This window comes from Castor canadensis, chromosome 12, assembly GCF_047511655.1.
Source record: "Castor canadensis chromosome 12, mCasCan1.hap1v2, whole genome shotgun sequence".
Lineage (NCBI taxonomy): Eukaryota > Metazoa > Chordata > Mammalia > Rodentia > Castoridae > Castor > Castor canadensis.
Window position 1 is genome coordinate 122,931,962 of NC_133397.1, and position 288,358 is coordinate 123,220,319.

General features: G+C 42.1%; 3 protein-coding genes and 1 pseudogene across 13 annotated transcripts; all 4 read right to left on the reverse strand.

Moving 5' to 3' along the window:
• Positions 1-34,948: 34,948 nt before the first annotated feature.
• On the reverse strand, positions 34,949-39,125 carry Gpr88 (G protein-coupled receptor 88). Its single transcript, XM_020166463.2, has 2 exons — positions 38,489-39,125; positions 34,949-38,035 (listed from the first exon to the last, which is right to left on the reverse strand). Exon 2 carries the CDS (start codon positions 37,954-37,956, stop codon positions 36,793-36,795), a length of 1,164 nt encoding a protein of 387 aa, XP_020022052.2. The 5' UTR covers positions 37,957-38,035; positions 38,489-39,125; the 3' UTR covers positions 34,949-36,792.
• Positions 39,126-56,153: 17,028 nt separating this feature from the next.
• Positions 56,154-211,569, reverse strand: Cdc14a (cell division cycle 14A). 7 transcript variants are annotated; one of them, XM_074050900.1, is made up of 16 exons: positions 211,087-211,553; positions 210,216-210,306; positions 196,153-196,228; positions 183,000-183,092; positions 155,775-155,854; positions 141,093-141,159; positions 138,109-138,171; positions 126,492-126,579; positions 119,836-120,066; positions 115,824-115,962; positions 96,258-96,417; positions 81,075-81,190; positions 78,840-78,887; positions 76,480-76,602; positions 75,714-75,807; positions 56,154-58,376 (listed from the first exon to the last, which is right to left on the reverse strand). In XM_074050900.1, exons 1-16 carry the CDS (start codon positions 211,133-211,135, stop codon positions 58,347-58,349), a joined length of 1,548 nt encoding a protein of 515 aa, XP_073907001.1. In that variant the 5' UTR covers positions 211,136-211,553; the 3' UTR covers positions 56,154-58,346. The 7 variants fall into 7 exon arrangements, with proteins under 7 accessions (XP_073907001.1, XP_073906999.1, XP_073907003.1 ...); XM_074050898.1 differs by having other exon boundaries at positions 75,471-75,807; positions 211,087-211,552; XM_074050899.1 differs by lacking the exons at positions 56,154-58,376; positions 211,087-211,553 and adding an exon at positions 201,398-201,474 and having other exon boundaries at positions 72,826-75,807; positions 210,216-210,284.
• Positions 211,570-222,894: 11,325 nt separating this feature from the next.
• Positions 222,895-222,993, reverse strand: LOC141415202 (U6 spliceosomal RNA; annotated as a pseudogene).
• Positions 222,994-264,429: 41,436 nt separating this feature from the next.
• Rtca (RNA 3'-terminal phosphate cyclase) lies at positions 264,430-280,850 on the reverse strand. 5 transcript variants are annotated; one of them, XR_002212576.2, is made up of 11 exons: positions 280,671-280,850; positions 280,463-280,563; positions 278,872-279,015; positions 276,348-276,471; positions 273,122-273,180; positions 272,780-272,921; positions 271,822-271,946; positions 270,124-270,182; positions 269,050-269,144; positions 267,428-267,510; positions 264,430-264,821 (listed from the first exon to the last, which is right to left on the reverse strand). XR_002212576.2 is itself a non-coding variant. In XM_020166452.2 (11 exons), exons 1-11 carry the CDS (start codon positions 280,713-280,715, stop codon positions 264,720-264,722), a joined length of 1,101 nt encoding a protein of 366 aa, XP_020022041.2. In that variant the 5' UTR covers positions 280,716-280,849; the 3' UTR covers positions 264,431-264,719. The 5 variants fall into 5 exon arrangements, 4 of the variants coding, with proteins under 4 accessions (XP_020022041.2, XP_020022044.2, XP_020022043.2 ...); XM_020166452.2 differs by having other exon boundaries at positions 264,431-264,821; positions 267,428-267,532; positions 280,671-280,849; XM_020166455.2 differs by lacking the exon at positions 280,671-280,850 and having other exon boundaries at positions 264,431-264,821; positions 267,428-267,532; positions 278,872-279,066.
• Between the last annotated feature and the right edge of the window lie 7,508 nt (positions 280,851-288,358).

Consider the following 288,358-nt stretch of genomic DNA (forward strand, 5'->3'; position numbering starts at 1 on the left):
GCTTTGGTCTGGTGAACAATTAGCGTGCTGAGATCTGTCCTGAGGCATAACCAGCAGGCAGTACACACTGACTTATGAAGGATGGGAAGGTTCCCCTGTTCTCCAAGAACGGTGTTCTAGGAGAAAGGAACAGTGGAGGCAAAGGCAAAGAGGCATTGAAAAGAATAGCGCATTTTAGGAACTGCAGATTATACAAGACGGAGTGTGTGGTATGAAACAAGAGCCATAAGGTTGGGGAGATGGGCAGAATCTGAACTATGCAAGACCCTGTGTGCCATAAGCAAAGGGTCCTGACTCACCCTGAGAGCAATGGGGAAACGCTGAAGGCTATGAGGGAAAAAAGCCAGGGAACAATATGATTAAATGTGTGTTTATTTAAAGATAATTCTAATGGCTGTGAGGAGGATGAATTTGGTATACAGAAAATGTAGACAAGATAATTAGATAGGAAACTGTTACAGAAGTACAACAGAAAAATCTGGAAGGATGGCAGCCAAAACTAAGTAGTGCTTATATAAACTCGTTACATTCTTGCCTCTTTCTGGAAGGGCTCATGAGCGCTCTTGCTGTCTTTGATAAGCGACGACTTAAATATTATCAGGAGACTTAGAAATCCATTGAGTAGAGAGGATAGCAAAGCCACATTTTAATTAAATTTCTAATTGGATTTCTATTGCCTATCATTAAAAATTACAGGTCAGTCTAAATGGATAAAGCTATTTTCCCATTAGTGTTAAGAGATTACAAGAGAATGAGGAAGCAAGCAAAGCTGAGTAAGGGGTGTAACTGAATCCTCACATTGACAGTGAGTGTAAGAAGGGAGAAAGTGGTAAACACCTCCCCAAAATCTATTCTGACAATACAATTCTAATTAAAGAACAGAGGGGAGAGGATGGATTAGTCACCATAAAACTACATTAAGCTCCACTGGATAAATTAATATTATGCTTCAATTAAATAAAGTTTGATATTTCCATAACTAAAACTATCAACATTTTTCTCTATATAATTATAAGCTTTTCTTTTTCCTTAATCATTACTAATTCATAAAAATCTGACATCAAATAATTAGATGTACCATCTAGATATTTTAAAGCCATGGAAGAAAAGAAGGCAAAACCACTTTCTTTTTAGTCCAAAAAAATAAAAAATAGAAAGATCTTGGAAGGTAGAAGGTCAATTAAATTATCAGCAATACTTGGCAAAGCAAACTTTAAAAATTTAAAATCACATGGAATAATGATGCCTATTGTTGCAAAATGGGAGAATTTTGAGTGAGAAATTTCTTTTTTTCTTTTTTTGGGGGGATGGAACGGGTACTGGGGTTTAAACTCACGGCCTACACCTTGAGCCACTCCACCAGCCCTTTTTGTGTGTGTGATGGGTTTTTTTGAGATAGAGTCTCATGAACTATTTGCCCAGGCTGGCTTCGAACCATGATCCTTCTGATCTTTGCCTCCTGAGTAGCTAGGATTATAGGCATGAGCCACCGGCACCCAGGCAGTGTAAGTATATTATTTGTATAATAAAAAATGAATAATGATAGACTCACTTGCACACATCAACTTACTTATAAAATTATCAGTGAACACTGGGTTCAAAGATTTTGAGCAAGTTAATATAATTATATTATTATTTTGCTGTTGCGTTAGGGTTTATTAGATACCATTCAGCACATATATGCAAGCCAAACTTCTAAGCACTTTAACTAATGTTACTGATCTTTCAAAGTGCATCTCTTCATTTGTGATGACATGGATAAAATTAAAGGTCATTCTGTTAAATAAAATAACTCAGGTACGGTGCCATTTAATCAGGAAGCTCTTACCCCACCCCAGCTCCCAGTTTCTATCAGAGGAGGGAAGGAGCTGGTTTGGACACTGAGCACCCGCAGTTTTCTGAGGTGGCTTCACAGATGACTAGTTTCTGTCCTGACCTCCAGGCAGTTCAAGTTTGAAACCATAATCCTTCTATAACTATCCTCCAATTCTTTTCACCCTATCCAAAGCCTAGATCCAAATTAGCTTCTTCAATCAGCATACTACTCATAGAACCCGAGTAAGTACTCCCTCCTGTTCGCCCAGCTCTGGGGTCCTTTCTCTTCCTCTTCCCTTAGTCTGTTCCTTCCCTTTCTTCTCTCTCTTCTTGGTACCCATTCTAAGCAAGTCCTTCCCATAATGCACTGCACACTGAAATCATCCAACATTAACTGCCTGACAGTTTTAACTCCTAGTTGCACTAAGTCTTGCACCATTACTGATTTATCGATTAAAACTAAAATCATTTCTATGATTCTACTTGGAGCCAGGCTCCAAGAGTGAGGCCCTGTGGGAATTCAGGCACAGAGCCTAAAAAGAAACTTGCACCTAATAATAAAATATAGAAAATGTGGTTAAAAGAAGCTCAGATAAAAGCATCATTTCTTGGTGATCTCTTTTATTTTGAAGTTTTTAAATGTCACCTATACACAGATGACTTCCAAACTTACTTCCTCAGTCTGCACTTCTCCAATAAACTCCAGCCTCATGAGTACCACTGTCCCCTTACATCTATACCTCAGTGTCACACAGATATTTGAAATGTAATGTGAGCCAAGCTAAACTTCTAATCTTCTTCCAAAACCTGCTCCCTCTCTCATCTTTCCATCTTTCTCTTATCCCCCATATCTGAGCATGATGTCCCACCAGGGCTACTTTCAACATTTTTGCAAATCTTTTTTCGGTGGCACTACAGTTTGAAGTTAGGGCCTCAAGCTTGCTAGGCAGGTGTTCCTACCACTTGAGTCACTCTGCCAGCCCAGTGTTTTTCAAGATTGAACCATATCTCATCACCCGGACCTTTACAACCCAGTCTTAGCCTTTTGCCATGCCCTTCCTCCCATCCCTGACCCCTAGAGCTGACTGGTAACCCAGAAGCCAGAGCAATCCTTCTGAGACATAATCCAGGCAATGCTACCTGATGTTATCTCTCTGCTCAAAACCCTCTGGTGGCCTCCCATCTCAATGAATAAAAGTCAAGATCTGCAAATGGCTACAGGATTTACACTCCCTACCCATCCCACCTTCACAGTGCCTTCTGCTCTCGGCAACTATGAGACCCTTAGTCACTCACTACTTTCTGGACACACTGACTCCCATGGCCTGAATGTATTCTCCAAGATTCATACGTTGTCACCTAATCTCCATGCAAAAGTTTTAAGCAGTTGAGTCTTTAGGAAGTGATTAGGTCATGAGATTAGAGCCATCATAATGGGATTAGAGTCCTTAGAAAAGAGGCCCAGAGAGCAAGATCATCCCTTCTGTCATGGGAAGAAGTAGAGAGAGGGAAAGAACCACCCATGAACAAGAAAGCAAACCTCATCAGACTCCAAATCTGCTGGTGTGCTGATCTCGGTCTTCCCAATTTCTACAACTATGGGGAATAATTTCTGTTGTTTATAAGTTTCTCAGTCTAAGGAATTTTGTCATAGCAGCATAATGACCCTTTTGGCCTTGTATTTGCCATTTCCTTCCCCGGGAGACCTCCTCTATCCTAGTCCACATTACCAAGAAGTCTCTGGTTAAAGACCATTTCTTCTTCAGGCCAAACCCCAACTCTAGAACTCACTGTGACCTTTTCCTGCTATACATTCTCTATGATATCTATTGAAATCTAAAATTTTACATATATACATATATATTGTCAACTCCTCCCACTATATGAAAGCAGAGATTTTTGTCCACATTAGGTAGATATTTATCAGATGATGGAATAAATGAACAGATGAACAAAAGAGTGAATGAAGTACTTCAGAAGCTCACAGGAAGGGTAGATTACTTCCTTACAAAGAAGTAAAGAAATGTTTGTGGACCAGGAACCATATAAGTTGGTCCTTGAAGACCTAGTAGAATTTGGACAAAGGAGAGTCCATTATCCTCACATGTAGCAAAGCATTTTATCATGACACTACAAAGTATATAAAATCATACCATTTCAATATTAACGCTAATAATGTTAATATTAACTACTACATCAAAATATTTTTTCAAGTTAACTGTGGTCATGACTCTAGAGAGTACACACACAAGTCAACAGGTAATTGTTGAAGGGATGAATCCCACCTATTTAAAATGCCCTAAAGGACATTTGTCCCAACACCTGCTAATGATTCTTTGATTCCCCTAAAACTCAGTGATTTATCTCCTCCATAAAAACCAAAAGATGTACTGATTTCATCTTCTCTGTAGAAGCATGGTGTCTAAAACACTCATTTTCTAGTGAGAATGTCAATTTCCGAGAAATGTAATACCTCTTCAAGTCACAGAGAAAATTTATATCAGATCTAGGTGAAGAACCCAAGGTTCTGGCTCCATGACCCAAACTCCTCCTTTACTAGGCTGACCACTATCCACTATTTAGTTTGTTTTATTGAGCCAGGAAGCAGATCAAGTGGCCAGTACTGATTCTTGTATTATTAGATACATCCTACAGGACTTAGATTCTGACTGACACTTGATTTCTACTGAAAGTCAAGGTTGGCCTAACAGCTGTTCATTTTATTCATTTGGGAAACAAGAATGAGCGAGGCACTGTGTCTGGCACATGATCCAACAATGAGTCATGTCCTGGCTTTACAACAGTTACCTTCTGATGGGGGTGCAGGTAAAAAGCAACAAATAAAATTACTGAATATTGTGAAGAGTGATAGGAGGAAACAAATGAGATAATTTCAGTAGAGAGTAAGAAAATGATCTTCCTTAACTAGACAGAGTGGCCAGAGAAACATAAGGTGTGTCGGGTAGGCTGTTTATAAAATGGGCAAAGGAGTCAGGTGTTGGAAGAGATGGAAGGAAGGGCAAGTGGAGGCTCTTGAGACACCAAAAAGCCAGACACACCTGAAAAGCAGAGTAAGAGATGGAAGGGGGTAACCTGAAATGAAATTGGGGTAGAGGCAGAGTTGGGGTCACATGGGACTGGAAGGGTCTTGTTTCAGGCTTGAATTTTATAACAAGTACATGGGAAACCATTAAAAGATTTTAAGTATTCAGTAACATGATTTTACTTACTTTTTTTGAGACAGTCTCACTATTAGCTCAGGCAGACCTCAAACCCACCATCCTCCATGGGCCACCACACCCAACTTACTTATATATTATTAAGTTTTTTATGTTAGGCACTATTCTACTCATTAAAAAAAAAATCTCACTTAGAAGCCAGATATGGTAGTTCATGCCTGTGATCCTAGCTACTCCAGAGGCTGAAGTAAGAGCATCGCACTCTGAGACCAGCCTGGTTAAAGTTAACATGAGATCCTATCTAAAGAAAAACAAGCCAAAAACAAAAGGACTGGGGATGTGGCTCAAGTGGTAGAGCACTAGCAAAAAAATATATATACATATCATTTAGTCAAATGGAAAAAATTCATTAAACATCACAATTTTATAGCTATTACCATAATTTTTATGAGGCTCATTTTATAGCTGAAACAACTGCAGCAAAGAAAATACAAGCAATGCACCTAAATTCGTATGATTAATAAATGAAAGAGCCAGCGTTTATTCAACCCCAGGTCCTATCATCCTACAGTATTTACTCTAATCTCTGCTCCTGTTTTATATATGATTTTATTGCTGGTGTGGAAAAGGAAGCAAAGGTGGAGACAGAGATATTAGTCAGGGAGCTGTCACAGGACCAAGTAGAAGGTGAATGGTGGCACAAATCAAGATGGTGGCCATGGAGATGGAAAAGTTGTGGATTTCAGGTATTTTGGTAGAAGAGTTGATAGTACTTGGTTCAGTGGATGCACGAGGTGGGGAAACAGGAATGAATGGTGAGTGGCTTTCAAATTTCCGGCGTGAGGATGAGCCAGGTGGATGGTGGCACCATTTACTGAGATAAAGAAGGCTGGTGAAGAAGTGAAATAAGTTTTAAAGGTAAAAAAGGCTAGGGTTTTGATCTTACACTGGACATGCAGGTAAACAACTGAATAGCTCTGGAGTGATAAACATAAAAATTTAGAAAATATCTGCAGGAAGATGGAGTCAAAGTCTTGGAAATGAACAAGGCGACCTGGAAGGAGAATGCAGAGAAGGGTCTGAAACGAATCCCTAAGAGACAATAAAACTTAGAGGCTTTTAAACGGATGACTTGTCAAGGGACTGTGAGATGCTTTGGCTAAGGACAAGAAGAAAGCAAGGAAGCATGGCAACAAAAATCCAAGACTTTAGAGGGTTTCATAATGAAGTTGTCTTTATGTCAGATCTGACTGAGAAGTCAAAGAACAGGGCTTACTCAGCTATGTCACTTGATCCCAGAGACTCCAGAAATCTCTCCTCCCTGAAAAGTCCTCTCACCCAGGTCCCAGATGTATGAAAGTCCACACTGAAGGCTTCATTTTTTGTGTGTGGGGTACTGGCGATTGAACTCAGGACCTTGTGCTTGCTAGGCAACCACTCACCATTTGAGCCACACTCTCAGTCATTTCGGTTTTTTCATTTGCTTTTTAGGTAGGGTCTTGTACTTTTGCCCGGGGAATCTCAGACCTCCATCCTCCTGCTTCCACCTCCCAAGTATCTGCAATTATAGGCAAGCATTACCACCCGGCTTCATTCCTTTCTTATTATGTTCAAGGGCTTATGAGCGAAATGCCAAATTGAGTCACTTGCTCTCTCTAGAGGGAATAAGTTTCAGATCATTTCTGGAAAGTTGATAAAGAAGAGAATGGGAGAGTGATGGCTTTGTGAAAGTGGGGAGAAGGTTAGGCAGAAATGAGGAGCATTGGAGACATCAAATAGCAACTTGAGCTACACTACATATTTGCCCAGGACCTGCTCACTTCTGCCTGACATTTGGTTTGATGAATGAGTATAAAATCTCCCTTACCTCCCTTCAGGGTATAAGCAAATGCTCTTCTCTGTATGATATGTCATTGATAGCAAAGTTCTGCGCAGTCTTTATATCACCCACCCTCCCTCATGATGCATTAAGTCCAAAATTAGGGACTAAACTCTTACTGATACGTAAGCTTCACCTGCTGCCATCATTTGACTGATAGAGAAACGGAAGCTGAGAAAGACCACTGGATGAGCTGCATCTTCAGAAGAACCCATAACCTGAGTCAGATCAACTCTCACCCTTCAGAAGACCACATTTGCTAGGAAAAGGGCTCCATTCCTGGCTGGATGCTGGGTGGAAGTGGACACCAGCCACCTCAACAACCTTGGCTGACTATTCATTTATACCTTCTTAATTCTTCTTTGATCTACAGATCCTGAAGGGAGAGTTAAGATGGAAAGCTGGATCACCCTTAGTGTCTGATGTTGCCATAGAAAACTGAATTCTAACCACCTAATGGGAGGTTAAAAATACCATTCATCAAAGTAGTTAACTCTTTAGAAACCATGGTTTTAGGTGTCATTAGAGGAATAAAACAAAAGAAGCTATCACCTTCCCATGAATTCCACTATGAAAAACATTGATGTTATATAACAAGGGTTTCTTAACAATAGAAAATTCTACTTTGGAGGAGCGAATGAACAAGGAATAAATTAATGAATGAAACAGAAAGTTATACTGCATATTGATATCCCTATAGCATGTCCCATGTAGACAGCCAGGGGCCATGATTCTTTGCAGACTTAGAAAAAAGTATAAGATTAGGACAGATAAGACAAGAATGCAGGAAAAGTCACAGGGGTATAAACAAAGAGGCCTTGGCCCCTGGTTAATGGAGGCGACTGTGTTCTGGACATTTGTCCTTCAGCATTTGAGGCGATCACAGCCAACTATTCTCAAACCCCTTATCTGAGGATGAAATTTCCCTGACTATGCAAAAGTAAGGTGGCCAGTGGCCTCCCAGAGGAGGCATTTCCCTCTTCAGAGCAGCCCCTTTGGAGAAGGTCAGTACCTGGAGGTGCTCCAAGCTGCCCAGAACTCTGTGTCCCTGGCTTTTAGACAAAGCAACTATAAGCAGGAGAAAATACAAGCAGATCCCTTAAAAACAAAACAGTTTGGAGCCTACAGGACATAAAGAGGAGGACACGAGAGGACAGGGGCTGTTCCTGGGGTCTCAGAACCACAGTAAGTCAGAGTTGTGATTTAGCACTCAGGTGACTGTGCCAAACAGAAGTCCTCTCAGTGCTTTAAAAATTAATCAATGGCTTTTCCACATAAGCCCGAGATTGTCCCTAAGTTGTCTCTATGGTACTATATAAATCCAGTCACTTGATGTCTGCCTCATGGAAACAGTGCCTTAATAAAATTACACACAGCAAAGTGAGAGCACATTCTCCTGTCTCAGAGGGTCCTTCGTGTTCCTCCCTTCCTTGAAAGAGAAACAACCTTCTTCCATCTCCATCACTGTCACCTGTGAAAATGGTCATGTTTTCTGAAAGTGTCATTTACCCCATATCTGAAATCGGTGTGGGATAGGGAATCAAAGTACAGAGAAGTCAGATAAAACATCTCAACTCCATTGTTTGCTAATTAATTACTCAAGCTCAGATAAGCTCCTCTGGGCCTCAGTTTCCTAACCTGCAAAATGAGCCTAAGAACATGTACTAAACAGGATTGTTGTGGGGTTATCACACCACTGGCCCCTGGGAAGCACTGAGATCACACAGGTCGCACTTGGTAAGACTCAGTGAATGCTGCTGCCATTCTATCCCCAACACTAGGCTCAATTCAACCACAAAAGACCTTACTTTTCCCACACACTTCCGGAGCATTTATTATTTACCCATTTATAGAGCTGCTGTCGTATTCTGCCTTCTTCTTGATGCTATGCCAGAATCTCCTTGAGGGCAGTGTGTGGTAAACAATGTCATCATTTTTCTATGGCCCAGCATGCATTTTCCACATGAAAAGAACATTAAACATTTCTCTTTTCATCTGGAGGAGAGGTAAACTCTCCTTGTGTCATTCTTATTTACAAGTCTTACAAAAAGACAACTACCGTGTAACATAGAGAAAGGAAGGAGACACTAGCACTGATAGATGGCCTCCTCGTGCTAGAGTTTTTATATTTGTGTCCTATTTATTTCTTACACCAAGGCTCCTTTTTTCCCCATCTGCAGGAAGGAAACAGACACAGAAGAGTAAATAATTTATCCAGGATTCCACACATTTTCAAAGCACTTCACTTCTAATTGAAATGTTTCTGTGAAAAATGCTTTCCTTTAAGGGAGAAGCATTGAGTTGGGGCTGGCATTCATTAATTTTGATTAGCTCTGGATCATTCCAGTCACTGCCTACAAGTGACAAAAATAACAGAATCTGCTAACAACTTTCCCAACTTGCAAATTGTCCATTCTTCTCCTGAAAAAGTCTAAAAATAAAAACTAAAGCAGCAGCTCCCTGGAACACACCAGTCCCCATCTATTCAGTAAAACTCAAAATCCCGTGGTTACCTTTTGCCTCATTCCATTGCGTAAGGTCCTTTGCCCAGTGGAAGGATATTCATCCAGGGAGAGACTGTTCTAAAGGCTGGGGTTTGCGTTCTCAGCAGTCTTGCCTACAACTGGGAACAGTCTATTTGACAGAAGTCCCTGGAGTTTCACCATCCAAATAAACCCGAGACTCAGGATCACATATCCCATCTCAGAGGAGAGGGTCCAGAGACCCACAGAAACAAAGCTGCCCAACAACACAGGAGCCCCAAGATTGCTCTCAAGTTGTCTGCACTTTTGAATTTCTCAGTTATTTAAGAGGAAACTTCTATTCAGTTGTGACGGCCTTTCACGTCTTCCAAACAAAGGCAAACATAGGTTCAATCTGGTGGCACCCTGAGCCCAGGAGAGACTGAGGTTTAGGATGCAAGGTGAGATGACAGGAGGAGCCCAATATTAGGGAACAAGGTCTGAGATTATTTTGAAATGCAAATCTATAACCCACAAACCTAGGATTAAGGTTTTCTCAGGTTACATAATCATGGCTACATTGCTGTTACTGGTTAGACAAGGAATGTCCCCCAAAGGCCTATGTCCTGAAGGCTTGATCCTCAGTGCAGCTGTATTCAAAAGGGGGACATTGAGAAAGTGATTGGATCATGAGGGTTCTGACCTCATCAGTGGATTAGCCCATTGATGGGTTCGTAATTTGATGGGCTATTGGGAATTGATGGAAACTTGGGACGTGGGACCTAGCTGAAGAGAGTGGGTCTTTGGGGGCATGCCTTTAGGGACTATATCTTGTTCCTGAGGTGCTTTCTTCTCCTTCTCCTTCCCCTTCCTTTCTCCTTCCCCTTCTTCTTCCTTCTCCTCCCCCAATCCTCCTCCTCCTCCTCCCCCTTCTCCTTTTCCTTCTCTTGCTTCTTCTTCCTCCTCCTCTTTCTTCTTCTTCTTCTTCTTCTTCTTCTTCTTCTTCTTCTTCTTCTTCTTCTTCTTCTTCTTCTTCTTCTTCTTCTTCTTCTTCTTTCTCCTTCTCCTTCTCCTTTTCTCCTCCTCCTCCTTCTCCTTCTTCTTCTTCCTTCTTCTCCACTTCCACTTCCTTCTCCTCCTCTCCCCACTCATCACTCCCCCTCCCTCTCCTCTTTCTCTTCCTCCTCGTGCTCCTCTTCATCTTCTGCTTCTCCTCTTCTCTTTCTCTCTCTCTTTCTTCTTCCTCTTCTTAGATTCTATGAGATGAGCCACCTCCTCTGCCATATGCTCTTAGTGACCTGATGATTCTATTTCATCACAGTCCTAAAAGCTATAGAGCCAGCTTACCGTGAACCTTTGAAACCATGAGCCAAAATTAATCATTCCTCCTGTATGTTGATTTTCTCAGGAATTTTGTCACTGCTGCTTTGCACAGACTGAAGCCATGTACTTGATGTGAGAGCAGTCCCAAGTGACAGGGTCTGCCATCCCTTCCATTGTCTCCTGTGACCTGAACTCATAGCCGGCCTCAGCTTTCTGTAGCCCTACAAACTTAACCTGCCTTCTTTGACCACCAGACCTATGCTCCTCTCCTTCCTTTCCCTTCTAGATAACTTATTTAAAACTCTCCTTATTTTTCTGTCTTTGTTTATTCTTTTTTTGAGGCTCCTGCTTCACTTGACATTTGCTTCTTTCTGTCAGTCACATGAAAGTCGCCCTACCTCTTTTTTCATTTTTATGGTTTTATATGCATATTGTAATCTCAAATTGAATTTTTTTATTTTACAAGCACAGTATTTCACACCTTGGTTCTCAGTCCATGGGAAGTCTGTCCAAAATCTCAATTATGTTTTAGGTAGAAGGACTACATTTCTACAAACCAACTCTGAATTTAACCCCTGAGCCAATAGGCAGGTTTTAGGATCAGAAACTCTCCTTTAATAAAGTCTAAAATGGAAAGATGGCTCCAGCTTGGCGCACTTAAGGAGGTAAACCAAGCTTATTAAGGTGAGGGTAAGCCCCTACACTTCCATTTGTACTGCTGAAATGAGTTTTGAAATTGCACAAACTGGAGCCACACAGTAATTAAATTCAAGAAGAGTTTAAGTTAGTGAGTGGAAATAAATCCATAACAGGGTCTTAAAAGAAACCCAGGGGCATCGTGAATCATTAAGTTGAATAGCCAATGGCAGGGCACTTCTGTGAACTTATACAAAATACCCTTTGCTGCTACTGGGAAAGACTTTTTTAATCTTAGAGACAGGGTCGCCTTACAGAATCAAGGCTAGCCCGGAACTCAAGGGTTTCTTGCGTTTGCCTCCCAAATGCGGGGGTTGCAAATGAGCCCCACCACATTCAGCTAAAGAGGTAAGCGAGGTATCACTTCTGTAGTAAGAGAGGAGAAAATCAAAGAAAGGCTCTAATCAATTGTCCCCACAAAAGTGACCAGAGCCATCAAGAAACATTGGGGTTCCTTGCAAGAAAAAAGATTTTTCCTGTCTCTTTGCAAAAGATGAATGTTATTTTGGACTGGTAATTGAGTCCAACAATTAAATTGTGCAACAAATTTGAAGGAGGGGGTTTGAGAGACACAAACCAAGCCTTCTGAGCATGGGTGATGGGAGGAGAGGATAGATGCGCAGAGAGATTCCTGAGACTGACTTTGGTTGCTCAAGGAAATGGGGCTTCTGGAGAGCAACTTTGGCTGGAGTCACCTTGACATTCTCTGATCCAGTCCTAGGGGAATTTGTTTTCAGGTTAAAAGAGAAACAAAAGATAGAGAGCAGCTTCAAGGGAGCCCAGTAGCATGGTGACACGTGTGGGAGAAGGACTCTCTTCAGACTCCATCCGCCCTTCAGGGGAGGTGGCTAATTATGGTGAATTTGGGTGGCAGCCAGGTTCTGGCACAAATGGCAATCATATCAATCAAGTCAACAGGGAGAGGAGCTACTCTCAGCTAACATGATCACTGCCTCAGACACGCCATTTTCTGCAGTAAGAATTTTCCAGTTCTGCTCTCTCCCACTAACCCCATTGTCTTCATCTTTCTGAAAGACATCCAGGGTTAGCTGGGCTCTAAGTCAGGCAAATGGTCCTCATCCCCAAACCATTTGCTTTTGTCCTGTTAGCCTCAATCCAATCATTTTTAACTTAATAGACTTCCTTTTTTTTTTTTTGGAGAAGTTTTAGTTTTATATAAAAATTGGGCAGAAAATAGAGTTCTTACATACTCACTCTACTCCTCACCACACCCACACTCTCTGTTGTTATCATCAGCATTCGTCTGCCATGTTTGTTACAATTAACAAATCAATATTGATTCACTACTATTAACTAAAGCCCATGGCTTATATTGGGGTTCACTTTTGTATTGCACAGTTCTATGGCTTTCACATATAAGAAGATATGTAACATTTATTTTTGTGAAACTGGCTTCTTTTGTGTAATGTGAACATCCATGGATGATCCAAAAATGGATGCAGTTCCATCCATTTTTCCTGAAAATGACATAGTTTTATTCTTCTTTGTAGCTGAATAATGCTCCATTGTGCATATATCTCATGTTTATCTATTCATCAGTTGGGGAACAGCAAGGCTGATTCCATAACATGGCTTTTGTGGAGCGTGCAACAATGAACACGGATGGGCAGGTATTTCTATTGTATGCTGACGCTGATTCCTTCAGGCATATATATATATATATATATATATATATATATATACCCAGGAGTGGTGTATCTGGACCATATGGTAGTTGTAACTTTAATTTTTTGAGGAACCCCCATACTGATTTCCACAATGGAAGGAGTGATTTACATTCCCATCAACAGTATTTAAGGGTTCCTTTCCCCCACATCTTCACCAATATTTGTTGCTCTTCGCTTTCTTTGTGATAACCATTCTGGGTGGGAGCAATGGAATCTCAATGCTGGTTTGATTTGCCCTTATAGCTACAGATGGTGAACGTTTTCATGTATAGATTGGCCATTTGTGCATCTTCATTTGAAAAATGTCTGTTCAGTTCATTTGTCCATTCACTGATTAGGTTATTTGATCTGGTGTTTAATTTTTAAGTTCTTTCCATGTTCTGCATATTAATCCTCTATCAGATGAATAGCTGACAGAAATTTTCTCCTGATTTGTAGGCTGTGTCCTCTCCCTGGTAATCATTTCCTTTGCTGTGCAGAGGGGTCTGTTGTTATTGCTGCTGTTGCTGCTGTTTTGCATGTTGGTTGGTTTCACAGTACTGGGGTTTGGACTCCGAGTCTGGCTCTTATATGCAAATACTCTACCACTTGCCCCCAGCCTTGTGCAAAAGTTGTTTTTCTAATTCGGAGCAATCCTATTCACCAACCCTTGCTATTATTTCTTGAGCCATCGAGGTCCTATTTCGAAAATCATTGCCCATGTCTACACCTTGAAGTATTTCCCTATGTTTTCTTCTAGTAGTTTCAAAGTTTCAGGTTTTACACTAAGATCTCAATCCATTTTAAACTGAGTTTTGTACAGGATGAGAAATAGGTAAGGATAAGCAGTTCCCCCAGAAACATTTGTTGAACAGGCATTTTTCCAACATACGTTTTTGGCATCTTTGTCAAGAATCGGATGGCCGTAGCTGAGTGCATTTATTCCTGGATCTTCTATTTTATTCCCTTGGTCTATTTCCCTTGTCTGTTTTTGTGCCAGTACCATGCTGCATTTGTTACTATGGCTCTGGAGTACAGCTTGAAGTCAGGTACCACAATACCGCCACATGCTCTTTATGCTTAAATTTGATTTGGGTATGCAGGGTCTTTTGTCTTTCCATACGAATGTTAGGACATTTTTCTATTTCTGAAGAATGATATTGGAACTTCGATGGAATTCATTGACTCTGTAGATCACTATTGATAATACATCCACCTTACCCATGTTAATTCTGATACTTCAAGAACATGGGGACTGTTTCTATCTTATTTTGTCTCCTTCACTTTCTTTCATTAGCTCTTTTATAGCTTCAGTATAGAGGTCTTTGACATTTATTGGTTAAGTTTATGGTTAGTGGCTTTGGTTTTTGGCTTGTTTTGTTTTATTTTTTGAGACTGTTACTGAATCATGGTTCTTGACTTCTTTTTTCAATGAGCTCATTACTTGTGTATAGAAAAGCTGCTAATTTTTGTATGTTGATTTTGTGACCTGCTATTTTGCTGAAAGTGTTTATCAGAAATAAGTGTCTTCTTGTGGAGTCTTTAAGGTCTTTTAAGTATAGGATCACATCATCTGCTAATAGGGATAACTTAACTTCTTCCTTTCCTATTTGTATTCCTTTTATTTCTTTCTCTTGCCTTATTACTCTGGCTAAGATTTCAAGCACTATAGTGAATAAGAGTGGAGAGAGTAGACATCTTTATCTCATTCCTGATTTTAGAGGAAATGCTTTTAATTTTCCCCTATTCAGTAAAATGTTGGCTGTTGGTTTATCATCAGTTGCCTTTATTATGTTGAACTACGATCCTTCTATTCCTAGTTTCTTCAAGGATTTTATCACAAAGAGTGGTGTTGAATTTTGCCAGAGGCTTTTTCTGCATCTTTTGAAAAGATTGCATTTTTTTCCCTGATTTTATTTATGAGCAGTATTACATTTATTGATTTGCATATGTTGAACCATCCTTGGATTCCTGGTATGAAACCTACTTGATCATGGTATGTGATCCTTTTACTGTGTGGCTTAATTTTGCTTGCAAGGATCTTATTGAAGTTTTAAGCATCTATTTTCAATCACAAAAACCGGTCTGTAGTTTTCTTTCTTCATTGCCCTATCCAGTTTTGATATCAGGACAATATTGGTTTCATAGGATGAATTTGGAAGCATTCCCTCCCTTTCTATTTTATGAAGAGTTTGAGGGAGTATTGATGTTAGTTCTTCTTTAATGGTCTGATAAAATTCATCAGTGAACCTATCTGGTCCTGGCCTTTTCTTTGTTGGAAAACTCTATTATTATTTTAATCTCACTGCTCAATATAGATCTGTTTAGGTTGTTTAAATCCTCTTAGTTAAACTTTGGTATCTGTATCTAGAAATTTACCTATTTCTTTCAGATTTTCCTTTTTTTTTTTTTTGGAGTGTAACTTTTCAAAATATTTCCTAATGATCACCTGGGTTTCAGTGGTGTCTGTTGTAACATCCACATTTTCATCTCTAATTTTATTGATTTGGGCTTTCTTTCTTTTCATTTTAACTAGTTTGGCTGAGGGTTTGTCAATTTTATTTATCTTTTCAAAGAGCCAGCTCTGTTTCACTGATTTTGCATTGTTCTTTTACACTCCATTTCATTAATTTCAGCTCTGATGTTTTTGTTTCTTTCCTTTTGCCAAGTTTGGGTTTGTGTTGTTCTAACTTTTCTAAGACCTCAAGGCACACCATTAGGTTATTTGAGACCTCTCTCATTTTTAAGGTAGGCACTTGTACTTATAAACTTCTCTTTTACAACTGCTTTTGCTGTGTCCCACAGATTCTGGTAAGTGCTGGCTTCATTTACATTTGATTTTAGGAAATCTTAATTTCCTGCCTCATTTCTTTAGTAACACACTGCTTATTCAAAAGTGTATTGGTTAAAAAATCGTATGTTCTCCCTCATATGTGGACATTAGATCAAGGGCAAACACAACAAGGGGATTGGACCATGAGCACATGATAAAAGCGAGAGCACACAAGGGAGGGGTGAGGATAGGTAAGACACATAAAAAACTAGCTAGCATTTGTTGCCCTTAAAGCAGAGAAACTAAAGCAGATACCTTAAAGCAACTGAGGCCAATAGGAAAAGGGGAACAGGTACTAGAGAAAAGGTTAGATCAAAAAGAATTAACCTAGAAGGTAACACCCACGCACAGGAAATCAATGTGAGTCAATGCCCTGTATAGCTATCCTTATCTCAACCAGCAAAAACCCTTGTTCCTTCCTATTATTGCTTATACTCTCTCTACAACAAAATTAGAAATAAGGGCAAAATAGTTTCTGCTGGGTATTGGGGGGGGAGAGGGAGGGGGCGGAGTGGGTGGTAAGGGAGGGGGTGGGGGCAGGGGGGAGAAATGAACCAAGCCTTGTATGCACATATGAATAATAAAAGAAAAATGAAAAAAAAAAGAAATAACAAAATAAGACTCAACTGAAAAATTCTAGGTTCTGCTTACTAAAAATTCCAGAAAGATAGATAACACAGAAAAAGGGGGAAGGAAAATAACTATAGAAATAATTTCAGAAAATTTCACACTACATGAATCTCCAAAGAACCTCAATGCTGAAACATCAAGTTTTCACCAAGAACTACAACAAAAATCATAAGGCATGACTACAAAATGGCAGAATGCCAAAAAATTCTAAATTGCCCAGATTTTTGAAAAACACAAGATAAAACTCAAAATGGTCCAGAATGTAGTACACTTCCCAATGGCTAAACAGGATCCTAGAAAAGCAATGCCTATAGATGTCTCACTTTCATTCCAGCAAAACTACTCCACACTGGCCAAATTACTAATATCAATTAAATGTGAAAGTAAAATAAAGAAATTTTTGGTAATGTAAAAAAAAAAAAGTGTATTGGTTAATCTCTATGTGTTTGTATGTTTCCTGTAGTTTCTCTTGCTATTCATTTCTAGTTTTATTCCATTATAAGCTTACAAAATACAAGAATTTATTTAATTTTTCATTTGTTACTACTTGCTCTTATGACTAAATGTTATATATTTTGGAGAAAGTTCCATAGACTGCTGAGAAGAATTTGTATTTCACAACTGTTGGATGGAATATTCCATAAATATTTGTTAAGTCCATTGGATCTGTGGTTTTTATTTCTGGATGACACATCTATTGATGACAGTGGTGTATGAAATATCCCATTATTATTATTGTATTTAAACCTATGTGAGATTTTGATTTTTGTAGCGTAATCTTGTATCCTGCTAATTAGTTCCAGGAGATTTTTTTGGGTCAAATCTTTGGGATTTTTCTACATTAGAGAAAATCATGTCATTTGCAAACAAAGACAGTTTTAGTTCTTTATCCCAATCTGCATGCCTTTTATTTCCTTTCTTTCTTAGTTCAAATCATGCTTGTATTATGTTCACTTCCTTCCGAACATTAATCTAATTGGCATGTCTTTGTGTTGCAGTTTTAGCTACTAACTGTGTACAGTTTCCTTCCATTTGATTTAATGTGTTTATAAAGCTATTCGTACACTTTAGTTTCAGAGTTCCAACATCTGTGGTGAACCAGCTTCTCAGGGGATAAGAGATGTGTTAGGGAAAACTAACAATCTGAAATACTCACATTCCTGTGGAATATGATCAGTCCAAACCCAGCCTGGGGAGGTATCTGGGAGACAGATCCAGTTCTATGAAAAACATTTTACATTTTGTCTAGGTAAACAATCTCTTGTTTATTTATCCAAAATAGATAATTATGTGTACTTTAATGGATTATGCAGGTGAAAATCCTCAAACTATCTCTCCTTTAAAAACAACTGGAAAATGAGCTTTCACTTACATGATAAATTTCACCAAAACTTACATTCTTGTGAATGAAATGTCACATGTCCACAGTGATAATCAAAAACTAAACCTTTCTGTATTAGAGGACATGAGTGTTCTCAAATGAAGTAAGAGCTAGTGTAAGCAATTGCTTTACTTGTTCTAACTTAGGACTGTGTGTGTGCTCACATGAGTGTGTACATGTGTGTCTGTGTGCATATGCATATGTGTGTCTGTGTGTGTATATGTGTGTGAGTGTGTATCTGTATGCATGTGTGTGCATATGTGTGTGAATGTGTATACATATGCATATGTGTGTACGTGTGGGTGGGTGTGGCCACCTTACAACTTTCAGAATAAGGCTCTTCCTCCACACAGAGAATCTGACTTTCTGAGTTCTTCAACGCCACCAGCCAATGCATAACTGTTACATGCTGATGAAACGCGCATTACTCCTTCCTGAAGTGGAAAGACCAGTAGATAGCCTTTACTACCAAGGTGATATGCAAGAGGGAACTTGTGATAAACAGTGCAGTTGAAAAAACTGCATGCAATCATTGAGACGGCAGGGCTAGTCTTTAAATCAGGAAAAGGGAAACGAACCGTGATTCTTCCTCAAAGAGATGGATCCTGGGGAGTCCTACCACTCAAATAATCTACTCGCACATTTCAAAACAAAAGAGATGAGGAAATTACAAGCTGTCACTTTTATCTGCAACTTCCCTCCAAGCAGAACCTGTACTTACACTGCTCCATTGGAAAGAAATCTGTGTGGAGAGGCTTCAGAGGGAAGACCAACCAGTGGACACATGGCAGCTGGAGCTGCAAGGGTCACAGCTTCAAACAGGTGTGTGACCCTGGTCAAGTAACCCATGCCCTCAGTCTCCAAAGGTCACTGCTGGAAGAAAGGAGGTGAAAAGGAGAACAGAAAAGTATGATAATACATTTTCAAAATTCCAAATGCAACTGAAATTCCAATCTTAATGAAAAACAGTAACAGGCTCCACTAAATACTCACAAAGGCCTGCTAAAAATATGTGAAGTTCATCTGGAGTTCAAATCTCAGAATTATTTTTATTTCCAGCTTCAGCCTATCAGAACTGTCACAATGCCTGTAGTTGTTTTGCTGAGGAGACAGAATGCACAAAATGAAGCCAGGGTGAAAGAAACTTGACAAATCTTAATTGCTGCTTGATTCAAGATTCAGAGCACAGAATTTGGCATTGGCTGAATTTGAACTTGAGCTTTCTAGCTTCATGACAACCTCTCTGAGCTTCAGTTTCTTAACCTTTGTTTAGGAGGATTAAGTGATTTTAGGTATATATGTCACCGTCCCACTGTGAGGTACTGTCGGCTGCCTGGCACGGGACCAATTCAGTACTTGCTTTCTCCCTGCTGAGTATTTACTGCTTTGGATCATGTGTAAGTTTTCTCAATGGTCAAACTTAGGATGTGGTTGAAACATAGCTGCCTTGCACTGACCCACAGACACACAAACGATACGATGTTGTCTTCAGAGAGAGGAGTTTAATTTGGAAGCTGAGTGTCTTTAAGACAGTTTTTAAAGCAATGTCACCTTGTCCTCTGAGACTGATAATGAACTTTACCAATTTAAAACTTCAGTGACCTTTATTTCAGCTGGTTATACTCAAAAGCACTGCATGGCTACTTTGTTAAGCCTTGTCCCTCATCCAGAGGGAAGTCCAAAGATTTCTGCAAAATCTTGGGGGCTTATGTTCCCATGGCCACTCCTGGCTTCAAGACCATACTTCCGGTGCACATCCAAACTCGTTGTTTTCTTCTCACCCTGCCCCCAGCAAAACTCAACCCTAAAATTTCTATCACCACATACAGACAGTCTTTGAAAAGAAAAAAGAAAAGCTCATGCAAACCACTGAGTGTGTGGCGCACTTTACAAAAGATTTAAAGATACAGGTATTTTACACCAATAACAAAAGCAGTGGAATATACGATGCTAAGCATCCTAAGCTTAAAAACATCCATCTGCTTCCCTTGCTCCCAAAGGTCCAGGCTTCCTCCTATAGACCACACCTTCTTTCTCTTGTCCCCTCCTACATGAAGAATTTAACTCACAGCCAGGTACCGGTGGCCTCTAATCCTAGGTACGCAGAGATCAGGATGATCACGGTTTGAAGCCAGTCCAACCAATTAGTTTAAGAGACCCTCTCTCGAAAATATCCAACACGAAACAGAGCTGGCAGAGTAGCTCAAGTGGTAGAGCACCTGCCTAGCAAGGGTAAGACCCTGAGTTTGAACCCCAGTACCAACCAAAAATAATAAGAATAATAATTTACCTTATTTGCAGTGGGATTTCTCTCCCTCCTCCCTACCTGGCCCTGGGCCCTCTTTGGTATCTCCAGAGACATACTCGCGTGCTCTGCTCAGCAGACAGCCTGACAACTTGGAGTCTCAGAAGCTAGCAGAGGCTGTAAGATACTATTATTTCTCATTTTGTTGCCCATTTGTGAAAGTCTCTGCAAATAAGAGGAAGCAGCAGTATAGAAATTTATTTTCCTGCTTATATACAATATTCTTCCTCAAACTCCTAGGACAGAACTGATGATTTAAGAGTTTTGCATTAAAATACTTTAAAAAGCAGTTTTAGGTTTATTGAAAACTTGGTGAGATGTTACATATCCCCTGACCTTCACCCTACAGTGCACTTTGCACTAGTGTGGTAAATATGCTTGAATCGATGAATCAATATTGATACATCATCATTAACAAAGGTCTGTGGACTTTTACAAAGTTCGTTTACATTAGGTGTCACTCAGTTTTGTATGCTGTGGGTTTGGACAAGTGTCTAATGGCACCTGTGCATCTTACCGTACAGAATACTGCTATGCTCGTCAAAAAGCCATGTGTTTCATCACGCGCGCATTCCAAACCTTGGCAAACATCGATCTTTTTACTGGCTCTATAGTTTTGCCTTTTTCGTAGTATGTAGCCTTTCAGATTGGCTTTTTTCACTTAGCAATATGCTTTTACAGGTCTTCTATATCTTTCCCTGCCTCAATAGCTCATTTCATTTTAATACTGCATAATATTCCATTGTCTTGATATACACAGTTTATTGATCGACTGAAGGATATCTTGGTTGCATCCAGTTTGAAGCAACTAGGAATATAATTCATGTACAGAAAGAGTCACACATAGATTTATGTGTAGACATAGGTTTTTAAATCATTTGGGTAAATAGGGCTGGGGGCATGACTCAAGTGGTAGAGTACCTGTGTGAGGCTCTGAGTTCAAACCTTAGTGCTGCCCCCCCCCAAAAATGGAATTGAGGAAATAGACGCCAAAAGAGCACCATTTTTGGATTGTTGAGTTTTGTAAGAAGCCATCAAATTGTCTTCTGATGGCTGTACAATGCTGCACTCCACCAGCGATGAGTGAGTCTTCTGTTGCTCAATAGCCTTGCCATTGCTTGGATTCTGACATTTTAATAGATGCACATTACCTAGAGGCTTGGCTCACATGGTAGAGTGCTTGCCTACCAAGTGCAAAGCCCTGAGTTCAAACCCTACTACCTCCAAAAAAAGTATGTGGGTGTGGGTGTTGTCAATTTAAGTTTAAAATAAACTTTGTTCACCTGGATCTGTTTAAAAGGACTTCGTGGCAATGAGAGCAGTGTTTATTCTTGACTAAAAAAAGGACTTGAAATTAAAGTGAGAGCCATGTTTTTCCATGTAATAAAAAGTCCTATATTTTACTACATGAAATTTGTACTTAAACAGATGTTGCCACATTGCTGTGAGCATGATTAGAGTTAATCAGGTAGATAATTATTTCCTTGAAAAAACTTTCCATCAAAGTAATCCAAAGTGAGATTTTACAAATTTAACCAGTCTCAAATAAAAATGCTCAAAAGCAATCACCAAAATTCCAGTTGCAACTAGAAAGCTTTGGCCTTTCTGATAAGGTTTCCATGTTCAGAAACACAGGAGGAATATTAGCAAATCTTAACAAATCTAACTCTTGTCTACTTCTTTTCCAAAGGCAGTTTGTTACCATACTGCCTCCAAAGTGAGAGCTGCTGTGGACACCAGTGGAAGGGAGACGTCTTCTATGGCTTGCCCTGTTTAACACAATCTCACTGGTTTGTTTATCTGTCCCCTTGCAATGCCGTTGCACAGTCCCTTGAGGTCACAAATTGTGCCCCACGAGAAACATGGTGGCAGCACAATGGTGGGTCTTCTCACTTTTGTTTTCTTTTTGAAAAAAACATAAAAATAAGAAAAAGAATGGGGAGGGCTACACACTATTTTTCAGTGAAATTAGGAGACCAAAAAAGCTGCAAACTCCAAACTGTTTATAAGTCATGTATGAGAAACTGCTGTGAGGGAGGACAGGGACAACCTGAAGAATGCCTAGTAATAGCAGAACCAAGAAATCATCCCCCAATCTGCCCTGTAGAAAGTCCTAAAAGAGTTGTGATTGAGTATAAGTTGGAAGAGACCAAAGATAAGGCTTGTAAAGTGCCTGCAAACAGCAACAGAAGGTGATTTTGAAAACACCCATAAAATATACCTGCTAAAAGTGAGTACATCACCTGGGTACACAGAGGTTCTTCTCTGGTAAGAGTGGACTATAAAAAATGAGGAAGAGCTGAGCAAGGTGATTTTCATCTGTAACCCCAACTACTCTGAGATAGATATTGGTAATTAGTAGAGTGCTAGCATATCAAGTGCAAAGCCCTGAGTTCAAACCCCAGTACCACCAAAAAAAAAAAAAAGTGTGTGTGTGTGTGTGTGTGTGTGTGGTCAATCTCCCTGGTTAGAGATTGGCCCAGGGAAACAGTGAGACCCCTTCTCAACCAATAAACTAAGCATGATGGCATACATCTGTCATCTCAGCTCTTTGGGAGTTATAAATAGAAGGATCAAAGTCCAGGCCAGCTGGGCAAAAATACAAGACTCTATTGGAAAAATAATTAAAGCAAAAAGAGCTAGGGGTATGGCTCAAGTGGTAGAGCACCTGCCTAGCAAGTTCGAGGCCCTGAATTCAAGCCCCAGTAACTCAAAAATTAATAAATAAAATTAGGGAAGCCCAGGACTGAGGGGAGAAGCCCTCCTGAGCTAGGTTCAAACCTGGGAAGAAAATGAGGCATGGCCCTATGGAGGGCCTCTGTTGGAACATTCTGCCTCTGTTGTAGTAAGAAAAGTGGAATCCTTGCAGTATAGCTGGAAAGGCACGCTAACACTTACTCCCATCCACTGGAATCTCCAGAAACAGTTCAAGTAAGATGAATTCATTAAAATGTAAGAGAAAAAAAAATAAAGAAAAGGAATATGCTTACCAAGAAAGCCACTGAGAAAATCTCAGTACAACATTCCCACAGAAAATTAAAACTCTCTTGGAACGTGTTACCACAGAGCATGTAAAAATTGTAACCTGCCATTGCAAGGTCAATATTTAAAACTTTATAAAGCAGTTACAAGTTTGAGGATAGACCACAAAGCAAAAATACAAGAACTCAGGGGAAATATGACCGAACAGCACAAAAATGAAAAAACAGAAATTGTCAAGACTGAAGAATGAAATAGAAAGGGGGAGGGAAAAGGCCATTCAGAAATTAAAAAAATAAAACACAAGAAGCAAAACAAGAGCCACAGACAGTAGAAATTTTTTAAAAGCACACAGGACAAAACAGAAATAAAAAGGTAAATGATACTGGTTAAAAAAAAAATTGTAAAAGACAAGCAAAGAGATCCACTCTGCTTACAATTGGACTCTCCAGAGAAGAGAAAACTCAAATGGTGAAACAAACGTTTTAAGGTACAATTTGAGAAAACTTTGCCTAAAGTAAAGGAAAACTTGAATTCCTATGTTGAAAGGGCATATCGTGTATTGGTTCCAGGATCGTCAGCAGCACTAAGATATCCTCATAAAATTATTACACCTAAAAGAAAAGGGATTCTTTGGGGTTTCAGACAAAAGAGGAGAAAAGGCAAGGAAAGAAAGCAAGAAAGGGAAGAAGGGAGGGAAGGAGGAGGGAAGGAAAGAAGGAAAGGAGGGAGAGAGGAAGGAAGGAATCTAAATTATCTGAAAGAAGTAGGGGAAGACAGTGAAATTGTAGCATTTGCTTCAAAGCTTATTTAATCAAAGAAAATATTATATCTGCAAATTCCTTAGGCCGAAAAGTTTATTAACTTGAGAAGATACCCAACATTTTTCATCTAACCAACTAACGTCTTACGAGAGCTTCTTCTGCCCCGCACCTACAAACACTTTGCTGGAATTCTCTCAACCCTGTTGCCTTTGCCTAACTAAAGGCAGGTTCACAATGTGTCATATTGGTTTCCCACTTATGATTGGACTGGATTTACAATTACTACTGTAACCCAATTACCAAAATTTGTCATCAACTAATCTAGAGTTGGTAATCTATGCTGATGGCTTCCATGCTAAAAATTCCAGAAGAAAGAAACCAACTGGCTATGTTATTACAACCCAACATGAATTATTAGAATATTTCCTCAATTTTCAGCCTAACCTGTGGGCTCACTTGTCCTCACTTGCACTTGAAAATTAGCCAAAAATTAACTACAGATGTACAAACTGATAGCAAATATGCTTTGAGGATAGTCTGTGAATTTGGACTTGTTGCCTTCTAAAAATGGTATAAGATAATCACTTTTAACCCTGACACATGGTTGAAAGCACTATTGTAATAACTAATCTTTGTAAAGGTTAAATGACATCTTTGCTTTAGAAGCTGTCTGTAATGACGCGAATCTGAGCTCATTTTTTTGTTTGAGGTATCCTGAATCACAATCTGTATTTTCTTTTATTGTACAATATAAATTTTAAATTTCCTGAACTTGATCTAGTTTTATTTTTAACACTTAAGAAGGCGTTTCTGGTAGTTTAAACTAATTTAATTCACACTTTTGTACCTTTTCATAACACCTTACGCTTTTGCCTGTTGTCACTTACCCCAAGTGGAATAAGAGAACAATGTGTGTAATTGTTTTACATTTTCCTCCCCTACTATGTTCCCTAAGGCAATGATGACAAGTGTATAGTTTCCACAGCAGCATGGTAGGCTCGCAATAAATGAATAGAACCAAAAATACAATCATATGCCTCCTCTTGTGTGTGGAAAAAGTCTAATGGAGACATCATTAGAATGTGTTCCCCTTGCAGAAAACACCAAAACCAGCTGCCTCTGACTCTTGACTGCAGGCCTTGTGAGGTGGCCTCCTTTGCAGATGAGGTCCAGACCTGCTACTAACAACCCACGTGCAGAGGCATCAAGACAGGATATATTTTTAGCGATAGCAAATGACTACTCATTTGTGCTTTCCGAATTCCATCTCTGTAAATGAATTCTCCTGCTTTTACATGTTTGAGAGTAAAGTCAGATTGATTTTTTTTATGAAAAGCATTTCTCTTTTTAATCTGCACCCCAACTCAGAGGTTCAAAGAGCCTTCATTGTTGATTTCCTGAGAACAGACAACCATCTATACTTTTACAATGACACTGAAGACTCAAATGTGTATAGGGGAAACTCAGTTCAAAAGAACTAAACATGACCTCAGTCAGGGACATGATGGTCTGTAACCATACAGTTGGCTAATACAAAACCAATCTCTCCTAATTATAAAAACTTAATTACTTCACTTGTAAACGTGTTCCTTTGGGATAAAAATGAGACACAGGGTCTCGAAAAACAATACAACCATAATGTCCCAAAGATGGGGAGAGGTTCAAAGACAAGTTAGATGACTTCCTGATTTGACAAGCTGTGTCAACAAAGTTGTCAGCAATGAAGCATCAGTGCAGATGACATGGGGTAGAGATGGGGACTGGAAAGATGATAGAGGTCCTGTCATCATCACCCTCAGGCACAGGTACACTGGGGTTCAGGGAGGGGACAGGTAGCTTTTTGAGCATATTTGAAGTGTAATTTTATATTTCTTAAATATTATTTTGCAATACAAACACTAAAAATTAAAACCTGGTATTCATTTATTGATTAATGACAGGGAGAAAAAAATTTCAGGATGACAAAAGAGGACTAAGTTTCATTGTTTTACTGTTGTTTGTGGAACAAGGGATTAATGAACCCAGGACCTCACGCCTAGGCAAGCACTCTACCACTTGAGGTACACCCTTATCCTTTTTTTATTTTGAGTTTGTTTTTCAGAAAGGGTGCACTAATTTTTCCCTGGACAGCCTCCGACTTCAATCCTCCTATCTTCATCTCCCAAATAGCTGGGAGCGGATGTGAGGGCGATCTGGCTGCGACATCTGTCACCCCATTGATCGCCAGGGTTGATTTGGCTGATCTGGCTGGCTAGGCGGGTGTCCCCTTCCTCCCTCACCGCTCCATGTGCGTCCCTCCCGAAGCTGCGCACTGGGTGGAAGAGGACGACCATCCCCAGTAGAGGAGGACCGTTCTTCAGTCAAGGGTATACGGGTAACTGCGCTCCCCTGCTAGAACCTCCAAACAAACTCTCAAGGTCCAAATAGCTGGGAGCAAAAGCCACTACACTTAGGGAAGAGACCTAAGACTCCTTTTATGGTTTGTCAAGGAAAGGATAGGACAGTCATAAAAATGGCCATAAAGGAGGATAAGTAGAGTAGTAAGACTGGATACTTCTCTCCTCTTTTTCCTTCTTTAACTTTTTTCTTTATAGTCAAATGCCAACAAGCAGAGTCTTGGTTCAATGTCTGTGGTAGCAGAACAATTATTCCCTGAAAAACCATCATCACATTCCAATCTGAGAATCTGTGAATGTCTAACTTTACTTGACACAAAGAACCTTGTGTTAAGATTAAACATTTTAGTCCATTTTATGCTGCTGTAATTCAATACCTAAGACTAATTTGTAAAAAACAGACATTTATTTCTTGAAGTTATGGAGGCTGGAACGTCCAAGGTTTTGGGGTCTGCATCTGGAGAGGGCCTTGTGGTTATCCTTTCTCATGAAAGAATGCAGAAAGCCAAGAGAGCACACAAGTGGGGGAGAAAAAGGAGCTAAACTCATCCTTTCATTAGAAGCCCTCTCCCACAATGCTGGCATTAATCCTCCTTGAAGGTAGAGCCCTCAAGACTTAGTCTTCTCTTTGGGGTTGCAGCTCTCAACACTGCTGCATTGGGTAGTAACATTCCAACACTTGCAAACCATAGCATTGAGTTTAAGGATCATTGCAATAAATGCATTTCTCATGCTTGGTGGCCTTTCTGATATTTGCACCCATCTTTCTCTGTGTTTCCCATGCCCTTCCCTCTCCCATGTTCTTCTGAGTCCCGTCCCACTGTGAAGCAATTCTGACTTCACTGATCTCACCTTATTCTGGTTTTCTTGTTGTATGTAGCTAGGGCAGCAAATTATTATTCATACCTGTGTCCTAGCTACATAATAAGAATGTAGACCCTAGGGACAAAGAGGACACATGCATAACTGTAGTCTATTGTCAAAATGGTCACATATCCTCTCCCTGTTTCCACACTCTTGTAATGTGGCTTTCAATGTGCTTTTTGAATTCTCACTCATCAAAAGGTGAAGAACATTGCTTTATCCCTTGAAGCCAGTTCTGCCCGGTGATTTGCTTTGGCCAGAGTACATTAGCAAATGTAGCAGAAGCAGAAAGTTGACTCTGAGATCACCGTCACATCAACAGGCATGGGCTAGCCCTGCCATTCAAGGGCAAGTCCAGGCAAGTCCAGTAAACAACCAGTCAAACGGAGGGGCAGATGACTGCAGACTCACGATGGCACTCATCTGAGACCAGCAGAACCACACAGATGTCCCCATCCAAACTGCTAACCCATACAAAACTGAGCTACTCAGTGACTGTTGTTATAGGTCGCTGTTAGGGGTAGTTTCTTAACTTCTGCATGGAGCTATTTGGTGAACAATTTTTGGTAGTGGTGATGCTGATTAATGTCCACGACAATGACAACAATAATAAAGATAATAAAGTCATACTCACTCCTAGTAAAGCAAGAAGGTCAATGCATTATTTCTATAACCTAATGCCAAGATATTTCAGTGATTATAAATTGGAGAGTTTCAATTTTTTTTGTTCAAGTAAATTGAAAAGCACAGAGTCTGAGAATTTTACGCTTACATACACTTAAATCTGTTACTGACCTCCAACAAATCCAAAATAGGCTATGCTAAGCTTTTGTACTGGTAATTTTAGCACATCAATCTATTTTTCATTGTGTCAAAACATTGGGAGGAGCGAGACTGTCACTGTGCTGTGTCAGTTCTGAACACACAAATAAGTAGATTTTGGTTAAGATCTGCTTGAGGCTTTGTCACATAAGAGAAACTCAGCCAGAACAGTTTTCATTAAAGGTAGCATTAATATAGGCACCAGCCATAACTTATTTCTCATCCAAATAGTCTTCTCTGAAATCTGCTCAACTTCTAACAAGCAATCAAATGTGTTGACTTTATGAAAGTTTTTAAGTGAGTGAAGTAGTGAAGTAGGCCTCAATATTTAACTGGAGAAATTTTAAGTTAAATGAGCTTCTTTCAGCCTACATTCCATTTTTTAAATGTTTGAGAATAAAAAGGAGACTAACAGAAAGAAGCAGAAAGGGAGCAAAGTCACTAAGAATGTGTCTTGTGTGTCTCTGTGCCCAAGAAGGGAAACCCTAGACCCCATGTCTTGCTTCTCATGTGGGTGATGTTGGCAATAATGGCGCCAATAGGTTTCGGTTCTTACTGCACCCTTAAGCTTCTGTTTTCCAGGGTCACGGTCATGCCTCAAGTCTAGCTTGAATTCTGCCCCAACCTCCAATCAGCATGAACCATAAGATCCTAACCAATCAGATCATGCCAAGTCTCACTGAGGGTATTTAAGCTCCTGCCTCTGTCTCTCTCTCTCTCTCTCTCTCTCTTTCTCTCTCTCTCTCTCTCTCTCTCTCTCTCTCTCTCTCTCTCTCTCTCTCTCGGCTCTCTGCCTCTCCCACCTGGCAATAAAGAATCTCTTGGCCAGATCACTCCTCTCCACGTGGTCACTTTGGGGCCTACAGGTACCATTTCTGCCAAGCACACTACTCATGATTAATCACCTGAAATATCACAAACTTAGGGCAGGAAAGATCTTTGCCAGCTCCAAGCAGAAGTCAAGATATTATATAATAACAGAAATCAGGCTTCAAAGGCATCTCAGAGTTAATATGGTGAAGCTTTCCACGTGATAAAGACATCCTTTCCCCCAATCCTCGAGGCCCGACTTCAACTCTTCACGTGTTGGGAAAGGCACAATTTCCTGAGACAGCCCAACCTATTTTAAGCACCTATGTCTGAGATAAAGGTTTTTTTCTCAGATTAAGCTGAAATCTAGCTCTCACCCACTGAGCCAAATTTTGCTTCTAGAACCTCACACCAAACATTTGCTTTCTCTTCTGCCGTCTGGTATTGTGTTTACAAACGTAGGCTTGAGTTCAACGGCCAACTCTCTCCTTGCCAGTGATCTTGACAAAGAATCAAGATTCCCAGCTATAAACTGAAATCCTAATATTTGCCTTGTAAGGTTGTTGTAAAAATTGGCATGATAAAAGATTATCCTTTCCCAGATCTGAAGACTATCCTTATTTAAAGCTAAACTGTGCTCTTAGGGTCTAGAAATGATTCCTCCGTAACGCACCCTGGAACAGCTGGCGATTTACCTGTGCCCAGATTCTGGAAGGAGTTTTCTCTAAGTGACAAAACTTGATGGAGACACAGCTCCAGGACTTATCTGAGTGATTCTACCATAAACCCACCTGCTCCTGCTTCAAAATCCCAGGATATATACTTGGAGAAGGATATGTCATTGTCCCACTTGCCTGGTCTCCATAAGAAGGGATTATTGATAGACACTCTTGGCCTCTTGCCCTGCCTTTCAGACCACTCCTTGAAGGTGAAGCGGGGCACCTGGTGGACAGACGAGAGCCACTCATCCAAGCCTCTCAATGGAGTGGAGCTGATTCAACAAGGTCTCAAGAGGAAGAGATGAGGTGTCTCTCCTTTCTTCATCTGCCCCAAGTGTTAGCCTAGGAGGTTGTCTGGGAGCCCATTTGGGCTCACACATGACATTTTCTCCTCCAATCTCAACTTTGTCCGTAGCAGAAGTGATCTTTTGGTTCATATTTTTGTTCTTATTTATCACATTGCTCAAAATTCAGACACTGAAGAGGGAGAGATTTATTGGCCACCCTCAGGTCGCCTTCTGACCATAATTAGAAAGAATCCTTCTGCTGTGGAGGCTGGTGTGGGAAGCAGGTGTTCTCTTTCTACGATCATCAGAAAGCAGCTGTGAGAGAGACAGGAGCAGAGAGAGAGCTGGTGGGTTTCTACATGCTTTGCCTGGTCAGACCACCAAAAGCCAAGGACAGGGGCCAGCCAAGGTCCTAGTTCTGAGCAACACACTTACAAAACATGCTTCTAAACCCTGGAAATTGTACACGGACCTATTCCTTTTATCCTGCAGCCCAGCTGGAAGTTCTGAGAGGAATTAAAATCCACTTCACAGTAGAGGACAGCATGCTGGCAAGCCGTAAACACACGTATTGATGAGCACTGGTGCATCTCCCATAAGCTTCTCCGGATGCCAGGCATCGCTCACAGCCCAGCCTCCTGGAGAGGTGGCCATGCCAACTACTTCTGGCCCGTGAGCAGCAGGAGTCTTTGGTAGTAGCTTCCTAGAGCTTCCTGTCTTGTGCAAGAGGGATGAGCAAGGGGAAACATTTTGTTTTGGGCGCCCTATGTGGTCATCTTCACAGAGAGTTCCAGCAGCTTTCTTAAAAAATGAAGCAATGTTGAGGTTGGTAGAGTGGAAGGATGCAAAGTACCTGGGTCTTTAATGACATCCCAGCACTACTGAGGAATTCCTGGAAGCGCCTGCCTCCAGACTTCCCTTATGGGAACAGATGTCTTCCTTGGTTCCGTCAAGTTCAGCTAGGCAGTCTGCTGTACATATTCTGATTGTTACAAGCATGAGTGGCTCCCCAGACCTCTCTGTAACATAGCTCATCCGCCTATAGCTAAAAGCACCTATAGCTGCTTTTACATAGGTGAGTGATTATATGTGTGTGTGTGTGTGTGTGTATACATATATAAGGATAAATACATAAAGGGATTCATATTAGGGAAGATTATATATATAAATATATATATATATATATATACATATATATATATATGCAGGCACCCACATATATATGGCAGGGCGTGGTGCGTCATGCCTGTAATCCCAGCATTTGGGAGACTGAGGCAGGAAGGTCAGGAGTTTGAGGCCATTCTGGGCTACCGAGCAAGAACCTATCTCAAAAATACACACACATACATATATGCACATATATGATCTGGCCTTAAGTATGTACAACCAGATCTATATACAGGCAAAAGGAAAAAGAATAAATGCATACAACAAAATGAGCTGGGTGGCAACTTTGGAAAGGAACAATGGATGACATCATTTCTTCTGTCCTTCAAAATTGTACAAGTTTTCATGCAAATGCATCTCTTCAGCTAGGGAAAGTAGACTGTATTTTAAAGAAATAAAACTTTCCCAGGGCAGTCTTCGTAGTACCGAGGGATTCAACCTTGCCAGCAGTTTCCAGAACTGTCGTTGGCTGAAAGCAGAGCATCTCTTCCAGCATGACCACACAAAGGGTGCCCCACACTTTTCTATTCGCTGGAAACAGAATAATGGTAAATGGGCCCAATTTATTCCAGAAAATATTTTAAAACGAAAGCACTTTCTAATAAAAACAGTAAGGAGTCAGCCTGGCTGATCTCTAGGTTTTTATTCCGATCCTTTGCCTTGTTAACTGACAAGGAGAAGGAGACATAATCCCTTAGTTATTTCTCCCAGGGTTCTAGGAAAATTGCTTTGCTATTTATTAGGAATTTTATGTATCAAAAATACACAGCTTCTCTATGCAAGGCCCTCAGAAGTAACTGCACATTTGGACCAATTCAACCCTGCATTTAAAGTAAGAATTAGGACTGGACTTCAAATTGCTTTCATCAGTGTGCACAGCGTATAAGTCACCCTCAAAGGACAGCATCAACAGCGTGTAAACTGTGACTTATACACCTGGCTCACAGTGTCATACACTGTTACCCTGGGATAGCCTTTGGCACAATAGGAGTTGGGAGCTAGGATTTATTCCTGGGTCTGAAAATTTCATTAAGAGAAAAACATGAAAAGGGTAGGGCCAAATCTTTTTTCTTTAAAATTACTGTCCTCAACTACAAATGTGTGTGAAGAATATAGTATGTTTCAGGTAACTGGCTACAAACAGATAAAAGAAAGTATTTTCCTTTTTAAAAAATATCAAAGGGAGGAAAAAATAAACCAAAAACAAGACAATCTTTCTCGCCTAGTTTTGAAAATAAGGCACACACATTAAGAAAGGGCGACAGATGAAGGGAAAACGCAGTGAGAGCATAGTAGTGACAGAGCTGTGACTGCACTGGGGGAGCTCTGATGAGGACACTGTAACTAAGTGAGCCTCTGGAAGGAGGGATGGAGGCTGGAAAGTGATGAAGGGCCACGACACCCCCAGAAGACCCTTGAATGAGCTGATGCTCAGACACAAAGCCTGGGCTACTTTTAGAAGGAGTGTACACACCAGCTAGACTACAGCCAAGAATGTGAGTAGAGGACAGGGAGATTCAGGGAAGTAGGGAATAGCACATGGTGGGGTGAATTCCATGCCAGACTAAAAAATCCTGACATTGTGCAAGTGACAGCCCCTCACTCGGGAGTCAGACGGTTCGAGCCCCAACTTCTCCATTGAGTCATTGTGTGCCCTCAGGAGCTGGGTTATGTTACTTTCTCAGTTGAGAGTTCTTCCTCTTCCTATCTTCATTCATTTCTTTCTTCCTTCCTTTCCTTTTTTTTTTTTTTTTGAGTTTTGGCCTCACTCTTAAAATTTTTTTCACTTTGAAAATTTCAAAGATAAAAGAACAGACTGCAATACAACCCCACACATCCATCACTTCCTTTCAACAACCATCAATATCCACCTCGGTCTCATCTACACTGCCTATCACCCTAGCCCACCCTCCTTGCCTGTTGCATTAGGCCTGGCTGGTTAGGTATCTGGGGAGATCCATGTGGGCACCTGTTTAAGGTGGGACCACCCAAGAGAGGATGCTTGTACAGGGCCTAAGTACAAGTGGTATGAAAGCAATACCACCCTGACAGAAACTAGGGGGGCCACCTGCATCTCCTGCTCTACAGAGCCTGTCCCCAGCCTTCTCTGGGCACCCTTGCCACAAGGAAATGAAATGAGCCAACCGGGAGCCTGAGCCTCCCTCTATAGGCGCTGGTGCCTGAGCCCAGAAATTCCCTGACTATGCCAGGCCACTTCTGGGACATGCTCTGGCCCCAGGTGTGTGCACCACTAGATCTCAGGGGTAGGCAAGGTGTCTGGCTGAGAGAGGAAGGAGGTGGAGCTTGGGCCTGTGGGGTGAGTTACACACATTCATGAGGCGAGGACCCTCCTGTGCCCACAGATCAAGACCTCCAACTGGAGTTCCACTCTTATCCCATAGAAATTAAGGACGAGCCTCAAAAGTAAAGGGCACTGGAACCAGTGGCTCACACCTGTAATCCTAGCTACTTGGGAGGCTGAGATCAGGAGGATTGAAGATTGAGGCCATCTTGGACAAAAGTTCATGAGACCCCTATCTCAACCAACAGCTGAGAAGCAAAAAAATAGGAGAGAATTGGTCCAGGCCAGCCTGGGCAAAAAAAAAAAAAAAAGACCAAAATAACCAGAGCAAAAAGGGCTGAAGTGGATCACCTAACCAGCAACGCAAAGCCTTAAGTTCGAACCCCAGTAATACCAAAAAGTAATAATAAATAATGGCACTATATTTCTTCTCCCTGTTCTTAAATTCAAATTTATGCCACTGATGCCCTTTATCAAGTCGGCTGGTAGGACTGCCAAAGACCCAGGTGAGCACTGCCTGAATCTCTGACAGGCAGAATAATGGTGACACTGGGAACACTGTCACCATCAGAACAGCTACACTGCATCACCAGCTCATTGCAGACCAGCGTTCCATTGCGAAGCAGACTCCTCAAGAATGTTTTCTATCAGAGGGTTAAAGTCAGCCCTTCCCCTTCCTCAGCTCCACTCCGTCCTCGCACTGGGTCCTGAAAAGAATGACACCCGCATTGCAGAAACCTTTTTCCCTCATTCTGAGACAAAGGGAAATTTGTGCAAATCCAGAACTCTCCTTGTAAGTGTTTAGCGCAAAGACCAGCTGTGCATACATCTGTGTAACACAGAATTCTCGCTCACTCACATACTTTATTTTGAAAGGAGGGATGCCTAGGACTAATTAATACCTGTTACGTCCTAGAATTTAAAATGCGTGCAAAAGGAAGGCAGGTGCTATGTGTCTTAACAGTCATGTACCTAAAGAAACAGACTAGAAAAAGCAAAGTAGGACAGCTCACAATAGCAATTAGGATTTTTAATTCCTGAGTGGATAATATGTGGTTTCATTTAAATAAGAACATACTCTCCATTAACTTAATTTGTCAAAGCAGTAACTCTAACAGCTAACGCCCCAGTAAGGCATTTTTTAAACACATCCTTGCTACTTTGAGATTAAAAGTGAATCAGTCCTGTGGAGTTAATTACTAGTAAATTAATCTAAAGTAGGTCTCACACGTGGCATGGAGCCAGCAGATGATCACAGTGCTAGCCAGAAACATTGCAAGATCTCAGGTGTACACTTAAAAGGCTGTTTTCATGTATGGCGATACAGGAACGGTGAGGAAAATTGTATCACCCGCAGTGAGAAACCAGGATAGAGGCCTTTTTAATAGTGATTTAGGAAAGTGACCCCTGACCCCCAAAACAGAAAATCCTCAGCTCTCTGCTGTTAGCACAGCCTGTCCCCAACACTTACAAAAAGGAAGTTATGCCTATTTCTTTTGAATGTAGGCCTTTTTAAAACCATCTAAAGAAGGCATTGTTTTTAGATACTATAAATAAAATTATAGCTAGCAAAAAGAAGTCACCAGTGCTTTGGAATACATACCTTCTCTTGCAGTGTCCTCACGGGGTAGGAAACCAGAGACAGAAGAAAAAGACAAAAAGTCGGAAGAATGGTTGTGTGAACTTTAATTAAGTATCTGAATCAAGGAAAATGGGAGCAGATGAAAGCTCAGTAAGAGAGTCATGATGCATGCACACGGGAGCAGATTTGTCAAATGACTGCCGGTTTATTATTGTGACAAACATTTTATTTTATTCTGTTTTACTACAAACATGTTTCTTTTGACTCCCATAATTATTCAAATTCACAAGTGTTCCTATTATCCTGGCTTACCATGTCCAAGAGTGCCACAAAGCATTTGTTCTGGGTTCCTGAATTACACAGCTCATTGAGGCTGTTTGGCTGTATATTGGATGTAGTTAGCAGTCTGACCTAAGATAAGCATTACTTTTCCTCCATTTTAACTTTATAAAGGGATTTCATTTGATTCTGCTTGTCAAACATTGCTAAATAAATTTAGTAAACCAGAGATGAAAATGACAAACCTCAAATAATACAGTAGAGAAAAGTCCAGTTAGAACTATTCATCATCTAGATAATTAAGTTTATATACTGCCTTCAACAGACATCATGTTATGAACGCTAAATGTCGTGGTAATAATATATGAGCCACAGGAAACACTGCTATGTTCCAAAGTGGCTTGTCTAAACCCTAAAAGAGCACAGAGGATTTGCACAGCCAAACATAGTGTCATCTGTCTTGACTGTGGTTCCATTTGTGAAAGACAGTCATCCCAACTGGGCGTTATCTCAGAAGAACTCTAGCCAGAGGTGTCTCTGCGTCTCTTTTCAAATTACTCCAGGCCATTTCTTCTGGTGTCTGGGAGAAGGCCAGTGTTCTTGCCTGGTGGGTATTGCTTTAGTATACCACGTGCCTGGAAAGTGCTAGCTTCTAAGAGCATGCAGCAGCAGCTAGTATTGGCTATGCAGTTATGGTGTCTTAGTGTTTAAGTATATCATGTGCATGGAGATATTTTATGGAGTAAACAGAAGGACTCATTCTCCTTAGCAACCATGAGAGTACAAAACGTTCAAGGCAGCACTCACAGTCATAAGGAAGTAAATCGGTCACACAATGAGGGTAGCAAGTGAACATGCTACAGAAGACGTGAAAGAGGTGCCTAAAATAGAGAACCCTCTCGTGTGTTTCCAAAATTCCATTTCTGGCTTCAGACCATCAATGAACAAACCGGGAAATTATCGCTTTAACACGCAATGCTAGTTTTCAATCTCAGAAGCGCAAAAACAGAAGGAAAAGGAGTGCAAAAGAGTAAATTTGGTTTGTGTCCTCACTGGCTACGATTCTACCTCATTCAGGAAGGACTTGGCTCTGTAAAAACCCTTTCAAGAATAAAGGGCTTGAGGTCTCAAGGACAACTGACACCCGCGTGCACATCTGCGTGGCTTCGCTCTTCCAGGTTAATGTGCAAAGACTAAACTAACAAAAAGCAGCAGCGTCATCCGAGACGGGTTCCTTTCTAGAGTGCTTTTTGCCTACATCTTTGTCCTTCCTCGGCATTCTTTCCTGTGGTTCATGCACACTCCAGGCGCTCCAGAGATAAGACGCTGGAGGTGGGGAGGGCGGCCTGTTAGGAAAGCTTTGTTTCAGACACAAAGTGTGTGCAATCAGTGAACCAGATCTCTTCAAACGCCAGTTTGCAAGTTCTTAGTCTCCAGTGCTGTGACTTAAGGATTTCTCTAAGCACAGAAACAAAGGGTAAAAAAAAAAAAAAAAAAAAAAAAAAAAACCAGGTGACTCTGAGACTCCGCTTAGGGAAGGGAGGACCTCGGTTCAGGTGTCGCCCTGGAGTCCAGGGCTTTCCTGGGAGTCCTCGCCGGGGCGGGGGCGGCGACCTCTGCCAGGGAGGGCTGGCGGCCGCCGATGGCGGGGTTACCAGTGCTGGCCGGCGGCGCGGGTGCCCAGCTGCGCCTGGGACATGGCGGGCACGGCGGTGGCGGCGGCGGCGGCCGCGGCCGCGTCGCCCACGCCGGGGAGGACAGAGCGCACGGAGCGGCGGAACTCCTCGTTCCTCCAGGTGTAGAGCAGCGGGTTGAGCGCGGACAGCGCGCAGCACAGGAGCCAGCTGGCGGCCTGCACGCCCCAGGGCACGGGCAGCGAGAAGCCGCTGGCCAGGCTCACCCACACGAGCGGCTGCGTGGCCAGCAGGAAGACGCAGCAGAGCAGCAGCACCGACAGGCCACTGAGTCGCCGCTGCGCGCGGCGCGGCTGCAGCGCGGGCGCCAGGGGCTGGGGCTGCGCGGGGTGCGCGGGGTGCGCGGCGCCGCCGGGGCCGGACGCGTGCGGGGCGGCGGGGAAGGCGGCGGCGGCGGCCGCGCAGCCGGGCAGCTGGTGCAGCAGGTGGAAGTTGAGCACGCTGACCCGCTTGACGCTGACGCGCACGCGGCGCACGATGCCCAGGTAGCAGTGCAGCAGCAGCGCCGTCTGCGCCAGCAGCGCGCCCGCAGCCAGCAGCGCGGGGTAGTGCAGCTGCGGGGGCGCGGCGCCCGGGCGCGGGGCCCAGGGTGGCAGCAGCAGCACCAGGCCCAGCGCGATCGCCCAGGACAGCGCCAGCATGCCCACCGTGTGGCGCCGCTGGTACAGCACCTGGTAGGTGGCGGGCGCCCTGGTGATGAGCAGGTAGCGGTTCAGGGCCACCAGGCAGTGGGACAGCAGGGACACGGTGAGGCCCAGGCCCAGCAGCCCGCCCCGCAGCAGGCGGTAGCTGCCCCCCGCGGCGTCCCAGTCCCCCGGGGGCTCGGTGGAACCGGCGGGCAGGAGCCCCAGCACCGCCTCCTGCGGCATCCAGAGCGCGCAGACGCTGAGGTCGGCGGCGCAGCCGTTGACGATGAAGGCGTTGCTGGTGGTCTGCAGCTTGCGGAAGGACGACACGAGATAGATGACCATGCCGTTGGCCAGCGTGCCCCCGATGGCCAGGCCCGAGTAGAGGAGGGACACGGGGATGCGGCGGCCCGCCCACGCCTCCTCGTCCTCGCACAGCAGCAGCAGCGATCCCCCGGTGGTGGAGGACGTGGACGTGGACGAGGAGTTGGTCATCCTGGCCACCTCTTCACACCTCGCGCCCTAGCGACGGCTTCGGCTTCGTGCAGCGCGGCCCATCCTGACACTCGCCTGCCTGCCGGGAGGGCAGAGACATCCTTTCAGCCCTCTGCCACCGACACAAAAGGCTGAAAGCCGAATAATGGGGTGGGGGAGGAGGGGGGAGAGAGAGAGCTGGAGGAGAACGGGGGTGGCAGATGACAGGTGCCTGCCTCGGAATTGTCTCCAGCGCCAGGAGAAAGGCCACTGTGCACTCAGCAGGCTTCAGGGAAGCCCTAGGACAGAGCCATACCACGAACAGCCTTCTCTTCTCACCCAACACACACACACACACACACACACACACACACACACACACACACACACACGGCCACCACCGCTGGGGACGTTGTCAGGTGAAGCTGCCAGTTACCAGGAGAAAGCGGAGATATCCTGGCTGGGGAAAATGCCACAGGAAGGGGTGGAGGGCATCTTGCTTTGGGGCTGGTCCCCAGCTGGCGATAGCACAGGGAAGGATGCCAGGACGTACCTTCTCAGTAGCAGCATCTGTGGTCCAGAAATCAACAGGAGAAACTCAGCTGGGATCAGTGCCAGGGACAACTGCCCGGTTTCTCCCAAGCAGCATCCTCACACATGGTCCCAGACAGGAACCAGCAGCTGCAGGGCCCTTCTCGGCGGCCAGAGGAGCTGGAGAAAGTTAAGTGGCAGCGGGCTGCAAGCCCAGGCCGGTGAGCAGGCAGCAGAAGCAGCGACGATGGCTGGCTGCAAAAGCAGACGCTGAGCTCAAGGGGAGAGCACCCTGCGCGCTCCAGAGCAAGAGTGGTGGCTGATTGTGGCGAACCCACTCGACGCACTCTCCGCTCAGTTATACATCACCCAGGGAAAGACAGCCTTTCCATGCCTGGCATGAATTATTCAATAGCTTCTAACTTGTAAGGGGAAGAAAAATATCTGGCTCACAGAGTCCTGTAGTTAACAAGTTTCTCTTTCTCTCACTCGCCTTATTTTTCACTCTGCCTCATTTTCTCTCCGTCCTTTCTCCCCTCCCTTCAATGTTAGGATAAAATTTAATGTCTCTCCATTTCTTTCATCTCAGTCTGATACATCCTGGAAGCAAGATTCTTCTCAGAGAGAACTACACGCCCCATACCCAGGACTGATCACTTCATCCCCACAGTTTTTGGGAGAATCACTTTCTATTTCAATTGAAATACATTTTTTCTTTGCTAAAAGTGGGACATGTGTAATTATCTGCAGCAAATCTGCCAAGTCTTCATTTAAATCATAATTTCAGGGTATTTTTTCCATCATTAGACTCCCTTCTAGAGTTTGGCTTGTGTTACAGCAGTGAAAGAATTGGGAGGTTAAAAAAGAAAAAAAGTCAGAGACATAAAGCTGGTATCAGTGTACCTCTAAACAATGGACTATTACTCAGCAATCAAAAGAAATGGGCTAACAAGCCATGAAAAGACGTGGAGGAACCTTAAGCGAGTATTGCAAAGTGAAAGAAGCCAATCTGACGAAGTCCACACACTGTGTGCTTCCAACTGTACAACATTCTGGGAAAGACAAGACTAGAGGCAGTAGAAGGAGCAAGGGTTGCCGGGGATGGATGGCAGGGAGGAACAGTCAGAGCACAGAGGAGTTTTAAGATAGGGAAACTACTCTGTATGGTACTATAATGGTGAGCGTATGTCATTATAAATTTGTCCAGACCAGTAGAATATATAACACCTAGCCTGAACCCTAATGTAAGGTAGAGGCTCTGAGTGAATATGTGTCCGGGTACTTTATCCATGGTGAGAAATGAACCATTCTGCTGGCGGATACTGACAGCCAGGAAGGCTAAAACCTGTATGTTGAGGGGGCTGTATGGGAAATCTCTGTACCTTTTGCTCAGATTTGCTGTAAATCTAAAATGTAAAGTCTGTTTTTAAAACATAGGTGTTGGGGAAAAACAATGTACCTGAATCCATAGTGTGACTGTTAAATATGGCTTTTCACTTCAGAACTCACCCCCGCTTTTTTCTTATCATTGTTGTACATTGTGACAGTTACAAAAGTTCTTAAAATATATCATAGTTGAATTCACCCCCTCCACTATTCTCCTTTATCCCTCCTTCTATTTCTGGAATAATTTCAACAGGTCTCATTTTTTCATTTGCACACGTAAGTACATAAATACTTCTACCATATTTATTATATGGTATGTCTTGGAGATTTACAGGCTGATGTTCAAATCTGCTTTGGTACAAGTGCTAATTCACCCAATTCCTCACAGGAAGTTTTTTTGCGACAGGTATCCCCCCAAATAAACAATTTGTCACTGGCAAAGTCATGTGTTTGCAAATTTAATTCAATAGGAAATACGTCAATGTAACACAATAGAAAATGCTAGATGGGGTTTGGGGACACCCAAGTTCTAAGCGGGACATCCAGTAATGGACCTTGTGATAGGCTGTTCATCTTTTCAGGTAAGAGGTGTCCACTCAATGAATTCAAAGCCCTTTCTGCTCAAACTGTCTTGGGATCCCTATTCCTCCCTCATTCTGCCACCTGACATAGACCTCCTGGGTCATGCGACAGTTCTTTCCAATCTGTCCCTAAGACCAGCATTTCAAGATGTAAGTCAGAACTCTTTTCTCTCTTTCACAACCAATAAAACCAGTCATTTTCATTCATGACTTCAGAACAGTGGTGGGTAGCACGAAGTGTGAGTTGGTAGATTTAGGTCAGGCTCTATCTCAGTGGACATGGTTGGGGGTTGGTGACAGAAAAGCAATGACAGGTTTTCAGTGGGTTGAAGATTCAGATGTCACTTATTAATATTACAGAGCAGTTGTCATTATCTTTTGACTGTTGTCTGTATTTACAACTTTGAATGTATCAAATGTAGCAGGCCTATAGGAGATTCCTCTAATCATTCATAGTTAAAACTTTTGTCATCAAAATAAAAGTTCTTCTTTCACATTAATTTAGTCATAGAGGACTTCCGAAATTGCATCCCAGGTCCTGGGTTCTGGAGACCACTTTGTGTGCCATCTGTGAGAACAAACAAGCCCATCTAAGAGACTCCACACCTCCTCTGCCCAAACCCTGCTTCCTCTAGCCCTGGACTGACTGGGATCAAACTTCTGTCTGCTTTTTAATTTGGTTTCATTTTTGTTTTAAGCTACTGAACTTGTAGAATAAAGGATAGGGATTTATTTTCTTTTATTCCCAATGTCACAACAGTGCCTAGCACTCGGTAGAGATACTTCATACTTACTGGGTTCATGCATGGGTGACATTATAAGTGATTTCATTTATTCTTTCTATGGTGAAGCACCAGGTGGTTTTTACGAGGGTTACTCTGCCTTTGCCACCAGCAGGACCTCACTCCTTGCTCCTTCCGTCATCCCCTTCCTCATGTGTTCTTAATCTCTCTGCTTGCCACCCTTGCTCCCCTGTGACCTTCCAAAATGTTGATTTCACCACCACCTAAAAAAAATCTCCCCCGAACCTCACCTCCTTCTCAAGGTGGTGACACACAGCTCCCTTCCCTTTGGCGGAAGTGCTCGGTTTCTGCTCCTATGCCCTGGTCTCCTGTTCCATGCCCACCTCTGCTGCCTTTGGTTCTTTCCACAGCACAGCTGTGACCAAGGTCAGCAGCAACCTTCAACTGTGAACCCATGACACCTAAATCCTTCTCTCTCCAACTCTGTTGTAGCCCATTTCCCCTCACCACCCCACCCCCAGCCCCAGGCTTCTCTTTGTCCCCTCCATCCGCTCCTTTCCTCACTCCCTCTCTGCACCCTCACTCACCCACTGTCATGGGTGCCTTAATTTGCTACTCCTGCTGCTCTATTCTTGGATTCATCTGACTCTCTTCTCTCCCTAATTAGTCTCCACCTGTTCCAGACCTTCCACTCTTGCTGGAATTCTCCCACAATTCTTTCCTACCGCTGTCCTTCCACCCAGAGCTAGCCTGTCCCCTCCTACCCTGTTCTTTGTCACTGCTTCAGTTGATTCTTCCTTCCATGGTTCCAACAATTCACCACCAATAGGGTGCTTGTTGTAATTTTCTGATCTGCTGCCTGGGAGTTAGGATGACTTCTACCTAATCCTAATAAGAGTTTTTATGTGAAAAATGATTTTTCCTTTAACTGTCAGTATAATGGTTTATATTTGGTGTATTTTAAAAAGGTGAGTCATCTATTTATTTCTGTGATAAGCCCTATTTGGTTATGGTAAGTTATCCTTTTTAATAGACAGTAGGATTCTATTTACTAGTATTTTAGCAAAGAGTTTTGTGTTGGACACCAGAGCTCAAGCGTGTAATCCTAGATATGTGGGAGGCTGACTTTGGGAGGATTGCATTTGAGTCCAGCCCAGGCAAAAGGTTCATGAGATTCCCATCTCAATGGAAAAAACTGGGTCTGGGTGTGGTGGCATACACCTGTCATCCCGGCTATGGTGAGAAGCCTAAAATAGGAGGATTGCAGTGCAGACTGGCCTGGACAAAGAGCAAGACCTCCAAAATAACCAGAACAAAAAGGACTGGGGGAGTGGCTCAAGTACTAGAGCACCTGCCTAAGAAATGTGAAGCTCTGAGTTCAAATCCCAATACCACCAAAAAAACCCACCATTTTTCCATCACAAGTGAAACCTAGTTAACTTAATTTTTATGCTGTCTTGTCTTTTCTTGGTATTAGAGTTATGATAAAATCATAAGATTAGAGGTTTTTTTCTTTTTCTGTAGGTTCTGTGGAACTTATATATAAATTATTAGGCTCTTTTAGAGATCTTCAACTATCATTTTAATTTCTCTTAAGGTTATTGGTAGATTTGGGTTTCAACTTTCTTTTAGGACTTTTTTTTTTTTGCAGTACTGAGGTTTGAACTCAGAGCCTTGCACTTGCTAAGCAAGTGCTCTACAACCTGAGCCACACATCCAGCTCTTTTTTGCTTTGGTTATTTTCAGATAGAGCCTCATACTTTTTGTCAGGACGGGACTCACACCAAGAGCCTTCTGAGTAGATGGGATTTGCACGTGTGTGCACTATAACCAGCTTGTTCTTTAAGATAGGGTCTTGCTAACTTTTTGCCCTTGCTAGCCTCCAACCATGATCCTCATATTTCCCCCTTCCAAGTAACTGGGATTACAGTCACAACACCCGGCCTCTAAGGAAATTTTTATCATTATTGTATTGTATGTATTTGAACTGCAAACTTCTTATGTGTTGTAAAAGGAAGTAAGGTATAAGTAAACTGCATATCCACCTATTCATCTATCTATTTACCCAAGATTATAAATGCATATGCTCACACAAACATTTATTGCACTCCTATTATATGCTGGGAATTTAAAGAATAAAGATAAATAAGATTCATTCCTGACCTTCAGTGAGCTCAGTCTACAGGGGTAGGCAAATAAATAAGCAAAATCATCACAATGTGCTAAATACTATAACGAAGATGTAAGTAAATGCTGACTCTAAGCCACATAAGAAATATCTCAGGCTGGAGGTGTGGCTCAAGTGGTCACGTGCCTGCCTAGCAAGCATGAGTTCCTGAGTTCAAATCTCAGTACAAGAAAGAAAGGGGGGGGGATAAGAAAAGAAAAAACTCTCACTGTGCCTGAAAGTCAGGAATTCCTGTCTGTAAAGATGACTGGTAATTGAGCTGAATTCTGAAGGTTGAGCCCTGGGAACTCACTAACATCACACTAGCCCTGAGGTTAAAGCCTACTCCAAACACAATACCTAAAGAGGCATTAAAGAGCACAGCGTCATTACCTTCTGAGGCCTTCTGCCAAGGAACCTCTACTTTCTTTAATGAGATAAAACTCAAATTCCCCAAGGACAGCAAAAGAAAAAGACCCAAGGTTGGGTTTCCCAGCCTTGAATTTTTCCAGGAGATTCTCCTCCATCTTGGGACTCATTCTCTAATGACCAATTGCAACTACTCAGTAGCCTTAGAGGATGACAGGGTGCCTGTCCCTCCCAACAATGTGCTTAAGAATAAACATTTAGTCATAGTCTTTGTTCCTGACTGAAATAGGCTGGAATGACTAAATACAACTTTACCAAATGCTGGAGAAAGAAAGACAAATAACAGCGACATGAAATCAGGTAAATACCTGAAATGCTCACTGCCTAACTCCTGCCTCCACATACCTCCCCGAAAACTCTACCCAAGTGAACGAGAGACTCGGGAATAGGTAGATATTTCCTTGACAACCAGTCAAAGGCTGGCCCTTACATCAAATCATCTCTACTTGGGTGTTCTGTGGACACACAAACCCACAATGTCTAAAACAGAGCCCTTCCTTCTCCTATGTTCCAAATCTCATTGACTGGGCTCACCTCGCCACAATGCTGGTCCCATATCCAGAATCCCTGCTGACATTCTGATTCCTTCTTTTCTCCCTTACTCCTGTGCCCACCAATCACCAAGTGTCATCATTCTACTGTGTCATTAAATGTGTCATTTACCCCTTTTAACTCGGCAGCACACAACCATCCTCTCGTCTACAAATTATCCCAGGCTCCTAACTCTATTCGCAATCTTGTCTCCCTTCAGCCATAATTACCTCTCTAAAACCCAAAAGACATGACTTAACACATTAAATATTTTTATCTTTCTCCCCTTTGTCCACTGGAATCCACATTCACTGAAAATAGGGACTTTGCTTTGTTCACTAACATTATTGGCAATTTCCAGAATAGTGTTGGCGCAGAAAGGACACCTCATCAATATTTGTGGAAAAATGACTTAATCCTGCTTAAGACCCTTCAGTGAGCCCATGTTTCCCTCAGGAAGACAGAAGCATCATGGTTGCTAGGGTTCTTAAGGATACCCCCACCATGTTTTAAAACCAAGCATTGTTTTAAATATTTTTCATCTGTTGTTTCATTTGGTCCTCATCACTGGCCTACATGGTAGCCAGTCACCACCCCTAAATTTGCAGGCCAGGGCAGAAGTCCAGATAGAAACTCGTAAGTCAAACAATAGAACTATTAAATAAAAGGTGTCCTGTCCTTCTAACTTGAAAAATATACTTTCACAGTAATTGGGAAGCCAGACACAAATTTAGAATTCTCAGACTCAAAGGATTTTCCATGCAACTAGAATGTGACAACTTGGAGGCCTTGTCTCTGGCCCAGCGTCCACCCCGATCTCTCCCCCGGCTCACTCTGCCGTCACATGTCAGAGAGGCCACATGGTTAATGTACACTCCAGCTTGCCCACCTAAGTGCATCCACGCCCTGTCCCCTGTCCCACAGCCACCCATTGCAATGTGTCACACTGAAGGTGACACCTGGAAGGCACCATCAGAAGGAAAAAGCCAAGGAATAAGACACTGGTATGGCCACTGGGTGGAGATTTTGGGGTCCTGGTACTAGACATGTCTAGAAAGGGAATGACCTAGAGGAGTGGCTCAAGTGGTATTTTCCTAGCAAGCACAGGGAACTGAGTTCAAAGCCCAGTACTGCCAAAAAAAGAGGGGAGGGTTATGAACTCTAGTTGACCTTGTCCCCAAAATCCATTTAATTAGAAAATAGTCACAAAGCAATTAGATATCTTGCCCAAGGTCACGCAGCTAAGAGGTGACAGAAGTGAGATCCAAATGTATTATTCAGCTCCAGTCTCTCCTACTGCACTGCCCTGCCTCCTTTGGTAAAATTTAATTTACCATGGCATGGTTACCATAGATTAAATCACTGTACCAAAGAAACCTAAAACCACAGTGGATCAGGAAAATAATTATTTCCTCCCACAGGGTTAATGAGCCATCCGAGTGGAAGGTGTGTCTACCCCACCAGATAACCTAGAAACCCGCTGTTTCTCTCTCACTGCTCCAGCTTCCCCAGGGCTGTGGGATTCGGTGTGGACCCTGATCGAGCTGAATCACATCACTTAGAAACTTGTTAGTTCCATGACTCAGACCCAGTGAATGAGGGTTTGTGGGCATGGGACCAGTGGCCTGCATTTTCACAAGCCCTGTGAGGGACTGATGCACACAAAGATTCTCCTCCTCTACTGGGCTGAAGTTGTTACACCACAACACGTCCACGTCCCAGCCCCAGAGATGGAGAGAGAAGACAGGAAGCAGTTGGCCTCCTTTTTTTTAAGGATGTGACCTAAAAAAATTCATATTTCACTTCTGCACACAACCCAATGGCAAAAATCTTTGGTCACATGACTGCCCCTTGCTGCAAAAGCAGCTAGGGAATAGAATCACAGACCCTTCCAAAACTCAGGAAGGAGGGTAAAGGACAGACTCAATGCTGAAGTGACAGGTACCATTTGTAGGTTTATGGCCCAGAGGTCAAGGCTATTTTGCTGTTTGAACTTTATAAACACACTGTCTATAGCCTGGCCAACTTTTCAACAGCTCAAGAGCTTACTATTTGAAAATAAAAATCACTGCCTCCAAAATACAAAAGGACAACTTTAAAGTTAATACGCTCTTGGTTGTATTCCAACTCATTATTGTTTATAAATTACACTAGTGTGGAATTGGTGGGCGTGCTCATGGGTTTGCTATAATGCTTGGTAGAGTCTCAGGTCTACAGAAGTTTACATCAGCTCTGCATCCATCCCTGCCCCATGCTCTCCTCACCCCACCCCACCGTCCTTGGCCTCTGCTCCAGCCATACATGCAACTTGCAGTTTCTGGGTGTGCCTATCCCTCCCCTCTCCCATTTGGGCTTCTCAATGTTTGTTGAGTGCATTCCAGGCCCTTGGCTACCTCTCTGTCTGTCCACAATCTGCCCCCACTTTTGCCATGCTAAGTCCTCTTCATCTTCCAGTTCTGGGCAGTGCACCCCCAAAGAGCCTGAGTTTATCGTTGCTTCCTGGATTTGGGATTCCCTCTCCAGATGGCCAGCCAGTTGTTAATGAGAGTGCCCAAAATATATAAACACGTGCTGACTGGGCAACTTTACACAGGTGGGATCAGGATTCCAATCCCAGTTGTCTTCCTAGAGAGAGAAACTGGTACTGGAGTGATGCAGCAGAGACATGCTTTGATTTTTCTAAAATACTTTAAGGCTTCATGTAACCACATCCTCATGGTTCATGCAGAATTTTTGCTGAAACCAACACTCTTTGGAGACTCCCGTGCCAACTCCTGACAGGAGCTAATGTGGGTTTTCCCGGTACTCAATATCATGACCTGTCAAAACATGATATAGCAACTGTCTCGTTTATTTGGGAAAGCAAAGGGAAAAATTGCTCATTTCCTGTTGCCTTCCCTCTCTGCTGTTGGCCAAGGCACAGAGTGAGCTTGCTAAGCACAACATGAAGACCGGCCAAAGACTCGTTCCAAATCCCAGCTGTATTTCCTCAACCCTGGTCTCTCAGATAGCAAGCCACTGAGAGGGGCTTGTTTAGACTGTAGATTTTTCTAGGCAATGAACTCTTCGTGGTGTTTGTTTAGTCAGATTTGGGAGGAACTCAACTGCCTGGGAGCATTCACCATCACAAGAAAGCCCAGTGGTAGAACTTCCAGAAGTCACGAATTTGTGGAATCACCAAGCTGGAAATGACCTGTTGGTGACCATCTGAAATCTTTCACCTGGGACACATAAAACCTTGCGATGGTGGTTCTCTACTTTTCTCCTGCCCTGTCAGACTTCACAGGTTTGGTATTTTTACCTTTGCAACAGCAACTCAGTACATTAGTGGTGGTGGGGGACTGAGCCACAGCGCAGTGCAGCTCATTTTGCCTCCTCCCCCAGAATATTTGGCAATTTCTGGGAACCTTTCTTTGGTTTTCAAACATTGGATGAGATGATGTCAGAAATGCCAGTGAACAGCTCAACATGTACAGGACGGGTCCCCCACAATAAAGGATTATCCAGCCCAAAGTGTCACTCACCAGTGCCAAGATTAAGAAACCTTGCCACATGGGTTAAGAGGTCAGGGTCAAATCCAAGGTCTGTTTGTGGGTTGTCATGTGACCTTGAGCAAGTTACTTGACCTTGGCCAACCTCAGTTTTGTTACTCGGAAAGTGGAGTTGTCACCTACCTCTGAGGACTCTTGTAATAATTACGTTTGTGCCATCAGCTTGACAAAGGGGCCACACACTTTAGCCCCTGGTGATTCCCAACACCGAGCAGAGTGTGAAGGACAAAGGGACCTGCAGACTCCAATAAGCCCAGTCTCCCCACCCCACAGTCATTGCCCTTGGACGTTCTCATGAGCATTTTACTTTGATTTATTTATCTCAGTGGTACTGGGGTTTGACTTTAGGGCGTCACACTTGCTAGGCAGAAGCTCTACCACTTGAGCCACACTCCCATCTCTTTTAACTCATTTTTCTGAGAGTCTTGTGGGCCAGCATCTAGCCATGATCGTCCTACCTCTGCTTCTGCTTTGCAGGGACAACAGGAATTACCATCATGCCTGGCTTATTGAGATGGGGGTCTCACTAACTTTTTGCCTACTATGGCCTCGAACCATGACCCTCTCAATCTTTGTCTCCCCAGTGTCTGGAATTATAGGCTCAGATAAGCATTTTAAGGGAATGACGACCCTTCCTAAATTTGTGTGCAAAAACTGTGTATTTGTGCATTTTTCAGAAGAAAAGATTAAATAATCGTATTGGCTTCTTGGGGGAGTTTGTATCTCAGCAAGGTTAAGAACCACTGATGTTACCTCTAAATGTTTATATCCATCCAAAATTCATACACTGAAACCCTAGCCCACAAAGCGATGGTGTTAGGAGATGGGTCTGGGGGAGATGACCTAAGCATGAGGACAGAGCCCTTGTGAGTGGATTAGTGCCTGTGAAAGTGACCAAGAGAGCTAGTCTGCCATTTTGCTGTGTGAGGACACAGGAAGAAGCCATTATTTGTGGACCAAGAAGCAGCCCTCACCAGACACTGAACCTCCCAGGGCTTTAATCTGAGACTTCTCAGCCTCCAGAGCCGTGAGGACTAAATTTCTGTCACCTACAAACACCCTAGTTTATGGTATTTTGCCTGAGATCACTAAAACATCACGTAGTATCATTTTATTGGAAAGAAGATGGCAGCCCAGAGACAGTGTGTGATTTACCTAAAGTCACACAGTGTCCCACAGTCTGAGACAGGTGGTTGTTCTATGAGTTTAGAACTCTCTGCATTGGTCTTTTTCTGAGTGACCTGAACTGTGACCTTCAAGTCACCTCTACCAGAACTACTTGGATCTGGCTCGGCTCTGTGGCCAAGGCCTGGAATTTGCTTTTTGCCCCCTTCCTGTTACACAGGAAGCAGATACTCCTTCTCACAGCCACTTGAGAGTCACGGAAGGGAGGACGTGTGGACTCTTCTGTCAGTGTCTGAGTGTTGATTTGTAAAGTAGCCAAGGCATTTCTTTTCTGAGCTGCATCTTCAGCTTTTCCAGGAAAGCCAATTTGAGCTAAAATTGCTCTGCTTGGTCTCTGTCCAGAAGACAGTAAGGGATTTAATATAGTTTATTTTTTTAATCTGCCTTGTTCATAAAGATAGGAACCAGGTAGAAGGGGTAGGTGTTTTCAGTCATTAAGGAATCATTTCAGGTAATTTATGTGAAATCAAATTAGTTTGAAAGACCTGTGCAGTGTGTGAGTGTGTGTGACTGTGGATATATCTGTGTGTATGTATGACTGCGGGTGTTTGTATGTGTGTGTGACTTTGTGACACTGTGAATCTGTGTGTATGACTGTGAGTGTGCATATGTGTGTGTGTATCTGTGTGTATGAAACTGGGTGTCTGTATGTCTGTGTGTGACTGTGGATGAGTGTGTGTGTGTGTGTGTATAATCATGGATGTGTGTGTATGACTATGGTTATCTGTACGTCTGTGTGTGTGTGAGAGACTTTGTGTGTGTGACTGTGGTTCTGTGTGTATGGCTGTGTCTGTATGTGTGTGTGTGTAATATCTGTGTGTATGAGACTGTGTATATGTGTGTCTGTGTATGGCTGTGTTGGTATGACTGTGTGTGTGACTGTATATGTGTGTGTGTATCTGTGTGTATGACTGGGTCTGTGTATGTTTGTGTGTGTATGTCTATGTGACTGTGTGTGACTGGATCTATGTGTATGACTGTGAGTGTATGTCTGTGTGTGTGTGTATGCCTGTGTGAGACTGTATGTGAGTGTGGCTGTGGGTATGTGTGTGCATGTGTGTGTATGACTGGATGTGTATGACTCTATGTGTGCATGAGTCTGTGTGTGCATGTGTGTCAGACTCTGCATGACTCTGTGTGTGTGTGACTGTATGACTGTGCATGTGTGTGTGTGTGTGTGTGTGTGTGTGTGTGTGTTCTCTTATGTAACACTGTGAGGAAATGACACACTTGGCCATAATTATCATGAGAATTCTAGTTAAGCATGATTGACAGGATCACAGATATCACAGGGATTATCTAAGGAATTGTGTGATTCCAAAGTCTAAATGACATTGACTAGAAAACACCGAACAACCATTTTTACCTCAACACAATCACGGTGGTTAAAAAACTTCATTACTTCTGAGTCTTGTCAGAAATAATGGTGCCTGCTGTCTGCTCTCGGTTTCCAGAAGTCACTTCTCCTCAGTGTAGCCTTCATTTTATAATCTCAAAAACCTTGTCTGGGTGCAGGCACAGCCTTCTGAGCCACAAAAACAACTGTTGAAGGCTGTGTCACCAAGTTTAGGAGTTGGGGACATCACCCCATTTCTGAAGCTCACTATACTCCTTTTAGATGTCCCTCAAACCAAAGCCTTCTGTGCTGGCTGCCTGTTGGGGTGTGCAATGAGGACTCTCCATGCCAAGCTCCCTGTAGGTGCTGCCTACTCTCTCCCTCCCAGTACCACCCCCAGGGCAGGGGAGGTCAGTGTCCACGGACCCATCTTGAGTGAGAGCTGTCCGAAGCTTCTGCATCACGCTGTGGATCTGCACTGAGGAACCTGTCTTGCAGTTTGCTACAGGTGTACAAAACACTAGTCTGCCCAGCAAACACCTCTGTCCATATACTTTTGTGGAACTAAAACCCCTATTATCTTTTACTCAGCTTCTCTATTCTTTTTGTGAGCCCAGCCCCACCACCCTGCTGCGGCCACACTTTATGGGTCCAGAGGTGAGCACAGGTCATTTCTCAGGGGTGTTGACTTGGGGCTGAGGGTCAGGCTAGTGTTTCTCTGGGTGTCTGAAACTTATATTGCAAATATAACCACTGTCAATAGCCAGGTTTTCTACTACAGGAGAAGACAAAGCGTTCTTGCGGGGATGGAGCGCCTGGATTTAACCATACCTGAGGTTCAGACACTTACTCTTAGGCCTCAATTTGACATCACTTACACCATTTTAAACTCTGCTTGACACTAAAGTTGTTTGGCTCCAGTAGAAACATTCTGTTTCCTAGCACCTGTACACAAGATCCAGTTCATTGACTACCCACAGCAACAGACAACAGACATGACACAATGAAAAAACTCCCCCCACCTTTGCCAGGTCCTACCTCTTCTATAAATCCCCTAGTCTGTAAGCAGCAGTGGGCCCGAGCATCTGCTGGAGATGCCCTCCACAGGTTTCTTCTCCTGAGTAAACCTCTGCTGACACTGAGCCATCTCCTCATCTATCTCTGTGCTTTTCAGTTACCATTTACCATTTCTTGGGTTCCACAGCACTGTTGTTGCCTAAAGTTGGGTTTCTCTCAAAATCATAAAACCCCAATATTGAAAAATAAAAATCCTCACAGCTTCACCTCTGTTGCAACCATTACTTTGGCTTAAAATTTCCCACTGTTCTTTTTAATATTTTTAACGTACAAATTTAAAATTGTATTAACATATATTTTTTACTTATTAAATAACAGGAAGGTAGCACAGATATTGTGAGCAAAATTTCTGAACTAGTCTACCCTTTTTTATTTTCAATTTGCAGCATTGGAGATGAGACCAAGGCCTTGTGCAAGCTGGGCAAGTTCTGTACCACTGAGACACATCCCCAGCTGTGGTTCATCCCTTCAAGATTTGCTGAGTTTCCCCTACACTAGTGTGGCCTGAAAGCAATTGGAACAATGGATACATTGGCTTGTAGCAAGTTTATTATGGCCAGTAGAGTAGTTCAGAAGGGGAAGTTGAGGGCTGGGGCATGGCTCAAGTGGTAGAGTGCCTGCCAAGCAAGCTTGAAGCCGAGTTCAAGGCCCACTCCCATCAAAAGTGACGATAATGATGACAGAAGGGGAAGTTGTACCACTCCAAATTTATCTACTTAAAAACCAGAGCTCTGACCCACCTGGAACACTGGAGTCCCAAAAGGATGAAGTTCCTGTCTCTTAGACCACAACTCTTCCTCAACATCGTGTAAAATTCCACACTAATTTAAATACAGAATTGGTTGACCCTGATACAGGATTATAGAGGTGTCAGAATAGCTGTCCTTAGCTTGTCTGCTTACCACTTGTCGTTGGCTGGTGTCTGAGAACCCAACACCAAGTGTACAGCTCTTCCACTGACACAAAACTACCTCCAAATAATTATCACTGTACCTGAAATGAGGCCACCCAACTGCTGTCCTCCCGGGAGTGTAGAGTGTTGGTTCATGTGAGGCAGGGGTGACTTCACAGCCAGTCCCAACAAAAACCTTAGATGATGGGTCTGTAAGACTGGCAACCAAGGCTTCACACATGTTGTCACAGATTTTTGCAGGAGGACAGCAAGTCCTGTGTGACTGCCAGTACAGGACAGGTAGAAGATTGCACCTGGTTTCCTCCCGACTTCCACCTGGGTGCCTCTTCCCTACCCTGATTTTTCTTTGTATTTTTTCATGTACTAAATCTTATCTGTGTGCATTGCTTTATGCTGAGTCCTGTATTCCCAGAGTCACAAAAACTGGGAGGGGTCTTAGGGACCCCAACCCAGGGCTTTCCTGTTTCTCTAAGACCCTGACTTAGTAATTGACTTTTATCTTTCCTGCAGGCCAGATGGTTGAACTTTTCCTCTTTCGGTTTACCTAAGAATTAGCAATCCTTAACGACCTGTCACTTAAACAGAAATCCTTAATTAAGGATAATTTTCCCAACAGACTTGACTTTTAAATAGATCAAGCTCTTCTGAATTGTTTGTCAGCTTAGTCAATTTTCAAGGTTACCCTCTGCAGTCCTACTTCTTGTCATAAGGTACTGTCCTGCACCTGGTGTCTGGTGCAGTATCGAAGAAAGAGAACTTCCAGGCTAGGGCTCTGTGGTAATGTGGCACAAGACTGTCTCAGCCCCCACGTTCTGTCACCAGTGTCTCTCCTAACAGGTCACAGCTGTTTCCTCAATATTGCTGTTTGATGTCTGTCCTGGCCATGTATCCTTGGTCACTGAAGGTGTGTGGCCTAAATGGTACAGAAAGCTACTAGCTACAGCAGAAGTAGCAGGAAAAGTCTAAGACTGGCTGCCATTCTTGTGAAACTGCCTGGTGCGAAGAGCAGTAAAGGGACAAAGAAGTATTATACATTTCTTCAAATCAGGAAAAGCTAGGCCTATCAACCCTGCTGGGACACACAGCAGATGCCATGTTACGACACCAAGCTGCTTGAGAAGTAACTGATTTCCACAATCAATGAAAACTGACTGGAACGTGCCTCTTCAGAGTGGTATCTCTCTTAAAATGTGTGGAATAGCACTAAAAGTCTCTTTGCCCTCAAGAAAGCTAGATTTTAGAATGCGGTTCCCAACACTCATTCTTTCATTCATTCATTTTTTTTTTTTTAACAAAGACAAGGATGAATGCCTCCTTTAACTTCAAGTCTTTGGGTCCTCTGTCTCTTCCAAGTTTTATTTAACTTCCCAATACTCAAAGGGAAATGTTACAGTTGCATTAGCTGTAGTAAATCTCCATTAACTACAGTAAAGGCAGGCCAGGTATGAGATGAGAGAGAGAGAGAGGTGATAGATAAGATGGAACAAGATGGATAGATGGATGGATGGATGGATGGATGGATGATAGATGGTAGAGAAAGAGATCCATCTGTTTGAAAAGATTTGGCCATTGTGTGAAAAAGACACAGTAACCAAATTCTTATGATCAACTGTCCTTATACCATTCTGATCTCTGGTTTCAATTTGTCTTTTGAACTTTGTATTCCATGTACATGGCATAATAATTTGAGACAATCCCTTAAATTTTTTATTGTAAGTAATAATAAATTATAGACAAATACAAATTCCAGTGAGACATCCTGGGTGAGACTAAAGGTGTGTATTTGGTGTAAATTTGCCTAACCTAAGAAGAAAGGACAGATGTGACATGAAAGGCATCAGTAGCCTCAAAACTCGGTGTCCATAACCCAACTTGCTCCTCTGTGGTACACCTGCTGTTTTTGGAAGCCACCTCAGATCCTTTTGGAAGAGAATCATAATACAAATAAAGAAAGTACATTTTTGGGTCATTTCCTTCAATCTGAACTTTTAATGTAAACATTTGCACCTGCAGTCATGCCTTGGTTGGTGAAGATTTTGTAGTAATTTCTGAAGTTACCATGTGCTCTCTTTTTCACTTAGAATCCAATTTGTCAACAATGCTTGATTCCACCCCAAGGAGAGCTAGCAAGTGGTGATGTGATTCCCTCAGTTTCAGTGGGAAACGGTGAAATGCAGGTTAAAACAAGGCACAGGAGTGAAAATGCCAGCTTATTTGTTTGTCTATTTAAAACTGATCCCTTGCCAAATGTATTTTGCATTAAAAGTCATTTAAAATATAAGTTTCTACTTGGCACTTACCAAAAAAGTTTAAAATTCTGTAGAAAAGCTATTTTTCTCCTTGATATAATTATCATAATTCAACCCATAGAGGAGGAACTGGGTGGGAATATATTAACATTTCAATTCAGCTCAAAATAACTTAATACAATTATTTTCTACTTTCCTTTATGTGTCATGGCTGCCACCCCTGTGCAACCTTTGTGTAAATAAAGGAGTTTGATTTTATGCTTTAAATTATATTCTATTGTAATCAGAATGACCCTTTATTAATCTTCTGAAAACACACACAGTGACCAAATGCTTGCTTTGCTGAGTGTCACAGAGGACCTCAAGCCTCTTACAGCATCGTTAATTCTGCTTTAGACATGATTTTAAGACCACAGGCTTGAATGTGACAGTGGGTTCCTCTGTCACAGTGTTCTACTTACACACCAGCAATTGACTTATCGAGAAACTTGTAATATACTAATGCCTTAGCATGTCACCAAAGAAAGTCTGTAAATGAGAACAATTTGGAAATCCATTTGTGTAGCTTATGGTTGGAAAATTCATGTTCCTGCTGCATTTGAATCATAGGTATTTTATATAATATGTGCATGTATACATATATATGTGTTCATGTATAGATAAGTAACTTAATACAATTCCAGATGCATTTTAAGATTTATAAATTATTTTGCATCTAAAGACAACAAAACCATACAAACTCAATGAATAATAGGTGAGAAATTTGTCAAAAATAACTAATTGGTTTCTTTTAGCTTTCTTTTTCACAATAATTCAATCTCTCAAAAAAAAGCTTTTTCTGCTCCTTTAAGCAGGTTCATAGATTCATAAGAAGTCTCCTTACTTCATACATGGTCCCAGGAGAACCTCAGGGCTCCAATGGTGTCGTGCAGTGTTATGAAGACAGCTAAGTGCAGATTCCCAACTCCAGGGGGAAAAAAAAAAACACCTCCCCACCCACAACCTTTCCTTTGCATTCTGAAAAAGGAATAACAAATACCCACAAGTCAGAAACATCCCAACTCAGAGAGATCCAACTTAACATAAAATATCTCCGATAAATAATGAAGCTTGTTTCTCCAGAGCTGACACTCAGGGCATAGATCCAACAGATGTGAAGTTGTTTCATCTGACTTATTTCTATAATTTCTCCTTTAAGAAAAATGGCCATTCTTCCTCAAAAGGAACAAATGACCAGTGTGTCACAAATGACCTAGCAAGAGCCACCACACTGGTCATGATCAGTATTTTATTAACCAAAAGGAAAATTAAAAAGAGAAAAAGGGAGGATGAGCCTAATATTATTTGATTTTTGTGAAACTCAAAATACAGGTTCCTTTGAGCTCACAGTCACGTGTTTCAGCCTGAAGAATCAATAGAAGAAAAACTAAGAATCCAGAATGATGGTCACAATGAACCCAAGTACATCAATTCGGGCAAAATTATAAAGCAAATTCTGTCCACCAAAAACTCAAACTCCAAATTACACATGTCCAGGAATAAATTGCATAAAACTTTTATTTATTAGCAGTGTATTCTTACACTTTAAAATAGAACAAAATAATCTCTTGGAAGATAAACTATTCATAACAAAATACATGTCAAACAATTTTTATTATCGAATATAATTACTTTCCTATATTATATACTCCCCCTTCTTGGTGTGTCTATGTACACACATGTGTATAAATAATTTTAAGACATACACATGTAGATACATATGACTTATATTCACACATATTATGGAAAATTTACAGTAGCCAACTTTACAATCATTTTAATAGCTGCACACAAATTAGTGTTCACAGAACTAAAAATGTCAACACGGTGCTCTTTCCCCTGACATTTTGACACAAATGTCACCTGAATCGCTTTTCCAATGACAATGTGAAAAAAATACTATCATCTTCCTAAACTAACCAAAACTTGTTTTGTACAGTAATTCATAATAAAATATTTCACTTCTTTCAGAGTTAGAAAAGATAGGCAATTTCATCCCACTTACTTGAACTTCAGATTTCTAAACCATATCATTCATTTTTCCATTGGTCAAGTGCAATTATTTGTACTGCAGTTACTGAAAGTGATGTTAATAAACCTGAGTCAAACATTCACCAAATGCCTTTTGCAAAGTGTAAGTCAGGAACAAGCACGGAGAACCACCTCTTAGTAAATACATTGCAAATAACTGAATGGTTGGACAGAGCTCCTCATGAGGCTCTGTTTAACAAGCATTTGCAGTGTCCGAGTTGCCTGGAAGAGAATGGGGATGTGACTCTCCATCCCTCACGGAGATGAAGCTGACAGGCTTCTGGAGCCCTGGACATAAGATCACACATACATGAAAAGGCTGAGTACCCATGGCAGGGTCCTTTCATTTGCACGCTAGGTTCCAGATCTACCAGCGTGTGCATCAGGGAGCTGAATTCTGTTCAGAAACGCCTCCTTTACTACAGAGAACTGTCAGCAGCATCTTTTCCAGTTTTTCCTTCATTGATTTAAAAGTGGTGTCTGACCACCTGTGATTACAAGGCAACCTCCACCTCGTACCCAAAGCAGAATATTCTAATTGACTTCATAACTTTACAACTGTTTTTTGTTATTAAACTCACTGTTGTACATTTAGTGACAGAGCTCTGACACTAAATGGATTTTAAAATATGTATCCCTCCTCTGCAAATGTTCAAGAGAAAAATATAAGCAGAATAAATGGTTTAAGGCATTCATTAAAAAAAAAAGAAGAAGAAGAAAGGAAAAAGCACTCTTGTGATAGGTGGGAAGAGATAAAAGCGTTTGGAATGGTCACTCACTTCTTAGAGAAAAATCAGGAGAAATATCCAGTGAATTCTGAAGTACAGGTGGATGCTACGTTTTCTTCTTCTTAAGCCTTTCAGGATGCAAAGCTAATTTAAACGGCTCAGGAACAAAAACAAAAGGGAAGGTTTTGTCCTAGGTAAGCCCTGTCAAACAATTCTACTCTTGGTAGAGATAAACTTGAATGAGCTCTTTAAATTTCACCTACTTCTCCAAAGAACGTCTGGACCTGATACTGAACTCATGCTGGTTGCAAAAAAATTCACTTTCTAAAAGCTTTCTCCCTTATTATTATTTTCTTGATGGTACTGAGGTTTGAACTCAGGGCCTCAGCACTTGCTAGGCAGGTGCTCTGTCACTTGAGCCACTCCTCCAGCCCCCTTACTTTTTCTTAATAAGGAGGTATTATTTATTCATTGTAGACAAAACCATACTAATACTAAACAAGTTTAAAATACAAATTTTTGGTAGCAAACGGCAGGAAAATCTCAATCAAAATATAGCCTAGTTTTTACATAATTTTATATATTTATAAATGTATCAAAATAGTCTTTTAAAGCTCACAATACATACATAATGTAATACTGTACATAGAAATGTAATAACAAATGTATTACTGAAATACATTAAAAATAACCTTTCGAAATACCAAGTTCAACATTAAAACTGTCTTAAATAAAAGTGTGGAAATCTCCAGAAAGAGTTTCAGTGCATTTAGAGTAGTCATTCACCAGTTTTCTGGCTTCAAGTCTCCTGAAGTGTTATCTTAGTGCTTAGGGTAAGAAGACAGGGGTATCCTTCAGGCAAGCAGGTCCTTTCGTCCACGTGGCCCGTCCAGACGGCTAAGAATGGAACCGCTTTCCCCAGAGTGGCCAGGCATTAGTAATGAACATATTCAGACTGGAGGGACTGTGTGGGGAGAGACACAGGCTGAGGTTAAATTCCATTGCTTGTAAATCTGCCAGCAAATCATGCAGCTTCCTCCTTCAACACAAGGCAGCCAAGGTCTATTATATAAAAGATGTGTGAAGTTAAGGAAAAAAGCAAAAGGGAAGAGAAACAAAGCGTTTGCTCAGAAAAACCGAGATATTCAGTTATGTAAAGTGAGTGCAAGACAAGTTTATATTTTAAAAGGTTTACTAACTTAATATAGTATCATTTAAAAGGATGAGAAACAAACTTTCTTGAGAAGGTTAATTGAATTAACAGTGATTAAAATTAGGTATTAATTGAAGTGAGAAGGTAGTCTAAACTTGATTCTTAAACTTTTATGTAATAATATAGACCTTTACTGAGCGATATTAAATAATACATGTAACTAACTGCAGACTGGCAGAATAAACTTTGAGAAGATATAAGCTTTTTGTTTCACACGTATCAATGGCTTGTTGCTGCTTGAATGCAGTAGAATTAGATACGTTCCTTACGAATGCTTGAATTTAATGAAATCTTTCCATCAAGGGGGCAGAAATACTAAAAGCTTTGAAGTCTGATCTTGACACCTAGAGGCAGGCAGACGAGTCTCCCAGGTATAAGGAACAGCAGGCAGCGTTCCCATTAGCTACTACCATATAAAAGGAACATGAATAAGATGGGTGATCAGAACACACAGACTCATAAACCACGAAAATAAAGACCTACAAAACGTTTGCCAAGCAGCTACTTTTGAGCAGCAAATAGTGCTTAGGAAGAAGGAATATAAATCAGCTCTAAAAGTTTTCGCACAGTTCTTCTAACCAAATGCTTTAGAACAGCAAATATTGCTTGATTTTCTAATAATTGCCTTCTCACCCAAAATTATTCTTCAAATTGAGCTGCAGCGTTTCTTAACAGTCTTATCAATTCTGAGACCTGTCTATTTTGGTGATATTACAGAAACGTGTCCATTTTCCAAAGAATTTATAAAAGGGCCCAAACTACTTTTCTTTAGCTTCAACGTTCCAGTGAATTTTTTCCACCCCATCACCAGCAATTTCCTAAGTACCTGTTAACACAGTGAGCCAACGAGTCATGGTCCCTAACCTCAAAGGGCAAAAGACCTAATCGTCATAACCCCACACAGTGAAAAGACAGAGGTGTCAGCAGGAAATATAATGTACACAGTGTAAAATTAATATTGTGCACAAGCACAGAACTAGGAGAGGGGCACAGGAGAAGGGACGGTTCTGCAGGCTGTAAGTCTCAAATTAAATATCAAGAGCTGTTAGGAGGAAGGAAAAGAAAGGGTTTGGCAAAGTTCAGAGACAGAGAGAGAGAGAGAACCAAAACTTAAGGCACTGTGACGTAAATACACCTGAGCCCACAGAGAGAACAAAGAAGCCAGGATCCTGGGAGAGTCCAGTTAAACCAGTCAAGCACCTTGACACTCATATTCTTTTAGCTTGCAGGATGCCATACTAGAAATTACAGTTAAAATCGACCTATCGCTTTCCTGGCTGCTCTTTTCCAGTTTCTCCTGAAGTCCAGCAAGCAGTCAGAGGCAGAGCCGGGTATGTCCCCTCCCTCTAAGATGCCACACAGACAAGTTGCAGATTAGCCAGGGCTTTCTTGGGAATATTTAACTTTTGCTTTTGTCCCAATTAGGAAAGTTGTCTGTATTATCACTAACAGAAGTTAGAAAACTCCTCAAATGGCTTATAAATGCAGAACAAAGTTGTGTTTGCAAGTGACTCAGAGCCCTAGGGCTTCAGCAATTCCCAGTAAATGAGGGTAGAGCAAAAGGGCAGTAGATGGGTGACCTTTGTTAAAACTTTCTTCTAGGGTACTTACATGTACATCTGTATAGAGGTAAATGTGTGTTTATATTTATTTGTTTAATGAATCACGGGTACTCAATGATCTAGAAAACAAAAGCAGTCTAGAATGCCTTAAGGTCTCTAGCACGCATATGAAGTATATCATAAGCCTCCAAGTCAAAGCCTTTAATTTTACATAGCAGAGTTCACAGACCCTGTTGGGTTTTAATCCAACCTCAAATATAGTTCACCCTCTGCTGCCTCCTTCTCACACATCCAGTTTGCTCTCTTCTGTTGCTGAAATGGTACTGCGACAAATGAAGACATGGTTTGACCAAAGTGTGGATCTTCTGTCATACTGGTTCATTCATTCAGCAAAGAATTATACATATGAGGCACCGGGGTTGGAGGAATAAAATGCAATACTAGATCTCTCAAGCAAAATTTGTGCCATGATTTCTTTGTGATGTAAAGAAAGTTAAAAGAAAAGGGTTTAGCAAATCATTCTGTATTGTGCAGCAACTTCCTTTTATTCTCAACCGAAAAATCCTAATGAGAATGGCCTCAGGGAAGAAGAGAACTGTTGAGTCGATCTATTCACTTAAAGAAATTGGAACTAACACTTCATGGCCTTTTCACTAGCGGGCAGCAGTGCAGGGTGACAGGAACATTTGGCTTTCAAGACCCATTCACCTACACGCTGGGCTGGTGTGGAGGCACTGAGGGTCAGTGCACTCAGCCACAACTGAGGAAAACCAGCATAGAAGACAGGTGGACAGACAAGACTCTTAGTTCCTGGTTTGGCCTGGTACCCACCACAGCACTACTTCCTGCCTCTCGTGCAGTCATAGCTAGGATATGAGGGCCATGTATCATAAAACTACAGGTTGGGCATCTCTACTCCAAAAGTCCAAAATGCTCCAAGATCCAAAACTTATTGAGTGCTGACATGATTCCACAAGTAGAAAATTCCACTCCTTACTTCATATGACAGGTCACAGTCAATATGTGGACACACTAAAAATATTGCATAAAATTACCTTCAGGCTATGTGTAAAAGCGTATATGAAACATAAGTGGGGATTACTTAGATCCCATCCCCAATAGATGTCATTATGTACATGCAAATATTCCAAAATCCAAAACAATCATGGTCCTAGCATTTTGTATAAGGAGTACTCAACTCATACTAATATCTGAGAAAAGACAATAACCAGTGATTAGATTAGCATTTTAACTTTATAGTAAAAAATACAAATATACATTGTATATTAAAAACAATATCATCATTATGGTTGATTTTATTAAAATAGATTAAAAGCAAAACTATCTGGAGTTCTTGATAAATTATATATATTACTTGCCAGGTCAACTCTTCTGAGATATTGAGTGTTTTCTATATGGCAGACACAGAACTACACATGTATTCATTCACTCATTAAATACTCCCTATAACCCATTTCATAGATAAGAAAATTGAGGCACAAAGCAGTGAAGTAACTTGCCCAAGATGACACAACTAGGAAATGGTGGAGCTAGAATTTGAATCCCTCAAGTGTGGCTCTAAATTGCAAACCCTTGGCCCCATAGTCTACTGCCTCAAGACCACTTCTAGTGTTTGTCCTCTAATCACTATACATTCTATCCCACATTCTGCCTCACGCTGACACAAAGGTAAGACATAATCCTGAAAGAACAAAAAATATTAAAATACAAAAAGAAGTAACATTTATTACATTAAAAGAGATAATACTTTTAAAAATTATTTTCATCAGGACTGAGTCAAAAAGAATTTTCAGGAATATTCTAAATGAAAAAGAAATTTTCTTTGTAAGAACAACCATGCTGAAGTATTCTGGTTAATTAAAGTTTTAATTCTGCTTAGTCAATGTCTTTTGTTGTTACCATAATGAATTAATACTAGTGTATCAAACTACAAAAAATGGCAATGACAATGGAGAAGGTCAAATAATAAATAAATATTAGTTTATGTTGGTACTTGTTTACAAAACCAAGAGATTCACATTTTTCAAATAAAATACTCAACTTATTTGGTCAGTAAATTCCATACGGTTGTAATGAGTTAAGTCTGGACCAAGTTCATCAAAGATATATGGTATTAATATGATATAAATGCCATAGACATAATAACCCAGAAATAGCCAACCTTTAAAAATAAAGATACAACTGACTTACACTTGCAGCCTCAAAAATTTTTCTGTCAAAATATAAGCTTCCATCAAGAAGTCTCGTTCCCTCAAGGCAGTAAGATTTGACATAAAACAAAGTGCCAGGTAAGGAGATCAAGACAATTTGTTCTATTCTAGAAATCTGCTACTAATCTGTTTTGGCAGATGTAGGTATTAACGTTAAAATTTTAGCTATTCTGGAGGTGTTTCTTTTTTAAACAGCCCAGTTACCTAATCATGGTAGAAAAATGTCTAATGAGAGACATAAATATGTAGCAGTGGTTAATAAATGAAACTGCAAGATGGCTCTCAAAAGCAGCAAGCTGTAAAGGATAAAGAAAAGATTGATTTATCAGCCTTTATCAAATGAATGAAGCAACATCTTAATGTTTAAATGATTTGGAGCAAAGGACCCAATGACCTGGAAAGTTAGCTCAAAATCCTGTTTCAACATCTCCATGGACTATTGCCATGTTGACTTTTTCTTTGCTATACTTCTGCACTTTCCCAAGTTCCTTAAGGAAAAAAAAAAAAATAGTCTACTAGTTACCCATGGTTTGAATTCTAACTACAGAGAAAAAACCACCTAAACAAAAATGATTTGTTTTAATATGATAGATAATTAAAGAGAAAAATACATGTCTGTTAATATGGGATTTTATACACAGCTTCAGTGTATAAAGTTTTAATGAGCAAACACTACACTGGGGAAAACAGCTGTCTCTATGCTCCTGTGTCTTTTCATGAGCCTTTAGTTTCTGTACTGCTTAAGAATTAACATGCAATGAATATAAAGAGGATTGCTTGACGGGGGCCTCTTGGGAGGGGTAAAAGGAGAGGAATGGAGGGCTGAAGAGATGGCGTATACTACATGTACGAACGCACCAACCACTGTTTGAAAAGGGAGGCAGAATGGGGGCAGTGGGAATACAATGGGTGGGGGGAGCGAATCTGCTCAAAGTGCACTGTGCACAATGCATGGAATTAATGCGATCCCCTTGTATTATTAATTCACGCTAATTCAAAAATACATTTAAAAATTAACATGCAAAATGTGTGCATTGATACGTAGTCTACAAATGTGACTTTCTTGACACTTAAAGTACTTGCTTCTTCTGATATAATACAAAATTCTTCCGTAACACTAGATGGAACATAGGGCATCGTGCTAACATAAAAAGGCCAATCATGTTTGTGATTAAATCAGTTTTGAAATGGGTGTATACATTTTTCTGTAGTGCTCTCTATGCATTTCAGGTACCCCAAGATGTACCAAGTCAATCTGGGTTAATTGAAACACTATGTAAAATATTCCTTCACCTTCCTACATGGTCTCTAATAGATTCTTTTTTTCTGGGGGAATTTAATATATGCTTTTCAACAATCACAAAGAGCTCAATTGTTAGATGACAGATTGTTGACACCCAGTTGACTCAGCCAACCATTTCATGAGTGTTTTCAGTTCATCTGAACACCAAAATTATACTGATGCAAGCTTGGTTTAAATTTATTTTCTCTTATTTTAGTAAAGCCAAATTTCTAGAAAAAAATTGACAACTTCCAGATTACTGTGCATTAAAACTAAAACTAAAAACTTGGTTTGCTTTTGTTAGTGCTTCACATGCTAGCAGTGATATATGACTCCAAAAGATATTCATAAACAAAGACCCTAAGGTAACCCTTAGCTCAGTAAATGCTTCTTAGGCACTTATTACACCATGGCACCTCGGGAAACAAGGATGCTTCTGAGAAGCCTAAAAGCCAGCAGAGGAGAGAGAATCTGAACAACTGACTATAAAATAGAGCAACAAGTGTGTGAACAAAATCCCATGAAAGTCAAGAAGCAAAGGCATTCTACCCAGATGGCTCATGGTGCTTCACAAAAAGACAACGACTGAGCCAGACAAGGAATAGAAAACCCATGAAAGGAGGAAAGACAGAACGAGCCACATGTGCCGAGGTTCAGGCTCAACCAGGATATGGCACTTGCACAATGTCAATCGATGCTAGAAAGGAGGCAGGCAGGGAGGCACATGACGTGACAGGGAAGAACCCTGAATGGCAAGCCAAGAGATCCAGACTGGACCCCTGGACACAGTGACACCACTCAACAATATAAAATATGAGAGTGACTTAGAGATTTAACACTGACAGCATAGGAGAGGCGAAAGGCAAGAGACACGGGACAGGTAGAAAATAGGAGTTCATGAAGACCTCAATTAGCATAGCTGAACTAAGGGGAAGTTCTGAAAAGCAGACTTTTCAGAGGGAGAACTGGTAAGACTTAGTAATGGATGTGGCAGAGGAAAAGGTGAAGAAAGTGTTAAAGATTATTCCAAATTTCTGTATTGAATGATTAGGAGAATAAAAATTAATTTGTTGGGCCAGAAAACTGAAAATGAGCAGGCAACTGAAGGAATATGTGTTCTCTCTATCCCAGAACATGCCAGGAGGAAGGTGGGAGTGTAGATTCAATGCTCAGGAGATTAGCCAGAGAGAGAGAGGAGGGCCAGGGTCAATGTCTTGGAGAAAGTCACTAAAGGATAGACAGAGGAAGACAAACAGTACAGGTAGATGGAAGTACCACTGGAAAATGGTAGTGTTTCTCTGATGTAAGCGTGAGGTACCAAATAAGGAAATTACTTCTGAAAAATTCTATGTTCTCAGCAGGTCTCAAGATGAGGTGGACAGGCTCTGGAGGTTGGGAGGAGTTAGACTGATGAAGAATGTTTGAAAGCTTTAGAACAGTCAGTGGGGGTTAGGGAGAAGGAAGACAAAAAGGAACAAGTAAACTAATTAAAAGCACTAAAGGGCCAAGAAAATCAGGAACGCTTTTGAAATGGAGCCAATCTCCAAACTCATGGGATTTTCTCCAACACTGCTTAGAAGAGAGAAATGACGAACAGATACAAGAGATATGTGAATTGATCTAATTTTGGAGGCTGATAATAAAGTGACTATGGTGGCCAAGTGGAACTGAGCATGTTGGGAAAGGGAAGCAGAAATGACTTAACAGGCTAAAAGAGGAAAGAAGCAAACTGAAAAAAGGCTGGGGAAATAGTCATAAAGGTCTGAGTTTGAAAGAAGACATGCAGAGGTCAAGGTATCAGCAGCGATGCTCAGAGCAATCTGTTAAATGGATTTCCAAGTAATAAAAAGACCATTTGCATAAAGCACCATTTGGTACAAATGCCTGGCACACTGGAGGTGTTTAATCAGTGGTGTTGGTGATGACAATGACGAGAAGATTACCAGTTGTCCACAATGTTCACAGTGGCCCAGCAGCTAAAACCTATCAGCAAAAGTCTTCAAGGAAGGAAGGGGTGATCAGATGACAGTGATGAGGAGAAAGACTCTCTTATCATTGGTTGATGTGTTCAGAAGGGAGGAGGGCATTGGACAAGGCATCCAACAAAAACTCAGAACTTAGCCTGGGCCTCTTAACTGTAGGGATTGGGGAGCTACCAGAGAGTAAGAAATTTGGGAGAAGGAAGAATCAGCTTGGAAAGGGATCATCATATTTTGGTCACTTGCAAACGAAGGCTTCTTGATTTTCTCCTTTGGTTTACAGTTTTTTCGTAACAGAAGGCTGAGGCTCTCATGGCACTCCCCCTAAGACAGGAAAACATCTGCTTCTATGAATAAAACAGTCCCTGCCTCCACCTATACCTATCAACCCTTGAGCAGTTTAGACAGTCACTGTGAAGGACATTTGTCTCCTTAACCAAAGTCTCTGTGAGGGGCAAATGCAAACACCTGGCGAGTAGCATGTAGTATCTGTGCCTGCTTACACAAGCATGCACACCACGTGATGCCTGTCTGTATTTGAGAAGCAGTTGCAATGAAAGTACGTGTGCACAGACACACAGAGTAAATTTCACATTTCTATAAGAAATAAATGACCTGCTTAATATCACTAAAATTGAAGCTATGGACTAAATAAACCCACAATAAAGATGTGAGCATAACTCCAAAACTAGATGCTGTGAGATACCAAAATATGAGATCATGTTTTCTAACTTCAAGTTCACCTTCCAGTTCAGTAAGGACCCAAGGCCTACAATCCTGAGACAGGTGAGCCACAACCCAAGAGAGGGGTGATGGAGGCCAGGTGACTGATAAGGACCAGATGACTTCAGAAACCATCATGGTTGCCATAGTCAGGCATGGCCCAGGAAAGCTTCACAGAGGAAGATGGACCAGGTTGGGAAGCCAGCATATAAGGAAATGGCAGGAGAGGAGGAGCGGGAGGAGGAGGACATGTTCAAAGGCAGAGAAACCTGCCTGGCAGTAGCAGAAGGCCCATGCTCACTAGGAGAGGGAAATGAGCTTAAGAAGCTGGTTGCGCAACATGGCTTGCAATACATAAGTGCATGGAAACGACACTAGGAATCTCTGTAGAGCTATCTTTATCTCAAACTAGCAAAAACACTGTCTTTCTTATTAAAAAAGAAAAAGAAAGAAAGAAGCTGGTTGGGAAGTTTCAAAAAGGCCTGACGTGGCAAGCTGAATCCCTACTTCCTGTCAAAATAGGACTGAAAATTATGCTCCAAACTACCTTCTCTATGCATAAATTGAACATTTTTGAAATGAGGAAGAAGAAAAAGCCACAGCAGGACTCAAAAGCAAAATCAACATCTTCATGACCTAGAAACAAACTGAGACACAGTGGCAGGCCACTGACTGCAGAGCTGGAAACTGGCAGAGGTGGCCAGGTGTCCCATTCTTTTGGATGCAAGTCAAAATCCCGTGGCCCGAAATCAAGACTGGGGTCAGGTTCTCCCAGCTGGAGAAGGAGGCTGACAGAAGCCACAACGGCTGCGCTTGGGGCAGGGCTTATGTTGAGCTGTAGAACTGCCTGAGAAGCAAGCCCAGACCCTGCTCCCCAAGAGACAGGAGCCTAGATCATTAGGATCTGTGTTTACACTGAAAGGCCTAAAGGATCAGGTAGAGCCCACAAGAAATGATAAATGGTTAGAGTGATAAAGATGCTAGTTACTCTGATTTTACCATTATATATCAAAGCATCATACTATGTATAATTACTATGTCAATCAAAAATAAAACTCAAAAAAAAAAAAAGGAAGTCAATAGATGAGGGGGAAACCTAACAGGAGAGAAACAAATGAAAACTTCCCATTCAGTGTGACCTTAACTAAAATTCCCTAACACACAAGGAAAGTGGACACCAAGAGAAATGACAAAGCCAGCAACCAGGAGACAAACTCTGCCAGGCTGAAATGCAAATAATAAAGCAATATCAAAATGACTTATGGCCCGAGATCTTCAAGGGGAAAAGCTGGAAAATGCCATAAAAAGAAGAAGAAATCACAAAATGAAAATGGACAGGTCCAAATTAGAACAGATGGTTATCACAAAGAATGAATTAGAAATGCCAGGAAAGAAAAATTTAGCCAGTGAAAGCAAAAGGTCAACAGGCTAGGCATTCACTCCAGAATACACATGTTAAAGTCTGTTAGTGATTGGAAAGCAGTAGGAGGTTTCAATCAGAATACAGTCAGAGCTCAGAGATTACAAACTATGTAATATCGAGTGTAGATTGAAAAGTTCCAACATAAGTTTCGGGAGTATTATAGAAGGAGAAGGTAGGGGGAGAGACAGAAAAGAAATATCCAAACAGATAATGGCTGAGAATTTTCCATAACAGAAAAAGCTATCAGCCCTAGAACTAAAAACACATACTGAAGCCAAACAGCAGAAATTACAATGAATCCGTATTTAGTATGTTATGGTGAAACTACAGAATTTCAAAGAAAAAGAAAAATCTTATAATAATTGCTTTTATTCTACAACCCCACAAGATTTTTAAACAAAGGCTAACATTAAGAGGCTGGTATTTTTTAAGTAGTTTTTGGCAGTAATGCTAACCTAGAGACAGAGGGGTCAGCCGGTCCATGAAGCCTGGAGATGCCTGGAAGAACCTTTGGTCTGGTGGGAGACAATGACTGTTCATTGTCACCTTACCTTGCTCCATCCAACAACACTGATCTTGTTAGATATTTTATATTATTATATCAGATACAATATTTTTGTTGGATAAGTTTTTACAGATATATTAAAAGCACTTACTTTCTTATACTCCTAGCCAAAAAAAAAGCATGACCAGAATAAGACCTAGCAATATTAATGATATTACATAAAAGATATAAAAATAAGTTGAGTAGTAAAGGCAAATAATTACTTCAATGCATATGAGAATATAAACCTTCACTGCCCATTTCTGACCAACCTTGCCTCTTAAAGCAAGTTTTGTGTTTGAAAAGTCCTTTCAAATGGACAGACAAAAATAGCTGATGGGCTTAATACAGAAAATTAACTTAAACCACTGCTTCACACTGGAAACTTAAATCACAGGTAGGTATATCCACAAACACTGTACCTACATAAATAGCTAATATGCAAATTTAGAGGTATGATTTGAATACTGCTGACCTCAAAGCAATCTGATGCTTCATTTGTCACGTAAAACACAAAAGAGTAGCAACTGTGAACAAATGCCAAACGTGAGCTCATACTGAGATCGAGCTCATGCTCGAGTTTGTCCCTCAGCTGACAAACCGCGCCAAATCCAACGAGGAGGACAGATGAGAAGTAATCACAACTCAAACAGATAACACAAGGCTAGAAAGCTAGTGCTACTCCTCACTGGTCAATACACTATTTGATCTTCAACAATGAAACACATCAATTCACAAAGACTGAAGTAAATAATTTATTTAATTAAGCAGTGCTTATTCACAAAGATTCAAGGAATAAAAATGAATAAATGTCATATTTAAAATGAGGACATGGGCTGGGGGCATGGCTCAAGTGGTGGAGTGCCTGCCTAGCAAGCATGAGGCCCTCAGTTCAAGCTCCAGCACCACTAAAGTGAGAACAGGGTGACAGTTTTTAACACACAATAGGCAGGAGGAACAGCAGCTAGCTTAAGTCAGGGAGCACTATTACATACTACTGGAAAGTAGCAACAATTCATTGGGAACAGACGTTCGAGCAATCAGGAAATAGTTCAGCACTGTCACCACTAACATTACTCCAAAGTGACAATGAAGTGTGCCTTCGTGCACTTATCAGCCACTAAGTAGATTCTCATCAAATTAGTTATTTCACAAAGCTGTGAATCCCACATTCCTTTATCTTATTCCAAGTCCTCCTTTAAGTACCAACAATTTCTGAAAATATATTTATCTGGATCCTGCCTGATCTTAGAACCTGGAAGGACTTAACCTACTTACTGGGTACCAGGACTATTCTTCCACAGATCAAATCTGAGATGGAGAACTCATCTACAGTCTTCACCACCCCAGGGCAGCCCTAACAAGCTGAGTATAAGGATGGTCACAGACTGGAGGTGTGGCTCAAGTGGTAGAGCACCTACCTAGTGTGCACAAGGCCCTGAGTTCAAACTCCAGCACTACCAAAAGTTTTTAAAAATAAGAATGACCACTACACCATGGGGACAAAGTTGCATGTAGCCACATTCAACTGTGGTACAAGAATGCTAAGTAAAGTAGGAAGTACATAATCTTTAATTTCAATTTTCCTTCCAACCTTAAGTCAAACAAGTGTTTTAATTTTTATCCCTTTCTGTGTCTAGTAATATGACAAAAACCATGAAATATAAACGAATTTCATGAAATATCAGCACAAGGCAAGTTTAAAATTTGGAGGCCATCTGGCACAGACACACAATACATGGACGCAACGACAACACGTACGTCAACAAAATCAAAGTAGTTCACCACGTGAAAATCCATGTTCACCACGGATAGGACCCAAAGTTAGAAAGGAAAACACTGTGTGGCTCAATTTATTGAGAAGAGCTTCGCAGAGCAGAGAGGGGACATAGATGTCTCTAAAGATGAGAAACGAGTGATGAGAGCAGGGGTTCCAACAGAGGCCTCCCAAGGCCAAGAGCAGGTGGGAACACAGTGCGGGAGGAGGACAAGGGGAGACAATGGTCAAGACGAGCAGGCTAAACACCGGTGCATGTCTACAACAGGGGCCCAGTGCCAGCACCCAAAGCTCTTTGGATGGTCGCTCTAGCACTGGGCTATCACTGGTTGTGTCTGAGCAGCAGCGTGAGACCTGAAGTTAGTATTAACTGGCAGGGCCTTAAAGCAAGGGCCAGCAAACTACAGCCCATGACACAAACTCAACCCGCCACCTGAGCTTGTTAATAGAACTTCGGTTTTGTTTCTTTGTGGCACTGGGGATTGAACCCAGGACCTCATGCATGCTAGGCAAACACTCTACCATTGAGCTACATCCCAGCCTGTGAATAAAATTTGATTGCACGTAGCCACCCCATTTACTTAAGTATGAAGTTGAATAGTTAAGACACAAAGTCAAAAATATTTACCACCTGGCCCTTTACAGAAAAGTGTGCCAATGCCAAAGTAGGAATTAAAGGTGGAAAGAGACTGAGCTAGGAAGATTCTTCAAAAGTTGCAACACAGTGAAGGGAGTGAGGGAGCAGCAGAACAGAGAAGAACGAGAATGTTCTGAGAAACAAGAATGCCTTCGTGGATATAACCTATAGCCTTCACTGTGAGGATGCTCCAGGAAACACTGGAAGGCTAACATATTAGTAGAATAACTAAGCTTAATACAGCCTACTATAATTTTATCTGAAGGTCCTGGGGTTTGAACTCAGAGCCTTGCATTTGCTAAGCAGGTCCTCTACCACTGGAGGCACTCCCTCAACCCTCTCTGCTTTAGTTATTTTTGGAATAAGGTCTTGTGTTTATGCCTGAGCAGCCCTAGACCATCTTCCTCCTATTTGGGCTTCCCCACATAGCTGGGATGACAGGTGCACACCACCACGCCCAGCTTTTATTGATTGAGATGAGGTCTCATGAACTTTTCACCCAGGCTGGCCTTGAACGAGGATCCTTCCAGTCTCCACCTTGCAAGGAGCAAGAATTACAGGCATTAGTCACTGCACTTGGCCTATAATATTTTAAGTCATAAAAATAATTTTTACTAGGTGATAGCCAAAGCAGCTTCCAGAAGAACCATATCATAGGATAAAAAGGTCACAATAAAACTATTAGCACTACTAGTCATATACGATTATTTAGTCATGTCAGTACTATAAAACTCAGCACAACTGTTCAATGTGCACGGCATTTCCATAAGGACCCCCGCTGAGGTAGAGACTGACCACAGGACAGAGGGCTCCAACCTGTCTCAGGTAACCCAAGAGCTGCCAGCCACAGCTGCCAGAATCACCTCCATCATCTCAGCCCTGCCATCACTCCTGCTTACAGGACACCCACGGCTCCCCCTGCTCCTCCCGGCTTGACGGCAGCTTAACCTTCCGGCCTCACCTCCAGGTAACCGTGGAGCAGTCACGCTGCTAGAGCACCGTGAGCAAGCCCTGTGCAGAACACTCACGTGATTTACCCCGATTAAACACTGCCACCGCCACCACTGCATCAGCTTCGATGAATATGCCACCAACCCCTTCCAAAGCACAGCCATGTATTCGCATCAAATTTACAAAACTGAAATTGTTTTGATTATCTTAAACGGATCCCAAACACTGTGTAAGCTTGAGGGTGCACACGCGGGGTTGTCTGCCTCCGACTACCCAGTTCCCATTTTACTAGGGCTCAGAGAAGTTCGGTAAGTTCACAGTCTGAGATTTAACTACAGCATCAAGGCCACATCTCTGTTCTTGGTGTTCCCACTGCACAGACGGCCACTTTTCCACTCTCTACGTTTATCACCAGCAGGCTCCTACCCATCTTCCAAAGGCCCACAAAAATACGACCCTTTCTTCAGTTTCCTCTGACCCCTCTAAAGAAAATCGAGTTATCCTTTTAGCAATCCCCCTATTTTTAACTACCTATAACAGTACACATATGACATAATATAACAAAAGCCAAAATATAACCTTTTGAGGTTAGATTGGCCTATGTTCAAATTATGGCTTTGCTGCATACTTCCAGTGCAACTGTGGGCAAAATATTCAACCACTTAGACCTTCAAGATATTTACCTTCAAAATAAAAGTAACACTTCTCACTCTATGCATTCATTTAAACATCCATCCATCCTTTATCCAATCAACAAATACTGAGTGCCTACTAAATCCAGGCGCAAAGCGTCTGTAACCATGGAAATCAGAGGTACCATTTCTGTACCATAGCTTAGAGACTGGTGGACGATAAGAATCCAGAGTGAGCAGAGAACTGTGAGCAAGTCCCAGGCGGGACAGAAAAACTCAAGGCAGGGGTGGGGTGGGGGGGTGGGGTCAGGTGAGGACAGTGCTGATGAACAGCAATTCAGTGCTGTAAAAACATAAAAAAGCAAATATGCAAGACACATACCACAAGTAATTTCAATTTAATAAAATACTTCCACCCCACCCACACCCTCATCACGTGTACCCCATTTCTTAAGCACTTGAAAACTCCTGTCAGGGAGTTAGTTGATTTTTCACAGTAAGTGGGTCAACAAAAATGGAATCTCGTGCGTTACACTGGACAGAAGAGTCAGTAAGACCAGCAGAAGGGGCCAAGTTTGTGTAAATAAAATTGGGCTCCTTCTTTGCATTCTGTCATAGCCACAAGGATTCCTTGACATTGATTCCTGTTTTCCGTGTGAAAGCACTTCATGACAGAACAAGGAAATCATTTTTACATTTTTCTGGGGGTTGAGCTGCTACAAAAAGTGAGAGAGCAATTGCAGCTTTCAAAAGAGATGCTAATTGTAGCTTTTAAAATATTAGACTCCCTCTAAACACCCGTCACCCTCACCCCCTAAGAGTTTCTGGGTCTTTCTTAAAGGTGCAGAGAGGATATTACCAAAACAGATTTCGTGTTCCTACCTAAGGATTTTAAAACATTTTTGTTGAGTGAATCACTCCTAGTTTTTCAGGGGTCCTGAGTCTGCCCTCTGTGGCAGCACTGAAAAGGAGCTACATGTAATCAGAGAGCAATCAGAAAGACCATAAAGAGGAACTAATGAGCTCTTTCCATGTCAACTTGGACTTCTACCAGAATATCAGAGGCAGGACTGGAGTCTTCCTCACAAGAGGGCTCCAGGCAAAGATAAGGAAGGAGACTCCTGCCTCTTACTGCCTGGGGTCGGGGAGGAAAAGGTCACCATGTTGACAAATCTATTTTTAAATGCTTTTCTTTACAGTAAATGACAAATTCATGGGGCAGAAGCAGGGGTAGCAACAACTGCGCACACAGACTACTGCTTTATGTTCAGTTATTGGGAAATCACCCTATTCCCATCAAAAGATGGATGTGGAGGAGGAGGGAAGGTGGAAGAAGGAAGAAAACATGGAACAAGACCAAAATTAACTTATAGAGCATCAGTACTTGTGTAAAGGATGTCGGGAAGCTTCCAACAGCAAAGAGGAAAATGGAGATTCTGGAAAGGTAGAACATTATTCTTGTCAAGCTATCAATACTTTCAGCGTCGAGCTGGAAACGTGGAAGACACAAAACCTTTAGTTGTGAAATCCATAAGATTATTTTGTGTATATCACACTTTCCCTGCTGATATAAAGGTTTGCGATCTATTTTTTAAGGGGCTAATCTCAACATGAGAAAATACTGATTGAGCTCCATTTCTGCTGTGAAGTCCATGAGGCATAAACACAGTCAGGAAAACTTAAACACACATCCTTTAGCTCCAGGTTGCATGGATTTAAGTTTCTGTGATTTACAACTACATTTACACAGTGGGATTAGAATCAGATTAAAGAAGAGATGGGCTCTAATCTATAAAGGAACCTAAAAAATGTGGAAATCAGCATCGGAAATAATATCCAAAAATTATATATGCTTGCAGGGAAACGAGTATATGTGGATGGAAAAAAAATTTGAAAAGAAGCATGAGTTAGGGATGGGAATGGCAGTAAATCCTATGCATTTTCACGTGAGTACACACATGCACACATGCACACGCACACACATACACAGCATCCTTGCTTTAGAAAGCATCCTCTGTGCTTTCTAAACTGCCAGCTAAGGAAAATCCCACTTGCTGTGGGATTATCGTTTTGCTGGGTGGGCCATACATGGCACATGATACCAGCACTTCTCTTCCTACCTTCATTTCTCCTGCAGTAAGCAGCCCCTCCCCTTAATGGCTGAGAAAAATGGTTAAAGAACGGTGGTTAACGATGCTAGACCAGAGTCTCCCAGGACACGGGCCTTGTTCCTGCCAGGAGTGCAATCAGGAGTGCTTCACACTTCCTTGACATGTGGGACCTCCATTCTCCTGCTGTCTGTCCTTGTTCCTCTTAAATCAAAACTCAAATTCCTATAAATCTCAATGTCCCCTGAGACAATCAAAATACTAAAGTAACTCAGTAGGAGGCTGACCAACTGATTTTACCCTACCGGAGACCGCTGATCACTCAAAAGGGAGCTTGGTGACCTGAATAAAGATCTCTTTGGTAAAATGTGTTTGGAGACCTTCCATCTATCTCTAAAAGGATGGCTAACTTCAAACATCTCCCTGAGATGTTTTCCCATGCATCCCAGGTACCTACCTACAATCCTGTCTTATAAACACCCTCATTAATTAATCGTATATCCATTTCCTACAGGAGTTGAAACTGTGAAGCCCTAACAGTTCTGGAAAGACACTGTTCATTCAGCACTTCCCACATTTCAATATCCCAAATCCATGTACCTATATGTACAAATGCTACCAATCCCATGAATCAGCTCCTGGCTTTGTACCAATTAGCCAGAGTGATTTCAAAACTTAACTGAAAAGTAACTTAAGTCAACAGGGCCCCGTGAAAGATGGAATGAAAGCTGTTTCTCTGTTGAGAGAGACCACTTCAAAAGGAGGGAGGGAGAGAAAAAAAGGAAGGAAGAAAACCCAGTTGAAATTCAGCATTTACTTGAAGAGGAGCCAGCAGAATGGAGTGCGTGGACAGTTTCAGAGCACAGAGGGAAGACGCTGTCAGAAGGCCTCCTTGGCACTATTGAATTTCTTTGGTGGCAGCCTCGGCTGGGAAGGCAAAGCACAAAAGTTGCATTCAGGGTTCTGGGAAGCAAAAGGTGGTGTCTGTGGACTTACGGGGATAGAACGGCTCAGGAATCTGGCTGAAGAGGAAGACAGCCCAGTGTAGGAGGGACGGAGGATGGTGGCATGGTCCTCAGACTTGGGACTCAGAGGCCCCAGGTGGCTGTTGAGGTTGGTGCCACTGCTGCCGCTGCTGCTTTTGATGTACTGGTTGTTGTTGAGCTCAGGGTAGTTTCTAGCAGGTGACTGGGGACTGCCATTCAAGAGGTTGGTGAATGGGCTGGCTGTGAAACTTGCCTTGGAGGACGAGGAGGTCTTTCTGTTCTCAGGCTCGTCTGTTGCAGCGTTCAGGTTCCCCAGAGAACTGGCTAGCCGGGAGTTTATGGAAAAACTGGATGGAAAACACAGGTGAGGAGGAAAAAAAACACAGAGAACAAGGTACACTCACAAAGAGCCTGTTTCCTAGACAGGTACACCTGGCTTTCTGGGGAGGTCATGAGGATGATTCTGATCAATGCAAACCGTGACCCAATGGCTTCTTATTGCTCTTGGTGACATTATAGCAGGCGGCCTTTAGTTACACACATCCAAGACCCTTGGTCAGAAGGAATTAACTGAAACCCAAGAGCTGGCTACCGCACTTTGACTAGTGACCTTACAATACAACCTCTGGGGGCTCCATCTGCCCTGAGGCAAGAGGTGAATGAAAGTAAGTAATATGTCAACTGCCCCAGCCCGATATGGTTAGTTCTCACCTGCGACATAAACCAGGGAAAACTGGCAATGTCCTGTGTTCTTTGTATGTGCAACTGCAAGTCATTTTCTGGATCACATTAAGCAGCTGGAGATTCAGTAGGTGAACAGGATGGTCTACAATATTGTCCCCATAGACTGTCCCCTCCCTGCAAGGAGATAGGAACTAAAGCCCCAGAAATAGCACAGTCTTGGGGTTTCTCTCCTTCTCCCTTGGCCCTTCCTGTCACAGAACTCCAGTCACACTCATTGCCTGCTGCACACATCCCTACCTCAAGCCAGAGTACCTTGGAAGGGAAAGAAAAAGTACCTTCTTATACTGGAGCCTGAAGATGAAGAGCCTCTGTTTATCCTCTTGGCCATCGCTGAAGGGGACGAAGCCACTTTTGGGGTCTTCATAGTAGACAGAGATGCTTGTGGGGAGGAACTTAATCTTTGGGGAGAAAAATGGACCAAGTGTCACATTAAAGCTGTGCTATGGTCAATATTCAGCAAACCTCCATGATATTGTGACAGGTCCTAACAGTGGTGACAGTTGCCAACACCAACACTGCTGGGCGCTGTGCAGAGCACCTGGAAGGTAGGAGCCGGGTTCGTGTTCACCACACCCTAGGAGGGAGCTGGTGCTGCTGACCCCACTACACACCAAGGAAAATTTCCTCATCCAAAGGCACCTAGTTGCCAAGTGGCAGAGTTGGGATCCAAGAGTCCTGTTCTTACCCAGGATCCTCTCATCCCTCACTGCTAGCATCTGTGCCTCAGCAGACTGCTAGGTCCCATTCAAAGCCATCCTCTCCTTTGCACCCTGCACCTGCTCTAGGTGGGGCCGTCTTATTTCCTACCCTATCTACCTGGACCACCTTTAATCTTATTCCTTAATCATTCAAATTGTGAATGGCCTCCAGGGAAATCTAAAATAGCTAGTCATGTCACCATTTAAACCCTTAGCCTTTCCTCGGTGCCTATAAGGCCCAAACTCCTTGATTTACAAAATCCTCCAAAATCTGGTGCTTGCCAATCTGAGCAGGCCCTACTGTCCTCTCTTTCCTCCTGGACACCTCGACTCTAGCTACACAAAACACCTTGAGCTCTCTGACGGTTCTGCACGCACACCTTGGTCCAGTTGGGATGCTGCTTGTCCCACTAGGCCAACCACTTCCCACTGCCCCCTCTGCAGATGCCTGAGATCCTAAAATCCAGACTGGTTGTGCTACATCACACAGCTGTGAGAGACTAATAAAATGAACTGGATGATTCATAACAGCAGCAGATGAGCAGCTCAGTCTGGTCCTCTACTGTCTGCAGGAAACTCAATGAAGTGTAGAGTGAGGAAGATGGCTGAGTGATACAGTGCTCTTCCTGCCCTGTGATCATCACTGCTGTGTGGAGCTTGCTGCTGATGGGAGTGACGTTTCTCAGTCCCCCACATGTCCTGGGGAGAAAAGATTGGCCACCACCTCCTAGGCACACCCTTCCTCTGACTCCCCATCTAAGGAGGTTCAGCCTGCAGCAAACAAGTGATTGGTCCACCTCCACCTGGCATTCCTATTGCCCACCCTTCAATGACCAGGTCACTCGTGACCTCCACACAGCAAGCCTGCACTGACTTCCCAAGCAGAGTTCATCCTATTTCATCACCTGAGATTCGTCTGTTTGCCCCATTAGACAGGCAAAGACTTGTCTCTTTTTTCAACTCCTAGTGCTGGGTGAGATGCTGAGCGGTGCTCTGTAAACATCTACCAAGGGACACAAGGGAAAACTGGCTCAAATCTGGACAGTCAGGGCTTGACCATGGTTTTAATGTCAAATATATTCTGTCCTAGACAAAATGTGTGAGGTAGTTAGACATCGCTTTCCCATCTGGTAGAGGAAAGCTTATTTACTTACAGACTCTCCATCATCTGCCCTCCAAACAGCAGCCATGGGCTGCCTCAAATCAAAACTGGGAAATTTGTACTACGACATGCTTCAAGCTTCTCCCTTACAACAGCCTCCACCAAATGATTCTAAGCCTACAGATGAATAAGAACCACAAGGTGAAGAGGGAATTGGGTTCTTTCCGCGTTTCATCAACAGTTCAGGTCAAATACTTCCACTGTTCTCACCACACTCCATGCTGGATGGTGCTGTCACCGTACCACTGTACACTCCAGGACTACTAGGAGGCATTTTTCCAGAGAAAAACTGCTTCTTCCTCCAGGGGAAGAGAGGAAGGGGACTGAAACCACACAAAGGGGGTGGGCAGATTCATGCAGAAATAGGAGGAAAGTGGACAGATGGATTGAAAGAACTGCAGAGCACTTGTTGTTTACTGTGTGGGAAACCCAGTGCATCGGTATCACCTCACAGCCACACAGCCCTGTGGGCATGTCAGGAACACAGCAGTCCTTTTAACAGTCAGCATGAAAAATAAAGCATACTGCAATAATTTGGAACAGAAAGGAATAAAATTAAAAAGCAAAAAGCTGGACTGGGGAATGTAGCTCAGTGGTAGTCAGAGTGCTTGCTTAGCATGAGCAAGGCCCTGGGTTCGATTCCCAGCACCAAAAAAAAAAAAAAAAGTACAAAAACCTGTGCCTGGGTTATTCTCACTGGTTCAAGGCTTAGGAAAACGTGTATAGGGTAATATATATTTACAAATTACCAGAAAGTCAACCTTGTTGGCCATACCTGAAAGGTTGGGACGCTGCTCTGGGGTGGCCTTTCATGTCATCGGACCTGCAGAAACCAAAGACAGGTGCTCTACCATCACACATTTAAACAAACACCAAAGGCACAGCATACAGAGGAGCTCCGTAAAACTATTACATTGTCGAAAGGGAAAACCTTCCAAGTGGATATCAGTATTCATCCACTTCATAAAATAAATTCTAGAGCCAGAAGGAAACCCATTTTAGTCACCTTTCTTCATCTTGAATGTCATTTATGGCACACCCTGTATGATATCAGAAAGTGATATTATAGCCACTTTGGGTTAAATATGTGCCATGATGGTATTAAGAAAACTAAATTCCAGCCAGGCACTGGTGGCTCACGCCTGTAATCCTGCTACTCAGGAGGCAGAGACCAGGAGGATCATCCTTTGAAGTCAACCCCAGCAAAAAAAAAAAAAAAAACACCAAAAAGGGCTGACGGAGGGGATCATGTAGTAGTGTGTGTCTGCCTAGCAAGTAGGAAGGCCTGGGTTCAAACCCTAGTACCACTAAAGGGAAAAAAAAAAAAGAAACTAATTTTCAGAACCTGAGAAAATTTCTGAGAATTACAAAGACAGAAAATCATATAGGAACAAGTCTTCTGAAATGTGTGCCTATATATCTTTTGCCTATTTATTTGCCAAGCTATACTTTTCTCTAAAATATCCCTCCCTCCCCCTTAAGCTTTCTTTTTAAAAAATCTTAAAATTGACTTAAGATGTAGCTCAGTGGTAAAGTGCTTGCTTAGCATGCCTAAGGCCCTGGGTTCAGGTCCTAACACTGCCAAAAAAAAAATCTTAAAAACAAATATAAATCTGTTTGAAATTTATTTTAATCACTATAGATCAATTTCTTAGAGTTCTGAGGGAAATGGTGAGTGAAAAAGAGGCAACGTAAACTGATCTTCAGGAACCTTCCATTAACTTAGAGAGGCAATGCATGAAGTGAAAGAACAGAGACCATGACCAGTCTTGGGTCTGTAATCAGCTCCAATTCCAACTCCATCCCACTGGGAAGCAGCTTATCCTATGTAACAGCGAGCGAGCAACCCAACATGGCTGGCGGGGTTCTCTACCTTCTGTGTTCACTCGGTTAACCCTCATAGTCAAACTAAGCACCTAGCATGCTGGCTGCCCAGGCAGGTGCTAGGTTAAGTGGTTCTTCTCCTCCATGTTCTGGTGGCAATTACTAAGCACCAGGTTTGCTGGTGCATTTTACTACAGAAGACCATTGTTTCAATGTGAACTTGCATTTCTTAGATTAGCAAATAGCGCCTCAAGATTGGATCTGCATTAAGCATAACACATGGAAACTAGGCTCCTTGTGAATCTGGAGGCTTCGATAGCCTTCCTGCAAGGCACAGCTCTCATTAATAAGTCAAAGAAAAGTAGTCGTTTTCCATCGTGCTCATTGGCCGGGGCCTTGCCACTCCTCTCTATGTAGCAAGGAATTGATGACATTTATAGAGTCTGGAATCTACATTGATCCTGAAGCCTTGTCTGTCTTGGGTTGTTGTTTGGTTTTTTTTTTTTAATGTGATCTTAACTATCATCAGGTTTCAAATGCTGTGGTCAGAAGTCAGGTTCCATCATCAATTGTGAGGAATACTTTTGGACTTCAAAATCAAAATGGTCTGTGATTTTTATAGGCTCATGGACGAAGCACTTGTTCCATTTTCAAAACTAGAAGGCAAAGCCAGGGAACTCTACAGTAGGATAAACCAAGGACTTGTACACACACTCTAGCTTTAGCACAAGTCTTACCACACCCGTGAGGATTTACCACAAGACTAGAGACCCACTCATGGCAGAAGGGTAGAACTCAAATAGAGTTTGGAGCAGAGAACCAGAGAAAACTAACTTCTTAGCAGCTTAAGGAAGAATTCCAGAGACTGAGATGCAACCATTGCTTTCAGTAAGCTTCTAAAACTCAGCTACTCTCAACAGTGTTAAAATACAGAATAAATAAACAACACAGGGGCTGGAGGTGTGGCTCGAGTGGTAGAGCGCCTACCTAGGAAGCATGAGGCCCTGAGTTCAAACCCCAGTGCCACCAACAATAGTGATGATAATAATAAAAATAATATAAACAACACAAGAATAGTGAATCAAAAAACTTGGTATTTGTAGAGTGATGTTTATAAGAGAAGATCAAAGGGTTTCTCCACAACTGGAAACACACTAAGAACTGTGCAAGCTTCAGGCAGATGTACCTAAGTGCGCAGGATGGAGAGGAGAGTGGCTGTCTCTGACTTTTTAAGGCACGAAGCTTGTCTCCCTGGGTTATGCTGGTTGTCATCTCCACATCTTCATCATCTTCTAAATTATTCTGGAGAAAAATGCACGTTCCATAGAAAGGTCATTACAAACAGTCTTTTTAATGGGTGAGAGATTATCTGTTTATAGATACATCACATGTAAATTATCTTAGTATAGCTTATCACACGTCACTTAAACGTGTATAAATTCAACATGGTCCAGTTGCTCAACTAATTGCCATTTAAATATACTAGTCAAATTCCAAATCGAAGAAACACAGGTACGGATGTGGTAACGTGTGAAAGGAGCTGTCTATTACCACAGACCATGGCAAGGTCACTCTCAGGTGACACATCATGCTGGGGAGCACAGCCTAACTCGGACTGCTCCACAGAGACAGCCCAAATACATTTCCAGATTCTGCCAGGAGCCATCGCTGCAAATTCCATTTGATTACACAAATAAAAGATAAATATTTGGGGCAGCTACACAGTAACTTAGTAGCATCGTTACTAGGAAGAGCACTCATTTCCTGTCCAGGAAGAGGAAAAGGACCAGTGACACTAAATTGGGAAGGTGTGTTTCCTTCTGAAATAAGTTTTATTAGTGTGGAAACCACAAGTGCCCTGTTAGTTTCCTGCACACCAGTTTAAGAGGAGCAGAAGTGACAGAGAGACAGCCAGCTAAATTGTATCTATCACAACCACGAGGCAATAGAATAAAGGCCCAAAATTTATTTTCAAAACAACAACATAAGCAAGATATTTGGAAATAAGGCAGTGAAAATATCACAGAGAGAGAGAGAGATTGACTTTTAGAGTCAGAATTCAATGCTTTTGATATTTTTAAAGCTATGGTCATATGCTACTTAAAAAAAATAAAGGCTAATTTTACAGGCTGTACATTTAAAAAGAATAACAGTTATATTCAAATTTTTAATTACATGTGGTTTTCTATTGTGAATTTTAAGGTCAAACTTTTTTTCTTAATTATGACACATTTCAAAACAAAAAACAACAAAAATACTATACCACACTGCTGTGCACTGTGTAACACATATTGTTTTACTTTCTCTTAAGCTTATTTATATTAAAGCATTCTCTCAGCTGGGCACCAGTGTCTCATACCTTTAATCCTAGCTACTTGGAAGACTGAGATCAGGAGGATTAAGGTTCCAGGGAAAACTCATGGAAAAAAAGCTGGGCGTGGTGGCATGGCCTGTCATCTGAGTGGAGGATGGTGAGCCAGGCCAGCCAAGGCAAACAATGAGGCCCTATCTCTAAGAAAACCAGAGCCAAAAGGGCTGGGGACACGGCTCAAGCAGTAGAGCTCCTGTCCAGCAGCTCAACGTCCTGAGTTCAAACCCCAGCTGCTAAATAAATAAATAAATAAATAGCACCCTCTCTCAAAGAAGAATAAAAGCAATATAGCTCTCAACTCCAGAAAGGAAAATCATGCGTTTTCCTCACAATATTAAAAAGTGTGTGTGTGTGTGTGTGTGTATCCTTACTCTTTACTCTTTATTTTTCATATGAAAGTACAGGTAAGCACAATAAATACTAAGCCCACCTATGTATTTACCAAAAGAAGCCAAACACATTAACACTTTGGCTTACAGTCTTCCAGACTTCTCTCTGTGCTTTACCCATCCCCTCAAACACACGTCTGTCTTATAAAAAGAAATTGCATTATATATTCTGCTTTCTGACTTGGGTGCTTTTTTTTTTCCATTAAAATATATACTGTGAAAGTTTTGGGGACAAATAAAAAAAGTTCTTTCAGAAAATTCCATTGTGTATATCTGCCAATCTCTATAAACACATGGTTTCTGAACACTGTCCTGTTGCTATTGCCTTGAGACCAATCCATAGAAGTGGAACTGGTACGTTCACTTGAAAGTCAGCTTCTACGTTAACACACGGCCCTAAAATAGCTGTACTGTTCTAAACTCCAACTCGCAACTGTACGAGCTTCATATTCCTTAAATCTTTGCAGATCCTGCACACATTTCCTTATCCCATATAAGGCATAAATAGTGCCTCATCATTTAAATTTGTGTTTCTTCCATTACTAGGGAAGTAAGACATGTTTTATGTTCAGCAGTCATGAGGGCTTCCATATTGTTTTATTAGCAGTCATGTCATTTTCACAGGGATTTATGAGACTTTTGTGCCTTCTAAGAACCTCATTTGTATATATTTCAAACATGTCCTTCCAGTCACTCACTCTGGAGAATGGACTGGAGAAAGGAAGGGCTGGGGGCAGAGGGGACAGTTACATGGTCCCTGTGATGGTCTTGATGACACATGGATGGACCAAGATAAGGGAAACACTTGGGGAAGGAGGAAAAAGAAGGGGGAAAGATCTACACAGCAGTGTGTGTCTGAAGGAACCTACTAGAAGTCATGTCAATGTTTGTCTACGCTGATCTGTCCTTATTTTGTTTCTCTTACTGTTGTATCAATTTGAGAGTATTTTTAGGACTAAGAGCTATAGAAGACAGAACTATAAAATTGTCAGTAAATGATTTATAGGTGATGGCCTAGCTGTCAAACTCTTGACAAAAAGTTATACAATGTTATAACTTAATTGAGTTACAAAATAAAGAAGTTAAAAAGCTGTATGGAAAGGGATGTTGGCCTCCTACGTAAATGTAACTAAGTGTGCATCTATTAGGGGATCAATCTTACACGCCAGGTCATGGGAGGTACAATCAACCTGGCACGTCGATGGAGGGGCAAAGGGGGCACAGGTTGAAGAGGGCTCTCATCAGGTGCTCCCTTCTTCATACCACCTTCAGTTCTCATGATGACAATCGAACACATTCACAAATGACAAAGATGGGAACGCCAACCTGGAGCTCCCTCCTGCTCTTGAGCTCCAGCCCCTCTCCGTACATGATATATTTATTTTCTCTCTCTCACTCTCCCTCCCCACCCCAGATTGTCAGGGAGAATCAGATTACCTTAACTCTACCAAAAAGAAACAAAGCCCCACAACTGTTGGAGACCAGTGATAAAGAAGCCAGGCGTGGGGATGCACACCTGTAATCCCAACACTCAGGAGGTGGAGGCAGGAAGATTATGAGTTCAAAGCCAGGCAGGGCTACAGAATAAGATCCTGTCTCAAAAAACAACAAAGAAGAAGCCTAACCCGGGGAGACCCTCATATCTCTGACCCCCAAACAAAAAGGGTCTCTCTATAAGTCCCCATTGCCCTTTGAAGGGTTTGAGGATCAACACCTTTCTTTTGGATACAAGATGCTCTCTATAGAGGCCGGAAGGTATCAGCAAACTAAAATACCTAAAAAGTACAAATTTTAAAGATGCACTTATTTACAGGTGACAGCCTAGCTAAAGCACAGAAGTGCAAAGAATGAAGCTTGATTATATTCAGCCATTGTTCTCTCCATGTAGACAAGACGAAAACCACAGTAAAATACGTAGTGTCCATAGGTTTCAGTTGGATAAATTAGTGACCAATGCACTGATAAAATGGTGGCAGAGTCAGCTTGGTAGGCTGTAGAATCTGCCAGTAAGAAAAGATCTATTAAGGCTGGAGGAGTGGCTCAAGTGATAGAGTCTGCCTAGCGAGCGGGAGGCCCTGAGTTCAAACCCCAGAAGCAAACAACAACAATAAAGATCAATTAGAAAAGCATAGCACTTTTTAAGGGTTAATGATAGGAGAGAGACCATCAGAAAATACATAGAACACTGAAATAGAAATGAGTAAAAACAGAAATCAAAAGGCTGGATGAGAAAGATGACAGTGCACTCCTGTCATCTCAGCTACTCAGGGAATCACGAATAGGAGGATTGCAGTCCAGGCCAGCTGGAACGTTAAAGCAAGACCCTATCTCAAAACTAACCAACACAGAAAGGGCTGTGGCTCAAACAGTATAGCACCTGCCTAGCAAGCGGGAGGTCCTGAGTTCAAACCCAAGGACTGCTTAAAAAAAGAAATCTCTACCATTAACAGAGCAGATCACCTAGCTGGGAAAAAAAGATACAGACCATGAAGCAGGGAGCCGGGAGTTCAGGCTGGACCCAGGGGCTGTGTGCATTGTCCACAGTGTCTAGACCAGCACAGAGGACCAGGCTCAACAAAGGAAAAGCCCTGGTTTTAAGGACTCCTCCTAATTCTGAGTGGCTAAGCAAATTCATTGTAGTCTCAGCCTAGACCATGACTATGAGCTGTCTCATTCTGGTTATTGTTTTCTTTCATCTACCTCCTGAGCACTGAGAAATCACATATTCAAAAATCTCTAAATCAGGTCATGACAGAGCCTCTTAATAGCCAACCACCAGAAAATTCTTATAGACCTAAAAAAAAAAGTAACTTAGAATCTCTGTTTTCAATCTTGTACTACTGTTTTAAAGGCAGCCTCTAGAATAGTATAGCCTTTCACACTTTATGTACAAACTAAATAAATCCAGAATGTCCATGGGCTTCTACCCCGACACTGGCATGGACATTGAGGCACACTAAAATCCTTATAGCATTCCTGACAATTTAGATCCCACCAGCTCTTCTGTGAGTCCCGCTGGTGCTGGACCTGGGGCTGACACCAGGTGGAAGAGCTGCTTGCACAAAGCAGCACGTGCCTGTAAAGTGGTCCAAAGCCACAAGTTCACTGGGTAAAACACTGACCACGCCATCATCCTGACATCTCTGAATTCCTTCATTTCAGTACTCTAGTTACAGAAATGAGAATACTTCTGAACAGCTAAAGCTAAAATAATCGTTTGATTGAATGTGATGGTATCCACCAAATTTACATGTTTGTGCCCCTCCCTGCCCCCACCAAGAATTCTTATGTCAAAACATTAGCCCACAAGGTGATGGTACTAAGAGGGGGGGTCTCTGAGAGGTAATTAGATCATGAGTCAGAGCCCCCATAAATGGAATTAGTGTCCTTATACACAATGGAATTTTATGCAGCCATGAAGAAGAATGAAATGTTATCATTCGCTGGTAAATGGATGGAGTTGGAGAACATCATTCTGAGTGAGGTTAGCCTGGCCCAAAAGACCAAAAATCGTATGTTCTCCCTCATATGCGGACATTAGATCAAGGGCAAACACAACAAGGGGATTGGACTTTGAGCACAAGATAAAAGCAAGAGCACACAAGGGAGATATGAGGATAGGTAAGACACCTAAAAAACTAGATAGCATTTGTTGCCCTCAATGCAGAGAAACTAAAGCAGATACCTTGAAAGCAACTGAGGCCAATAGGAGAAGAGGACCAGGAACTAGAGAAAAGGTTAGATCAAAAAGAATTAACCTAGAAGGTAACACCCACGCACAGGAAATCAATGTGAGTCAATGCCCTGTATAGCTACCCTTACCTCAACCAGCAAAAACCCTTGTTCCTTCCTATTATTGCTTATACTCTCTCTTCAACAAAATTAGAGATAAGGGCAAAATAGTTTCTGCCGGGTAGTGAGGGGGTGGGGGGAGAGAGAGGGGGTGGAGTGGGTGGTAAGGGAGGGGGTGGGGGCAGGGGGGAGAAATGACCCAAGCATTGTATGCACATATGAGTAATAAAAAAATAAAAATTTAAAAAAAAAAATATGCCCCTTCACTATGTGAAGACACAGAGAGAATGCACCACCTCTGAACCACAAAGCAGACCATTCCAGACACTGAATCTGCCAGTGCTTTGGCCTTGGCCTTTGCACCCTCCAGAAACTATGAGAAATAAACTTCTGTGCTTTGAAAGCCACATAGGTTATGGTGTTTTCTAATAACAGCTTGAATGGACTCCCATGGGGCAGGGCTGGGGAGGAATATGAAAGAGCCAACATCTAAACATGTGCTTACATTGAACGCTGGTGACACACACCTGCAATCCTGTGCTCAGGAGGCAGAGCTCAGGAGGATCGTAGTTCGAAACCAGCCCTGGCAAGTAGTTCACAAGACCCTATCTCGAAAAACCCTTGACAAGAAAAGGGCTGGTGGAGTGGCTCAAGGTGAAGGCCCTGAGTTCAAGCTCCAATACCACAAAAAAAAAAAGTAAAGTATTTTAAATTTCAATCACACTGCATGCCCTAGTGTTCCCAGTGATAAGGATTTAATTATTTTTAAGTTCAATAAATTGGGATCTAAAAACATGATGAAAATGGCATATTCTAACTACCAGATATTAATTTAATATAGATTATAATGTAGAAAGCTTTCTGTTATTGCAAGCTATGTCCTCCAGATAGAGGGATGAATCTTGTTTATCTTTTCAGAACTCATAACCCAAAACCCTGCTTACTTGAACTCAACCTGAGAAGGAAATGCTGACCAGAGCAAGAAAAGAGTGTTCTTGCTTAGCAATATTATCTCGTGAAAATGTTAGTTCAGATCTTTATTGTTTGCTTTTAACAGGCCAGACTATGACACAGAGACAAGAAAAAGTCAACAAATGCTCTGAATGTCAACATGACCTTGGCTGAGATTTACATTTCTCTAGGACAGATGACTCAGGCAAGTAAATTCAGCCATTCTATGAGGAGATGCTGTCCTACAGAACATGCACAGGGTTCAAATATCAGCTCCATCAGTGGTCTCCATCTTTTGTCCGGGAAGAAAACCCACTGGCCCCATCCCAAAGCACTCTGGCTCTCTTTCTTTCTTGTGGGAGACAAGGCTACCATGCATTCCTTCCTTTTGGGAAAGCCAAAGTTGTTCTGGGACCCGGTCTGGGTCTAAAAGGTTGCCATCCATACAAAGGCAAATCTACACTTGTTGCTTAAATGTCTTAACAGCTTTTGTTCTTCTTTAGGAATGGAAAGATAGACACCAAGTGCTTAACTTCACATCAGGCACAATGTGATAGAAGGAGCCAAACTCAGAGTTGGATGTCCAGTTCTCAAAATGGCTCTGCTACGAAATGATTCTGGCACCCTGGGGAAAATCACAATTTTTCTGGGAGCCTGGTTCCTTACTCATACAAGGGAACTAGAACAAATGACTGCAAGAAGGCTTATAGCTCACGATCCTAATTCTTACTAAGAGATAGCGGGAATAACATGATCAGACAGACATGACCAAATCACAGTGTAACACTGAGGTTAGAACATCTCTGATACACAATGGCCTCTCTTAAGCAACACAGAGAGGAGGATTCCAAGATGGCGGCTAGAGGGAGGAAGCAGAAAGCGAGCCTCCTATAGTGAAATCTTGGAGAGACGCTGGAGACACACTTTGTAGGCATAATCACTGAGAAGAGGCATAACTTTGACCCCTCCACACCTCCAGCCAGCACAGAGAATCTCCACTTCACGTTAAATGGAGAAACAAGGAGGGCCCCCAGGCCACCAGTTGCCTGCCCCCAGACAGCTTGGGAAGACGCAGACCAGGTGAGCTTCGTGGTATCGCAGTACCCCACAGACAAGCCTGGGCCAGAGCAGCATAGCCCCCTGGACAGACTGACCTCCACCCGGGGAAAAAAAGAGAAACTGAGTAATAAGCAACAAGAACAGTTAAGACACGCTGGAAAGAGGGTGGGGTGCACTGAGTGCCGAAGATTGGGGGAAGGGAATCCTTCCTGGGACTGTAAATAAACTGTAAATAAACAAGTCGGGCGGGCCAGAGAGGCTCTGGCGGGAGTGGGGGTGGGGCGCACGCCCAGCAACCAGGAGTGGGAAAGCTGGTGAGAGTGGCGGAGGGAGGAAAACTCCACAGGAGAGGGGGGAAGACCCACTTCCCACGTGAACTGTAAATAAACACGCAGGCCCAAGAACGCGGGTGCAGTGTCACCTTTCCCAGTGCTTGGAAAGGGGAAAGCCTGTAGCAGAGGCTCCTGCACAGGAGAACTCTGAGCAAACAAAGCCTGTGGGACCAGGTGAGTGCTAAGCTCACCCCAGAGATCTGCATAAATAACGCCGCCAGCTGCAGGCTGAGAGCAGCAGGCAGGCAAACCACAGTTGCAGATACCACTCTCAGAACTGCCTCCAGACGCTTTTTTTTATTTTTCTCCCTACCTTTGATGAGAGAACGACCGAATTACACCTGCAAGCCGAAAAACTTACTGAAACTGTATTGCATTTGAACTGGGGACACTTGGTGGGGTTTTGTTTTGTTTTGTGTGTGTGTGTGTGCAGTTTTGTTCTACTTTATGTGTCCCCTTTGATGAGACAACTACAGAACAACATCTGAGGCACCATCTCCAGGATGGGAGACTGAGATGGACACCCAAATTATTAAGAATGAAACTTCATTGCATTTGAAATTGGAGGTTTTTTGGTTTTTTTTTTTTTTAATTTTCTATTTTCCATTTTATTTTAATTCATTTTTATGTATAGATATTTCTTTCATTTACTTATTTTTTATTTTTATTCCTTTTTTTTTTTGATTTTCAATCCTCTCTCTGTCTCTCTAATGTCTGTTCAGCTTCCTGTCAATTAGTAAACTAACGCTCCCTGTTTATACCTTTGAAACTTTCTTGTCTGAAATCTTGTTCTGCTTTCTCCCTCTTGTCTGTGTATTTGTTTTCCCCTTTTCTTTAACTTCTTGCTTTCCATCTCAGCTCACCCTTCCATTCTAAATATTACCATTGTTATTATTACAAGCCAGAAAATACTTAATTGCACACAGTACAGGGACAGTAACAATACCAAAGACAATGACGGGAAGACAGAAAAAACAGGGAAACCAGTTTCCCCACAGCAAAAAATTAGTACAGGAATCAGAGGGGAATGAAGAGAACAGAAACTCAAATCCAGACTCCAACAAAATGAAGATAAACTATGCCAAAGGACCCAATGAAGCCCACAAGAATAATTTAAAAGAAGACATACTACAGGTACTCAATGAGAATTTTATAGAGATGATACTGGATAGGGTCAACCAAAATGTACAGGAGACACTCAAGAAATTCCAAGACAACAAAAATAGAGAATTTGAAAAAGCAAAAGAGGAAATAAAGGAAACCATAGAAGCACTGTATAAACACCAAAGTGAAAGAGAGAACACGATGAATAAATGGATAAATGAACTCAGGACAAAAATAGACAACAATAAAGAGGAAACCACCCAGGATATGGAAAACCTCAGAAAAAAGAACGAAACAGAAATGCAAAACAAAACGGAAGGCCAATCCAGCAGAATAGAACAAACAGAAGACAGAATCTCAGAACTTGAAGATGAAATGGTAATTAAAGGAAAACCCAAAGAAATATTAATTAAACAACTCAAGACCTGTGAAAAGAAAATGCAAGACTCACCAACTCCATCAAAAGACCAAACTTTTGAGAATCATGGGCATCAAAGAAGGAGAAAAGGTGCAAGCGAAGGGAATGCATAATATATTCAACAAAATAATAACGGAAAATTTCCCAAATCTAGAGAAAGATATTCCCATACAGATGCAAGAGGCCTCCAGGACACCAAATAGACCAGATCAAAATAGAACTACCCCATGACATATCATCATTAAAACAACAAGTTCAGAAACTAAGGAAAGAATATTGAAGGCTGTAAGAGAGAAAAAACAAGTAACATACAAAGGTAAACCCACCAAAATCACAGCAGACTTCTCAACAGAAACATTAAAAGCAAGAAGAGCATGGGGTGAGATCTTCCAGGCACTGAATGAAAATAACTTCAACCCCAGGATACTCTACCCAGCAAAACTATCATTCAAAATAGATGGAGCAATAAAAGTCTTCCATGATAAGCACAAACTAAAACAGTATGTGACCACAAAGCCACAACTACAAAGGATTCTTCAAGGGATTCTGCACACAGAAAGTGAAACCCAACTTAACCATGAAAAGACAGGCAGCACCAAACCACAGGAAAAGAAAAAGCAAGAAAATAGAGAGAAACATCAACTTAGGTACACACAATCAAACCTTCTAACAACTAAGACAACTAAATGGCAGGAATCACCACATACCTATCAGTACTAACGCTTAATGTTAATGGACTTAATTCACCCATCAAAAGGCACCGCTTGACGAAATGGATTAAAAGGGAAGATCCAACAATTTGTTGCTTACAGGAGACTCATCTCACTGACAGAAATAAGCATAGGCTTAGGATGAAAGGCTGGAAGAAGATTTACCAAGCCAATGGCCCCCAAGAACAGGCAGGAGTAGCAATACTTATCTCTGACAAAGTAGACTTCAAACCTACATTGATCAAACGAGATAAAGAAGGACATTCCATACTAATAAAAGGGGAAATAGACCAAAAGGAAATAATAATCATCAACCTGTATGCACCCAATTTCATCAAACATACCCTGAAAGACCTAAAAGCATATATAAATGCCAACACAGTGGTTGTGGGAGACTTTAACACCCGATTATCATCAATAGATAGGTCATCCAAACAAAAAATCAATAAAGAAATCCAAGATCTAATATATGCAATAGATCAAATGGACCTAGTTGATATCTACAGAACATTTCATCCAACTTCTACACAATATACATTCTTCTCAGCAGCCCATGGAACCTTCTCCAAAATAGATCATATCCTAGGGCACAAAGCAAGTCTCAGCAAAAATAAGAAAATAGAAATTATACCATGCATACTATCTGATCACAATGCAGTGAAAGTAGAACTCAACAACAAAAGTAAAGACAAAAAACATGCAAACAGCTGGAAACTAAGTAACTCATTACTTAATGAAGAATGGATCATCAATGAAATAAAAGAGGAAATTAAAAAGTTCCTGGAAGTCAATGAAAATGAAAACACAACCTACTGGAACCTATGGGACACAGCTAAGGCAGTCCTGAGAAGAAAGTTTATAGCCATGAGTGCATATATTAAAAAGACTGAAAAGATCCCAAATCAATGACCTAATGATACATCTCAAACTCCTAGAAAAACAAGAACAAGCAAATCCCAAAAAAATAGAAGGAGAGAAATAATAAAAATACGAGCTGAAATCGACAAAATAGAAACCAAAAAAACCATACAAAGAATTAATGAAACAAAAAGTTGGTTCTTTGAAAAAATAAACAAGATCGATAGACCCCTGGCAAACCTGACTAAAATGAGGAGAGAAAAAAACCCAAATTAGTAGAATCAGAAATGCAAAAGGGGAGATAACAACAAACACCATGGAAGTCCAGGAACTTATCAGAGACTACTTTGAGAACCTATATTCAAATAAATTTGAAAATCTTAAAAAAATGGACAGATTTCTAGATACATATAATCATCCAAAACTGAACCAAGAGGAAATTAATCACCTGAATAGACCTATAACACAAAATGAAATTGAAGCAGCAATCAAGAGTCTCCCCAAAAAGAAAAGTCCAGGACCTGATGGATTCTCTGCTGAATTCTATCAGACCTTTAAAGAAGAACTGATACCAACCCTCCTTAAACTGTTCCATGAACTACAAAGGGAAGGAAAACTGCTTAACACATTTTATGAAGCCAGTATTACACTTATCCCAAAACCAGGCAAAGACACCTCCAAAAAAGGAGAACTATAGGCCAATCTCCTTAATGAACACTGACGCAAAAATCCTCAACAAAATAATGGCAAACCGAATTCAACAACACATCAAAAAGATTATTCACCACGACCAAGTAGGCTTCATCCCAGGGATGCAGGGGTGGTTCAACATATGAAAATCAATAAATGTAATAAACCACATTAACAGAAGCAAAGACAAAAACCACTTGATCATCTCAATAGATGCAGAAAAAGCCTTCGATAAGATCCAACATCATTTCATGATAAAAGCTCTAAGAAAACTAGGAATAGAAGGAAAGTACTTCAACATCATAAAAGCTATATATGACAAACCTACAGCCAGCATTATACTTAACAGAGAAAAACTGAAACCATTCCCTCTAAAATCAGGAACCAGACAAGGATGCCCACTATCTCCACTCCTATTCAACATAGTACTGGAATTCCTAGGCAGAGCAATTAGGCAAGAAGAAGGAATAAAAGGATCCTATACATTAAAGACCCAAAAAACTCTACTCAGAAGCTTCTAGACATCATCAATAGCTATAGCAAGGTAGCAGGATATAAAATCAACATAGAAAAATCATTAGCATTTCTATACACTAACAATGAGCAAACTGAAAAAGAATATATGAAAACAATTCCATTTACAATAGCCTCAAAAAAAATCAAATACCTAGGTACAAACCTAACAAAAGATGTGAAAGACCTCTACAAGGAAAACTATACACTTCTGAAGAAAGAGATTGAGGAAGACTATAGAAAGTGGAGAGATCTCCCATGCTCATGGATTGGTAGAATCAACATAGTAAAAATGTCTATACTCCCAAAAGTAATCTACATGTTTAATGCAATTCCCATCAAAATTCCAATGACATTCATTAAAGAGATTGAAAAATCTACTGTGAAATTTGTATGGAAACACAAGAGGCCACGAATAGCCAAGACAATACTCAGTCAAAAGAACAATGCAGGAGGTATCACAATACCTGACTTCAAACTATATTGCAAAGCAATAACGATAAAAACAGCATGGTACTGGCACAAAAACAGACATGAAGACCAGTGGAACAGAATAGAGGACCCAGATATGAAGCCACACAACTATAACCAACTTGTCTTTGACAAAGGAGCTAAAAATATACGATGGAGAAATAGCAGCCTCTTCAACAAAAACTGCTGGGAAAACTGGTTAGCAGTCTGCAAAAAACTGAAACTAGATCCATGTATATCACCCTATACCAAGATTAACTCAAAATGGATCAAGGATCTTAATATCAGACCACAAACTCTAAAGTTGATACAGGAAAGAGTAGGAAATACTCTGGAGTTAGTAGGTATAGGTAAGAACTTTCTCAATGAAACCCCAGCAGCACAGAAACTAAGAGATAGCATAGATAAATGGGACCTCATAAAGCTAAAAAGCTTCTGTTCATCAAAAGAAATGGTCTCTAAACTGAAGAGAACACCCACAGAGTGGGAGAAAATATTTGCCAACTACACATCAGACAAAGGACTGAAAAGCAGAACATATAGGGAACTTAAAAAACTAAATTCTCCCAAAACCAATGAACCAATAAAGAAATGGGCAAGTGAACTAAACAGAACTTTCTCAAAAGAAGAAATTCAAATGGCAAAAAATCACATGAAAAAATGCTCACCATCTCTGGCAATAAAGGAAATGCAAATTAAAACCACACTAAGATTCCACCTCACCCCTGTTAGAATAGCCATCATCAGCAACACCACCACCAACAGGTGTTGGCAAGGATGCGGGGGAAAAAGGAACCCTCTTACACTGTTGGTGGGAATGTAAACTAGTACAACCACTCTGGAAAAAAATTTGGAGGCTACTCAAAAAGCTAGACATTGATCTACCATTTGATCCAGCAATACCACTCTTGGGGATATACCCAAAAGACTGTGACACAGGTTACTCCAGCGGCACCTGCACACCCATGTTTATTGCGGCCCTATTTACAATAGCCAAGTTATGGAAACAGCCAAGATGTCCCACCACTGACAATGGATTAAGAAAATGTGGTATTTATACACAATGGAATTTTATACAGCCATGAAGAAGAATGAAATGTTATCATTCGCTGGTAAATGGATGGAATTGGAGAACATCATTCTGAGTGAGGTTAGCTTGTCCCAAAAGACCAAAACTTGTATGTTCTCCCTCATATGTGGACATTAGATCAAGGGCAAACACAACAAGGGGATTGGACTTTGAGCACATGATAAAAGCGAGAGCACACAAGGGAGGGGTGAGGATAGGTAAGACACCCAAAAAACTAGCTAGCATTTGTTGCCCTTAACGCAGAGAAACTAAAGCAGATACCTTAAAAGCAACTGAGGCCAATAGGAAAAGGGGACCAGGAACTAGAGAAAAGGTTAGATCAAAAAGAATTAACCTAGAAGGTAACACACACGCACAGGAAATCAATGTGAGTCAATGCCCTGTATAGCTATCCTTATCTCAACCAGCAAAAACCCTTGTTGCTTCCTATTATTGCTTATACTCTCTCTACAACAAAATTAGAGATAAGGGCAAAATAGTTTCTGCTGGTATTGAGGGGTGGGGGGAGAGGGAGGGGGTGGAGTGGGTGGTAAGGGAGGGGGTGGGGGCAGGGGGGGAGAAATGACCCAAGCCTTGTATGCACATATAAATAATGAAAGAAAAAAAATAAATAAAATAAAGACAAAAAGAAAAAAAAAAAAAAAAAGCAACACAGACATTATCACGTTACCTGCCAGGTGCCATGGAGATGAAACCAGATGATGAAAAACGACTATCTGAAGTGCTCTGTTTATGGCAGAGCCTCAACAGAACAAGTTATAGCTGATCATGCATCCAACTCTGCACTTACTGTAGAAACCAGCCAAGTCCCCCTCGTGCCATGTGCCACTGCTAAGGTTTGGATAGGAAATGTCCCCATGGGCTCACGTGTTGAGGGCTTGGCTCCAGCTGGGGATGCTATTTTGGGAGGTTCTGGAAACTTTAGGAGGCAGGTTCTTGGGGGTATCTTGTCCATGGCCCCTTCCTGCTTTTCTTTCTGTTTCCTGCACACCATGGGGCGAAGAGCCTCCTCCACAAACTCCTGTCACTGTGAGGTTCTGCTCACAGAGGGCTCAGAAACACAGTCAAGTGACCATGGACTGAACCATCTGAAACTGTGAGCAAGATAAATCTTTCCTCCCTCAAGTTCTTTCTGTCAGGGATATGGTCAGAGCGATGATAAAAACTAATACGCCTACTTCTTTAATGGGAACGGTAAAATTGTTCTTCTGAGCCAGGGGTGGTGACGCACACCTGTGGTCCCAGCTACTCAGGGGGCAAAAGGAGGGGGACTGCAGCTGAAGTCCAGCCTGGGCAAAGCCTGCATAAGGACCCTGTCTGAAAATCCAGTGGTAGAGGGCCCAAGCTCAAATCCCAGCACAACAATAAAAAATCTGACATTTCTATTTTGAAGTCGAGGGTTGCCCTTTCTATTTCCTTTCTGTACAATTTCCTTTCTTTACAATTGTACTCCTGAAATGAGAGCGTTGTGAGGGCAACTGACTTTGCTGCTCTGCTTCTGCACCTTCAACTCCAGCCTCCAGCACCTGGGAGAAACGACACTGCCGTGTGTTAAGTGCTCAGCTGGAGAGCAATGAAGGATCCAGCACTGAAGAGACAGAACCTCCAGGGGAAAACTCACCTCTCCAAATCTTTCCACGTTTTGTATTTTAGATAAGTTCCCACCAATAGACATGTCATCCAAGCTAGAAAGAATCTTACTAATACTTCCTTCACTGGATGGTCTATTTTTCAGTTTGGATCGGAAAATGTCTCCTTGGACCCACAACGATGCTTGTTTTCTGTCAAAAAGAAAAAAATAATCTTTACAATAAACTACTATCATCTCCTCAAAACCATCATTTCTTAAAAATATAAGCAAAAAACCTTATACATTAGATTAGGAAGGTTATGAATCTTAGAATACAGAAAAAAAAATCTTTCAAAATCCAAAATAAATTTGAATCCAACGTTAAACACAAATAGCCATCTTCCAATATGTGTCTGTGAATTTTGTGAGAATTATCTATTGAGGTTCTCAGTATGCAGACTGTGTCTATTTGTCTGTTAAGTGTGAATTTGAAATCTCTAAGACACTGCCATTGGATATGCAGATTTAGCGCAGCTATTTTGCTGGGGTGAGCTAGGCTTGAAAACTTAGATGAAAGCACTTGACCTCCACAGCTGTCAGAACTGGGTCTCTTAGTAGGTGGGGATGCCAAGCACCTACTCTGGGGGGCCCTGAAAAACCCTCAACCAGAACATTAGGGACGCAGGCTTACATCTTCAGGGGTTTTTTTTTTGTGGGGGGTTGGTGGTTGAGGGCTTGAACTCGGGGCCTTCACCTTGAGCCACTCCACCAGCTCCATTTTTGTGATGGGTTTTTTCGAGATAGGGTTGAGAGCTGGCTTTGAACCGTGATCCTCCTGATCTCTGCCTCCTGAGTAGCTAGGATTACAGGTGTGAGTCACCATGCCTGGCTCAATTAGACATTTTGGACGGAGAAAAGCATGTGTCTGAAGTGCATCTAAAAGCTTCCTTTTATTCAAGAAGGCACAATTGTACTGCTTTCAAGGTGTTCAGAAAATAACTTATAACACGTAAGCAAAATAACCATTGAGAGCTTCTATTTTTGATAGTGTCAACATCATACATTTCTTGGAAGATAAATTACACCACAGAACAGTGTTCGTTCTGTTGTGTGCCACACATATAGAGAAATCAGCTTACAGACACCGTGGTGCGTCGTGAAGAAACGACAGCATGTCAAGGAGATACCACCGGTAAGAGACGGGTTCCACACTTGCTCTCAAAGGTTGTATGTATCATCCGTGTGTCACATAGAACTCAGGTTTACAGCACAAGGAGAAAAGCAGTAGTTAAAAAACAAAAACCCCTAAATGTTTCACAGGATGTCAGATAGTGACCCATCTCCCCTTTTAAACAAAGTTTATTCACAAATCAGAATGGTAGCATTTGTTAGCATTTATGGTTAAATACTGTTGAAAGTCTTGAGGCATGAGTTCCCTTTCTTTGTGGTGTGAGGGATTTGAACTCAGGGCCTCACACTTGCTGGGCAGACACTGTACCACCTGAGCCACTCCACCAGCCTGAGAATAAATTAACCTGTGAGCCACAGGACCATTGCACATGCTTAGTCCCTCCCCCCGTGCACAGGTAGGTAATCATCCTGCAAAAACACACTGTGGAGAAGATACAAAAGTGCTTGTAGAAACACCTTCTATAATAGGAAAATATCGGAGATACCCTGCTAGCAAAACAGCTTTTTAGATTATAGTAGACTCATTCTGTGAGTTACGACATAGCTGCTAAAAAGCCTGTGACAGACCTACCTGTGGTAGCAGGAAAGAGTGGCTATGAACTAAAGCATTAATGAGTGACAACGTGGAAAGTGTGGTAAAAGGAGAAAAGGTTCCAACGTTAACAAAAAATTCACAGTTTCTAGAACACCCAGGGAAATATTAGTTACTTCTGAGAATGGTCATAAAAGAAGCGTTCGCTTTCTACTACAGTCTACACTGTTTAACTTAAAAAAAAAAATACGTCATTCACTTTTTAAATAAAAAAACAAACAAAGATCAAGGCAGGTAAGCTAGACAAGTATAAAAAAGAACCTCTAAAGAGATAAGAGATGGCAAAGGGCTGGTGGGGTGGCTCAAGTGGTAAAGCATCTGCCTACCAAGCATAAGGCCCTGAGTTCAAATCCTAGTACTGCCAAAAAAAAAAACTAACAGCATTTGTAATATCATTCTAAAATTTAAACTAGTTTAAATTAACTTAGGAAACTTCTAGTATATTTCCAACATGTTAAGTAGTTTTTAAAATCTTCTGAGTTTTTAAAAAATATGAGTAAAACTGAAATTCCAGAAATCTCTCCACAGCGGTTCACTAGCGAGTGAAGCAGTCTTCTGCCTTCTGTTGCAGCAGAAGTTACTTCTTGGGGCTGGAGTTGCATTTCCTGAGCTTTGGCTGGGTAATTGATGAGGTTAGCATACCCGAGTCCCAGTTCATTTTTCTATGCCAACTGTAAAAATACGGATTTAAAACAAACTCTTAACATTTCGTTCTTTTGTACAATATTTATGAAATAAATATTTCTTGTTTTCACTTTTATTCCTCCAGCCTTTCTACTTCACGCCAACATGTTACTAACTAAATTAACACATCCTCTGAAAATACGTCCCTGATCTGATGCTCAAATCTTACGACTTCAAACAGCAGTAAAAAAAAAAAATAGCAGAGTCCCTGAGAGAGACAGAGCAGATCCAAGACAGCTGCTAAATTCTAACGCGAATGTCTAAGAGCTATTGTGACAACAGAGGCTCAGCTTTGTCACCAATGCTGAGAAATCCAGACAAAAGAAACGCAGAGAAAGGAGAGGGACATAAGTACAAAGACCCAGTCCTTGTCCCCAAGATGTTCCCAGTTCAGGATGAGAAAGGCAAATGACTGAAATGCAGAGTACGAAGCCCTGTGATAAAGAGTCACAGAGGACCCCAGTGGAACCGAACCCAGCTCAAACTGAAGGCACCGGAAACTGCCCGGGAATCCAGAACGACAGCTGTGTACTTGACAATGGACCGCATCTATGTAGACAGTCCCGTAAGATTTCAATCTTATGGAGCTGAAATTTCCTACTGCCTAGTGACGTGGGAGCCACAGCGGTATCACAGCACAACACGTTTGTGCAATTCTACTGTAAACGAACCTACTGTGGGAGGATGGCACCCAAGTCCTGTACAGTACGCAACACTTGACAACAGATGACTTATTTAAAATCCTCCACTCTACAACGCTCTGCCATATTATGCCGACGGCAGCCTCGTACATCTCATTCACCCTGTCTCTTCCAGAGGCCGTGTTAAGTGATTGACTCCACGATCTCAGTTTGTATGAGGATGCTCTATCATGTTCCCAAGTCAACAGAATCACCTAGGACACATCTCTCCAACCATATCCCTGTCTGTAAGCAATGCATGACCGTTTCTAGAAAAATAATCAAAAAGGAGCCAGCAAAGAAAACACTGTGCCTAGGCTGGAGCCGCAGTGATCTCAAAGAACACAGCACGTTTAGGGAGTGGGTTATTTAATTTGCAGAAGCAGAAGACCTTAGAGAAGCAGGTGATGGACACAGCTCAAGCTCCTCGTGGGCCCTGGGTGCCAGGCTAGGAAATCGCAATGTGACAGCCAAAATAAAGGGAAGATCCTGAGAGGGTCTATAGGAATAAAAGTCATGAATGGGAACAGAGGCAGAGAAAAGGACCTGAGAAGCTAAGTGAAAAAAAAAAAATCTGATTCCAAAATAAGTTATGAAATGAAAAGTCTGATACTGCCACCAGCCTTAAGGTGAAAATTGCAAAGTGACAACTTTCACTTGCTTGGTTTAAAAGACTCAATCTGTCCCCTCTCTGGAAAGACTTGATTTGATCCTGAATATTAAAGCTGCAGAAGGTGTCAGAGCCGATCTGAGTGTTGCTAAGTGATTCGGAGTGCAAATGCCTCCTAAGAAAGCCACCCTCCATGCGAGCGCCTCCTCACCACCCGGGCTTTCATTGCGGTGTCTGATACTGCTTAAAAGCCCCGTCTCAAACAAGAGAGGGAAAACTGTATTTTTAAGTATTTAGCATTTAAACTCAAAATCTAGGGTTCTGACACATCCATGAAAACAAACCATCCGATGAGGTGGTGCGTTTTCTAAGACAGATGAAATGATGACCCTCTGCTCACAGCTTATGTGCTCTGAAGTGACGGGAGACCTTCGTCTTGACTCTGGTCAGGTGTGGGCAAGCCAAGTGTGGGAAATAAGAAAAAGAACTAAGTCACTTGGCTTTGTCACGCATCAATTTGTCATTGGTTCTGACTTCATACCTCTCTGAGAATATCTGATTTTAATGGTTTGCTGATGAAACACAAGCCAGTTTCACATTGATAAATATTTCGGGTTTTGAGTCCATAACACAACAGAAGTCACTGTTTGCGCACCTGCTTGCTGCTGACTGGTTCTCCCTCGCATCCTTAAGTCCGTGCCAACCCTCTCTGACACCAGCCCAATTCTTCACTTTATTGCTCCTGAAATGTTCTTCCCAGGATGATCCCACCAAATGTCCATCCAAAGCCACCATTTGGTCATTTTGGGAAACCAGCCCATGTTCTAACTTAGCCCAGGCCTACTCTTTCCCATGTGCCTCCTACCCACCAACCCATGCCTATTATGACACAGAGGTAGCTCCTGGCTTTAAGAATTGACTATTGTAACAGTTAAGTGAATATCAGAGAAAACAGATCAGAAGCCAACACAAGAGATGGAGATGGGAAGGAGACAGAGAATCAGGGAGCAAAATGGTTTAAGTGGTAGAGCAACTGCCTAGCAAGCATGAGGTCCTGAGTTCAAATCCCAATACCACCAAAAAAAAAAAAAAGAAAGTACTCAGTACTCAGGGAGTCCTGCAAAGACTTAGGAGGAAGCCATTTAGGAAAAGAATTTTGGAAAGTATGGGAGAAGCCTCTTGATTCTGAAATACACAACAAAGTAAAACTAGAAGGGAAAAAATGAGTCAGGGAATTCCTAAAAAGATCCCAGCGACTAAATCTGGTTTTAGACATGGACTGTCATAATTAAGTGTTAGATCGTTGTTGTGCCATGCCAAAATGCAAGCTTTCTACTAAACCTAACATCCCACTGCTCTCAATGCTTTTCCCACCTTTAACCTTTTTCTGTGCTTTTATTCAGAGCCCAGGAAGCTAAACAAAACCATTCAGGCAGGACGCCAGTAGCTCACACCTATAATCCTAACTTCTTGGAAGGCTGAGATGGGGAGGATCACAGTTTGTGGCCAGCCCAGGCAAAAAGTTCACGAGAGCCCATGTCACCAATAGCTGTGCCTGTCATCCCAAGCTATGTGGGAGGCTGAGATGAGAAGGATTGAGGTCCAGGCTGGCCTGGGCAAGAAAGAAAGACCGTCTCTCCAAAATAACCAGAGAAAAAAGCCTGACGATGTGGCTCAAGTGGAAGAGTACCTGCCTAGCAGGTATGAAGCCCTGAGTTCAAAACCCCAGTATCATAAAAAATAAACTTAAAAAAAATCCAAGGTGAGGATTCAGAGGAATTGGACCTCTCGTGCACTGTTGGTGGGAATGAATGTGGTGTTGGAAACCAGCTCGGCGATTCCTCAAATTGCTGAACAGAGAATTACTGCATGATCCAGCAACTGTACTTCTGGAAAGATGTCCAAGAAGTGAGAGCAGAACCTCAAGCAGACACTGAAGCATCCATGTTCACAACGGCATTAGTCACCATGGCTTAAAAGTGGAAACAACCCTAATGAATGCATAAACAAAATGTGCTACACATGTATACAATGGAATATTATTCAGCCTTCAAAAGGCCAATGAATCCTGACACATCCAACAAGAATGAACATGTTCCACTTACAACATGGAATCTTGAAAATATAGCAAATTAAATAAGTCAGACACAAAAGGACAACTGCCACATGACTCCACTTATGTGAGGTACCTAGAACAGGCAAACTCATAGAAAGAGAAAGTAGAACAGAGGTTGCTAGGAGCTGGGGGAAGAGGGAAAGGCTTACTGTTTAATCGGTACAAAGTCTCTGCTTAGAAAGATGAAAAAAAAAAAACTTCTGGAAATAGATAGTAGTGATGGCTGCATACCTTTGTCAAAGTTACTAATATACACTTAAAAATGGTTAAAATGGTGAAGTTTATGTTACACATATTTCACCACAAAAGATCGAGTAAAAATTTCAATCTTCTATCTAGAGTAATTGGCATGAGTATTTCCAGATAAATTTCTGATATCATACTACACGGGAAAAACTGGAACCATTTTCTCTAAAATCAGGAATGACACTGGGGTGTCCACTCTCCCCACCCTTATTCAACATGGTACTAGAATTCCTAGCCAGAGCTATAAGACAGGAGAAAAAAATAAAAGGGATTCAAATAGTGACGGAAGAAGTCAAATTATTCCTATTTGCAGATGATACAATCTTATACCTGAAAGAACTTAAAAACTCTACCAAAATAACACTTAGATCTTATAAATGCATTCAGCAAAGGAGCAGGATACAAAATCAATACATAAAAATCAGTAGCGTTTCTATACACAAACAATGAACAATCTGAGGAAAATAATACCATTTACAGCAGCTTCAAAGAAATAAAATGCCTATTTATAATTTAATGAAGGAAGTGAAAGACCTACAAAAGAAACTATAAATCACTGAATAAAAAAAGTCAAAGAAGACATTAGAAGGCGGAAAGCTCTCCCATGTTCACAGATCGGCAGTATCAGTATAGTGAAAATGGCTACACTACCAAAAGAAATCTATATATTCAGTACAGTCTCCATCAAAATTCCAATGATAATCTCCACAGAGATTGAAAAATCAACCCTAAAGTTCATATGGAAGCACAAAAGACCTCAAATAGCCAAAGCATTCTTGAGCAAAAAGAGCAATGCTGGAGGTATCACAATATCTGACTTCAAACTATACTACAGAGCCATGGTGATAAAAACAGCATGGGACAGGCACAAAAACAGACATGGAGAGCAGTGGAACAGAATAGAGGACCCAGACACAAACCCACGCAGCTACAGCCACTTGATCTTCAACAAAGGGGCCCAAAACATGTGTTGGAGAAAAAAATTGCCTGTTCAAAAAATGGTGCTGGAAAAACTGGAACTCCACCTATAGAAGACTGAAAATAGATCCCAGTCTCTCACCCTGTGATGGCATCAATTCAAAGTGGATCAAAGACCTTAGTGTAAAACCTGAAACTGTGAAAGTACTACAGAAAAGAAGGAAAATACTGGAACACACAGGGATAAGGCAGTGACTTCCTGAACAGAACGCCAATAGCTCAGCAAATAAGGGAAAAGACTGACAATGGGACTACATGAAACTAAAAAGCTTCTGCACAGCAACACTAGACTTAAAAGGCTGCCCACGGAGTGGGAGAAAATCTGTGCCAGCTATTCATCAGACAAGGGACTGATAACCAGAATATACAGGGAGCTCAAAAAACTAAACCCCCCAAAATCAATGACCCAATGAAGAAATGGGCAACTGAACTGAACTGACAACTTTCTAAGGAAGAAGTCCAAATGGCTAATAAACACACACACAAAAAAATGCTCACATCCCTGACCATGAAGGAAATGCAAATCAAAACCACATTAAGATTCCACCTCACTCCTGCTAGAATGGCTTGTAGCAAAGACACCAACACCAATGTTGGCAAGGCCGTGGGGAAAAAGGATCCCTTATACACTGCTGGTGAGAATGCAAATTAGTACAACCACCATGGAAAACAATGGTGTAGTATTCAGTCACAAAGAAGAATGAAATTATGTTGTTTGCAAGTAAATGGATGGAAGTGGAGATCATCATGGTAAGTGAAGTAAGCCAGATCCAGATGGACAAAAATCACATTTTCCCTAGGAAGCTAGGCTTAAAAGACAAACGTACACATAAATACACATATACGATTACAGATAGAGAAATGGAACATGAGTGTGATAGTGTGACTGTCTGAGGGGCCTGGGGGGTTGTAGAGGAACAGACACAGATAGAGAGTGAATTAACTGCAATTTACTGCATCTGCGTATGAAGATGACATAACAAAATTCACTGAAGGCTGCTGAATTACTGGGCGGGGGGACAGAGAAAGTGTAAGCAGTCACGTGTGAAATACCTCAGCACAACCTCCTTGAGCAGTGAATATATACCCAAAAAAATCAAGGACAGCAAGGTAAAACAGGCCCAGCTGGGGGTGAGTGCTAGTGAGAGGAGGCAGGCACAAAGAGCGGGTGAGCAGATACAGTCAACGTACTCGATATACTTGTGTGAAAAAAGGACAATGAAAGCTGCTGAAATTGTTTTAAGAAGGGGAAGAAAGGGGATGAGGGGAGAGTGATGGAGGGGTGAATCTAGTCCAAGTACATTGTAAACACATATGGAAATGTCACAATGAAACCCCTAGTACAAATGATATGTGCTGATAAAAAGGTTTAGAAAAAAAAAAAAAAAAGCTGGGCTCCAGTAGTACCCAACTGTAATCCCAGCTACTTGGGAGGCTGAGATCAGGAGGGTCGAGGCTCGAGGCCAGCCCAGGCAAATAATTCATGAGACCCCATCTCCAAAATAACTACAGCAAAATAGACTGGAGGTGTGGCGCAAGTGGCGGAGCTCCTGCTTTGCAAGCATGAAGCCCTGAGTTCGAACCTCAGACCCACCAAAAAAAAATTTGATGCCAAAAATGCCTAAAATTCTGTTGTACATTTAATGCCAAAATCTGAAATCAGTTTCAGATTTTATTTTTGCTTTGTCAAGCTCCAATGTCAACTGACAGTCGCTAAATGGATTAGAAGATGCAGCAGGAAGGCCAGAAAAGAAAACATGAGGCATCTGTAACCCAGTGTTACTGTGAAATGTGACTTTAAAGCTTATCCAACATGCCTGCTATCCCAACACAGAAACCACAGTATCCTCTCTGTAAATGCTAATGTTTAATAATATTTAAGAATTAAATTTTATATTTAGAAAAGACAAAATACTAAATTCTTAAATTGATTATATTTTTAATCTGTATTCTTTGATGTACTGCAGGCACTTTTAAAAAGTATAAAAAGAAACAGTAATGATCAACTCAACTCAAACTCAACAAAATCTGAGTTTTTTTAGCTCTGTTAAGAGTATTTCATGCATTTTTTTAAACAGGTTTTCTTTGTCTTATTTTTCTTTTTTTTTTTTTTCCTTAACTAAAAACAATGGTTAAAGTATTAATTTTGGATCCAGCTCAACCCAACTGGGAAATTTACCAAACGCTCTAAGCGCCAACATGAGACGTGGTGTAAGTTGCTATCTGCAGAGTAAAATGAGCCAAACCTTTGTCACCGAATGCAGTTCAAGGCCTACCATCTTCACGTCACCTGGGAGCTGGATTGAAATACCAAATTTCAAGTCACTGCCCAGACTACTGAATCCAAAACTACATTCACAAGATCTCCAAGTGACCTGGGCACACGCTAATGTCACACATACTCTGAAGGAAATGGAAAGGCTATGGCTAGCTATAAAATGCAGAAAAAGATCTAGCTGATGAGACGTTATGAAAATACTCATGATAGTAAAGCAGAATGGGGGAATTTCTGATTTAAGGATTTAAGAACGCTAAAGGGTTTAACCACAGAATTTTCCTTAGGAAAGACAACTTAATTCAAAAAGGTAGCTCTGCTTTACAGAGAGAGAGCTCCTTGCAGAGGTCAGATTTTGGCATGGCTGAGTCCTCTAAACGCCACCACACTCAATCCCATAAGTTAAGGATCTCTATAAGCTGTGAGTTCTCACAAGAGCACAAGACCAGCTCCTCAATGATGAACAAAACTCTGCTGTGACTCAGAAGGCAGCCCCAATGCTCAATAGATACAGAGGACCAAAGTGTAAATGCAGTCTACCCCACCTTTGCACCTCTCCCGGTGGCCTCCGAGAGGGAGGAGCTCAGAGTCGGCCCCACGTCAAGAGACACATTTGTACATCATTGTAAGAACCTTGACGGAAGAAATATTTTGGGTACAGAGTCATATTTTTAGCTTAAGAACTTCAGCTTTAAGTAAAAGAAAAACACTTGGTGGTTATTTTGTAAACAGGAAGCTTTATTTATATCCTAGGAAGAAATGAGATATAAAATATCAGACCACAATGAAGAAGAGGTCTTGAGCTGCCCAATATACAATTTCATCATCAGCTTAGAAGATGCTGACAGATAACTGGCTTCCAGTGAAAAAGGGAATGCTTCCTTAAGACACAGAAATCGAACACCTGGACATATTTTTGATCTGCAAGGATGAGCAGGCTATGATAAACCAGCTTTTCTACTCTCACAGATTTGGAATTAACACCACCTAAAAAGCACTGATTGGCTTTTCACCCCTGAAAGAAGGAAGACAATCCTTTTAACTTATTCGGTCATTAGTGACAGATACATTCTAGCAGACAACTTCTTTACTCTCATTTCTTTCTTAATGAACACGTTAATCATTCATGCTTTTGCGTCATCCCATCGTTGACTTTGCACTTTTCATCTCGTATGTCATTAGTCAGTCTCCAAGGCCTGATATTTTTTTCTGGTACCCATCCCTGACTCTTGAGACCAATGTCTATACCCTTTGTCTGACCCTGTCTCCCTGACAGATTGCGGCAGTCTCCTTTTTAGCCGCTCTGATTCCGATCTCCATCCATCTGATTCATCTCACAGGGTGGAGCCCTATCTCCCTTAAATAATACTCAGATCACACGACTCCCCCATGTCAAACACTCCAAATTAGAAAGTGTGATGAATAAGAGAAGTGCAGAATATCCATGCTCGCCATTAGGATCCATACGTCCTCCTGTACAGATACACTGACTACACAGATGGACTCATTTCCCATGGCCACTGTGAAAAATAACCACAAACACAGTGGTTTCAAAGAACACAAGCTTATGTTTTTTTGTTCTGGAGTTTGAAAGTCTGAGAGCAGTTTCACTGGGCTGAAGTCAAGACTGGGTTGATTCCTTCTGGAAGCTCCAAGGGGAGACTCTGTCACCTCATCTGCATCAACTTCCATTGGCCACCATCTTGCTTTGCTTACGGCCCCTTCCTCCACTTTCAAAGTGCATCACTCCAACCTGCTTCACTGCTTCTCCTTTAAAAGACTTCTCCTGTGTCCCTCATCTAAGGACCTTGAGATTACACTGGGCCCATGGAATGATCTAGAATAATCTCCCTACATCAAGAACAATCACTTCTGCAAAATTCCTTTTTCCATGTAAAGTAAACCAAGGATTATAGTTCACACATATTTAGGGGGTATTATGCAGCCCCCCCATAGCAAATTCCATGCTGAACATTAAAGACAGACTAATTATCTTAAAATATAAGGCTCTGACACTACATATAGGAAGATGAAGTAGACATACTTTTCCCTATTCTTCTCACTGAATAAAAGTTAAAATCTTACATATTATAAGTAAAACAAGCTTAAGAAGACTCTGAAAAGTAGAAGGCAAACTAGTTAGGAACATTGAGACTCAATAGTGATGACTTCTGTGTATTTTCATTTTGTCATATATATCCCAGTCTTGGGGCTAAAGAAGGGAACAATCAGAAATATCACTGGGATGGGCTTTTTTTTTATTTCTCCCCCCTGCCCCTACCCCCTCCCTTACCACCCACTCCGCCCCCTCCCTCTCCCCCCCACCCCCTCAATACCCAGCAGAAACTATTTTGCCCTTATCTCTAATTTTGTTGTAGAGAGAGTATAAGCAATAATAGGAAGGAACAAGGGGTTTTGCTGGTTGAGATAAGGATAGCTATACAGGGAGTTGACTCACATTGAGTTCCTGTGCATGTGTGTTACCTTCTAGGTTAATTCTTTTTGATCTAACCTTTTCTCTAGTTCCTGGTCCCCTTTTCCTATTGGCCTCAGTTGCTTTTAAGGTATCTGCTTTAGTTTCTCTGCGTTAAGGGCAACAGGATGGGTTTTTTTAAAGCCTCAACAAAATCCTACTCTCTCTAGTCAAAGCACTAGGAAAAAGGTATCGTAATAAGACAGAAAAACTTTAAACAATGACTTCTCTAGTCAAGCCAAACACCACAAAAAATAAACATGGCTATATCCTACCTAGCCAGCAAAGGCTGAACAGAGATCCCAGATCTCTGTTCACCCCTGTCAGGCTGTCAAGAGACACCCCAATTCCCTTCCTGCCTAGTCAGAGAGGTGTCAAAGGTGACCAAGTAGAGAGCCAGGGAGTGAGGTCTCCTAACCCAAGCTCCACTCTCCACTAAGGTATTAGAGGTAGAACTGGACTTCTGCCCCAATCAGCATCACAGCCACCTGTCCCCTATCAACCCAGGTGGTATCAGAGGGGACCCAGTAGAGAAAAATTTCCACTCAAGCCCTCAGGAACAAGACTACCCTAATTCTGGAGTCAACAAAGCCATGTGTGGAGGGACGCACCTCCCAAATCCACCCAGCAGAGACAAGAAGCCCACAACCTTGAGTATCAACAGAAGAAAGTAGGGAACCCAGAATTCTGCCTCTTCCTGTAGTAACAAGACAGAAAATCTCCCACCTCACCACTATCCCTAATGGAGCAGTATAAGAAGACAGAGACTCTGAACATCCTAAGAAAATGTCCAAGTCAACATTTTCAGACCTTGACATTAACTGAGTTCCATGAGACAGTCAGCAAATGCCAACACCACAAGGATAGGGTGTTAGGATTATCTGCAAAGATTATAAATTAGGATAAAAATGCTTCAACAAACATTAGAAGCATGCAAGAAACATGAAAAACAGAAAGTCTCAGTGAAGAAAAAGAAGGCATAAGGAAAAACCAAATAATTTTAGAATGGAAAAACAAAATAACCAAAGTTTAAAATGCAGCAGGTGAACTAAGCAGCAGAATGCAGAGGACAGAAGACTCAGTGAAGGAGAAGATAGAACATCAGTAACTACCCAATCTGAGCACCAAAGAGAAAACAGATTGGACAAAAATCATCCAAGAGAGCCTCAGGGACCTGTGGGTTATGTCAAAAGGTCTAACACTCACATTGACAGAGTGCCAGAAAGAGAGCAGGGCTGAGAAAGTATTTTAAAGAAATAATTCCTGAAAGCCTTCCAAATCTGGCAAGACTTAAATTGAAACATTCAAGAAGCTGAGCAAATCTCCAAAACAGACAATCCCAAAGAAATCCACGCCGTGACCTACATAATCAAAAAATCCTGAAAACTAGAGACAAAGGAAAAAAATCTTGAAAGCAGCAAAAAAGAAATGATACTGTGCCCATGGAGGGAAAACGTCTCAAAAGGCAGCAGACTTCTCACCAGAAACCATGGAAGACAGAAGGAAGTGGAGCTACAGTCTTCAAATGAAGAAAGAAAAGAACTTTCAAGAATGATGAGAAAATTAAGACAGTCCCAGAGGAAAGAAAAGGAAGAGAATTTGTATCTAGCAGATCTACTCTGAATCACTAAAAGAAGTTTCCTAAACCGAAAGGAAAAGATGTAAGAAGAAGAAGGAAGGAAGGAAGGAAGGAAGGAAGGCAGGCAGGCAGGCTGTAGCTGCAGCAAGCAATAATATGGGTAAATAAAATGAATGTCTTCTTCTCTTTATAAGTTTCTAATGATGTTTAGTTGTTGAGGCAAAAATTGTGACACTGTCTGTTGTGGTTTTAAATGTTCACTGATGAAATAATTAAGACATAAACAGGGAAGATGGGGGGTATAAAGGAAGGTAAAGTTTCTATACAGTACTCAAACTGATAAGATGGTATTTTAGACTATGATTAGATAGATTATAGAAAGTTAGATGATAGATAGATAGATAGACAGACATAGGCAAATGGATACAAAACAAAAATGCAACATATCACAATTTTAGGACAAAGCTGAAATTTAGAGCACTAAATACACTCATTAGTAAAAAATTGAAATGTCTGAAATCAATGAATCTAAGCTCCCAGCTCAAGAACCTAGAAAAAGAGCAAAATAAACCAAAAGCAAGCAGAAGGAAATTAAAAAGATAAAAAGACAAATCAATAGAATTAAAAACAAAACACGTTGAAGAGAAAATCAGTGAAGCAAAGAGGTGGCTCATTGAAAAGATCAAAACAACTGACAAACTTCTAACAAGACTGACCAAAAAAGAGAAAGACATGAATCAGAAATACCAGGAATGAAGCCAAGCTTGCAAGCTGAGCATCGCCACTCCAAAACACTCCACAATCTGCAGCTTTCTCAGAGTCATGTTAGCACTTAAGGTTTCAGATAATGATTTTAAATTTTCAGATTAGGGATGATTAAATGCTAAAGTCTACAGGAATATTCCAAACTCTGAAATCTGAAACACTGGGGAATTCTACCAAGCATTAAAAAAATTTAATACCAGTTCTGGCAGGATGTGGTGTACACGCCTATAATCTCAGTATGCAGGGAGCTGAGGCAGGAGGACTGTGAGTGTGAGACCAGCCTGGGCTACACAGCAATTCCCAGGCCAGTCCTGGCAGCGTAGAAAGGACCCTGTCTCCCCTTACCACCACCCCCAAAAAAAAGAAAGGGAAGAAGGAAGAGGGGAGGAGGAGAAAAAGGAGAAGAGGAGGCTCTATGGCCACAGAAACCAGCACAGAAAAACCTTTGACAAAATTCAGCATTCATTCATAAAACTCTTAGAGAAATAGAAGTCGAGGGAGTTCCTCGGGCTGCTAAATGACACCTACAGAAAACCTCCGGTTAGCACCACACTTACTGAGGAAAGCCTGGATGATGTCCCAAAGGCAAGAGCAAGACAAGGATGTCTGCTCCAATCTGTTATTCATCACAATGCTGGAAAGTTTTAGCTTCTGCAACAAGGGATAAAACAGAGATAAAAACTATGTAGGTTGAAAAGGAAAGAAAATGATCCTATTTGTGGACTACATAATTATATACATAGAAATCCCCAAGAATCTACACACACACACACACACACACACACGCTTTCTAGGTTTTGGGGTATAAAATAAGTATATTAAAAAGCAGCTGTCTGTCTGTATACTAATAATGAACATAGAGACAGGGAATAAAACTGCAAATACCATTCAAAATTTCTCAGAAACAAATACTTAGGTGTGAGCCTAACAAAACAGGACTTATATCCTGAAATCTACACAACCCTAATGGAAGAAATCAAAAAGGATCTAAAAACACAGACACTGCACTTTATGGATCAGAAGACTAAACAATAGTGACGGCAAACTCTCCCCAAACTGATCCAGGTGTAACATATTCCTATCAAATCCCATCGGGATTATTTGCAGACTTAGATAAGAGGATTCCAAAATTTATATGGAAAGAAGACATCTAAATGGTACTTATCCTGGGGAAATGAAAACTTATGCTCACACTAAAACCTTTCATTGACAGTATCCTCACGGGTAATACCCCAAAACTGTGCATACCCTTCAGTAATGCTACGCGGCCACAAAAAGGAACAAGCTACTGATACCCACAAGTACCTGGATGAATCTCTAGAGAATTATCCTTTGTGAAAAATACCAAGCCTGAAGGTGATATGCTCTGTGAGCCCATCTACATAACACCCTTGAAATGACAAAGGGAGAGCAATTCGTAGTTGCCAGGAGTTAAGGACACAAATAGGAGGAGGTGAGTTTGCCATGGAAAGGCAGCATGGGGTCTTGGTGGTGATAGAGCTGTATCTTGTCTACACCAATGTCAATACCCTGGTTACCTTACACTATAATTTGGGAAGATGTTAACATTTGGGAAAAATCCATTCACTGAATTATTTCTGGCAACTACATGTTAATTGCTAATTATCCAAAAATAAAAATTTTAGTTTACAGGTGTGTGATTACATCATTCCTCTGCTCAAAACCCTCCACTGATGTTTCATCATCCCATGGAAAATAAAAAATGTCCTCACAAAGCCCTAGCAGATTGCGGGTCTGATGCCATTAACTCCTGGTCTCTTCCTTGACTCTCCCTTCAGACACGTGGGCTCACTGTGAAACCCTCTGGTCTCGTCCAAATCATCCACATGAGGTATGAATTAGGGTAGCCATTATGGAAGGCAGGGTGGACATTCCTCAACAACAAAACAACAACTAAAGAAAAAGATCCAGCTACCTCACCACTGGGTCTGTTGAAGTGACAGCTGCACTCCCGTGTTTAGTGCAGTATAATTTGCAATGACCAAGTGTCCACCAGTGGGTGAATGGACTCCAGCCATGCCACCTGAGCTCACTCGACCTTGATCTCAGAAGCCAAGCAGGGTCAGACCTGGTTAGCACTTGGATGGTAGAAAATGGGGCACTTACATAATGGAATACTTTTCAGTCTTTTAAAAAGAAAAGGAAGGGGTGTCGTTTGCAACATGGTTGAGTCTGGAGGATTTGCCTCTTTAGCAAAATAAGCCAAAAGCTTATTTTGATCTCCTCAAATGTAGAATCTAAAAACTCAAACTCATAGAAGCAGAGTAGAATTGTGGTTGCCAGAGGTGGGGTGCCAGAGATGTCGGTCAAAGTTTAGCAGTGATGACCAAGCCACCCCAGCACGTCAGTCCCTGTGATCTGACACCCCACTGGGGTCACCTGGATACCTCAGAGTATGCACTTCTCCCCGCTGCAAATGCTGCACCAAGAGACTTCTGCTCATCCCTTGGGTCTTCATATCCCCAGAAGATTCTGGATAATACTTGCTAACGCTGAACACACACACAGCCAACTGTTCCACTCACAGGTATACACCCAACAGAGGGTGCACCGAAGGGTATGAGCTAGTCAAAAGCTGGGCACAGCCTAAAAACCCTTCAAGAGAACTAAAATGTCATAATTCAAGCAATAGAATGCTATACAGCAATGAAAATGAACAAGCTATTTCTACCAACAACAATGAAGAAGAGAATGTGGAACAAAAGAAGCTAGACACAGTGTGGTTCCATCTACATAAGGTTCAAAAGCAGGCACAGCTCCTCTACAATGTGACAGCTACAAGTCAGAACAGTGGTTATTCTGACCTCTGGAAATGTTCTATTTCTTCCCTTTTCTTCTTCTTCTTTTTTTTTTTGGCAATACTAGGGTTTGAACTCAGGGCCTGGCATTTGCTAGGCAGGTGCTCCACCACTTGAGCCATGACCCTAGGCCTTTTTTCTCTGGTTATTTTGGAGATAGGGTCTCGCTTTTTGCCCAGACCAGCCTGAGCCACAGTCTTCCTAGTTTATGCTTCTTGCCATAGCTGGGATGACAGGCTCACGCCACCACACCCAGCTTTTGGTTGAAATGGGTCTTACTAACTTTTTGCCTGGGCTGGACTGATCTTAGCCTCCCACGTAGTAGGATTACAGGCATGAGCTACTGCATCTGGTTACAAAGAATGTTCTATTTCTTGATCCTGGGGAGGTTACACAGGTACCTACCTCTCGTGTCACCCTCTTCCAGGTTATTATGCTCCATCCACACTAGCCCTCTCTCTCAACTTTAAAACAGTAAGAACATGTCCTTTCTAGGACTTCCACGTGCCCCCTACATGGGACACAACTCAGATTTGAACAGGACTGGCTTCTTGTGGCCATCTAGGTCTCAGCACTCCTCAGAGACCTCCTTGACCTGGATCTCTCCTCACTGCTGTCTAAAAGCCTCTCCCCCGCCATTTCTATCACATCTTCACAGCACTGGCCATCAGAGACCATCCTGTACACAAAGCCACCTACCTAGGAAGAGAAGCACCCTGAGCACAAGGACCTCGGCTGCCAAGTTCACTGCTGAATCCCCAGAGCCAAGAATGCCGTGTGCACACAACTATCAACCTATGAATGAGTGTCACCAACGTTTTCCCCCATGGGGTACACTGAGCCATGGATGTGGAACGGGGAGAAAGCGAGAGATGATGCAAAAGAGGAGAGAATAAAAAAGTAAAAAGTCAAGCTCAATACCTAGCAGAACCAGCCAAGGACCCCTCCCCTGAAAGAAGTGAAAAGTCCGTGACAACGCAGTCACCTTTCCATGCAAGTTCTGTAAAAGACACTGCAAAGTATAAAAGGTACAGGAGCAATGACAAAAAGGGGCCTGCCCTCGGGAGGGCTCTAATCTAAACACTCGCTGACACTAACACTGGCGTTAATCCTGCACTCCGGTTTTCACAGGACTTGAAGCGCTGAAGCACGAGTCACAGCTAGGGAAGTCCCCAAAGTTTTACAGACTAAGCACCTCCACATGGAAAGAACCTTGCTTCTACCCCAAATGTGGGTGCTGGGATCCCTCACTTCTTTTGACATCATTTGCAGGTAAGGCAGAGAGAAGAGGCAGGGGCAGGCTTGAAGCAGGGGCCTGTGGTATGTGACACCTTGAAGAAGCAAGGTGACCCTGACCAGTGGTGACACTCATCTCCTCACCTGTGAGCTGCACCTCACAGAGTGCCTGGAGCAAGGCGAGTACTCAGAGAGGCCTCCTGAATGAATGTTCTCCTAAATGATAATTTCAGGGTGGGTTAAATGAGTTAAAAATGAAGCAGTGCTTGGGTTTGAACTCAGGGCCTTGCACTGAGTGCTCTCTATCACTTGAGCCATGCTTCTAGCTTTTTTCTGTGCTATTTCTTTTTTAGATAAGGTCTTGTGCTTTTTTTTCTGCCTGAGGCTGGCCTCAGACTGTGACCCTTCTACCTAAGCCTCCCATGTAGCTGGGATTACAGACTTGAGCCACTCTGCCCTGCCCAATGTTTATTTTCTTATCAATTGTTTCTCTAGGTCTATAAGTAAAGTAAGCAACTCCTCAGCAGGTTCAAATCTTCTTAATCATTTCAGATGCTAAGAGCACACTTAGAGCCTCTTTCTACAAAATTCATTACTACCAACCTCAACTGATTTCAACTTGCAAAGAGTAATAACAGAGCCATTCCCAATGAGAAGAAAAAAATTGAAGTTTTGAGATAAACTATCACTAATTGATAACATCTTATAGCCGCGCTAAGACCACCTGGTGGTAATTTCATCACCTCATTTCCTTGATAGGTGAATTGATGGTAAATGCTAATATTTTTAGGAGGAACAGATGGTTCAAAAAGGATGCATCCTTGCAGGTTATGCGGGGTGGGTTTGGAACAGAACGTGAACAAATGAGAGCAAAGGGCTTAGAAGGACCCTTCTAACTAGCGGCACAACGCTAGCAGAGGGAGGGCCAGGCTGAAAGCCAGTTCTCCTCTTTTGCTTCCCTGGGAAGGTCCCGGGTGTATTCAGAAGGTGCAGCCTAATAAGCAGCTCCGTCAGCCGTCAGCAGAGCAACAGTCTTGCCAAAATTAGTGACTGACCTTACTTATGTTTTCTTCTTTTCATTCTGCTTTTAGACATGCAAACAAAAGAAAAGAATGAAAAGTGCCAAGTGGAATGACATAAGAAAATTGCACTGTAGCCAGATCACACATAGAAAATGACAGAAAAAAGGTAGGCAGAGATGGCTCTGTGATTTTCTTCTCTCTCACCTGATTTAAGAGATATAAAAGGTACCAAGTTAGAATGCATTAGCCGTCGTGTCAATAACAGCCTATGAGAGGCACAGCCTTCTCTAACAACACAGCCGTTTTGTAACCACAGGCTGGACATGATGCGACAAGGGACATTATACTTACTCTTCCAGGAAGTGCTGCTGGGGGCCGATGATGGAGCCTGGCCGGCAAATTCTGATCCAAGCAATGATTTCAGCATGTGTGAACCTGTAGTGCTTCATGACGTAACAGGCTATCAACGTGCCTGTTCTTCCAAGACCAGCTGTAGGAGAGGGAAGCAGAAGAAAGGCCAAGTACAGCAAATAGACCCTAAAAATGGCTGAAGCTAACCCTGCCCACAAGCCACACCACTCCAGTTACCGATCCATCCACAGTTAATACACACACAATGCGATAATGAGAAAATCCATGTTTCTTTCACCAGGGGAAAGGGCAAAACGAAGCAGTCCTCTCCGTGGACACAAGAAAGTGATTGGGGAAAAAAGCAAGTGGGTCTGGAGCTGGAGTGGGAAAGTCAGAGACGGGGTCAGAGAGACGAGAAGGGAGGCCCAGGCAGGAAAACAATGGTGGCCCAGGGGGGCTGGCATGTGCAGTGAGGAGGAAGAAATGAATCAGAGCAACATTTCAACTGGGTCACAGGAAAGCTAAAAATGGCCAGTGCTTCTGACCTAAGAGACCAACACGACGTCCATTTCAGCCTTGAAAGTGTCTTAGGAGAGGAACGAGGACAAGACAACAAATGCCCTCACTCTGGTTTAAGAGACTTCTCTTGTGGCTTTTCTCGTTCCTCATCAAATTTATTTGATGAGGGTCAAATAAATTCCCTCATCACCCCAGGACCTTGAAACCCACAGTAGTTCACAAACCTGACGTCCAGTGGTATAATACACTCCATTATGTAAGGTCAGCTCAGTAAGAAAAAATCAACCTCTGACATGTCAGTTTTAAAACCCACTCTCATTTCAGAAGAAAGGGGAATGTCTTTCAATCAGCATTCCATAACATTTTTGCACATATGGTTCCCTTGGAGCCTCTTTATTTTTTTTCCTAATTGTCCCCAGGAAATTTTACTGTCACGGAGAGACTGCATATCTCTTTATACACTGTGTCTAAACCTGTGCTTCAGATAGAAATCTGCTGGATGAGATGGAGGGGGGGGTCCTCCTTGCATCTGAAGTATCTTTTGCCTCAGATCAACAAAAGAATGATGTTTAATTATGGTCTCCCGGGGACTTTTCCTTTAATATGAAGAAGAGTGCTTTGCCTTTCTGTCTTACCTGGAGCCTATAATTGTCATTCCCCAGGTACCTGACAAGGCTTCAGGTAACCCTGTAGAGAACACACAGCTGAGCGGCCTGGGGAAGGAGGCAGCCAGAGGGACGGGACTGTGGAGAGCAGTGACCTTTCCCAGAAGGCTCACACCTGCCTTCTGTGCAAGGTGCTGCCTGGGGCCCTCAGTCAGGCTCCTCGTCCCACTCAATCAGAGAGGTGGTCCAGAGAATTTTCACATTTCTCTGAAACTCAAGTTGCTTTGCCTCTTTTAAAAAAGAGTCTATAATTTTGATCTATAAAAAGAACCTACTTAGCACTGAATAGATAGCTCTTACCACAAGTGAACAGAATAGGAACACTTCACTAAGTTTCTATAAAAACTTGAACAAAAATTTTAAAGCATCTGTAATTAAAGGGCTCCCTGGCACAGCAATAAGAAATTGAAAGTGTTCAATTTATACCAAGTCAAACTCCAATTGTTTTACTGCTCTGGTCATTTTCTGAGATCCATATGGAATATCAATAACCACATATCCCAATGTTGCTGTGTTTTAGTTACTTGGGCTAGAAATTTCCAAGCGTTCATAGCCAGCCATTCCTTTTATCAACCACAGAACGGACCACCTATTCCCACACCGACTTGTAAGGTCTCACACAGTCCCAGTAAACCAGTTTCTAGTGTGCGTCTGTATGTAATACTTTGTATGTTGAGGAGTGACATTTTCATAGCTACCAAAGTTCATTTGACCCAGGGTAAGATTCTCCTTCTTTTAGTTCAGCTAAAATACTGAGTGCTGCTTGAATTCCCAGAAAATTAAGCTGACTTAATTAGGGCAGATGTTAAAATAATTAACAGGCCTAAAGTAGATAAGTATGCTATTAAAAGCAATACAGCTGTAATTAACCCAAAAGTGTAATCCTTGTAAAAGAAGCCTGCATGTGTGTATAAGTGGAAGCAAATGAAATGACACTCGCAAAAAGATGTCACCACACAGAAAAGTGGCCTTCCTATATAAGTACTTAATACTAAAGTTTCTGGTGTGAAAATGTAAAAACCTCTGCAAATAGGTTGCAAAAATCTCTGAAATAGAAATATATTTCTTAAAAGGTAAGCATTCACAGGTCAAGGTTATACAGAAAACACCTGTAACAAGAATGTTTAACACCAGAGCAGGATTTTCCCAAAGTTTCTTAGGCTTGGAATACTATCAAGAAAGATTACTCAGTTTTTTGTTTTGTTTTTGGCAGCACTGAGGTTTGAACCCAGAGCCTCACACTTCCTAGGCAGGTGCTCTACCACTTGAGCTGCTCCGCCAGCCCCAGGAAAGACACTGGGTTTTAATGAAAGTTTTGCATTTCTTCTCCCTTGAATATGTCAACCCAAGATATGGATTATTAATCCACGGGTAAATCACATGACCTGATAGTTACAGAATTGGCTAGTTAATCATCCCAAGAAAAAATACTGATTTTTTTCATGACAGAAACATAAACTTTGAAAGCGAAGATGTGACCATCTCCTGTCAAGCTCTGTTTCTGCTCTATTCCTGTTAGAGTTCTACTGACGTTTGAAATTGCAGGTGTTCTTTGGGCCTGGGAAACCTTGAACAAATTGGGGTGAGGGAAAAGCTTAGAGTGCAAATGAAACACACCCAGGACAAACCGACTACCCACCACCACACTGTGACCTGAAAGTGACAGCAAGGAACACTTTTGCACCCAACCACCACCCACAGGCTGCCAGGGAGGGGATGTCCTGCAAGCCAGGATCCAGCCTGTGAGGAATGGGAGGGCAGGGGACCAGCTGCACCCAAAGTGACGGATGGGACATCAAGGGCCCTGGCCAAGTCGAGGCGTGTGCTGTTCCCTTCCATCCTCCCCTGTCTCTGGGGAAAACACAGCTTCCCTTGCTCACATGCTCAGCAAAGTGCTTCCACCTACTCAAATCTTAAACATAGAAACGAGGGCCTACAAAATGTGTTTTAATTTCTGTCAAAACCAAAGCCACACTCGTCTGAATAAAGCAGAACAGCAGCACAGGAGGAGAACAGCACCATTCCCGACACCTACTGGCCAATCAGCAAAAAACGCCATAAAAACCCTCGGCAGACACAAAACAGCGAGAGCAGCAGCCCCCAGTGGCACCGTGAGGAGCTGCACGTGAGTGGCCACCGAGACTCCTCATCACTGAAAAGACCCAGTAAAATCTCTTCTCCCGCCACACCTGGAAATGTGGAGTGGAATCTGAGCTCTGGACCACCAGGCTGAGAGCAAAGGCCATTCATATTTTCTGAGCAACTGACACAGGATTTCCAGTTAAAATACAGACTGGATATCCCACACAGTATTTGGGACATATTTACACTACAAAAAAAAAAGTATTCACTGTTTACATCACACTTAAATTTAACTGTGTTTTTATTTGCTCAATCTGACAGCCCTACACTCCCTACACTCTGAACCTCACCTTCTCTCAGATGTCACACTGGAGGATGAGGATAGGGAAGAGATAAGCAATTCTGAAAGAAAAGAATGGGACACTCGTGACACTTGCCACTGCACACGCTCCCTACTTAAAGGAGACTCGTCCAGCCTAAGGACACAGCTTTTCTTATGTCCCCAGACTGTGATGCATGGCCTGAGCTTTGAACAGCTGAGGTCAGAAAAACTGCCCTATCCAGAAAGCCACAGCGCCACCAGTTGTCCACACCCAAGCAATCCTGTCACAGAAAGGGGTCATTAAAATGGCTCACGTTCCAGTTTTGTGACATTCGGAAACCTCATCATTTCCTTAGACGAGCTGGTTTTGCTTTGCGTTATCTGCTGGGTTTGAACTATGTGGCTCCCGAGACCTGGTGCTCACCTTTGCAGTGGACGGCAATCGCCCCTTCTGTGTTCTCACAGATGTTCAGGAACCTTCTCACGATGTTATCACTGGGAGTGCTGCCGTCTAGGAAGAAGAGGTCATGGTGCTCGAAGCCCGCGTCGGTGAAGCGCTTCGCCTCGTAAATCTTTTTGTTCAGTCTCACGATTGCAGTCACATTATGCTTTTTGAAGTAAGGGAAGTAGGCTTCAGGGGCATGAAGAGGGTAACCTGAAGAGAAAAAGGAACAGTAAGCAAGAGCACGCATCCCATCTGACATAACCCAAAAACATACACCCTCAGCAAAAAGTGTGCCAACCTCAACAGAGTATAGGAGGAAAGTATGTTTTATGGACTGTAAAAAGTCACAGCAAGCCCATAAAAGCAGCAGTCTGTGCAAATACACACACAAAAATATCATAAGCAACTACTAAAGTTCAAAATCTTAAATCGGGTGTGGTGGTGCACACCTATAATCCCGGCTACACAGGAGGCAGGATTGCCAGTCCAGGGAAAGGTAGCAATCCTACATGGAAAAACAAAATAAAAACAAAAGGGATACAGCATTTGCATAGCATTTGCAAGGGCCTAGGTTCAATCCCCAGCATGGCAAAACTAAACTAAAACTTCAAAATCTCAACCTCTAGGATTCAAATCCTGAGGACAAACTCCCCCAGCCCCCAAAGGCATTACTGCAGCACTCAACGAAGTTGAAGTTTGGTAGACTTCAAACCAAAGGTTCCTCTAGACAGGAGGGAAAAAGTCCATGAGATCTGTTCTACAAACGTGCTGACTGCAGTTAACAACAATGAACTGAACACTTCGAAGTCACTGAAAGCACACCGTAAGTGTCCTCATCACAAAAACAATAATGATAAGTGGGAGGTGATTTCAAACTTGACTTAGCCACTCTACAATATATATGTCATTTAAAGCATCCCACTGTAGACCATAAATATGTGTATGTGTGTGTGTGTGATTTTTGTCAGTTTAAAATACAAATAAAATTTTTTAAAAGAAGCTAAGAGGCTCTTTTTGGGGTGGGCTCCAGAAATCTAGTGTGTCCACACCATTCAAGTATGCTGTATGTTACAGAGACAGCTGGGTTGCAGCTCTAACCTTGGCTAGTCAGCCAAAGTTCCCAGCAGAGACTTTGGCCACTGCAAGCTTTTCTAGAGCCCCAAGGGTTGAGGGTGTCTATGCTGAGATTTTTAAAAACTATTTTAACATTTTTTAATTAGGAGATATTCATTGCACAGAGGGGATTCATAGTGAGAATTCCAAGTAGGCTTATATTGTCCATTGGCTAGATCACCCCTACTATCTTTCTCCCTCACCCCTCTTCATTTGGCCCTCCTAAAACCAGCCTTCTGCTCTCACCTCCGAGGCCGGAGCCCAGCCTCATGGCCTCTACTGCTCAACCAAATCCAAACAGCAGCGGTGTGGCCTTCCCTTCAGAGGTCAGAGCACCAGAGGTCAGAGCTCCTCCTCAGCACTGCTCTGTCCTCCTAACTTTAATTTTGCTCCTTTTCGCCCCACTCCAGCCATCAGCTGTTTCCTCCGTAATATTCTGTTGTCTTTTTTACTTTTCAGTCTCTTTTTTTTAATGTAGCAAACTCCTTGTATTCGATTCCCTCTGTTTGGAACACCTAGTGTGGTTCCTACTTTCCTGCCTGGATCCCGCAGACACACTTGGGTAATGCTCAAGCCTAGTTACAAACAAGAGATCTCACTGGTCCGCTTGGCCACGGTCACACAGAAGATGGAAGCAGAATTGGAAGTCAGATCTCACTAATCCTGGCCCAGATACATGGTGTTTAAAGGCATGCTACTTTTGAGCAAATAGATAATGCAAAGCCCATTTAAGGTCTTCTGTGTGTTCACGCAGACATGGAGAGAAGCACGGGGTCTTCTACTCGCAATGATCAAGTCTGTTTTCCTAGTTGGTTTATTCGCTCCAATCACTCTCCAACAACAGACTTACAGCCTAAGGGGGAAAGGACCGCGGCTGCCATGAGGACATAAGAGCTTGTCTTCCGTGTGAGGAGTGGGAAGGACAGGACTACAAGCATGTGGGGAACCTTCCCTGGCTGTGGCAGGCTATGTGAGCCTCCGTCTTTGGATTCCTGGCATCCCTGGCTCCTCCATCATGGTGTCTGCTTGGTTTGATGTCTGTCTATCCCCTCTCTCCACCACCAAGGCTGTAAGACCCTCTGTTTTCACACATGAGTTTCCATCAGAAGTAAATGGAGGGTTTAGCTACTATACCTCTGAGACTAACAGAAAGGCTCTTTTGAGAAAACACTGGATAGACTTTAAAAATGTGGTCACAGAACACTGAGATATGCTAATGACAACATCACACCTGGTGCCGATCCATCCCTGACTGTGTCCCGGGCACTACACTAAGGGTCTCACGTGGATAACATTTAAATTCCACAATGACTCACTTCGAAGGCCTGGAAAGCTAACTGCCCCCCAACACACAGGGAGTAAGTAGAACCGGGATGTGAACCCGGAAAGTCAGATTCCAACAGCTGTGCCAGAGCTGACCTCAGTAAGAGTCAACTTGGTTCTACTTGTTGTGAATATCAGGAACTATAATTCCTAGAGGTGACGAGCAGGATTTGTCTTTAATCCATAAAATTGTTTCAAATAAATTATAACAAAAAAGAATCAAAATATCCTGTGACCTCTGAACAGCAATTGGTTAGTGTTATCAATGTACTTTGGTGCTTTTCATGGGGACCTGGTTTTAGCAATGTGTGGATCTCTTCAGCCCACCCAAGAGCCGATGGATCCATTCACTCCTCCAACCCTTACTCCATCCGGCCACTAGATGGCATGAGCCAGGCACGGGCACAACCCTGAAGAAACAATTTCAGAACTAAGAGAAATTTCCAAATTCATCTCTTCCCAGCCCCACGCCTCATTTGAAAAGCAAAACAACGAGTCTGCCCAGTCATTATTGACAGCAAAAACTGCAAAAAGGGCAGGCAAATACAGGAAAACATAAAAGTTGTCGGTTATGACAACTGATGATAAAAATGTAACCATACTGGCTGCCATCTAAGAAGTGCTTTCTATGCGCTCAGCACTGCCAAATCGCCAGTCCTCACTGGATGCCTGTGATGGGCCTTGTATTTCCCTCACAATGCTCAGAGAAGTTGTAGAGCTCAGTGGAGGTCACACAGCCAGTGGGGGCCCGAGGAGCCGGGCTTCTCTCACTGAACGAGCAGGCAGATGTTGGGGTTGTGTCTCACAATACTCCCCCTTGTTGTGTGTGTGTGTACGGAGGTGAGAATAACATTGTCACTTAAAAGATTTTTTTTTTTAATCTGAAATCCAAAATGTCTGTTTCATTCTATGGTTTTCATTCATTACCAATTTAAAATTATTAAACAACAATAAGAAAAATTAAGGCTCCTCTCTTCCCACTATTAAGCAATGAGAATCAGATGGCTGAAAGTGCCTCTTGGTTTCTGTCGACACAAACACATCTTTAAAAAATTAAAATGCAGTCTGCCCTGATCCCAAGAACTTAGGGCCTCCTTTTGCTACATCCTACCAACAGCTATTGGATTAATTCTTTTTTGTTTGTTTGTTTGTTTGGACTGGAGTTTGAACTCAGGGCTTAATGCTTGCAAAGCAGGCTTGAGTAACATATCCAGTCCATTTTGCTCTGGTTATTTTGGAGATGGGGTCTTACAAGCCTCAAACCACAATTCTCCCAATCTCAGCCTCCAAAAAACATAGCCAGGACTACAGGTGAGAGCCACTGATGCCCAGATTGATTAATTGCTTTTAAATCTCAGCTTTCCTAGTAACAAATCCCTAAAATAACCTTCGGCCTTCTCAGGAAAGACAGGCTTTCTCAACATTTAAAATAAACAAACTAAAAAAGGAATGGACCAAAGAGCTCACTATAATTGGATCAAATTTATTAATTCCAATACAAAGTTATTTGAAGTTCAAAAAGTACCTACAAAAACTATGATGACGCTTCTAGTGAGCTCCAGACCTTAGAATGGGGATTCCAGAGTAATATCAACATTTTAGCGATGGCAGCCTTAAATGAAGTTGTTCTGCACATCAGAAAAGCTAATGAATACTGTAGAAGTGGCACTTTCAGACATTGTTCTCGATAGGAGAGGACCCAGGAGAGGCACTGGGGAGAAAGTGTGCAGAGATTACTTATTTCTTGCTTCTATACATTTTCAAGAGTTTTATTCTTTATTTGTATGTTTCTCTCTAGTGAGCACGTATCTTCTCTGGATTAAATTAAAAAGAGCACAAAATTCAGAATGAAAAAGACCTATTTGACCCAGACGCTGGTCGTACAGGCTGTATGACCCTGGGCAATGGGAAATTCCCCCATCTCCTTCTTCTCTTCCATAAAATAACCACCGCCTGCTTCGCGGGGGGATTATTAAATCAGTGATGTCACTACAGCAGGTCAGCACCACGCCTGGCAGTTCAGCAAGTGGTGGCATAATCCCCACCCCTGATTGCAATGTGGGATTATTATACTCAACCCCCAACACCAGACACCCACAAAATATGCTTTTACCTAACGATTCTGACAATTTAGAGAGGAAACCTCAACTGCAGAACGATGTAGGACTGTTTGTCAAGCAGAGCAATTTTTAAAAAAGTGAAAAACTATAAACAATTTATATTTTGTTCAAAAGTAAATTAGCAAAATTATGCCACGGTCATGAAAACAACAACATGCATGGCATTTTACAATATGTTACGTGAAAAGAGCAGCTAAGAGTAATTATGTTACAATCCCATTTTTGTAAAAACAAAATTTATAAGTGTATGTGTATGCACAGACATACACAGTGTCAATACACATGAACAGAGTTAGGATGTACACAATTTAAAACATAAACAGAGAAGCAGATGGAAAAAATAAAACCACCAGTAATCTACCTCCAGCTCACAAAACTAGTGAACACGGGTAGAATCAGAGGTTACTTTTATGCTCTTTATTGGTTCAACTGTGTTTTCTTCTTTTTTTAAATAAGCATTTATTGGCTCTATAAAAATATTTTAAGTGAGTTCTATACTTCTCATCTCTTTGAGAAAACTCGGGAAAATGCATGAATACCAAATGGCAAAATTCTTTCAACTTTGCCCAACAAGGAAGCCAGTAGTGGAACACACATCTACCAAGCTCTCCATGTCAGGTAATTGTGCACAGAAGGTAGGCTTCATCAACCCTGACTAGAAAGAACTGTCAGAAAGCCCTCCCCATGCTATTCCCAACAGCCTGACACAACAGAGGCTAAGAAATCACTGTCCAGAGCAAAAAGAGATCATTAGCAAACTCATGACTGAGAAATTCTAATTCTGACTTCTGTTTGTCACCTTCACACTCTAGACCTAGAATGCTTGTCTTCGGGGGGAAAAAGAACAAAAACATAATTCAGGCAGGATTCCTCACAAGGTAGGTCAAAAATATGAAAACCTAAGCATATTTTATGGAAATTCAAACAAATGATAAAATCTAAATGTGTGGATAACAATATGCAATGCAACTAGATTACAGAAATGATGATAATGACAAGGATGAGAAGGAAGATAAAGGAAGAAGGAAGAGGAGGAAAGGAAGATGAGGAGAAGGAAGAAAAGGAAGGAGGAGGAAGAAGAAGAAAAGAAGAAGAAGAAGAAGAAAAATAGATCTAGACAAATCTAAGGGTTTCAAATTAAATTCCCTCCGAAAACTGGTGTTCTACCTCTTATGACCAGATAGAGAGCAAAATAGGAGCTGTTATGTTCATAGATAATTTTTAATTTTATGTGCTTCCCCCATAAATCAATCTTAAGCCATTGATCTCTATCATTGCTTATTGCCAAGGCAATGTTAACAGATGAAAAAATGAGGAAGTAGAAAAGAAGTATTGATGGGAAAACTCACGATAGTCACTCAAGACACACAAAATGCTTTGTGCCTTGCTTTTTAGTTTCATGGCTATATGTACATGCTGCAAATATATACAGCTCAATTACTGTCGGCCCAAAAACTGTTACTCACTGTCACAATGGAACTAAATACATCCGTGTTGTGCAACGTCTGGAAGTTCGGGTCTGAGTTGAAGAACCAGGAACACCTACTACTGTGGGACTTGGGAAAACTCCCTACCTCTAAGCCTCAGTTCCCTCCTCTGTAAAATGGAAATGATAGTGTTACATCTCACAGTTATGTGACCGTTACCTGAGATAATTCTGTGGCGAGCACCTAGAGTAGAATTAGCACATAGAAGCATAGGGAAAATGAGACTTACTGTCACCTTCATCCTCATCATTATTCAACACGGTGTTCCCCAGGAAACACCACGATGCATACAACTCTACACCCAGACAGATCTCAGAGCCACTCGAGAACTTAGCGAGCTGCTCCTGGGTCTGACCACTTTTGTTTCTCTAATTCTTTAATAACTTGTCCTTGTTGGTTGCAAAACAGCGATTACAGCTCCACCTCCTGGAAGTTTAGCGTTTAACACTCTAGTTACTGCTACTCAATTTTTTAAATTACGAATAAATAGTCTTTGGAAAATCGCCAAAGGAAAGGATTGTTTGAAGAAACTCAGCAATTAAGGAAAATAAACTAAACTAAAATTTTAGATGGTAAAGGAAGAAAAACCTACCATTTTCAATTTTGCTTTTAGGGTGTGGTCCACTAAACGCTAAGAATTTTCCTGGAACAATCCAGTTGAAGTCACCATTTTCAACTCGCTGGCAGAATTTTGTGAAAAAAGAAAAGAAAAGTATTTTATAATTCTTATACAACAGGAAACCCTTATAAATAAAACTGCTTTTCACACTGTTAGTACTACAGTATTTTGGACATACGAGAAGACAAATGACAGCTTAAAAAAGACATGTGATTTGATTTTTAAAATACTGTTTATTAATTCAATTCACTTGAGAAAATTTTCCAGCTAGACTATGCAAAGTTTAGACCGTAAGAACACATAGTTTATTTAAGGTGGAGGTACTCTGCTTAAGATGAGTTTGTCTCCTGGCCGCACTGCTATGAAATGAGTGAAAATAAACACTGCTGTTCCCAGCAATGAATATGCACGCTCTTTCCATGAACACGGTAAACACACATTAACAGTGAAAAGAATCTATAAACGTCGAGTTTTTAGTGAACACACTTCCAATTTTTTTTCTTGTTTTTATGAACAGGTGTTTGTTGTCAGTGCTGATTTGGAGACTGGGAGGACACAGGAGGCAGAGGGAAGGGTCAGACTTACTAACACTTGGAGGTGCACCACAAACCAGGGTCAGCCAAGGTCTCCCACGGGGCTGCAAACCCAAGCAAGGGTCAGCCATAAAGGCAGGGGCTCCCTGCTCTAGACAAGCAGTGAGTCACCCTGCAAGAAAGCTGAATGCATGCAGGTGACTGTCCAAATATCTCTCTCAAGTGAAATCTCTTTCGCTTTTGAAATGTTAACTGTTCTTAATTAGGTTTTATATACTATGAAACCAAATTAAACCTACCTACAGGCTGACTTTGATTGCCAGCCACTAAGAGGGTACCTACACACACTAAGCGATTCTAGGAAAAGGTCAACACAGGATCAAGCACTTTCTCAGTCCTCCATCATCTCCTGCACTTTCTTCCCTTTCCTGTGAGCCTTGAACCCACAGGATGACGGAACGGGGCTAAGATTACCCAAGATTTTGGAGGTAATTTGAAGACACTTGTGCAATACATCACAAAACAGATGGGTGACATCTTACTTACGCCTTCTCTACCACCAACCCCAGCCCTGGGCCCTAGTCTCCATCCTCAGGACAGTGAAGCAGCTTCATGGGACCGCCTGAGGCTGACCATAGAAGAGGCTCTTCTCTGCACACTACAATGAGGACCTCAGTTGTAGGAACCTGAGCCCAGCAGCCTGTACCCTACCTGAGAACTCTATAAGTAAGTGCACTAGAATACTGTTATCAAGAAAAGGCAGAACCACTACTTTAATTACTGGTACTACCCATTACCGTTTCCACGAGAATCAAAACTTAGCTATAGTTTTATTTTAAGAATGTAGGTGTAGCCTTCCATTTCTAGAAAGTTATAAGGAAGCAATTATCTGACACCTGGTAAACATCTGCATTAGTCTATCGGTAAGGAACATCTCCATAATGCCCTAAGTAAAATCTCAGAGACACCACGACAGTTAGGGGTACACATGCATAGCTATCTATTTACAACAATTTGAATAAAGAATCAAATAGAGGGCTGGGGGAGGGGCTCAAGTGGTAGAGTACCTGCCTAGCAAGCATGAGGCCCTGAGTTCAAACCCCAGTCCCACCAAAAAAAAAAAAAGTCAAATATACAACTCTTTACTGAAATTAAGCATTCTCTTGCTTAAATAAAAGTCTTAAATGAATGATCCAATATCACTCTTGAAAATGATTAAGCCTAAAACACTATTTAAAAACTCAAGAATCAGGGTATGCTCTAATCATCAAAAGAATGAAATCAATTTTTTACAAATGCTAGAAGAAAGCAGGTTTCTATGTTCACTACTTCTGTATCCTTGGTCACCATGGAGGCTGGATTAAATGTATTGTGCTGTCTCTGTTTATTTTGGCTATGGACATCTCGGTTTATGATTAATCACACAGAAGAGAGGCAGTGGCCCCGCTATCATTCATTCATGTGCAGAACCAAAGAACTATGTTTGCAGATTTTCCTACTAACAAAGATGAACACTACATGATATTGTACCATATTTACCAGCCTGGATAAAGTTAGTGAAATAAACGAAGAGATTTAGGTCTTAGGTTTAAATCTGAAAGAAAAAGTTAGCAAGAAAGTTACAGTTTTTAACTGACCTAATATAGCAGAATTGCTTTGGTAAACTTCCAAAATTAAATTAGTATCTGTGCCTTTTTCACAGTGATTTAAACAAATAATAATGCATCTCGATGATAGAACATCTCAAATGACACAAATTGATGTCTCTAACTAAACGCACACATACTTCAAAGAAATCTAGGGCAGACGGGAACTGAAGATACTTCCCACTCCTAGCACATTTTCATAAAGAAACATCTAAGCAAAGATGAGGTGAGAGTATATCTAGCCTCTTCTAATACGAAGCCTACAACCTGCCAAATACTGTTCAGAAAAATTACAGATGTCCTGCACTATAAGAAAACCCCAAACAAAAACCTAGGTTCCTGGGACCGGTATATGTAAGTGCCACCACTCACTTTTCTGTAGGATTCTTCAGGGCACAAAAGATTCAGCATATCTCTCTTGAATCGCTAACTCTCCCAGGACACTTAAAATACAATTTGAAAGCATGAATTTTTACAACTTCTGAGAGGTACATCTGTGCCTCCCTGGTACTGCTCACAAACAGTGATGTTCTTCAGATTAACAATTGGGCACTGACTTTTCTATGGTTGGGTTTTCCAGACAGCATGGATAAACAACTTTGAAGCATGAGTCAACATTCACTCCAATCCTTAATTACATATTGCAGACTATAACTTAGTGACACAGATAAAATTATAACAAGCACTCTCCATGCTTTTAAAGGGTTCCTAGGCAAGCTGGAATGACATATGACAGCAATAATAACAGCAGCAAATAAGTCCCAACCCCTCACTCTGTGCGAGGCGCTACTCTGTTCCATGTAGCTTATGTAATCCTCACAGCAACCCCAGGAGGCAGCAGGGTTATCATGTCTCTTTGTCCATTAAAGAACAAGCTTCTATTGCAAGAACTCTGGTAAATGTCACTCTGTACCCCCAGTGCAACAATAACAGTAAAAAGAAGGTACACTCAACTTTGAAAAGTACCATTACAGAAGCACATAAGAAGTGTAACAGTGACCCATAAAAACACCAAATTACAGCATCTTTTTTTAAAATCCATTTTTAAAAATGCACTCTTCATTTTTCCCTAAATTCTAAAGCAATTAATTAGTGTTGAGAGTATAGCTGTGTTACAGAAATACAAACATGCCATAAAGGTGAGCACTTAATGAACTCAAAGCAAAGTAAATATTTGGACTGCTTGCTTTAAATTAAGTTTCCGTGCCCTTTGGTCTTAAATCACAGTCAAACTCTAGATTATTAATTTAGATGTGTGCTTTCCAGCGAGACAGTGTGGTGCAGAGAAATAGTTGTCCTGTGCAGAGGACAACTTTGTCTCTGCTAGCAACAACTGTGGGAGGGGGAGAGAAAGCTGGGGTGGGGGCCGGTACAGATAGGGGACGGCTCCAGTGATCCAGACCAGTGGACACCTCTGCTGATACAGTGGCAGGGAGCACAACTCCAGTGCAGGTTGACTGGTGCCCTTCTGATGCTCAAGACATGAAGCACATACATTGTTGTTGAAACTTAATGGCATGTGTGCTCCATCCTAGAACGTGTGTACAACCAGAAATCGAGAGGCCTTACAGAACAACAGCGTATCAGGGTGGGAAAGAAAGAGAAAGGACTGGCAAGGCAGATTAAGAAAGATGGCCAGAGATGGGAGGAGGAGAAATGCGAGAGCCAGCATCTTATGGCTTAGGGAAGAAACGTGTGTTTCCAGAATTAGAGTGGCCATCAAGTACTTCCAAATGACCAAGCTCAACCACTTGGATTTAGGAGGAGTTTTAGTAGACTTGGGAAGGTAGAGGACAGACCATAATGAGTTATAGAGACTTCTCTCTCAAGAAGTTTGGAGGTGAAAAGAAATGGCAGAGACAAAATGATAATTAAAGAGGAAGAAGAAAACATGGGAAATTACTTAGGACAGGGTAGACCTCAAAACTTTTTGTAGACTTAACCACCATGACCTTTAACTAGCAATGGGCACAACTGATTCACTCACATGGACATGGGTCCCTCCCCTTAGCAGTTGCAGTGCCCAGGGGGAAATTTTGGTTCCTTAAGTCTGTGACCTTTAGGGCTGAAATCAATACTAAAGGCTGGCCCCAGGGGAGTACTTCTGATAGCTTTCCCAGTGGGAGGCACAGCTCTGCAACTGCTCCAGACAGCAAGGACATGCCTACACCCCTGCATTCTGAGGCTTGCTTCACCCACTCCTGAGGAAGGAATTCACAGATTCAGTGACAGAAGTCCCCACTTTTCCAGGCCCCAGTCCATGAACTAGTGAAGGTGGCAGACCAAGTAGCATACAGATGACATTCTAGTCTGCTCTACAAATTCCAATCCAAAGCAAGACCTTGAGTTGTCATACTTTTGGAGTTCAACCCCAGTGACTCCTGCTGTTGACCTGGAGTGACACAATGAGATGGGAGACCTAGCAAACTTTCCTGGTTCTCAAGGACATGCTGAAGGGCAAAACCAAGAGTCTACACCACCTGGTCAGTCTGACAATTGACTCACGCAATAAAGGACACAGTCCAGCTGGAACCCTCATGCAAACAGTAAGCTAAATTGACATTGCACACAGACCTGGTCTTAGGTTACAGTAGCTAGCAACCTATGCTGCAAATAACTGGTTCTTTTTAAAAAAAAAATTATTCACTCTTGCAGCTTAGACTAGCTAATGATGAAAGAAAGAAACATCATTTTAAGAAGTTGCCTAATCATAGTAAATTTGTTCCCTGGAGTGTTACTGCAAAATCAGAATGGATTTTTATTAATAAGTCTTAGTCAGTTTCCACTGAAAAGAGATCACATAAAATATCTGTAAATGTGCGATTCTCCTGCTTTATTCACTCAGCTATTCATTCGTCCTTCCATTCCTGAGACATTTCATGACTGCCTGCTATGAGTATACCGTGATACTATTATGTTGAATGAGGCATGGCCCCTGCCTTCAAGCATCTACATCAAGCACAGAAGATGCCAATGTGTAAACAGTGTCTCCAATGCTACATGAATGAGCTTCCACTGGGCTCAGAATGACTTAACAGTCAGCCATGTAAAGAAGGGAGGAAGATAGGCAAGAGCATGTCTACAGGCTCAAAAGCACAACTCAGTGTCGCCATCTTGGAAATTAGTGATTCAGAGAAGAGGAGAAAGTGGGAAAGGACAAGGGTGGAGAGGTAGGAAAAGCCCATACCAGGAAAGGGAGTTTGCATTTCCTCCCTACTTTTACTCGATGGGGAGCTCATGAAGGACATAAAATAAGGAATGATATAATTAGACTTAATTTTTAAACCATACAGTGATGTAATGATAGGAATGTGAGGACGTGACTAAAGATGCCCAAGAGTCAAGAACAACCCCGGTCAAGCATCCCAAATGGACCCATGCTTTCTCACAAACAGCTCCCAGATAAGTTGCTCTGTAAAGTGGTTAAGATAATGTGAATCCCCTTCTAGAATGGCAATACTCTTTTCCCAAAAGAGCATCCTTTAGGTGAAGATACTAAGAATGACTTGTGAATGGCTGGAATGTCTCAAGAGTGAAGTACTCCAGTCAGCCTCTCGTAGATCACTGAGAAATTCTGTGGAGACAAGTGATTTGAGAAGCATGGAGACGGGGACTTGGGGCAAGAGTCAAGTCTGATAACTTCTTCAGAATCAGGCACAAGAATACATGGGCATTGTGGTATAAGGTGATCCAACCTTATACATGAAGAAATGAAATTAAAGGAAGCTTCCCGAAGAAAGAACATGGACCTAGCAAATATACAGAGTTAACAGGAGGTACTTCATATCTGTTCAATAAATGAAAATTTTTAATAGAAACCGTAGGAGAATAAGGTGACTTCTTGACTCTCAGATAACAGATATTTGCTTGTACACCGCTATTTTTCAGGCAAGGACTAGGGTAGGTGGAGTCCCCAGCCCAGCTGCCAGCTGTGAGTTATGATCCCAGGGTTTGAGCAAAGTTATCATTTTGTCTGGATGCCATGATGAGAAACAAAAGCAAGCCCTGTTCAGTGACTCTACTCCCAAGAAAGCAATAATGAGTGGCTCTGTCATCAAGCCAGCAGTAGCCAGGCACAGCTCAACTTACATTAAGTAGCCAAAGGTAAAGATGGGACCTGTGTTTGTCACCACGTACAGTACAGGGTCAAGCCAATACCAGCTTGAAATTCTGGAAAATATCCTCATAGTGACAAAGCAACTTCACAAGAAACATTTTCAAAAAAAAAAAAAAAGAATGACATGGGTGCGGTGATCATCACAGATATAAAATAGCTCACAGAAAGAAATCAAAGAAACTTCTCAATTTGGAGGAAATACCTTTTGGAGGTATTGGGGGTTTGAACTCAGGGCCTCACACTTGCTAAGCAGGTGCTCTACCACTTGAACTGCACCACCAGCCTGAATTTCAAGCCTCCCACTTATGCTTCTCAAGTAGCTGGGAGAACAGGTATGCACCCAGCCATTGGTTGAGATAGGGCTCAGGACTTTTTACCCAAGCTGGCCTCCAACTGAGATCCTTCTGATCTCTGCCTCGCAAGTAGCTAGGATTACAGGCGTGAGCCACCACACCCAGAAAAACTTCAGTTTTAAAGTCATTTTTAACATTTAGCTCCATGTAACCACCAAGAGGCAGCTCTTTGAAACTGTATGGGCCAGAAGCTGACTGAGAAAATAAGTTCAAGCCACCAAATGTGGCCACCGGAACACCATTTCTCTGCATTTCCTCCCCAGCCCCCAGCTAAGAACAGGGGACCAATACTGGATACACTTCCATCCAGCTATTCCTACCAGACAGCTTTCCTGCGAGCTCACCTGTTCGTGGATAATATAGAGACATCATCAAAAATGGCAAGCCTTCTGGTAAACAGTGGGCAGCAGTTGGGACAAGTGAAAAAATAGTGAAGACGTAACTTCCGATTCTCTCTGAGGGACAATGATTGTTTAAGTGTGACATCGTTAATGATTGGGCTTGTTTGGTAAAGGCAGGTATCTCCCAAACAATACAGAAAAAGTTGACTAAAGGCAGATTCTGCATTTGGGTGCTACTCCAAGATCCTCTGAGCAGAATGTTATCCCACACCGGATTAGCCACTGATTTTACTACGGGGGAGTGTTCAGTGCTCACATACCTGAAGATACAGAATGTGACTGAATATTCAAGTTCTTTCTCCTCACTGTTTTTCCCTAGGACAAAAAGTCAAAAAAAAAAAAAATTCTGAACTGGTCAATGGCTAGATTTCAAAGGAGTATCTCCTTTCTTAGTTCTCAAGTTCTTTGAGAATGCCTTTTGAAACCTGTTGGAAAGGTACAATGGGGTGACCCTGATTCCTACAGGGAGCTTTTAGATCACCGTCTAGCAGTTCCCATCCTTTCTGGACCTTCCCAGCACTGCAGCCAAAACTATGTCTACTTGAGCAGTACAAGCATAAGAAGTGGCACTGTTCTTCTGCAGGTTGGCAAAGACCTGGAAAGACACTTTTACAAGATGGAAACCAATCCCTACTGCTGTTAATCAATGCTTAACGAAAGGGGCCATTTGCACGTCAGAGGCAAAAGAAGGAACAACAGGTCCTGAGGTAGCTTACCCCAAGCCTTCTATGATAGGGCCTTATATGAACTCTGGCATGAGCAATCAGGTCACATCTAAAGGAGATGCAACCCATTACCCTTCTTCTAGGCTTCATGTCACACTGATGGACTGTGACAGTGCAGTGCTAAGCCTGTCATTCTGGTAAAATCTGTACCCTAGCTACCTTTGGCTACGGTGCACTTAAACTGCAGATAGGCCAAATTAAAGTATGTCAAAGTGTAAAGGACACACTGAGTTTCAAAGGCTTAATTTTTTTAAATGTAAGATACCTCATGAATAATTTTTGCATTGATTACACACTGAAATGATATTTTGGGTATGCTGTATTAAGTAAAATGTATTATTACAACTGATTTCACTGTTTCTTTTTACTCTCCTAAATGTCCTCACTAGAATATTTGAAATATATATGACTCTGATGGTATTTCTGTTGGATGGCTCCACTTCAGACCCTCACACAGCCAGAGGAAAGTGAACCTAACCTCAGAATGAGCAGGGTGTACCGGCAGGCCCTGTACAGGTAGTATCGGAGTTGTGCTGACCTCACCACCTGCCTTTGCAAGTGGCAGGTGTCAAGAGTCCCCCTTCAATATCTCACAGAGAGGCAGTCTCATTGGTTTAGGCTTTGTCTCAAGCTATGTTATACCTTAAATGCAGTTTGATGAAGAAGTGACTCTGCAAAGCCTCATCCGAAATAGACCCAAGTCATCAGAGCTGATATTGTCACAAATTGCTATTGACAATAAACTTTGAAAACTCCAACCACTTCACTGGAATACCAACTTCGTTGGAGGAAATGAAATGTGTGAATCCAGCTGGTGCACAAACAGAAGTTCACCACGTTCACTCTCAAGAGCAGGAAATGACGGGGCCCCCAGATGTCAGCCCAAACAGTCCTTTACTTATTCATTTCCTCATTAAGTAAATGTTTACTAAATGCCTAACCTGCCAGTCACACTTGTGATGGGATGAACAGACATGCCATTCAGAAAAAGGAAGATGTTTGACAGACAACTTTCCAAATGTTCACCAAAACCACCTGCTCTCCCTCATTACTGGGCTGTTATTGATACAGGTGGAGGGAGGACCACAGTCTTTACAGAGTTGGTTTGTAAGAATAAAACTGTACTGTCACCTTAAGGTATTTCAACAGCCTCAACTACCCCTCAACATCACCACCAGAGTTGGAGGGGGAGAAAGCGAGACAGTGAGTAAAAAATCAAGTCGTTTTTTTCCCCCGTACTGTGGTGCTTGTCCCTTCCTTTCCTTCTCTATCCTCCAACCCCAGATCTTTCTTTTAGCTGACATGGCTTTATTTTTTAGCATTTGACCATTTATTTTTTTTTTCCATGCCTGCATACATAGGGCAGAGGTCCAAGGGTTTTTTGGGGGTGGACAATGCAAGTTATCTAATTTGGAAGTTGATTTTAAGAATATAAAATTATCAACATAAAATTAGGTATAGGACTTTTTCAAAGACACCTGTGCAGGTGGGAGGTCTCTAAAATCTTACCTTCATTAGCTTCACAGAAAATCACCTCATATGATACAGACATATGCACATATGCACAAAACAGGAGATCCTTGTTACTGTCTATTTTATTTAAAAAGGGGGATTATGGGGTGCAAGCATGGCTCAAGTGGTAGAGTGCCTGTAAAGCCCTGAATCCAAACCCCAGTACTGCCAAAAAAAGAAAAGAAGCAATCAAACCCCAGTACCACCAAATTGGAGGGAGGGCACCTTATAAGCATCTTGTGTCTTTCTTACAGCATCCATTCTGGAAGGCATTCCAAGAAATGCACTCAGAAGAGCAGTGCAGCTGACTGCACTGTTTCAAATGACTGCATACTATTCTGTGATACGTATGTACTACAGATTATCCAGCCTGGTCCCGTATATGAGGCACTTTCTTTTGTTTCTAGTTTTGTAGGGTTTCTGTTTTTTTTCAAGAAGAGATGGTTTGCCAGTACAACGCCACAAAAATACTTCTACATTTTAAAAAAATACTCCAGGAACTTTTAATAGATTGCACTAAATTTATTGATTTTGGGGGTAGGTCATTTTATGATGTTAAGTCTTTCTATCCAAGAACATGGCTTATATTTTTCCACCTGATCACAACTCATGCACAGAGATTCTGCAATCTAATGAGGAAAATAAAGCTTGTATGCAAACAGCCACGATGTGAGAGAAATGCAAAGTGTAAACTGGGAAGCATGAAGCTGGGGAGAGCGTTCTACAGAGGGGAGACCTTTGTAGGATCTCAGCCAAACAGAGGGGAGGGGACAGTAAGGAGAGATGAGGGGTCCACAGGTCACAGAGACACAGGGAAACGTTAAGTAAGCAGCTGAGAGGAGCTGGAACATAGAGAAATGACAGTGAAGGAACAAGAGGCAAGACTGTGACATTAGGCCAGAGCATGACACAGCCGAGACACCAGGACAGAGGATTCTCTCATCTCAGCAGGACAAGGAAAATGACAGGCAGTTTGGAGCCAAGACCGAGGCAAGACACAAGCTCTGTTTTAAGATCCTTGAGTCAGGTATGTGGAAAACAGCCTGGCAGAGGAGCCAGAACTCAGATAGAGGGGGTTGTAACAGTCCAGTTGTGAGACTGCGCCAGGGGACAGGAGTGACAGCAGAGAGGAAAAGAGAGAGAACAGACCCTGTGACACCAGCACTGGGAGCTCAAATACTCTCTGGACCAGGGAGGATTAAGAAGGACTGCATCTAGTCTTGAGTCTGGGTGAGCAGTAAGTAGGATGGGGGCGCCATTACTGCAGACAAACAGAGCAGAAGTCTATGTTTGAGTAAAAGATGACCCATTTCTTTTCAGATACTTTAAGTTTAATGTGGAAACAGGACATTCAAATAGACACATTCTGGACTGGAGCCCAAAATGTGAAGGCTGTCCTGGTCTCACCAAGGACAGTGATAAATTTTATTTCTGCCCTGGAAAAACCCAACAGATGAGCTCACATTCAGGGAATGTGAGTCTCCTCCCACCCTACAGGCCTCTCATTTCTCATCCTATAACACAACCCAGCTCAGACAGTATAACCACATATATACTGAGCAGGCAAGACGTTATTCAAAAGCCTGGTATTACTGCCATGGGAAAAAAAAAGTTCAGCCAACCTTGAACTAAGCACATTCAACCATGTTGTAAAAATGTGCACAAATCAAAAGTGTTATAAGGCAAAAATTTGATTTTGTTTTTAATTTTTTATTTGAATTTTAGAATAAAAGGGCTGGGTGCAGTGACTTATATCTGTAATTCCAACTACTTGGGAGGTTAAAATCAGGAAGGTAGAGATTTAAGTCCAGCCAGGCAAAATGTTAGTGAGACCCCACCACTAATCACATCAAAGAAGCGGGGCGTGGTGAGCATGCCTGCAATCTCATTTATGTGGGAGATGTAAGAAGATCATGACCCAAGGGCTAGGGGTGTACTCAAAAGTGGTGCAGCACCTGCCTAGCAGGCACAAGGCCCTGAGTCCAAATCCCAGTACTCCAAAAATAAAATAAAAGTAACTTATAAATTGTACTTCAGAATTACTTTTTCTTAAAAACTAAAGGTGCAAAATGACTGTCAATAAGTTTGATAAGAGAATATATAGAACTATGGCATTTTTTTCCAAATTAAAATTTTGGTGACTTCTAGTTCAAAGACAACCAAATCATTCAGTTTTTCAAGACAAAACTGACATTTAAAGAAACACAACCCATGAATGCTTTTATTTGTCAGCCACTCAAATGTAACTCCCGAGTGTTACGGAAAAAAAACACATCATTAATGAATGTCATCAACGTACAAACCTCGTAATGCTCATACTCGTCCACGTCAAATGTCTCAAAGTCAAAAAATCCATGCTGCAATCCCTAAAAGCAGAATTTCCATTAGTTCTTCCACACTAAGTTGACAAAATCCATTCACCAGTTCTAAAATTCCTAATTTCAAAATGACTTTTAGTATATCTCTAGAAGTCATCCAATGGTGGCATTCTGCTTCAATGCTGTTTTAGAAGTGGGACTAAACTTGGGGTAATATGGAAATATGTTCCCCAAAGATGCTTCTGGGATTTTAACTTACATTAGTTTTGTATGTAAAATTAATAATGCACTTAAAATGGAAGATTTTGGCAAACTGAGAGTTAAAAGTTATTGGGAAGTAGCCCTATGGCAGAACATACACTGATTAACTTCTCAGAAGAAAATCAGTTATTCTTAGAAAGTTTTGTTTTCCTTTTATCATAATGAGATATTTAGCAAAAAAAAAAAAAAAAAAGGAAGTGATTTTTACTTCGGAGGCCTTAATTTGTAAAAGTGTACTCTGAGAGAATTTGTTCCACAGTGAAAGTATCTGACAGAACAAAAGTGTATTTCTCTACTCATAATTTAGAAGGAAGATCTGGTATTTTGAGCAACAGAAAGAAAAACTTCACACTCCTTTTTGCAAGTAATGACTTAAAGCTTTAAAAAAATTATCCAGCTTGGTCGGATCTAATATTCCCAGGAAGACAAAGAGCCTTTTACTTTATAAACTGTGCAGCTATGCAGAGGACAATAGAATTTAAAACCTGTAAGTTTCATGATCACATCTTTAAAAATAGAAAAAGAAAGTAGGAGGCCAAACCCACTATCTTCAAAAACACCTTAGAGACCAGTGGGGTTTTTCAAAGTAAGAACCTGGACCACCTGCATCAGAAACACGAGAGGTAACTTACATTTGAAGAGCTTCCTGCCTCCACCCCAGAACTAAAAGTGACATTCTCTGGTCATGGGGCCAAGGTCAGCATTTTAAGCACCTTGCTTCTCTAGCTGATTCTCATAAATGCTAAATCCTGGTAACACTGATTTGGATAACTCCTACAGAACAAGAGGAACACGCTATTTAAATTATTTCGCTTTGGAAAAGCAACTTAGCTCATCCACACACACCATTCCAGAGGAAACAGTGAGAAAAATATACTCACAACAGTCCCCTTTCCTTCCCTTCTCTTTATTTTTTTTCCTTTCTCTTTCTCTTTAAGTGGTGTGTTCGTGTATGTCTGTGGTTCACGTAACGTGAACTATGCTTATGTCAATACATCAAACTCAGAAAAATATCTTCCCTTAAAAGGCAAAAATGAGCACGTGCTCTGTATGTGTTCTCACAGGTGTACTCATGCACAGAAAAATAGCCTAGGACATGACCCCTTTTGTGAGGAGTGTACCTGGGCCAATGTGTCCCGGCTGCCGAAAGACACGTGCAGTGATCTATCAGATCCCCTAAAATCCCATCTGCATTTCAGTAAACCCCAACATCTGACGAAACAATAAGTTTAGAAAAGACGTTATTCATAAGTAGTCATGCCTTTCCTGTTCACCAGGAAGGATGTCATAAATTTCTAAACCAAGATAACAGTTACCAAAACACTGGGCAGGAATATTCCAGTGGGAACTTTTTCTGTTTCACAAGTGTTGTAAAAGAACAGCCTACCCCACGTGGAAGGAAAGGCAAGACAATAATAATAATAGTGACAATAAATAAATTACTTTTTCCCCTTGGGCATATCACCTAAATACTGTAATTAGGGATTATCTGTTGGGTAACCGCTCCATAGAAGCTCTTTACTAGTATTACAGGAAGTGCATTTTGGTAATCTTGTTTACAGGGGTGGGCTACTATCCCCACAATTTTTTTTTTAAAGAAAAATACTTGAAAACTATTTTAAGGTTTTAGAGGGTTTAAAATAGTTTTTCAATGAAATATCAAAGTCAGAAACAGACACACATAAATCAGGTAGGATAATTATCACACTGATAGTCTCAAAACATAGCAAAACTAGTTTTATATTAAACATCAGAGAAAAGAAATTTGAGCTAGCATTGCTGATGCTGTGTTTATAATCCAAAAGTTGTGCAATGCATACATTTCTGATCAATAACAGATCATAGCTTTAGGTTAAAAGTGGAACTGTGAACTTTGGTCCCTCGCTAAAATTCATAGTACAGCTTGCATGACTTGTCAGATTACAAATTAAATGTGTTCCCAAAACCTTTGAGTTTAACCTCTACATTATACATTGTGACTAAATAACTACACCTGTCACAGTGTGACACATCACCTGGACAGATTGCTCCAAACACACCCCAGGAATTTATGATTCAGTCAGTCTGGAGTGGGACCAACTAACAGTAGCTTAGATAACTTCCCCCACACCAAGATCCAGCTTGATAATGAAGCTAAATGACTGACAAAACGATGTGACAAGCACAGGGGCAGATAGATGTGATAAATTCGCCCCAGGACATAAGGGGTTGAAGTGAGAAGGGGGGGCCTCCTCCACTTCCTCACCCCATTTTGCTCTCTTGTCTACACTCTCACTCTCTGTATCCCTGAGGATTGATTCCAGGACCTTCCACAGACACCAAAATCTGCAGAACTCACGTCCTGTATAGTGAGTGGTATGGTATTTGCATCTACTCTGCACACATCCTCCTGTACACTCTGGGTCATCACTGGAATATTTATAATACCTAATGTAGTGTAAATGTGACATAAATAGCTTTATACTGTACTGTTTACGGAATAATGATAAGGAGCAGGGGTTTGTTTTGTTTTCCAAGTGTCTTCAGTCTGAGGTTGGTTGATCCCATGAGTGAAGACCCCCAGGGAAACTGATTCTACAAATCAATCTACATTCACGAAGCAGAATTCTATTCCAGCTCCCTTTCTTCTCTCTGACAGCAAACGAGGATGTTGAGATTATTCCTTTTCCAACTACTGCACCAACTATAGCAAGAAGAATTGTCATTACCTTTCTGAGTCCCTGTAAACAGTCGAGAATGGTGAGATTGTAAGAGCAATTTCCAAAGGAAGCATCCCTACAAACATAAATACACTGAGCGTTAAAACCTTGCATGCAGAATTGTCAAACAGTAAATGCTCCACGCGTGCTTGCTTCCCAGTGGCCGACATGGTAAACGTAAGTGACACACAGAGCCTCCTGGCTCACTACTGCAGCACAACTGAAGTTCTGAAATCACTCCATCCCGTGGGCAGAATGAACACGAAAGCAGGTTCAAGGGCCTGAGCTGCAGGATCAGAGGGCCTTGGCTCAAATTCCTCTCTGCAACACACCAGACATGAACTTGAGCGGGTTACTCTACCTCTGTGAGTCTTGGATTCTTCATCTGTGAAATGAATTTACTAAGATTCACAGGGCTGTCTACGAAGTCTTCCACAAAGGGCCTGGCACGGAGGAAGCACGTAAGCATTCTGACTACTCTTCTGACAGTGTATTGGACTCCTGCATTAAGGGAAAACCTTCCCCATTACTATTGGTATCCTCGCAGCGGATATGTAGCTGTCAGGAACATGGCTAACTACAAGAATAGAAAGTGCCAGAGGCCTGGAGGCCTGGCTCAAGTGGTAGAGCACCTGCCCAGCAAGCACAAAGCCCTGAGTTCAAACCCCAGTGCTTCCAAAAATAATAAATAAATAAACTTACCAGTTGTTTTCATGGAAGGGGGGGGAAGGGGGAGTGGGGAAGGAAGGGAGGGAGGGAGGGAGAGAGGGAGGGAGGGAGGAAGGAAGGAAGGAAGGAAGGAAGGAAGGAAGGAAGGAAGGAAGGAAGGAAGGAAGGAAGAACTCTGAGCAAAATACAGTCACAAATAACAATCTTCCAGAGCACTGGGATCCACAAGCACTCTTAATGCACCATGAAGTGTTCTCAAAAAGAGTGGAAACCAAAAATAAAGAGAGAAAACATAAAACAACATAAACAAAAAGGAAAAGAGTGGGAATCCACTGCTCCAACTTCAAGTTTTTAGAGCAACTTAGCAGACAATGTAATACCCAAGTACCGAGCTGAGGCCACTGAGGCAGGAGCTGGCACTGGGCTCTAACACTAGCAGTGTTCCTCCAGTCAACCAGTCCCTCTGCCAGGCCCCATTCCCGACCCAGGACACAGGCCTGCCAGGCGCCTGCCCACCCTGACCAAGTCAAATGCTCCAACAAGACTGACCAAGGGCGGCGTCCTGGGAAGGTGCCAAAAGACATTCCAAGGGAGTCTTCCACCAGTTAACCTAAAATGAAGTTCTACATCACCAACCGCCCAGGGAACCTGAACCTGTGGCCACCAAGCCATGAATTAAGGTTTGAGTTTATCATCAGGGAGTCCCAGCATCCTGGGAACCTAACGTAAAAGCAGTGAGTGAGCCCAGCAGCTCAGCAAAATCTTGTTTCTTAAAGCCTGAAACTTCAGAGCTACCCTATGTAAACAGGAAGTCTGATTGCAAGAGGAGTAGTCTTGTTGTGTTGTCATATTTTAAATACCATCTGAACTCATAAGCCAGTGAAAACAAAATGGCCCCCCTTCAACTACCTCAGAAAGAGGTAAACTATATGTTTAGAAGCAAATTTTAAGAACAACAGCTGAGAAAGGAGCAGCTGGAGATAAAACACGAGCTCATATAAACATGAGCAGAGCCCTGCCTCTTTAGGGCAAGAGTTTAAAGTCTTTGTGTCACTGACCATGATGTGATGAAGCTGAGGGACCCATTTTCTCTCTATAATGAACTTAAGTGCATAAACTAAAACACATAGGATTAACAGCAGCCAATTAAATTAAATAAATGAAGTTATCAAAATATAAAAATACAATTTATAATACTCCAATATGAGCTTTCAAAATTAATATATAACAGAGGTTAGGGGTATGGTTTAGGGCCTGATATGCACAAAACCCTGGGTTTGATTCCCCAGCCACCCCCAAAAAAGTCCCCAAGATCTAGTGACAGATCTGATAACTACTGCAATTCTAAAGAAGGAATGAGTGTAAATAATATTTTAAGACAATAACCACAGTAACGAGACATTAAAATGTCTGTGATTGGTATTTCATCTGTGAATATCTTGTATTTTAATGAGATTAACCCCTTTATTACTCTTTTTTACCCCATCCACCCTACCCAGCCTTGGTGAGTTTCATTCTAACTTCACAAACATGGATGTAATGTACTTTGAAAAAAAAAAAAAAAAGTCTGTGATTTCTGTTATGACAATGTCACATATATTGCTAATCTACAACAGCTTATTTCCAACATTTATAATTGAATATGATCCTACAAGCTGTAAGCTTAGAGAAACTAAAGATATCATTTTTTCTCCTCCAAATTCACTGACTGAATTCTCTTCGCAGACCTAGATTAAAAACTACTAGTTTCACTTTTTTAAAAAAAGAGAAAGAAAAAAAAACCCTCTTCTTTGTATTTAAAAAAGAATTTTTTAAAAATAATTATGAGAATTGGAGGTGTTCCTTATACCTCAAATATATCTCAATTCCTATGCTGAGCTAAGTAATTTTACAAAAATGAGTTACTGCAGACGCAGTCTTTCTGAATGTCTGCAAAACATGGTGAGACTGTCATAGCATCTCCTGTCCTACGCCACAGCCATAACTGCTACCAATGACTAAAAAGAGAACCTGGTGACTCAGGGATCAAACCCACACACCTACAAAGCTGGTGGGAGGGCTAACGTGCCATCTGACAGAGCAAGGATACACAGCAGTTGTCTCAGGCTGGACAGACAGAAGTCAACAACATGAAATACAAGGGATGTAACAAAACTGACTGGTCCCCTCCATTTGGGGAAAGGAGATGGTAAGTTTTGCGCACCAACTGTGCTAGATGCATGGGAACACTGAATCTTCCTAACAGTCACATAATGACAACAGGGTCCCAAAACCTGCCCCATTCTGGGCAAGAGGGAAGTGACTTATCAGTAGCATCTGGGTCCTTCAAAGTCACAGAAGAGTAACATAACAGTGAAGGGGAAAAATGTTACATGTTCTCTGGAAGGAGTGAATATAGAACAGTAGAGCGGAAGATTAGACCCATGCATCTACCCATCCCGCATTAACTCTTTCACTCCTTCACGATGGACTCCAACATGGACAGGGAGAATAAAAAGGGAGAACAAAAAAATGCAATGAATTTTGAAAGCTGAAAATCAGATGGATGAGAGGTAAATAAACTGGAAGAGCAAAAAAACTAAATATTAAGCAGGCAAGGGAAGAATCAGAGAACCCACACAATTAATAGCCGCTAATTTTCCTTCTGAAAGTAGAATAAAGGCAATAACCTACATAAGATCCAAAAGCCTTTGAAAGAGGTTGAGATTTTACTCAGAAAAAGCAACATTGCTTCCTGTTCCATAAATCAGCCTTCCCTGTCGATTATCCTCCACCCCTCAGAACAATTAGAACTACTTGGAAAATAGAATGGCTGGACCTGGAAGTCATCCAGACACCTGCCCACACCATGTGCAAACTTGAGTTGGAAGATCTCAGGTGTGGGTTTTTTTCCATTTGTCATATAAAATAAAACAGATTTCAGGGATTAGAAAAGCACTAGGCGCTATTAATCTCAAACATCGCTTCCTGCTCTGAAATGCTATCATTATTAAGCATCACTAATTATCATTTACTTCCCATTTCTCCCTCTTCATCATTCCCAACAGAATTTAAACATTTCCAGGTCTCTACCATCTTGTAAACAGAACAAGTCATCTGAAACTTTCTTTTTCACAGTTGCCTTCGGCCCCCTCCTTCTCGTTGGTCCTCTGGAATCAAGGTTCATCTTCCTCTTTAACTCCTTTCTGTACAGCAAATGTACAATGTGGTGCTTTTCAGTGCACTCACGATGTTGTGTGATCCCATCACCACTAATTCCAAAGCATTTTTTATCACCACCCCAAAAAGAAACTCAATGTATTCATTTGCAGTCACTCCCATCCCCTCCCCAGTCCCCGGGGCAACCACTAATCTATTTTCTGTCTCCGGATGTACTTATGCTAAGTCCAGGGAACATTCTGCAAGCATCGTCTTACTTAACACGTAATGCCTCCTTTTGAATACTCTCTTCTCTTGCTCCCTGCACTTTCCTTCTACTTCTCAAAACTCTACTTCCCAGTCTCCTTTGCAAAGTTATCCTTCAGCTCTCAGTGTCTAAAACTTGGACCTGTGCAAGGTGCAACATCAGACCCAAATTCTTCTCACACCATATTCTCCCTAGACCAGGGGTTCTCAAACCTCACTCTGCCTCAGCATCACCTGGTTGGTTCCTGAAAACCTGAACTGCTAGGCCCACCTCAAGGTTCTGACTCAATAGGTTTAAGGCAGAGCCTGAGAACTTGCATTTCTAACAAGCTGCCAGGTGATCTGAAACTGCACACATAGAGATCCACTGCTCTAGACAAAGTCCTCTACGTGAATTACCATTTAGGACAAGGGACTGTCAAGTTCATCTCTCCAGCACAAACACTTTTTACAACTCCAAAATGATCAGCTAACCACCCACGTGACATTTCCACTTGGGTACCTTAACTTCACTATGTAAGAAAAATCTCCTGAATCCTTCCCCGCCCCAAAAGACAACAGCAATAACTGTCAGGTCCTCTAGCACTTTCTGTCTAGGGAAAAGATACAGCTGCACAGTCCTTCGTGCTTGGTCCCCTTATCCAGCCTGTCACTACGCACCATTCTTTTTCCCTCTTACAATCTCCTGAATGCATTTTCCTGCCCAGTTCCGTAGCCACCATCCTTCTACATCCATTCTTAGCCTTTCTAACTTTTCTTCATTGGTGCTAGAACAGTGCTGTAAAAAGCAAGTCCTCTCGCTGACTTGCCATTGTTCTCAAGGTAAAGTCCAGAGCCTCCTCACAGCCACAAGGCCCTGTGACACCTGGCCGCCCCCCACAAGCCTCTCCAGTTGCTTCTTCCTGCTCCCATCACTCTGTGCCCAATCACCTTGGCCTTCACTGTGTTCCTGGGATGGGCCACACAGCTCTCCCCGCTGAACCCATGTCTGCTAGTCACATGTCCTTCCTAGTCGCCTTTCCCAAGATGACTTCCTCATCCTTCAGATCTCAGCTCAAAGATCACTGGTCTCAGGAGAATCTCCAGCCACCACCCCCCCCCCCCGCCCCACTGGCTAGATAGCAGCTCCTGACATTTTTTCCCCGTTTGGACTTAACCACAGTTTGAAACCATAACCTGGTCTGTGTATTTTGACTCTCTGCCAGTATCTAAACAGTACTGTTGAGGGCAGGAAGCCTCATTTGTCATTCCCAGTGTCTCCTTAGCACCCAGAACAAGGCAGATAATAAAGTGAAGTTTAAGTAAATAAACAGAGCTCATCAAGAGAACTGCCTATAACATCTTACAGGTGCTTTTGCTAATTCGAGTAGCCTATAGCAAAACCCCAAATCCCATCTGCCAATTTAAAATCAATGCCTTCTACCAGAGAGCATTTGCTGAACAAAGCTAAAAGAGATGATCTCAAGGTAGTTTTCTCCAAATTTGTCACCTGACATTAAACACACTGGTTTATTTTAACTTCAGTGCTTAGAAAAGCTACAAAGAACTTTTAGGATTTCAGTATCAGTGTAACAGTGTGGTAAAATGTTTTTACTGATCTCACCTTCCCAATTGCTTATTTAACTCCTGGTTTGCTTTCTCGTTCATTCATTCATTCAGATTCCTTGAACCAAATATTCATTGAAGGGGATGAGGGAACGTGTTGTATTTTTTCATCCACCTCATAAAGGAGGGAAAAAGTGTGCACCCATTTTACTGCCTGGGAAAGCTACCCTTATCTGTCACGATAGTTTGACCGTGAATTATATCACTCTGCTAAACTGGAAAACACAAGGCTGGTCTTCATTCAGTAGACAGGTAATACCTAAACACCCCAAGTTTCTAACCACCCGTCGCTGTTGAAGATGGAATTGTGTGTCTCTAACTCCCAATCCAGAGGTTACAGTCTAGAGACATCCAAATACAGCGGTAGCTCGCCCTCATGTTCACCATCTAAACTTCATCCATCCTGGCAATTCTACCTTTCATGTGACTTTCATGTGACAACAGCCAACTGAGCCATACAGTTACTATTAAGATTATTAAAAAAAAAAAAAAAAACACGTAACTATGATCTTGGGAAGGGCTTATCATCAATAAATATTTATTCAATAAAAACTAAATGACTGAATACATGAATAGAAGTAACAATTGAGATTTTTTTGTTTTGTTTGGGCATTTATTTTGTAGTAGAAGAAAACTTAGATTTAAGAAAACTAGAATTACCATCCACAATTAGGTAACAAATGAAAGGGCTTGATTCACTGGTGTCTTAAAGTTGTCTGGTATAGGCTCTCAAGAATCAATTGCTAAACATTCAGAAATCTTGTCCAAATTAGCAGTGGACAGCAGTATTTGTACCAAAAAACAAGCAAACACTCTATTTTTAAAAGCTGGTTACCAACACACCACTGCTTATAACCCAAGAATCTAAGAAATGACTCAGAATGAAGCAACCTTGTAGATGTTAATGAGGAAAAGATTAAACCAGAGGTGAAAAAGCACATTTACACTAAGCAATATGAAAGCATTTTTGAGCTGAACCAATGTGCCTCAAACCTAGGTACACTAAGCAATATGAAAGCATTTTTGAGCTGAACAACGTGCCTCAAACCTAGGTACTCGGGAGGCTGAGACTGGGAGGATTGCAGTTTGAGGTCAGCCTGGGCAAAAAAGTTTGCAAGATCCCAACTCAACCAATGGCTGGGCATGATGGTGTGTGACAGTAATCTTCCAGCTATGTGGGGAAGCACAAATAGAAGAGTCACAGTCCAGGCAAGCATGGGCATAAAGTGAGACCCTACCTCAAAAATGACCAGAGCAAAACGGGCTGGGAGCATGGCTCAAGCGGTAGAGCACCTGTCTAGCAAGCACGAGAGTCTGAGTTTAAGCCCCTGTACAGGAGAAGGAAGAAGGGAAAAGGGAGAAGAAGGAGGAGAGGAAGGGAGAGGAAAAAGAAGAAGGAGGAAGAGGAGAGGAGAACAGGAAAGAAAGCATGCATTATTGGTAAAGAATTTGCTCAAAATGAAGAATAGAGGTGAGGCCCAGTATCTGCAATGTGAAGACTATACTGAAGAATAGAAAGAACCGAGGGTGAATAAACTAGCAAGGACTTGGACTGACAGTGATCTACAAATGTCTTGAGTCCATGTTCTCTGGATAACAAGCAGTTAGGAGATGTGCAAATATCTGGAGAGAGAGAAGATGGGAAGGATCTCAGAGGTCATTAAAGAGCCCTCCTGAGCACTGACCAGAATCCCATCCTCACAATCACAAGATTGTGGGCATCTTAAGGACAGGTAATTGTCCTTCATGTCTGTGTTGGGCACATTGCTATGGCAGAGATGTTCTTGAATAAATGGAGGAATGGATAAATGACCATCACTAGAAATTCATTCAGATTTTCCTAAACAACTCTAGTTGCTGGAACTATCAACCTTTCAAAGCAAAAAAAAATTTTATTCAAAAATATTGAGCTCCAATCTATGTATAATAGCATAAAATATTCTAGATCATTGCTGTGCACTAGAAATACAATGCCAGTCACCAAAGAGGACCATATATCTGATTATTAACATAAAAAGAAATAAATTATTTTTAATATTTGCTCAATCTAATATGCCCAGAATATTAGCATTTCAGCATGTACTCAACATAGCTATAAATTATACACTCTTCTTTTAGACTAAATTCGGAAGTCCAATGTGTACTTATACTTAACAGTCCATCTCAAATAGGACTTCACAAATTTCAAGTGCTCAATAACACACAGGCAGTTCTGACCTGGACTACATTACATGGTGCTGGGAACTACACAACGCCCTCCAAAGAGTTTACACAACTGTTCAACACACACCACAACTCCAGTCTGCACAAATCCATTGCATGTGTGTACCAGCTACCGGGAAAGAAGACTCATTGCTTATATTTTTCAGGCCTACAAGATTAAAGCAAGGCCAAAAGCTGCTCAGGACAGGTACCTAACAACAAATGAAGAGCATCAGGCTATGCAGGAACCACTTCACTCACCCAAAGAAACACAGCCATGTCACATATAACCCATAGAACAGACTCTCTCTAGAACCAGCAAAAATACCAGGAACACAGACCAAGACCATACTCTGGACCTCTGATCAGCATCCGACTAACACCCACTTGACACCAATTTTTTAAAAAATCAACAAACATAATGATAAACTGTCTTTAAATTGTCATAAAGTGAATGGTTACAATCTTATCCAAACCATCTTTGTCAGCTAAGACTGGCTTCTGGAAACACACTATAAAGAATACAAAAAGCTAGACACTAACCCTACTACAGAATGTTTGGAACCACGTTCTGGAACCAGAAAAGTAGAAATAACAAGGAACCAAGGCTTGCCTCAAGTAGTAAAGCACCAGCCTAGTAAGCAGGAGGCCCTGAGTTCAAACCCCAGTATTGCCAAAAATAATAGGAATAACAACAAAAAGTAGTCTGAACCAATTTTCATAACAGGGACCATCAAAGACTGTCTTGTTCCAGCTGATAAAAACAGACCACATGAAGCCCACTTCCATGTGTATTTAACTGACCACTTAAACCAGGAAATCTCATAAAGAATCTGTTTTTCATGGTGGACTAAGTTACTCAAAATATACCCCGGCTGTTAAGGATAGATTCAACGGTTTGGACTGGATAAGCCATTTAATTTCAACACTAGGGAAACTGACATATTCTCTTTACTCAAAATTGATGTGGCTTTTTTTCCTTCATACCAAGCATCAAAAGCAAAGGTTTATGGAAGATTCATGGGGCAGAACTGACCTCAAAGACCACTGAGAAGCAGTGAGTTCACTGGGAATGAAAGCACCCTCTTAAAAGAGGGAAACTTTTGTTTCCCCATTTTTGAAACCCAAGAAAATAACCTGGTAAGGAGATCTTACCCTTTGAAATACAAAGTTCCTTGCTAAGCAAACTTTGACAAAAGCCATCATACCGTATTTGAGCTAGCAAATATTTGGTGCAATGCCTTATGGGAAAAGGTGTATTTATAATTACACCTAACATCTACCAGCATGTTTACTGAGCTTCAGAAGAAAGAAGGCATCCTTGTGCCAAGTTCTAAGTGGCTGACCCTTTGAGTGTTTGTTAAAAGACCTGCAAGTTCTGGCATGCCTGGAAGAGCTAGAATAATTATTTTGAGAGTTAAGATCAATACTCAGGCACACAGCTCAGCAGCTAGGCCATCCCCAAACACAACAAACCACTCCTTAACACAAACAGTAGGAGTTGATTTTAAAGATAAATGGTATTAAAGGATTGCCAGCAGGAGGTTGGCAGATCCTCTGTTAAGGAAAATTGCTTGACCTCACACATCTATTCTGAGAGAAAACTTTTGATATTCCTGTGCCTTAGATAAAATACCACTATTTGATAAGTCTCTTATTTCCAACACTCTCAGGGAACAGCACAGAAGCAGGTCCACAAATGACAGTCCCAAGAGAGCTTTTCTGTTCCACACAGGTGTGTGTCAGAAGACACGCCTCACACAGTGTTTCAGAACAGTGGTTCTGCTGAACGCTAACAGAAATTAGAAGGAAAGGAATCAGGACTTCAGAAAGTTGTGAGTTAAACAAAATTAAAAGATTACTTCATTACCCAAAACCAGCCAACATTTCTAAGGCGTGAAAACTCTCCAAGACGGAGAGTTTTAAACTTATTTGCTCACTGAACCTTTATTTCTCCACATGGTACATCTTAGAGAGTTCTTTTCTACCTTGGCCATGTGTTCATGTACGGAAATCATATAGGCACTTTTTAAAAATCCCATATCCAGACTTCACCTTAATTCAATTACATCGGAATTTCTGGTAGTAGAATCAAAGCATCAATAATTTTTTTAAGGATGCCCACGTGTGCAAACAAGTTTGAGATCCATCATAACTTTGGGAACACTGATATAACAACCAGAGGCTACACCCTCTTCTCCAAACTTTAACAAAAGAAATAGCCCCACAAAATTGCATTCCAGAACCTACTCAGAAAGAGATTAAAAAATAAACAAAATACCAAAAATGCCACTAACAACTAGACATAGGACATCCATCTTCACCCAGTTTTGATCCACGGAGAGCAGCACAACATCCTATCTCCACATCACCTCAACACCTCATCACTCTCTTTCATGCTGTGATTTCTGGATATGTCTTCAAAACTGGGTCCCAGGATATTCTTTGTTGTCTACATCATTTTATTCGCCTTTAATTTTGTATGCCATAGAAAAATTGGGTTTGGGCAGATTTAGGAATTATCACCAATACCAAAAACCCCTACTAGTCAGGAAGTAAGTGTAAAATGACATAAAGAAAAGCACAAAAAGCATCTCAAACCAGAGTTGTGTGATTTAAAATAGCTAACTTTCAACATCTTGTGAAACTTTGAATTTGCACAGACACTGGTTTATGAGTACCCAAAAATGTGAATTTGAATAGCCACAAAAACAATCCAGGGATTCCACTGAAGGGTCAGTGGTCTTGCAGAGCTTCAGGCAAGCAATTAATGTGACTTTGGAAAATATTTGGCCAATAGTGTACACTAAGTTTGGTAGTATACGGAATGGGAGAGACCTCAAAAGATTCATCCCCAGCTTGGCAACCTGAGCTCGGCTGACTGCCCCCAGAACTGAAGGGCCCTTGTTCCCAGGCAGACCAGCTGCCAAGCCAACACTGAGGGCGCATGGACTGAAAGAGCTAAAGTAGATGGAAAATACCCTTTTCCTCTAGTTTTCAGCCAGAGTCACTCTTGATGAACACAATGGCTATTCCTAGTACAAGTGAAAGTACGGTTTATGACACAAATACCTTATGATTCAGTGGAACACCCTAAACTCTGCTCACAAGCAGTAACAACACAACACTCCTGAATGTCACACCAAGCCAGAAAGCCAACTGTCACTAAAGTCAACTATTCGTAATTTAATCACGAATAGACAATAAAGGTACACAAATCCTTTCTAAATTTGTCTCATTTTAGTGACTTTTTAACTATATTTGTAGAAAACTATACTTTGAAAAGTTTAACTGTAACTCCAAATAGAAACAAACCAGATCGACTTTTTAGTTATAAGCGTACCTGTACTGCAAATACTGCATTATTAAATATCCTTCATAACATACCATGATTTAAAAAAAAACTGTGCCATATGAATGAAAGGAACTTAAAATTAGCACCTGCACTGGTATGCTTCAGTTTTCATCCTAACATGAAAAGCGTCCTATATGATCTACCCTTAATGTCTCTTCCAATCCCCTGTTCCAAAGATAAACCTCCTTCCTCACCTCTCCCCTAATTCTAGTAAAGCACCATCATTGTTCTATACGTCTCTACAGTTATACAAACTATACCAGTTCCCCTGCAGTAGGTATCAAGTTATCCTAATTAAAATAAAGCAATCAACTAATGTACTTATTCCCTGGGGTCACAAATTGGAACTCAATTTCAGCCCTCAAGAGAAAAGTCAACCATGCAAACAAATAATTACAATACAAAACATTTGCTTTAATGGCATGTATACTGTGGTAATACACAAAATGTAACAGGGAATTACAGACAAAGGATCTGGTAAGCGTCTCCAGAAAAATGAGGAAACTGCTCAAATAAATGTTTGCTAAGTGAATAAATCTTGAAGAACACTGTTGGAATTCATAGTGGCCATAGGACTCCTTCATTAGAAAGATGCTAAAAGATACCGTGCATGTGGGATACTTCTTTATTTTATTACATATATATACATATATTTGTATATATTTGGCAGTACTGAGGTTTGAACTCAGGGCCTCATGCTTGCTAGACCAGCACTCTACCACTTGAGCCACACCTCCAGCCCCATTGTGCATACAGAACACATTCATTTCAATGAATTACCAAACACATCTTCAGCAAGCCTTCAAAATAGTCTTTGTTTCTTTAACATTTTTAAACAATAAAACAATTACACCTAACTACTAATATAGCAACAGTTGGAAAAAGCCTAGATGATGAAGATCTCAGTGTATCTTAACGACAAATGGAGTAAGAAGTCCGTTTGGTGATAATGAAGGCCAGGCAATGGGGGTTACCCAGAATGAGGAGGAAGACGACCCCCATAACACTCCACAGCCTCAGTTAGCCTGTATGTTAAAAATAACTCACAGCTTAGCTTAGCATAGGAAAAGATTAAGTTTTCATAGTCAAATTCAAAAAAAACCTACTTCAGCTAAATTTTTCACTAAATGCACCATTTTGTGGTGTTTCCTGTTTTAAATGCTTGGTTTATGAAGAGTCTGGACTTGGAGACACTGTTTAATGCAAATGCAACTCCTGGTGTCCAGTCAAAAAGATGCAGCATCCAAGGTCAAACTTTAGCAGGATATGGGTGTCCAAAGAGTATTCTTTACATATAATAAGTATCGTTTAACAGATTTCTACCTCTTGATGTCTACAACTATGCAACATTACTCTCTAGAGTAATGTTTCTGAGTTTCTTACTTTTAAAATACATCGGAGACAATGGGAACTAAAAAGCTACAATTTAGAATGATAGGAAATGAGCCTGGCACAGTGACACATAACAGTAATCCCAGCACCGAGCAGGCTGAGGCAGAAGAATCTGAAGTTCAAGGCCAGCCTGGGCTACTTAGTGAGACCATCTCAAAAAACCAAAACTAATAATAATAATAGTAACCTGTATCTAGCATCCTCCCTCCATTCTCCATCTGCTAAACCCTTATCCATTGCTTAAATGGTCTCATACTTCCCCAAATCCACCAGAATTAATCTTTTCTATTTTTGTACAGTCTAACATTTTTACTGCTAATTTTGTGCTCACACTGCCTGGCTCTACTAAAATGTGAGCTCAAGAGAAGAAACACCTGCTATTCCTGTTCATAATTATTATAGATAATCCTTATTTCTCATTAACAACAACAATAACTGTTATGAAAAAAGCAAAATCCAGGTACTCTCCCAAGCACAAGGGCAAACGCATTGCCTCATTTGTCCTAGAAAAGCCTTGCAGCCATTTTACAGGCAGAGAAACCAAGGCTCAGGGAAGATAAGTCATTTACCCAGGTTGCTTAGGCTTATCACAGAGTAAGCAGCAGAATGAGGCTCCCAGCCCAGCGTCTCTACCTCAAAAGCAGGTACGCTTAAGCCCCTTCACTTAGAGGTGAGGTTGTTAAGCTTATCATTCTAACCTTTCCTGACAAAACAGAAGTGTGTTTCACAAAGGCTTTGAAATTGTATGAGCCATTAGAGCTGGAAGGGGAAAAGAGCTTTACGTTTCCTTAAAACCCTCCCACACACAATCTCTCACTTTTATCTGCCCTCCAGTGGCTAACTGGCTGCGACCTGAGATTTCAGGACAGGATCTTCTCAGTCTACCCCTGGGAAGATTAAGCACATGCCCGGTGGCTTCACCCCTGTCTTCCTCTTCACCTTCACACTCATCTCTGTCCCCCCTGGGTCTCTCCTGTGGTCTCAGAAACAGAGACAGGAATCCCAAGGGTTTTAAAGGATTGTCCCTTGCTTTATTCACCCAAACATTTACTGAAAGCATGTTTTTCTGCCATTCTGAGGCCTCTCCATCACTCCCTGCCTCTCTTCTCACTGTGATTATAAAAGCAATAGTAAGAAGCAAACCCACTCTTGTAGATTTGAACACATAAAGAGGCAAAGGACAAAAATATTAGACTCATTCACAAATCAGATGAATTACTGTGGAAGGTTTGGGGGTTTCTGTTTGTTTTTTGGGAGTTGGGGGAGGAGAGGATGATTTGGGGGATTTTTGATGCTGGGGATCAAACCCAGGGCTTGCCCTTCTATCAGTGCTCTACCACTGAGTTTCACCCCCAACCCAGTTGTGGGAATTTTGATGTATGTTCCCTTCTACTTTTAAAACAAGCTCAAATTTACCCAAAATTTTTGACGATCTTCTTCAGATAATACTAACGTAACATTTTTTCCAACAATGTAATAAGACAGGCTTCCTAAGATACTTGTGCTAAACAGGAAATTTAGGGTCCACACTAAACCTATAGTTCTGGAAGGTATTGAATGGTCTTATTCCAGCCCCTTACATGCAGCCAGAACTTGACCTATGCTCATGAATGAAGAAAGCATGGATGGTGGATCAGTGAGGGTCATTACTGAAGTTGAACTGTGGGCTTCAAGTAAATATTGCAATACAGAAAAGACACGGGGGAAATCTTTTTTTTTTTTTTAATTTTAGCAAGGATTCGTTTTAGTATAGCAGGATAAAGTACAGAGAAGTAGGGGGAAAGAAAGAGAAGTATTTCTTGTTCTCCATGCAGGGAATGGGAGAAAAAGACTCAAGGGAGGGGAAAAATTCTTAAAAGGAGAAAGCTATTTTATTCTTATTAGCTAAGGGAAGTCTGTAAAATTAAAACTATCATTTGACTCTGAAGGGGGAAAAAAGCACCATCTCATTTCATTCCATACAATAATGGTCACAGTCTTAAGACAACTGAAAGTCCCACAACCCAATTCTAAAGTAGCAAGCTCTATAACCAAGTATAGCCCAGTGTCACCAGCAGTTATACCTGAATGGAAGATAAGGGGGAGTTGAGCCAGATAGCAGTGCTCTGTAGGCCTCTTCTGGTGTCTTCTTTAAATAGATCACCTAAGACAGATATAAACAGTAACATTTAGCACACCACCGAAGAATGACACCAAGCTCATTTAATTACTCACCAAACTTGCATTTCACTTCTTCCACTTAGAGTGACAACTGCCGTGGTGATGCTGTTGACATGCATGTTGACATGTTGATGCATGTGACAGCATCCAAGCCGACAAAAGAAATGTCCTTTCAGCCTGAAGCTAAGCAGCAGCCCTAGGCTGAATGATGGGTATGGAGTCAGAGGACAGGGCAGAGGCCAGTGAGGGCCACTCACGGAGGCTCTCTGAATGGACACCTGGCAGGGACCGTGTACCTCCACCATGGTACCGTGTGCTCACCAAAGACCAATGTGGCCCCCTTGCCTGCATAGAAGGTGTACCATGAGTTAACTCAGTGCTAGACAAGACACTCAGAACTCACAGAGAGCACAGTACCCACGGGGTGTAAACGAGTTCTCTGTCAGCTCCGAGGCCAGCTAGCCCTGCTCTCTAAATGTGCAGAAAAATCACAATGAAGTGGACAAAACTGTATCCAGGATAGAGAGCGGGAAACACGCTGGCATGGTTCTTCATACCAGGGACACTTAAACCCCTCACTCCACCATGATACTCTCCTCTTAAACAAGAAACAAACCAAAAGGAGCTCTTAAAACCCATAAACAAGCAGGGCTTGGTGGCTCACACCTGTAATCCTAGCTACCCGGAAGGCAGAGAGTGGGTGGATTGTGGCTCCAGGCCAGCCCAAGAAAAAGGTTCACAAGACTCCATCTCAACCAGTGGCTGGCTCCAGTGGTGCAAGCCTGTCATTCCGGGTATGCCGGAAAGCAGATAAGAGAATCACGGTCCAGGCTAGCCCAGGCATAAAATGAGACTCTACCTCAAAAATAACCAACACGAAACAGGTTAGCAGAGTAGCTAAGTGGTATCAGGCCTGCCTAGCAGGTACAGCCCATAGTTCAACCCCGAGGACCACCAGAAAACAGTCAATTTCCATTAGTCAATTTGTTGCCTATACAGCATATGCCAGGCACTGTAACTGGCACCTTCCCTTTAATAGAATTTACATTAGTGTGGAGCAAAGAGGATAATTAACAAAACTAAATAGTCCACTGAAGAAGAAATAATCAGGTCTGGGAGAGAGAACGGAAGGAGCTACTTGAGGCAAGGAGGTCAGGTCAGATCTCTGGGTGCTTTAGGCTGAGATCCAGAGGATGACAGCCATGGGCAGAGCCAAGGGAAGGAGGAAGGGCTTCCTGGGCAGTGGGAATGCCAGGGTTAGGGTCCTTGAGGTGACAAAGAGCCTGTGAGCAGGTCAGAGAAGTTAGTGTGGCTAGGGTGGGGGAAGCAGGGAGGGAGGACAGGACAGGGGAGGGAAGGAGAAGGGAAAAACCCAAGCAGTGACCAGAATGTGAAGAACAATGTAAACATGGCAGGGTTTGGGCTTACTCCAACTGCAATTCAATATTTTACTTCCAGGTTGAGAGCACTGGTCCTCTGAGTCTAATTTAATCCCTAAAATCCTCTCTGCTCAGAATTAATGGCATTATTTTCTTAAAGTGTCCTAACATCAGTCCCTTACATTTCAATTACCAGAGGGATAGCACCCCTGTCTGTGCAAGGTAGGGTCACCTCTACCTGGGAAGGAAGTTTCTTTGAGCAGTAAGCTATTCCACTAGCGATAGACCACATGCGTTTACTTCTTCATAACTTCAGAACCAATTAAAATAAATAGATAAAAATACACCAGACTTCCTTAACAAAGTCTCCTATTCACTTGCAAATGAAGGGAACGCCTGATCAAGCACACTCCAACCAAAGTGAATTGAGAATGAAACACAAAACACCAGAAGTGAATGAAACACAAAACACCTAGATGAAGAGGGCATCTAGACACCAGGCACTGAATCCACCCAGAATCACAGTTCTCGTGGTGACTCAATTACAAAAGCCATTTAAGTCAACCCTGGCTTTGAGGACTATTTGCAGTGGACGTTACAACATGCTTCGATGGTTCCCTCCTGGGCAGGTGAGCTAGTAGAGGTGGTTTAATGAACTATTTCCCAAGCTAAAGAGGATGTCGCATTTGAAAGTTGACTACGGGTGTCAAAAGAGAAAGCTGCTTGTACAAAGCTTGTGTTCGCATTGGCTAATTAAAGCTTATACAACCAACAACCTTTGAAGAGCCAAACTACATTTCCCTCCTCGGAAGCAATTACAGTAATTCCCTTTAATTTTGAGGCAATGGTTCTACAGGAGGGAGTCACTGGTCCCCAGGAAATACTTCTTTAGCCTGGCCACCCCACAGGGCTCTGTCCCCATCTTACCTGCATGGCTTAGCACACGTGACCCATGTTCTCCCACTGTAAGTTGAGAGCCTTTGTTTTTATTTTTATCCCAGTGCTAAATTATGTACAAGTGCAAAGTGAAACCCAACAGAGACCATCGAAATCCCAGGAAGATGCCTGGGGCATCTGTCACAGGCTGACCTTTCCCAGCCTGAAGGCAGGTACTCATGAGAGAGCGAAGTTGTTCACAGGCGTGAGTGCACTGTGAGTGAATGCGTGCATACTGGATGGTGAACTACAAACCCACTGCTCCAGGAGAAAATATGGGGTGCATTCCTATGCCAGATCTTCTTAGACAGAGAGAGAAGAGACAAACAAGGCCAGACTGAAACTTGGATGGAAATCTAAAGCTCCAAAAATTAAGGAACTTTCCAAACTCACATTGCTGCTCTGTAATGGAATTAGATTTGAACACAGATCCAACTGCAAAAATCTGCAAGAAAGGACTCTTCCAAGTCCCTACCTGCCATTACACTTGATTCTGAAAATTAGGTAACTTCAAACTGTTAACAGTAGTTATCTCTGAGGACAAGGGCTGGAGAAAGATGAGAGGGAGAAAGGGGACTTTTTACTTTGTATCCCCCCATCACTGTGTTTTGTACAAACGTGTATGCATTTTTAAATGTGAGGTAACTAAGTCAGTTATGGAAGTAAAACATACCCTTTTTCTAAAATTTTCTACCACACCTCCTAATATTTTAAGAATATTTTCTGAATTGAACCAATTTCAAAGTGTTTCACAAATAAATATTCTAATTTTTCTTAATCTGCTCCTAGGGGAGAATATATACATATATACACATATACACATGTATATATGTGTATATATAATATTTATAGTATTTATAAACCCAGTGGGGAGACTTTTCCCAAACTTTTAATTGGTACAACTCAGCAGAAGCACTTGCACAGACAGTGCTTGGCACACCACAGCAATTTAGTGAGTGGTTACATACATCACTCATAAAATTGCCTGTCCCTTGCCAGGACGTCCTAGAAACCTCCTCAATAAAAAACATTTCACACATACTTTCTTAATTTTATTTGAGGATGACTCAGCCAATTAAAGTCATTTTTTTCTACTTTTGATGCCAGGTAACAAGGACTCATGTCTTAAATACATGATTCTTGAGAGCCAGGATTTGAACTTCACACTATCAATAAATTGGAGGTTTTATTTAACAACTTACGAAGAGTGACACTACTACTCCCCAGCATAATTTATATTGTTGACCAAGAAACTGACATTGCCCAGATTTCAATTAATCACTCTTTAACCTTCCTTCTGCCACATATGCCATCCCATGTCTCTTTAAATGGGTACACTCCTTTCACTTATATCAATTTAATGTAGAAGTATTTTATATCATCACTATGCATAAATGAACATTACAATATATAAGACTTAAAATTTAAAGTGTTTGTTTGTACACCCCATACTGGCAAACAATGTGTCAAATATCAAATCTGTACTAATTTTATAAAGGAATACTGACCAACATAAGGAAAGGAAATAAAATCCTCTTAGAATTCATCTGCAAATACTTCCAAATCATGTTTTAAAACTAAATCTCATGGTCATTAAATCCTGAAAGCCTATGAAAAACAGCATCTGTGGTTTTTAGAAGCAAGTTTTTCAGAAGCAACTGTACCTCTGTACTCAGATAATTTAATCTCATTGACACACAGGCAGTGATTCTTAAAACAATGAATGGCTTAAAATAGAACTCTAAACCAGACTGGGTCTATATTTCTTAATGGTCTTTCCCTGGGGACATTTGCCTCAAGCCTTACTATGTTTTGAGCTTTGTTTTCAAGTAAAAAAAAAAAAAACTTTAAAGACTGTAAAATGCAACACACTTACATATACTCTACATATATTTTGAAAAGAAACTCATGCCCCTATGTTAATCATATTTATATTTTGTGATTCGGAAAATGGAAATACTCAAATATTCAACATGGCTTTCTGAGAGTGTCCTTCAATTTTGCTAGCTGATCTCAAGCTATTTGTTTAATGTTTTCATTGTTTAAAGTAGAGGAAGTGAATGCTGAGGATAGCTTTCTCCATTAAGTACTCTACTGGATACTGACGTGATGGTTTGACACTAGCATTCCTCCCATTTCTGCCTCAATAAAATGTCTCCATTTTATTGGAGGTCTCCAAAAACCGATGTTACAACTTGAAAATAGTCCAGAAGAACAAAGCTCTACCAAATACAGAAGACATACCAAAAGGAGAGGCCTTCTTTGGCAGAGAGCACTCAGTTTGGACACACTGCTCCCTAACTGGCCTCTCCTAACACCTCCGATGACCATCTCTGGTTCCCCGTAGTCAGTCAGACCCAAACTCAAAAGTCATCTTCAACTCCGTCACTCTGCTGCCCTCAAAACTCAGACGATTCTCTCCACGGGGCCTGAAACACATCATTTATCACTTGGGGGAAGAAGGAAGGTACAAATATCTTTTCAAATTTTACAAACCACTACCAGAGTTCCTCCAATGGCCTTGAGAGGGATCACTGAGCAAGGGGAGGCCTGATCTTAGCTCCCATGAGCTCTGGGTGAATCTACAGCTGACTTTCTTCAATGACTACCATCAGCACTTTACTTCAAACCCTCATCTCAAATCTAGGACTAAATATGGCTTCTCTCTGCCTGCACCAACTGCCTACTCCAGTAGGCAGACTACCCAGACTGCCTACCCATAGCACCCTCCAGTGCCCCAAAGGATTTGACTAACCACATGCCAAAAATATTTTGAAAAACAGTAATAAAGAAATAACAATACAATGAAAATTAAAATCAATATAGTATAACAACTATTTCCATATCATTTACGCTGTACTAGGGATCGTAAGTAATCTAGAAATGATTTAAATATACAGGAAGATGCGCCTAGGTTACGTGCAAATAATGCACCATTTTATATAAGGGACAGGCACATCCAAAGATTTTGGTATCCGAGGGGTGGGGGAGGGGCAGGGTTTCTGGGACGAATTCTCTGAGAATAAAAATAGGAGGACTCTGCAAGTCTCAGTCTGCCCAGACAGATGCCCTTCACTGAGATGTCACCCCAGTCAACCTTTCCAGGTGAATTTGTCACTATTCCCCACTCACTAGCCTGGTGACTCCTCACCATTTTCTAAACATCCTTGATACTTTCTGGCATCTGGAGCCTTCCTAAATATTCCCCATGCCAGCTTTGCCTATTCTTCCCACCTCATCAGCAAGTCCACTGGTTTTCATTTTATTAGATCACTAACTCAAATACCACCTCCTCCATAGACCTTCTTGTCTAGCTCAGAAACCCTCCCTTTGCTCCTCAGAAGTCAGAAATGACGATTGTAAGCGTGATAACAGCCATGACAACTATGATAAAAACTACATAGCAGCCACCGCTCTAGGCACTTGACCCAACCTGACTCAGTCTTCACAATCACCCTCAGCAGTGTCACGCTCACCCTCATTCACAACCTCACACAGTTGGGCATTGTGGCATTGGACCTCCTCAGGGACACTCATGACCACTTTCTGATGGGCCTGTCACCTCTGTTGTGATTATTTTCCTTTATTCTTAAAAAAAGCTCCTAGGATCAGGACCCGAGTTCCCCAAGCCCTTCCAAAGTCTCCCATCAAATACATGTTTCATGATAACCCCTTAACCTTACAAGGTCCACAGAGTTTCCCTTCACAGAGATAATTCAGCTTAGTTAATACCTAACGGGTGAGATTTTTTTAAATGTGCACTGTGACTTCAGTCAAATGCCCAGGGGAGCTACAAAAATTATCTGAGTCCAGCTATCCGAAAACATCAAACCAGGTAGAGTCAATTCTCCATCGAGGTGCTAGGAGAGAAAGCAATGAAGAGATGGACTACAAATAAAAACTATGGCTCCTGTGATGTGCATTTGCTTCCAGAAAGTACTTAGAGAGCCAAGGTACAGTTCCCAATCCAGATATGTCCAGATGCTCACGTTCCATCCACCCTGGTGGCTGGAACAGAACTTAAGGCTTACAATTTGCACAGGAACCTGAAAGAACAGGAGGACACAGGGAGACTTTGCAGCCTGAGGAAGGAGGTTAAAGACGCTGACAGTGAGGGCTCTAAAGCAGGGAAGGAAATGGTCCAGGAGGGCCAAGTCTGGATCTGAGCCTGCCCCTTATTGTGGTAGCACTTAGATGACCACCTCCTCCTCTTTCTTGGGCTACCCTGCAAGGAAGCAGCTCTGATGCTGGTGACCTTCTTTAGCAAGCTGATGGCATCAGCCTCTGCTCTATGTCCTCAGAGCTCTCTGTCCTCCCTCAAGTTCTTCCTCCAGGCTGTTTCTGTGTTATTTGATTTAGCCTGTGTCCCCAGCGAGGCTGTATGGGAGGCTAATTTCTGTCCCTTCTGGAACCATAGGACTCAACACTAAGCCTGGCATGCAGCATGCACTCAAAAAGTGTTTGAGGGCTGCACAGTGAGTGAGGAGGAAGAAGCATGACCCAGTCACGGGACGCTCACCGTCTCTCTAGAGTGAGGTGACAGAGCACAGCAGGTAAAGCTCCAGATCGGGAGCCACCTGCCTGGGCTCAAGCACAGACACTTCCATCTCTGCGAGGAACAGCATTCATTAATTCTCTATGCTTCCATTTCCTTCTGTGTGAAGGGGGTTTGACTGGAACAGGCTCACCTGGGGCGAGGACAGCTATAGTGTCACTGAGGCCACTCTGCCCACACTGCAGGGAAGATTAAATGATTTAATGATTCAGGTGAAAGACTCATATCTGTATCCCAGCACACAGCTCTCCTCCAGCCAGGGAACACAGAAAGGACTTAAATTTGGCCCCGAAATATTTCTTTCTCCTATTCACCACCTCTACCCGGGGATCTTGCTCTGCTCATGCCTCACAGGTGAGCCCTAAAGCCTTCCTCTGCATACAAACCCCAAAACATGCAAAAGGTTGTAAAAGTCCCTCGTGACTGCTGTATGCCCAACTCACGATATGACACCATAGCTTCCTAAAACCCTCTCACTTTAAAGTACAGCCATTGGTCCTGCTCCTCGTGGTGCCTCTTCTGTCTGAGTAGCACAAGCCTAAAATAAATGCCAGGCCCTACTTTGTCAAATCCATTGTCAAAATATCAGGAGATGCCTTTGGTGGCCCATATCTCTCTCCAACAAAGCACACATGAACACGAGACAGCCAATGTTCCTACAACTGTGCTCATTTTTTCATATTTGAACCTTTCATGAACAACAAAAAATAAAATAAGATTACCAAGCCTGGAGAGGAAAGCAATTACCAATTACCTGTGAAGAATAACCCACAGAAGTCCATGGAAAGCACAGCTACAAAAACATGCCACACGCCCGGGAACTCTGCAAAGAGCTGGGCCATCAAACATGCAAAGCCTCTTCCTTGGCTCCTAACACTTGGTTCTGACTTCTTTCTTTTTTGGAGGTACTGGAGTTTGAACTCAGGGCTTCGCTCTTGCTAGACAGGTGCCCTACCGCTCGAGCCACTCCCCCAGCCCCTTTTGCTCCGGGTAGTTTTGCTCTGGCCAGCCTGAACACCAATCCTCCCATTTTATGCTTCTCACAGTAGCTGGGATGACAAGCAAGCGCCACCACATCCAGCTTTTTTCCCATTGAGATGGGGGTCTCAGGAACTTTTTGCCCTCAAACCATGACCCTCCCACTGTCAGATCCCGAGAAGCTAGGATTACCGGCTCAGCCACTGGTGCGCCCGGTGCTCATACTTCTTAAATGTCAGTGTGCTTAATTTATAAGCTGCTTTCCTGGTGACAGCATTAAGTCTTAATTGTCATAAACAAGCATAAACAAAATGTTTGGTTTTTTCACACTGAGTAACATTTTCTTCTTAATCAGCTCCTCCCACCGTATTATCGTCAATGACTACCAAAACGATATCTACATTCAGTTTTATGACCTGTTTCTAAAAAATAGGACTAAGTCGTACATTTCTGGAATGAACAAACAATTCTACTTGTGTTCTATCTGCTTACAGAAACAGGAATACTCAGTGTTAAGTAATAACTTACGAATTAAATAGGTTAGGTCTGGCTGCAAGGCAGATGTGCAACTGTGTATTTTAAACAACCTGTTATTTCAGCCTACTTTAAATCTGCCACGCTCCATAGTTTAATGAGAACAGAATAAAAGCATCCTGTCTCCTGCAGACTCCAGTGAACACACTGTGAAGGAAGATAAGTCATTCTTCCTGTGCAAGTCTATTATAAATCACAGATTAGGAGGTCAGCAAAGTATAAACCAACTCATCACTTCAACACCTAGGGAGGCAAGGTTAATTACAGAAGCGAGGCAGAATCCAGTGTCTATCTCCTTCACTTAATCTGGCATCCCTATAAGAACAAGGTCTAGAAATGACTACTTTCTTGTTTGCAGTAATGCTTACTCTAAAATACTCTCGTGTGACATATCTCTACTTGTAATTTGAAGTTGGAGCTTGCTACACGGATGACAAGTGCAGACTTTGTTCCACTTACTTGAGAATTCATCTGGAATAGAAATGCTCCCTCCACCTCTCTCCTAGCTGTAATCAGAGAGAAGCCAGTGGGAGCTGTTTGATAGGCAATTTAGGAGAACTGCAGACAACATTAGCCTTGTGTTTCTTTCCGTCTAGTCTGATGGGAGGCAGGATTTTCTTCATCAGCCTGAAAAAGACATCTTTCCAGAAGTGGCAGATACAGCCAGGACAAATGCACACCTCTTGCTAGTCCTGTCTCAGTGACACCACGGCCACCTTCTGCCTCAGACAAGTCCATGTGCTAACACAGACATCCTGAGTACTGTATCACACAGAGCCAGTCCAAGTCCTTATTAACCCACCCAGGTAGCACACGCCAATGGCGGAGCACCCAGCGTTTAAATGGGCCTGATAAAGGAGAAAATGCTTGGTCCCAAGGAGACCTGAGTCCCTCGTCTCTCAACAAGCAAGTGCAAGGCTTTATGTCACAACACTTATAAGCCTGTTCCTCACCCATCCTTCATCATCAGAAAGCAACCTCAGTCCAAAACACAAAAACAGACTCACTTCAGAATACCCTAGAATAATACTCAAACTGAATGGCTTCATGTTTAAAACTCCTGACACTTGCTGGCGGAGTGAAGGACGCCTGCCTAGCAAGTGTGAGGCCCTGAGTTCAAATCCCAGTACCGCCAATAAAAACCCCCACAACTCATGATGCTGAGTTTCATTGCTTACTTCTGGGTATACTATGAATTTTAGCTCACAGAAAGATGTGAGCTAAACATATGTTTATGTTTAGATGTGAGAAACATATGTTCTTTAACCAAGATTTCTAAACCAAAAAATGTTTATTTTTTATGATGAAGAGGCTGAGACCAGATCCACTGAGCTAGATCATGGTTTAATGTTTAACTCCTCTTAACACCTATTATTAAAAAACTGCCTAATTTGCAAATGAACTATAATCCAAAGCTTATTTGTAAAGACTAGTATTTAAAATTCTGAGGGGCTGGCAGAGTGGCTCAAATGGTAGAGCACCTGCTTAGCAAATGTGAGGCCCTGAGCTCAAACCCCAGTACTGCAAAAAAAGGAAAAAAAATTAAATGCTTCAGACTTTGATAACAGAATCTTTGAAGGCTAGTATTTCCAATTCTGGAGATATTTTTTCCAAAAATAAAAATGAAAGACAAAAAATAATACTAATATGTTTTATATTATCACTAAAACAACCTATCTAAGATAAAATGTAGCAGAAAATGTCATTTTGAAAACTAAAATAATTAAAACGGTATGTTGGCTTTTCAAATTCTCTCTTCTCAATACTTGAAGAAATCCTCCATTAGGAAAACCTGAGGAAATCAATGAACAGGTTTTCAATGACTCTGACTTGAACCTGGAATGATCCCAAATGCTTGGCACGTCATTACACCTAACACCAAGACTTCAAAATGCATAGCTCCCCTCAGTACATGGCCTTATGAATAGAAATGGTTTAAAATCTGAGGCCATGAGAGGTAGGGAAAACATCAGAAGAAAAACATCTTCTTACAGAAACAAGAGAGAAACACTGGGCAGAAAAGTCAAAAACTTTCTGGGCATAACTACGAGGAAGACCACCAAACAAGCATGGATCCCAACTAGAGCGGGGTCCCTTCTGACAACTTATGGCAACTTATGGCAGCCTAGATCTCTTATAAGGAGGGGCAGAAGGAGACCAGCAACCCAAGGTATTCATCCTAGCAAACAGAAGATGTGCCTGAGGAACTATCTAAAATGGTTTTTAAGATTAAAACATTAGGGCTGAAGGTGTGGCTCAAGTGGGAGAGGGCCTGCCTCACAATCACAAGGCCCTGAGTTCAAACTCCAGTCTCACCACTGAAAAAAAAAAAAGGTTAAAGCATTAAGTTGGGCATGGTAGTGCATACCTGTAATGCCAGCACTCAGGAGACTGAGTCAGGAGGATCATGAGTTTCTATCTTAAAATGAATAAATTCATTAATAAAATTAAAATGTGAAATATTTTTAGCATATTCTTTTTAAGAATAAAAAGATGTTGTGCAAACTTCTAAGGCACGCGGTGCACATCTCAGGTCTACCTGAGCTGCTATTCTTTGCACTTACTCAAGAACAGAAATCTGACAATGAGCCCAAACAAGGCACTGGTTGTTCTCTTGCAGTATTTACAAAAGAGCTGTTGCTTGGAGAACTGCAGGAGAAACACGAGCTTTGCCTGGTGTTCAGTGTTTGCAGACAGGATTCTGCAGCTCTCACCTGAGCTGTTCAAACATCTGCCACAGGACAGGATGGTTCTTTGAGAGGATAACAGATTCAAGAATTGAAAAGACCAGGTTCCCCAAGTGACTTAAATGACGAATCTCAACAAAGAACTGAAACAAGTGAAGTCACTTGAACCCAACCAACAGATTTGTGGCACACATACTCAGTGTAGACACGAAGGAAGATTGTGGTTCGAAGTCAGCCCAGGCACATAGTTCTCCAGACCCTATCTTGAAAATACCCAACACAAAAGAGGGACTGGTGGAGTGGTTCAAGGTGTAGAGTGCCTGCCTAGCAAGTGTGGGGCCCTGAGTTCAAATTCCAGTCCCACCAAAAAAGAATGGAGGTCTACACGGTTGATAAGCTTCTAAGAGAACATGGCCAGCATCACCAGACTTTAATAAATCCACCCCTTCCTTCATGTGCGGACTTGTAAGTGCTGAGTTATATTTTTGGGGATGTAAAAGTGAGGACGACAGGGAAGGCAGACCTGTAAACAATCAGACCATTGTGGCAGAGTAGCCTAAGAGCAACGAACCATGGACACGACTGTCTCTCCACAGGTCTAAAAGGTGAGTTTCGACAGCCTTTCAAGAGCAAATCAAGTCATTCATGGGAATAAATGTCATGTGTCATGGAGAACAAATTCCAGACTCACCCCACACAGCGGCCTGCAGTGACCTCAAACATTGTCCCCTCACTACTCCTTATTCACTGTGCTCTGGCTACGTGGGCTTTGCCACCCCACCCAGAAGCCTTTGCACATGCCAGTCCCTCTACACAGATATCTTCCTCTTTATCATCTTACCATCACCCTCAAACAGGGCTTCCTGAACTCCAGTCTAAAGCAGTCCACCAGAGCTGGGTGCCAGTGGCTCACACCTATAATCCTAGCTAGTCAGGAAGCAGAGATCAGGAGGATCCTGGTTCAAGGCCAGCCTGGGCAAATAGTTCTTGAGACCTTATCTCAAAACTACCCAGCACAAAAAAGAGCTGGGGGAGGGACAGGGAAAGGATTGGCAGAGTAGCTCACGTCGGTAGAGCACCTGCCTAGCAAGCATGAGGCCCTAAGTTCAAACCCCAGTGCCACAAAAAATAAATAAGTAAAATAAAATAAAGTAGCCAATCAGTCACCAGCACCCCACTCAATCAGTCATTTCCATTGAAATGACTAAGACTTACTTCGCCTTTTTGCCTAAGCTATGGGAAATTCATTAGTAAGTTTTAAGCTTCAGTAAGCCAGAGAAAGTGTCTGTTACAAGCAACCAAACACTCCAATGATTGTAATCCTGTTATTCTATATATAAGCCGATTAAGGAAAGGAAGGGGAGAAAGGAAAAACAGAGCAACAGGAGAGAAATGGTCAGAACAGAGGAAGGAGAAAGAGATGGAAGGAGCAGGGGAAACCACAAATGGAGAGGGAAAGGGACACAGAGATGACAGGAATGGTGGCTGGCTAGTTCCCACAATGATGTCCACTTGGATTATGGGTGTCGAGTAAGCTAGCACTGCTAAGGAGGAGCTAAGAAGGACTGGAATGACAATGACAATCAGGGTCTTTTCCTTCCCAGTTCTGCCTCCTACGACAGCAGCTTTAAGTTCTCTGAGTCTCCTAAACAGTGAGGTAGGGACAGGGGAAGGCTTGGGGAGGGGGGGGACAGAGCCCCTCTGAGCTGTGCCTGTTCTGTGACTCCAAGCAATGACTGTGGCAGCTCCCCTGGAGCAATGCTCCCGAGAGAACATGATTCTGGATTGTAGAGAAGACAAGGAAAATGTCAGAGGCCTTCAGTGTCATCCTAAAGCCTTTGTGTTACCCTGAGGTCTACGTCAACCTGTGTTCCTTTAAAAAACAAAACAAAAAAAAGCTTTGGGGGACAAAGAGGGGGAGGAATTGACTCAGTACAGAATCCTGTGACCCACATTCTGGGTAAATCTCGAAATATTTCATTATAACAGAAAGATAGCAATCAACAACTTAAATCTGATTTTGTCTTCCCTGAATTCAGAAGAAAATATTTTCAGTCAGTACACATATACAAAATCTATTATCTGATAGTTTTTTTGAAAACTATGTACTAATCATAGCACTAATCCAATACCAGGATATCCTAAAAAGTTTTTTTTAGGTTTAATTCATACACTGACTTGGAGACAGGGAAACAAAATTATTTTAGAAACTACTTTAGAATGTTTACCCCATTTTGTCACTATTTCCATTATATTTGCAGAGGAGTCTCTAAAAAAAAAACACTGAAAAGTTGGCTCCCATAGAGCTGTTGTTGTTTAAACAACAAAAATGTCTTTTTTTTCAAAAATGGAGAACAGGAAGGTAAAACAGGTCCTGTCTGAGGCTGGTACCAGTGCAAGGGGGAGGATATAAAAAGAGGGTGAAAGAGGCTGAATGTGGTGGAAATATTCCATTTTCATGTATGAAAATGGAAAAATGAGACCTGTTGAAACTGTTCCAGGAATGGGGGAGGGAGAAGAGAAGAGAACGATGGAGGAGCAAACTCAACTGTGATGTATTATAAGAACGTCTGTAAATGTCACAATGTACCCTCAGCATAATAATAGAACTTTTTAAATGAAAAATAAATAAATAAACGTGCCCACTGCAGAGGAGCTGAGACAGTAACCTTAAAACGACAGAGGTCATATGGGAAGGTGACCGGGAAGTAGTGAAGAGGTCAGGTAGAGATGAATCAATTCGGGTTGTAATGCACTTGTGCTAGGAATCTCTCAACTAGCAAAAGTGCTTGTCTTTCTTATTATTGCTCATGTCTTCTCTTCAACAAAATTGGAGAAGAGGACAGAACAGGTTCTGCTTGAAAGCGAGGGGGATGGGGGCAGAGGGAGGGCACAGGGAGGGGGACAGGGGGAGAAATGGCCCAAATAATGTACGCACATATGAATAAATGAATAAAACATAAAAGTTGGCTCTGAATAAAATATGTACCTTGCTGCCAAAACTTGTCGGCACTGAGCATTTTCTCAAAGTTTCAGGTATTTCTGAAGAAAACATAAGTATTTCACCTCATCCAAACTGATGGGGTTTAATCCCTCCCCAGTACCAGGACAGACAGTGACTTATAAGGCTATTAATACATTCTAAACTTCTATGTACAATGGTCCGCTTTGGTGTTTTAACAAGCAGCTGATTTCAAATTCAAAGCCTGGAGCTGGGACCTTGGAAGAGCAAGACCTTGGGAAAAACATCCAGTGACCCCCTCCTACCCACACTAGACAAGTTCCTTGACCTCAAGAAAATGTCAGAAACCATGGATAGGACTGAATGTTGCATATACTATGTTTTTCCCTATAAATTTCAATTTATAAGTTAGGTGCCGTAAGTTTAACAAAAACTTATAGTAAAATAGTTTCCCTCAAAACACCTTATTGTATTGTATTCGCTCTTCTCCTTGTGATAATGAGAGACACGGTGCTTACTCCGTGAGGAGTGAGGGAAGAAAGGGCGCTGTTTCATAGCAACAGGCTATGAGCTGAGGAGTACTTAAACACAAGCACTGCAATACAGAGACAGTAGATAGGATGACCAAGACAACTAGTGAGTGACCAGCAGGTGGTCAGCATACACAGCATGGATGCACTGAACAAAAGGATGACTCACATCCTGGATGGGATGGAACCAAGTGGCACGAAATTTCACGTAGAACAGTGCATGACTTAAAACTTAAGAATTATTTCTGGAGTTTTCCATTTAGTATCTTCAGACTACAATTGACTGTGGATTACTGACACTACAGAAAGTGAAACCTTGGATAAGGGGGGACCACCGTGGTATGATGAAGACCCTGGGCTTGGGCCCATCTGTATTATTTCTTACATGCTGTAAACACAAGATCAGTCACCACTGGAAACCTGGATTCCCTCCAGGGAGATTTCCTACCTTGTTTATTCCTTTATTCATGAAAACACAGAGCTAGAACTCTGCTGTCAGAGGCGACAGACATGAGTAAGAGTCATCTTTGCTCAAGAAGCTCATCCCAGTACAGTGTGCAAAGCAAGTAACTGCCTGGAGCCATTTTGGTAGGAGGTGATAAGAGCCCTAAGCAAGCCTTGTTCTGGGTGAGGTAAGAAGGAAATGACAAAGTAAACAGCTGCGGGCAGAGAGTAAGGGAAGCAAATTAGAGTGAAAACTCGAAGAAAAGTTTGTCTAAGAAGAGGATCCTATTTCTTGAGTTAAATAAGAAATTTTCCAAAGCAGACCCTGAAATGACTCATTCACCCACTCCTGAAAGAGTTACAAGTCTGATTCATCCTACAGTATGGTTTTCTCGTGGAAAGGCTGTCGTCTGCTCATTAGTTTGAAACTGAGAACCACAAATGTCACTCCCTATGAAACACTTCTGTGAAGAACTGCAGCATCAAAAACATTTCTGTCAGGCTGAAGTTAGACTTTTCCAGCCTTGCTGTTTGCTTTTGTTAACCGTGACTTTGGTGTCTAACCATATCCCTGACTTCAAAGCCTCCTCAATAAAAACCTTGAATTTCCACAGTGCCCAGCAAGCACTTGTCATGGGAGTCTGGGGAAGACAGGCCCAGGGAGGCAAGGCCCAGGCAGAAGAGCAAAGAGAAACAAAATCAGGAAGGATAGTGACAGAGGCACAAAGATGGAAACGGTCTACCCTGAGTAGCGCAGCAAACTTTTTTGAGTGCTCAAAATCTTAGGAACAATTAAACACACACTACCCTCACCAGGACTGTGGCAGACCCTCCTTTAAAATTTCAGAAAGTCACATATGGAAATGGCTTCTGATTAATTAATTTGCTTCCCACAATGGAGAAAGGATCCAATGTTACTCACCATGTCAAGTAGGGAAAAGTCCTTCAAATAAAATTGACCCAGACTAAACTTACACAGTCCATAAACCCTCGTAAAACTAAGGTATAAACTCACTGCTGTGAAGTGACCAGGGCACTTCCTAGTTTATTAGCACAAATTCAGAAACTGAGGCAGATGAGTCACTAGCAGGACAGGCCCGGTGAGGCAGGCTCAGGCTGGCTGCTCGGGTCCCCAGTGCTGACCCAAGCACAGGTTTTTCTCCTTCAGGGGCATCCTCAATTGAATAAATGCACGTTTGTTGCCAGGAGGGTAGTTGAGGGCAATGTAGGGAGTCACACGAAAGTGAGACAAGAAAAGCAAAATCTATGATTCAAGCCCTTAAAACATCTAAACAGTCAATCAAGCCTCGACTGAAGAAAAACAGTCTGGAGCCCCACCCACTTGATATTTACAGGTAGGAGCTCCAAGGAGTTCAAAACCTGCAGTTTGTCTTAAACTTGAACTAGGTAAATCACAAAAAGTGACCTGGACAGCCAAACATTCACATGTGCGTTCAGGTGGTGGAAGAGAACAGGTGAACACCTCTGGCTCTCAGCACACGAAGAAGGCCCTGCACTGGCTGAGTGGTGCAGACCGCAGGCCACAATTCCCTGCAGCAGCAGACTAAAGGTAATGGGTAAAGAAGGGTTTCTAAGTAAAACAGGACAGAAGATAAAACTGTAAGGTAAGAATTGGCCTAAGAACATTTGATTTCGTGTGCGTGTGTGTGTGTGTAAATGTAATTCTTATAGTGGATTATGGGAAAAAATATCTTAAACAACTCTAGCCTGAGATACGAGCCCACGCCATAACTGAAGACATCTACAGGCATCACCAAAGCAAATAAGAGCTGCCATTACACCTGGCTGGTCACAAAGGTATGTGTGACCCCATTAGCCAGAATTAAGCTCAGGTGCTGCCCAGGTGACACGTGAATTAGAGACACGACCATGCTGCTGACTAGCTGGAAGGTCAGTGCACTCCAGTCCCTGGCTTCAGATGCACCGTTTTAGCCCACGCCTGGCACTGAGTAAGCTCCCAGGTGCAGCCCTAGGAGATGGCTCTGTCCTTCTCTTTCCCCCTCGCCTGAGCCGTGGACAGTGACTGGGCGTCTCTGGGCAAAGATTCTCCAGGTAAAGCAGGAGAAAGAAGATCTGGAGCGGTTTTGAAATTAGTAGATGGCTATTTTTAAACTTGGAGAAAACAATAAACACGTCAAACGTCAGCAGGGTCAGCTTGTATCGCAGCATAATCAGCAGGCAGGTGAACGGCCTCAACTTGCTCCCCTAGGGAACTGTGTTGTCAGGCCTGTACTTCTGCACGGGGCATGTGTCTGACCTGTTCATCCAGGTACCGCAGGAAAGGGAGCAGCAATGGTCCCACTCAGGTAAATATCAGGTGACGCCCACAGACATGGGTCTAGGGCCTCCCACATCACAAATGGCAATGGCACACTCAGAAAATGTCATCAGAGATCTGAGAACATTTTCAATGTATTCATTTTTCCATAATGAATGCATGCAGTGATTTTTTTTTTTTTTTTTTTTTTTGACGAACTCAGACTGTGTGGCCCAGGCTGGTCTAAACTCGTGAACCTCCTGTCTCAGCCTCCCAAGTGCTGGGATTACAGGTATGGACCAGCACACCCAGCTACAGACAGTAAGGACTTTTAAACATTTAACTCTGATTAAAACTATTCTAGCACTCCTGTTTTGAGCATTTGGACCACTTCTTACTGAAAATTATCCTAAGATTGTGAGGGCAGCTGTATAAAAAAAATTGACTCTATTAGTAATCAACTATATGCAGAGTAAAGAACTCCACCTATTTTAAGAAAAAAGGGAGGAATGCCGGGCTAATATTAAGACTATCATTCGTAGTATAGTATCAAATGTTTGCATAGATTAAAAAACCCGCTTCAGCTTATATAAAGACCCTTATTGTATTTGTGTTTACAATGCTGGAGATCAAACCCAGGCACTAAAAAAAAAAAAAAGCACTCTACCACTGAACTGTGTCTAAAGCCCTCCTTTTACTCAGTAACATTTTAAAGAGTTAATTAAAGCCTCAAAGCACTAGGATTCTTGTCGATGCAGTGCTGACTATAACTTAAGCATTCCAGCTTTTAAGCTACTACCTATTAAACTTCCAAAACTGTGGGAGAAAAACCAATTAAGTGTTGTTTATCAGTTCAACATTCAGTCATTCATTCTGCAAACACTTATTGTAGGTTGTGTCTGACACTGTTGTGGAGAACAGGACAAAGTTCCTTCCCTTAAAGGGACAGAAAACAAGTCAATAATTTCAAACACTAAAAATTGCATCCCCATGTTTCAACATTAACTAAAACAAAGGGACACAGGCTTTTTCACATAAAAAGTAGATGTCATCCAAAACTACTAAGATTCAGAAATGTATGAATAAATTACAGTTAGTACACACAGCACATCAGCACCAAATACAGAATATTAAATGCAGTGTGCAGGAAAAGAAAAAAATGCTGCCGATAAGCCTTCCCCCTGTGAGAAGAAGGCAGCTGACTTTCCCAGTGCACATTACATGGAATCTGCAGAAGTGACTTAAGAACCGTGTCACTCTGTGCTGGAGCTAGCAGGACGCCCAGTCTGCAAGAGTCTGAAATTGAAAGCGTACGATTTTCATACAGAGCCTGACCCGTTTTAAAGCCACCAAAAACATACAGGCGTATAAGGACAGAAGATTGGCCCATTTACAGGCCACGTCACAAAAGGGCTCTGGCCTGTCCATCTGTACAAGGAAGGAAATGCACACAGGAAGGTGCTGCCAAGCCCTGCACCACCTCCCTTCCGCCTCCCAATTTCGGCAGGAGTAGCAGGATACCTTCCTCTAGATTTACCAAAAAAGGGACGGAGCACTCGTAGCTGACATCTGCTGCCTGACTGCTGTGGTAAATATTTAAAACAGCTGTCTCTATTTTATCTTCAATCACCGTTTTTCTTGTTAGCGTTACCTTGATTTTCAATTTGTTTCATCTACAATTTTTAACGACAATTTAAAGCAGTGCTGCAACCACAATTTTCGGATGAAATTGTGAGTTAGGGACTAAGGAAACTAACAGGCTCCAAACAATAAAAACAAAAGCAAAGTCAGTTAGTTGACCAGGTACGTTAATTTCCACTGATGTAAACACTCTTATGCTCCAGTCACTGTTAAATCCTGCTGAGTATACAAAGCAGACAGCATAATCAAAGGTCCATGTCACCACTTCAATTAGCCACCTTTGCACTGCGGTTCACAGAAGAATTTACAAAAGCACCATTTCTATGCACAGCAGAATTTCAGGTATGTGGACCAGCTAACTGCTGGCGGGGTGAGTTCTTTCTGGTGGGCTGCATCTTGCATCCATTGATACGAACTAGACCCAAGGAAACGACTCCTCTCTTTAAAGAAAGGAGACTGATAGTCACTTTCCAAGTTTTAAATGGTCCAAATACAGGAAACGACTTACAAATGCAGGTATTCAATAGTTAATGAGCCTAAATAAACAAGAGTCAGAATGAGTTATTATCAATTAACTAAATGATTAGTAAAGCAATGAGGTAGCATTTTTCACTAAAGTTCCAAAACTGCAAAGTCTGTGCCCAATAAACAAAGGTGTAGAAAATTAAAGATCTTACATAATACCAAATTTAGTGCAAACTGGCCTGCATACAGCAAACTGAAAACAGAAAAAAAGTTAGTCTACCTCCAGTGATCTAAAGATAAAAATTCTTAAAAAGGAACACTTGAAATCACTCTTCAACTCTTGGCAAAGAACTAGCATAGAAACTTTGACAATCCAAAGACATTTGTCATGTTATAAAAAAAATTCAAAAGGAATCTAAAATGTTGAATAAACTATGATACAGATATAACCTCTAGATGGAATATTACTTGGTCATTTGAGAGGCAAAATGGCTGAGTGAAAGAGGACTCTCAAAAGTATGCTGCTGTCAGATGCCTGTGGTCACGCCTATAATCCCAGCTACTCAGGAAGCAGAGATCAGAAGAATCACAGTTTGAAGCCAGCCCAGGAAAATAGTTTGAGAGACCCTATAACAAAAGTACCCAACACAAAACAGGGCTAGCAGAATGGCTCAAGTAGTACATCACCTGCCTGAGGTTCTGAGTTCAAGCCCCAGAAACACCAAAAAAAAAAAACTACACTGCAATTACACATAAGTAAAATGTTTGTGTTTAGAAACTGCAGGAGAATTTTCCTACTTGTCTTCTATAATTTGGTTATGGCACTTTTTAAGGCTTTTTTTTTTGGTTTTGTTTTTTGGTTTCTTTTTTTTTCATTTTTCTTTTATTATTCATATGTGCATACAAGGCTTGGTTCATTTCTCCCCCCTGCCCCCACCCCCTCCCTTACCACCCACTCCGCCCCCTCCCTCTCCCCCCCTCAATACCCAGCAGAAACTATTTTGCCCTTATTTCTAATTTTGTTGTAGAGAGAGTATAAGCAATAATAGGAAGGACCAAGGGTTTTTGCTGGTTGAGATAAGGATAGCTATACAGGGCATTGACTCACATTGATTTCCTGTGCGTGGGTGTTACCTTCTAGGTTAATTCTTTTTGATCTAACCTTTTCTCTAGTTCCTGGTCCCCTTTTCCTATTGGCCTCAGTTGCTTTAAGGTATCTGCTTTAGTTTCTCTGCGTTAAGGGCACCAAATGCTAGCTAGTTTTTAAGGTGTCTTACCTATCCTCACCCCTTCCTTGTGTGCTCTCACTTTTATCATGTGCTCCTAGTCCAATCCCTTTGTTGTGTTTGCCTTTTTAAGGCTTTTTTTAATTGTAAGAAGGAAAACAAAATGAGCTAGATGTGTGGCTGATGCAGTCAAGTGCCTGCCTAGCAAGCATGCAGCCCTGAATTCATTTTCATTTCACTTTTTATGCCACCAAAAAAAAAAAAAAAAGACCCGTCTTCTAGTTAAATTATTAAAGTAAATATCTAAACTACAGGCCAGGTGTGGAAGTGAACCTGTTAATCCCACGTTTGAGAGGCTGGAGCAGGAGGATCTCAAGTTTGAAGGCAGCCTGAGATACACAGTAAAACCCTGTCTGAAAATAATAAAATGAAATAAAATCTTCTCCCAACCCCTTCCTCCTCTTCCCTCAAGAAGGGTCCTCACCTTCATGCTGCTCCCCAGGCGTGACACTTCCTCCCACCTTGGCCTGCTGCAATGGCCATCCTAGTTCTTGCCTCTGTCCAGACCTGGCCCGGTCCCCACACCCACACCAGAAGAACCTTTTATCTTAGACCTGCAACGCCCTGACCTCTCGTATGTGATAACTGCTCACCAAAACATTTGCTAACTGAATTCTCATTTATCCAAACTTGCCACCTAAAGCACAGTTTTCATCCCCCATTTTAATCTTAAATTTTAATTTTTTTAATTCCCTAAATTCACCGCTGTGTTAGAGTTCATCAGAACTAAATAAATATTTACTGAACTAATGAAATCCTGACTACACATCTCACCAGTGAGAAATTCATTTGGTCTGGATAGAGTCTTCCTTTGAAAATGCAAATTACACCCTAGGAGGTAGAAATAAAAAAGCCCATACACACACCTTCTAGTGAATTCTACTAAGCAATAATCAGATTAACAACCACCGGAGCAGCTACTGAGCCAAGGAAGGACTTAAGGGAAGAAGGAAGGAAGTGACCATCTTCAGATCTTCCAGCAGGTACCCTAAGGGTCTAAGCACAGAGCTGGTAATAGGAAGTAGGAGATTTGGGGAAACCACAGCTTCCCTGCCCAGGGCCACCAGGCATTCCTGAGTGCTCACAGCCCAGCACTAATGTCACCTTGATATGCATGACCTCCTCAGTCCTCACCACAATCCTGCTAGGCCAAGTATTGTTACCCCTATGGTAAAGATGAAAAAAACAGGAGTTTAGACCACTGAAATCCTTGCTGAGGACACACACCTAACAAGTGACGCAGCACACGCTGTGCTGCAGCCCTGGCTCACCACCACTGACCCGGGGCAGGCACCTTTGCAGTTAGTACATTTAGCAGTAGAATGCAACTATTTAGACCTTATGCGAAGTCTACAAAGGAAAAAACAGATGTAGACGTGGTGAGGAGTCTACAAACCTCAGCTGTCATCCCTGATGCAGGCCGGTCCCCCTCAATCCAGTGTTCCAGGACTCAAGAGGTGGGTTCAGAAAAGCAGGGTGGTTAACACTTCTGGTTAAGCCTCCTCTGAGTAGCTGGAAAAATCCTAATTCTCTTTTTTGTTTGTTTGTTTTTGTTTTGCTTTGCTTTTTGAGACAGGGTTTTGATATACACAGGCTAGCCTTCAACTCACAATCCTTTTAGCTCAAGCTCCTGAGTGCTGGAATAACAGGTATGCACCACCATACCCTGCCAAAAATTCTTGATTCTTTAACATAAACAATCACATTCACTTTCGCTTCTCCTCCTTCACGTTTTCCATTTCTTCAGTTTTTAGGGTGTGATCTAAACTCTCCTCGACCTCAATGCTATGGCGTGGGACCTGAACGTTTTCAGATACAGTATCACAGAGTAAGGACCGGTCTTCACACAGGGAGCAAGTGTGTAAATCAATCCACACTGCAGCATTTCAAAGCCATCTCCTTCAAACTCCTGCAAGAATACCTGAATGCTATCATGATGTCTACATCCTAATTCTAAATTGCACTGAGTACTGCCCTGGAAGGGAAGGATCTTTCTGGAAAAGTTGATCTCTTCTTCAAAGTTGAGTCCTCCAAACTCAAGGAGCACATGTCACCGCTCAGGAAGTGAAGAGGTACATCCCCAGTAGGGACACCCATTAAATGTCACTGTGGTCAACAGTGGTCACACTATTCCAGCAACTTGGCCTTAAGATCACTACAGAGAAGGGGTCTCCTTTTCTGGGGAACCCCTACTGAGCATGAGAGTCTATATTTTCTCTCCTTTTTGATCCTTAAAGATGACACCAGGAGAAAAGGAGTTTTAAGAGGTGAGGAAATAGAGGGCTGGGGGCATGGCTCAAATGGTGAAGCACCTGCCTAACAAGCAAGAGGACCCTGAGTTCAAATCCCCCTACTACCAAAAAAAAAAAAAAGGAGACACAAAAGCTACTGTGACATACTTGGAGCCATCATGAAGCAGAGAAGCCAGAGCAAAGACCTGACTCTGGAAAGTACTAAACACTGAGCTGTGCACTTCAAAATGGCTCAGATAATAAATTGTATGTAATGTGTATTTCACACAATAAAAATGATGAAAATAAAAAACACAAGCAAAGTAGCAATGTCATTTCTTTACACCAGGTATAACCTCTGGTCTCTGAGCTTTGCTTTGAGCCTCTACTAGGTGGTTCAGTCGTGACCTTGGGTATTCTGGCAATAAGGAAAACACTACACTTCACATCCAACTTGACCTTTTTGAGGAGCTGCCCATGTGGCCTGCTTTCTTTTGTACTTGGTCACTCAATCATTTATTCACTCAGTGGATATTTACATAAATCTTCCATGTGCCTGACACAGCTCTGAAGCTGGTACTTGGTCCTAAGGCACCCAAATCATTCCACACCAGTCAGTAAGAACTGCTGTTCCTGGCACCTGCCCCACTCCACACTGGAAACCTAGCGTCCTCCTGGATTTGACCACCCACTCTGGACTTGACCATGATTCAGCACTGCCGGAAACCTCCAGGACTGCCTCGGCTTTATGGCCAGCTTCCAATTCAACTAGTGAATGCCTGGACTTAACCCCTTCTTAAATATTTTATCATCCTCTAGACACAGGACAGATAAGATCCCTCCCCTCTAGACTGGGGAAGAGATAACAGACAAGGAAATGCAAAAACAGACAAGGCAGTTTCAAATAATGGAGTGTTGTAAAGAAAAGAAAAAAGCCAAGGACTAGAGGTTAACTAAGGGTGGTAGCAGATGGGAACTTTAGAAAGAGGCAGGCATGCAAAGGTCTGAAGGAAGAACATTCCAGATAGAGGGAACAGAGTGAGAGTTTCACAGCTACACGGCCAGCACACTGGAGGACCTTGAGCAAGGAGACCACAGAGGTACACAGTGTCTGATCAGAAAGGCTTGGAGTGGCACTGGTGAGGAAGGGGACTTTGATGCCAAGAACGGGCAATCAGATTTGAAATGGGGTAATGATCTAATTTATATTTTCAAAGACCACTCTGACAATTGTGTGGCAAGAACATAAAACAAGAACGAACGAACAAAGCTGTCATGATAATCCAAGAGAAAAATGGCAGTGGCTTGGGGTGGTGACCGCACAGTTGGAAGATGAGTTCTGAGGGCTTAGAAGAAGGGCTGACCAAACTTCCAAGTGAGGAGAATGTGGGGCCGGTAACAAAAGAACCCAAATGACCACCAGGTTCTGATTTAGCAAGTCAGTGAGAGATGATTTACGAAGGGATTACTGGAGAAAATGAGTTTGGGAACCAAGGGGGAAAGTCCCATCTTGCCACGGTAAATTTGTTATAGCATTGAGATACGCAATGCTGAGCTGAAAATTGGATATTTGATCCTTAGAATAGTTCTGTGAAGACTCTAAGGCGATAAACAACAGGAATGTAACACAGGTCATGTTGAGGGGAGGGGACAGCGGGAGGAGGAGGGGACATGAAGAGGCAAAGGAGGGTGACTGTGGCTGAGGTGCTTTCTGTAATGTATGAACATGGAACACTCCAGTCCAAGTCATTTCAAGAAGGGGAATGGGAGAAGAGGGAGAATAAGGAAGGGGATGAACCAAACAGGGGATGTAGGTTTGGAAATGTCACAACAAATACCCACTGTATAAGTATCATAGTAAAAATGTTGAAATAATAATAATAATAATTCTGTGAAGTAGACAGCAAAACCCAGGTGTTTTCCAAATTTTACCCTGGGGAAAAACTAGGGTTCAGAGAAAAAGGATTGTCTCAGTACAAAATAGTTTTATGAGTCATTGTCCCTTCAAAGAAAGTTGATTCCACATTTTAAGAAGGGGATCACTTGCACTGTTAGGGATTTTTCCTGATACAAACACACCTATGTAATTTGTCCCATAGGCAAGAAAAGCAGATATTGGGGGCAAGGGAGAGAAAGGGGAGGGAGGAGAGGAAGGGAAGGGAAGGGGGAAGGGAAGGGGAAAGGGAAGGGGGGAGGAAAGGGGAGGGGAAGGGGGGAGGGGAGGGGAAGGGGGAAGGGATGGGAAGGGAAGGAAGAAGAGCAGAAGATGGATGACCTCTTCTTGATGGCGATCCTTTATGACAAAAGGTCCACAAGCAACATTCTCACAAGCATCACAAAACCCGCAAGGAAGATGCTCCTGTTTACATAGCTTACATCCAAAGATTGGTACAGGTGCTCCCTGTTTTAGTCACAGTGTCAGTCATCACTTTCAAATGAGCAGCGATTATCAATGCAAAGTGGGAAAAAAAGGATGTCTGCGAAATTCAGCCACCAGTGCTTCCTGAACGCTCCTGCAAACACATACACTCTCAGAATAAAGACATCAGCCTGCCTGGCGCTGCAATGAATTCCAGCATCCTAAGGATTGGAGGGAAATGTAGGGGTCATCACGTCCAGACCCTCACTTTAGAGAGAGGAAACTAAATAGAGCTAAGAAAGACAAAGTGAACCGGTCCAGCATCCCAGAGCCCTTCACAATGAAAAACTCCTGTTTCTTCTGATGCTTAGCCACTATCCCTGGTACCACACCATGCTGTGTTCAGAGCACGAGGATAAGAGAGCCACTGGGAATGCCCAAAGCTTTACTGCAGGACAGCGGGGAGGAAGGGGACAGGGCGGAACCCTCAGTTCTAGAAGCAAGGCCTCAGCCCGCACTCTGGTGTCAGGTGGCCACTCTTCCCAGCCCAAGCTGTCAACACTCACAGCCTTCCAACAGAACCACTGGGTCCCCCACCCCAAGCTTTGTGTTTGATGTGGCAGAGGGTCATGTCTACTATTGAGGTCCTCAGAAGATGGTCCTGAAAGGTCACAAAGTAGCGTGCTTCAGGCTGTAGAGTAACACAGGCCCTCCCCAAGGACAAAGGGGAATGTCACTCTCTCCCGGCCTGTGACCAGCAGACTCCACGCTGAATAGTACACGTGCCCCTGAAAAGCTGCTCAAGGGTACAAGGACATTTTAGGCTTGAAGACGTCTGCCTTCTAACTCTGCCCAGTCCCTGCAGATAGAGGAAATCCAGCCAGGTGCCTGTGGCTCACGTCTGTAATCCTAGCCACTCAGGAGAAAGAGATCAGAAGGATCTCAGTTCAAGGCCAGCCCAGGCAAATAGTTCAAAAGCCCCTAGCTCAAACATACCCAAGATAAAAAAGGGCTGGCGGAGATGCTCAAGTGGTAGAGCACCTGCCTAGCAAGCAAGAGACCAAGAGTTTAAACCCTGGTACCAAAAAAAAAAAAAAAAAAAAAATCCAGAAACTGCAGCAGATTCACTGGAATTCACACCAACATTGTGCTTACAGAGAACATTTCTACTCAAAATTACGTTCTTAAAATCTTATCTAGTTACTAGAGAAGCTATAATATATGTGTGTGATTTCTATTCAGCTTTCCAGCTTGCAAACATTTGCATAGATGAATAAATTGATTGGTTAAAAAAATAATAATGCTTGGTGCTGGTGGCTCAAGTCTGTAATCTAGCTACTCGGGAGGCTGAGAGCTGGAGGATGGAGGTTCGAGGCCAGCCACAGCAAACAGTTCTTGAGAACCCCCCACCTCCAAAATAACTAGAGCAAAATGGACTGGAGGTGTGGCTCAAGCGGAAGAGTGCCTGCTTTGCAAGCACAAAGCCCTGAGTTCAAACCCCAATGTCACCAAAAAAGAACAATCCTCTTTGCCAGCTAGGATTTCTTCTTCTTCCAAAAAAGAAGCCTTAGCATACCTTGTTAAATTTCCATAATACTGTATCTGACACACACACATTTTTTTTCTCCTGAAATGTCCTTGCTAGGTATTCTTTTTATTAAAACACAGCTACACGTTGCAGTTCCAAGACTCTCACTAGCTACCAGAAGAGAAAACCTAGAGAGTCCCAACTTTCCGTCCAGATCAGCTCCCAAGCTGCAGACAATCCCTCCTCCCCCAGTCCCATGGAAGAGTGGCCTGGACTTGTTGACAGTGTGGGCACCCCACTGAGCTGTCACAGAAAGCCAGGATGACTGTACTTACAGCATAGGCGCCGATCAGAAAGGCGGCATTGGCCCTTTTCCGTTGGTCAAAGCAGGTGTAGTGTACAATTTTCTTTCTTGACAAACTGTATGACTAGACAGAGGGAGAAAAGAGTGTCACCATAGAGATGATGTTCAAAGGACCATCTTCCCTGAACTTTCAAGATTCCCCACCTTTCCACTTTAATTTCTACGGTACTTGAACAGTTGGGGTGGGAGGCTAGTGGCTCACTTCTGCAGCCCGTGATGATGTAAAAACTGCCACCATAACAAAGGTGTGTCTCTCCAAGAAGGGAGACTGTCATGGTGGGAAAGGAGGTCATGACTTCTCTATCAGCAGACACCATTTCTATGATTTGTCCTCGATCTTCTATAACCTAGTGACACTTTTACTCCTCCAAGCCATTCCCACTCCCAGGGTTAGTCATTTGTACTTATATTTTACAGTTTGTATTAACATGTGTCAGTCTGTTGTCTTCTCTGAAAATTTTCATTATTAGAGGCCAATGTTAATAGTTCCCCTCTAAGGTGCACTCTCTTCACCCCCTTTTAATTAACTTAACATTCGTGGTTACTGGGGGAAAAGAACGAGCCACCAAAAGGATAGCAGCAAACATCTTAATACATCAGCCATGTATTAAATTCATGATTTGAAACAGTCATTATGCACTTGCTGTATGCCAGGCGATATTGTTGCATGCTCAAGTACTTAACTAAATCCAAAACAAGCGACATACTATGTTGTATACATGCTAAACATGAAAAGAAGTGACAAAAAGATCCATTAGACTAAATCAAGTTATTAACCAAAATTCAAATCTAGAACAATGAGAACGCCACACAACTCAAATCTACTCAATGTCCTCGTATTTCAAAGTCATTTTGACAACTGGCTTTCCAAACACAGGCACTAGAACATTTTAATATTGTCTATAAATTCCTATTGACCATAAAAGTGGCTGTTTATACCTACGACATGAAGCACAGCCCATGGAGAATCCTTTATCGTGCTATTTTGTACACGAAAAGAAACTCAGAATGAAGCTATGTCATTCTGTTTTGACACCAAGTAGCTACACCCATCCCGGCTGTGATGTGTGAACCAAGAACTCTCACTACCCCGCTGGCACTTCTTCCATAACCACAAATCACAGTTTTCTGAGAACAGGAGAGCCCTTTTCAGCTGAACTTCTGAAAATTAGTGTTTGACTCAAAGAAGTCCCATTATCCATGCCTTTATTTCCTGACAAATTTATGAAGACACTCCTATGAAGCAGAGAAAGAGAAAAGTACATTTTATTTAATTCAGTTCAGTTGAGTTAATACACTGAAGTTATCCTAAAGAGTTCAAGGTTGCTACCAGTGGTGTTGACACCTGACTATTTGTAACTACATTTCCTGTCCCTATATTAGTCTACTGTTCATTGGCTGATTGATTTTGCCCCTTATTGTTCTCCATCAATAAGTTATATTTGCTTTACCAAAAGGGAAGAGAAGGCTCTTTAGACCCGAGCATCTCCCATCATCTCTGAATCCCAAATAAAGACTTCCCTACACACTCCAAGCTCTCTACACACATCAGTCACACCCCACCACAATCTATCTTAACGTCTGGATTATCTGTTTGGATGCATTTTTCTACTAAACTATGGCTGCGGTTTAACGATGTGGAGTTGTATTTATTTTGCAAATTTACTCATCAAAAGTCACAATATGCTCATTTCTTGGTTGTGTTTGTTTGTAGGAGGTCATCTGTTTGTTTTGGAATTAGCATGTTTTCTTGTTTGTCGTTCTCTTTCTCTCTGTCTCTTGTCCTAAATTATACAGGACACAGAAACTACCTTGGGATGGAACCATGGAGCTAGCGTATAGAACTCTGAGGAAGACTTTCTTTTCAAGTACATCTAGAAATGTTTTTAAAGTAAATGTAATACAAGTTAAAACTGCAAAGACTTTACAAGAATTTCTTAAGCTATGCAAGCTTTATTACATCAGATAAAGAATGGTCTCCACAAAAATCTATCTAGAAATTTGAAGTATTTGAATGTTTCCTTGGGGGAGCTGCCAACAAACAGGAAGCATACAGCTGACTTTGGTTGGCTTGTGGATTGGATGGTTGGTTGGTTGGTTGGATGGATGGTTGGGTGGTTGGTTGGCTGGTTGGTTGGTTGGCTGGCTGGTTGGTTGGTTGATTGGTTGGTTGGCTAGTTGACTGGATGGCTGGTTGGTTGAGAGCTTAATGCCTGACTTAAAGGAAAAGTGTTTGAAACATTTACCTGGCTCAGATGTTTTTAGAAATATAATTTATTTTTTCAGTTAAGAACAAAAAGTTCTACAACCAAGAAATGATCTTAGAGAGGTCTGGCCTTATCTCCCAGGTCAGATCACAGGAAGTTGAGTCCTCACTCAAGGAATCAAAACTAATTCAAAATAAATGATGACACAGAAATCTTATGTTCTCAGGTCTGGTCCTAATTCCCTCCTTGCCACAGCCCGGCTTCCCTCTTATAGGTCACCTGCCCATTAGCTCTGCCCCAGTGCTGCTGCTCAAGTATATTCTGGTACTGATTTCAGGAATAATAAAACATTTTTTCAATTATTTAACTGATGTTTTAATGATTGGGCTGATATACACAACTCTTTATAATGTCCTTTTCTTTCAATGTTAAATAGACCCTCCCTTTAAAAAAAATAAATCAGGTCTGTACTCCTAGCTATTTGGAAAGCTGAGATCACAGTTCCTGGCCAGCCAGGCAAAAAAGTTCACAAGACCCCATCTCAATGGAAAAAAAGCTGGGAGTACTGGTGCACACCTGTCATCCCAGCAATGGTGGGAAGCATAAAACAGGGGGCTTGTGGTCCAAGCCAGCCTGGGCAAAAAGCAAGACCCAAACTCCAAAATAACCAAAGCAAAAGGGGCTAGAGGATGTGGCTCAAGTGGTAAACAGCCTGCATAGCCCTGGGTTCAAACCCCAGTGCTGCAAACAACAACAACAACAAATCTTACACAAATCAAAGCAGCCTAGAAGAAACCCCATGCAGTAGCAACACTAGTGACTGAGGTACGTTTAGGACAAAGAACTTCACCATGGGGGGGGGAGGCAGAGTCTGCAGACAACAGGACTGCTCTATGAATGAGCCCTGCAGACATCTTCTCAGATTCCACCCCATGCCCTGGGAACACCACGCCTCCCACTGACAGCTGCCTCTTCCTCCTCTGGTCTGTCTCTCCTGGCTCTTATGGGAGAACACTTGCAAAGTTATGCCATAAACTGGCTTTTGACGAGTTTCCTCCTTGATGACAGATTCTTCTTACTCAATGTGAGACGCTCAGAGATCAAAGGAACACAGCACGACAGCAAAGCAAAATAGAAACTGGCCAAGCCGAATCAAATGAACACAGTCTTCAATACAAAGGGCAGATGTCACAGCAGGAAGACCTCTGGCCTATTTGCCTGTCTGCAGCAAGGCTCTACAAGACCATTACATCATATTCTGATTGGGGATGGTGGTGCACAATTGTAATCCCAGCACTCAGGAGGCTGAGGCAGGAGGATCACAAATTAGAGGCCAGCCTGGGCCATACAGTGAGAAAGAAAGGGAAGGGAAGAGGAGGGAAGGGGGGGAGGGGAGGACACGAAAGATGGAAGGGAGGGAGAAGGAAGGAAAGGAAGGAGGGAGGGAGGAAGGAAGGATGGATAACACTCTACAGCCACTATCCATCCTGTATTTTAGATTTCTTGCTTTGTTTTTGTTTTAGGCAGTGCTGGGGTTTGAACTCAGGGCCTCACACTTGCCAGGCAGGTGCTCTACCACTTAAGCCATTCCACCAGCTAGATTTCTATCTTGAATCTAGCATATACAGCCTTCTGAACCTTCCTAACCTGAGTAGGCACAACCAGCCCTCTGTAACAACAGCCATGACAACAGCAGCAGCTGTCATTTAGTGGTCACTTGCTCCGGCCATCATTTTTCAAAGCCATAGAGACAGTGCCACATACAGAGCATCTCCTAAGAGCAAAGGTCCTGGGCCGAAATACAGCAAGCAGGACAACACAAGCCAGGAGCCAGGGAGCCGGGGCCTGCTGTGAACACTCGCCAGCCAGCGTGGGAGGAGGGGGAGACCCAGGCCCCTCACTGAGCTGTTCGTTTGGGCAAATCTCTATCACAAGACCATAGCGAAGGTTTGTGGTTTGGAATCTGTTAAATAAGTCTTGGCTTGAAATGGTCAAGCTTACTAAAAGTTGTTGGAAATAAAAAATGAACTAAATCTAAGCTCCATTTTATTTTCTTATTATATTACTATATCCTATTTCATTCCCCGCCCCCTTTTTTTTCCTTCTCTCTTATCTTGCTTTGTTTTGTGCTTTGTTTTTTGAGGCAGCATCTAGCTAAATAGCCAAAGGACGCCCTTGAACTCACACTGTCACCCAGGCTGGCCTCACACTCATGATCCTCCTGCCTTAACCTCCTAGATGCTAGGATTGATTACAGGCGTGCATCACCTTGCCCTGCTGGAGTGCTTCTGAAACCCTGAGTATTGCCCTTCCCCCACTGCCAGAGTGCTGATTGGGTGAGAACTGGGATGAGACTTTGCATCGCTGACAGGTTCCCTGGGGATGCAGATGTAGCTGGTCCAGGAACCACACACTGAAACCCACTGCTCTCAAGTTCTTGGTAAATTTTGGTTCCACACCTGGAAATGTTACAGATACTAAAACCTTCTTCATCTAGTCAAGTAGCCCCAAAAGAACTTTTAATTCTCCTATAAGGAAATTCCAAATCACGTCACACCTTTTAAAAACATGCTACAGAAAAAAAAAAATTTCCCCAGATTCCTCAGAAACCCATCTTACAATTTGTAAATTCATGCAGTACAAGTGACACCACCTTGGGAACAAGTTCCTTTAAGGACTCCATAACCAGCTGCATGAGATGGAGTGATGGCAGAGGCCCCAAGTTCACACGCTCTTGGGGACCAAGAATTTGGAACTGGCAAACTAGAAAAGCATTTCCCATCCAGAGCACACTCAGCCCCCACCCTGCCATGCCCTTGCAGGAAACTGGCACCTATATTTAAAAGAAACCCCAAATCCAGAACTCTGTGTAAATTTTTGTAAGTCACAGATGTTGACTACAAATTTAAATTTTTTAAAACAGCATGCATGCCCAACAAAACATGCCTTTGGACCAAATGCAGACCATGGGCAATCAATCTGCTGTACTTGGGTGCCAGGACTCTGCAGCTGAAGAAAGCTGTGTGGGGTTCTAACAGCAGGAAGTGAGCAGCGCTGTGTGTCAGCCATTGGGAGGGAACCCCCAGTCTCTAGCCGGAGGTCTGCTCAGATCTGATGACTATCTGATGCAAAATACTGACCAAGGCAGAACCTCGTGTGATAAAACAGAAAAGTGCAAAGCATGGCTTTCAGGAACACCAATGAAAGGCATCACCTGAATTGCTTCAGCTAGCAAGGCAAAAGCAGGTAGATAAGGGAGGGGATTCCGTGTTGAACCCGTATCAATGTATCAACCCCGCAGAAACTTCCAGAGCTGCACTGCTCACCTGAGAGACAAAGTTTTACCATTTGCACCTAAAATCACAGTAACTACATATTATGTCATCTAATACTGAATGGTACTCGTAAACTACAGTAGAGTGACTATGTGATGGAACAATACAAGCTAAGATTAGGATTGACGCCATACTATCTTCCACCTTGGAAAGAAAAGCTGTGACAGGTGACATTCTAGTGTAGTCACTCTATAAAAACCAAGCCCTGGCCACTCAGAGAGAGAGAAAGCAAGGACATACATGCTACCCAAGTAAGAAATAGCCCAGGCTGTCCTTCGATTACAGTGGCACACACATGTCATGCCCTTGTTCCGCTTAGGTCAGGAGACCACTATTTCCCCACTGAATAAAAAAGGTGGTGTGACCAAGCTCAAAACCAAAAGAAGAGTCAATGGTTCATTTAAGGCACAGATTTCACTAAGGTTGTCCACCATGCTGGAAAGGAAAGCTTGGAGTCGTTTGCTTGGTTCATGAGTTGAATGCAGCTGGAGGACTCGTGAGGCCACTTGGAAGACACTGACACAGCCAGCGGGAAAGCCCCTCCGACAAGATGGCGCCCATGCATGTCACTACACAAGCAAGCTGGCCAGTGGTGGTCACACGGAGCAGATCACAACCCAGGGAGCATGGTGACCATGACATCAGTCTTTTGCAGGTGACTGGGCCAGCCCAGCCATCCCACAGCAGCCACTGATAATGTCACTGCCAAAGCAACAGAACAAACAGGTTTTCCTGGGAGCAGCCATGACCTCTACAGGCTTTACCTCCAACCTTCTCAGCAAAGGGAAATTCCGGAAATTTTTCTTTGGCTGCACAGAACAAAATATGGTTGATGTTTTTATTTAGAACCAGGATAAAACATGTTGAATAGTTTCTTTAAAAAAAAAATGGTCTTCTTTGTCACCTGCCCGGTATGTTTCATCAATGACACATCTGATCACAGAAGTAGGAAAATGTCAGAAGGACTAATTGACCGCGCCGATGGTAAGAGGTGGAGGCATGTGGACTCTTCTGGCCTGAGGACTCGTGAGTGACCCCGAGGGTCCCCGCCTTGCAGGCGCTCTGTGCCATGTGCTCGCTGCCAGGTGACATTTACACTACATGAGCTAGCTCCACAATGCAGGCCACCGAAGCCCATGACCCTGAGACAAAAGGACTGCGTGCAGAAACCTCAGCGTGTTCTTGTAGCTATGAGAAGGGTCTGATCCTTACATCACAGGACGTCTCGGGGACGACCACCTGAGACGGTGGCACAGACGGTGGCAGGTGCCTGGCCTCCAGGCCTGATTCATTGGGCAAGGACACTCCCGGAGCCCCACCACCTGCCAGCCACATCAGTATTTTACTTCATCATGTCCACTCCCCACCCCCTTTCACCCTGAAAGGGCTACGTGGGATGGTTAATAAATTTAGAATTGCATGTCTGTGAATATTCTTTTAATCCTTTTTAAGACAGTCCTCACAATCACTGTAATTGTCCTGTGCATTCAGAATGGCAGGTGCTAAAAAGAAAGTCACAGCCCTAGAAAATCCCCCTCTTCAGCTTGTTTTATTTTTACCCACGCTGGAATTTTATGTTCCCTGAAGAAAAGTGAACTCAATAGCTAAAAGACTGTATTGAGTACTTTAGGAAAAGCCAGCTCAATCGTACTGTGTTAATGTCAGATATTAAATTAGCAATTGAAAGATTTTTTTAACCAACTAAATTAACAGAAGGTATTGTTTTTTTAACTAAATTAACAGAAGGTATTGTTTTTTAAAAATACCAGTAGGCCAGGCTAGCATGGTACCTGCCTGTAATCCCAGCACTCAGAAGGTGGAATGTAGGAGGATCTGAGTTTGAGACCAGCCTAGACTATATAGTAAGATCCTGTCTCAAAAAAACAAGGACTGAGGACATGGCTCACGTGGTAGAGAATCCACCTAGCAAATGCAAGGTCCTCAGTTCAAACTCCAGAGCTGCCAAAAAAAAATTTAAACAACAGCCACATATGGTTGCTCACACCTGTAATCATAGCTGCAGAGAGAGGATCAAGGTTCCAGACCAGCCCAGGCGAAAAAAAAAAAAAAAAGTTGTTGAGACCCTATATTAACAAGAAAACTGCGTGTGGTGGTTCGTCTGTAATCCCTGCCACTCAGGAGATGGAGGCAAGAGGATTTCAGTCTGATGCCCCTAGGCAAAGCGAAAGACTCTATCTGAGAAATAAACTAAAGATAAAAGAGTCAAGGTGGTAGAGTTTTTGCCTAGCAGTATGAGACCCTGAGTTCAAATCCCAGTATCACTGAAAATATATATATTTATATAATTTGTCTTTTGATAAAAAGTTATGAAAAACATAAGTACACAGTATTTATGTTATGTCAGGATCTCTTGAAATACCAGATTAATAATTCCTGGTCTAGTCAATCAACTAGGAATAATATTTTACGTTAAATGACACCCGCACTGTGGCCCTTTGTTCTCTCTTCATCAGCGTCCCCTCTCTGATTGCGTCCTCCATCGTGCCAACTGCGGACCAGGACTGGCAGACGACGACCTATCACTGCAGGAGGCCCAGTGCTGCCGTGTGTTAAACCACAGGTTAAAGAAGCAGTCGGGGCGTCTGTTGCCGATGGCGCTTTCTGTTTGGGGCTGTTTAATCTAAGCAGACGTTTGGTGGCTAATTTTCCATTCTTCATCGACACGATTTAAAGCAAAGGCCACTAGGAACAGAACACACAAAACCGATCAGTAACTTGGAAAGTACCTTTTGACATTCAAGAAGTGAGAAATTTGGAGCTGGAATAGAATCCACAGCGAATTATGACCTTTCTATATAAAGCGTCAAATCGGGGAGAAATCGTAAAATCTTTACTGGAAGGAAAAACCTGTGCCTGAAGAGTTGAGGAAATCCCGCAGGGGACGAATTCTAAGATGAAGCCATTGGTTAAAGTAATGCCCAACTCTGAGCAGTGAAGGGTTTGAGGATCACAGGAATGCCATCAGATTCGGCGTCCAAGGTGTCACTAGAGCAGATTCCGTATGGAAGGGAAGGCAAAAGCTGGAGCCAAGGATTAAGGCACTGTGCCCAGCGAGGCAAGCTTTTCTCCTGAAACTTCCAGTAATTAAAGGACAGAAAGGGATCTGTACAAGCCAAGGAAATTGTGACAAGGTTACAGGTGCCTGTCCATTTGGAGACCCTGCACTGGGCACTGGGAACACAAAGACACAAGGCATGGTCCTCCGGGAAGTCAGCCCAGCAAGAAAGATGGACGTGAACTCAACACGAGCGATGTTATGAAAATCAGGTGCCGCTAAAGGAAGACCACATAATAGGGGAGGTGAAAGAAGGAAGCGGAGAAGGTAAGTGTGGCTGATGTACTCCTGTGCAAGATGAATATAGGATTTTTAAGGGGTTGAAACCACCATAAGAAATGGACTAAGGCAGGAAGCAGAAAAAGAGAGGGGATGAACCAATTTGGGTTTTAATACATCTATACATGGAAACGTCACAAGGAAACACCCTGTATAGCTATATTAATCAAACAAAAATGCCATATTTTTTTTTTTTTACAAAAATGGAGAACAGGAGGGTGGAACAGGTCCTGTCTGGAGTTGGTGCCAGTGGGAGGGGGGAGGATAGAAGGAAAGAGTGGAGGAAAATAAATATGGTGGAATATTATGTACTCATGTATGAAAATGGAAACATGAGACCTGTTGAAAGTAGTCCAGGAATGGAGGGGACGAATAAAGGATGGTGACGGAGGGGGTGAATTCACCATGATATATTGTAAGCACTTTTGTAAGTGTTACAGTGTACCCCAGCACAACAATAAAAATATATAAATAAAATAAGAAAAAAAGATGGGTGCAAGTAGCTGATTATAACTCCTCAAGAAGGAAGACCGGCACAAGAGGGAAATGGAGCATCCCCCACCAGGACCAGTTCTTAGAGAACAAGGAGTTAAGCCAGAAGGAAAGGGCATTCTGGTCAGCCAGGCGGCTGAGCCACTGCACAGAACAATCGGTGTGGCGTGGGGTGAAGTCCAACACTGGGTGTAGCCACAGCACCACAGCTGCCAGTAAATCAGTGCATGAAATCGTCCCCTGGGAAGATGGAGGATGGGGCTGACAGGGCCAACAAGCAAACGGGATGGAGGCGAAGTGCCCAGGGCCTGACCAAACTAAGCAGCCACAGGACGCCGGCGGGAGACATCAGCAGAGCACAGTGGACTGAGGAGAGGGAGGCTGGGGGTGTGGACGTGCCAGCGGGTGAGACAGAATCCACAGCAAGGTGTGGCCCCACAAGGGCAGTCCACACAGTACAGCCTGGAGTCTGGGTTCCCGGAAGTGAAGCAGCCAGAGTGGCAGAAAGTCACCAGAGAGGAAGAGGCAGAGGAGCCTGACGCAGACAAGAAGGTGAAGCAGAACAATGAGTAAGGGAAGACAGTAAAGCAGAGGCTGTGGTTTACCAGAGGCAGAGAGATGAACGTCAACTGTATTGAGAGACAAGAAGCTGGGTTGGTGGGGGGGGGGGGTGCATGCCTGTAATCCCAGCTTCTTAGGAAGCAGGGGATCATGAATTCAAGGACCACCTACTTAGCAAGACCCAATCTAAAGGATAAAATAAAATAAAAGGACTGGGGACATAGCTCAACTGGAAGAGCATTTGTCTAGCATGTGTGAGGCCCAGAGTGCAGTCTCCAGTTCCACTAAGAGAGAGAAAGAGAGAGATCTTCTAGCTCTGACTTCACCTTGCAACTGTGGGCAAGTCCTGGGCCTCCCCCAGGCCTTAATTTCTGAGAATTGGCCAAACAGTCCTTTCAATTCCTAAAACTATACTGGCCATTTTCCCCAGAGGGACATGACAACTTTAAGGTTGAGAAGAGGGTGCTCACTTCATGGAAGAATTGCCTACATGGGATTTTCTACCAGAAAATGTAACTCACAAAAGTTACATTAGCAGCTTTTTTTGGCATATGACCTTCACCTTAACATTTACAAAGCTCTTACATGGGTATTTTCCAATTCAATCCTGACCACAATCCTGTGAGCACTCTAACTCCTGTTGAGACTCTAGCAGGGTGTAGTGGCTTACAGCCGTAATCCCTGATAAAACAGGAGGCTGAGATCAGGAGGATCATGGTTCTGAGGCAGCTTGGGCAAAACGTTCACGAGACCCCATCTCAACCAACTCCTGGATGTGGTGACATTCCTGTCATCCCAGCTATGTAGGAAAGCACAAACAGAAGCATCACAGTCCAGGCCAGATTGGGCCTGGCAGAGTGGCTCAAGTGGTAGAGCACCTACCTAGCAAGCATGAGGCCCTGGGTTCAAGCATCAGTATTGCCAAAAAATTTTAAAAAACAAAAACACTGAGAGTCCACAAGACTGAAGCAATTCCAACTTCAGATCATTGAAGTAAATCTTTTTCCTTAATACAGAGATTCTACTTGGCATGGCTCGCTGAGATAACCCAAGGCTCGTTAACGTCTGGTTTTGAAAAGTCAACCCTTCAGAAAGTCACAGAGAACTCAGTAATTGTGCTAAAGCTCAAAATGTCATTCCAGGCATCCAACTGACCGGGTGACCACTGAAACGAACTGAGGGACTGGCTGAACTTTGTGAAACTGCAAGAAAGCTTTATATGAAAGCAAGTCAAAGCAATCCTCGTATACACTCAGACTATTCAACACAGAACATGGCACAAAAGAGTCTTAATTCAGTCATGGACTCCTGTGCATAATAATGGTTTCTTTCTTTTTGGAAACTCTAGATAGTACATAGGTTCCAGATTACAACACCCAGTCCACACCAACTACATGCTAAAATGACAAAGAAAGGAGGGAGGGAGGGAAGGAGGGAGGGAGGGAAGGAGACATTATTTAATGTCTTCCCCTTGTTAATTAAGTCATTAAAAGTTCATTTTAGAGCCAGGAGAATGGCTCAATTAAAGTATCTGCCTAGCAAGTGCAAAGCCTTGAGTTCAACCCCCAGTACCACAAAAAAAAAAAAAAAAGTTCACTTTATGGAAAAAGGACATTATTTACTTCTCTGGTGACTATGAAAAGCTCTGTTTTACTTTCTACACTACTGACAGTAGCTTTGTCCCTAAAATACATGGGTCTGGTTTAGTTAAAGGAGTTTACAAGTACATTTTCAAGTCAGACAATACTTTATGTGTTAATTCCTGGGACAGTTGATTGTAGTGGACTTATGTCACCTAATTTTTTAAAAGGTCTCTCTGGAGGCTGGGTGCCATGGCTCAAGCCTATGATCTTTGGTACTCAGGAGGCAGAGATCAAGAGGATCACAGGTTGAGGCCAGCCTGGGCAAAAAGTTCTCAAGACCCATCTTAGCCAATAAAAGCTGGGCACGGTGACACACACCTGCCATCTCAGCAATACAGGAAGTGTAACAGGAGGATCGATGCCAGCCCAGCTGAGACAGAAACACGAAACCCCATTTGAAAAATAACCAAAGCCAAAAAGGGCTGGAGGCCTGGCTCACGTGGTAGAGTGCCTGCCTAGCAAGTGCAAGGCTCTGAGTTCAAGCCCCAGCACTGCCAAAAAGAAAGAAAAAGAAAATCACTCTGGTGTCATTACATGATAATCTGACACTTTGAGGTCAGTGGTAAAAATCTGTAAATTCATAAACACACAATGTATTCCACAGGAAATTCACCATCTGGCTGCCTTTTCTACCTAAGTTTAACAAAAAAACAACTCAAGGGCTGGAGTTGTGGCTCAAGGTAGAGCACCTGCTTAGCAAGAATGAAACCTTGAGTTCAAACCCCAGTACCACAAGAAAAAAAATGAAAAATAAAATAAAAAGACGAAAAGGACAATCTCTGATTGCACAGGTCACTGTTCCCTGCAGCAGCAACACTTGACCAACAGGAAAGAATAAAAGAGCTGAGCGTCCTAATTTTGCAGTTATGCTAAGAGAATAGCTTTAAGAGAATCTTTAAGATGGTCATTTAGAAGAAAAAAAGATAGACAAATGTTGCTTTGTATGTGATAAGTTTAATAAACCTAGGAACATAAATGTCACTTTTCTTCATTTGCCCAGAGTTTAAGCAGAAAAAAGCTACATAGCCAACCCCCACGTAAATACAGGAAATGGAACCAGATCCTCTGACCCGAATTCCACAATGGCAGGTAAACAGAGTTCATGCTGTCATTGTTAGTTCATCAATCTCACGTGGTTATAACGCAACAGAGGTGACGATTTCAATCTTGACCTGCCAGAAACCATTCTGCTCCACGCTGCAGCCAGGATGAGTCCTTTCATCACCTGGAAACTGTCTACGAACAGATGGGAGGGGTCAGAAAACATATCCCACGAGGGAATGGGATAGGGACTCATAACAACAATCAAAAAGACTGCTGCGCCAGTGACTTCCTTCAGGTCATATTGCAGTCCATCTGAAGAGTGAAAGAGGTCAGCACGTCCTCTGTGCAGATCAATTTTCAACATCTAGGTGAACTCCTCGCATCCACTTCCAAAGAACCTGACCGAAAATTACCTGACCAAATTCCACTGGGCAGGTTTCCTGGTTCAAACACAACACCAAAATGCAAACGGCATCGCAATACTCACTTTTAGTTTCTTGTTTAGCTTACAGCAGTATCTGTACACCATTGCCAAGTTCAGAGGTCCAAAATCTGCATAGAAACTGAGAGATACAAAAAACACAGCATTTAGTAGAAGTACAGTTTTCAGTAACGTCAATGCTTATTTTTAACTTCATCAAATCTGCAACCAAATTGCAACTATTTTTAAGAATCGGGGTCATTAGGTAGCTAATTTGAATGCATGGTAATCCAAGTAGCCAAGGATTTAACATTACTCAGGCCATCAGTTATTCTAACCAGACTCGTAGGGCTGGCAGAGTGGCACAAGGCCCTGAGTTCAATCCCCAGTCCCACCAAAAAAAAAAAAAGGTCTCTTAACAGATAATTTTGAGTTCTACTTCCTACTAATTTTTTGTCATGCCATTTAAGTGAAAGGACTAAAAAGTGAGCAAGGAAAAACCAACACACCATCCATGAATGGTATCGTCTGCTACATCCTGCTCTTACATCATTCCCACCTACTTCATCACAAAGTTTGTGTACTCTCGGTTCTAATTCAAAGTCTGTCAATTGTCATTACGTTAAGTCCAGTGGTCTCTTTTCAGTGTTCATTCTATTAAAAGATACACTGGCTCCTCTCAGCCCCCTTACAGCTCCAGGACGCAGTCATCAATCTACAGATCTCTCTCAGCCACGGTCATGAACTCCACAGAAAAGAGACGGTTCCTGCCTGGAGATCCAGCACCAGTCTTTACCTTCAGCTAGCTGCTGGACCCACCACGGCCAGGCCTTCCTTCACCTGGAACTCAGAGCATCTAAAACCAATCTTCCAACTCTAAAAATCATTTTGCTTCTTCTAGTCACTCAGGAATGAAACTTCTCAAACACAAGAGGGCAAGAAATAAGTATTACTTTAATTCTTATATATCAAATAAGCTCCTATTCTGATAGAGCCCTTCCGGTTTTTTCCACTTTCGAAACAGAAGTCTGGATACCTTCCTTTCACCTGTGCTACTGAAATTCTCTCTCCCTGAAGAACCGCTCCTTGGGCCAGCAATGAAAGCCTTACACAAGACGCCCCGCGGGGGACAGTAACTTCCCCCAAAGCCCTCAGCTCTCACCATCCCAGTCACCCTTTGGACATGTTGTAAAGTGTGTTGAGTGTAGACAGAGTCTCCCCAAGCAACTGCAAACATCAGCCTCTCTGATATATACTTAGAAGGTCCTACACATATCACAACACTTCCAGAAACGAGTCTTCATTCCACTGATGCTCTAAATTCAATTCAGTCTAGAGCACAAATTTATGAAATACCAACCCAGTCACACAAATCCACCCCAGCAATACCCTTGTTTTGTGGGAAATGTTGAAATTTTTCTGCCACGTAAATTACACTATGAGAAATATGTCATCATACTTCAGCAAGCCTGTGAACAGTCCCATGACTTAGGTAAGTAAGGAGTGGTGAACTTGCGTGTTATATCTATTAAGCAATTTGGCAATATTCTAGAATTTATATTCTAGGTAGCAGCAAAATTAGCTGTTTTTGTACACAGGTTTTATGAGAACAATAACATAAGAGTGGCCAAAAAAGGAAACTTGCAATGACTTCAAATAAAAGTTCTGAATTTATCTCCAATGTCCCTAGTGTGATACTGTGCTATAAATACAAACAAAATACACATAAACCTAAAATTGAGCTACATCTGTAACTTAATGATGAGTTAACAAGAACCCACTTAAAAACACCTGAGTGAGCTGGAAGCCATGGCTCACACCTATAATCCTAGCTACTTGGGAGGCTGAGATCAGGAGGATCATAGTTTGGGGCCAGTCCAGGCAAAAAGACCCCATCTCAACAGAAAAAAACTGGGTTTGGTAACACACACCAGCAACAGTAGAAGGTGTAAAACAGAAGGATGGCAGTCCAGGCCGGCCTGGGCAAAGAGCAAGACCCTATCTCCAGAGAAGAGCAAAAGGGCTGGAGGTGTGGTAGAGCGCCTGCTTAGCAAGCACAAAGCACTGAGTTCAAACCCCAGTACCACCAAAAAAAAACATTTGTGACTAAGGACTACGGAACTAGTTGATGTGATACACGAATGAACAATCTTGATCAAAATAAGAAAACAAAAATAACAAATGCTGAAGGAGCTGCCAAGTACCAAGAAAGGTCCAGATGAAATATATGAAGACAATATCTTTTCCCTTGAGGGCTCACATACTTCCTAACAGTGAGATTAGCTCCTAGTAATTCCTTTCCCCTTTTGTTCAAAGGTGTGATATTTCTGCAAAACCAGTGTGGGGCCTGAAAAGAAGAGATGAATGAAACACAAGAGAGGATTTAGGAGTTTGTTCCCACTCTCCTTTGTTGCCCCTCAAAAAAAAATATGGGATTGTCATAATGAAATCCTCTCCCATTATTAAGGTAAAACAATTCAAAATTAAATTTAAAACTTAAAAAAGGTTGCTAGCCAAAGATAGCTGCAATGGAACTGTCACAGTACTTCATTGGCCAGCACCCCACAAAAACAAGCAATTTTAACCCACTACCCTGAATATAAGAAAATGCCACAAAGGTACCTTCCAATAATGCTTCTGAGAATCTTCTTCACCAGAGGCAGAGAAAACAGAAGCATGTTTATAATCCTGACAGCAGTATGAGGGAAATATCAAGGGTGCTGAGTGGTTCACATGGAATGCCACCTAGCAAGTGTCAGGCCCTAAGTTCAACCGCGAGTACACCAAATAATAATAATAACAAAACTGATGACTGAAACGTGTCAAATGTGCTGGAGTTCAAAATATGGATTTGAAAGAAAGGTAGGAAAAGAGTTGGGTTTAAGGTAGAAGAGGAAAAATGGGTTGTCGGAGTGGCTCAAGTGGTAGAGCACCTGCCTAGCAAACGTGAGGCCCTGAGTTCAAACCCCAGTAACCACCAAAAAAAACAAGAGTAGAAATGGGAACCGTCAGGTTGGGGACAGTGAAAAGGACAGAGAAATAGCAGAGGCAAGGCCTGTAGAGACCATATAAAGAAATCTGAGGGAGGAGAGGCCTCCTGAACTTCAAGTTCAAACACTGGACAGTGTCTTCTCCATGCTAGCAACGCCTGATAATTCCCAAGAAACGGCCTCCAGAGCCTCAGCCAAGCAAGGACCCCTCTTGTCTTGGTGAAGGGGAGAAGCAGTCCAGTCTTATTTGGGTAGGGAAAAAATGGATATATTATTTTATTATTTCAGAGCACAATGATCTCCAAATGAATGAATGAATGAACAAATGACTCTACCTATATGTAAATTTCCTCTAACAAGGCGGGCAAATTATGTATGGGTCAATAAGTAGAATAAAACTCATGAAGAAATGAAAATCAGTCAATCTGTCTTTTATTCAATAAGTGAAAACAACTAACATCAAATTCTTTCGTTTTGACAGCAAAGAAATTAAAAAAACTAAAGCATTCAGTGTCCTGAAAGGGGAGGAAGGAGAAGAGGAAGGAGATCATCTCCTCATGGACAGGACAAAGACGGGCCCAAGGATCAGAGCAAACAGTTACCAGGGCTGCCCGCTGCCCCTAGGCGCCGGTCCTACGGGTGGGGAGGGAAACAGAAGCTAAGCCTAGAGGCCTTTCATCATACCCAGCAGTCTCGCTCTTTCTCCAAGATTTACAAACTTGATCATTTATCACTGCTTTGTCTTTTTTTTCCTAACAGACTGTAACTTAAGCAAGCCCATTCCCAGAGAAATCACTGTTCAAGCAGTGTTGTACCTTACTCTACCTATTAGAAGCTTTATGTGAAATTTCTCAAATCCTCAACAAAAAGAGGAGCTATCCAAGCATTACCCATTCACCCAACAAAATGAATGACCACCTACTCTAAGCAAGACCCTACAAGTTAACATATTAATCAAAAAATAAAACAAACAAATACTGCTTTAAAGGCAGGCTTGGTGGCTCACACCTGTAATCCTAGCTACTGGTGAGGCAGAGATCAGGAGGATCACAGTTTGAAGCCACCCTGGGCAAAAAAGTTCACAAGACCCCATCTCAACAAATAAAAGCTGCATGTGGTGGTGTGCTCCTGCCATCCCAGCTACACAGGGAAGCACAAACAGGATGACTGAGGTCGAGGTCCAGGCCAGCCCAGGCATGAAGCAAGACCCTATCTCAAAGAAACTAAAGCAAAAAAGGGCTGGGGATCATGGCTCTGTGGTACAGTACCTGCCTAACAAGGTACTGAGTTCAAACCCTAGTAATGCCAAAAAAAAAAAAAAGCCTTAAAAAAATTCAGTTAAGATCATAATAATTCCATAATAATTCTTTAAATTTTTTTGCCAGCCAGGAACTAACCACCTACTGAAAAGTAAAGATAGTACTACAGTCTGATAAACGCTAAGCTAGCAATATTCCCCAAAACACAATGAAATTATACAAATGCTTATGTATGTATAAAATATTGCCTCTGGCTGCACAAACCAACTCCTATTTTCCTTATCGCTAGACCATTATCAGTGCCCTCCAATTAGATGAAAAAGCCCCGGTACAAGGATAAATGCACAATGATCACATTTTTAAAAGGTGCTAAGTGGTCAGTAAATACTAATGTAAGTGAGAGTGTAAGTTGGAGTTTGTGCTCAAACCCTTACCCCACCCATAGTCCCAGATCCCAGCATCCTGGGAGAGACCTCTGCCATCTACCAAGTCTCCCACGCCCCACAAGAGTTTGATGCAGAACCAAAGACCCCTGGGAACCAAGGGAGTCCAGTCCCTTGACTTGACTTGGCAGCCCATGTCCTTGAGCTGGTGTCTTAGCCTCGCCGGGACAGAAATTTTCCTCCATTAAATGAAGCCACTGAACTAGCTGGTTCCTCGAGTCTTCCCGGCTGTCCTACCAGGTCATATATTAGAGTCTAGAGACTCTATGACTCCAGCTTTCCATCCTGGAAACCCATGCAATCGTGCCAGTCTTTGTCAAGGGCAACTCACCCTATTCCACACACTCTGTCTTCTCGAGGTGTTAGGTGTGAGTCCAGAAGGAGCTTCCCTCCCAGAGCCCACTCAGGGAAAGGGAGAAGACAGAGGTCTGAGTTTTCCATGCAGAACGCACAGCTGGCCAGCAAACACACAGACCAGAAAGCACCTATGCATACAGGAATCTTGACATCACTGTCAGGTGCTTATCTGTGTACTTTGACAACGGTTGAGATCATAAAAGGGCAAACCCTCACCAGCATTTCTCACTCCTGCCCCTTGACACGTCACGTAGGTTTTTACCTTCTTAACCCTGGGGGATATAGCAGGGTCACCTAAGCTTCAGCTGCTGCTTCTGGAAATGGGGAAGTGCTGTCACTCTGCCAAAAAAACAGACCAGATGGCATCAAGGAACCTTCTAGCATCCAACTCTGTCATTCCGTGACTCCCCTCTTTGGAGCAAGGCAATTAATGGAAACTCCCTTCAGATTAATGAAAACAAAAGATGCCTTAAGGAATGCACTACTAGGATTAAAATTCACTCCCACGGAGACATCTCAGCGGGTGTTAGGTTTACAGCATTATTCCCTGGCAGGTCTGAAAGCCAGACGACCAAGCAGACAGATGCACATGGCTTCTGCAGAAAACAGAGCGATGACTGATCCCCTGCGTACCCTCACATTTCAGAAGACAGCCGAGCCCCTCAGAAGGGCCATAATAATTACCCTACAACTTTGGCAACGATCACATTACCCCTCCAAGCTCTTGGAGCTCAAACCAAACCCTCAACCTTGCCTTCAAGGCCCTGGGTGGTGTAACGGCACCCAGAGCGTCCCTCCTCTCTCTCCCTCCCATAGGGTGGGATCACAGGCATGCCCCACCACGCCCAGACTACAGCAATGCTTTTTATGTCTCCTGTCCAATGTATAATTCTTTGTGATCCTGGAAGTATTCGATTGATTAACAAAACCAACATTTCTTGAAGTAACTTGAAATTTTAAAAAAAATTTTTTAATGTTTTGAACATTGGGTGTAGAAAGCCCAACTCAAGTCAAAAAAAAGCCAGAAAGGCTTTTTTTTTCAGCCATCCCACCCACCTCTCCACATTTTAAAAAATACTATCTAAATGTCCCAGACAGGTAATGTCTACCTTCTGCAGCGAGACCACAAAGACAAAGACTGCAGTCTGGTGATCCTCCCTTTCTACTTCCCCAAACAGGTAGGTCCACCTTCTCAGTCTATGCTTCACCTACTAAACCTGTCACTTTCCCCAGCTGCCCAAGCCAGAAACCTTGAACTCACTTTTAATTCCTATCCTAAATCCAGTTGGTCCAGTCTTTCTGGCCTCTCCCCATCTGGCCTCTCTTCCCATTGCTACAGCCATAACACTGACCCCCACCTGCCACATGGATGCACTCGTCCTCAGAGTCCTGGTCAGGCCCTCCACCATTCATAAAGAAACAGAAAGTATGGTACCCATGGCTTTCCATCCGGTCCCTCCTCACCTGGGACTGCTCTCCATTCAAATATGACCCGCCATCAGAGTGAATCTAGCTATTTCCCAATGTACCTTTCCTCATGGCTCTTCCTGAAATCCCTTTCCTTCTTCCTCACTCACTCACTCAGTCACTCACTTACTCATTCCATGAGAATTTCTTGGACATCTGTATGCTAAGTGCTAGGTATAGAGACAGGGAGAGGGGCAAAAATTGGTAGTACTGGTCCTCACAGAGATCCCAAAATGTCCTCTGCTCTTTACACACCCTTCGACGACTACTTCAAACCTTACTCATGACGTCTTCAATGTGCTGGGCAGGAATTATTCCTGTCTTTCTTCACTTCAACCACACAACTCTGTCATCTGTTGATTATACCCTGTTGCCACTTCCGTCTTTGTCTCTCCAAAGTATTGGCCCAGCACCCTGCGTCAAAGTCTATCCCCTCTCAATGTTAGTTTCTTCAATAGCAATTTTTTCAACCACTTAACGAGTTTCAAGTTATGCTGTTCAAGTCCTATAAAAAAAACGTGTTGAGTATTTTTTGTACAGCACAAAGTTGTTTTGAGCTGTGGCTAAGTCAGTCATTTACTCTGGGCTTGGGAGTGTGCCTTGGGAGTGCTCAGATGAGAGCACTTGACATCTTAGCAGTCTACTTCAAACAAAATAATGACGCCGCCTGTGGTAACCTGGCACAGAAGGCACTGGATGCAGACAGCGCCCAGTGGGCCTCCTGGAACCTGCTAGGACCCCTCTCCTGGGATGGCTGAGGAAGGCGAGCCCTTTTAAGAAAACTCCTTAGGTCGTGAGGTCCTGGGTTTGAGCCCCCAGCACCACAAAAAAGTAAAAATTCAAAATAAAACCAAAGAATTGAGTATGGATTTATACAGCTAAGTCTACATCTACTTCCTCATGATGTACACTTAATAACATGAGTCACACATACCGAAATGAACACCTAAAACTCATGTGCTCAAAACAGAGGATACGAGACACAGGTCTAAACAACACTGGGTTTTCTTATTGTTGTTGAGGGGTTTTTGGTAAGGTTAGGATGGAGAATGGAGAAGAAAGTATAAACCTACCATCTTTTAAAAGTTGTCATTTTCTAGGATCCGAGGCAAATTTGATGCAGAAGTCATTCTATCTTAAGTTACACCAATTAAGCAGCAAAAGCATATCACCAAGCTCAGCCTGCTGGCTATTCCTGTAACCCTAACACTTGGGAGGCTGAGGCGGGGGATCTCCAGTCCAAGGCCAGCCTGGGCCACACAGCCAGATCCTGTCTCAAAAGAACAAACAAACGAAACCTGGCATCTTTTGTTTTCTACCAATATACAATAATAAGTAACTCAATTTCTTTTCTTTTTGGCAATACACTGAAAAAAGAAAAGGCAAAATTACACCCACAAGAGAGAAATTGCAAAAAACAAAAGGCAAACTGAAAAACAACCTTTTAATTATAGCACAGCACACATCCCAGATATGACTTGGCCACAGCCGGTGTCCAGAGTCTCTGGCACATTTCACACTTAAAGCCATGTCCACCCATGTCACAGGAGTCAAGTCTGCAGGGAGGGAAAGCTGCCCCACACCTCCGTGCCACCTGAGGCTCAGGACACCTTGGAAGTTTCTGAGCCTGAGAGCGTGGACTCCAGGACCATCTTCCTGAGGCTTGAATTTCAGCACTGTCACTCTCTAGCTCAGTGACTTCAGGCAACGCACTTCCTCTCCCCGGGCCTCAGTGCCTCACCTGTAAAGGGGCAATAATTGCACCTGTTCTGAGGACTGAGTTAATGTGTGTGTGAGTTAATGTCTGTAATCCAAATAAAGGCACACACAGTATAAGCTGTCGCTATTGCTCTTGTGACTTCATTATTATTTCAGTGGTGAAATCTGTCCTGAATTCAACCAGATCTCCTCCTCTGTCTACATCACAGCAAGTCATCAGGAGAGCTTAACTAGTAAATGATGAGCCTAAGGCTCTGGAAGGTTTCTTATATGTGGCTGAGTGTGGTGGTGCATGCCTATAATCCTAGCTACTTGAGAGGCGGCAGTTGAGAGTATCTTGGTTCAAGGCCAGCCTGAGCAAAAAGTTCACAAGACCCCATCTCAACCAAATGCTGAGTGTGGTAGCATGTGTCTGTTATCCCAGCTACATGGGGAGGCACAAATAGGAGGACTGTGTTCTAGTCCAGCCTGGGCACAAAGCAAAAACCTCTCTCAAAAATAACCAACACAAAAAGGGCTGGTGGAGTGGCTCAAGTGGTAGAGCACCTTCCTAGCAAGTGTGAGGCCCTGAGTTCAAACCCCAGTACACCAAAAAAAAAGGATTTCAGACATGTGTATAAGTTTGAGTGGCATCCGATCTCCCATTAAATTACCTACTAGCTATATATCAATTTTGAAATAAAAATTGAAAAACCAAAAGGGTTTCATCTCAACTACATCTAACTTACATACTCATCCTCATGAATATTTCTAGGTAGAAGAAATTGTTCTGTAATTCACTCAAAGCTGTCCTATGTTCATATTTTGACTCAAACCTATGCAACAGACAAGATAAAAAAAAGCACTCTTCTGTAAATTATTTATCCAAAAATTCTCGGATGCATTAATATCAGGCTGCTTTAATAAAGTTTAAGTGAAAATTCACCTACTTAAATCTTTCACTGAACTAATTGGTCCTCATTAGAGGCTGCCTGGTCCTTGTTTGGTTTTGTTAGTTTTCTTTAAAGACAGGTTCTTGAGATGTAGCCCAGACTTGAACTGGAGAGCCTCCTGCCTCAGCCTCCCCAGTGCTGGAATCACAGGCATTAAGCTGAGGCAGGTCATTTGTAACATGCTAAAACATGTAGTGAAATGTCTTGGAGTCACTTCAGAAACTGCTGAAAATTCAGCCCAAAGTATAGCCATCAAGACCTATCACCTGCAACTTCATTACCTTTCCCAAGGAGAGAAGAGATGAAAACAGAGATGGCTGAAAGCAAAGACCAATCTATGCCCGATGCTTCACAGCAAGATGGCTTTCCATGTATTACACCCAGTCCTACACCCACCACCAACGAGAAGGGGGGCACACAAAGGTTCTAACAATACACGCTTGACTTTGCTAACTCTTGAGCCAAAAAATGGGTGCCAAGATATTAAGAGTAAGCCTCTAATTTAGATTTACAGGGTCCAATTCCAATACCAAAGAATTAGCCTTTCTGGACAGTTGTGTGTTTTTTATATTTTAATCAAATCCAGGTAAATCTTTGGAAGTCACCATCCTTACGGGGTCATTTTAGTACCACAGAGTGTTAGCCTACATGTGGCTTTAATGCTGACCACCCAAGGATGAAGTAGGATTCTTTATCATCCAAGTTTTATTAAAACTGCTCAGATCTTTATAGGAATAAGATAAGTTCTGTTTAAAAACCAAGCAGGAAAGTCAAACTTTCATTCTAAGCCTCACCTCATGAAGGCATTTAGTTAAATTTTCTCCCTGGCTTCTCAGAGGTTTGCCATTTCAATCCTGGAGCACTATCATCCTTTTGTAACTAAACAAACATCTGAGCAAAACACAGCTGTGCCCAGAGTAAACGCGGCCCAATATTTAAGAGCCCACTTACTAGTTTCTAAGGTGACAATTTAGCCAGAAAGGCAGCGTCTCATCGGAACATTCAACAAATAATTACACAGTCGTAGTGCTGTGTGAGGCCCCATGTGACAATGTGTACAAACACTGCTTCCCTTAGGGACACTCACATTGTGACGTGACAGAGACCTTTCTATCCACAGGACAGAATCCAGACAACCTCATGTCCTTCCAGCTCCTTCGCATCTCTCTCATTGTACCCTTCTTCCAAGAAGTGGACCCCAAGAAATGGATTCCACTGCCTCTGCCTTCTCCCCTCGCCCCTGTCCTGTCCCCTTCCTCCCTCAGTGTTTTCCTACCTCTTTGGCTGCTTATTTCCACCTCCCTCCCTTACTCCTCTCATCCTGGTCCTACCTGAGAAATACACTTCTCTTCTTCCCCAGAAACTACACCATTCTTACCGTTTCCTTGGGACACTCCTAACTTCAAGAACTGCACATTTATGTCATATTCAACAATGATGTGACTTCCTTAAATTTAATGTGACCAGGATGGAATGCTTCATCTTCCCACCAGAGCCAGTTCTTCCACCCAACTTCCTTGTTTCAGATAATGACGCCCCAAGGCTCACTGTGACTTCTTTATCTCTTTTTCCTCAGCACCCCACCAACCCACCACCTGGTCATATGGATTCAGATCCCTTCTGTCCATGTCATTCCTGCCATCTTAATCTAGGCACATTTTCTTCCCCTGAACATCCCAGAATTTCTAAGGGGATTCTTTCCTCCTCCTTCAATCTTAATGATGCTACCATATTAATTTTTTGAGAGAGGGTATACCTCCAAATATATTTTGGGTTTCAAGTATATATTTGGTTTCAAATCCCATCTCTGCTACTTCTTATTTCTGTGCTCGTGGGCAAGTTACCAAGTCTCTTTGTCCCTTCTTCTCATCTCTGTACAAGAGGTGACAATGAGGCCTACTTCATGGAATGACTGTGAAAAGAAATGAACTAATAGCTTCAGAACACCGAGAATATAGCAACTTGAATATACTGAAATGCTCAGGAAATACTGACCACTATTAACAAATCCAGTGACGACACACCTGCCCCGAAACGCTCACGAGAGCCCCATGGAACACCAAGGGAACTGCAGGCCCCTCAGCCTGGCACTCACTCTGTCCTCAACCAACTTCTCAGTTTCATATTCCACATGCCCCCATGTGAGCTGTAAACACACCAGGCAGAGTGCAGAAACACTTAGGACCTGTCCTAAGCCTCCCTCCTCATCTCTGTTGTTCTCTCTCTCTCTCTCTCTCTCTCTCTCTCTCTCACACACACACACACACATACATACACACACACAACCCTGCTTGACAACCTTAACTCCTCCACAAGCCTTTTCTGATCCCCTCCACTAGATGTGCCCCATCTTCCTGTGAACTAGCCCAGGGGTCACGCTTTTCCCAGGGCAGTTTTCTCTCCTGTACCCCTCACTGCAGACCTGTGGTTCACCCTATTGCCTTGATGCTCCTTGAAGGGAACCTGGGCACCCATCGGCATGTCATTCTCTGTAACCACTAGGCACAGGGTAATATGCTGGGGGAACAAAAAGATAGAGTGGCGGGTGATTGGGACCATAGCACTCCTGCAGCATGGTAAGCAAGTTCAAGTTGAGGACAAGCTCTGTCCAGGCTGAGTCTTGACCATTTCAAATGACATTCACGTTCACAAAATGAACCAAGTGGCCCTTCTGGTAAGCGTTTCCTTGCAAGACACCAGAAATACAGTAGAATAAATACACAAGGCATAGAGTTGCTGGGTGCAATGGTGCAATCCCAGCATCAGGAGACAGAGCCATGAGGACCAAGAGTTCAAGGCCAGCCTGGACTCCATAGTGAGACTGTCTCAAAACTAGAAAAAATTTAAAAAGAAAAGCATATAAGTTAAAACTAGCCCTATCCTAAAATGCCAACATTAAAATCACATGCAATTTTTTCCTCGTATGTTCACAGGAGAATCAAAAAGCCATTGTGTGCTATGTTTAGTTGGCTAACTGTAATTTTCTGCTGGGTGTTCCACCTAGCAATCCCAAGAGAAGAGACTCAGATCTCATTAACTGGAGCCTGTTTGATGACACATTAATAACCCCTGCCACCTTAGTAACTACAGACTTTAACATGATGGCATCTACACTGTCCCTGTCCTCAGACTCTCCAGAGGTCCCTAAGTCCTAAACTCACAACCCCAACAATGGAGCAAGCACTCAATAAACAGTGACCTCATCCAGGTACCCAGGATCAGGGAGCAAGCTGTGCATAGCCCCATGCTGCCTAGGAGCCCAGCGGTCATCTGACACCAGGGATCAGGGATTCAGACCTCTTTGCCTCAGCAGGAACAGCAGCAAAAGGCTCTTTCATTCTCACTCTTATTCAGCCACTCAAGCATCAGGAGCACCTTCCTCCTGCACCTCTAAAAGAAACAGTCCTGAAGACATCAGTTTCAAGCATCTCTGTGATGAAGTGACAAAGGTTACTTTCCCTCAAATAAAAGCAAAGTTCCTTGAGGTCCAGAATGCTGACTTTCTGAAGGCCTGGTGGTACCTCCAAACGCTTAAGCAGAACTGTCAATTGATAGCCTTTTAACAGGATAAGGCCTGGGAAGCTTAGGGTTCATTTAACTATGTGCGTTCAACTGCACATTCAGTTAAAATAACAAGAAATTAAAATTAAACTTCTAAGTGAGAGTACAGTAGTCTCCTTGGAAACACCAGCTCTTTTTGTTTTGAAAGAGATGATCCAGTCACTTTTAAATGATTTTTTTTTTTAAATGTGAACAGGACACACCAGTGGCTCACACCTGTAATCCTAGCTACTTAGGAGGCAGAGACCAGGAGGATTGCAGTTCAAAGCCAGCCCAGGGTAAATAGATCTAGAGCCTCTACCTCGAAAAAGCTCAGCACAAAACAGGGCTGGTGGAGTGGCTCAAGTGGCAGGGCACCTGCCTAGCAATTGTGAGGCCCTGAGTTCAAACCCCAGTACCACCAAAAAAAAATTAAAATAATACTTTTAATGTAACTATTATTAATATATATAATATTAATAATAATAAAATGCAATCAGCCAAGTTCTGTTCATCTGCCAGGGTGCACCCAGCTCTAGAATTTGAATTTGGATCTCGTTTATCCCTGCTTCTCTGCCTTTCTCCCTGAGCTTGTAAAAGCAAACCTTCCCGTGCACCAGCCCTTTTCATAAAAGAAAGTCAAGTTGGCCTTCCTTTTCCCTACTATCTGCTGCTTTCCCTGTGGAGATGGGTCTCTCTTCAATTAATGTTTTACTCTTTCTAAAATACTAAAACATCCTACAAGATCAATGGTCTTTCACAGAAAACAGTTCCCTGTTCTCATTATGTACTCTCAAATCCTAATTCCACAGAAGCAAAGAAACCAAAAAAAAGGAAATGAACACTCCTCACTCCTATACCACTTACACAAAGGCAAAAAAAAAAAATAATAATGCCATGAAGTTTGAGGCATTTAAATATCACACAGGCAAAATCTTCCTCCTAGATTGACTTGCATACAGCTCCCTGCAGCTCAGGTGTCCTGCTCTCTGGAAACAGGCTACACAAACAAAACCATCCTGAGCTGCAAGAGAAGCCCTGTGCCCTGTAAAAAACCCCAGCGCCTCTTACAGGGGCACTGCGGTACCCTGTGCGTGCTCCAGAAAAACCTGGCAACTGATTCACCGGCCAATTACAGCATCCGGCAATGACCTGATCCCACTCTGGGAGTATTAGGAACCCACAGTTGCTGTTTGTGGTGGGAGAAGGAAGAACTGACATACATAGAACTCTGAAAGGCTTGAGGTGTACACAGCTTCAAATCCTGCTAATTTTCCCTGCACCTCTCCCCCAAACATTGGTAGTGTGACCCGTCCTGTGGGGGGAAAGCGGATAAAAATGCATAGTGAGGTGCACGGTGGTTCCTCAGCAGAGGGCCAACAAGGTAAATAGTTAAGAAGAAAAAAAAAAATAGAAACTTACTTTTCATAGACCAGCTCCTCATCGACGGAGAAATAGTGAGTATTTACTGTGCTTTTTGGTCTATTCCTTAAAGTAGCAAAATATAATCGATCTGAAACACAAGTTTAAAAGATAGAAGAAAATATATGAGAAGTAGTAGAGAAGCGGGGTGCAGTGCACTGTCAAAACACGAAGGAGCAAAAATAACATCTGTGACCCACAATTTAAAGTCCCCACAACACGTGGGATTGATTCTTGGAGAAATCTGATCTCCCGAGAAAGCCACAGGGACCCAAGAGCACAAGAGTTCAGAGAAGGGGAGATCGGAGGACCTGGCTGAGGGACCGGGGTGGGGAGTTGGACACAGCGCCCCGACTCCCCTGTTTGGGGCGGGTGGCTGTGGTCAGGAGCTGGAGCGCCCACAAAAGTCCACATGCAACTTTGGTTCCTAGTTCCCCGGACCTCGGCAGCTGCGGAAGGGGAAGAGCGAGGCGATGGCCCCCTGCGGCTTCGAGCCTTCACCCAGAGGAAAAACAGGAGGGGTGTGGGTGCGGAAGGGGTGGGGGGATCCCCCAAACCGAGGCCAGCCCGGGTAGGGGAAATGTGATCGAAAGGAGAGACCGGACAGGATCCCCACGAGCTGCAGAGTGGAGGAGCCCGGGCACCAGCCCAGGCTGTCCCATTCCTGGGGACACCAGACAGAGAAGCCGGAAGCCAGGGGTCCTGGGGGACACAGACAGGAGAGTGGGCGAGAGGGCAGGGCGCACGCGGCCGCTGCAGGACACGGGGGACCCGGAGGAAGAAGCCAGGGCAGGACTGGGGACAAAGGGACCCGAAGTGAAGAGTTGGGGACGTGGGAGGGTGGAGGGACAGCGGGGCGGCCGCTCCTCACCTTTCATGAACTCGCAAGCCCCGATTAGCTCCCCTGTCTCCGCTGCCATCTTAAGCGCGATGCGCACGGGGGACGGCTGGGTCGTGGCCAGCTGAGCTCACCCGCCCCCGGGGGCTTCCCCACTGCCCAGGAGCCGGGCAGCTCGCAGTCCCCAACACGGAGTCCGCCCGAGGGCGAGCGCGAGGGCGACAGGAGGCGGCGGAGGCGGCTGCAGGTCAGCGCGCCGGGCGCCCCGGGGACATTCCGTGGGGACTCCGAGCCCGCTGCGCGCGGGGCGCACACGCCCCGGGCTGTGGCCGCGCGGCCGCGGACCCCGCGACTGCAGGGAGGCGCAGAGCAGCTCTCTCGGCCGGGCGAAGTCGTTCCCCGGCGCCCACAGCGACCATGGAGGACACGCCGGGCCCCGAGCGCGCCCGTGGCGACTGGCGCGGCCGCGGGCAGGACTCCGGTGCCCGCCGGTGCAGCAGCGGCGCCGCCCCTCGCTCGCCACCTCCGCTCGGCAGCGACTCTTCCTCCTCGGCCACCGCCCCGCGGTCCGCCCCCAGACCGGCCTCCCGCCCGCCCTCGGCCCCTCCACGCTCACCGCTCCGCGGCCATCCCTTAAAGGGACAGCCCGCGCCTTCCCGCAGCGCCCGGGGTTACCAGGCGCCCCGCGGTCACTAAGAGCCCGTTGCTAAGGCTTTGTTGCGGTTCACCAATTGCTGTGCAGGAAACGCAGCGGGCCGGGCGGGGCCTCGGCGCCGGAAACTTATGAATGAAACCGAGGGGTCCCGGTGGCTGTCGCCGAGGACGCGCGGCCCCCTGTGCCTTTGTGCACCCGCGAAGCCCTCTCCCACTTCAGAATTCGCTCTCTCGCTCCCCCTTTCTTCTCTCTCCCCTCTCTCTGTCCTCTTCTCTCTCCCTCCCTCTCTCTCCTTCTCTCCTCTCGTCTCCTCTCTCTCTCTCGCTCGCTCTCTCGCTCGCTCTCTCCCCCCCTTTCTTCTCTCTCCTCTCTGTCCTCTTCTCCCTCCCTCTCCTCTCCTCTGTCCTCCTCTCTTTCTCTCTCTCTCTCTCTCCCTTTCTTCTCTCCCCTCTCTCTCTCTCCTCCCTCTCCTCTCCTCTCTGTTCTCCTGTCCTCCTCTCTCGCTCTCTCCCTCTCCCCCCCCCACTTCTCCGTATTCTTCTAAACTCTCCTTGCGCCGTGCGCACACCTGCGCACACACACTAAAAACCCCTTGGCTCTGCTCCATGCCCTGCCTTACCTCTAGCTAACCTTTCAACCATCACTGAGAGCTCTGCATCTCATTTATTTGTTCATTTCTCTATTTTGGCGGTAGTGGGATTTGAACTCAGGGCCTCCCGCTTGCTGGGCAGGCTCTGCCACTGAGCCCCGCCCTCGGCCCTTCCTAACACAACGTGGAAGAAGCGCTAGCTAGGACAGGACCCAGCGTAACTTGCGCTTTGCTCTCACGTAAAACCACTGTCCGGTCGGGTTCTCCGCGTCCTCTCCTTTGGGCCGCCACCGTGAGCGCAAAGCCATCACAAATGGCTCGTGTTTAATGTTGCTCTGATCTGGAAAGGGGCGACACGGGACAACCGGGCCAGCCTGGGACGGAGGAGGGAAAGTGCCACTTGTGCGCAAGGAGAGCGATCACAGAAGATTTTCTTTCGGTAACCCCAGCCGCAGCGCTGTAGGGGGCGGTGAGCGCTGTCCTCCAGCCTGCCCTTGACTTTTCTGCAAGGCTCCGGGTGGGGTTGGAACAACTCGGTCTCCAGGACGCGCCTAATTAGTGTGCAGTCCTCTGCATACGAAAATGGCGCTAGAGACCCGCTGTCAGAAGAGCATGCGCTCTGAGCGTGCCTCCAGAGACAGGGATTGGTGCCAGCAGCGCTTGTTTACATCTGGGGAGAGAGGGGGCGCATCGGCAAGAGCCCGGGACACTGCTCAGCGCGCTGTCTCACTGTTCCTAGACCAGGACACAGCTTTGACGCTCTCCAGAACGCCCAACAGCCACAAAACTATACGCAAACATGACTTTGATGTTCAGAAAACGATTCATCTCGGTAATTCTAACCAAACCTGTCCTTGTAAGATGCTTAAAAACAGCCCTACCCCAACAGCCAAATCTGAGCTCCTAACCCAGATACGTACATATTGAAAACTGCAACAAGCACAAAAGAGTTCCTCCTAGCAGCTCCTTGTTCTTCCAGAGAGGAAAAAAATCTCAAAAACGTTTTTAAAATTGTAAAAACTCTGAAAAGTGTTGAGTGGGGTTGACTTCTGTTGAGGTCCATCTGGGCTTTTAAGGCTGTAGAGGTAAGAACAAAGCATCTGTGTTGTCCACAAAGTTAAGTTGAATTTTGCCTTTTATTCTCCCAAATCTTGCTGGCAACGATCATGTTAGCCAATTCAAATTATTTTATTGAAAAATTTATACTTGAAAGATACAAAGACTATGACTCAAGCAACTAAAAATTTGTCTAAAAAAGCTAAGTCAATCCAATGAGGGCAACTAAAGTTGCTGATTTAAAATTCTTATAGAATCTAAACTCAAATGCTCTAAGAATTTTTCATCTGAGTATTATATTGGAAAAAAAGGAAAATAGAAATAGCTTTAAAAACAGAAGTCACATTTCTCATTCACATTTCGTAAAGTAAATAGTCTCAGGAAAAAAGCACTCCAAATCTTTCAGAGAAGCCAGATTGAATTGAATATCCTCCTGTCATTTCCTAAAATGAATTTACAAAATTCATTTCTCCTGCTTAGAAATTGTGGCCATATGAGTAATGAATTGTGACCTGACAAAGAGAAGTTCTTAAAATAGTAAAAATGAAGATAAGTTATGATGAAATTCTTAAATATAGCGCAACACCATACTGTATTTTTTAAATGTTACACTGAAGGAAAATGAAAGTCAGTGTAATAGGATCTCTGTAAACCCAGCATAATGGACGTGCTTGGGGGCCAGGGGCATGGTGGCTCAAGAGGTAGAGCACCTACCTAGCAAGCAGGAGGCCCTGAGTTCAAACCCCAGCACTGCCCCACCACACCCCCCCAAAAAACTAGGAGAATTCTGTAAGAAAAATGTGAACCAAATAGTGCTCACACAGATGTCAAGGTTCTAATGAGATCATAAAACACATTATTCTCTCAATTAACATGAGGTCAAAGTTCCTGGTGGCTGTGGCTTCATAATAAAGGCATTTTTTACAGTCTGTGAAGGACACTGGCACAAACTGCTCTCCAATTTAAGACAAATATAAGGAATTGACTTGCATTTTAAGCAACAATAAAGAAAGGCATGTCATACATAAAGGAAACACAGAGAAATTTAAATTAACTGGAGAAAAGGAAGGTATGGTGACATGCACAGATTTAGCAGGTAAATACAGAAAATGTCTTAAGCTTGGAATCTGCACTTAAGTTTAACTCTGCAACCACCATGGTTTGCGTACTGCCTCGGATTCCAGCACCCTCTGCTCACCAACATACAGAGCTAGAAAACACTGCTGGAGGCAGTTCCAAGTCCCAGAAACACTCTGTTCTAAAATCCTCCCTTGAGGCCACACTGAAGAACCCTAGTCACTCTGACTCTTCTTTTGATCACCCCTTTTTGGAAATCCCCAGATCAAAATCTTCATGTTCTTCAATCTTTGCTCTTTTTTTTTTTTTTCTTTTTTGGGTGGTACAGGGGTTTGAACTCAGGGCCTCCCAGTTGCTAGGCAGGTGCTCCACCACTCGAGCCACTTACCAGCTCTTTCAACCTTTTCTTACAGGGCTTCAAGTCTCCTCACTTTCCCACCCAAACTCTTACTGATTTGGTCAGATTCTCATAAAGTGTGTCTCAGAATGGAATGCAAGATAGTAGTGACCTGGTGTGACCAGTTCTGAGATCAGAAAAAAAAACACTCATTAGAGCAAAAGCAACAAAAGACATAAAAGAACTAAGTTTTATCATTTATCTGCAAGTTAAAAATATTCTCCTAGCTCTTCCAATGTGGTGCTAGCAGGCAGGGTCCCTTCTTCACTTCCTAGGGCACTAGAGTGGGAAGAGATTACCACTCTTATCTCAGGCCTAACGTCCTTCCCATCCCATTTGTTCAAGTGTTCATGATCCCAGTGGACTATTCATAGAATAGAGGCTGTGTATCTACTATCCCTCATTTGTATTGTTTCTTGAAAGTTTTTAACAAGATGGTAAAAACTTAAGATTGTGATTTGATTTCTCTCCCTCAGCCCCATACCTCCATCCTGGATCTTTAAATAAGAGATCTGTTCCCCCATCCTCCCCAGTGGGCAGTTATACCTTCTTTTTTTCTTACTTGCCATGTGAAATTTTAGAAAGGAAAGTGTTACATAACCGCAAGGAAGACATAAAACTATCTTAGTTTATTTAGTTGATCCCCTTTCTTAGTTCCTAATAGTCTGACACTTGTTGCCATGTTTTATTTAACCTTTAATATATTTTAATTAAAAAAAGAAAAAAAACCAAAAAATATATATATATATATTCTCCTGTTGGACAAGGGCAAAGAAAAAATGAACACAGGAGAGTCAACTGTCTGACAGCTGTAAGACTTAATGTATTCTGTTCTTTTAAAATGATTGTCACTTCTCCTTAGACTGTATCAGTGTTCAGTCAGGAATGATGGTAAGTTATCGAAGCAAGTAAAAGAAAATGTAGAATCTATGTTGAATTCTTTCTAGAAATAACTTCAGATTAAGTATGAAACAAGAGCCAGGTGCCAGTGGCTCATGCCTGTAATCCTAGCTACTCAGGAAGCAGAGAACAGGAGGATCACAGTTCGAAGCCAGCCTGGGCAAGTAGTTTGCTAGACCCTATCTTGAAAAATCCCATCACAAAAAAATAAATAAATAAAAAGGCTGGTAGAGTGTTCAAGGTGAAGGCCCTGAGTTCAAGCTCCAGCACCGCAAATAAAGTATGAAACTCACACTACTAAGTAATCTTAAATTCAGTGTGATTGAATTGTTCAAATAGTTTAATAATTCCCTATCTGATTTATATTTTACTAAAATGCATATACAGTGCCGGGCTGTAGCTCAGGGCTTGAGTACTTGCCTCGAATTCACAAGACCTTGGGTTCAATCCCCAGCTAAGTCTATCTGCGATATATCTATATATATAATATAGATATATTGATATATCTATATACAAAATATATATATAGTATATATAGCATATCTATATATAAAATATATTTAAAATATACCCCAAAAGTTATTACAATAAGACCAGGAATATATAGATAATGTTGCTTATAAAATAGCTGTCCACACATGCTAAGACCTTGGCCTAACAGCAATATTCTTCCCATTAAAGAATTCCAAACACAACTTGTGTATGAAAATGGAAAAATGAGACCTACTGAAACCACTCTACGAGTGGGGAAAGAGGATGAAGAATGCTGAAGGGGGTGAATTTAACTAAGATATATTGTAAGCACTTTTGTAAATGTCACAATGTACCCCCAGTACAATAATAATATAATAAAAAAAGAATTCCAAACATAGCAATATTCTGCCTGTTTAAGAATTCCAAACCTAACCCCACACCGGTGACACACGCCTGTATTCCTACTTACTCAGAAGGCTGAAATTGGGAGGATCTAGGTTAAAGGCCAGCCTGGGCAAATAGTTCTAAAGACCCCATTTCCAAAATAACCGGAACAAAATGGACTGGAGGTGTGGCTCAAGTGGTAGAGCACCTTCTTTACAATCACAAAGCCTTGAGTTCAAACCCCAGTTCCACCAAAAAAAATCCAAACTGAAATCAGGAAGAAGGAACCCAGAGGATAGCTAGTTCCAGTTTCCAGATGGACTCCATGGCACCCAAGGGATTTAGCCAGACCTGTGAAGGGTGAGGGGTGAATGCTTGGGGCATCTATAAAATATTTCATATGTAAAAGACTATGTAGCAAAATAGAAGGAAAAAAAAAAAAAGAAACTGAGGTCCTCAGTGGGTAACTGATTTTTCTAAAGTCATGTAACTGGTTGGTGGTAGAAATAGGAAATTCATTATTTGCTCTAATATCAACAATCTTTTCTTCTATTATTGTTAACAGCATAAATTACATTGTTTAGCTGTCCTTGCTTGGCTTCATTAGAAACTTGGATTGTCTTTGCCCTGTGACTTGTGACTAGCATCCTAGCACTCTAGAGAATATGGTTTAATGAATAGTAACTAACAAGATAATCCGTCGTCATCTAAGTCAGCCGAATGGTGCAGGTTTAGAAGGAAAAAGGAAGGAAGATCCATGGCCAGGTCAATACATTTAGTCATAACTAATTTGTTGGCCATTTTGCTTCATTTTTCAATAGGCTAATAACAATACATTTTTTCCAGTTTCATAGAATTTATCCATCTACGTTTATTTGTCATTCCAACTCTTTTTACAGAATAACTAAATGAGCTTTTCCTCCAAAGATATATAAAATAAAATAATATCCACTACAGAGTTCCTTACCCATCAGCACTCCTAGGGCAGCAATGACCCCTCCCACCGCCACCAGTGCTCAGTGTCATGAGTGAGCTACACAGTATTGTCTCGAGTTCTGAATTTCACGCCCAAGTGTGCATTTGATACACGTGTCTACCGTACTCTTCATATTTCCATCAGGGCAATAATAATGGTTAAGTTTTATTGCAATTTATATCTTAGTTTTCACATCACTTGCCTACAAGGTGGGTACTGTTAGCCCCGTCTTAAACATGAGGAAAGTGATACAAACCATAGCCTCAATAAACATTTGATGAATAAAAATCAGAAATTAAAATGTTGTGAGATGAATTTATGTCTGGACACGTAAGTCATTTCATTTTTGGTAGAGGAGTGGAAAAAATGCTGAAATCCTAAGCAGAAACCTGAGTTTCAGGCTTGGCTCTCCCACTAACTGTATGCATTATTTTGAACTCAGTAACCTGTAATATTAAACAAGGTTTAGAAGAATTTCTAACTCACAGAAATAAATCAAATCGAATAACAGCTGTATGTCATGATGCTAGAATGAATATAGAAATATTTGTTATTAATGTTATAGATTAAGAAACATAAACCTAGTTCCAAAGTCTAATTTTCACAAGCCTCAAGTGATGACATCTATTTGGGTCTAAGTAATTGTTATTGAATTCATCCCTACCTAACAAGGTCAGTGAAATACACACTAGCAAGTTCTTTTTGTCAACTGGAAGCAACTGCACATGGTACAAGGGAATGCTATCTTTCACTTCTGATTGTCTCTGTCCATAATATCTGTTTCTAGAGCATGATCTGGGCCAAACCCCATTTGAGTGTCTTCACTGGATTCCTAACCTGACCTGGCTTGCCTTCTTTCAATAGTTCTATTCCAGAAGCCTGGGACACAAATGATGTTCCCTGTGGTTTCTATGGTGACCCTTCATGTACCTTTTTTGCAACACTATACTTTCTGATACCTTGGTCCTGTATGGAAACTCCAGGAGAAAATGCTATTTCCAATAAACACAGCAGATCTTCATTTTCTACTTTTCTAATAAAAATACTATATTACTATTGAACAGATTCCTGGTAGTTGCTGCTGTTGTTAATAACACCTATAATTGTACCAATTCAAATGGAAGAAAATAAACACTTTAAAACTTCAATACCTTCCCATGTGAGGACTCCATGTTATTCTTCAAATTACATCTGAAGTATAATTTGTATTGGAATTGGTGCCAGTGGAGGGGGAGGATATAAGGAAAGGGTGCAGGAGGGTGAATATGGTAGAAATATAATGCACTCATGTATGAAAATGGAAAAGTAAGACCTGTTGAAACCATTCCAAGAGCAGGGGGAGGAGGATCAAGGAGAATGATGGGGGGGTGAATTTAACTAGGATATATTGTAAGCACTTTTATAAATGTCACAATGTTCCCCCAGTACAACAATAATATGATAAAAAATTTTTAAAGAAAAAATAAAGTATACTTTGTATTTGTTAATGTAGAATAACAGTGATTTGACTAATGTAACACATACAAGCAAACACATTACTCATATTTTAGGTAAAATATTTCTCTTCATTTCTGTTCTGTTTGGCATAACATCAGTGCATATTTTCTTTCTTCCTCTTTTTTTTTATTATAGTAACTGTATAAAGAGATTTCATTGTGGCATTTCTATTTATACATAGAATGGACTTTGATCAAATTCACCTCCTGAATTACTCTTTCCTATCCTCCCTCCCCCTCCTTCTTTAAACAATTTTAGTGTGCTTCATTATTATATTTTCATACATGCATATGAAATACTTTGATGGAATCAGTCTAGGTGTTCATCAACTGCTGGATGGACTAAAAATGTGGTATGTATACATTTTCTTTATATGTACGAATTCAATCAGCAAATATTTACTGTCTACTGTGTACCTGGGATTGTGCTAGGTGCTGGTATTGCACTGGAGAACAAGGCAGAACTCCTGTTCTTGAGGAATTTACCTTCTGGGAAGAGCTGTAGATGATAAGCACTCAGGCCGCACAAGTGAGAGACAGGATAGGATGGTGTTAGTGCAGAGCTCTAGGAAGCCTTTGGGAGGCGCAGTATACTGTGGGGGGAAGGAGAGTCCCCCATCCTTGTATAGACTTCAAGGTTGGACAGGGGTGAGCCAGTGGGCATAGCCAGACTGCTGAGTGAGCAAGGGGAGGAGGAAGGAGGAAGACATAAGAAGTCCCAGCAGTAGAAAGGCTAGCTCAAGGTCCACTTCAGAGTCACTGGCCCCAGCCTGTGGTAAAAGTACAAGGAGAGGAATAAGGATCTTAGTAAGTTAGGTCAAAAATGTGGACTTTATCCAGAGGACAATGGGCACCACCATGAAATGTATTAAACAAGGAGAACTCATCAGGTGGGAATTTAAAGCCTGCCAGCATCTGCAGGACTGGAGGTGTGGCTCAAGCAGTAGAGCACCTGCTTTGCAAGTATGAAATCCTGAGTTCAAACCCCAGTCCCACCAAAAAAAAAAAAAAGAAAGAAAGAAAGAAAAAGAAGTCTGCAAAGTAGTCAAACTCATTGCAAATCAATTGGAAGGCAGTGCATTAATCCCCAAGACGCAGAGTTACAGCAGGAGTATAGGCTAAGGCCCGAGCAGTAGGACTTTTGACTTTCTTTTTACCTACCTCTAGCCATTAAAAAGGCAAAGGAGAACTTGGACAGCTTTTTGCAGTACATAATTAAGGGCATAACAGGAAGTCATCAGAGATGTCTGAACTTGAATTTGCATACATGGGAGATAAATATGGCTAAAATAATATATGTTTCTTCTAGATTGTGACTATTTTTAGTAAACAACCTTAAGTAAGGTTCAAGTGGTAGTGCACTTGCCTCGAGGCTCTGATTTCGATCCCCAGTATTGAAAAATAAAGACCCTAAGCAAATAGAATGTATAAGAATCATACTTTACTAAAATAGTTTAACAAAAGTAATTTGGAATGCACAAGAACTCGATTTCAGAAACCCTTGTATAAAAATCTTTTAGCAAGAATGAACTGAATGAATGATATGATTACTGAGCTTCTAAAAGGGCAAGCCAATTGTCCTTAAAGTCTGGAAGGGGGAGAAGCAGGTCATATTGCATGGCCTGTGCCCTCGAGTCCCCAGAAGAGCAGGCAGTCCCAGCTTCCCATCTTCTCTAAGACAGAAGACATTCTGCAGTGTGCAGACACAATTCTTATATAACATGCACTATCTGTTATGGTGAAATCTTTCTCAGTCCATAGTTGGCCTAGCCGGGTTGTCCATTCCTCTGAAGGTGATTTTAGGTCTTGCAGCATCATTATTTTTCTTGCAGTGTTGGGGATTGAACCCAGGGCCTCAAGAACCCTGGGTGAGCACTTTACCACCGAGCTATATCCCTGCTACCCTTGAAGCGTCGTTACCCCAACTACTGCCAACTTACCTGCTACAATCACAGACACACAAAGCCTGACAAGAAGACCTCTGATTTACCAAGGTGACTCAACCCTGTCCTACCTCTCCAACTCTTCTCCAGAATTCTCCAGGTCCGTGCACAGTACTACCATTTATGCAGTTGCTTAACATAACTCGAAATTAGCAGTCATCTTTAATTTATTCCCCACAGTCAGTCACTCCCCATGCCTGTTCTGCCTTCATTATGTGCCCTGCAACCTTCTGTGTTTGTCTCCAGGGCAAATGCCATTCCTTCCCCTAGATCTTTGTGTCAGCACTTCCCTTCACAATTCCATGAAGTTATCTGTGTGTCTACCACCCACAGTTGGTCTTAGAACAGGGTCATTGTCAGGACCGCCTACCCCCCGGCCTTGCCTCCCTCATAGTTTCCTGGCTCAGAATGATGAGGCCTTGTGAATCCAAGCTAGGATGCTTGGCCAGAACATAGCTTGCGTGGTTAGGCAAGCAAAGTGGAGTTCCAGTTAGAAACAAGACAGGAGCCAGATTGTGAATGGCCTTATAGGCTGCTGAAAAGAATTTGGCTCCCAGCTGGGCACTGGTGGCTCATGCCTGTAATCCTAGCTACTTGGGAGGTGGACATCAGGATAATGGTTCCAAGCCAGCTGGTCAAAACGTTTGCAAGACCACATCCCAACAGAAAGAGCTGGGCATGGTGGTATGTGCCTGTCATCATCCCAGAGACAATGCAAATGCAAATAGGAGGACCACAGTTCTGGCCAGCCTGGGCAAAAAGGAAAACCCTATCCAAAATAACCAGAGCAAAAAGGTTATGTGTGTGGCTCAAGCAACACAGTTCCTGAAGCCCTGAGTTCAAAACCCAGTACCACACACACAAAAAAAATCAGTCTTCATCCTTCAGCAACAGGAGTCACAAAAAGTTTGAAAAGAAGAGTGGTCACAACTAAATGGCCAGTTTCTAGTGGAGCCCATGGAAACCAATGAAGCCCTCCCTGAGCCTGCCCAAGTGTCTGACAGGCGACTTTTGACACCAAAGGGCAAAAACTCCACCCTCAGTCAAACTAATGCCGCCATTTTGTGAACTTATGTCCTATGAACAGCCATGATGTTTGACAATCACTGTCCTCACTTCCAGACACCTTTCCCTCAGGATGCCCTGCTTCTTTATCCCGTTCGCTCTGGCTGGCCTGGAATCATGATCCTCCCAAATCTCAGCCTCCCATGCAGCTGAGATGACAGGCGGGGGCCACCAGTTAGAAAGAGGTACTCTTCCTTTTTAAAATAGTTTTATTAATATATAATAGTAGTATAGGAGTATATATTGTGATTTTGCATATGTGCTTACAATAAATCTGTTAGATTTACCCCCTCCATCGTTCCCCTTCCCACCCTTCTTAGAATGATTTCAACAGTTTTCATTCTTCTATTTTCATATATGGATACGAAATACACCCACCGTAGTCATCTTCATTCCCCTTACCTTGTGCTCGTCCCTTTCCACTGGTACCCACTCCTGGAAAAGACTTATTTTCCCTCCTGCCCTTCTTTTTTTTTATTAAGTGTATATTGATAGTCCAAGGGAGTTTCATCTTGGTACTTCAGGTCTGTATTTATCATGCTTTGATCAAATGAACCCCCCTACAATCACTTACTCATTCTCTATCATCATGCACCCCTAATATGAAACAGCTCACAGTACACTGCGTTATATTCTATTCAGATGTAGATGGGCTGTTTTTATATTTTTCATTCTCTAACATTTTCTCTCTCTCCCACCTCCTATAGCCCCCTCAGACAGGCTCACTAGCACAATTTTTTTCTCTCTCTCACGATATATGTATATATATATATGATCATATATGTTTCTACATACATTTAACTTATAGATCTAGCTTCCACATATGAGGGAAAATATGAAATGCTTCACAAATTTGCGTGTCCTCCTTGCCACACTAATCTTCTCTGTATCATTCCAATTTTAGAATACATGCTGCTGAAGCAAGCACAGAAAGAAGTACTCTTGAAACAGAATGACAAGAAGCTCCAGACAGGTTTTCTTTTCTCAAAAGACACCAAAACCAAGACATTGAAGCAGTGAGGTGATAAAATAATCAGGGCTTTCCTCCTGGTGCAAGATTCTCAGATTATTTTAGACTTGTAATATTTTCAGGTTCTGCAGGAGTAGAGAGAAGGGAAGATGTCTTAAGTATACTAAAAGGGGCTGTCCAGTGTTCTTTATACTTCTAAAGAAGCCTCATGATTTAATCAGGACTGAGCATACTGCAATGAGAAAAATCAGTCTCAAGAAGAGGTGAGTTGGGCTGGGATGTAGCTCGGTGGTACAGCTTGCCTAGCATGCGTGAGGCCCTGGGTTCGATCCCAGCACCAAAAAAGAAAAGACAAAAAAAAAAAAAAAAGAAGAGGTGAGTAACTGCTCTCACCCTAGAATAATCTGTCTACCTCACAGATTCTTGGCTCAATAGTTAGCATTCATAAAGAACTTACCAGCCCTAAGCATTACTGTCTAATTAATCATTTTCCAAACTTTCCATGATTAGATATCGCAGATTGCAAAATGAATACGCATGGCGTGAAATCAAACTTTTGCTCATCTCTGTGTGTGATGCCTTCAAAATGCAGAAAACATATGTTTAAAAGAACTTAGGTTTGGGTATCTTTAAAAGAATTTCTCCTCACAGCCCTTATAACAACTGTGTAGGGGTTTCCCACACCAAGCAATTCTCCAATTCTCTGCCAGCATTAACTGGGTGTCCAAAAATTCAGTTCCATCCTGACACTACCGAACTGGAATTATCATCAGACCCACGGGTCAAGGGCTCAGTAGCATGGCTGATGTATTTAGATACTAGCTGCAAGTCGTAGGGTGCCACCTGCACTTCTGAGCAACCAGTTATAATCAGGGGTTCTTATAACCTCCTCCTCATGTTCAGTAACAGGACTCAGGAAAACACTTATTTGTCATTTACAGTTTACTCTAAAGGACACAAGTCAGGAACAGCTGAATAGAGGAGAAGAATGAGGAAAGGTATGGAGCAGGGAGCACAGAGTCCCCAAGCCCTCTCTGGGCACATCACCTGCCCACACCTCCATGTGTTCACCGATTGTTTAGGGATATTTATGGAGGTTCCATTCTGTAGACATGGCTGACAAATCAGTGGACATTGATGACTGAACTCGATCTCTAGCCCTCTGCTCTCCCCAGAGGTCCAGGGGTGGGGATGAAAGTTTCACATGCTTGGTTCCTCAAGCATCCAGTCACCATCGTGCAGCTATCTCAAGGTCATGTAGAGCCACCCTAGTGGCATAAACTCAGGTATGCCACAGAATAGCAAAAGATGCTCCTGCTGCCCCGAGCTAGCACTCAGGAAATTCTAAGTGTTTTAGAAGCTCCGTGTCAGGAGCCACCAGCTGCAGAAGCACACACAATACACAACCAACCAAAGGGCAAAGGAGATGTGATATTGATCTCCCAATGCCCATTGGCCACGGGCTGAGGGCTACTCCCAATGTTGTTTTAAGCTCCTGGCACTTCCCTTTGGTGCATGCATGTAAAATTTTTTAAAAAAACAATTCCATCAGCCACAGAGATGCAGTCATTGACAAATGGAAATCTTAGAAACCAGAGTGTACCATGCATAATGTTGGGGATAACAGAGAAACAAAAATGACAAGTGCCTTTGGATTTGTCAAATAAAACATTGTTTCTTTGCACTTTTCATGGCAAAATCCTTCAAACTTTTCTATCTTCCCTGTCTCCAGTTCTTCTCAACTCATACTTTCTCTCTCTCTCTCTTTCTCTCTCTCTATCTCTATCTCTCTCTCTCTCTCTGCTCGTGTGTGTATGTATATGTCTCCCCCCCCATACACACACACACACACACACACACACTCTACCAGCCCAGCAAGCCAAGCCTCCAGCTTATTCTCTCCCAACCACACTCCATTCACACTTCCAAGGCTAGTCTTGTTGAGGTCACTGGTGACCCCATGGTGCTAAATTCAAACATCAATTCTCAGTCTTCATTTTGCTTCACTGATTAGTAGCATTTAGCCCCATGTTTGCTTGCTTCCCTTCCTCCTCTTCCCATGGCTTTCTTCACTTGGCTTCCATAACACCAGATGTCCTGGTTCGGTTCTCTCGTGGACTCCTGTTTTCAGACTCTGTTCCTTCTCATTACTTTTTAAATTGGAGTAATCCAGAGCTCAGAGCTTAAAACTTCTCTTGTATCTCAGCTACTCCCTTTCTGGTCTTTTAACTATGGTCTACATGGTGACTTGCACATGTTTATCTTCAACCCCTTCACTGTTTTGCTGACTTATGCATGCAGCCTGACACTGGACATTGTCACTTGGGTATCTCGAAGGTATCTCAAAAAACTCCTGATTTTCCCCCCAAACTTTCTCCTTATTCAACCTTCCTCATTGCAGTTGATGATAACTCTACCTTCCCATTGGTTTAGGCCAAAAACTTTGTACTGATCTTAACCAACCCCCCATGTCACATGCCACACCTAATCTATGACACACCCTTTCCCCTCCACCTCCAAACTCTGTTCATAACTGGAACAGTTCTTCCCTCAGTACCACATCCTAGCCCCCCACCACCTGTGAACAATGGTGACAACCCCTTAACTGGAAGAGCAGTCAGAGGGATCCCTTTAAGTGCTGTCAGGTCATATCACTTCCTGTCTCGAAACCTTCTAATATTATTTCCTAATCACTCAGAATAAAAGTAAAATCTTTAGACTCACAGACAAGACTAAACAGCTCCTCATTATCCTTCTAACCCCATATCCCATCAACCTACTCGTAGTAGGCTAGTCTCTCTAGCCATATTGGTCCTTGCTGGTCCTTGACACTCCACACACTCCTGTCTCAGAGTCCTTACCCATGATGCTCCTGTGCCAGGAGCTCACTCGCTTCCTGCAGGTCGTCATTCAAATGTCATTCATTTGGTGAGGCATTCCCTGCCTACCCTTCTAAAGCCAGAAGTCCACACCTCCAGAGACCAGCACTCTCTGTCTCCCTCCCCTGATGGACTTTTTCTCCATAGCATTTATCACTTTCTAAATTACTGGGTGTTTTACTACTTTATTTTGCTCATTATTCCGTCTCCCCCACTAGGTTACAAGTTCTATTCAAAAAGAATTCCTGCAGATTTTGTTCACTGCTCTGTCCTCAGGGCCTAGGACCACACATGGTCCACAGTGTTTCCCCAACAAATTTTCTCATCAACTGAGTTGCTTCATGAACTAAACTCATTTATTTCATTAACTAATTAAGTAGCTAACAGCAACTGGTAAGAACAGAAGTGAGACTGAAGTGGTTTGAGAAGTGGCTGGAAAATGAGGGGTATGAGATCAATGAGGAGAGCAACTTTTAAGAGGTGTGAAGGAGAAAGTGAGAGATAATGCAGGGTCATGAGGGTGTTGAAAAATCAAAGGAAATTGTTTTCGCTGTATAGTCCAGGTCGACCTCTAATTTACAGTCCACCTAACTCTGCCTCCCCACTGCTGAGACTACAGGTGTGCACCATCTCTCCCAGTAGGGGAATGTTTAATTTTGTTTTAAGTCTGGTATCTTTTAAACAATGGTGGCCAAGCCTTAATGACCTGAAGAGATGGAAGAGGGCAAGATCAAAACCAAGAAACATCAGAGGACCACCACCTCTTCTAAGATAGTGTTCAACAGACTTATCTTAATAGTCAGATAGTAAATATCCCAGCTTTGTTGGTCACACAGCCTCTGTTCTAACTACTCAACTTCACCATCGTAGCCAGGCGCCCATGGCTCATGTCTATAATCCCAACTACTCAGAAGACAAGAGATCAAGAGGATTGAGGTTCGAAGCCAGCCCAGGCAAATAGTTCACAAGACCCTATCTCAAAAAAACCTATCACATAAAGGGACTGGTGGAGTGGCTCAAGGTGAAGGCCCCCAGACCTGTGACATGCCCCCAGGATATAGTGTGTCGACTTCAAATCCAAGAATAGACAGGAAGAGGCAAGAATGAGCACGACTATAGATAAGTGTGTGACCTGGATGTGCAAGTCATAGAAATGGTATGGTTACCTAATTACTTCTACCTTCTTTATACATTTCTTTATAAATCACCTGCTAGGAAAGAAATGAGACGAGGTAGGGGTTTTGTGGGGAGTGATAAGCTACATTCCCAGCCCCTAAAATACTAACAGAAAGAAATGGAGAACAAAAAATAATATTACCCTTAGTCCCTGCTGAGGTGAGAAACCAATACACACAGCTGTAGTTTCTCAACACTAGTCTTAGGAACAGAGAACATCAGCAATCTCCAAGAGGAAGTCTGAGGATCTGCCTTGCACTGATGCTAGGGGCATGTACTTTCCTCTTCTTCCTCCAATAGCACCCCAATTTTTCCTCAACCACATGGTTGTTGTGGGAGCATGAACCTCACTCATTCCTCTCAACTCTAGAGGTCAGGTGTAGCCAGCTTAGTCTATCACTATGGCCTGTCCCCCACAGTGGTCACAATGACTAGATTGGGGGTGAAGAGGAAACACAACTTGGGCTAGGTCAACTTTAAAAATGCTGTTTCAGGGCTGGCAGAGTGGCTCAAGTGGTAGGCTCAAGTTAGCAAGCACAAGGCCCTGAGTTCAAACCCCAGTACTGTCAAAAAGATAAAATGAAATACCCAGCCTTGGTGCCTGTGCCAAAGGTGCTGAATGCTCAATAAATATTAGGAACTCTTATGCATTACAGTGAACAATCACCTTGTCTAGTTACCAACTCTTCAACCTTGTTTTGAAGATGAATCAGGTAAAAACATTGCAGGTTTAACAGCTGAATCAAAAGCAGGTGACAGCCAGGCATGGTAGCACAAGCCTGCACTCTCAGCACTTGAGAGGTTAAGGCAGGAAGATACTGAGTTTAGGGTCAGCCCAGGCCATATAGCAAAGTTCCAGACCAGCCTGAGCTATGCAGTAAGACCATGTCTCAAAACACCAAAAAAAAGAAAAGCAAAGCAAAGAATGTGTCTATTTTCCCGATAAGGGTTTACAGTTCTCTAAGGTTTACCCAGGACTGGAAGGATTATGAAGTATCTCTGTAATCCAGAAATCTGGATAAGAATTACAACTCAACATATAACATATTACCTCTCTAATTAAATGATTACTACACTTAACTAAGCCTCTGTTTGCATCTTCATGAAAAGGGCAGGGCAAGAAACTCTATAGGAAGTAAGCCTGGGAGCTAAGCACTGGGAAAATGTTTTCAAGTGTATGCTTTACAAAGAAAACTCACAAGATATCGTATTACCCACCTGGAAAGTGACAGCTGTTTTCCTAGAGCAATTTGTCACTTTTAGAATTGCTGTGAAATACAGAATCAGGACTTTGCTGAGAAAAATTAGAAACGAGTCGATAACCAGTCAGCCTCCTGGAAGAAAGCTCCCCTCCATTCTCCGCTTCTTCCCATCACCACTCTGCTCTGCAGTCCTTCCACTAACCCCTGAGCCCAGTCTGGAACCTTAGACTCTGTCCACCTGCACGTGAGCCCCAGTGCAGTGTACCGGCTGCGTGACTCGATCCGACTTCATCACTTCATGTGAGCTGTACTGGTCTCCTCTGGCAGAGCTGTTAGGGGGACACAGTGGGAGTGTGTCCTGTGGCCCTCACATGGTAGTCCATAAGTGACAGCTGCTATTTTCACTACATTTTCACTCGATTGGGCTGCAAGTACTTCTAGCATCAAGAAGGGTTTGCAGGCACTATTCACAATAGCCAAGTTATGGAAACAGCCAAGATGCCCCACCACTGATGAATGGATTAAGAAAATGTGGTATCTATACACAATGGAATTTTATGCAGCCATGAAGAAGAATGACATGTTATCATTCGCTGGTAAATGGATGGAATTGGAGAAAATCATTCTGAGTGAGGTTAGCCTGGCCCAAAAGACCAAAAATCGTATGTTCTCCCTCATATGTGGACATTAGATCAAGGGCAAACACAACAAGGGGATTGGACTTTGAGCACATGATAAAAGCGAGAGCACACAAGGGAGGGGTGAGGATAGGTAAGACACCTAAAAAACTAGATAGCATTTGTTGCCCTTAACGCAGAGAAACTAAAGCAGATACCTTAAAAGCAACTGAGGCCAATAGGAAAAGGGGACCAGGAACTAGAGAAAAGGTTAGATCAAAAAGAATTAACCTAGAAGGTAACACACACGCACAGGAAATCAATGTGAGTCAATGCCCTGTATAGCTATCCTTATCTCAACCAGCAAAAACCCTTGTTCCTTCCTATTATGGCTTATACTCTCTCTACAACAAAATTAGAAATAAGGGCAAAATAGTTTCTGCTGGGTATTGAGGGGGGGGAGCGGGAAGGGGTGGAGTGGGTGGTAAGGGAGGGGGTGGGGGCAGGGGGGAGAAATGAACCAAGCCTTGTATGCACATACGAATAATAAAAAAAAAAAAAGAAGGGTTTGCAGGCAGAATGGAAGGGATTTCTAGAAAGAGGCTGAAAAACAGCAGAGGCTCTGCACACCGTTCTAAAGATTCTAAAATGAAAAGCTACATACTGACCTAAACTGTTGACCAGCCTGGAAGTTTTTAGATACTTCATCATTTCACCTCTCCATGACTCTTAAAGGACAACAGAAACGTACACCACTACCATGCCAGGAATTCAGAAAGTCAAGAAGGAAATAGTTTCTGCGAAATTTACTGAACTGTATGACAGATAAAAGGTAATACACCAGTCTTGATAACAAACAGCAAAATGGATGCTCACCCCCCCAAAATACCTGCACCTGTCAACCCCCTGTAGATGATAACAGTCAAGAAAAACAGTTAACATACTGACATTTAAGCCACTAGACATTTATTGGTCCTGTGTATAAAGGTGTTTTCACTTACTGTGAGCCAAACAGATACGAATTCTAGGTAAGTGATTCTTTTTAAAAAAATCCCGTGGGCCAGGTTAAAGGTGCCCATACTCACGCATATCTCAAGAACCTAAAAAAACAAGACAGCTAAATCTGTGGATCACTCCAGACACTCTATTTCAAAAACTTACTGAGACTAACACAGCACTCACTTCACACTGACCTGTGATTTGTGGAGCCCATACTTCCTCCTCTTCGTAAAGATATCCCCCTGGGCTGTAAGAACCCCACATATTCTGAGTTACCTTTTCATTCTTCTGGGTGGCACAAGCCTGTTGTATTCAGGTGAGAAGACAGAAGAATTCTGCTCTCACACGGGCAGACAGACGTGGTGTTCCATTACGTTCTATCAGTTAGATTATGGGGTTAGGGAGCTAGATCGAATTACAGTCTGGAAGTGCTCAGACATGGTAAGGCAAGGTATGGATGACAGTCAACTGCTGGTTCGTCTTCAAGAAACACCAGAATTTGATGAAGAGTATGGTCTGAGCCTAAAATTTTTATCAAAAGCTCTTCTTAAAGCACAAGTGTAAAATACTGAAAAGCAAAGTCAAACTAATAACGTGTGCAGTGATGGAAGCCACCTGCATTGGAGCCCGTGAACTTGCTTCTGCTGCTTATAGCATGGTGGCTTTCTCTGTGTTGACACAGCCATGGCTGAGTCAGACATGACTCACAGTTTGGGTGATTCCGTTTAATTGGGTCAGTGAATATGCCAGCTACAGTGTTGTGGGAGAACCGTTAATTAATCATAGAAACTGGATGCTGGTGTTTAGAGGTATAGAATGCTCTTTTCCCAACTTTGGGCTCAATTGTAGACCCCGATGCCAACCTGCCTTTTTCCCTCAGACTTCCAAGGGAAGCCTGAACCCCAAAGAAGATCACGAAAGCAATTTCTAATGAGCTAGGGAGCAGCTGAAGGGGGGACCCAGCATCTGGACCAGAGATGCTCTTTGTGTGGTGAAAAGTGAGGAATCAGATTTCCTGCTCAGTCACGTGTAGCAAAGAGGTCTTGGGCAAGGTGTCTGTTTGGCAGTGCCAGAGATAGCACGCAGGACTTTGCACATGCTAGGCAAGCACTCTATCAACTGAGCTACACCCCCAGTCCTTGGGAAATTTCTATTTCTCCAGCTCTAAAATAGAACTAATAATAACACCCACCCTGTAGATTTTTAAATAGTTTTGTTATATTTTTGAATTAGTATACATCAATAATATGAGGGGATTTCACTGTGATAATTCCATTCATGAAATTCCCCCCACACTTGGATTGTTTTTTAGTGGGACTGGGGTTTAAATTATGGCTTTGCACTTGCAAAGCAGGCGCTGTACCACCTGAACTGCACCTCCAGTCTGGTTTTGTTTTGTTTCCTCTGGTTATTTTGGAAATGGGGGGGTCTCAAGAACTATTTTCCTGGTCTAGCATTGAACTACTGTCCTCCCAATCTCAGCCTCCCAAGTAACTGGAATTACAGGCACGAGCCACCTGCACACCACTTCCCCTAGATTTTTGAAGATTAAGTGAAATAATCAATTGAAACTATTATGTAATGTCTGCCACTATTAAGTGCACAATAAATGTCATATGTTATTTATAATAATAATAGATGCTACACTAAAGGAAAGTTTCCTGATAGTTACTCTAACAAACACATACACTAGCCAAGAGTTCTTCATCTCAGTTCTGTTAACATTTTTCTTTCAGTGCTGGGGATAGAACCCAGGGCTTTACACAGGCTGCACAAGCCCTCTATCACTGAGCTCTATCCTCAGCCCTATATATTGCTATTTTGGGCTCAATAATTGTCCACAATGGGGGACTCTCCTGTGCATTGTAGGATGTTTAGCAGCAACCCTGACTTCTAGCCAGTAGGACTTCTAGCCCTTCACAGTTGTGATATCCAAAACCATCTTCTGACATCCATGAAGGTCTCATGGCAGGGGAGGGGAGTGGCAAAATCACCCCAGTTTGAGACCCTACACAGAGACCAACTGAAAATGGGCATTGAGGACACACCATCTTTGTCATATTGCTCTTGCCCAGTTGTCCAATCACCTACTTCCTTGATGTAACTAAATGACAAATAAATCACACACCGGAGAGAGAAAGCTGCCTTAAAATTACCTCTGCCCTTGTTGATAGTGCAACTCTGTGAAGATAAGCAGTATCTGTCATGTTTAACTCAGTGACAAGTGCACAGTGTATGGATGGATGGATGGATGGGCGGATGGATGAGTGGAAGGATGGGAAGATGGATAAATGGATGGATGAGTGGATGGATGGGATGGAGGGAGGGAGGGATGACAAATGCATGGATGGATGGATGAGTAGATGGATGGATGGATGGATGGATAGATGGATGGATGGATGGATGAACACAACTTTGAGCATTTTCATTTTGTTAAACAACTGTGAGAAGCATTTAGGGCTCCTCACTCTTTGACTCCAGTCCACACCTGAAGGAGATAAAGACTGATTTCACCCCAGCTCACAGAAACATGATAAGCTTGCTCAGCTGAGTCAAGGTCAGGCAGTAAGGGAAGGCAAGAGCAACCTGTCTACAGAGCCTCGGGGTGTGGAGCTTAGGGTGAACACAGGTCCCCTCTGGGAAACTGTATCAAGGACCTAGTTGGAGCAGGGCAAGGAAAAGAGTCTCAGAACAGGAAGTGATCCAGAAAAATCCCATAGTCAGGTAGGTATGCATCTAGCTGTTTTGGACAGCTTACAATCTGGTCAAGATAGAAAGAAAGTCAGATTCTGCCATCATTCTTGGAGTGAACCTATAAGAGATGTGAAAGCACTAGCCTCACTTGGGCACATGAATTAGCTAAAAACAGGAGAACCTTGGCATCCCTGCCTCCAGTTTGTATCTGTCTTTGCTCTAAACCATTCTCTTTGCAGTCACTTTGCAATCACCTTGGATTCTAGGAAAGACAGATGATAACATCTTCACGACAAGGGACAGAAACTACACCCAACAGTAGACCTTCCTCAGGATGGACCACCTGCCAGTTGACAATAAATCCAGACAACAACCTCTCCCAGAATGCCCATCCCATGGTGTGTCCCCAACTGTGAATAAGCCTCCTTTCTCTGCATTACCACACCTCTTTATTTGGTGTTTAAGGGCAGATGGCTGGACCTGGCATATGGAATCTTGGGAATTTAGGCCTTGGATCCAAAACTTTCATGTCCATTACAGCCTCAGTCAATATATTTTCTCTTTGTCCAGGTCAATGATAAACAGGCTGAATAAAACTTCCCTTAGAACTTTCTATTATTGACTGGCCTGGAGATATAGCTCAGTAGTAGGGTGCTTGCCCCTGTACCCCCAAGAAAACAAAACCAGAAACAGAGAGAAACTATTCTTTACCCAATGGCTCGTTAAATGAAGGCATTTAATTATGCAGAGAACAACTTAAATTTGGTATGAAATAACACAATTTGTGAAGTTTCACAAACAGAATTACCAAGTGTACATCACTTCAACCATTTCCATATGAGCCAAAAATGATGCAAGTACACCAGGTGGTTGCTATTTCCAAGGCACACACGCGAGGTTCCTTAAGTCCCTAGCTGTTTGCTTCTGAGAAATACAGTGGTGAGCAAATACACTGCTCTCCCTCGTGTCGGTTACACTCGCTGTTTGAATGAACAAGCTAGCCATTCATGCATTTTTTATTCAATTAGGACTTATTTTCTTTTTAGCTCTGTGCCCTTATTATGCGAAGTTGTGTGGAATCGATGGTGATATGAAAACTGAGGCTCTCATGTGATAAATTTCTCCTAGGACAATGAATTAGGACAAAGCTATATTCTTATTCTTCCCTAAGGGTTTCAGAGGGGTGAAGAGGGAATAACTAAAAACATATCAAGTTTCCCTTTTCTCTTTCACGAGGAATCCTAGACCAAACTTGAAACTCAATTCTAGGGCTCATTTGAGTTCTACTTGTGTGCCTGCCCTTGACTTTCTTCTCTAGTTTTTATTTCTCTGGGCCTGATTTTAAATCCTTATTTGTAGCTTACTACTTTCTGGCCTGTATTTATTATAAATCACCTCAAACACTTTGTGAAATGAGGCAAGATATGAAAAAAATTAAATAAAATAATGATCAAAGTTTATATGAACAATATTGTAAAATAAGAGACAAGCTCAGTCTTAGTATTTGATACATTGTAAGAACTTTTTGTAAAGGCCACCTAGCACAACAATAATTTCTTTTTTAAAAATCATGTTAAACTGCACATTGACCAAATTAGATTTTAAATGATAAAAGCATAACATAATATGTAAGTAAATGATTGATTCAACTTCCAGCTTGGCTTTAACTTTACTATTACCAAATTTTAGAGTTAAAGCTGAATGGTAAGAAGGAATCAATCACTGGACTTTGGAGAGAATGTATTTAAGATGTAGATATATTGTGATGGCTAATTTCCATTAAAGCATGCATATATTCATTTGCTCAATTAAAAAAAAAAAAGATTGGTCTTAGTGATTACTCAAATAGTAGATGTTCTAAGCTTTAGGCATAGCACATGCAATATCCAAAGCCCAGTGCCTCATAACAAAACAAAATCCCCCAGATTCCCCTTGGGGGATCTATCACTTTGTCACTTAACCGAAGACAAGCTCACACACAGAACTGTGTCCAAGAGGGGATGCCGACAAGAAAAGATCCAGAAAGGGCAAGTGAGACAGAGTCAAGGATCAACCTCCCCCATTTGTAAATGGATCTGCTGCAGTCACAAGCACCAACCAAGGAGGATTTCATCCTTTCTTTGTGCTGCTATGCCACACTTGTCAATCAAGGGGACTGCCCCTTTATACCCACCTGAGGGGGCCACCCCGCAGCCAGGCTTTACCTTAGCAAGAGTGCTCTCTTGCCAGGGTGCAGTCAACACTCACTTGCATCCTTAGCCTAAGATAAATGCAAAGGATTTGCTAGTTAGCCTAATTCAGCATTGGATCCCAAACATGTGGAGTTACTGTTACAGTTGTATTGCTGCTGAAAGTCTTCATAAATCAGAATAGTGATATCTGCGCTAAATACACATTTGGACTCTTTACTTTTTCATTTTTTAAATAGATTAAAAGGAGTAATTGAAAAGAGATCGTGAAAAAGGCACTTCCCTCCCTCTCCTACCCAGGGCTCTTCAGTTCTCCACTGAAGGCAAAGCTATGAAAAAGCTTCTAGTCAGTCTCCCAGAAATGTTCTATTCATTTAGAAAAATAGGACTGGGGGAGTGGCTCAAGTGGTAGAGCATCTGCCTAGCAAGTGTGAAGATCTGAGTTCAAACCCCATACCATTGAGACAGAATGAAAGAGAGGGAGAAAGAGAGAGAGAGAGAGAAACGTATCTTACAAGCTAGAAAATTGAATATCCCCCCTACATTTTTCCTTCCCTCTGCTTACCACATCCAGTTAATTCAAAGGTCCTAAATTCAACTTAAAAGGTTTGTGCTCATGGTTGTCCTTCTCTATTTTGTCAGTTCTGCCTCAGTGTCTTTACTTATCTCCTGTCTCTTTAATCTCCTCTTTCCACATAGATACCAGAGTAATCTTGTCTGTGTTGTACAACATCTGATTAAATGTTACATATGTGTACAATATAAATAAATCATATCAATACATTATACATATTGTCTTAATTCATTCTAGTTTCTGTAACAAAATAGCTTACTCTGGGTAATTCATACACAACAGAAATTCACTGCTCAGAGCTCTGGAGGCTGGAAAGTCCAGTGTCAAGGTGCCAGCAAACTTAGGGTTCGTCCGTCACCGATGGTGACCGGTATGTCCCTTCATGGTGGAGGGGGTAAAACAAGCTTCCTTCCCTCAACCCTTTTTCATAAGGGCACCAGTTCCATTCATGAAGGCCCTGCTCTCATGATCTAATCACTCCCTAAAGACCCCACCTCTTAATACTGTCACCTTGGGTGTTGGGTTGCAACGTAAGAAATTTGGAAGGACTCCAACATTCAGAGCTTTGCATATACAAGTGGAATTTATGACTTTTATGTATATCTTATAAAATATGATAGCTTAAGTGACAGAAAAGATCTCTGGAAACTTGTTTTGTGCCCTTCATTTGACTCACGTCTTAATGCTATGTGGTTAGGTACATTCACATTAAGGATTGCTATGTCCTCTTGGAGAAATGACCCTATCATGTAATGCTCCTCTTTGTCCCCAACAACTCTCCTTGGGTTGAAGTCTTTTGTGTCTGAAATTAATATAGATTTCTCTGCTTTCTTTTAATAACAGCAGCATAGGGTATCTTTCTCCAACCTTTCACTTTCAATCTGTATGTCTTTACATTTAAAGTGGGTTCCTTATGGACAGTCACATTTTTTCTCTCCTTTCTTCTTTGTGTTCTTTTTAAACTACCTGGCCTTACCTTCCTCCACCCCAGAGTAATCACTTTTCTACATATTAAATTGTCCCATTGTCTTAAAATCAATTTATTGTACCCCGAGAAAAGAAACTTACAACTTTGCAAAACTTAAGAGACTTACACCAGATATATGTCTCTGTGACTTGCCTTCTCAGTTCAAAGTTGTTTTGATATTCATCCATGTGTCAGTAATTCACTGGTTGGTCCTCCTCACCACTGTATAATATTCCCTTGTGTGCCCACACCTACCTTTCTTTAACCATTCCCCTAGTTACACTCATGTCAACTGTCTGAGTTTTTAGGATATTTTTAATAATACTCCTAGAAACATTTTTATCTCTACACCCTGATGCACATGTACAAGATAGAGTTCAAAGGTTATATAAGAAGCAGAAGTGTTCAGGGGCATAGGATCTGTACACCCTCAAATTTGTTGAGCAATAACAGCTTCTGTTCCAAAGTGGCAGACTAATTCACACTTCTCCCAACAGCACTTCAGACTTTAAAGTTTCTCTCAGCCTGATCAGTGCGAGATGCCAGCTCATAGGAATATTCCTTTTCATCTCGGACTAATAATGTCATCGAGCACCTTCTTTAACTAAAAGAGTTGACGGTTTTATTTTCACATTTCACAATGCAAATGAAAGCTACTCGCTTTTCTCTCTCATTCCTCCCCTGCAAAACTACTCTGTCTTGGATGGAGGGAGGGGGGAGAAGGCTTCTTTGTGGCACATTGGAAAATGCTGAGAGTCACAGCATTTCTCCTGTGAAGCAGAACAAGTCATGTAGAATGAGCAGAAAAAGCCTTCCAGCTGGGTGCTCTGGCTCACACTGTAATCCCAGCTACTTGGGAGGCTGAAATTAGGAGGATCGAGGTTCAAGGCCAGCCCAGGCAAATAGTTCAAGAGACCCCCACCTCCAGTCCAGAGCAAAATGGACTGGAGGTGTGACTCAAGCAGAAGACAGCATGCTTTGCAAAGCACAGAGCCATGAGTTCAAACCCCAGACCCACCAAAAAAAAAAAAAAAAACCTCCCTCTGGATATGCCTGACTGTCACACATTGATTGCACACATGTAACTAAACATTTTACGGTACCCCACAAGTGTAACTACTATGTGTCAACAAAAGTTAGTCAGGCAAAAAGTCAGCAAGACCCCATCTCAACCAATAGCTGGGCACAGTGACTCACTCCTGTCATGCTGTTACTGGGTGAGGGACTTCCCTCAGATTTCCCCTTTTCATGCAAAATACAGGTACTTGAGCTTCACACCGGTGAAAACAATTGCAAAGTGTCTCACATGCAAAAAGGAGAGCCTCACAGGGAGGTAGTTTTATCAAGGATTTTTTTAGTATGAACAGATAAGAATAGGGAGAAATTTAAAAAGAGAGGAAAAAGCACCTTCAGCTAGAAGTGCAGAAGTGGGAGACAAGCTCAAAACTGGGGGTCCTTTCAGGAAGGTTTTATGTGCTGAGCTGGGGAAGTACTGTTGTGGGAGGTTGCTAGCTGAGGTAAGGGACTCCCCGGCAATTAGCAGGAAGCAATATTTTCTTGTGCCAGCACAGACTCAGCGCACTCATGTCCAAAGGCAAAGGGGTCTCACCTTGTATACCCTTGCAAGCAGGTGACAGAAGCAAAAAGCAAGGTCTAATCCATATATGATTATATTTAATTTTATTGGCTACTTTATCCTAGTGCTACGTGACTTTCCCCTCCCTGGTGCTACGTGACCTTCCTTATGTTCAGATTTCTCAGGTTTTATCTCCCTGCTATGCCATCCCTGCCTCCCTGCTACTTTACCAGGACTTAGGCCAAGACTGTTTTCTTCTGATCCTCCTCCCTGCTACAGTACAAGTCATCAAGTCAAAATCTGGCCACCCTAACTGTTACAAGAATGGTCTTACGTGGCAAAGCTGGGTGCTGCTTTATTCTAAAACAGGGAGATTTGATCTAGGCTGACCCAAAACACAGGCTCATAGTGTTTTAGGACTTGCTTTCGTTAGGCCTGCCTTTCTTACTCTGTGTGTACAGCCTTGCAGCTTGTTAACACGGGAGGGAAAGGCAGACAGGCAGCCTGTTCTTGTCACTTAACATCTGAAAGGAAGTGGCAGAAGGTTGCTATTTGCCCCAGTTGTTAGTTTTTCTTCCTAGTTCCAATGTGAATCTGGTCCTTTTAATATTTATTATAAATAATATAACCTCCCTGTCTCCACATGGACCTGTCCTGCCTCAGTCCCAGCTACAAGGGAAGCATAAATAGGTGGACTGTGATCCAGGCTAGCTCAGGCAAAAAGTCAAGATCCTATCTCAAAAATAACTACAGCAAAAAAGGGCTGGGGTGTGGCTCAAGTGGTAGAGCTCCTGCCTCACAAACGCAAGGCCCTGAGTTCAAACATAAAACCCTTTGGGGAAAACTTCAGAATTAGGCCTGGGAAAGAACAGAAAGCGAAATTAAACAGAATTTAACGTGCAGTAAAGGGGGTGAAAGAGGAAGTGTGAAGATGAAGGAAATGAACTTCCTCCATCTCTTCACTTCTTCTGCTTTCCAGGAAATGGCTACCCTGAAAATTAACCATTGCTAAACTCATCAGTGTTTACCCACAAAATTGACTGATGTGGGTGGACCCAGTGACGTTTGCATTTAAACAAAGTCTTTCTGCAGACTCAGTGCCAAGCCAGTGTTGTGACTATGGTGGGATTTGAATCCACGGCCTCATACTTGCTTGGCAGGCGCTCTAGAATTTAAGCACACCCCAGCCCTGTTGTGACTAACTTTTATGTAGTCACTTCAACATTTCCTGGTATCTCTCACTACTGTTGGTTTTTTACACAAATTTGGGAGAAAGAGACATTGCTCTTCCATCCCATGACTAATTCTTCAACGGCATCCTTGATCCCCTCCTCCCGAGGCCTATTCTTACCCTCACGTCTTCAGTCTCACCATGTGTACTGACTTCTCTTAAGTTTACAAAACAACCAAATCAATCACCCAGCAAATTGCCCAAAAATTTCTTTGGGGGGGGGAGAGCACCTCTTTTCTCTGGGGACAATGAATCTACCATTGTGAGAAAGGTACCCTCAATGGCTCACTCCAGTACAGGGGAGCCACCTAAGGAAGTCTCCCAAGTGACTGCAAGGTAAATTCTTCCTTGACCTTGGGAGAAAGGGGCATGCCTTTGGAGTCCAAGGCATTTCAGTGTCAATTCTGTCCTCGGACAAGAGAAGCCAATACTCAGTTGTGACAGGGCACATGACAATTTACCTCCAGCATTTCAGTATTCATGGAATTGAGAAGAAGCGAAAAGGATGCAAAATAACTACAACATTAGGAAACACACACACACAAATCCATGAGCTTTCTTTCCTATTAGAACATCACTTTTGATAAAGACAGTAATCACCAAGGGCCTCCATGGGCACTTGCCTACAACTCTACCTGGCTCTTTCTTGTACTCAGAGCCTTTTATCGGGTTTTCCTTGACCTGGAACTGAGGCAGGGTACATAGAAGAGGTGACAGAGAGACTAAAATAATAAAGGGTCAAACTCAGAAGTGAAAACTGAGAAATCAGTGTGGCAAGCTCCCCACCTGTCACCAGCTCCTTTTCCATGTCAGCTTACAAGAACAGGAAAACCTAAAGGTCATCCTTCTTGGCCTTCTTCAGTACCTAAAGACCCTCTAAGTGGGTAGAGACAGAAAATTGGAGGCCTGCCCGCAAAGAGAAGTCCTGAGGCTCACACGTATTGTCCCTGTGTTTTGGGACCCATGTCTCTCATGATGAGTGGTTGTTAGACTGCATGACCACATAGTCCCCCGCTCAAAAAGTAGACAGACCTTGACAGAGAAGGACCACCATTTTGAGTCTTCACTCCCATTTCCTGTGGGGAAAGCAGGAAATGCTTTCTCTCCCCACTTTCTTCTTTCTCCCACTTTTACCTGTTCACTAAAACAAGTCCTTGCTAAATTTCCACCTTGTGAGACTCTCCTTTGTGGGAGACCCCTCGAAATGCTTTTCATGCTGGACCTCAAGTTCCTGTGATTTGTGTGAAAACTGGGAAGTTGAGAAACACCCCTCCTGCCTTCCCTTCCCCCTCCAGGAACAGCCCCAGTCTGCCACCCACTTGGGGTTCTGACACCTGGGACACGATTTAGAGTAAGCCATTGGCTCCCTAGCTCCCCTATTTTGCTCTCCCAAAGTGTGTGTATTATATTAATTATATTATATTATATTAATTATATATTGTCAGTTCCTAAGGATTTCATTATTAACATTAAGGAACTGAAAGAGAAATACTAAAACAAAACAAAAAGCACTACAGGGGGGAGGGGAGGTGACCCAAATAATGTATATACGTGTAAATAAATGTAAAAGCAACAAAATAAAAATTTTTAAAAAGCTACAAAGATTAAAGAATTCAGAAAACTCAAACTCATGAGTTTAAATGACTTTACTATTAGGATAGAAACTAGGATGGAGCCTTGCTTCTTTTCTTTTTTTAATATTTATGTATTTATTTATTTTGAGACAGGGTTTGCTATCTAGCCCAGGCTGGCCTCAAACGCCAGATCCACCTGCCTCCACCTCCTGCTGAGATGACCAGCATGCACCACCGCACCCAGACTGCTTGTTTTCTTGAGAGTTGAATTTGCCAAACTTCTTGCCTTTTTGGGCTCCTTCCTAAAGGGGAAAGTATATGATTCCTACCATATAACGTTCTTTTCCAAATGAAGTCAAGAATTATCCACTCAAAGTAGAGCTAGACAGCCTGACATTGACCAGTCGGCAGAGCTCAGGGAAAGGGTTTGACAACACTAAGCAAAACCTCCTGCTTCACAGCTCTGTCTACATCAGTGATGCAAGCCACTTCTACTCAGTAGTTCTGCAGCCTGTTGGCCAATTTCTTTCTTGGCCGTCAAAAATAACAGTCAACCATGCCAAAAAGCAAAAGGCTTTATAGGTACGCCTACACAGGGAAAGCTTGAGCCCACTTCTGAGATGCTTCTCTGACTAAGAACACGATGAATGATATTCAGGCCAACTTGAGAGCATCAGGGAAATGTAGTGGTAAACTGAGTCACTCTGATCTTTAGCAGTGTAGTAAAGCATTCAGGAGCTTGGGCTTTGGGGTCCCACTGTCTAGGTTTGAAATATGATTCTGCCCCTTACTGGCTGTGTGACCTTGAGCAAGTTACCTCTCTACTTCTTTCTATATTACAATGGATTATTGTGAAGATTTGATGAATAAATATATGTAAAACTCCGAAAAGTGTTTGATGTTAACTTTACATTAGCACTGACTTTATTTAATAACTACATTTTCTGAAAGCCTTTTAATACCAAGAATTTTGGCCCTCCACTGGACTTCTCCATGTGGCAGAAAGGAAAGACATATAAGGGGCATGGCTCAAGTGGTAGAGCACCTGCCTAGGAAGTGTGAAGCCCTGAGTTCAAACCCCAGTACTGCCGGATGATAGATGGATAGGTAAGTAGATTAATAGATAGACAGATAGATAGATAGATAGATAGATAATAAAGAGATTACAACTACTTCTTTCAAGCACCAGTCACAGAATTTAAAAATAAATCTTTAAAAAAAGAGATACATTTTTACGTATAAAAAAGTTTTGTATTGAGTAAGGGTTCATTATCAAGTAGACCAGATTTTCTTTACCTGCAAAATTAATCTCCAGTCAATATATGCCTTAGGTAATTAAGAACTGGTTAGCTGAGCATGAATACCTGTATTAGGAATGACCAAAATACTTACAATAGTTACCTTCTTACTTTCACAACCAAAAGTCAGCACTGTTCACAACCCAGATATCTCTTTTTTGATCCCTCACTGTTCCCAAGAACTTTTGTTTCCCCTGGGGTGCCAAGGGTTGGATCCATGGCCTTCTGCATAAGTGTGAGCTGGACCACTAGGCTATACTGCCAGTTCCTTAAGAGCCATTTTAAATAACTTTTGACCCAACCATTATAAAAATATTTCACTCTCAGAAGTTTTCAATAATTTTCTACTGGCAAAATCCAATGACTTCTCCATTGTCATTCTTCTTGGTAAAATGTTAATAGCATGCAATACTGATTACACATTTCTCAAAAACCCTATCCTTAACCAGCAGCAGATGTCATGCCTAAAATCCTAGCTATTTGCGAGGCTGAGATTAGGAAGATCAAAGTTTGATGCCAACCTGGGCATATAGTTCATGAGACGCCATCTCCAAAATAACCAGAGCAAAATGGACTGGAGGTGTGGCTCAAGTGGTAGAGCACCTGCTTTGCAAGTGTGAAGCCCTGAGTTCAAACCTAAGTCCCACCAAAAAAAAAGAAAAAGCCCTGTGTCCTTGACCCAAAACTGGCTTCCACTTTGATTCTTCTCCACCTCCCTACCTCCAACTGCCCTGTCTCCGAGATCTGAGAATTTACTAAGCACTTCAAGTTCAGCATCATAGAGCATGTTTCTGCCTACACGACATGTCTAACACACAGAAAGAACACTTCACATAAAACGTACTCAACATATAATTGTTGAGTAGCTGAATGGAAATAATTAGGGGTCCTCTGAGATAACGTATAATTCTGGACGACAGTATGGTAATTAAGGACTGAAGTCTGCGGTGCATTAGAAATTCAGCAAAGACTGAGACGGGGGCTGGAGAGACTGGAAAGGTATCATGGGGAGGTTGAGCGGGCTGGGTTGAGAACAAGGAAGGATCTGAAAGGCAGAGGGAAAGGAGAAAACAGCTACAGCCAAGGAACAACAGGACCAACGTCTTGGAGGCAGGAAGAAGAATGGTGTTTTCTTTTACTTTCTTTTTCTTTAAAGCAGAAAAAGGAGGCATTACATGATGTGGGACATGCTGCAGGAAGAAGCAGAGTAAGCCCTCAGCTCATCTTCAGCCATCTTTGGGCTACAGATAAGAGCTAAGTGTTTAAGTAGACAAAGAACGGGGGACAGGGGACAAAGGTATGAATAAACAGGTGTGGTCTGGTCGGCCATCACCCATCACCTCCGTCCTTGTTCTGAGACAGGTTCTGGAGTTGTTATCTGGAGCCAGGCAGGTGGGCCATCCTGAGGAAAGTCTACTGTTGGGTAGTTCTGGTCCCTTGTCATGAAGATGTTATAGTTTTGTCCTTCCCGGAACCCAAGGTGATCGCAAAGTGACTGTAGAGAGAATGGCTCAGAGCAAAGACAGATACAAAATGAAGGACAGATGCTATGCTTTCCCCCTGCTTTCAGTTAATTCATGTGTCCAAGTAAGGAATCAGTGCTTTTCAGCAAAAGCAGTTTGAGCACTTCTTACACAGTGACAGGAGAATGTTGGCACCTGCCTGGGAAGAGGGCATCCAGAGACAGAGGCATTGGGGACCTCCAAGGGCGAGGTCAAACTTTCCCAGGCCACCCTTGTGTTATGTATGGTAGATTTTTATAGGACCAAAAGCCTCCACTCAACCTTGCTGGCTTAGGTGTTTAGCCAGAATGAGGGGTGGACATTCTGAGTTATTGTCTCACAAAGTGGAAGAATGAACTTCTGGGACACCAAAGGGTAGGGTAGACTTTGTTGAGGGAAAGAATGAAAGCTCCCACAGGAAGAGAGGGGTGTCCAGGGGGTTGCCCAAGAATGGCATTTCCTAAGGTCACAGAAGAAACAGCAATGACAAGAAAGTCCTGAGCAGAGCCTCCCAGAGTCAAGTGGAGGGAGACTTGATTCAGCACTCACTGAGGCTGGGCAAAGCCCTACATATGATTAGTTTGATATTGGTGCTGGATTAAGTTGGAGAGGATAACACCTCCATGTTGTTATCCAGGCCCAAGTGACCAGGCCTCACTCTAGGGGGGTGGCTGGAAAATGGAGAAGGGGTTAATTGGTTGATTGTATTTGGAACTTAGGATATTTTCTGTTCCCATACATAATAACTTCAGTGCATTAACTTATAAAGGGTCTCTACAGCCACCCTCTACATCCCTCACCAACTGTGCTGAGTCTTCCGGGTCCAGACACGCTTAGCCCTTGTCTGGTATCTTACATCTAACCACATCAAGGGTACCTCATCCGTGCTTTTAAAAAAAAAAAGTAGGGGAGAACTTGAAGGCGGAGTGGGTGGTGGAAGTAGTGCAATGAGTTTAATTTTATTCAAATTGAATTTGAAGTGAAATAGCAAGATGAAAATGTAGAGTTGAGGATTACAAATGCTGGCTTGTTTCCATTCAAGATAAGGCAGAGTGTGGATAGGATTAATTAATTAACATTCTTTCTCAATGACCGGTGACGTTCATTGACATGAAGTGGAGAAGGCTTTCCTGTTCATGCTTTTTTTTTATTATTATTCATATGTGCACACAAGGCTTGGGTCATTTCTCCCCCCTGCCCCCACCCCCTCCCTTACCACCCACTCCACCCCCCTCCCCCTCCCCCCACCTCAATACCCAGCAGAAACTATTCTGCCCTTATCTCTAATTTTGTTGTAGAGAGAGTATAAGCAATAATAGGAAGGGACAAGGGTTTTTGCTGGTTGAGATAAGGATAGCTATACAGGGCATTGACTCACATTGATTTCCTGTGCGTGGGTGTTACCTTCTAGGTTAATTCTTTTTGATCTAACCTTTTCTCTAGTTCCTGGTCCCCTTTTCCTATTGGCCTCAGTTGCTTTAAGGTATCTGCTTTAGTTTCTCTGCGTTAAGGGCAACAAATGCTAGCTAGTTTTTTAGGTGTCTTACCTATCCTCACCCCTCCCTTGTGTGCTCTCGCTTTTATCATGTGCTCAAAGTCCAATCCCCTTGTTGTGTTTGCCCTTGATCTAATGTCCACATATGAGGGAGAACATACGATTTTTGGTCTTTTGGGCCAGGCTAACCTCACTCAGAATGATGTTCTCCAATTCCATCCATTTACCAGCAAATGATAACATTTCGTTCTTCTTCATGGCTGCATAAAATTCCATTGTGTATAGATACCACATTTTCTTAATCCATTCGTCAGTGCTGGGGCATCTTGGCTGTTTCCATAACTTGCCTATTGTGAATAGCGCCGCAATAAACATGGGTGTGCAGGTGCCTCTGGAGTAACAGTCTTTTGGGTATATCCCCAAGAGTGGTATTGCTGGATCAAATGGTAGATCAATGTCTAGCTTTTTAATTAGTCTCCAAATTTTTTTCCAGAGTGGTTGTACTAGTTTACATTCCCACCATCCTGTTCATGCTTTTACAGCAAACGCCCTAAGTCAAAATTAGCAGAGTCTCCGGGTCCCCAGACTCCCAGCTGGGTATAAGATTCTTAGACCATTTGCTTTTCTTAAAACAGATTAGTAAATAAAAACTATACCAAGCAAGGCTGGGCGACAGCTCAGTGACAGGGCAGTTGCCAATAGACACAAGGACCTGAGTTCAATCTCAGAACTGCAAAAAAACACAGGACAAACGTCACTTCTCCTTCCTTTTATTTTATTTTCTGTTTCCTTTTTATTTACCGGAGGAGCTAAGCCTTTGCCCCAAACCTGGGACAAAGATGAACAAGCCCAGAGCACAAACAAGGGCACAGCACCTGGGGTGGGGCCCGGGGAGGCTCAGCCTCCACTGAAGGACAAGGCAGCCTTCATCTCTGGCTCTGCTATCTGTTCAGCTCTGCTGCTCGGGGAGACTGGGATTCTTTGGTAGCCTGGAAGCACATTGCTCAGTGAACTCTGCTCCTGTCTGGAATGTAAGGCTTACAAGCAACAATTTTGAAGAATTTTTACTTAAATAAGGAAATGTCCTGACCTCTAAGGGGGGAGGGGCTAACACTACTATTTGCCTATGATTCCAGTTTTATTTTCAAAATATTTACTTGCCTATCTCCATTTTTCTACTAATATGAAAAGATGAGTCCAAATGGTAGTTGAACCATGAATGACTTCATTCTTGTATTTCTTTATACTCTGATCTTTTGCTCAAATGTAGTATGTTATAGAAAAGTAACTGTCCTTGTTTCCCCTCAGTCTTTGTCACAAGTCAAAGCCCTCAAGCTCCCCCCACCCCTACCACACACACACACACTCCATCCCTGCTTCCTTGATTCACTAACCCTTCTCTCTTCCTCTCTGACACAGGCAGCCCCTCATTTGGTGCAGTCACAGCACCAGAGGCCCCCTTGAAACCCTAATCACTACATCTCTGGGCAAGGACCCCTCCTCTACTTCTCCTCTCCCTTTCCCCATCCCTCCCCTCTCCTCTCTCTTCACTGTTGGGGTTGGAACCCAGAGTCCTGTGCATTCTAGCAGTACAGAGGCCAGCCTGGGCTACATAGTGAGATCTTGTCTCAAAAACAAAACAAAAACCAAAATGCTCTTTTAAGCTACAAGTTGGACTCTATCTTTGTAAGTGTGGAGAACAAAAATAGTTGTCTAAGGCTACAGGTATGGCTCAAGCAATAGAGCACCTGCTTAGCAAGTGTGAAACCCTGAATTCAAATCCTAGTACCATCACCAAAAAAATGGTTACCTGTGTTGACAGAGCCTCAGAATGGAAGTCTCAACTTTTATTTTGTTCACGGTACAGCCAAATTCCTTCAGGCTATATCTGAAAATTCTTTTTCAACAGAAAATTGCTTAAAACATAATAATTTTTTAAAAGACTGGAAAGGAATAAAACAGACTATATGATTTCCTAAATAGAATACACAGAACGTACAAAGAATTTTGAGAATTAATAAAGAGAATGGTGAATTTGCTATCAGATCCAAATACAACAGCAATAAGGAGTTAGGAAGTTGAAATTTAAAAAGACATGTTTGACCTCTATAAACCTTTTATAGTGGCCAAAATCCAGTAAGACCATAACACCAATGCTGACAATGATGTGGAACAACAGAAACACGCATTCATGGTGAGAACGCCAAATGGTATGACCACTTTGGAAGACACCTTAGCAGTTTCTTATAAAACCAAATATATGCTTACCATCTGGTTCAGCCATTGCATTCCTTAGTAACACCCAGAAGACTTGAGAACTTAGCAGGGAGTCCATGCTCATGCCTGTAATCCTAGCTACTCAGGAAGCAGAGATCAGGAGGATCGTGGTTCCAAGCCAGGTCGGGCAAATAGTTCCGCGAGAACCTATCTTGAAAAACCCTTCACAAAACAAGGCTGGTGGAGTGACTCAAAGTGTAGGCCCTGAGTTCAAGCCCCAGTACCACAAAAAAAAAGAATTGAGTGAGAGCTTATGTTCACCCAAAAAATCTGTATCTGAATGGTTGTTTATAGAGGCTCTATTGCTTTCTCTCTTTCTTTACTTCTTTCCTTTCATTCTTTTTTTCCTCCTTTCTCACTTATAACTCAAGTGCTCTATCACTTGAACCACACCCTAGCAGCTCTATTATAATTGCTAAAATCTAGAAGCAAACAAAAAGTCCTTCATTAGGCAAAGTGGGTGAGTTCAGACGTGGAATATTATTCAGCACTATACTGCAATGAGCTACAAAGCCACAAAAGACACAGAGGAAGCTTAAATGCATATTTCTAAGCAAAAGAAGCCAATACGAAAAGGTTACATATTGTATAATTCCAAACATGATATGCTAGAAAAGAAAAAAATCAGTTTTGGCAAGGGTTGGCAGAGGGGAAGGAAGGATGAATGGGTGGAGCACAGAAGAATTTTAGGGCAGTGAAGCTATTCTGTATGATACTATTGTGAATGTGTGTCCTTCTACATTTGTTAAAATTCATAGAAGGCACACCAGGAGTGAACACTGACATCAAGTATGGACTTTGGGTGGTAATGATGAGAAAGTTGTAGTTTCATTGAGTGTAACAAAGTAATACTCTGGTGCAGAACACTGATAATGGGAGATGTACAGCTAGGGTTCTATAGAGAAAAGGCCAGTCATAGATGGTAGATGATAGATAGGTAGATATGATAGATAGATAATAGATATGATAGATAGTAGATATGATAGTAGATAGATAGAAAGATAGATAAATAGATAGAAGATACAGATTTATTATGGGAATTGGCTCATGCAGTGTGAAGGACAAGAAATCCCTTAATATGCCATAATTCAGTCTGAGTCCAAAGACCCGAGAACCAGGAGGTCTGAGATCCAAGGGCAGGAAAAGATGGATATCCCATCTTACCATGAGAAAGAATCTGTCCTTCCTGTTTCTTTGTTCCATTCAGGCCCTCAGTGGATCAGACAATGTCTACCCAACTTTGGTGAGGGGAACCTTCCTCACCAAATTAAATGCTACTCTCTTTGGGAAACACTTTTACAGACACACTCAGAAACATTGTTCCATAAGCTATCTGGGCATCCCTTAGCTCAGGCAAGTTGAAACTAAAATTCTCCATCATAGGGAGGGTATGTGTATGTGGGGGAGGTGGTTTATGGGAAATCTCTGCACTTTTGACTCAATTTTGCTGTGAACCTAAAATTGCTCTTTTTCGAAAAAAGTCTTTTTTTTTTTTTTATTGAGGGGGGGAGCGGGAGGGGGTGGAGTGGGTGGTAAGGGAGGGGGTGGGGGCAGGGGGGAGAAATAAACCAAGCCTTGTATGCATATATGAATAATAAAAGTAAAATGAAAAAAAAAAAAAAAAAGAAAGTTAAAAAAAAAAAAAAAAAGGACATTTTTAGTACTAACAAAACATATAAAATAACTAGGATTAGCAAAAGAAATGTAAGACCTTTATGGAAAGTGCTAATTCTTTATTAAAAACTAAAGAAGATGGAGTAAGTACAGATACATACCAAGCTCATGAATAAAAATGATCACAAATGGATTTGTAGGTTTTATAGATAGCATTCAAAAGTCCAACACATTCTTCATGGAGCCTTTATCAGTTGGCATAATTGCACAAACAGAACCAGTAATATGACTTCACATATGGCTTAAGAAACTTGCTGTTACATACTCTCTTGTTCTCTCCTCCCAGTCTTTTTTTTTTTTTTGGTAGCACTGGGGTTTGAACTCAGGGCCTCATGCTTGCTAGGCAGGTGCTCTATCATTTGAGCCACTCCACCAGCCCCTCCTCCCAGTCTTTGTGCTACTTTGTGCATATCACCTCTCAATAGATGACATAAACTCCACACTATGTTGTTACTTTTGTTGAAACAGTCCTTTCTCTTTTAAAGAGCCTTATAAAATAAGGACTTAGCCTGCATTTACACCTGGAGTTACCACTTCTGGTGTTCATTTCTCACACAGCTCTAGGTTTCTTTGTATTTCTTTCACCTGAAGGACTTTTTTTTTTTTTTTTTTTTTTTTGGCAGTGCTGAGGTTTGACCTCAGGGCTTGGCACTTGCTGGGCAGGCCCTCCAACACTTGAGCCACACCACCAGCTTAACATTTTGTTGTTGTTGTTGTTGTCCTACAGGTCTATTCATGGTTAATTCCTTCAGCTTTTATAGGTCTGAGAAAACATTTTGCTTTCATTTAAAAAGGTATCTGTGAGCCAGGTGCCAGTGGCTCATACCTATAATCCTAGTTACTTGGCAGGCTGAGGTCAGGAGAATCATGGTTCCAGGCCAGCCCAGACAAAAAATAGTTTGCAACACACCCATCTCAGCAGAAAAAAGCTGGGCATAGTGGCAGGTGCCTGTCATCCCAGTGACGGAGGGAAGTTTAAATAGAATTGTGATCCAGGCCAGCCTGGGTAAAAAGCGAGACCCTCCCCAATTCCAAAGTAACCAGAGCAAAAAGGGCTGGAAGTGTGGCTCAATCAGTAGAGTGTGTCTGCCTAACAAATGTAAAACCCTGAGTTCAAACCCCAGTATCCCCCTCCAAAAAAAAGACATTTGTGTTTACAGTCTTTTTATTTCTGTACTTTAGCGATATTCCCCCAGTCTTCCAGCCTATGTTGTTTCTGAGAGAAATCTTCTCTCATCCTTATCTTTATTCCTCTGTCTATAATATGTGCTCTTTTTCTGGCTGCTTTTTACGGCTTTCTTAAATTGTTATGGACAATTTGTACCATGATGTAGTTTTCTCCCCACTTCTTGTGTTTGGGGTAATCAAGCTTCTTAGAAGCATGGGTTTATATTTTATATTTAGAACAGTGTTGCCATTATTTCTTCAAATACTCTGCTGTTCTGTCTTTCAGACGCTCCAATATGCATACATTAAATGAGATCAAGCTGTCCACAGCTTATGGCTATTCCACCCACCTTTTAAATTCTCTGCTTTTTTCACTTTGGACTGTCTTCAAGTTCACTAATCTAACTTTTCTGTAATGCCTAATTTGTCTTTGATCCCATCAGTGTTTTTTTGTTTTGTTTTGTTTTTGTGGTTCTAGGATTTGGACTCAGGACTTTGTACTTGCTAGGCAGGGGCTCTCCACTTGAGCCAAACCCCCAGCCCTTTTTGCTCTGGTTATTTTGGAGACAAGGTCTCAGTTTTTGCTCAAACCATCCTGGACCATGATCCTCCTAATTTTATGCCTCCTGCTGTAACTGCGATGACAGGAGTGCACTACCATAGCCAGCTTTTTTCTGTTGAAATGAGGTGTCATGAATTTTTTGCCCTGGCTAGCTTAAACCAGGATCCTCTCAATTTCAGTCTCTCAAGTAGCTAAAAAGCTAAAACTACAGGTGTGGTTCACTGGTGCCCAGCTTTTATGCTTCCTGAGTAGCTGGGATAACAGGTGCATGCCACTATACACAGCTTTAATTGGTTGAGATGGGGTCGTAAGCACTTTTTGCCCAGGCTGGTCTTACACCTGAGTCCTCCTGATCTCTGCCTCCTGAGTAGTTAAGATTACAGGCATGAGCCGCCATTCCTACAGTTTTTGTTTTTAAGGCATGGTCTCACTAAGTACCTTCCGCTAGACTCCAACTCACAATCCTCTTACCTCTGCCTCCCAAGTGCTGGTATTATAGGCATTGCCTGTATTTTCATCCCAAGTATCATAGTTTTTCTGTCCAGGTTCTGCTTGGGTCATTTTTGTACATTAATTAATTAATTAACAGGCTTAATTTTTCCTTTAGCTTTCTGAACATAAGAGATACAGTTATAACAACTATTTTAACGCTGTCTACAAATTCTTACCACATTGTTAGTTCTGGGTTGTTTCTATTGATTTATTTTTCCTTACAATTAGGGTCACATTTTTCTTCATCGACTGCCTAGTCATATCTGCTTGCTTGCTTGGTTGTTTTGGTGCTGGGAATCAAACCCAGAGCCTCCTTCATGCTCAGCCTGTGATCCATCTCTGAGTTATCCACCCATCCTGGTCATTTCTTTAAGGTGTTAACTTGTTGGTGGCTGGATAGTTTTTTATTCTTTCAAATGTCATTGAATTGGTTCTGAGCCATAGTTATGTTACTAGAAAACTGCTCGGCCCTTTTAGGTTGTGAGACCTGCTCACCATTTATTCCAGGGCTAATTACTCCCCACTTAGGAGGCATGACTGCCGTGAGCACTGTACACAAGTCCCCATGAAGGATGAAGTTTTCTCATGTCTGGGGGGAAGCAAATCTTCCAGCTCTGTGTGACCACAGGTTCTGGATGGCTCTTTCTCAGGTGGAGGGGGTGAGCCTTCTTCCGTAACCTGCTGAATATGTGAGAGGAGTCTTCTGCCCATCTCTGAACTTTGCTTTTTGTGGGACTCTCTCTCTTCTCTCCAGTATTCTGTCCCCCAAACTCTAGCCACCAGATCTCTTCAAGCCCTCAGTCAACATCCCTAACTCGGGAAGCTCACCAGGGTTTCTCTTCTCTCTGCCCTAGCCTGGAAACTTTATCCTGGCAGTGAGCAGGGCGACCTGGGTGTTTCCCACATCTCAGGATGTACTATCTTGCATTGCCTGATGCTTAGTATCTTGATGATTACCATTTCATATATTTTGTTCACTGTATAAGTTTTCTCAGACAGGACAGTAGCTCTAGCAGTTCTTACTCCATCTTGGTTGGAAGCAGAAGCCCAACAAATTGCTTTTATTGCAATTTGTAGGTATTATATTAATAACTACAAACAGAAAAATAGTCACAAACCCCTTATGCATGTAGCCCTTATGTAACTAAAAAGCATTTTAAAATTGTATACATTCTAATAAAATCCAAAAACAAATAAAACTCAAATATATTACATTAACTTAAGGAACCTAGTGATGTGATTTTGGTTTAAAGGAGGCCTGGTGCTGATTGCTCTTGTTTTTGTTTGCAGGTTTTTACTATCTATGTTCTGATGATTCATTTCTCCCCTTCATTCTCTGTTTCTGAATCACTGAAAAACATTTGTTTGTACAATGCCCTGTGAAGTCATTCAGCCTCTGCTCTTCAAATGCACCACTTATACTTACGTCAATTCCTGTTTTCTTTAGTGCCTATTAATTATATTTGTAATTCTGAATACTGAAAGAGTGACTGTGCTTAACTACAAAAAAGGATCATCATTTAGATGATCCTGAATGTACCTACAATTTTTTTTAAATAATCATAGGATTAGAAAAATTTTTTAAAAAATTTTAAGTTCTGTAGAAAACCTGCTGCTTGATATGAACTGTTCTATGACAAGGTGGTAAAACTTTTCTCAAGTTGGTAGTCATGCTGAGAAGGCCACAGATGAATCTGAGCCAAGAGAATTGCTGAGAGAGAATTTACCTTGTGCAAAATAATGGAGGAGAAAACAGGATAAGTTGTGATGACCTAAAAAAAAAAATACCTACAAGAGAAAGGAGGGAGGAATGCTAAGAAAATAGCCAAAACAGCTACACAAAGTAAAAAGTATGATAGATCAATTACAAAGGAGATAAGTAGGGAAACCCAAGAGGGAGAATCCAAAGAGTAGTACCGTGATGGGATGTTATCCAGGACCTCTGTGGCTGACACAGGAGTGAAAAAACAGGCAGCTTCTCCAGGAAAGGAGGAGAGAAGACACCCTGGCCAAATTCATGGGGAAAATCAGTGACATTATTTCCAAGACCAACAATAGACCTGGATCAGACAGACAGCATCGTGGTCTCTGAGGGCAAGCTGAGTTTCCAGGCCTTGCATTGGACCAGTCTGTCTGTCCTGGGTTCCTCCTAGACGAGCTCTGCAAGACAGTGACAGCACTGTGTAGGGCTTCCTTTCCTCAGAGGATTTCAGCTCTGTTTCAGGTCTCCCTGTCTGTGGCACTCTGAGGGGACCCCCCTTGTTTGACCTTTGACCCTTATGAGATTGTGTGGCTTGAGAGTACCCTGCTGCTTTCCTTTGTGCTTCATGCTTGGGTTTTTTTTGTTTTTTTTTTTTTTTCCTTTTTTAAATTAATTTACCAACTTTGTTTCTCCTTGAGTCAGGGTGAGAGAAACAGTCTTCCAGAGAACACAAGTTTCCCCAGTATGGAACAGGGAAGGGGCCATTCAGAGTAACTATAATCCCAAGGTGAGGTCCCTATGCAGACATGGAGAGCTGATGGAATGCCAAGAGAGTGTCTGTCTACTACTTATTATTTGCTTGTTTTTGCAGCACTGGGTTTCGAACCCAGGGCCTCAGTCCTCCCATTTATAGTCTCTGGTGTAGATAGAGAGTGAGGAAATGAAATCTGAGCCCCATCAGGAATGAAATGTCCTGCTTCAGCTCAGAGGTTCCTCCCAAATCTAGTGCCAGTCTCTCTCCACACACCCGACATTGGGCAGCGCTCTACCACTGTTTAGTGCTTTAACTCCATTCCTGTCCATAGGTATGCAGGACTTGAACTTTATCTACGTAAAGCCAACTACATAGTCTGAAGTCCACTTGAGAAAAAACCTCAAGTGTTTTATCTCAGAATCCCCGCAATGCAATACAGGTCAGTTGTCTACACACACCTGAACAATGTGTGTTGGAGTAGACATGGTGGGTGCCAGAAAAGCAAGAAAAAGCAGGGAAAGGCTGGAATGCAGGTCCCTGGGGTCTGATAGGAGCATCTTCCCCGTATACTGTGGCTGACAGAGAATGGGGAAATCTGAGACACAGAGCGAGATGAGATGCATGCCCTATTTCCGCTCAAAGGCTCCTTAGGAACTTAACGTCACTCTGCCTCTGTACACCCTACTGTGGGGCCATGAACAGGGTCAGTGGGACACAACTTCAGTATCTCATCTCTGGATGCCCTTTTTCCATGACAGAAAGTCCACGGAGGTCATTCACAGGATTTGTCTGCTAAAGCAGCACTTACTGGGTCTCGGGTGTCCTTAGTTTGGGAGATCCTATAGCGTCCAAAGCACTACTGCTTACCCATCATGACTCAGCTAGGAATAGAGTGCTTACTAAGATCCTTTCTGTTCAAGAAGCAGAATTATTTTAATGACTTTTATCTCAGTGTTGTGACTTTATGTTTTCTGTCAGTATCTGAATGTTTTTATTTGGTTAATAATAGAAATAAGATCCTCATATTATATATATGAAGAATTTTAGAGCTGGAAAAGATATAAGAGATTCTAGTGCTATTATGAAAGAACTGAGGTCTAAAATGATTCAGTATTTTAATTCAAGTCAAACTTCTGTAGAAGTTAAAAATATTATCCCCACAAAGTAATCCAAGGCTCAATAACTAACATAAAGTAGGCCCTTCAGAAGTGGTGACCTGGCACTCAAGCTCACATCTATTTGTCTCCACTGCCTTTGGAGGCAGCTGTGATATGGTCTCAAAGAGCAATGTGACACCAGCACTTTCTCATGCAGATACACAACTGTTCCGCCCACCTTGTGAAGCTCTATGTGAAATCAATGCTAAACAAAGGCAAAAAAGATGTGGAGTTCTTTCTACTTGTGTTTCTGGAAAACAACAACTTGCACCTGTTTCTTCCCAAGTCTTACTTGAATTCTTCCTCGGTTTTTCTCAGGCTTGGAACTGTCTGCAAATCTAGGGCAGCATTCCTTAAAAAAGTGTCATGAGGACTCTTGAACCAGTCAGTCACCTGGGTGGCCTTTTAAAAATACACTGATTCCTAGGTCCTATCCAGAATTATCCACTGAGAATTCCCTGGGAAATATAGATACAGAGTGAGAGAGAAAACAAAATTGAATTAGTGAGTCTGTAAGTGATCAGTGAGTGATGGGGGTAGGACTGATTTGATTAGATTATAGACCTAAAATACCAAAGCAAAACCTCTTGGACTATCAATATACACTTTTTTTAAACTGAAGGGCGGGATGGAAAAATAAATCTTTTCCAAGGATGGGTATCAGTGGGAGGGGTGAGCACAAGGAAAGGGGGAATGAGAGTGAATAGGGTGGATGTGTTTCATATCCATATGTGAAAACAGAAGAATGAAACCTGTTGAATCACTCTAAGAAGGGTGGGAAGAGGAACGATGGAGGGGGCAAATCTGAGATATATTGTAAGCACATATGTAAATGTATCCCTCTGTACAACTATTATATACTAACACAAGTTAAAAGAAACAAGAACTTCTTGAGAGGGGCAGGCTGGGATTTTGCACTTCTACATCCCCCGAGGTTGCTTATTGCACTGAAATTTGAGTCACTGAGATAAAGGGAATGTCATTGGGGAGACTACACAGTCTCGGCCAAAGAGGCTATGAAATGATAGAACTAAAACCATGAGTAAAATCAGGGTAGCCTGCAAGCAACCTTTTCTCAGTCAAGGAAACGAAACTCGGGCAGGAATACAGCCTCAAAACTATCTTTAGTTACATGACAATTTGGAAAACAAGTTGTTTTCCAAAAACAACAAATTACATATACTACCCTAAGTAGACAAACATTTTTAATGTTTTGATATATTGCCTTACTGTTTTTTCTTTTGATTCTTTTGAGACAGGGTCTCACTATGTAGCCCAGGCTGGCCTCAAACTTACAACCTTCCTGCCTCAGCCTCCTCCTGAATGCTGGGATTACAGGAGTTCAATGCTTTGCCTGATCAATTTTTTTTTTAAAGAAAGTTGTGGGCTGGCAGAGTGGCTCAATTTGTGGGCTGGCAGAGCGGCTCAAGCGGTTGAGTGCCTGCCTAGCAAGAGTAAGGCCCTGAGTTCAAATCCCAATACCACACACACAAAAAAAGATATGCTGGTACACTTCTTTAATCCCAGCACCATGGAGATTTATGCAAAAAAAACCTGTGAATTCAAAGTCAGCCTGGAACTAGAGAAAAGGTTAGTTCGAGAAGAATTAATTTAGAATGTAACACATATATACAGGAAAGCAATGCGAGTAAACTCCCTGCATAGTTATCCTTATCTCAACTAGCAAAAACCCTTGCTCCTTCCTATTATTGCTTATATTTTCTCTTCAACAAAATTAGAGATAAGGGCAAAATAGTTTCTGCCTGGTAGCAAGGGGGTGGGAGGGAGAGGGAGAGGGTAGGGGAATGGAGGGTGAGGGGAGGGGGGGGCGGAAGGGGGGAGAAATGACCCAAACATTGCATGCACATATGAATAAAAGAAAAAAAAAGTCAGCCTGGGCTGCATAGCAAGACCCTATATCAGAAAAAGAAAATAAAAAAGGAAAAGAAAAGAAAAAAACTGTCTTTTCCCAACACACAATGATTCAGAAATGAGTTTCTCGCATTGCATCAAATATCCATTAGAACAAGGCCAGCCACAGTCGCAGAAGCATCATAGTCAGGAAGACAAATCTGTATCCTGAACCAGTTTTTCCTCCAGGGAGGATAATGGCTGCCTCCTCTAACGTGATCAACCTGCCAGGAGGTTGTTTTTTGGTCTCCCCCAGGGAAAGCTTCTGGTGTGGAGGGCTCCAAATGTCAACTGCTGTTGGCAGTTAGGCACTCAGCAATAGACTAGCCAGGACAGTCTCTGGCAGGGAGGCACACATTGTTGAGCCTGTGTGTAACCTTTATCCCTCCACTGTGCCACCAAGCAGGCACTAAGCTAACTGCAGAAAGAGGTCAACACCATTGCGAGCAGGTCATCTGTCCATCTGCTTACTGAAAGTCTCCTCCAAGGTGGATGCCTTTTGCTGAGATTCACGTGGGATACATTTTTCATACTCTGAGCTCGTTCAGAAACTTTCTCCCGCATTTCTCTTCCCCTGTCCTCCCTGTCACTAATCTGTCAAACCTCTTCCTGAATCCCCAACATTTCAGCCACACTGCTAGTTTCTGTCTATGAATCGGAATATTTGTACTTCTGACCATCTATCAATAAAAGGGAAGAAATAAATATATTGCTTAAAGTTCTGATAACAGCTAATTTTTCATCACCACAGCTTGCTGGGCTGTCCCTGATTGGGTTGAAACACTGCAGACATCTGCTTCCATTCACACCAAACACTGTGCAAGGCCATCTGCAAACCACATCACCCCTTGTGCAAGGTACTCGTAGCCTCTGAACCTTATCTCACTTGTACCATTTCCACTTGATGTTGCATTTCTGGGGCCTTCAACCAACTTTGTATATTAGTGGCTCAGGAAACATCCAGTTCAACAAGGGCAGCTCAGGTCATGTGGTCATCAGATGTCCTGTGAGAAGTTCAGTCTCTACCAAAGTCTGGTAGCAAATCAAGATCTGTCTCTGAAAAGAATAATTACCTATTCCAAAGCCTTAGACTTAAAGACAGCTGTACTTTGGCTGTATGACTGTTGTAGGCAGTGTCTAGAATGATCTCCACTTCCTGCAATTCATGCTCTTGAGTGATCCTGTCCCCTTGGGATGAGTTAAACTAGTGGCTTGCTTCTAATTAATAGAAAATGGAAGTAATGGCATATCATTTCTGAAACTAGGTTGTAGCTGTGGTTTCCACTGGGGGCTCTCTTTCTCACTCTCTCTACCTCTTTTAGAGAAAGCAAGCCGCCATGCTGTGGGAAGCCCAGTGGAAAGATGTGACAAGGCCAGGCATGTATTACTCCACATTCATCAACCTGTGACAACATGAAGGCTGCCAACAACCATCTGAGTGAGGTTAGAAGTGGATCCTTAACCCCAGTTAAGTCTTAGGATGACCCCAGCTCCACCTAAAGGCTTAACTGCAAACAGCAGTCATGTCATACTCATGCCCCATGCTTCTGAGAGGAAACATTTCTCTGAGCTGAAGAAAAGTACCATGAATATAGAGTTAATACAAATACATCCCCTTGGCCACGAGTGTCAGCTGCAAGGCTCTAAGGTCTGATTGCTGAAATGTGACTGCCCCAAACTCCTAGATTCTGGGGACAACATGCCTACCTTTTGCTTCTCCAGCCCAAGAGAGTTAACCGCCTCCTGAGTTTATTAATCTCTGGATAGTTCAGTGTCTTCTCTTTGCTCTTCAGCTGGCTGACAACTATATAATGAGTTTCCTGAACAAGGTCACCTTTGTTTGCAATATCAAACGTGCTTTCTATCTTCCTGACTCAATCCTCACTGATGGAAGAATATATGTATTTCATGAGATGAACTATCAAAATCAGCATTTCCATCATGATTGCCTGATCAATCCATGGGACCAAGCCTCATGGGTGATGTGGTAGAATGGATTGATTGGTGTGCTGGACATGGTTGCCTCAGTTTCTCCCCCAAATTTACTTCACTAAACTTGACGGGCCAGTAGACAACGCCTTGAGTGTTTTTGGCCAACATGGATTTGAGTCACTGTGGCTTTACATGGTGGTCCAGGAAGTTCTGTTTTCCCGTGACATCCTACAAGCTTCTGTACAGCACTTGAACTCTAGATATATTAAATGAGGGGACACTCTGCTGCCAGTTGTGACCAAAGAAGGATGTGCTTGGGTCAGAACAGGAAAGGAAGTGACTTACTACTGCTCAAAGAAAAACACTGATTTGCAAATCCCAGGGCTGGCAATGTAGCTCATTAGTACAGCACTTGCCTGGTACGTGTGTGCCCAGCACCACACGCACACACCCTTTGCCCTGCCCCACCTTGTTAACACCTAAAATGACCACATATTACTTTTTCCCTTCACTATCACTCTTAACATTCATTTTGATCTGATTTGGATTTTCACCTTCAGTAAAAAGTGTTTCCTCTCCCTCTCTCTTAAGAAATGCCTGCCTAGCCAGGCACTGGTGGCTCATACCTGTAATCCCACCTATTTGAGATCAGGAGGATCACAGTTCCAGGCCAGTCCAGCCACATAGTTGCAAGGCCAAATAACCAGAGAAAAATGGACTGGAGGTGTGGCTCAAGTGGGAAAGGGCCTCCAAGTGTGAAGCCCTGAGTTCAAATCCCAGCCATTCCCTCCCAAAAACGAAGTGCCTGCCTGAGGAATGATGGCTAAAGAAGTACACCCATCAACCAGCTTTATTTCAGAGCTACAGAAACAGTACACAAGAAACCTGGACAAAAGCTAAATGTTGCTCTAATGCTCTGGTGTAAAGGAAAAAGCAAACCAAAGGAAATCACCACCACCACCACCATAATGAAAGAACAAAAGTCTGGTTATTTTAACAATCACCAGAACAGTGCTTTTATCCCAGACACTTAGAAACTGTTTTTGCTAAAAAGTAGATTCTTTACTTGGGCCCATAAATTACCTAAAACCAGTAGAAAAGCTTGGCATCCCTGCCTCCATTTTGTATCTTCTGCTCTGAGCCATTCGCCTTGCAGCTACCTTGAAATTCAGGAAGGACAGGACTAATGGATGATAAATTCTTTACAAGGAGATGGAAGGTACTGCCTTCAAGGAAAGGAACAGCAGAGCCTCCGCAGGCAAAGACTTGCTTACCCTGACCAGCTTGCTCCCCTCAGGTGATGCGTGTGATAACCTCTCCCAGAACCAGTACTGAGATAATGACCAAGCAGGTCACACCCTGACTAGGTTAAATCTTGACGGTGTGGCTATGCATACATCTCCCCCTCTCTGTTTAAACCAGTTCATGTCTGTGACCTGGTGATGGGCTGAAGTGCTTACTTTACCTCTTCCCATGGCCTGTCCTTCACCACAACTCATCTCTTTATTTGGCATGTTGGGATGGATGGCCAGATCTCATGTGTGCAACTCCTGGAGTTGGGCCTGAACGTTCACAGTTATTCCCTAAAAAGACATTCTATTGTACATTGGCAGTAAAGTCCCCCTCTCCCTTCTATTTTTATAAAGAGGCCCAGTAACTTCCAAAGTAGAGGCTCTCTGGCAAAGCTGAGTTGGAGGGCAACAAAGCTGAAGCCTGAGGTCAAAGTTGAGTCGCTACTGCAGCCTCTCAAGTCAAGGCTTAGTGTCTGCCTGAGGATGGAGGATTCTCCAAGCAGACATTGAGCAAACCTGCCCTGCCAACTGACCAATGGATCATAACTGTCTCAAAACTTTTGTTGTCCAGTAGTGTATTTCCCAATGGAGCATGAGCGGGGGAAGGAAGGGGTCCCAGGCCTTCTGCCTCCTTGCTGCAGGCAGCAGTAGCTGTGGGGGTGGAGTGGGCTGTCTATCTCACAAGGGAAGTCAGATTAATGAATCCTCGCCCTTCTTTAAGAACAAGTACACAGTGTGGGAGGGTAAATACGGTGCAAATACTGTGCACATGTATGTAAAAGAGAAAATGAGACCTGTTGAAATTACTTCAGGAATGAGGAGAGGGAGGATACAGGAGAAGGATGGAGGGGGTGAATTCATACTCTGTAAGAACTTTTATAAAAGTCACAATGTACCCCCACCCACCACAGTAAGAAAAAAAAAAAAAAAGAACAAGTATGCAAAAAAGAGATAGGGGAAAGGTTCCCTGAAATGCTTTCTTGTTAGGGAACACTTAAACCCCCAGGAATCTACAGCAAACGACTTTCCTGAGAAAAGACTTAAATAAGACTTAAAAATTAAAAACACTGATTATATTATTAAACTAGGCATAAACTTACATTCTGAGATATTAAACATAAAAGGTAAATTTTATTGGAAGTATATCTAATGTGATTGATGCTTTTTTCAAAATGAGACCATGTTTCATGGATGAATACTGTAATTTCTGGAGTTAGACAAAGTTCAATGGAAACCAATAGCAAAAGGTTATCAAGCCCTTCTGGGTCTTAAAAGTACATATTACTCATTGACATTATAGAATATTATAGACTACAGAAGCTATCATATACTCTACATGGAAAAGATGAATACAGAACAAAGTAATTAATAATTTAAACTAACCAGTAAACTTCTACAGTTAAAAAAAGATTTAAATATTCTAATAGTCTTGGGCAAATGTTTCTCCTAATAATCAGAAAATAGCTTTATTTAAAGTCACAGTGTTGCAAGATTGACCTATTGAGAGTAAACCTTAAAGCTTTCTCCTCCTTATATAAAATAATGCAAAATAAATTGGACACTGGTGGCTCACGCCTATAATCCTAGCTACTTGGGAGGTTGAGATTGGGAGGATTGTGGTTTGAGGCCAGCCCAGGCAAACAGTTCATGAGACCCTACCTCCAAAACAACCAGCACAAAACAGACTGGAGGAGATGTGGCTCAAGTAGTAGTGTGAAGTTCTGGATTCAAACCCTAGTCCCACCAAATAAATTAAATAAATTATATGAAATATTAAATGTGATGCAAGTTGGTATCTTTGCATAGGCTTTCAGAGAGTAATGTGTCAAATTTTTGCTTTACATGCCCTGGAGATTTTCTGACTCTAGGAGAATACACACTACAGCCAGGTTAGAATGGTTAAAACATAAACCTGCTCTTCGTAAAGAACAGCAATTGTGAAAGAGAACTTAAAAAGAACTCACTAAGTCCATCCTGACTTCAGGCAGCTGTTTGAAGAGGAAGCAAGCATTTATGCAGAGAAATTTGGAAACAATTGTCTAAATTAAAGTACTGATGTCTACAAGCTAGAATTCATGGGAAGTCTTTCTGAAACTCAAGGTAAGAGTTTAAAGACTATTGGTTTTTTATTTTTTGCAGTGATGTGGACTGAATCCAAGGCCTCCTGCACGCTAGGCAAGTGCTCTGCCACTGAGCTACATCCCAGCCTTAAGGAATATTCTTAAAGACTGTTGTACATAATGTCAAATAAACAGAATTACTTCTATCTGTCGATCTAAAACAAACACAATGAAACAGATTTTTAGATACAAGATAAAAATAAAAATTGTTTCAGAAAAATGACAGTCATTTGTAGGAGTTACACATTTTCTTTGCTTTAACTGAGATTCAATAATCAGTGGACCCACGTCAGAAATGCACCCCATACACTGCTGAATTTAAATCTCCCACTCCCAGAATTTCGGTCTTGGCACTCCAGTCTACCTCGTTAGCACTGCTGGCACACTCCCTCAAATGAAGCAAGGGTCATTATCAGCGGAAGGAGACCCCAAAGTTTGTCACAATCCTTCCAACAACTACATTAGAAGTGAAGGTTTACTCTAAAAAGTTCTACTCTGAAAACAGATCTCAACTGTTACAGAAGTGAACTTCTAAAACCTACTCACCTTGTGAAAATCTAAATAACAAGCAATACTATCATCCCCTTTAAGGCAAATTCAACCCAACTGTCCAAGGCCATGGAAATCACTGACAAGGATAAGCATAAGGACCATGTACATGATGTCATTTTTTTCATTACACTGTTCCAGGATTTCTCAAATGCATTAAGTCATCCTCTGGATTTACTTGGACTATGTCTTCAGTATCTACCAGATAAAGACTAAGACAGACCCATGTTTGAAGGAACTGTTCACTGTATTACACAGAGAACAGTGAGCTGATACGCCAAACCAGTTTCACTTGAGTCACAACCCCAGCTGCCTTACAAGGATCAGGAAGCCGTCTAAATGTGGAAGCTGGTTGAGCCTAAAATAACAGAATGATGAAAGTACATTCCACTCTAAAGGCACTCAATTATTTTTAAATACAAGACAAAGACGTCCCTATGGATGAATTTGGCCAGATGATAGGGTTAAAAATTTGAACTCGTTGTTTGGCTTTCAAAATGTATTTACAGATTGAAATTTAGTATTGGTCTAGTGCCCACTAGGTAAGGTACATATAATTAGAATGAGACAAGTCTGTGAAATGTTGACACAGCAAGCACATTTGCACAAGGTTGTCTTATTATACATTACATGTGATTTCAGCAGTGATCAGAACTGCACAATAGTCCCTCTTATCCGTGGGGGATATTCTAAGGCCCCTTCCCCCAGCAGATGACTAAAAGTGCAAATACTGAAATCTCATGCTTTTTCCTGTTTATACATGTGACAAAGTTAATTTGTAGATTAAGCACAGAAAGGAATTAACACTAATGATAAAGTAGGACAATTACAGCCATGCCATGCACTGTGTGGCGTTTTGATCAATGGCAGACTGCATATGACAACTGTCCTGTAAGATTGTAACAGATCAGAAAAATGTGCTGTCTGTGTGGACACAGATGCAAACACCACTATGGTGCTGCCGGCTGTGCAAAAGCATGGCATGTATGGTTTCCCACAGCACATAACCTTGAGAACGAGGCTGGAGAAGTAGTCAGTGCTAAAGCACTTCCTAGCACTAGGCTGATTCCCAGCACTGCAAAAGACAAAACGAAAAAACCCTATTACTGGTTTATGTATTTATTCTACTGCATTTTTTCATTATTCTCCAACCACATATAAAAATCAAAGTTGAATATAAAACAATATGGTGTTTACACTGGTAGCAGCTGTGTTTACTGTGTCTCTTTCCTGTATAACCTACACCACATGCATCTGTGTAAGTGCTGTTTGCACACAAGGAAAGAGCCTAATGATGTATTTCCCAGAACATATCCCCAGGGTTAAGCGATGCATGACCGTGTCATAAAACTTATGTGAATGTGGTCTCTGTTAAAATCTTACCAAAGTTGTGCTCACCCTCCTTGTACTGTGAGATGGCACTTGAAGGAAGCACTTCAGAGCTTCTCTCTGGCACATCTGAACTGCCAGCACCACTGCTCTTGTACACTGGGGACATTAAGTAAAATAAGGGTGACCGGAACACAAGCTCTAAAATACTATGATAGCTGATGTGACAGCCAAGGCAGCTACTGAGTGACCAGCAGGCAGGCGGCATACACAATGTGGACACTCTGGACAACCGGTTGGGGCAGATCAGACGGTATGAGGCTTCATTACGTTCAGAATTGAGTGCTACTTACAACCTGTGAATTACTTGTCTCAGACTCCATTTAGTGTTTTCAGACCATGCTTGACTCCTGAACTGAAACATCTGAAAGTGAAACTGTGGGTTGAGGGTGTGGCTCAAGTGGTAGAGCACTTGCCTACCAATGATGAGACCTGAGCACAAACTCCAGTACCTCCAAAAACAAAACATTTACTTCGGGTACAAAGAAAATTTTATTTCAATACCTTAATATTGAAATCAGCTATTATACATATCCATCAACTTTTATACACTATATCTCAGGAGATAATGAAGTAAGATTTTGATGAAGCACTCTCAGCAAACACCATTTAATCTCCAAATTCAATCAGGTCCTTTAACAAGTCACTTGTAACTCGCTGTGTTGTAGCATACTTCACGTATGAAATAAATAATGCAATATATAATCGAGGTCTCATCTAAGAGGTAAATACCCTATAAATTTGGATTTTTCATCCCAATTCCTTCACACTCAATAATGTAAGTGTCTTTCAAGGCATCTTCTTCATCTTCTGATTTTGTCACAGTAAATTTAGCCTGAAACAGAAGATTTGTCAGCATATAAGTAAACATAAAGAGGATAGGAGGGAAGAGCTTGCAATCTGACCTTAAGTAGACAAGAGTTAATACCAAACCCATCTGTTGAATAAGCTAGATACAAAAATCAAATGACTCATGAGAAATTCGACAGATGACACATTTTGTTCTAGAACCATGATTGTTCAGAGTACACATTCTTGGGGAGAATTTTGTTGTAATATCCTGCGTAGGCCCCACTCCATACACGCTGAATCAAAAATGGGAAAATTTTAATTGATGGTTCTAAAGCATTGTATCTCTCTGTTCTCTAAAATATTCCTAAAATATCGGTCTGAAACATTTAACTTTTACCTGTCAAGTACGAAATTATCACTTAAACTCAGTAGCTTTTTCTTGCCAATGTAATTCACTAACTACATTATTCAGATAGATCTAGTCAGAGAATGTAGGTGGAGAGGAGGAATGGTGGTGGTGACTAACAACTACTTTCATCTTTATAGGCCTTAACATTGTGTTTTTCACTTGTTAACTGAAAGTGGTTTTGAAATTTTGGATCTCTGTCATTGTATTGTGGAAACATGATCATTTGTAAAGCAAACTGGTTCATTTTAACAAAACTGAATAAAAATCAAAACAACTGACTGAGTTTATGGCAAAGAGATGTCACATAGCCCAGAATCTTAGGATTCTTTGAAATACAAACCATCACCGTGGGGCCTTACTGAACAGTAATGTTCACAAATTCCTTCAGTTCCAGTATTTCATGACAATGTACTGACCCACAGTAGTCATCTGAAATTACTGGGTAATGAACGAACATGAAACAGTGAGCTAGTTAACAAAAATTTCTGTGTAGTTTTATGTGTGTGTGTATTTTTCTAATTACAAACATTACGAAATATGAAACACAACTAGTTATGGAATTATTTCAAGACTGCGCTGATCATACTCAAGTTTCAGATTTTAGAGATGACTATGTGTACTGAGACAAAGAAAGATAAACTCACCCAAAGTCACTCAGTTAAAACAAAATGAAGGGCTGGGTATGGTGGTGCACACCTGTAATCCCAGCACTCAGAAGGCTGAGGCAGGAGGACTGTGAGTTCGAGGCCAACCTGGGCTATATAGTAAGACCCTGTCTCAAGAAACAAAACAAAACAAAAACACATGAAGCTGAATAAGACGTGGGATAAATCCCCAGTTCAGAGCACTTTTTACTTCAAGTAATATGGAAGTGCTGACTATATGCAAAGTACTGTAAAAATGAAGACTAATGGATAAACCGTGGAACCTACTATCAAGAGAAAACAGACAAGAAAGCATTACAAATAGTGAAAGTAGAATTAAAAAAATAGTTAAACTCACTTTTGTCATCAAATACAATGTGTTCAAATGTCATCAGCCTTTTCCAACTAATCAATTTAACCAAAATCTATCTATTCCCTATAATAACAAAAAAGAGAGGCCAGGAACAGTGCCCCATGCATATAATCTCAGCTACTTGGAAGGCAAAGACAGGAGGATCACAGCTTGAGACCAGTCTGGTCACACCTACAATACCAGCTAAGCTGGAAACAGAGGTAGGAGGACCACAGTCCAAGGCCAGCACAGGCAAAAGTGTGAGACCCTATTTGAAGTGAAAAAGGGCTAGGGGAGTGGCTCAAGTGCCAAGGCCCTGACTTCAAGATCCCAGTACCACAAGGGATTAAAAAAAAAAAAAAGACAAGAGTATACATTATAAAAATCATACAAAGAGAGCAGGGTGACAGTGGCTATGTGCTCATACACATCTGTAATGCCTAATTTCCTTTTTTTAACTGGCGTGCATTCTTTACATAATTTAATAACTACTTAATGTGAATAACTTGTCATAGGTTGTCACCAATTTGATATGACTTTATAAAATTATATTATTAAAAAAGATACCAAAATAGAAATATGTGACATACTACTAGAAAAGGCAAGAAATGAAGCTTTATGTACTAACAGCAAAAAGCAGAGAGACAATTTGAGACAGGAGGAAACTATCTAAACACAACAGTGTTTTTACTGAAATGGAAATTCTAGGCAGGTTTTCCCATATATTTTATAAATTTTCTATGAAGAACATTAGTTTCATGACGAAATATACATATTAGTCCTTTTAAATTAAGAATCTTGCAGGAAGGGTGTAAGTATGAGCTTACAAATGTTTAAACTGTAAACTGGCTCTAACATGTTGCAGAGGTATGTGTGCTTGCGCCCCGTGGGTTCCCTGTGATCTGCTGTCACAGTTCCACTCCTCATCTTCTCTCTCTCTGCAGGCAGTGTCAGTGACCATAGCTACGCCATGAAGTACACTCTCCTATGTCTGCTCAAAGTCCAGCTCTACCACCAAGAAACCACACAGTGTAAGACCATCTAATACATCCATCTCTCTAGCTCATAAGCAATACAGGAAAATCACCTTCAATGGTTACGCACAAGATGCTTCGGATAAACTGCTGAGTTAGCTAAGTGTCTGTCACAGAGGAAACCTCAGTTTGTAGTTTCAATTACGATCACTATTGAGTTTTCTGTTTATTAAAATATAACCTAATTATTCTCTGTAATGGAATACTCACCTTTGCAAGTTGTTCAGCAAAATGAATAGCAGTTTGTGTATGGAGTGTAACTGGTCCTGTTTTTATTCTGGAAACTCCATTAGCTAAAGCCATGAAAATAATTAGCTATCAAAAAAAGAATAAAGAAAAATCTCACAAATTTAGTAATATTGTGAATTCAAATTCCGCTGCTGTCCATAAAGAAAATAGTACAAGAAACAAAATAGCTAGAAAATTCTATTTTTTTTTAGATTTCCAGAAGCCCTTAGAAGAGGACAGAAAATCTGTATTACCCAAAGTCTATGGTATGGTAGAGAAGTGCTTAGCTAGAGTACTCAGCACAGGATTTTTAAAGTCAATGTTTAGGAACAACTTATGGACTGGGAGGTGATATATCTAATTAGACCAACTATCTCTCGAGGTGGCATATGTACTGTGCAAAATTCTTCTATTCTTCTAAAATTACATCTGAACAGGGGAATCAATAAGACTGATGCAAAATTACTGGGAATACTGAGTAGACTTCAGCATGAAGTGACCATACATAAGGAAAACTGTCTTCAGAAAAATGCCAGGAAATCTTGAATACATTTAATTCTTTTGTATTTTATTTTATTATTTTTTTTTGCGGTGCCATGGATGGAACCCAGGGCCTAACGGATGCTAGGCAAGAAAAAGCGTACCACTGAGCCACTGAGCCCCACCCCAGCCTAAGCACTATACTTGCAAAAGAGGACTGCTGGCATGAGAGGAAGCAGAGAAAAGTATGGCAGAAAGGAAAACATGCAGACACCAAATCGTAGAAAGGTACGGCTAGGTGTGGTGGCACACCCCTGTAACTCCAACACTCAGGAGTCTGAAACAGGAGGATGGGGAGTTCAAGGCTAACAGCTATCCAACAAGACACTGTCTTGAAAAAAATAGGAAAGAAAGGAAAAGAAAGCAGGCAGAGGGATTCAAGTGATAAGAGCACCTACCTAGCAAGCACGAGACCTGAGTTCAAACCCCAGTACAGAAAAATAAATAAATAAATTACAAGAAAGAAAAGAAGGAAAGAATGACAAATCCTGGAAGAGGAGTTGACAGGTATAGGATGCAATAAATAGGAATTAAGAAGAGCCTGGGTGGTGATAAACCTGTGAGTCACCAGCACACAGATGGGATGTAAGACATGAAAATGGTCAAAATCACAGAGGGAGACAACAGATAGAAAGCGCTCTGAGCTCAGGCAGCAGGGCTCCTCAACACTTAGAAGTTAAGGAGAAAACAAAACACACTAGCCAAGGATGTATGGCCAGTGAGGAGAGAAGGTGACAGTACTTCAGAAACAGTGAAGAAAGGCTTTAGCAATTGTGCCAATGAGGCTGGAGATGTGTGGGGCTCAAGTGGTAGAGTGCCTGCCTACCAAGTCTAAAGCCCTGAGTTCAAACCCCAGTACCACCAAAACCATCAGCAATTGTGCCAAATGCTGGGCAGGTCAAGTAAAATGAGGGCTGAAATGTGAAGAATTATAAATTCCAGGAGAAAACTTAAAAGGTGATTGGGATAGGACTTGTTAGTCAAGGAGTGAAGGTCAATGACAACCATTTACACTTGATCTAGTTATTGAATGCTCAAATCCAACAGGCTGGAGGTGTCCTTACCTGGTCTTGTAGGTACTCATCCACAGTGCCACCATGTCTAAGGTTTGCTAACAGCATTTCAGCAGCTTCAATTCCCACCTTGTCCGCACTCACACCTAAGACAGGTGTAATATAAATAAACCTAAATTATTGAGAGGCAAAAAGTTTCATTGATATATCCCATGTAGCACTGGTATGACTTTTTCCAGTACACCTTTTAGGATAAGATCTTTAGTTATTTAATATTCTTAAGTTTGACATATGCAAATACTAAGAAGGGTGAAGCAGGCAGTTCACAAATTTAAGGCCAGCCTGGGCTACAGAGTAAGACTCTACCTCAGAAAACAAAACAAAATGTTTGTTGCCCTTACCAACAAAGGGCAAACTGACTTTCTGTACCCCTACATGCAATGCAGTGTAATGTGTACAAAATCCCCTATGCAACCGTCTTTCTAAAAATGTCTAATCTGAATCATTTAATCATGAGGCAATCACACAAATCTAAATTGTGAGAAATTACATGAAAATGGGCTGGACTTTTCAAAATGTCAGCATCATGAAAGGAAGGGAACATTCTGTACTAAAAGACTAAACACCTCTGACAACCAAATGTTTTGTGCACTCAAGTAAATGACACATTGTTCTAAAGTCTATCTTGAAGGCAACTTGCTAATCTAAGTATGTCCGGTGTGTCTGTAGGTAAACAACCAAATTCTTCAGGTGTAAGATGGCTCTGTGACTTTGTAGGCATTGTTTTGGGACATACATGCTACAGTGTTGAAGACTGAGGCATGCTGTCTTCACTGAGCAGTTCAGAAATATATACAGCAGTGGCTGAATGCTCATGACTGGTCCACCAGGAGAGGGTGTGTGGATGACCAGTTGAACTAGTCACTCAACTTTTCTATAGCTTTGAAAGTTTTCAAAATGTAAAGTTGGGAGAAAGATGTAAAGTTTAACTGACTCTGAAACAGAATTAACTGTGTGCTTTAAAATGTCAGCCATCATTCTCTGTAATATTCCACTACTGACTACTAAAGAAAGAATGCTGCAGCAATACTGGGAACCAATTAACACCCATTCATTTATCTGTACCTCGTTTGCCGAGTGATGATCCAGCAAACAAACAGCCAGTGGATGTCTCAGCAATAATGCTGTAAGAAAAAAAAATATTACTACCTCCACTATAAATATTCTGAAGTTACATGCAATTGCAACACAGAAGAACAGTGACTGAGTAACATCCCTCGGTGCTTGACTGGGAGAAGTCACACCAGAGCTAATCTACTCACACATAAAGAATGCAGCCCCCTATCCCTCCCAGAAGTTATCGTGTCATCAGCAATAAGTGGAACCATTCCACAGCCATATAGTGTTACTCAGAATTCTATGGTCATCTGAAATAAAAAGGTCTTCATGAATGGATTTTGGGTTTTGTTCTATAGCTTTCAGATTCTATTATCATAACAGCAAGCACTTACTTTAAAACCAAAATATTCAAACTCTGAATAAGAAGGTTTGAAATTTAAGTATCCATGAAATACTTCAATAACATCAATTAAAGAAATTTTGTTATAACACTGAGAAGTGTAATTTCTAATGAGATTAATAGTTATATTTCTACTTTTGGCATTTTTTTTTATCAGCATACATTAACAGTAAGGGGTTCTCTGAGATAGTTCCACAAATATATACATATTTTTAAGACATCTTTAACATCTTTAAATTAGTTTCCATTTGAAGTATTTTAAACACCTGAAAATATTTCTCATAGGAAGGGTATCAAATTCTAACTTCTGATTAGCTTAAACATTTAAGTTCACAATAGTCATCCCTGGGTATTCATGGGTATTGGTTTCAGACAGGACCCCCACATGGACACCAAAAACCAAGGATGCTCAAGCCCTGTGTAAAATGGTGTATTACACGTAACCCATGCACATCGTCCTTTACACTTTATATCATCTGTGGACTATTTCTCACACCTAATATAATGTACATACTACATAACAGCTGCTACTCTATATTGTTTAGGGAATGTTAAGAAAAGTTCAGAGGCCTGGCGAAGTGGCTCAAGTGTTAGAGCGCCTGCCTAGCAAGCATGAGACCCTGGGTTCAAAGACCAGTACTGCCCCCCACCCCCAAAAAAAGAAAACTCCATGCATGTTTAATTCAGACACAATATTTTTTCCTAAATATTTTTCATCTATAATTGAATCCACAGATATGGAGGGCTTAGAAAGTAATAAGGATCTTACGAAAGTAATAAAAGGAAAACCACCCTCAGGAAAAAGTTTTTTTTGAGATAAGATCTTGCTATGTGGTTCAGGCTAGCCTCACACTCATGATCCTCCTGCCTCACCCTCTCAAGTAGCTGGCATTAAGGTGTGCACCACCACGATGGGTCAGAGCAATCATCTTTTTTGATTTTTGAGGCAAGGTCTCACTATGTAGCCCAGCCTGGCTTTGAAGATGCTATGTAGCCCAGGCATAGCCTGGCCTGAAAACTCACAATATGCTGGGCACTGGTGGCTCGCACCTGTAATCCTAGCTACTCAGGAGGCAGAGATCAGCAGGATCACGGTTCAAAGCCAGTTTGGGCAAATAGTTTGCAAGACCCTATCTTGAAAATACCTAACACAAAAAGGGTGGTGGAGAAGCACAAGGTGTAGGCCCTAAATTCAAGCCCTGGTACCACAAAAAACAAACAAAACTTTGCAAAATCACTAATCTTTAATAAATAGGAAAATTATTTCAGGACTCTCAACTAACATCTAAAAGCATGTTTCTCACATTATTCCATTTCCATTGCCAAATGCTTGGTCTTTGGGCTCCTGAACAGGCTGGATGTTAACGTACAGATCCCTGACCTCCTTTCTGATGCATCTCACAGCTGCTGCCGCCATATCTTTGGCTACCTATTTTGGCAAGTGAAAAAGAGAAAAAAATTACTCATTGTTTATTCAGCTGTTTTCAAGCCTTTAAAGTAATTTAAACTTTTACATGCACTATTTAAGAATTCAGCTTTTAAGAGTAGAGAGCATACTGAATTTTAAGAAAAAAAATTGTTTAAAGATATACTAAAAGAACATTCTCAGCCAGACGTCAGTGGTTCATGCCTGTAATCCTAGCTACTCGGTAAGAGATTGGGAGGATCTCAGTTTGAGGCCAGCCTAGGCAGGGAGTTTATGAAACCCCATCTCCAACGAAACGAGCTGCACATGGTAGTGAGGGCCTGTCATCACAGCAATGATGAGAAACTTAAAATAGGAGGACTGCAGTAGCAAAAAACAAGACCCTGCCAGGTGCTCACATCTGTAATCCTAGCTACTCAAGCAGCAGAGACCAGAAGGATCATAGTTCAAAGCCAGCCTGTGCAAACAGTTTGAGAGATCCTATCTTGAAAACACACAACACAAAAACAGGGCTGGTGAAGTGGCTCAAGCAGTAGAGCACCAGACTAGCAAGCATGAGACCTTGAGTTCAAACCCCAGTACTGCCAAAAAATAAGTAAAGAAAAAAGCAAGACTCTATCTACAAAATAACCAGAGCAAAAAGGGCTGGAAGCATGACTCAAGCAGTAGAGCTCCTGCCTAGCAAGCTCAAAGTCCTGAGTTCAAACCCCAGTACCACACACACACACACACACACACACACACACACACACACAAAGTTCCCTCAGTAATTTCAAATTTTAGATATCATCCTTATATAGGGGTGCACACACTTCTAAGAACATTTAGACTCTTACTTTAAATGGCAAAACACCAGCAACAAAAGCTCTTCCATGTATCTTAGTCACAGAGCCACGATCGGTTAAATTTATTGGGTTCAACTGCTTAACAGGTGACATCTGGATGATCACTTCACCACCCCCTTTCGGGTAATAGCCCCTACGAAGAGTATAACAAAACCCACATCAAGCACTGCGTAACAAAATAAGCTCACTAAAATAATATGAAAGATATAACCCATGCAAAGTTGTACATCATATTAGCTCTGGACTGTCACTATGGCAGCCTCAAGTTATAAGTTAACTTTTCCATTACTTCTAGCACAACAGATCGAAAGGGTTAAGAAAAAAGTAACTTACCTCATTTTAATATCACAATTAAATCTGAAACCAAATTTTTCAACAATTGGCTTGAAGACCTGAAAAGAAATCAGTTGTTACATTAGTCACCAATATCCACTAATTCAACAAGTATAATTATTAAACGAGAAGTGCTACAGGTAAATGGTGACAGCAAAAATACTTACACTGGTTCTTCTTTCAAGTGAAAAATCTGATACATTGATAATGTAAGGTTTAAGGCTTAGTTAATCAGAGCTGTGCAAGTCTAGATGATGAAAAACAATGAATCACAACTCAGCACACTGATGGCAGTAATTATTCTGCTTCTCAGGCCAATACTTACACTACTTCTCAATACAAAGTGCATGACAAGAAATCAGGAAGCAGTAACAAACAGCACTCCATCTGCATTCTCCATTCTTTATACAGTGGAAATCTCACCCACAAACAAAGCTTTATCTTTACTTCTTTCATTTCACATTACAAACACAAGCATTTTCCTGACATCATAAATTCTTCCTAAGCAATATTTGAGTGACTGTATGGCATTTGGCATAATTTACTATTCTCCAAGTTGTCAAGATTATACAATGATATATACAATATAATAATTGTAGCTTATACAATGCTCTGCTCAAATATCTTTAACATTTATCTTTTACTACATTTTATGACATTTAATTAGGGTAGCTTCCTTGAAGTGCAATTACTAGGTAAGGAGAGATTAACTTTTATTATACATCCTGTCACACTGACTTTAAAAAGATTATACCTTGCATTAGAATGGCAATGTTCCAGAGAAAGATGATATTTAACTGTAAAATCTAAGAACGCTCTTAAGATGTATTCTACAGATTTATTCACTTCTCAGGGTTATCTCCCATGTGTGCAGAAGGTACGGATACTACTAAACTTTTGGGTTTGTTTTTTTTAAAGTAAGGGTTGTGACTGCTGCAGTGGTACTGTCTTTGCCTGACAGGTACAAGGTCCTGAGTTCAATCCCCAGCACCACAAAGGAAAAAATAAAAATAGCAGACTAGAATAGAACAGAACACAACAGAATAGAACAGAATAGGCAGGCAGGACAGGGCTAGGGCATAGGTCAGTAGTAGGGCACTTGCTTAGCATGTATGAGGTCCTAGATTTGATCCCCAGCACCAGTGGGAAAAAGGGCAGGAAAAAGGTTAAAAATAAAGGCCTGAGGGCTGGAGGAGTGGTTCAAGCGGTAGAGCACCTGCCTAGCAAGCATGAGGCTCTGAGTTCAAACCCCAGTACCGCCACAAAAAAAAAAAATAAAAAAAATAAATAAAGGCCTGAGGCTACAAAGCGCTGAGCAAAATACAGAAACAGCAGTGAAAATGTACAACAAGGGATGACAAATGTTTTGGCAGTTTCTCAGAAAGTTAGATGTACACTCACTGTAACAGCCCAGCGATCCCATTCTTAAATTTGCCCAAGAGAAGTGAAAATGGAAAGTTACGTTCAAACAAAAGCCTACACATAAATGTCAGCAGTGACTTTATTCATAACTGCCCAAAACTGGGAACAACAAAAAATTCCTTTTAAGAAATGAATAAACAAACTGGCTCAGTCACAGAACAGAACCACTTAGGTTTTACTGCCGGTACAAATTACATCACGAGTCTCAAGTTTATTTTCTAACTGCAAAAGGCTATGTATAGTATCATTACTTTATATGACTTCTGAAAACAGGCAACACTATGACAGAAAACAAACAAGGAATTGAGGACAGGATTGTAAGAAAAACAATCTTTTCTATCAAAGTATATGTCACCCTTTAGATTACTTAAAATTCCTCAGGTCACCACCTTAGGTGACTTGCGTTATTTAAAGGGTTCCTGTTTTGTCTTCTAGATTCTTGTACAGCCCCATTGCCCACCAAATTACATGCCCTAACCAATCCCCTAAGCCTTTTAGCCAATCAAGAAAGATTGTGAACCTCTGACCTGGACAAATCCCAGGTGAGGGGCAGGTACAACTGCGTCACGGATATAAGAAGCCACTGTCAGCCATTTTGTGCTCACGTATCTGCTCAGCTGGAGTGAGTACATGTTTGCACACTTTTGATCAAAAGAAATTTCCTTGTCAAGATTTTCTGTCTCTCCTGTATCTGTTTTTGGCACCAGAGGATCTTTAATTCCAACAGAATTGATTACAGTATGAAAATTTTTAGAGTAATGAAATTATTCTACATCTTGATTGTGAAAGGTTGGTCCATGTTTGTCCAAAATCATAAAACTGCATACTTTAAATGGTGGTATACTTTAGTTGGAAAGAATTATGCCACAACTGCTGGGAACAGTGGTACATGCATGTTCTAGCACCCTGGAGGCTTAGGCAGGAGGAACTGGAGTACAAGCCCAGATCTGGGCTAAACAGCAAAACCCTGTCTCAAAATAATAATTAAAAAAAGAATTATGCCAAAATTAACCCGGAGGGTAAAAAAGTAATACAGCTTAGTATCCCATATCTGACATGTTCAGGACTGTATGTATTTTGAGTTATTCAGACTCTGTAAGATTTGCACATATATAATGAGGTATCTTGGGGATAGGAACCAAGTCTAAACACAAAACTTGCTTATTTCATAAACACCCTTTTTTTTTTTTTTTATGGTACTGGGGCTTGAACCCAGAGCCTACACCTTAAGCCACTCTACCAGTCATTTTTTGTGATGAGTTTTTTTGAGATAGGGTCTCAAAAACTATTTGCCTAGGATGGCTTTCATATATGCCTCCTGAAGGTAATTTCATACAACACTTTTAGCGCACCTACATTTTGACTGCAACATACTACATGAAATCAGGTGAGGAATTTTCCCCTTGTGGCAGCAGGCTTGTGCTCACAAAGTTTCAGTTTCGAACACTCTGTATTTCAGATTTCCAGATTAGGGATGGTCAACCTGCACCACTTAGATCTCCTACTAGTTGTACAAGCATGACAGTACTGAATTTCATCATTTGAAAAACTGTTGAGCTTCCTTCCCAATCACAATTTTTGTATTTATAAAATAACTGATTCATGTATTAACATAACTTATACAATAATTACACTTCAGGTTTTTAAAAAAAATTACTATGAACACTATTTTAATATATATCACAAAACTTAAATATAATTCCCCACCCTCCTCTGCAACAAAACTAGGCAGCGTGAAGGTACACACAGGAATAGATCAAAAACATTCAATATATATTAAGAGAATCGGTGAGATCATCCTTACCATCACAGTGTAATCGATCTGTGGTGCCATTTCAGCATTGGTTCCACCTTTCAAACGAAGCTCTGATGGAGACGCAGCAAACAGGACACAGGGCATGGAGACCTGCATCAAGAGGCACACACTCCTAAGGAGAAGGCAGAACAGGCTTAACTGCACTGTCTCTTCAAAGCCTCCAGAAAGTTGTATTATTCATTACCTACCACCATTACTTGAAGCACAGACAACTGAGCAGCTAAAAAATACTTCAGGCTAGGTATACTGGCTTAAGCCCGTAATCCCAGCTACTTGGGAGGTGAAGATGGAAAGGATCCCAGTTCAAGGCCAGTCCAAGCCAAAAGTTCATGAGACTCATCTCAACTGAAGGCTGGACACAGTGGTACAAATCTATCACCCCAGCTATGGGGGGAAGTACAAACAAGAGGATTGTGGTCCAGATCAGCCCGGGTTTGAATTCAAGACTAAATGCATTTGCTGTGTGATCTTGTTCTGACACTTTTCTTTATATTACCAACAAGTAAAGCATAAATAAATGACAAAAACAAATGCATTTATACAAAGATTCTTGAAAATGACACTTATGAAAATGCACTGAAAAGTCAAGAACTAGAAATATTCAACTGTTTATACATGAGTTGTCATCATGCACTAGTTACTGTTCCAAATATCAACTTGAGATACAGTTTCCACCACCGTGGAATTCATATGATAGAGTGACATTTTTTGTAATCACAATCAGGGATAAAATGGAGTAAGTGTGATAAAAGGTAAATATATTTTCCTGATAGGATTCTGTCAGTTTAATCTTTTGACCAGAACTTAATTATCAGCCTCAAACTCAATTCTCTTATTTTCCAATAAATTAGGAGCCAGAAGCCTAGACTCTAATTCCAGTTCTGACACTGACTCTATGACCTTGGATAAATTACTTAGTATGACTGATTTAGGCTTGACTTCCTAATTCATGAAGAAGAAGATTTAGAATACATGTTTCCTCTTAGAGTTTCAAAATTCTATGGCTTTGCATTAGTCAACTGAGGCACTTCACTATGACTTTCCCCCCTCCATTTGTATAGAAGAATGCCCAGAATAATACACTGACTGTAAAGATACCTCAAAATTCTTTAATTCCCTTAGGAAAGTTCTCACTTGGCAGATCTCATCTTAAGCCCAGCAGCAGATTCCTTCTTCAGAGGTCTACTTATCTCATAATTGAAATCAAGTATTATTAAACATTCATAAGCTAAAAGATCACAATCTATTCCTATAATCCTAGCAACTTGGGAGACTGCAATCCGGAAGACTGTGGTTTTGAGGCAGCCCAGGCAAAAAGTTCATGAGACCCCATCTCAACCAGTAGCTGGATGAAGTGGTTCAGATCAGGAGGATCAAACTTCCAGGCCAGCTAGAGGGGAAAAAAGCTTGAAAGACCCCATTTCAATGGAAAAAAGTGAGATGCTATCTCCAAAATAACCAGAGGAAAAAGGGTTGGAGATATTTCAAGTAGCAGAGCACCTGACTAGTAAGTATGAAGTCCTGAGTTCAAACCTCAATACTGTCCTCTTCCCCCGACCCCCGACAAAAAAAGGCTGGGAGTTCAGTGGTAGAGTGCTTGCCTAGCATTTTTGAGGTGCTGGATTAGATCCCTAGCACTGCCAAGAACAAACTACCAAAAAAGGAAGCAACTGGACAAGTGGTTCAGAAAAGCAACCCAAAAATTAATTCCCCTCCACATTTTGTCAATAAACAGATACTTACAAAATGATACTCAAGTTAATGGGTAATTATTCCTTCATCCGGCAAAAAAAAAAAAAGGAAAAAGGTGGTCCCTATGCACGATAAACCATGATCCACCAATGAGGTAGACTCCAGTTCCATTTTCTCCAAGCATGTAAAAATTAGGATTCTACCTACAAATAGGACTGCATAAGTATCTGTTAAACACCAGTAATAAGCTCAGTGGTAGAACTCAAGAGTTCAAGAGCCCTGAGTTTGATCCCCAGCACTACCCAAAAAAAAATAAAAACAAACATACCTAGATTAAAAGTAGTAGAATGATTCACAATCAGCTATATGCCAAGAACTAGGATACAAAGGCTATAGAATGTGAAAACTCAAGTCAACTTGAGATACTCGACTAATAAAAAGTAAAGAAGTAAACAGTGCTCCCTCACACTATACACTCAAAATTCTAGATCTAGCCAGGCGTGGTAGTACATGCCTATAATCCTAGCACTTAGGGAATGAAGGCAAAAGGATCTTGAGTTTGAGGCCAGCCTGGACTACATAGCCAGACCCTGTTTCAACAAAACAAAATTTAAAAAACTTTCCAGATATAGTAATGGCTACAACTGAGCAATGAAGCACCCACAATTTTACATACACTGTCTTTAACCTTGAAAGACATTTTGCCTGCATTTAAAAGTGAGAAAAGTAAAGTCAAAGCAGCCCAGTAAGTGAAAGCCTAGATTTGGATCCAGGCCTAACCCTGGATCCACACTTAACAGGACAGGTCAGTGGTACATACCCTGCTGTCTTGGTATCTGCTGTGTGGATTCCACCTTTGATCTTCTCTGGGGTGAAGGATATTTCTGTTGAGCCAATTTCTGCCCCATCCAGCTGCCCATCACACAAATCTCGAACCATTTCCAGTCCAGACAAATGCTGAGGCCTTCAGGTCATAATACTGCATCAACACATGTGCATCCAGACTGCCTATATCCTACATTTTATGACACATTTATAAAACTGAAATGGCAAGAAAACAGCGAGGTCTAACACTAAGCGCTACATCCTCAATGTCTGAGCCTCTTTATGGGTTTTTACACTAACTGTAATGACATCATTTTAAAGGTTCCTTTAAGACCAGTTATTCCAGCTATAAACACATATGCTGATGACCTGTTGCAAATTTTTAAAAAGAGGAAAAGTAATAAAACTAGCCAAGAGCCACTAGTCTTGCATGCATTCACTGAATAATCTATGATACCCTAGTAGTGTTCTTCCAATATTCACTTCTGTCTTTGGAAACAGGGCCTTTAAATACACTTATTAATTTAAAAGGAGGCTCTTAGGGTGGGCCCGAATACAATCTGATTGCTATCCTTATAGAAAGAGACTAGGACACACAGAGAAACTCCCTGTGAAAGGTGCAAGAGGGAAGTCATCGCCAGTGAAGAAAATGGACCTGGAACAGAACTTTCCCTTATGGCCCAGGGAAACCAACCCTGCCAGCACCTTGACTTTGAACTTCCAGCCCCCAAAATCTTAGAAAATAAATTTCTGCTGTTTAAGCCAGCCAGTCCTTTGTATTTTGTTATGGTAGCCCTAGCAAACTCGTTAAGTACCTAACACACGGAGCTTTACTGAATTGGATTCCCTTGCTAGTGGAACCTGATTGCTGCAAACTGCCTTGACAAAGGGACAAGGTCCACTTATATCAGTAATTGCCTTTTAACAAACTCAAAACCGATTGTGAATAAGACAAAAGGATGAGAAGAACTGATATACAAAGGATTCAATGTGGCCTCAATCTGAGTCCCCTCCTAACAGATGCATAGACCTGAGAACTCATCTAGTGGCATGCTCAGCTTCCCAAACAGAAGAAACAAGGTCAAGTGTTTCCTCCCCACATCAGTTCCCTCTGGTCGTACTCCCACCTTCCTGGACACCTGAATGAAAGCCGCAATAACACTTCCAGGATCCTTACCTGTTCCATGATTTTAAAACGTGCGATAGACAGCACAGAACGCACTGTGGGATTTCTTTCCTGTGGCCTCGGAGGCCGTTCTGCCCTCATCTATCTCAGTCGCGGGAACGTGCGATGCCCGATGAAGTAGGAAAACATTCTAAGACACGGCTCTTTGACAAATAAGGCAACAGCTGCAGCCAAATGAAGCAAGCCGGGGCCTATTTCTAGATTCGCCCCTTGGGACTTCAAGGCCTCACAACTGGGCCAGGAAGTAGGTCTGGGACGCTTTCCAGGACCCCCTCGAATCCCCACAGCTAGCCGGGACCAGGGCCCCTGTTCTCCGACTCCCGATCCCGGGCCCCGCCCCCGCGATCCCCAACTCGGCGGCTCCGGTCCCGGTCCCAAGACCCCAGGCCGCCCGCCTTACCTGAGGCCCGGGGTGCTGCGGCCTGCGCGGATCTTCTGCACCCGCAAGGGGAGCCCCAGCAGACAGCTAAGGGCCGTAGAGACCCTGAGGATCTGACCGCCCTGCAAAGGCCGGTGTGCGGATAAAAGGGACATAAGCCCATCACCCCGAAACCTCCCTCCCCGGCCTGGTACAGCCCCCCAGCGTTTGCCTCCGGCTCCGCACTCACCCCTTCCATTATCCCGCCATCCACCTCCACCTGCTGCCCCGCCATGACGAGCGCCCTGGGCCCCGGCCCGCAGCGACCACGCCTTCGCTGAAGCAGCAGAAAGAGGAGGCGCAGGCTGCGCTCCACAGCACGAAACCTCGGTCACAGCGCCCGGGACTGCGCGCCTGCCGGAAAACGGAAGAAGCGGTGCCTCACGGGAAACCCGAATCCCCGGATTAGACAGCCAGTGCGCATGCGCAGTTCCTAGCGTTGCCGGCGTCTCTCCCAGCGTTGCGGCCCGGGATTCCCATCCTGCCCCGGAAATGAGTTGGCTGGGCCTATGCGTCTTGGGAAGTGGCCAGAATTGTGATTCTGGAAATTTTGAGCACGGAAGACAGCAAATAGAAAATCTTTTCAACTATAACTGAATCCTCCAGTGGTCCCGCACACTTGTACTTTCTCGATAAACGTGTGTGTGTGTGTGTGTGTCTTTGTACACCCAGAACTGTAGACTTTGAGAGCTGAAGATGTAAGAAAAGTCCGGACCCTACAATGCACCAGCTACCTTGATGCATCCCTCCTCTGATTAGCCTTCTCTGCATCCGTCAGAAGGTTGTGTCCCCTGGTGTATTGATTGATACTTGTACTGCTTCATTCTCCGGGGTGCGTGTGTTTGCATGTATAGAGAGTTTAGCAGCTTTTGTTCGGTTGTCAGACACTCTTTGGGGGTGGTGGGAAGAGCAGAATCAGTCATACAGTACTTTGAAAGTCCAAGCATTGACCTGTTTGAGAGTGAGTGCAAGCTCTTAACTCCAATGAACAGCACAACTCTTGGGTCTAGAGACCTAAGGCAGATGAGTGAGTATCCCATCCCCCACGGAGGGCAATATCATTCCTACATCCTGAGGAGATGGAGGTCTGCATTCCTGCATCCTAAAGAAGAGATACAGATCTGCCACAGGGCTGATGAGCAAAATGCTCTCAAGATTGTTCCCTTCCCCCAATAAGGGTGCTAACCAAACCAGTTCACCTAAGAAAGCCCTCGAATCCATGGCCAATGAGAAAAACCCACCTAACCCAGAGTTACAACGTCCATAAAAACCCCAGCCTTCACCTGAGCAGCAAGCTACCGGCTTCTAGGCTGCGCTGCAGTGCTCAGCTGTAGCCTTTCCTTTCTCTCTAATAAATCCTACTTTATATACCGGCTTTGACTCATCATACAGCTGCCTCATGAGCCAGTGCTCTGGCCTGTGAAGGCAAGGACCCTCAACAATGGCACGTAACACAACTCACATGATTCAAGCTGAAGCTGAAACAACAGCAAGCTTCTTGATTCCTACTGGGGGCTCAGTTCCCACCTTATTTTAGTTCCAAATAATATGCAAGCCTCTAAGTATGCAATGAAGAGGACAGCATTTAATAATACCTTAAGACTACTGGAATTATAATGGGAAGTCTGAGAAGTTATCGATTACATTGTCATCCACACAAAAACAAGTAACTAGCAGGGCATGGTGGTGCACACTTGCAATCCCAACTATTTGAGAAGTAAAGGTAGAAGGATCAGGGGCTGAGGCTAGCCTGACCAGATCCTATCTGAAAAATAACTAAAAAGTAAAAAGGGCTGGGGGGCATAGCTTAAATGGTAGAGTGCAAGCATGAGGTCCTGAGTTCAAACTCAAGTACCATCAAGTAAATACATACCATGCTTATCTTACGGTTTATTAAGGGACAACAATTAAAACAAGACAAAGTATAATATTAACAGCCAGTGTTTATTGAACACTTATGTGCTTTGCACCATGCACTGTGTTCATGCACAACTTGATCAAGTATCATTTTTTACTGTTTTACAGCTTCCTACTGTAACTAGAAGCCCTAGGCCACAGGCCCAACTCTTGGGTGTTGTAACATGTCAGGCTCCACCCCTATATGACAATTAAAGAGCCAAGTAGTGATGAAAGGCAGAGACTTAGTAACACACTGGGTGTGCTTGGGAAGAGGGAGAGTAAGCATTTCAGCCATCTTCAGTGAGCTTTATGTTTAACTAGAGGGAGAATTCGGATGGGGACTAGGCTGTTCTGGTCAAAGTGTGGTCAGGTTGGGCATTATCACAGTTTTTGCAAAAAACAGGACTTGAAGTCCTTGAAGTCAAGGAGTTGAAGTTGATACAGCTGTGGTCTCAGTCCCTTACCATAAAGATGTTTACTGGATGTCTTGGAATCCAAGTTAACTGTGGGAAGAAGAGAGTCAGGAAGAAAAAGTCAAAGAAACAAAAATAGAGTCAGAGATGGATGAAATGTAGTTAAATGGGGGCAGGGACCAGGACCCTCCTTCACTAGTTCAACAAGGTCACAGTTGTTAACTAAAAGAGTAAGAAATGAGTCTAGATGATTTGATATAAACACCACTGCCTCCTAATCTTAGTACTTTTCTGACAGAATATCTGGAAACATATAGGTCATTTAATCCAATCTGGGGTTTGCTGTAAAATACTAATTAGGGCAGTAATCATATTTGCATTTTAGAATGATAGCTCTGGCAGTTTGAGAGAATTAGAAGCCTCAGAGCCTGAAAATAGAAATGCCAATGATGCAATTGTCCAGGTAAGTGATAATGAGAAGTTGAAGCAAAACTGTTGTAATGAGAATGAAACATAAAAGCTGTACTCTTGAAGGTGTTCCCCTCCTCCCCCTCCCCCCCAGCCACTGGCACCAGCTTCCTTTTCAATTTCTAATCCTTGCATGAATTCCTGGCTCTGACCCATTTGCTCCATTCTAACTACTTCCAGTGGTAGAAGGAAGTGAACAAGATGGTAATATGATGAAGGGATTAGCCAGGAAGAGTGCACAATAATAAGCATTTGTATAGTGCTATGTCAGTGGCCACAGCAAAACTGTGGGGTTGGTGTTCTTGTCTCTGTTTGGCCAATGAGGGGCCAAGGCCTAGAGAAGTTCACTTTTAAGAGAATTGAAGTGACATTCAAGATGACATAATAAGTAAGTGGCAGAGTTGGGTTAAATCCTGGTTCTTTTCAATTCTCTATAAAGAAAGGACAGTTAAAGTAACATTAGATTCCTCAACAGAAAAATGGAAGTCAAAAGGACCATGGATTCATATCTTCAGAATTGTAACAGACAGTAACCATCAACCTAGAATTGGGTACCTATCAGAATTATCTTTCAAAAGTGAGAGTGAAATATAGAAATAAAATAATTTCCATATTCACCGAAACTGAATGTAACAATCTACATGTACTTTCTAAAGGGTATATGCACTTCAGAAATAAAAATTATCCCAAAAGGAAAGATTGAGACAAGAAAAAATGATGAACTAATAAATTATAAACATGTAAGTGAATTTGAACAAACATTACATAAAATAACAATAGACAACAAAAGTATGTAAGTGAAGAGGTGGTTAAGAAAAGTGCTAAGATCTCTCTTTGAAGTTAAAGCATAAATTAAGACATAAGAGTTGAGTCATAATTTAAGACTCAGGTAAGCATGCATGGCAAAATTTCAAAGGTGACCCCTAAAATATGTATGACTTTCAACCCAGCTGAAGGGGAAGAAATGGACTAAATGAAAAATATACTTTAGTTAAACAAAAAATCCAACACCTTAATCAGCATAAAAAAGCAGGATAACATGGGTGACCTTTTAATTCCTGCTATTTAGTAGACTGAAGCTTGAGCTCAGGAGTTCAGGGCCACCTGTGCAACATAGCAAGACTCTTTAAAACAAAATTTTAAAGAAAGTACTAAATAAAGGGCAAATAAAGCCACATTTATCAGTAACAACAAAGTAAATAAACTTTCTGGTTAAAATCAAGAGGTTGGTTTTGTTGGGTCTGGAGACCTAAGGCAGATGAGTGAGTATCCCATCCCCCATGGAGAGCAATATCATTTCTACATCCTGAGGAGATGGAGGCCTGCATTCCTGCATCTTCAGGAGAGATACAGATCTGCCACAGGGCTGATGAACAAAATGTTCTCAAGATTGTTCACTTCCCCCAATAAAGGTGCTAACCAAACCAGTTCACCTGAGAAAGCCCTTGAAATGCAAGGCCAATGAGAAAAACCCCCAACCTACAGTCAAAAGGTCCATAAAAACCCCAGACTTCACTTGTGCAGCGAGCCACCAGCTTCTGGGCTCTGCTGCAGTTCCCTAACTGTAGCCTTTCCTTTCTCTCTAATAAATCCTATTTTATATACCGGCTTTGGCTCATCATTCAGTTGTCTCACAAGCCAGTTCTCTGGCCTGTGAAGGCAAGGACCCTCGACACTGGCACTTGACAACTTAACCTCACAAAGACTAACTTTTCACTCTACTGACGTCTGAAGTTATATAATCAGGACTTGTATGAATACAGAAATCCTACATTAAAAACTCCTGCTACTTGATAAAAAAAGAGAGAGAGAGAGAGAATGGGTTAAAACTAACATGCCATTTACGAGAGACTCACCTAAAATATTAAGGATCACAAGAAATTGAAAATGAAATCATGGAAAAAGATGTACCAGAGAAATGCCAAGTAAAAGATAGCAGATACAGCTATATTCATGACAAAATTAGGCCTTAAAACAGCTCCTGCCTTCTGTCTGCCCACCTGCTGCCTCCTGCCCTCCCCAACTACTGGGTGCCATGCTCTGCAAGGTTCTGATCCTCTCTGCCTTGTGTGCTCTGGCTGTGGCTTTCCCTATACCATCCCAAGCTCCTCTAGGCTCAACAGGTGAACTAGACTCAACTGGTGAGCCAGAGTTAACAACTTACACATGGGGATCACCTCTGAAGTAGTCTTAACCACTGCTCTAGAGTTAACTACATACAGAGATTCAACCACTGACCCACAGCAGACTGCAAACCCAGAGAGCACCATGGATGTGTACAAGGGGGACACACACACTTTTGAATTCTCTACTGACGTCAAGATGGCCACCTCTAGCATTGTGGATGAAGCCAGTGAGGCCACAGATCAGATCAGCACCTCCAAAGAAAGCAATGAGTCTGCGACAGTGTTTCTTTAAAAGGATCCAGAGTTAACACTTTCCAGAAGCTGAGTTCAACTATAGGATGTAATAGGAAGGCTCAGGAACCCATCTTCTCTGAGGTCTTCCATCTCCATTTGATGGGAAGTTCGGGAACTGAACAGGCATGGTACAAATAGCCGAGTTTGCCGAGGCTCTGTCCTGCCTTTCTGTTAAGACTGTGGATTCCAGTCTAATTCATGGAATATCACTCAAAGGAGGAGAGACTGAGGACAAGTCATTATGTTTTCTGATGCATAGGACACACAACTCCATTAAAAACTCCAGACTGAGGGGCTCTGGGTCAGGACAAAAAAATTAGGCCTTAAAACAAAAAGAATTATTGCTGACTTTAAAAAAGGCACAACAAAATAATGAAAAGCTGCAATCACTAGGAAAATAGAACTTCAAAACATTGTATGCAATAAATAAAATATCTTCAAAATGTGTAATAAGCTTTATTTAGTTGCAATTACATATCTACGTATAATGGTCGACCAAATACAGCTTTCCTAAAGAATTCATGATACATTTGTTGAAAAAAAATGACAAAGCCATAAAATCTCAACAAAACCCAAAGCAACTGAATTATGTAGGTCATTTTTCCTAACCAAAATGGCAATTATATTAGAAATTAATTATAAAAATGACAAGGGGTTTGGGATGTATGTAGCTCAGAGGAACAGCACTTGTCTCTTGTCAGCCGGATGTGGTCCCCAGCACCAGGGTCTTGTACATGCTAAGGACACACTCTACCACTGAGCTACACTCCAGCTCAAAAGAAAAATATTAAAGTACTTAGAGGTGAACAAAAGTGAACACTCTACAAATCAAAATCTATGGATAATGAAACTTGTTCAAAAGACATTTCTATCATTAGCTATTATGACTAGAAAACAAGAAAGGCTGAAAACTAATGAGTAAAATATTCAACTCAAAAGGTTAGAAAAAGATCTAGAAAATAAAATCAAAGAAAGTAGGAAGGAGCTAAAAAAGATAAAAAGCAGACATTTAAAAACTACAAAACAAAGTTTGTTCCTCACAAGAACTGATAAAATAAACAAATCTTGATAAAACTGATCAAGAAAAAGATACAAATAAACAATATCAGAAAAGAGAGCATACAACTGTATAGATACAATAAAAATCTTTTTAAAAAACAGAATTCTGTGGACAGCTTTTTTTTTTTTTTTTTTTGCCACTTAATTGTATTTACCTAGGTTAAATAGCAAAGTCCTTGAAAAATATATCTTACCAAAACTGACTCAAGAAGAAATAAACCTATTATCTTCAACAAATAGACTGCATGGAAAAAATGATGGTGGTTATCTGGATCTTTATTCAAACAAACTAAAAGAGAACATATGAGACGGGTGAATATTAAAAGAAGGATCAGGGAGAAGTCATAAAAAGCCCTACTGTCCTGCCACCGTTAGAGAAATCTAACCGATCCAATAGTAGGGAAGTAGGGTAGGAAAGGCACACTAAATGTGTTACTGGCAAAAAGTGCCAAAACTTCTATAACCAGACCTCCCACTCTGCATTCATATAGTAGCTAATACAAAAAAGATGTTGACATTTCATCTGCAATGCACCTGACAAGGCTAGTATGACTTTGATGCCAAAATGAGAAAAAAAGACATGGTGAAGAATGATTACAGGCCAACTTTATCATTTAGATGAACCAGTTTCAATCAAACTATTGACAACCAAATTGAACAATATTTACGCATAATATGAGATATTATGACCAAGTTGGGACTGAAGATCAACTTAACATTAGAAGAATATGACAATACATCAATAAGTTTGGAAAACCTTTTTTATTTATTTATTTTTTGTTTTGTTTTTTTTATTTTATTATTCATATGTGCATACAAGGCTTGGGTCATTTCTCCCCCCTGCCCCCATCCCCTCCCTTACCACCCACCCCGCCCCCTCCCTCTCCCACCCACCCCCTCAATACCCAGCAGAAACTATTTTGCCCTTATTTCTAATTTTGTTGTAGAGAGAGTATAAGCCATAATAGGAAGGAACAAGGGTTTTTGCTGGTTGAGATAAGGATAGCTATACAGGGCATTGACTCACACTGATCTCCTGTGCGTGGGTGTTACCTTCTAGGTTAATTCTTTTTGATCTAACCTTTTCTCTAGTTCCTGGTCCCCTTTTCCTGTTGGCCTCAGTTGCTTTTAAGGTATCTGCTTTAGTTTCTCTGCGTTAAGGGCAACAAATGCTAGCTAATTTTTTAAGTGTCTTACCTATCCTCACCCCTCCCTTGTGTGCTCTCGCTTTATCATGTGCTCAAAGTCCAATCCCATTGTTGTGTTTGCCCTTGATCTAATGTCCGCATATGAGGGAGAACACATGATTTTTGGTCTTTTGGGCCAGGCTAACCTCACTCAGAATGATGTTCTCCAATTCCATCCATTTACCAGCGAATGATAACATTTCATTCTTCTTCATGGCTGCATAAAATTCCATTGTGTATAGATACCACATTTTCTTAATGCATTCGTCAGTGGTGGGGCATCTTGGCTGTTTCCATAACTTGGCTATTGTGAATAGTGCTGCAATAAACATGGGTTTGCAGGTGCCTCTGCAGTAACCTGTGTCACAATCTTTTGGGTATATCCCCAAGAGTGGTATTGCTGGATCAAATGGTAGATCAATGTTTAGCTTT

What these genes read in the sequence shown, in the direction of transcription:
- Rtca (XM_020166452.2), bottom strand. Translation starts at nt 280,715, where the DNA reads ATGGCGGGGCAGCAGGTGGAGGTGGATGGCGGGATAATGGAAGGG. An exon ending in ATGGCGGGATAATGGAAGGG is followed by an intron (nt 280,564 to 280,670) that starts GTGAGTGCGGAG and finishes CGGCCTTTGCAG; the next exon opens with GGCGGTCAGATCCTCAGGGT. An exon ending in CTGGTGTTTTGCCATTTAAA is followed by an intron (nt 271,947 to 272,779) that starts GTAAGAGTCTAA and finishes TTGCCAAAATAG; the next exon opens with GTAGCCAAAGATATGGCGGC.
- Gpr88 (XM_020166463.2), bottom strand. Translation starts at nt 37,956, where the DNA reads ATGACCAACTCCTCGTCCACGTCCACGTCCTCCACCACCGGGGGATCG.
- Cdc14a (XM_074050896.1), bottom strand. Translation starts at nt 211,135, where the DNA reads ATGGCAGCGGAGACAGGGGAGCTAATCGGGGCTTGCGAGTTCATGAAA. An exon ending in TAAAAGCAAAATTGAAAATG is followed by an intron (nt 120,067 to 126,491) that starts GTAGGTTTTTCT and finishes TTTTCTCTTCAG; the next exon opens with GTTACCCTCTTCATGCCCCT. An exon ending in GATTGCCGTCCACTGCAAAG is followed by an intron (nt 115,963 to 119,835) that starts GTGAGCACCAGG and finishes CCTCTCCTACAG; the next exon opens with CTGGTCTTGGAAGAACAGGC.